Consider the following 288,358-nt stretch of genomic DNA (forward strand, 5'->3'; position numbering starts at 1 on the left):
TGGCTTTCAGCACATCTATCCTGCATGTCTCCCATATATAGGTACAGGTATGCCGCTATCCTAACAATCTTGTCGTGTTCATCTTTGGCCTTAGGAGCCATATATAGTTCACTCAGGGCCACATGTAATGGACCCTGATCTCTCCATAAGTCTGACCCTGTTTCAGTGACCTGTCGCGTGATGGCCTGCAACCAGGCATCCTGGCCCTGCTCAGCCCATTCACCTCTCACAAATAACTTATGTAAGAAGTGCTCTCTGGCTATTTTCATGTCTACTAAGGTCGTCATTCTAGAGATTGGTCTCTGTCCTGACTTACAGAAGTTTGTATTTTATTTTTGCAGAACAGAACTTTTCTTGGAGTGTCCCTTTTGAGGAATGCTTCACAGCGTAATGCAGCGTGGTGATCCGACCGGATGTATGTATCCCGTCAGTTAGCACACTGTATTAAGCTGCAAGTGGTAAATCTAACCCAACGTCTCGGCTCGAGCCCCCAATTTGTAAGAGGATTCAATTCAGCACTACAGCTAAGTTAACGCCTAGTCTAGAATACTGAATGAAAACCCTTATTGATATATCTTTAGGTCCAGTTCATGCGTTCTGGATGACTACCCCTATATAACACCCCTCTCTTGGAATCCCCCTGACCCCACTGAGCCAAGAAGTAGTTCTGTTTTGCAAGTTAAAAGGGTTTATTTGATAATTTAAAATATATATATATCACACTTTATAATAAATAAATAATTGAATAGCACACTTAATCTGATATGATAAAGATCAACAACGGAGAATCTGGCACTAGCACACTTCTTTATAATTACTAAGGAGTTGAGATGAAATGGATAAGATAGCACACAGGTGAATAGGAACAAAAGAAGAAGGTGGTACAAATTGCTTTATAGAGTTCAAATGGATGCAAGGTTGAATGAATGAAATGCAGTATAGAAATACTCAATATGATTTCAACAAAACAATGTAATCACTTTTCTCTGGCAATCCCCTCCCCCCCTTGATGCAAGGCAAGGAAATGGAAGGAAGCACACAGTTCTCAGAAATGCAATCAACGGTAATTCAGTTCAATCCAGCAAGCTTAGACTACATAAGTTTGAAAACACAGGCCCAAATTGCTTGGATATGTGCTGGCAATGAATTAAAAATATGCTAAAAATGCTTTTAATTCCCTGTCAGAGGTTCAGGGTGAGTGGTATCTAGTTAATATTAGCTCAGCTCACACTAGCAATGATGCAGGGATAGTTAGCAGGTTAAACGAATTTCTGGCAAATGGAAGGCAAGCAGCAGCAGTTTTTACATGTGAAGAAATTTGCAAATCGCGGTAAAATTCGCGGATGCGCCGAGCGCTATTACAGGAGAACCACAAGGACTATCTCTATCGTTTTGGGGTCCTAGGAAAGCCTAGGATCTCATCTTCCAAATGAAAGTTACTGCAAGTCTCTAGCACAAACGGTTGCGGAGATATGAGCGATTAAATAAAGGTCGTTTTTCAGATTTGAAATTTTAAAGTTCAAAAAGACACGTGCAGCTTGCAACTACGAAATGACAAGTGACAGCTTTGCAAATGACAGGTGACAGTTAGGAGACAGTTCTGCTTAGATTAAAATAGGTTGAATTAGATGAATTTAAACTAAGAGATTGGTTCTACACAGTTCAGCTGGGTACTCACACTGTATTCTTGAGTGAAATGGGCCTCGCCATGGATCTGGTCAGGGTTTTAAACTGGACTCTGGTCTGGTCTGGTCTGGCCTCTGCACTTCACAGTGATCTGGGTCAGCTCTCTCTGCTGGTCTGGGTCTCTCTGGGTACAGCACTGCTTTCTCTCTGGTCTGGTCTCTTAGTTCTGGATAGATTGAAGTCTCTAGTTTGGCTTTCTGGAGGTTTGATGGAGGTAAAGTATGGATTTTTCCGGCAGAGCGTCCCGCTGCAGATGGAATTTGAAGGTCCCTATCTGTCCTGTCTGTCTGCTTTTTATGTGTTTAGAATGTGGGTGTGTTCTAGCATCACTGACCCTACCTCTCTCTCAGCTTCTAATTGGTCAAACTTCCATTTATCATTTGATTGGGGAATGAACTGTGAGTCAGCGTGATGTCATTTTACAGCCTGCAGAAAGTCCACTCCTCCTGTCAACTTACACACAAATCTAGATTTGAAACAAATACATATTTGCAGAGGTACATATTGTTTTAAAATCATATGCACCCATCATGCATTACAGGAGGTATCCCCTGTTCAAACTCTGCTCTTCCTGGGAGCTTGCATTCAGAAATGGCACATATTTCACTTTTTAACTGATTTTTCAATTTCTGACATTGACCCAACTTTACATACATGTGCGCAGGGAGTAGGGACATTAACTGATGAAGTTTCAGATTTTTAACATGCATACATTTAGAGTTATATCCACTTTTCCGCTGACACCCCCCTGAACATGCCACCGGGTCGAAAAACCTCTTAAAATGTGGGCAGAAAAATCACAAGAGTTATGGTGTCATTTATAAAATTTTCACATGTCCGCTCTATGAGTTATTCATCTTTTTAGAGTTATGTTCTGGCTCCAAAGGGGTGTGGTTTCCTCTCAGCAATCCAGTTCTGCCAAGCCAGCTTGCTCTCACAGGCAGTGCTCCTCCCCTTTCCTCAGGAGGAAGCCACTTTTTATGAACATTTACGACTCCTGCCAATAAAACCTTTGCCTGGGCCAGGACAGGGCTTTGTTCACTTTCCTGCAGAGCAGGTAATTCAATTATCAGATAGATGGCATATCCTTTGTGTGAGCAGCAAAAGGGCAGATGGCCTGGGAACACAGCTGTGACTCAAGTTTCCCTTCTGATGGGGGTAGTTGCCAGGCAGAATTCAGTTCCTTAAGCCAGGTTTCAGATAAAATGTCACTTTTTGTTCCCCAGTTCCTGCATTCAAATAAAACTAAACATTTTTACATATGCAGCTAGAATGCTGATTCTAAGTGCAAAACTATGGCATTTCAACAGTTACAAAGGCATGTGACACCAAGCATAGGTCACTCATTTCATCTAAACATTTTCGATTTTAGTGTCTTTAAATCCAGTGCAACTTAAACTGCTGACTCCATAGCTCAGCCAGTTTTGTTATAAGCATTGTTCTGGGCTCTTCATTTCCCAGATTTTGTAGGCACACAAAACTCCATTCTACCAAATGTCTGCTGGTGTTCAGTGAATATTTTGCACCTATTGCAATGTTTAAAATAGACACTTTGGCTTGCCTTCAGAGGAACACAGGGTGGTTTTAAAACGCCGGCTTTTGGATAGTGGTGAGTACTGGTACTGCACCCATTTTTGGGATTTAACAAATGAATTCCCCACAGTTATGGGTTTGCATTTGGCAATCAGCATTGCCATTCCCAATGGTTTCAGACTACTGTGCGGGTAGTCCAATGGTGGTTTTAGGCAGTGTCCTTCTGTGCCCATAACATCGGCAAAAATGGGTGGCAGCCTATTCTTCCTGCATTTCCCTGTGCATTTTCTGGGAAGCTCTGGCCATCATGATGTTTTCATGTCAGTACTGCACAGTTTTGAGGTAGGGCCCGGATGCATGGGTAAATACATCCCACAAGTTCCCCAATGTCTTTAAACGCACCTTGTTTTGTCTTTCAGATGCGGGATGCAGCGCCGAAGGCCTCCGGAGCGTGCGAAGAGTTGGTAAACTTTTGTCTTTCAGATGCCGGAATGCAGTGTGAAGACCTCCGGAGCGCACGAAGAGTAGGTAAGCCTTTGCCTTTCAGATGCCGGAATGCTAACCTGTTCTTTCTTGTCTTTATAGGTGTTGCTGAAGACTGGATTCAGGATGGTAAGCCTTTGCCTTTCAGATGCCGGAATGCTAACCTGTTCTTTCTTGTCTTTATAGGTGTTGCTGAAGACTGGATTCAGGATGGTAAGCTTTTTTCCTTAGGCCCAGGACCGGATGCAGAAGACACGATGAGCGTTCTGCTGCAGAGGTTGCAGAATAACGCAAAGCAAGATTCATCCACCGGGTGTGGTTTAAATAGCCTCCTGTAGTGCTTAGGTGTCTCCTTCCACAGCCACACCTAAGTAAGAAAAGAGTTCCTGGTAAGAAAAGAGTTCCTGCCTTCCAGAAGAGTTCCAGTGTTCTGAATCTAGGGAGTGGCTCCAGCCCCACCCAACAGGAAAAGTAGTTCCAAACAGAAGAGGATCAGAGGCTCAACTGGCAGGCAAGTAAGCAGCATGGTCTGCTGAAGGTAAGTCCACCCAAGCATTATGAGCCCGGCGCTTCCAGCGCTGGGACTGGGCATATTTATGAGCCTGGTGCCACTGGCGCCAGGACTGGGTCCAAAAGGTCCCAATTGGGACTGGTTGGCACTCGGAACCTGGGTTATGGATCTGCTTCCAAGGGAGTTGGGAAAACCCTGACCTTTTGGAAGCAGAGATCATGACAGTACCCCCCCTCAAGGCCCCTCCCAAACCGGGCTTCTCCGGGGGTTTTGGCTTGTCAGGAAATGTTCGGTGAAATCTTTTGATTAGGCGAGGAGCGTGGACATATTCAGCAGGTTCCCAGGATCTCTCTTGGGGGCCGTAGCCTTTCCAGTCAATTAGGTAGAAAAGTTTAGATTTGGAGATCTTGGAGTCCAGAATGCTTTTGACTTCAAACTCGAGTTCTCCATCCACTAGGATAGGTTTTGGAGATTTGGTTAGTCGGGTTTGAGGTTGCACGGGTTTTAATAGAGAGATGTGGAAGACCGGATGTATCTTCATGTGCGGGGGCAAGTCCAACTTGACCGCTACTGCGTTTACTATGGTAGTGATGGAATAGGGACCAAGGTATCTTGGGTTGAATGTGCGTGGCCCTTTTAGAGATAGATATTTGGTGGATAACCAGACGTGATCCCCTACTTGATAGTGAGGGGCTTCCTTCCGATGTTGATCTGCTCCTTTCTTGTATTGTTCTTTAGCCCTTTGAAGGTGAGAAACAGCTTCCTTAAAGGCTTGGGTGATTGTAGAATGCAGGTAGTCTACTGCTGGTGTTTCAAGATCTTGGAGGGGATCCAACTCCGAGGTTCGAGGGTGACTGCCGTACAAAAGAAAAAACGGGGTTTTCCCAGTTCCCGAATGGACAGAGTTATTGTAGGCATACTCGGCTATCCAAAGGATATCTTTCCAAGTTTTTTCAGTTTGCTGCAGCATGCAGCGTAAATACTGTTCCAGAGTTTGATTGGTCCTCTCGGTTTGTCCGTCGGTCTGAGGGTGGTGACTGGTCGATAGTCTCACATCAATTTGAGCCGACCGACAGCAACTTCGCCAAAAATGAGAAATAAATTGACTACCTCGATCCGAAATTAGAACCGAAGGAAAACCGTGCAGTCGGACGATGTTTTCGAGAAATTCTCGGGCCAGAGTTGCTGCGGTTGGCAAGCCTTTGAGCGGAATGAAATGCGCCATCTTGGAGAATAAGTCCACGATTACTAGAATCGTATTGTATCCGGAGCATGGAGGTAGATCGGTGATGAAGTCCATAGAAAGCGTATGCCAAGGGCGAGGTGGGATGTCAATAGGGCGTAAGAGGCCTGCTGGTCTTTCCTTTTGACTCTTGTTTTGGGCGCATACTCCACAGGACATTATAAAGTCTCTGATATCTTTTTTCCAAGACGGCCACCAGAAGTAGCGCTTGATCTTTTCTGAGGTCTTGGCTATACCGGGATGACCTTCCATTAAAGAGTCGTGATAACAAGAGATTACTTTTTTCTGTAAATCTGTGCTGGGTAGGTATAATCGTTCTTGGAAATACAATAAGTTGTCCTTTACTGCAAAGTCCTTTCCCTGCAGATGCCAATTCTGTATGTCTGCTGGAGTTACAAGTTGCCTGGCTTTATCCTTAACTTCCTCTATGGATTCTGTGGCGATTACACCCAGAATTCTTTGTTCGGGAATGATTGGTACAGGTTTAGGGTTGACCAAGTGTTCTTCCACTCCCATCCGAGAAAGGGCATCGGCTTTACCGTTCTTTGTACCAGGTCGATAGGTAATTATGAAGTCAAACTCGGCAAAGAATAATGCCCAACGGAGTTGTCTAGAGGATTGGGCTTTTGCGGTCTTCAAATATTGCAGGTTTCGGTGATCCGTAATCACAGTAACGGTGTGTCGGGCCCCCAGCAGATAATGCCGCCAAGCCTTAAAGGCAGACTTGATAGCCAGAAGTTCCTTGTCAGTAATCGTGTAATTGATTTCAGGAGGCGAGAATTTGCGGGACCAAAATGCCACGGGATGCAACTGATTGGTTACCGGGTCCTTTTGTGATAGAACTGCCCCCATGGCAAGGCTTGAAGCATCAGTTTCCACGATGTAGGGGAGTTCGGGGCGAGGGTGTTTTAAGATTGGTGCAGAGATAAATTTAGTCTTCAAATCCTGGAAAGCTTGTTCCGCCTCGGTAGACCATTCAAAACGTTTGTTTTTCTTTAACAAGGCAGTGATGGGCTGGACTATTCGAGAGAATTCGGGGATAAACCTGCGGTAAAAGTTAGCGAAGCCTAACATGCTCTGCACACCTTTTACGGAGGATGGTGATGGCCATTTGAGAACTGCATCGACCTTCTTTGAATCCATACGCACTCCGCCAGGTGATAATATGAATCCCAAGAATTCAACTTCAGTCACGTTGAAAACACATTTTTCCAACTTAGCGAAAAGTTTGTGTTGACGCAATCTTTCGAGGACCATTTTCACGTGTTTCCGATGTTCAGATTCCGATGAAGAATAAACGAGGATGTCGTCAATGTAAACAACAACACATACATCTATGAGCTCTCTGAGGACATCGTTCATAAAATATTGAAAGGCGGCCGGGGCATTGCAAAGTCCGAAGGGCATGACCTGATATTCAAATAGCCCATACTTGGTGCGGAAGGCCGTCTTCCATTCATCACCCTCTTTTACTCGTACCAAGTGGTAAGCTCCTCTAAGATCCAGCTTTGTATATATGCATGCTTTTCTGACTTGGTCCAGGAGTTCAGGGATCAAAGGTAACGGATATCTATTCTTAACGGTGATCTGGTTCAGGGAGCGATAATCGATACAAGTTCTAAGGTCTCCTTCCTTTTTTGGAACGAAGAACAAAGCTGAAGAAGCAGGGGACTTGGAAGGACGAATAAACCCATTTGCCAGGTATTGATCCAGGTATTGTCGAAGGTGAAGGTTCTCAGGCTCGGTGAGGGCATAAATTCTACTACAAGGAGGAGTAGATCCAGGTATCAGGTCTATCTGGCAGTCATAAGACCTATGAGGAGGTAGAGAGTTAGCCTGATCCTTCCGGAAAACATCTTGGTATTCTAGGTATTCGGGAGGTAACTGGGGAGTCTCTGAAGAAATTGCGGCCAGTGCAACACCAGGTGGAGGGTGACAAGTAGAGACACATTCTGGAAACTGGACCGTTCTTGCTCGCCAATCGATCAGAGGATTGTGTTTCTCTAACCAAGGTATTCCTAGAATAATCTGAAACTGAGGGGCCTTGATCACATCGAACACGATCTTCTCATGGTGTCCATCTTGACTTACTAGCGTCACCTCTTGAGTGGTATGCGTTACTGGCCCGGAGGCTATCTCCGTACCATCAACCGTAGTAATGACGTCCTTTACAGCCTTGGGACAAAGAGTTAGATTCATCCTCAAAACCATTTCATGATCCACATAATTGCCGATGGCACCGCTGTCGACGTAAGCTTCAATTGCATGTAATCGATCCGGATTATCAGGGCTAATGAGGACCATAGGTATCACGAAATGCGAGGTCACGGAACTGGTTTTCACGCTCGGCAAGAGGACCTCTATTCTTGTCGGGCGAGGTCGTTTCCCTGCTCAGAGTTTGTAACTTTGGTAACTGCAGCTCCTACTGCCTTCTTGGCAGGTTTCACCGGACAGTCTCGAAGAAAGTGCCCTGAGTTTCCGCAATATAGGCATAATTGCAACTGTTTCCTCCTTTCCCGCTCCCTTTGTGTTAGAGGACCTTTCAGACCCCCTATTTGCATGTGTTCCTCGGAGTCTACTCCTTTGGAAGGAGTTGGCGGTTTGGAAAATACTCGAGCATCAAACTTGGAACGATCGGCCTTCCTGTTCTGCAGCCTGTGATCTATTTGAACGACCAAGTCTATATAATCCGAACAGTCTTGTGGGGGATTCACTACTTGGGCTAAAACGTCTTTGAGCTCTCCACGTAGACCTCTATAAAACAGCGTAATCCTTTTGTCCTCAGGCCATTGAGTTTCCACTATTAGTCTATTGAAAGATGCAATATAAGCCAAAAGGTCTTGATTACCCTGTCGCAACGAAAGAAGCTCATTGTCCAAGGCCTGCCCCTGTGAATGTCTTGCGAACAGTTTTTCCATACTAAGCTGAAAGGCTTGAAAATCATGGAGAACCGGATCATCTTGATTAACTAGAGGGATCGACCAGTCTGCCGCATTGCCACTAAGGTACGAAAGTACAAAAGCTACTTTTGCTTGATCAGTTGGAAAGGCTGCTGGCCGGCATAAGAAGTGCAACCGGCACTGATTGATAAATACTGCAAACCTCTTTGGGTCACCAGAAAATCGTTCGGGCGGAGCCAGAGGTACATTCCCAGGTAGGCTTTGCGTTCTGTAACGCTCACCTGATTCTCGCAGAGGCGCCGGTCTTGACTGGGCGACTACCGTATCTTCAAAGGTGATGTGTAGCACCCGGTTGGCTCTTTGGGCTGGACCTCTGTGCACTGTATGCCTGACGTGTAGAGTAAGATGTCTGCAGATAGAAAATACGGGGTTAATGAACTGGGGTTATTGGGGTGTCCCTATCTCTTTCCTCTTCTCCTCTCCTGTAGACCCCCAAAGGTTAACGCTCTCACCTTAGGTAAGTGAATGCCGAGCTCTCCATCTGCCTCGGGGCAGGGTGCTGTAACCAGTTTCTTCACTGGATAGGTAGCGCAGGCCTCTTGACTTCAGAGGACTGCTGTCTGTCGTTTACTGCACGAACGGTAAGTTTCGAGTCATTCAAATGTCTTTAAAGTCTTTAGTAATGATGTCTCTTGTTTTGCAGGGTTCCGGCGATGGCGGATGACGGGCTGAAGTGAGTTGAAGATGGAGCCCGTGTGATGAATAGAAGCGCCTGGAAGCACGTAAGTAAGCGCTTGTTGCCTGCTTCACTATGCGCTCTAACTGTCTTTTTATTTTGCAGGTACGAGTTTGGAGCGGCTGCAGGGTGCCGGAATACCCACTGGATTAGATGTGGAAAGGAGTAATGGCACGTGAGTATTAAAGTTCCCCAATGTCTTTAAACGCACCTTGTTTTGTCTTTCAGATGCGGGATGCAGCGCCGAAGGCCTCCGGAGCGTGCGAAGAGTTGGTAAACTTTTGTCTTTCAGATGCCGGAATGCAGTGTGAAGACCTCCGGAGCGCACGAAGAGTAGGTAAGCCTTTGCCTTTCAGATGCCGGAATGCTAACCTGTTCTTTCTTGTCTTTATAGGTGTTGCTGAAGACTGGATTCAGGATGGTAAGCCTTTGCCTTTCAGATGCCGGAATGCTAACCTGTTCTTTCTTGTCTTTATAGGTGTTGCTGAAGACTGGATTCAGGATGGTAAGCCTTTTTCCTTAGGCCCAGGACCGGATGCAGAAGACACGATGAGCGTTCTGCTGCAGAGGTTGCAGAATAACGCAAAGCAAGATTCATCCACCGGGTGTGGTTTAAATAGCCTCCTGTAGTGCTTAGGTGTCTCCTTCCACAGCCACGCCTAAGTAAGAAAAGAGTTCCTGGTAAGAAAAGAGTTCCTGCCTTCCAGAAGAGTTCCAGTGTTCTGAATCTAGGGAGTGGCTCCAGCCCCACCCAACAGGAAAAGTAGTTCCAAACAGAAGAGGATCAGAGGCTCAACTGGCAGGCAAGTAAGCAGCATGGTCTGCTGAAGGTAAGTCCACTCAAGCATTATGAGCCCGGCGCTTCCAGCGCTGGGACTGGGCATATTTATGAGCCTGGTGCCACTGGCGCCAGGACTGGGTCCAAAAGGTCCCAATTGGGACTGGTTGGCACTCGGAACCTGGGTTATGGATCTGCTTCCAAGGGAGTTGGGAAAACCCTGACCTTTTGGAAGCAGAGATCATGACAATATCTTTTGATTTGAGTAATGGTTTTGGATGAAATGTTGAAAGTGATTAAAGACCTGTGGGCCGCCCCCCACATATCCAAAGTTTTGTAAAGATTTGGTAAAAATTAATAAAGTTGGCATTGGGGGTCATTCCGAGCTTGGAGGTAAGGTAAAAACGATGCCGGTAAAGGATTACCGGCATCGCTTTTTGCTACAGTCTATTCTGACCAACCAGACCGTTATTTACAGCATCGTAAAGTACGATGCTGTAAATAGCAGCCCAGGCGCGCACGCGTGACACAACATGCTGGCATGCCGTAAACCAGAGCTGAACACAAGATCTGCGGACATGCAAACAACGGCCTACTGAAGGCCGAAAAGTAGCTTACCAGCATGGAATAAATACCGGCATCTCCGAGAAGGTGTTAAGAACCCTGAGCAGTGTTACCAAGAGCCACAGGTGCACACAATCAGCACAGGTGGAGGCAATGGAGTCTGGCACAGCACAAAAGGAGCACACCGTCACACCACACCCCCTCCCACACCAAGATGATACCAATAGTAGTGGCATTACTGGAGCTGGAGGCCCTGCTTACAAGGCAGCAAGAACAACAACAACAACAACAACAACCACCACCACAGCCCCCATCACAGAGGAGACACAGGAGGAGAAGGAGGGTGAGACAGGCCCAGCATGCACCACCAGTGCAGCCCCAGTTACCACGCCGGCAGCCCCCAATTCCTCGCATCAGTGTCGTCCCCTTCAACCTAACACCAGAGCAGATCCACACCCTGTACCGGCTTGAGCGTGACACCATCACCACCATAGTGGACCTGATCCATGACCACATAGTGAGCCTCATAGAAATACGCTCCGCCATTCCCCCTCTACTGAAGGTAGTGTATGTGCTCCACTTCCTTGCCACAGGCACCTACCAGCACACAGTGGGGCACATGCATGGCATATCACAACCCTTATTTTCCCGGATACTGAACCAAGTGCTGGATGCCCTACACAAGCACACAAGGGACTACATATCCCTACCACGGACTCCCCAGGAGATATTCACGTGGAGTTGGTGGTCCCACATGCTATGGAGGTGGCATTTCGCAACCGCAAGCAATACCACTCCATCAACGTGCAGATGGTATGCAACGCCAGCAAGATCATCACACATTGCTGTGCCCGATATCCAGGATCAACTCATGACTCTTTGGTCCTGCTGAACTCCACGCTACCACGCTATATGGAGCGACATGCAGGACGACGTGCCTGGCTGCCTGGTGAGTTGCCTGACTGGGCCATGGCAGTGCATCAGGGTTGTGAGGTGGGTGGCTGCATACCCCACCTGGGTGGGAAGGGGGGGAGATGCATACTCCACCTGGGTGGAAATGTTGAAGCCAGTGCACGATGTTCAACTCACTGAACACTGTGCCCCAAAGCAAGTGAAAAGGTAAATGACTACAAAATCCAAAAGTGAGGAAGTAAGGCCGACACCTAACACTACATGCCTAACAGGTAACCTGGCCGCATTCAACAATACATGCACCAGTCATCAGTGGCCCTCAGCAGGGCTTCCAGCACTATGCACTGCATATGCACCATGTTGCTGCCTCCAGCATATCACCACACAGGGCAGTCATCCCTGGGAGTGCATTGATGTGAGCCCAACAGGGATACCACAGCGTGTCACTGGTTCTGCACACCCATAGGAGTGCTGTAAGTCACCATAGTACGGATCAGTGCAGAATGACGAATATGCTACTGACTACAGCCAACACTCCCTACTACCAAATCTCACAGAACACAGCACTTCAATGATTTTACCCAAGACTGCTGCATGCATATACGATGCATGTTCTACAAGATGTGAGTGCACACCATAAACCATCTTGAAGATGCTACCCCCTCCATCATTCCATTGCGCAGGACACATAGCGGGGCCAGGAATGGAGTCAATGCATCCAGGGACATGTGTGTATGGGCAGAAATCACCTGCTGCCATGTAAGACTAGTTCAGTTGTCCACCATGAATGTACCAACACTTACCTTCATTCCCCTCTCATGCATGTGATGGTGGCTATCCCTTGACGCCGTGGCTCATGACCCCTGTCTGAAACCCACAGAACAGGCACAAGGAGGACTACAATCGCTCTCATACCCGTACACATGTGGTGATTAAGCAGGCCTTTGGCCTGTTGAAGGCACAATTTCGTTGCCTCAGTGGGTCGGGTGGGGCCCTCATCTACAGCAATGAGAAGGTGTCCAAGATCCCCATGACATGTGTAATGCTGCACAATATGTGCATCCGTTGGAACGTGCCCCGTCCCCTGACATGGGAATGCTACTACCAGATGATGATGAAGGGTAGGAGGAGGAAGAAGGGGCTGGACAGCATCATGGTGCCGATGCACAGGAGGGACGTGCCGTGCGGCAAGCATTGATTGGACAATATTACTGACACACAAGTCAGCAGAGGGTGTCATGACATGAGGACATAGGGCACTGGGTGTGGGGATACATGTACACTATGCACTGTCAGATATCAAAAGACACATGCGCAATGATGAATGTCCACATTGGTTTACCTTTGCAACACAAACGGTGTATTGAAATTGAAAATGCCTAAGTGAATAACAAACCCTCCACCACCCCACTCCCCTCCCCCTCCCCCCCAACTCCCCCACACACCCTCCCCTTCCCTCCCCCCCAACTCCCCCACACACCCTAACCCCCCTCCGCCTCCCCCCCAACTCCCCAACAGTAGTCCCATGGTGTTCACGTAGGCCACATGTGGCTGGTAGGCAAGTTACTCCGCGCTCCCGGTGCCAGGTGGAGGCGTGTCCCGGCGGTACAGGGAACGGAGTGACCGACGCAGTGGGCTCGTCTGTGTCGAGTTACTGGTCGACAGGGTGTCCTCATGCTCGGCCTGTTGTGAAGGACGTGCAGCCTCCAGGGCATCGGCAATGCGGTCGAGGACCTCACATAGACGGTTAGTGCTGTCCATCACCACCTGCCGCATTGCGCTTAATTCCTCCCTGCCCTGCCGATTGACCTGCAACAGCTCGTTGATGAGGACGGTGAGCTGCGCTGCACGCTGCGCATCATCCGATGGTGTGTTGTCCCTGCAGGGGATTGTGCTGCCATGACCTGCCAGGGTTTCGCTTGGGAGACTGGGCACATGACTGGCTTGTTCCTGTGATGGTCACGGGCACATTGGCCAGGTGTGTCTGTCTCGCCCGAGTCGCTGCATGAGACCTGTGGGTAGGAGCTGGCCTCTGGGGTGTGGACGACTGAAAATGTGTCCTCCTCTGCCGCTCCACAGGTGGAAAAGGGGCTGTCTACAGATTCCAGGGGGGCCGTGGCTGCTACCTCCCCAGCCACTCTTGTCTCATCTGACCTTGGTGTTGCCGATGTTCCTGGCGCCAATGCAGGGAGGGGTGGGGTTGGTGCACCCTCCATGGGCCTTGCAGGAGCCGGTGTTGCGCTTCCAGGTGTGCTCTTCCTGGCTGGGATGCGGCGGACCCTGCCTTTGCCCCTGGAGGTGGTGGGACAGCTGGTCTCGTGGTCCTCGCTGTCATGCTCACTGCCTGTGGGGTTAGAAGAGAGAGACGGCATGAGTGATGATTTGAGAGCCAACTTTCATACATGGCTGCAATCACATATTCATTCATTTGGGAGTTATGGGCATTTGGGTATGCAACGGCACTACATTCAATTTATGGGTGGCATATGCATGCATGTGTCAGTGTCACTCATGTTGGCCGGGTACTGTGCTGTCTGACTAGCACACTGTCCACAACAACTGCCCAGTGTGCCTCATGGGATAGGCCACTTCGTGCAGTATGTGCAATGTGCGTTAAGCCCTTGCACTTGGAACTTGCTTGGGTCGCCGTTGCTTCGGCATGAATTTAAGGGGGGGGACACCATGCCGTGACTCCTTGGCCAGGCCTTTCAAGTGTATGTCTTGGCTTTGGCATTGGCAGTGTTGACTTTGGACACTCACCTCCGTCAGTGGACGACGGTGCCCCACACTCCATGTTGCCGACCCCTTCAATTGATTCCCGGCCGATCAAGCCGGCACACGTCTCCTCCCATGACATCAGTTTAATGGGGGAACTTGGGCCCCCTCCAGTCTCCTGGGCCTGGCTGCGGGTTGCCGAGAGAATGCTCCGCACCCTCAGCCGCAGGTCGTCCCACCGCTTGCGGCAGTCCTTGGGGGCGCGGGGAGTGTTGCCGACTGCACTCACCCTATGGCCTACTAGTGCCCAGATGTTTTTCTTCCTGAGCACCGGCCCTCTCCGCATGTCTCTGCTGAAGACGATGTCGGCATGCTCCTCGAGGGTTTCCACCATCATCTGCAGTTCATCTGCTCCCTTCTTGGGTGCTTTTGGCATTCCTGGTGCTTCTGTTAGGCTTTTCCAAGATTCACAATGGTCCCAGAGGTCCTGCCTGGTGAGGATGGCAATGGATTGTGTTTTTAAAGATAGCCGCCGCGCTCCTTCCCATTCCTGTGCGATGACGCTATTTCCGGTTCCGCTATTTAGCGGTGGCCATAATTTACGGTAGCCGTAATTTACGGCCACCACTATTTACAGTCACCACTATTGCCGCTTTACTCTATGGCGGTAGTGTTATGTACGGTGCGCTTCATGCCGGTAAGGGCTTTTTGGGGCCCTTTTGCAGCATGGCGCTAGGTACATTACCGGCATGGCGTAAAACTTGTGCCCGTGAAGTCGTAATAGGCCGCTTTTAGCGGTCTATTATCAGCTCGGACACGGTATTTGCTCCATGCCGGTAATGACCGATACTTACCTCCAGACTCGGAATGAGGCCTATTGTCTTTTTAGAGTTGTCATTTTAAATATTTGTTATTTTCCTCACCATTTGGACATTTGGACATGTCTAACCATGAGAACAGCAGCAGTAGTGATTCTTTTTTACAGTAGATTCCTGTGCGCAGAATGTAGGCTATGCTTTAAAAGGTAGACAGAGGATGCTCAGTACACATTATGCAAGAAAACACATAGATGTGGCCCTTTGTCATGCATTCCTCGCAACAGCCTGGACCCCGGAGCTCCTCCCAATCAGCTGGTTCGGCGGTGTCTCGGTGGCGGCGCAGATCGCAGATCACATCCGCTCCTATGCCCACCCGGCCTCCGAGAGCATGCCGCATGCCGTGGCATCCTTGGCGCCTGCTTTCCCGATCACGCTGGGGTTTACCCTGGCGTCTGCAGGCACGCAGATGCTCTCTCATTCATCATAGGAGCTCATTGGGCACGGCGCCTCGCAAGAGAAGGTCATGTAAACCGATTAGCGGTCACGTGACCGGTCATGTGACCAGGAGGGCAGTCACGTGACTCGGAGGAACCCTATAAGAGAGCTCCAGCCCTCTCAGTCAGTGCTTCTCAGCTTTTCCTTTGGCGAGTAGCGTTTCTGTGCTCCTCGTACTCCTGTTTTGGATTTCCTGGATTCTTGACCTTGTTTTGCTTCTGGACCTTCTTCTAGGATTTGTCGTTTGGAACTCTGTTCACTAGAACTGAATAAGACCCTTGGATTGCTTCTTGGACTGCCTTTGGTTTTGCCCTCTGGATTTGGTTATAATGGACTGCCTCATTTGATCTGTTCAAGACCTTTGAATTGCTACTGAACTGCCTTGTTTCCTATCTCACTCAGTATTACCTCCTAGGTGGTACTTCCCATCCCTGAGGACCCTCCTACCTTGCTCTCCACTCGTTCAAGAGGAACACTTAGGTTTCAAGCTGTCACCGGATATTCCTAGGGTAGGTGTTCTTTCTGTCTACCATTTTGGTTCCTATAGTAGTTTCCTTGTACCTGCTTGCTAACCCTTCTCTCTCCCTTACAGTCATCTGGGACCCTGTGTTTCCTGTTCCTGCCAACCACCTGTGGCCTCAGTAATCGGTCAGCAAGTTGATTGCTCTTCTCTGACTGGTACTTGTGGACGGAGGTACTATAATCATCGTGGACCTCAGATCGTGACACCCTTCTAATGTTCCGTCAGAAATATTGGGAACATGAAAAATGATAAATCATCTGGTGTGGGTCCCCTGGGATGATGTGGATGATGCGTATTGTAAATTTCATGAGCACCACAAAATAAGAATGCTTGGGGCTCATGTGTTATGTGAATGGAAATTGGCCCTGCGTCCAGTAGATGATTCCACCAGTGCGATTCTACCAACAGTTAATGAACCCTCGACTTTGGCAGCAGTGTCAACTGCACATGTTACAGTTTTACTGTCAGCCAATGTCTAAGTTAGGAGAGTTATCTGTGATCTATACCACCAATCGGTGGCTGTGGGAGGTGGTGTAGCTAAGGATTGGGACAAGTTAATACCTCAATACTGATTTTGCTCTGTCTTTGTTGTTTTTAAAGCTTTTTTGTCTTTATCTTCTCTGGAAGATGATACTGTTTCTGCCTTTTCTTTACTGGGTTTCTCGTGCAATCTTTCTTTTTCCAAGACCGAGCTGGGTGAGGATATTTTGTACCATGTATTTTCTTCTATCCTCGATCTCAGTGCTTTTGTTTTGCCACCTTTCTCTTTTTGTTGTATAGTTGCAGGTGGGTGGCCATCAAGTGCCCTCTGGGCTTTCTTTTTCCTCCTTTTACTCTTTTATGGTCGCCTGTATTTTTGATCTTGTCCATGACCGGGTAGAACTTCATCTAATTCCAAATGAGGGATAGATGCTGTGAACTATGTCTCAAACTAGCACGTAATGCCTTCTGAATGTTCTGGCCCATACTTGGCTGCAGACATTTTTGGCTTGCTTGTGATCTTACCTGTTCATTGCAGCGTTTTTATGCTGATTCAACCTCCATCCATTGAGTCTTGAAACAGCTGTAGTACTGGAGCACTCCATTTGAAGAGTAATCAGAAATGCTAGAGAGGTGGCTTCATTTTTTTGTGCCATTATCTTTTTAGAGGTGTCATTTTGGTAATGTTACATTTTCCTTACCAGTTGGATATTTTAACATGTGTAATCATGATATGAGTTGCAGCAGTGATGATGATGATGATACTATCTGTGTCCCCAATCCATCACCAACTAAGAAGAAAGCCATTAGAAATGTTATTTTATTTACAATGCTTTTATAATCACTTATGGTGTATATTAAAGGGATTTTTGGTGTGATCTGAAAATGTGTGTGCTTTAAAAAGATTTGTTTTGCTGAAGTGTGTTGCTGTGTGGTTATCTATAAGAGAAAATACATTGGGCCTCATTACAAGTCAGCCGGTCTGGAAACAACGGTGGCGTTAAATCCGCCGCCACCGTTGTTTCCGGACCGGCTTCTGAGTCCTGCAGGCGGGAGGTGTCACTCCCGCCAGGTCTGACCTGGTGGAAGTAACACCACCCGCCTGCAGACGGACATGGAAACACCGGCTCTGTCATAGACGGAACCAATGTTTCCATGGTCCCCATCCCCATGGAGTCCTGCAGGACTCCATGGGAATGGTGCTTAACAGAATTCTGCCTCCAGAATGACCGGGTCACCGGGGTTGTAATGCCCCAGTGATTCTGGCAATCACGGAGTCGGAATCAAATTACCGGTCCGGCAGCAGCCTGTCGGTTTTTCCGGCACGGCTACCACAGACTTGTAATGAGGCCCATTGTCTTCATGTGTTTGTTGTGTTGTGAAACATAGTGTTTAATTTCATGAAAATGTAGCCACACATGCATCCTTGGTAGCTGTGGCTATAAAACCATTAAAAAAACATATGTACATATTAATGTGGTCAGCAGTCTTGTAAAGATGTATTACAGGATACAATGACTGTAGTCTTTGTACAGAGTTACTGTAACACTTTAACACTTTAATACCTTTCTATTCATCAACAGTACATATAAATGTAAACACTTTAAAAAGTTAAGTAAATTTGCAAACAAAGTTTTTAAAGAAGAAAACATTATTTGCAGGGACATTAATGTGAGCAATACATTGTAACAAAGCCTTTCAAATTCAGGGGAAAAAAACCTTAGTTGCAGGGATGTTATGGTGAGAACTTAACGCAACAAAACCCCTGAAATTCAGCTAAAGCCACCTGAACTTCACGCCCATTTTGCGCAGCCTATGACTGCAATGATGAAATCACTGATCACACCACTGATGACATCACTAATTACATTACAACAGTAACTGGCATTAAGCATGGACTTCAGCCATGGTCACTGTGCATGGCCAAATATATTTAAAAAAATGAATCAGTACTGTCAGTGATAGACTGTGGTCGCAACCTTCACTTATGTCGACTGAATATTTTAAAACACTAGCAGGCTACCAACCATAGATGTTGGCCTTTACTGTTGGATACATCTTTCAACCGTATCCACTGTATATTACATTCACTTTTGAGGCACTAGCCATGGACTTTAGCACAATACTGGCCAGTGGCCACAATCATTGGCTGTGCCCAGTAGATATGCAAACATACAAATGGGCCACTACCCATGGCCTTTGACCTTAAGCAGTTTGTACATATTTTGGTCATGCCCACTGTATATTTTAAAATAATAAAATGCAATAAGCGATGGCCTTCGGCCGTGCCCACTGTGTATTATACAACACTAAGTCCATGGCCTAAATTGTTATTACGGTAATAAAAGTTTTCATAAGCTAACTTATAAATGATGGTATGTCTAATTCCATTATTGATGTAATCAGTTATATTAAATGTAATTAGTGTTGTCACCAGTGATGGCGTCAGTGAAGTGATTTGTAATATTATCTGTGTTTTCAAACAACATGTAATAAGTGATGTGATCAGTGATGTGATCTGGGGGTGCGAAGTTAAGGTGGTTTTAGCTGAATTTCAGGGGTTTTGTTGCCTTAATGTCCCTGCAAATAAGGTTTTTTCCTTGAAAATATATTATATACATATATTGACAACTGGGTTACAGAAATAAAATGAGCCTGCTTAAGAAGGTCCCACTACAAAACAGTGGACACATACAATCAAACAATTGATCAATTCATTATATTTGCAAATATTCTTACTTCTGAAAATGCACTACAATTTACATTTGCTTACGACACATTGTTTATTGGCCTGTATAGGTTGTACTTTCACTACACATGTTCAACTTGAATCACTAAGCATATTTTTTCACCACTCTCAAAATAAATGTTGGTATCATCAAAATGTCACACAGAAAGATGCAATGGCTATATGTTTCCCATTAGCAATATGTTCCCATGTGCAATGTGGTGTAATTGGTTTCTAGCTGACGCATGTAAATGAAACACTGGCTCTAGTGAGCTGGACTATCAATTTAGAACACACAAACAGTTGATTTAACTACTTTATATATCCACCCAAGATTCTGACTTTATGAAAGGACAACAACTATGCACACCAATCCCGTTGGATGATTTGGGTGTATTTAAATTGGGCCTCTAACTTCAACACAATATCATGGTGACATTTTACTGTTAATTTGGAAGTGCATCTTTTCTATGGTAATCAAAATGCTAAACTCCCTTTCACACCAGTTTCTCTTTTTCCATATCTATGTCTTTCACAAAATGTTGATTTATAAATTCCCTGCCAGGCTATGAAGCATGTACACTGGTTCATAGCCCACGATGTTCACTATACCTGTGACAAATTGCAGGATTCAGTTAATTTGTCTATCATTTACCTGATGGTGCACTCCCTTTGTGTGAAAATGTTATTTCTACTACCCTGTCTGCACATCACAAAGAAAGGCCAACAGAAAGATGTTATTTGTTTTTTATTCAAATGTAATTTCCTCGATCTTTGAATACAGTGAAAGCAGGATATGTTTCACACTAACAAACTACCATATCCTATTCCCATTCTGTGGCTGATAATATATCAGCCGCAACATACTATGCACAGTAAAATTCTATTTGTTCTAAGATAGGTCAGATTTCACTTGGCTTTAAACATAGTAAGAAAGCAATGTTGAATTTCACACTAAAATATTAAAGCATTGTATTTGGAATGAGCCCCCTCGACCCCTCCACCATCACCAGATGCATTACCTCTTGTGGCAAACCAGAAGTAGGACTCAGACTGGGATGTCATGTTCATGGATTTTTATTATATTCTTTTACAATTAGTCTGACCTCTTGGCCAGCTTCAAAGACAAGAACAAACTAACATAATGAACATTAACTGTTAAGTTCTCTATTCTAAAAATCAAAGGTTCAAAGAAAAGATATTCTTGTCAGGAATAATCCAAATCATAAAGTCCCTCGTCCGAATACTATACTAGCCTTACATTTATAGCAAAACTAACACACATAAATCTGAAGGGTTGAACAACAACAAAAGCTGCTCAACTGTGACTTCTGTTCCAGTTTTTCTCACCTTGATATAAAGTTCTTCAGGTGCCGCTGTGATGGCTAAATGTTCCAAATGTAGTTCAAAATTAAATCTTACTTTAGGTATTTCAGTCTCTCTTTCTCCAGAGACCTCTGGGTGCTGTTTTCACCCACTCTGGAGTGTTTGTGTTCCTCTACGGGGCTTCACACACTCTTTCACTCCACTCTGGGTATTTCTCTCTTGTTTCTATTTCATCCCTGTTCCAGTGTATCATCTCCCTTTTCCCCACTTCTGTGGTCTCTTGATTCTTGTTCCCCTCTCTTGGGGTATCTTCACTCTCACTCTTTTCTCTCGGTGCATCTTCATGCTGAGCAAGGGGTTGAGTCTCTTACGTGACTCTTTCAAACTGGGCTCACGCCTTCTCGCTTCTTCCACTCTCCTTCCCTGGACTCTCATTCCCCTCTCTCAGGGTATCCTCAATCTCATGCCCTCTCTTGAGGTATCTTCATTGTCTTAGGTTAACAAAAGGGGTGGAGTCTCTTGCATGACTCCCTCAAACTGTGCTCACCTCTTCTTTCCTCTGTACTCAAAAACAAAGGGGATATATCTCATATGTGACTCCGTCACACTGGGCTCACATCTTCTCACGTCTTGCCCTCCAGGAGTAGTCTGCTGCCCACAGTCTCTTCTTCACGGGGTAAGTTGCCTAGCCCCTTCAACAGGCTTGCACAGATTGCCTTTCTTCCATCTTCTCTGTGGTCCTAGATCAGAGGAGGGCAGGCCTCTTCTCCCCCACTGGGTTCAGCTGGGCTCTCTCAGGTTTCCTTCAACAGCATCGCAGGGTGGCTCCCAGGTGCAAGGCAGCCTTCATTGCCCTGCTCCAGGCTTCTTCTCCACTGCTTTCCCTTAACCAGCAAGTCAGGGGACCAAGGTGAGACAACTTGCAACTGCACTGGCTCTCCTTTTATTCATTCATTTCCCCCCTTAGCCTACCACTGATTGGCTGAACTGTCCGGCTTAACCATTGGTGGGAGTAGTGCTTACATCATATCCTGCCAGGGTAGGTGATTCCCTGTTGGTTAGTTTAAATAAAAGTGGGATCAATTAGGATTTCCAATTAACTCTCCTATATATGAGCTTTGTTCCAGTTTATCTGGTTTTCACCTCCTGGGGAGATGGTAGAAAAGGTTCTCTGTGTTCTTCTTGCCTCATGAAAGAAGGTTTGAATTTATTTTCCCATGCTTCTGTGGTGTTTTAGATGTTATTTCATACATTTAGATGAAATGTATCCACAGTCCTTAATGGGGAAGTGAACCTGGGTCTTCTACATGGGAGGTATCAATTCTACCACTGTGCTATTTCAGTGGTGCTGTTATACATCAATGAGGGAGGCTGAGGGAGGCTGAATATTTTACCTGTAACTGAGAAGTGTTTTCCTCTCTCCATGCTGGCAGCATGTTTCAGTGCATGCGTCCAGCTTGACCAGCTGTTCTTCTCCCTTCGTCGCCACAGGGCTTCAGAGTTATGCTAGCTGTGTGAGTCACAGAAAAACCTTGATTCACCACACTCCCCAGTCCACCCACTCCTGGGACATAGCAGAGAAATGGTTCTATAGAACCTGTATCTAATCACGTTAGGGAATATCCATATTCATGTTTGAATCATTCTTTAAGGCACAGAGCCAGCATGGACCCTCAAACGTTTCAAGGCAATTCCCAGTCAGCTAGGACCCTTCTAGTCTCTTTCTCCCTCATGTAGGAAAGCAGGACTGCCCAAGGTAAAATATGCCTCAGGTATCCTCATTGATAAGGCTCAATCACTCCCAGATAATATTGAAGCTTGACACTCATCCATTTGGAACAGGTGTTCCTGCTGCCTTTACAATCCCAGCACTCTTGCTCTTTCCCCACTGTGTTTCTGCTTATATAATGGTCCATATTCCCATGCTATGTCATACTGTCATAGCAATTTTTGATTGGTGGAATCATGCCACTGATTTGCTTAACAGGATGACACTCCCAGGGAATCCACCCATTCGTTATAATGCATTGATAATATTTCTGCACATGTGACTGGGTGGGACTGTGCAATTTTGGACTCTTAATCATATTTCTCCTGTATCTCCTTGTAGCAACATCACAAATCAATTAACAATTGATTCCTGGATTCCCACAATCATCACAAATTCTGAGACACCTGACAGAGGTATGTGCAATGAAATATTACTTATGAATATTTATGATATGTATTAATTATTCATAATTATTCATGCACCAATGTACTTATTCAAATGGCTCATTTTTGTTATTGTTTGTATCAGCACAATAAACTATGTTAGAACCTCACAGAGGCCTCTTTGAGAAAGCTTCAATCAATGATTGATAAGAATAACTGGCAGGCCTTTTTTGTTTGAGCTCCTATTAGTTTCACAGATTGTACATTCTGTTATGAAGCTTATGTCAACTGGTGAAATCCTTAAATTCATTTCAGCCTTTATACAACTGAGCCCCATATCATGTACTCAATTTAGATTATGGGCCTGATTCCTGGAAGTGTTTTATAATGGCGCAATCCCATAGGAAAACGTTCCATGAATCAGGCCCTATGTCTCTTCATACAATTAGCTATGCGGGAAAGTAAAGGTGTCTTTTTCTGAGAATATTTCTCTTGGGATAAGCCCATGTGGATGGGGCATCTCCTCACTCAGAGGGCCTGAATAGATGGGTCTTGGTTATAGGGAATGTAATGTGTTTCTTTGATGACTAATATAATATGTCTATTTTCTTCAGATGGCCAAGCTAATCTCCTGGGATTTCAACCATACCCCCATCAACAATGTATGAATGGGTACACGTAATTAAGTTTGCTGTAAGGCTCCCAGTAAGTATCAGGCAAATTAGCATTGTGAAAGCTATATTTGGACACAAACTTAGCCATGCAGATTTAAAATGCAATGTATTCCCTATTTTAAAGTCTGAAAGTGCAGTAAGAAGTGCTCCGGAAGTGCTGTTTTGCTGGCCGTGCTGGTGCTGGATCTAACAGGGTGTGTGTAAACTGGGACATCTCTCCCCCTATTTTGGAGACACAGAGAAGGACCTTGTGAAGTCAGGACATATTGGACTCTTGAGATATATATATTTATAAGGTGGAGTTGCTGCTGAGTTGTGTCTGCAGTCTGCTAACTGCGAGGAGAGTCTGTCCTTACCGTCCCTCATTGTGCCGTGGGAGGAGAAGGAGCCAAACATCAAAAATCTCACCATTTTGCAAAGCGGCCACAGAGTTGTGTCTGCAATCTGCACGGACCAAGTGGACCAAGTGGGTACAAGGTAGGGCACACTGGGCTGATCAGAACTATTGCCATTGTTGCTGCTCCTATAAACAATCCCCTGAGTCTATGTGTGCATTATTCTGACTCCAAAAACACAGATGTCCCTCGAGAGTGACTGTGGGCTGTGCCTTTGAACTCTCGAGTGCAGCAGAAGCATATTGGTAGCTACAGCAGCTTTTTAGACAATTGTTCCGTGACTTTCTCCGACCCCCCATTTCTCTCCTTATTTCACCTGCTATTTTTACAACCTATACAGAGCGACTGCAAGCCTTGGTGCCTCTGAGCTGTTTTTAAATCTACATTTATGGATTTCTGCAGACTAAACCAAGAATAAAGGAACAGCCTGTAATCTGCCCATTAGTTTTATCTGGAATTAATCTTCACAAAGTTACTGTGGATCTTCAGACCTTGTGCTCTGCTTGCTGATTTTAATCAACATTCTGCGGTCCCACGGTAGCGTTCACTTTATCGCCATTAACATATCGCTACTTGCGGAGCTTCGCCTGAGCACCCTGAGTGTTCTATTACCTGGTTGCTGTGGTGAATCAATTTTAGGTCCTTAGCTTCCAGGGTTAGCTGGTGACTTTTTTGATCATTAGATTAACTACATCTCCTCCGGCACAGGACTACCAGAATGATGCTGCAAAGGAGACAAAAACACTCGGGCTGAGGAGTGAAATTATGAGACCGGAAAGAGGTTGCAGAGTCCTTTGAAACTTCTTGACAATTTGAAAAGTGCCCTGAAAGTTAAAAAGGGCAGACAGGATATGAAAGGAATAAAGAAGGACATTGACAACCTGGTTCGCCCTATTTGTAGCCCTAAAGCTCCATCAACAATTGCTGCTTCAGAACATATGGAAATCAACATGCAGAACATTACCCCTAGCAAACAAACTATGATTGATACCCTACACTCCTTTACCATCGATAATAATGGTTCACTCTTTAACCTTTGTAACTATTTAAAAAGGAATTAATTGGAACCACCTTATACCTACTTGGACAATATAAAACCCATTCTGACAGGCCTAATATCAGACACAGAGGGAGCTTATTATGAAACAGATGAAGAGCTAAACGATCAGATCCCAAAAGTACCTGTTGTGAATGATAAGGATACATTGGTTGACTTTCATTCAACCATACTGACCATGGCTGCCCAAATTGATGCCTTATTCCAACTTTGCACAAGGCTGGCTGAAGATCAGCAAGACATTAAATCATTAGTAGTCAGTATCGTGGATGGTATGGGTTCCATAGGTGTTTATGTACCTTTAACAGCTAGCCCTAGTAGCCCCACTGACATCCCTAACAAAGATTCTACCGTGATTAAAGAACCTCAGCCCTCGGAATTAAAATCATTGGCTGATAAGACGGAATCAAGATCTCAGACCAGAATGACAAGGGCTACCGAAGAACAGGTGGTAGTTTATGCTGCCAACAAACCGGATGCCATTGACATTCTATATCAGGAAATATCGATGATGGAAAAATCCACATTACAAAAATCTAGGATTTCTAATGGTAAAAAATCTAATTTATCCTTGAGCATACACCTTTACCTGCTTTACAAAGAATGGAATACAGCACTAAATAACACATTGTAGATGATGGTAATGATGTAGCTGACCCACTCACCCTATTGAAACATCTAATACTGTTATTACACGAGTTACTGGCAATGGAGAAATCAGACAGGTTGACCTTAGAGGTCCCCTTGATAAGTGGGTTACGAATTACTCTGTTTCTGGTAGATCAGCACAACCCTTACAAGAGACAGTTGATAAAACTATAAAACATCTACAATCTAAAGCTGATTTCAATTTAACCCATACTCCCATTGAAACCACTCTTTCAAAACAATTGAATTCGGCTCTACAAGTACATCTGTTATCAGCACTGGAAAGGGTAACCATGTTTGGAATAATCTGTGTCCTTTTGCGACCCTTGTGGAACTCAACCCCACTAATGATAGCCCTTTCCTAAACAGAACATAATTGTTAGCCCTATGAAAATCCATTCCTTGCCAATCTATGCTTTGAAACAAGGATAATTTGAGATTGGAATTACCTAAATGGGCAAGTGCCACCAATTGGGTACTGATGGAATGTTCCTCCCCATCAGTCACAGCGTTATTGTATTCTTGCTCTGATTTGCTATTAAAGTTTTGGCTATAATCTCATAACAAGGTATAAAGAGTCATTTACAGGGTATAATGAATACGTGCATAATATTTAACCCCATATTGTAAAACACAAGGATAGGCGTTATATGCACCACAATGACCAAACTAACGGGAGTTGGCCCTCCTCTTGCACCAACTGATCTTGTACTAACATAACCTCGATTAAATGGTTATTGTTGGACCACAAGAGGACACAACTAATCTCTTAATCATGTGGAAGGACAGGCTCTTATTGAATCTAGTCATGTCTTTTTGTTACAAGAGACATGGGCAGTGAATGATTTTATAGTTGATGGTTATACTGTTATATGTCACCATGACATTGAAGGACTTGGAGGCAGACCAATGGGTGGGTTGGCCAAAGGAGCGCAATCATTTTTATCTATTAGCCCCTACTGCTTGGAAGTAAATTCTCAATATTTATTATCTGCTGTGTTACATTGCCCTGAACTCTCAAAAGACATATTGATTATTAATGTGCATTCTCCTCCTGGTGACCACAATGTTAATGAAATTGCACTCACTATTGACAATATAATCACTGCTTGGCATTCGGATCACACAAGGGATAATATATTAATTTGGGTGACTTGAATGCCCCCAATTTGGAGAAATTCAATTTTATTCAGAATGAATGGTCTGTCCCCATGAGATACTTGTCATCAGTATCAATTGCTAAAAATTATGGAATGGAATGGGCTCAACTTTTTTATACCTGGGACATTCATGCCTCTATTTTAAAGGAAGAATGCCCAATTCAAATAGGAAGACATGGACTAACAGTATTAGTGCATCTGCCCTGGACTATGCATATATAGACCAGGCGCTATGGAGTAGATGGCAACCCGTGATGTTTTCATTTAATACTCTAAGTAACCATGCAGTATTGACATGGTCACTTACAACACCTCAAATACATGGGATAGCTCACTATACTGAACCAATTAATTTCAACTTTACAGGGAACAATATTACATGGAGTAACAATTTTCGAGAAATTTGTTTGTACAGGACAATAGCACATGGCTCTATTCCTGGCTACAGGATACTCATTGGAATCTGAGTAAGATGATGATAACATTGAAAGCCTATCTCAAAGTAAATGTAGTACAGCATAGAGGCATAAATATGCATGATGGATGCTTTGGTAGAGAGATTAAGGTGACCAAGAAGTGCTATCAATGACAATGCAGGTCTCACTCACTAGAGAAGTAAAGCAGCAGTACAAAACTTTGGCAACAACAAGATATATAAATTGGTTGAAGATGCATAAATCATCAACCAATAATGCTAATTGAATATATATCTTCAAGTTACTGAACAAGCGGGAGGAAAAAAGATTTTGGACCAAGATTAGAATGAATAGTCACTCCCAATCCAACATGGAAACCAATTCACATAGTATGGAGGATTGGACTCATGCAGTGAGCGAGCTTTATTATTCGAATCACGTCATAGCAAAATGTATCCTTATTTACCATCTAGCAGCTTTTTAGAAAGATTTGACACTGACGATATTATGATAGTCTTAACTTCAATTAATAACTCCCAAGCTCGTGGTCCCGACATGATCCCCAACAAAATATTTAAGGATAATTCTCACTTCTGGGAATCTATATTAGAAAAATGATTTAAGAAAATACTAAGAGATGGTACTTTTCCATCTAGTTGACAGAAATCCATCATGGTCCCTGTCTTCAAAGTTGGTGACCATACTAAAACAACCAATTAATAACTGTTGGCCATGGTTGATTTGCTTCTTAAGAAGCTAAATAAATAGATTAGGGAAAATGCGATTCTGCCGACCTTCCAAACAGGCTTTGCGCAGCCATATGAACACCTTGACCAACATTAGTCTATTGAATTACTTTATTGCTGCCTCAAAAAATAATAAGCATGATGCTTCATCGACTTTAGTAAAGCCTTTCACACAGTATCTAGACCATTTCTATGGGAAACACTCAGGAAATGGGGGATTGATGCCACGCTATTGCATTGTATCACTGCTCTGTATTCTGATATGACTGTAAGGATTAAGGTCAATAGAGAAGGTGCTCTTACACCAGATATTGTCACCAATACTGGTATTAAGCAGGGATGTGTAGTAGCCCCTACATTGTATAATTTATATGTGTCGGATATGTACCAATATATAGAAATTGTCCGTAATTTTCCTCTGATTATTGGGACTACAGTGGTACCATGGATCAGTTACACTGATGACACCATCATCATGAATCGCACCCCAGTAGGGCTACAAAGATCATTTAATGCATTTGCTGAATATGCCCAAAGAAATCACCTCCAGGTAAATGGCTCAAATACCAAAATATTAATATTTGGATATAAAGGAAAAACTGCCATACCTGCTTGGTATATCAATGGCACCAAATTGGAGGTGGTAGATACGTATAATTATTTGGGTGTACCCATTAAGAATGCTCCTTAAAAATATTTTTATGGCACTAACCTACAATTAAAGGTCTTAAAAAAAAGGCAGTAACACTATTGAAGGACTCATAAAAGTTTACACTAGTAGTATTGTTCCTAGTATTGATTACGGTCTGTCGACTATTCCAGAAAGTAAGCTAGAGGAGATTAATAACTTTGAGGCAAAAATCATGCACACTATATTGAGAGTTCCACAGACCGTCCCTGTGGCTGCACTCTGAAATGGAGCTCGGTATATCATCAATTAGATCTATACGATTGACGCACAAATGTGCCTTGTATTTCACTATAATGACCTCGACAGATGAAAAATCGTTTTATGGATTCTTGGCGGAACAATACAATATAAATAGTAATAATATAATTCTGGTGAACTTGAAAGGAACCATCAAGGGGCATCTTCAGCATCTCTATTCGGATTTGGGTGAGATATTACTCAATCCTAATAGAATGAATATAGTTAAGAGAAAATCCAAAGAGTCTGATCATTTTATGAACATTGATTATCTATCCAATCGGACAATGTATAAGGAATACAGCACTTAAGCTTTTAAATTGGGTGCTCCTTGTTCGTATCTAACTTAAATCTGCTCTTCAGGCCAACTCCTTCTGGCAAAGGTGAAATGGATGTCGCCTCTGGAAGGCGGTACTCCCCGTAGCAGTATCACCTCACTCTTTTCCCTGAACAACAACACAGGTACCTGCCCATTCCAGGATCCATCCAGGTCCTCCTCAAGAACAGACCTCTTCGCCAAAATGTTATGACAGGTTGTTTAGGTTTATATTCCAAAAAGGATAAACTGTCAAGTTGATAGTGGTAGTCTTCAGTTGCTTTATTCAGGTACATAGGTTCATCAGTTGTAATCAGGCTCATCAGGAGATTAGAAAGTACAAGACAGGAACCCACTGGCTCCCACTACCCAGGCTCACTTATCTCAACTGCCTGGGGTGGAACCCATTCATGCCCAAACATTCCAAGCTTACAGATAAGCATGCATCTTACCTTAATACCTGGAGTGGAGTGGAGTGGAGTGCGTGGAGCGGACCGGAGTGCATAGAACAGATTGGAGCACATAGAATTGCGCGATTTACATGGAATGGTTTGGAGTGCATGGAACGTTCGAAAGAGCATGTAACCCATCATATCACATCACCACGCTTACTATCTTCTTCACACCACCATTCAACTAGAACACAGAGATACTATGACACCATTCGGTATAGCTGTTCTCATACCAACATCTGCCGCATACTCCCCATCGCTCTAACTAAACACTGCTGGTTACACCCCCCGCCCAGCCAGGCATTCTCCTCAGGCCTAACGCAGCCACAATCAGTCTGGATAAATTCTGCCAGAACGAACACATACTCTTGATCTCTCAACCACCTCACCTACCACTAGGAAGCAGCGATCACACGATTACCGCACCAGCTGCACACATATCCGGTGCTCACGCGCACCTTTGACTCTCTCTACTCTCTCTACTCACTTGAACTTCGGTTCCCAAGGGCGTTCAACATACCAGTTCCTTCAAATCATACCAATGGTACATAAGGCGCTATATAAATGCAAAGTAACATAACATAACATAAAGAAATTAGAAGATTTATTTTCTATCTTCGACACAATATTTTATAGACCTTTGAGCATACAGAGCGCTGGGCACGGATTCCAATTGAAGAAAGTCTTTGTCGATTATGCAGGACCAAAATTGAAACCTTGCGACATATTCTCACTCAATCCAAACAACAAGAAAGGCAGTACACACAAAGCTATGACAACTTTGTATCTAACCTTATACACATTGAATAGAATCAGGTCTGGGCTGCAATTATTTCTGTGGAATCAATTTTTATGAAAGGTGCTGCCGTATAAATTTGGAAGAAGGCCCTGCTTGCATAATTCCCCAGTTACTGAATCAATTTGATGGATATTATTTTACTCACCCTCCACTCTCTTTCTTCTTTTTACTTTGATGTGTACATTGAATGGACATTTTATCTCAATGGGAAATATTTACTCACATTTTATGTGATGATTTTATCTGATGATATTAATTGTCCTGCTCTGTTTCATGATATAATTTGTTCTTGCTAATTTTTTAATGCAATGTATTTGTATTTTTAACTTGTGCAAAAGTTTGTATAAACTATAAACGCAAATATATGAATTAATAATAAAGTGCATCAAAGTATTTTTCTGACATATATTCTTGAAAGTATAATTTGATTTGGCTTACTGTTGGAAAAAGAAAAATATGGCATCTGAAATTACAGGTGAATGCATTAAACTCTTTTTAATTGTTTGATAATGTTTTCCTGGTTTTGTAACACATATCCGGTGCTCACGCGCACCTTTGACTCTCTCTACTCTCTCTACTCACTTGAACTTCGGTTCCCAAGGGCGTTCAACATACCAGTTCCTTCAAATCATACCAATGGTACATAAGGCGCTATATAAATGCAAAGTATCATAACATAACATAAAGAAATTAGAAGATTTATTTTCTATCTTCGACACAATATTTTATAGACCTTTGAGCATACAGAGCGCTGGGCACGGATTCCAATTGAAGAAAGTCTTTGTCGATTATGCAGGACCAAAATTGAAACCTTGCGACATATTCTCACTCAATCCAAACAACAAGAAAGGCAGTACACACAAAGCTATGACAACTTTGTATCTAACCTTATACACATTGAATAGAATCAGGTCTGGGCTGCAATTATTTCTGTGGAATCAATTTTTATGAAAGGTGCTGCCGTATAAATTTGGAAGAAGGCCCTGCTTGCATAATTCCCCAGTTACTGAATCAATTTGATGGATATTATTTTACTCACCCTCCACTCTCTTTCTTCTTTTTACTTTGATGTGTACATTGAATGGACATTTTATCTCAATGGGAAATATTTACTCACATTTTATGTGATGATTTTATCTGATGATATTAATTGTCCTGCTCTGTTTCATGATATAATTTGTTCTTGCTAATTTTTTAATGCAATGTATTTGTATTTTTAACTTGTGCAAAAGTTTGTATAAACTATAAACGCAAATATATGAATTAATAATAAAGTGCATCAAAGTATTTTTCTGACATATATTCTTGAAAGTATAATTTGATTTGGCTTACTGTTGGAAAAAGAAAAATATGGCATCTGAAATTACAGGTGAATGCATTAAACTCTTTTTAATTGTTTGATAATGTTTTCCTGGTTTTGTAACAACTGGTGCTGATTGTTTGGCTTTCTCACTCTCTGCTCCCCACTATTTGGAGGGAATGGTGTTATTATTGATAAGATGCAATGCTGCATTGCATTTTACAGTTTCCATGTTTCTTATTTGTACATTTCTACACACTACATTGTTGCAATGTTGTAAAGTACTGTCTTGCAGAGAAAAAATTAACGTTTCATTTAGCAAAAGGGCTTTTAGCATCCTTGCTGTCAATTTTAACATTGGTCATACCCAATCCTTGGGCCTGGAGTACATTGTCATCTATGTAGTTCTAATACTGATTAAAAGTTCATAATTATATTTATAATTGATCCTTTATAATGCCCTCAATACCGGAGACCAGTCCCTAAGCGTGAACCCAGGATTCTAACCTCTGTTGCTATGTGTTGACTTTCTTCCCAGACAAAGGCAGTGCCCCTGAGCTAGCCTCCTGGCCCCATAGGGAGAATCAGTGTGATTCATCTGGTGCATTCTCTCTGGTGAGAAGGTAATGAGCTACATTTTACATGTGTAACTTTTACTGCTATTTGAAGGAAAACACAATACGTGAAGGAAGGTGCCATTCCAGCATTTCTCATTTGAGATTCACGCAGTCTCAATGTTTCTTATTTTCTTTCACAATACTTACCTGCACTGGTGGGAGCCTTTCACTGCTTCCAAATCTGCAGATGGGGAATACGTATGGATGTGTAGGATCTATTTGCATTGTGCCTTTTGTAAGTAGCCTAGAGTGCTAATCCAGCATTCTAATCATCACACCTTGATGGGGTAGGTCAAAGCTCTGCCTGCCCTGCTTTTGGAAGATGTTCATCATGCTGGAGTGGTGCAAGTGATTCTTCATTGATATGCGGAAGTGCTTCATACCTCTTGCTGATCATTATTACTTCTTGTGAGCAGCTTGAAAGTGTGCATCGATGACAGATTTATCCAAATAGGTGAATTCTCTCACCCTTTAAAAATCAGTCCCATTCAAGGCAACATCTATCCTTAGATGTGCTCTTCCATATGATCCTCTGCATGAATTAAGGATTTTTGTTGTTCAACATAAATGTACTTGTTCAAAATATTTGTCGGTAGCATCCAGGTGTTTCTGCAGTGTTTCGACTGTTTCTGCTGTGAGATCCAATTAATTGGGCTGAGTTTCATATTGATTGTTACTTACTTTACTTAATAGTGAAAGTTCGAACGTGTCTGAATATCCGGGAGTGATTTTCTTGGGACTGATCAGAAAGGAATATCCTTTGCTACAGAAGCTGTTCTTTCGTTCCCTTCAATTAATTGTTACTTTGCCTCTTTTCTTCCACCTATACCTTTATTCAATTAGTTATTAGAAGGTGCCCATTTTCCAAGTGTTGACTCTTTTTTATTCGAGGATGCTTGGCTTCCTGTTTTGTTTGTCCAAGCTAAGTTAAGGAAACTTTTTTTGTCATCTTTATTTAATTTTAATCAACATATCAACAAATCAGCAGTGAGAAAAATCTTAATTATACAAATATTAATAATCCTAATAGAAACCAACATAATCCAAAAATTCCACCCCCTGTCCCAATTTTGACACTAAACTCCACAAACTACAACCACAAACAAAAACATCACAATATCAACCCCCCCCCCACCCTAACCCCACAATTATCAAATCCAAATACTCTACACCTTAGCCAAATAAATCATTAAAAGAATCCCAACTCTCACAATATTCAGTCTCCCGATGGAACCGATAAACACAAGATTTTTCATGTCTTGACAACAAGCGCAGATATACCAACCAACCTTCAACATGTGGCTTTTTCTGTGTCTTCCATACTTTCATAATATGTTTTACTGCCATCATCAATGCCCTATTAACCCAAACAGCACCGCCTCAGTCTTCAAAATCCCCATTTCCATGCAAGAGGAAAAACGCAGACAGAAAAGTCCGAGGCAATGGACTACATCTTTCCAAAAGGTTAGCACCCGTTCACATTCCTATAACATATGTAAATAAGTACCTTTTGAACAAGTACAACCCCAACACAAATCTGAATCCATCAAACCCCTCTCAGTATTGGAGTCCAATAAATGCGTCCCAAGATTCTTTGATGAATATATCTCAAGTTCAAATCCATTTTATCTCTCATCGTTGTCCTCCAAGCGTTATCCCATTCCTTTCCTGACAAATCCTGATCCAACTCCGTTATCCACTTCATGCGCAAGGTCTCCCAGGAGACCCGCATACATTCTTGAACAGGCAACAATTTAGTAAATGTAGAGACTACATTTGCATTAGCACCATACAACCCACATACTTGTGGACAATCCCCCAACGGTTCACTAAGCATCAGATACCTTTCTGACAATAATCACCTCAGGGACAAATACCTATTAATCTCAGTATAACCCAATCCATACTGGCTCATTAAATCTTCAAAAGCCACCACCTGATCACCTCTCCACACATCCTCAATTTTCAGGATTCCTTTGTTAGCCCAACCTCTCCAATACAACATTGAACGACACACTGTTAAAGTTCATCATCCCTTAGAGATGGTTGGTCAGGCCTTTATTGGAGACTAGATTTTCCTGCCAGATTTCCCTGGGTATGCTAGGTCATCTTTTCTTTTCATTGTTCCGCCCTCAACTGTTACCCTTCTACTTCCTCTTTCCCACATATTCCCCAAATTGCTTTGGGCTCCAGAATTCTTTCTATTAGGTCTCGGTTAGGTGTCCAGGGAATGGGAGGGTGTGATTAACTTCCAATCACTGATTAAGCCAATTTAGGATTGTATAGGATTCAGCCCTGTAGCAATCAATTACATACTTGTGCTCCATGTACAGGACATAGGGCTCAGACCTGGAACAAACTTCCAGGGCTGTGCTAGGCATTGACATGAATAAGACAAGGCTTGTTGTGGGAGCAGCTAGTTTAGGACAAGCCTCTGGGCCTGTCAGCAGTTTTGAGATTACAGTTGCACCATGACCTTAGGCTCCTTCATAAGGTATGCAAATTAACAAGGGAGGTCCTGGGAGTCTCTCTGCCAGACATTAGTCCTGGTTACGAGAGACTTACCCAGAGTATTTAGCTCACTATCTTTCACAGAGAAGAAATATCCCAAACATATCAGTCTTTGTCCTGCCCAGGGGCAGTCCAGCACCGAAATGCTAGGCAATTCTCCTCTGAACAAGAGTACCAACAGAAACCCCAGACACGTGTTTCGGTCTGGTTGGACCTCATCAGTAGGGTGGATCTGTGCCTCTATAAGAATAGTGAGCAAGGGGTCCACGTCTGGATTACCCTAGTAAATTAGGGTGAGACCCAAAGTTACTTAAATATGCAAATTAACAAGGGAGGTCCTGGGAGGCTCTCTGCCAGACATTAGTCCTGGTTACGAGAGACTTACCCCTTGTGAGAGAGGGTATGCCCAGACGTGGGTCCCTTGCTCGCTGCGCCACAGGGAACCAGGCTGCACCTCACTGAGGAGGTCCAACAAGGCTGAAACATGTCTGGGGTTGCTTGGTTTTCTGTGCAGAGGGGACCTGGCCTAGCAGTTCGGGCTGGGCTGATAACTTCGGAGGCGGCAGCTGCTGACTGATTTGCACATGGCTGGTCCCCTTTTGCAATGGCGCAGACGGGCTAAAACACGGTGGTGTGGAAGGTTGCCCAGAGCAATTGCCAGTGGTTTAGATTCATTCGAAACCTTCCACCCATCACTTTTGTGGTCAGTTTGTTTCTCCTTCATAAGGTAGCCTGGCCCAGCGTTGTCACCCCAATTTTTTACCTCTGTATCAATTCAGTATTAAGTCGATATTTCAACGCCATGTGTATAAGAGTAACTTCCTAAATTCAAGCAACCTGTAATCCTAAAACTTTCCTGGGCCGTAACTTTGGTTGAGCAAGGTTTCACAGGTCAAACCCAAGCAGTATCTGGGATTTGTTTTGGCTCAACAAGCATTCTATCTCTCATAAGAAATAGTTGGACACACTTCTGATAGGTTGACTGGGTCCTGATGTGTGCAATCATCAATAGTAAGTATAGGACCAACTTAAAGGTAGGAATTTGTTTCAGTACTTTTCAGGTATGTTTCCGAAGGCAAGCAAGTGGTTGGAATCTTGCAGTTGGGTTTCTCCAATAATTTCCTAATGCTGCCAGTCAGTAGTTGAGTCTTCACAAGGTGGCAGGTGAATGTCAGCTGTTCCTGTGTTCTGGTGGTCCAGGTGCAGTTTGGTTGTAGCTTAAGATCGTTAAACAAGAACAACCAGTGCTCAGAAGTGCCTTCTTCTGCATAAAATGCTGCACTAAACTCCACAAATAAATATCTCAGAGCTGTTGTGGAGCTGTGTTTATACTGCTTTGCTGAAGGGCTGCTAGATCTGTGGGACTGCGTAACTGTCCAGTTCATCGAAAGTTCTACTCTCGTAATGAGAGATGCAGTAAGTGTCCAGTGGAGGCAGTTCAGGTAGAAGATAGAGTCCTCAGAGTCCCATTAGTATGTTGGAGATCCTTTTGGTTTGTAACTTTTCTTTTGCTTTGGGTAGCAACCACAGACTTCAGGTTCAGTTGGTTGGCACTGCCCTTGTCGCAGTGTGCTTCCGCCACTTCATGTTTGGTTTGCACAGGGATGAATCACCAAGGATTTCTGGGAGATTAGGGTCCTTCAGGATCCTTGAGGGCTTATGGCTCAGCGGGGCATACAGGGTTTGGTTTCTTCTGAACACTAGGAGTCACTGTCTCCAGATACTGAGTAAAGAGGATCTTGGAAGAGTGCAAAGACACTTCTTTGGGCAGGTGCCTTCTTCTGTGATTCAAGACGTGTTCTCAGTTACATGGGTGTTTGGGAGCTGAAATAGTAATTCAGCTCACAAACAAAAGGTTGCATTCTTCACGTTTGGTGGCTAATAGTTCACTAGAAGGCTGCCACATTGAATTCTAATGGGCAATCTGTGAAGCTTCTTCTCAAGTGTAGATTCAGGCTTGACTTCCAGAAACACCATTTTCAAATAGGTCATGTCTTAGTTTTGATAACTGTAGCCATCGTTCTCTGAGGCAGGAAGTACTCATGGCCATATATAGCCACTTCCATATCCCACCATTTCTTTGGAAAAACTATGTCTGGTCATTAGACAAAGTGGATTTATACAGTGGAGGCTGGTAGGGACAGCTGTATGCCACTTAAATCATTCAAAGGTTGCCAACACCTAGTTGAACACACACCCACTCTTGTGAGGAGCCTCACACAGAGAAAGGCTTGCCTTGGGGGTGATTATGTTATTTTAAGTTGATTTATGCCACGCACTGCTTTTGCAGGGTCACCGGCCACTCTTGTGGCTCTGTAAGGTAAAGCTGGGTGGGTAGGTTAGGGTGGGAGACAGGGATAAGACAGGTGTTGTGCTAATCTGTTGATGTGTTCAGAACCATGAGGAAGTGGTGTCCGTGCATGTGGGCTTTCTGGGTGTCCTTTGTTCTGTACACTGGAGGCTTATTGGTTCTGGATTAGCAGAATCCAGTGTTTGTGTTGTCAGGTGTTAGTTGCTATTTGAGGGTTTGTGAGTTGGTTTGAGAGTGATGTGTGAGTTTAGTGGGCACTACACTAGCCATCTGGCTGTGTGTTGTGAGTGTGGTTGAAAAAAGGAAATGGTTAGTGGGTTTTGGTTATCAGGTTGTGGGTAGTCTCTGGCTATAGTATAGCTATGCTATTCCTTTCTCTTTTTGTTGGGCACTCACCTTTGCATTGGCGTGGGGTTAAATTGATGGGTCAACGTTGAGATTGTTTCAGTTTGGGGACCAGACTAAAAAAGGATTATTATAGTTGTGATTATTGTTTCCCGGACTCAAAGCTGTCTCTGGTGTGAGCATTTATCTAAAGGGGCTGGGGTATGTGCTAGGGGTCATTGGGTTCCCTGGGTCCTCTTGATCTGTTAAACAAAGTTGTATTTGTATTTCTTGATACAACAGTAGGAGAGGTGTAGACGTTAGGTTGTCATGGTTCTCGCGATCCATTTACGCGAGGGCTAGCGTTTCAGAACCTTTGCGGGATATGGTTTGGCCATTGCATTTGGTCGATGTGGCGTCTGAATGTCAGACATTCCATGCTTACAGTGAGAGAACATTTTCAATTGGGATGGGACAGGCACAATCAATGCCAGTGGTAAGACAGGAGCAGCAATGCTATACTGAACCCAGAACGCCACTAAGCATTGCTTAGGAAATATATAGCACTGCTGTAGAGGGATGTCATTTTGGCATCGCAAATGCGACCCCTGAGGTCTCCCTTACTACACATTAAAAAAAAAATTGAATTTTTTTGTTTTGTTTTTTAAATGTAAGCTCCTGAGCTGACTGTGGCCAGCACCATGTGGCTCTTTGTTTCTGGAGTGGCTGGCTTTCTTGTTCAGGCCTCTAAAAAATAAAACAAAACAAAAGCAGGGGGTTGCACAAGTGTAATACTTTGAGCAGTGACCCGAAATAAGAAAGAACAGGAATAAAAAATAATTTGTCTTTCTGGAATTCAATACAATAATTGCTAGACTGATTAAAGGTTTATTTCAGGCACGCTTCAGGGGCTGAGTCACTGATTTAGTCTGTTTCAGCTCAGTCTTTCATCCTTCTGAGGTCGATAAATGAGCACCAACACAGGTTGGGTGATATTGTATGTAGGTTTGGTTCTATATAAATCACTTAAGCGTAAGTGCTATATAATAACACATCATTATCATTTGCCCTTGGACGTCTGCTTGCATTCATGGTAATATGGGCCTATACACACTGATATTAATGATACATGTGGTAATCCATTCTTGTATGAAATGTATATCACATTACAATGATGTTGTAACCATATTTTTGGTTGTGTACTTCGGAACAATGCTATGTGATGCCCCTTCCTGTTTTGTTAAGGGGTGAAAGGTCGTGTTCCATCGCTTCCCGTGATGTCACTTTGGGGTCGGGTCAAATTACTTCATTTCCACTGATGTCATTAGAGGTCAAGGGTCATGTGATGTCCCTCCCATTACCCCAGACATTTTGGTGAAATGACGTCCCTGCTGCTGTACCAAAGACAGAGATACGCCAAACAATGTACAGGAGAAAAAGTACTGTTGTAAGTCATCTACAAATGGATAGAACAGTAATGAAAAGATATTGGTGAAAAGAAAATGCAAAAAGCAAATCCTAGGGATAGTCCACGGATGCCTATATCTACTTTGATGGTTACCAAAAAATAGAACATTTACGGAACTTTATCGGAGGAGAGAAAACGCAGAACGGATTCCTAGGCATTTTTCACAGATACCTATATCTGCATTGAAGGGCACATACCAATAGAATAGTCACTGAAAGATACACACACACACACACACACACACATACACACACACACACACGTGCCATGGCCAACAGATGTCTACGGCCGTATTTGGGAATACAGCTAAAACATGCACACCTCGACCCACATGCAAACTACTAGACGCAGATACACAATCAGCGCAGGCAAGCACACACAAATACAGACACACAATCAGCCCTTTTAAAGGATCTCCCCCAGGGGCATAGGAGACCCATATAATCTGGGGGGGGGCACCTTGGGGACTTTTTATTTTATTTGTTGTGTTTTAGTCAAAGAACTCGACTTTTCACAAAATTAAAATAGCAGTACGTATTAAATTACATATATCATCACTGTATAAAACGAGAAAAGAAGAAAAGAAAACCAAAGAAAATTAAGAAAAAGAAAAGTAATTCAGAGTATAAAATCCTCCCAGCGATGGACCTTTAGAGAGATCTTTTATAATACTCTCACCTGCGCTTTAAATGCAGATGCTTTATGGAGTTTCGCCAACCCTTCCTATCCTATTCCACTTGAACCCTCAATGATGGAACACTTTAAAGCAGTGTATAGGCTGGAATCATAGCTTGGCACCAGGGTATTCACTGGATTTATTTTTTTCTGTGTCACCCATATGGCTTATGGTGGCCTCTATTAAAACGTGTCTACAACTCATTATTCAGCTGGTGGTGGGTACCAAAAATGCCCTTGCCAAGCACTGCCATAGTGGTATTAGGTACCCACTGATGGTAGCAGCGGCAAAATGGTGCAAGTACCTGAACATTTAATAGTAGTGCCTGGCAAATGCCCAATACATGTAGACAAGCAAACACTTGACATTGCTGTTTTTTAGCAGGACTTCAGTGAAGGAAATGCATAGTGCTAATAGAGTGATTGATTGATTTTTAATTGATTGATTGGTTGTTTATTTGTATAGCACCTATACACAATGTGTTTCAAAGTACTTCAAGGGGGGAGGGAGCATGGGAGAAATACAGTTACATTCTTACAGGTCCTTGAAACAATTAAGAATGTGAAGTTTAACTATAATAATCAGCCTCACGACATTGCACGTGCAATGAACAATTAAGGAGAAAAGGAGTGGATGAAGGCATCCCTAGATAAGACATTTGAATTACACCAGTAGTATGTTCCCAGCTCCAATTAAGATATTAACTACCCAGGTCTTTGTCGTAAACATCCCTAAGTCAGTGGCTTTATCTAAACCAGAACTGGCACTTTATGTGCCCTTTATAGATCATTCTAGTGTTTTTTTAAAAGGAATAGGTTATGGTGTAAAATGAGTCTGTGGCCCGCGTGGCATTCATCCACCAAAAACCCATGAAAGTTGCTAAAATAGCCCAAATAACATGACGCTGTGTCACAAGGCAAGATGCCATGAACCCTGGCACCAGCTCCCACTACAGGACAGGTCAGAGGTGAATATATACCTCATTTAAGGTTAGCCCTGACTTCAGACCTAGGCTGCAGGTAGGATTGAGTGAAAAGGGAGTTGATGCAGGAAAAGCCTGCTGTTACTGTCTCTTACTGGAGAGGAACCAGACAGGAGCGCAGATGACACTGGGGCAGTGGGAGAGCGCCCAGCCTGAGCTCCCATGTTCCCTCTAATAAATCCTCTGCATACCGGCCTGCACCTGGGAGAGGGGGGCCACTTTGTGTGTTATCAGGCCCAATCAATGTGCAGACAGATATGGTGTAGTGTATATATCTGCAATTATTTCAACTAACGACTTCTAATCGTCCTCGTGTAGACCTCGTGAGCATGATCAAGTGTTAGAAGTAGACGCATTTGTGACTCCACCCTTTATCTGGGAACATGAGGCGAAGCACCATTCTTCCTTTTCTCCCAAGTCCCCTCCCTGCAGCCCATGCCAAGTCACTCCTCTGACACACTGCCCTCTGCAATTTCTCACTTGTCTGTACTTCTATCTCATTTGCAAAACCCGAAGCACCTCCGATATTATTTCTGCCCTACACACTCTCCCTGTGTTCTGGTATTTCCTGCACCCCTCGCTCCCCAGCACACACTGGTCACCCCATGCTGCAAACCATCCCTATCTTTCATCTGCACTCCGTTCTTGTTCCCATCTCTCCCCTCCCTTGTGCCTCTCTTTTTTCTGTCCTCTGCACCCTTTCTACCCTTTTTCACTTTGCAGTCCCACACTCTATTGAACCTCAGTCCCTCGCTTCCCATTCCCCCATGGCCAGCACCCCACAACTCTCATCTACACTTACTCAGCACTTTCTCCTCAGTCTTCAGAGCACCCTCGATATCCTGGCTTACATTTCACAGGTTTTCTCTTGCACGCCTTGCATGACCAACCACTCCATATAGCTTTTCAGAATAAGGTGGAACAGGCATACCAAATCCATGACTTAAAAGGGCCCATTGATACCTGCAAGCATTAACTCTTAAGAAATAGTCAGGAGCATGGATATTTGGAAGGGGGGGGACAGACAAAGAAGTCACTAAATCCACGTACTGCTGAGACTCTACCCCCAGAATCTGATCGCACTGCGACCACTCAAGTACGCTGAGCAAAACAGCCAGGCTGAATAAAACCGGGTGAAGCTTAGCAAAGACCTACAGAAAATTAGCGCTTGATTTCTTTTAAGAGATGCGCAGGATAGACACCAACAAATGATTTATTTTGGGCAGGACAGAGTTCAGGTCTTTGCTGGTAATAGTTTGTTTTATGGAATATAATAACACTTTGGTCATAGTGCTTCATGCTAGATGCTTTCAGCTTCTAAGCAATGTAATAACAGGTATTATTACCCTCATTTGAACAGCACTGAATTTATGAAAGGTTAAGTGGACCCTGCTGCTGGGTTTCAACTAACGAAATGCAGGTAGCCCTCATGTCAGAGACCAATCTTTAGGTGTGGTACCATCCAAGCTTCAAGCAGGTGTGAGTTGGTGGAAAGAGGTGGAGGAGTGTGCCTTAAGTGAGGCCTACTGATATTAGAGTATACATCAAGTGTTTTCCCTTGCCTACCTTAGACATTACTATGGAAAAGAGCACACATCCCACGTAGCAGCCCTTCTTGAGATTGCCTCATCCTCATTTTACTTTATATGGTTTCATGAGGATTTCGTATACAATGTCAGGCTATCTCAGGCAGTGTCTGCACTTTGCAAGCCAGGCCTGTGGCACAGGGACATCTTGGAGAAAATCCAGTCTCCACCAGATTGTGTGATCCTGGGCGAATCGTGTTACCCCCAACTGTGCATTATTTTCTATATATGTTTACTTGGGATCACCTGGAAATTACTCAGTTGACAGTGTTCACTATAACAAAATGCCTCAATCGTAAATGTTGTAACAGAGTTTCTTGTTGCTCCATGTATGCTAAGCATGTTGAGTGAGTGTGAAGAAGGACAAAGTGTCACAGCAATAGATGTCACCTCCAGCTGGGGGACTGTGTCTCCTTTTGGGAAGCAGTTATAGATACATAGAAGTTGTAATGTTTTTTTGCAGAGAAACGTATCAGGTGCAGTCAGCGTGATACAACTCTAAGGAAATAAACTAGAAAAAATCTCAAAATAACCTGACGGCTTAGGGGCACTAGTATAGTGTAAGTAGCAAAAATAATTGTCATGCCCTTCTCCTTAAAAAAGGCAATACATACTATATTAAATGGTGTTGTGGCATTTGTATAGAAACTGCATTTACATGTCAATATATACCTGCTCCCATTGTGCACCCTTGATCCTCTGCTGTATAGGTGAATGACCTCTGAATGTTTTTGTGCGGCCTTGCAAGCCTGTTTTAACCAATGCTTTGAGCTTAAATGTGACCCCTGGCTGCCCATCAGTAAGGAATGAACTAAGAGCCATTCCGAATGCATACTTGCCAACCCTACAGATTTAGGCAGTAGGCTACTGCTTTTGAAGCAGCCCTAATGCCTACAGATTTCAGTGACAGATCCTACTGCTCTTTACAGTGGCAAATAATTTATGTGATTCTAAGGCAGGCTCCAGGACAGAGCATGCAACACATTAATTAGTCTGTCTATACAGTGGTCTGGTAGGTGACTACTTTGATTGCACTCAGAACAATCCACTGACCTGACAGCTGCGTGACTCTGTCCTGCACTCTTGCTGGTACAACCCTTAAGTGAACCAGCAGGGAAAGCAAGTGGCAGAGTGTAACACCAACTGCCGACAATTTGGTGTTAGCATTCAGAATTATACATTTTTAACATTTCAACATCTTTCCATGTTGTGCTGTTTGTATGTTTTGTATTTTCCTGTAATGTCATTGTTATGGGAATTATTCTTTTTCAAACTTGAAAAATCCTACATCTTTTTGGTCACAGAATGTTGGCAAGTATGCAAATGTGATGTTCCTGTTTGGCAGGGGCTGTGGCACACTTTCATAAATTGAAAAACATGAGGGTGGCACTAGCAGGGCCTCAGGTCTTTCAATTCATGAAAGTGTGCCACTGCCAACGTCTCATATACAGTTTATAAACGTCCGATGCACGTTGCAAATTGATCAGGGAATCCTGGCCTCTTAATGTTTCATTGAAACATTAAGAGGCCAGGATTCCCTAATGAGTTTTGCAATGTGCCGCGCATGTTGAGAAACTGTATATCTGACATTGCACATTGAATTCACCCCAAATAAATCCACTGCCAATGTCAGATATACAGTTTATAAACGTGCGCGGCACGTTGCAAACTGATCAGGGGTTCCTGGCCTCTTAATATTTAATTAAGAGGCCAGAATTCCCTGAGCAGTTTTGCAATGCGCCGCGCATGTTTAGAAACTATATCTGGCATTGGCACAGCTGCACATTCCCGCCAATAAATCCTCCCCATGCCACCCTGCTCCTGGGAGTGGAGGGGGGGGCACTTGACTGACTTACCTTACTGTAGGTGTCATGATGCCCGCTCCCGGGGAGCCGGTTCAAGCCCTGCGTCCCCGAAAGCGGACATCCAGTCCCCAAGGAAGGACCCAGCAACCCCATATAGGGGCCCTTTGGACAGTGTCCTGGCGCCTATGGCGCCAGGCTCATAAAAGACATCAGTCCTGGCGCCATAGGCGCCAGGCTCATTATGGAAGTGCTTGGGTGCACTTACCTGATGCAGACCGTGCTGCAGGATCCCAGCCTCCTTGAGGCCTGAAAGGAACTACTTTACCTGTGGGACTAATTTACCACCCGGGCGTGGTCGGGGAAGGATACATACCTGATTGGAGGAAGGATACATACCTGGAACTTCTTACAAGACTATTTAAACCCCACCCGAACAGCCACACGTGCTTCGCGTTGTTCTGCATCTAGCAGCTGGACGCTCACCGTGTCTGCTCCTGCATCCTGACTTCTGCCACGCCTGCCAGCATCCTGGATCACCTGCAAAGGAAGAGAAGAAGAGAACAGAAGAAGGAAAAGTCCTTACCTGCTAAATCCGCATCCCGGAGACATCTCCCGACAATCCTGAAAAGGAAGACTTTTATTTAAAAGCTCATCGCGTCGATCGCTGCAGCGCCACATTCCACTCACCTTTACAGGGCGCCTCCATGTTCAGCAGCGATCATCCGGATTCGCAGTCACGCCCCAGCGCCTAGGGAGAAAAAGACCAGAACAAAAGGTGAGAGAGAGAAGGGAATAAGGAAAGCTAAATCTCCATGTTAAGACTTACCTGTTGATTAATTCCCTCTTCATTTCGGGTCCGCGCCGCATCCTGGCATTTCCGGACCCTGGCCCCTATGGGGAAAAAAAGACATCAGCGTTAATGAGCGAATGAAAAGACATTACCAAAAAACGCTCATTAAAGACTTACCTGATTTCTACAAGGATTTCACCTCTCATCTCGGGTCGGTGCCTGTTCCCCGGCATTCCGTACCACGGCCCCTATGGGGAAAAAGACACTAGCATTAGTACATTAATGCATGGACACAAGGGGAATCTCTTATCAAAAAACTTACCTGGAAGCCAAGCAAGTTTGGTTCTCACCAATCCGAAAATCCAGTGAAGTAACTGGATACCAACGCGCCCCTGCATCAGAAGCAGGATGGAGAGCTCGTCCTTCCAGACCCTAAGGTGTGACGCTACGAGGAATCACAGAAGGGTTTCGAGGAGGGTGAGAGGGGAAAGTGGGAGGCTGATTGCATTACCCCGCAGACAGTTAATCCCCTATTTTCGCCTACAGAAGGATACTTCTGCGAGCCAGACAAGCCAGATTTGGGGGCCCGGTCCAGTCCGTCTTCTGAACCCTGCGCATCACCTTAGAAGAGGTCACAGCAGCGCGAACCAGGCCAGCGCCTCCGTGGGAGTCAGGTGAGCGTTACAGTAGGTGCTGCCTGCTCAGCCTGTTCTCACTCGATAACACACACGCTGTCACAAGCACAGAGTCACTGCAGCACGCGTCGCTGCCTCGCTTCTCCTTTGTTCTGAAAAATGCATGTGCAGTTTGTTTGTTCTCCGGCCTGGGCACATTCATTATGCACAGGCGCGGGGCAGCAGCAGCAGTTGCAGACCGTCAATCTACTGTAAGCTTGCAAAAGTAAAAGTAGACTCTACATTAACTTTTGCAAGATTACATGACAAGTGCAGCCTGTAGTCGTATTTTACAGCAGATACACAAATAATCTGGGGGGGATAAAAGCAAATTTATCCCCCCCACTTAAAATTGTGGGGGGGATTTGCCTCCTCCATCCCCCCATGTCCCTCACCCTCCCCCCACACACATGCGCACAGTGAAGGCAAACATGTATGCACAATCAGCATCAGCATTCGAAATCACAGACATTTGAATACAAACACAGAAACAGTGAAACACTCAGCATGTGAACACACACACTCGTATACTTACATGCATTCAGCAACACCGTTGGGAAACACACAAACGCACCAAGACTCAGAAGCAACACTGAGGCACAAAAACACACACACAGCCCCCGGCATTATGATGCTTGTGAGGACCTTAGAAAGATTTGCACAGTTATAGTAAGGATGTACTAATTACTTTACTACGGTTGTGATGATGATGTTCTCACTAAAATAGAAAATGACACCACGTGGGTTTGACCATGTTGTAATATACCTGTTTCCGTTTCTATGTGAAAATGTCGCCTGGGAAAAAGTAGCCAGGTAGGCGATTTTGTTCCATGCACCCCTAAAATTCTTACCGTCACATTCTAGGACCAGTCTGAATTACTATTATAGCTCCAGTCCTAGACTATTGGGGGAAAGTGCTTGATTTTCACAGGAGTGCAAATTTGGGGAAATGTCGCCCCCTGGTGATTTTTTTCCAGGCGACTTTAGGGTCGGCTACTTTATTACCTACATATTGCTGTAGGGATTGGAGGATATGCATTGATTCATACTTCACCTATAGATATATCTCTAAAATATAGGGGTCACGTGACCACGTTTTCACTTTGCGTGAAAAAGCCAAATCCTCATAAGAAGAGCAATACCAGTACATGCACCTGCACACACACACGCACACACACGCACACACACTTCAACACAATACAATAAAAAACCATTTGGACCTACTTATAAGAAGATTAAGGGCCTGATTCATGGAACTTCTGCACGTGCAAAGTGCCTTTTCACTTGTGCAAAGTGACTTTGCATGGCAACAAGACACTTTTCACTGCTCCTCCGTGATTCATGGAGCAGTGCAAAGTGTCCTTTTTGCCGTACAAAGTCACTTTGCACTGCAGAAAGACACGTTGCACTGTTCCATGAAACAGAGTGTTTGTTGGCAGTGCAAAGTCACTTTGCACAAGGGAAAAAAATTCCATGAATCAGGCACAAAGTCTACAAACATTAGGAAGGCTAGTATTAGGTTGGAAACTCTAAGTTCAAGTAATCTATTGATTTAATACAAAGTCGATTCAATTACTAATGAAAGCTTAACTCACAATACACCTCCACTTCACAACACTTGCTTTGAATACTTTGGTAGCTCCTATCCATGCTATGGTTAAAGAGTGTCTTAAGGTACGGCGGTGGTGTGAGTGGAGGTCAGTTAAGGTGTATTTGTAGTGTGATGCACACTTTGTTGTATTAGGTAAATAATGTGTACTGAGTGTTGGTGCCCTAACATCGGCATTCCCGCCGTGCAGAGTGTACCTATTTATACTATGCACTATTGCACGATAAAAAGGCACGATCAAATAAAAGAAGAGGTACTTCAAGTGAATTTCCAGCAAAGTTACCACAATGGAATCTGCCAAGGACATGGATTATCTAATGCACACACAGTTATTGGCAGCTCTAACTAGCCCTTTCCTTACCCCATAGAATAAACTTCTGAACTGTTTTCATTTTAGGCTGGCTTCCCTCGCCTCATGTCAAAAGATGATGGATTATATTGTAAGACATCCGGGGGCTTTACCGATAGGCAGGTACTTGTTTCCTATAAAAGGCGAGTATTCCCACCAGTCCTCTGTCTAGCCCAGAGCTGCACAGCACTGGCACAGCCGCCACTGACGTTTCACTCCACCCGATTATAAAGGCGGCTGGTGCTTTTTTTCCAAGATCAGAACGCAGGTTGGAAAGGCGAGTCAAGGAGCGAACACCATGCAGTATCAGTCAGCAGGTGAGCCCCTCAGCGCTGCATTAGTCTCTGGAAATAATGACATTTGAGGTGCTGGGGGTGGGGGGAAGGGATTCTGTCGTGCAAAGCCACGCCCCATGAATGAGTGCTCTATGAATGCTTCTAATCTTATTTTGCTGAAACAGAGAGAAACGTGTCACAGAAGTAAAAGTGCGTCACGCAAGGCACTCGTCTCTTGGTCTTCTGTGTGCGATGCCTTACGTGGCGGCTATGAGGCAATCTTCCATGTTTAAATAAAATAGTTCATATCTACAAATGAAAACGTTGAACTTCAGATGCTAGAATTGCTTTGTGTGGCATTATCTAATACAGTACATTCGAACATATTTAAACCCAATCGTTTACAGTTCACCAGAAATGAACTGTCAAACTTTGTTTTAATAAACATATGGGCCCTGATTTACAAAAGTGTTTCACAATGGTGCAATCCCATTGTAAAACGCCTTGTAAAACAGGGCCATCCACCTCATTTACACCCTTTCTGAATGTCTTTTTATGAATGCAATGTCTTAGTAAACAGGGAGGGGGCGGGGCAAGCCAGTCATCCCATCCTAACCCTCATCTAACCACGAACCAGGGGAACTGTTGCTGGCCGCCTCACTGCACGCCCCCTTCCATGCAGCACCTGGAAGTGAACCTTACCCTCTAGATGTTTGCGTAGAATCCGTTTTTAATTCACGATTAAGTAACCTATAATGTCCAAGTGACCAGTTCATGATACCCAGTTCTTCATTCTATATGTTGGGTTGTTACCATGTATGTGGTAAAGACGGATCACGAAAAGGCGCAAGAGTTCAATTTCTAGGGAGAGCCCACTAGTGGTGGGATTCCAATCGCCATGGGGAGGGTCAGGTTACTCAGTCCAAGCTCCCCAGATTGATGGATAGAATTGACGAGCTTGGCAGGCACGTGGTTCTGGAGATCAACTGGGCCCAATGCAAGGAAGTGCCGATGGAGCTCTCCTTCAGGATAACTTAGGTCTCTTACAATACAGGTTACAAAAACGAAATCTCACTTCTTCACCCGAATGTGACCCCCGCCATCAGGAAATTGGAACTAGATGTTACGCTTCCGGAAAATGTTACTGCTCGCCCTTCTGTGCAGGGTTGCCCCAAAAGGATAATTATTCCCACGGATGCAATCTATTATCCAAAACACTTCCTATCCTGTTGGGAGATGGCACCTTCCTTAAGGTCACTCAGGTTAGAGTGCGAAGGTTGATCCAGCAAGACGAGATCCCAAGAGTGGGCCTAAGGAAGCTATAGAATTGAGTGTGGGGAGGAGGGGTCTTGAGCACCCAGATGTTAGAGGTTGCTATTGGGCCTGGCTCTTGATTGTAGTGAATAGACGGAAATGCAAAGAGAGATCAGATCCCGCACTTAGGCTTGAAGTGGTCGCAAGGGTAAGGGGGAAATCACACAAGTTACGAGAGCGCTGGTGGTAACTTTGCAGCACGCCAGCAAGCGAGAGGAATAGGCAAGGAAAATCATGCAGCTGATCCTGCTCTGCAAATGATCTAGGAAGCTAGGAACAAAACGGGTGTGTGTGAGTTTTGGAGCTATGACTTAAAAACGACGTGTTGCAAAGTGTGCTGAATCTCATTTTGCGGTACAATGAGCTGACCTTTTTTAAAGCTATCTCCACCTGAGTTGCTAAGACTTTTGACTGCTCACGTAGATCGCAACACTGTGTACATTCTATTGGGGGCCTTTGCAGGCTTCATGATGGCTCCACTTGACAAACGCAAGAGAAGATTAGCGGGAGGCAGTCCTGGGTGTTCTTAGTAGCAATGGCTAGAGAGAAGAGATGTAGTCCCCATGTGGGATAACCTCCTTTCCTGGTTTACAACTATTAAAATGTAAGTAACTAGACATTGGGGCTCATCACCAGTTGGGTGCTATCCCGGCTGTAATACTGTCCAAACGTAATAACGTGAGCGCACACCAGTCCAGCGGTATTACCGCTGGATCACAGGTTGGGTGCTAACGGTAAATCCCCATTCCACATTGGGCATTTCTAGCGCTAATACTACACCCTAATACTGCTGGCAGTAATACCGCAGAAAACAGGGTGCTGAATGGGATTTTCATCTCCAGAAAAAAGCTGGAAGTAAAATAGCCCATTTTATCGGCCAACTCATGATTAAATGTGGAGGTAATACCGTTAACGCTGCATTTAAGGGCTACAGCCCAAAGTGTGATGAGGTGCATTTTGTGCTATTGATGAACACACTACGTAAATTAGGCAGTACTGCCCATGACCACTGATTATTTAGCAAAGAAGAGGTGTTCCATTTTCCACATAGTGTAATACTGTGACTGTTAACAAATTAAGGGTTTAAGTGTTTGGTCACCAACCCAAAGTTGTCTCTATGTGTGATTTGGTCTAATAATGATGCTTATAATTTCACAAAACTATTACCGTAGATGGGTTTCATGGTGGATAAAAAGGATATTGCCATAACGTGGGGTAAAGGGAAGTCACTGGCTTGGATAGAGTGAAGGAAGGCATAGAACGAGGGATGTTGATGGAGGAAGTATGCTTTCAAAATGGATGCTGCCCACGCATGTTTGAAAAGGTAAAGTGTAAATGGGAGTCCTCTGGATAATGGCCCACCACAAAACCAAGGGATTGCTTTGTAACTCTATGGACAAGAGGGGAGAGGCAAGGTGGGAAATCCTGGGCCAGTGCAAATAATTGTGTATTTTGTTGATTTATATGGAGAATGGTGGGGGCAGGGAAGAGGGTAATTGTTATGGGCAGTGACTGGGGGAATATTACGGATGTATATGATTTTATTATTGTGACATTGTTCTGTGCTATCTGGAGACAAAAGACAATAAAAGGTGTTATTTCTCAGATGATGCTTGGAGCATCTGTTAGATGCTCGTGTGCAAATGTGATTCACAAAGCTTTGCTCAAGGGCATCTGAGAGATGCTCCAGCCAACTGCAGATGCACCCCTCAATGGACCTTGTATATCAGTTACAAGGGAGCAGCTGCACACGCGGCACCTCCCAGCCCTCTCCTGATTTGCTACAGTGCAACTCTTTGTGAATCAGCCCCGAAGTCATTTTATATGTAGGAGTTTTGTGTAGTGAATCATGCATCCACACACTGATTCCGTGGTCAGTGGCTCTGAATGGATCCATTACCTAAGTGGGGCGTGCCATCCAAATTGTCTTAGAACACTTCCAGGTAGTGCCTTGAATCCAAGACAAAATAATGATCCATTATTTAAACATTTTAAAACACCATTTAGGAGTGGTTTTTTAAAATGAAATACGTTCCCTGGCAATGCCAGATTTAATGTTCAGCTCTATTGATTTCCTTTTAAAACATTTAGAATTGAAGTAGATGTTTTAGGGCAATATGACTACAAATCGCAAAAATGTGCAACAGGGCCACCTAATGCTGTATAATTAAAAGGCCTGCAATAAAATAAAGCATAGCTGATTATGAATATAACATCTCGAGATGAAATCATTCCATTGGAAGTAGTTCCAGAATACATGTCGTTCAATTTCATTTCTACACATTGCTGCTTCTAGATATACAATCCTAACGGGCAAAAACATAGGGATTTTAATGTAGCCTTATAGACCAACGGAGGGGTTAATTATTGGGGGATAAAGACACTACCTGCTAAGGCCATGAGTAGGGAAAGGGTCATTGTCTCAAGCAACCTCCACCTCTGCCGAGGTCTATAAGTCAAATTAACACATAATAAATAATACTAGTAATAGTAATGTAGGATTTAAAGTTGTTTAGGTGAAGCAAAAAAACGAATTTAATATGGTATAAATTGTCAAAACATGTTAGTAAATTAAATGAAATTACATTTTGTACTATTGAAATATTTATGTCTTGATAATGTAAGCATTTGAATTGTAAAATTGTATGAACATGCATTGGATATAATGTAATAGTAATGGTTTCTCCATCCGAATGTGAATGCATTTATTCATATTTTCGCTTTCACTTTAGTGCATGTAAATGAATGTTGCCTGCCATATTGAAGGTGAAGTCAAAAAATAGATACTTGCAGGGAGGGAGTGTCTTGTTGACAGATATTGTTCTGGGAAATTACAAGGCTGTTTCTTCAATGCAGAGTAACTCTTCTGGTTCTGCATCTGCTTCTGAAATCGAAATACAGTCAATAACAGAAGTTATTTGCTTGCATTCTAAGCATTCTAATTTGCACAGAGGAGATCAATTATGGCTTCCATGCGCTAATACATTTATAACATTGAATTGATCACGAGCCCACAGTGAACAATGGTGCATGTAAATCTGTTAGACACTAATACAAAGCCGTGTGCTGGTTCTCCGTCAACAATCCAATAAGCAGCTCCCACACAGCTCCCACACAGGCTGTTACATATCAATAAACCCCCTTAATGCTCTGCCTCTTCACAATCCTTATTATCAAATGAATTTTCTACATGCAAAATATTCTGCCTTGTAATTATTATTGGCGGAAAGTTGAGTTGCACCAGAGTCAGACTTTGAGCTTGGTGTTCTCAGTTCAGCTTTTGGCTAACCCCATTGTTGATATTTAAGTAGAATATATTATTTCAATAATGTGTGTCAAGTTGGTAGTTGTCTTGCTTCATTTTGTCTCAGGGATGGTTCAGCTAGCAGAATAGGCGACTGCTTCCTATGTCCCATTTTGCACCCTGTGTGCTTGGTAATCAGGTTTTTGAAATACATGGGTGTGAGGAATTGCCAACTTGCAGGGGTGTATAGAAGCCCTTTTTTTTGTTTTTTTATTAATGGATAAAATGATGTGGGCAATTCCATCTCAGAAAGGGTATTTTCTAATCAGATGCCCCTTTCCCATTTTCCATGCCAAAAGCATTGTGTACACATGTGCCCTGCTGGATTAGTACCCTGATCAACAGTGCTTGCTCTCCAGTGGTAAGAGCAGGTTCACTGGTCACAAGTTCCATCTTGACAGCTGCAGTGACAGCCAAGTCACTACAGCGCAGGGGCTGCATTCAAGAGATGGCACAAAACCAACATAATTATGAGAATGCTATCCTGTTGGCATGTTCAATTGTAGATATACGCCATACTATGTTTAAGGTATGGTGCCCAGTATCTCTCATAGTAATCCAAGCCACATCAAATTGAAAACACACATGTGCCAGCCATGTGAGCCCGGCTCAACTGTGGAAGGGTTATGTGTATTGCCTCCAGCCAGGCTGTCTCTCCTGCTCTCAGAAAAACCATAACCCTAGGGTGTGCCTCTGTTTGAACCTTTTTGAGGGAATGTACCACCCTCTCCAGTGAGACAGCTGCTGTACATGAAGCTGTCCTGGGAACAGAAATCAAAGGACACACCCTTCACAAAAGGAATAGACTCACACACCAGGGCGCTATATACCAAAGGGCCTTGGAGGACATTAACAAAGGAAGGGGGTAGGGTTAGCATAGGTAGAGGGAGCTCATACCAGCTAGAAGAGAGATCTGGTATCTTTATCTTTACCTTTCTTCCTTCCTGTCCCGCCACTTCCTTTACCACCAAGCACTTTGAGCGTGATGTGTGAAGACAAATTGCACTTGTTCCAAGAACAGAGATCAGACCCTTAACATAGTCTTGCTTTTGTCTAACCACCTGTAGACTCTTGCCTCTAAACGGAGTCTCCCATTCTTTGAATCACCTCTTGCTTCAAACCTTCAAGAGGATTTCGTTGGACCCTGTTGGGAGAGCAGCTCTTTCCAAAGTCCTGTAGTTGCTAGATGAAGACAGGCAGTCCAAGACAGAGGCAGGCTCTGCCCCCTAACCATCAACTGGGTCCATTGGGGCTGACCTGCTGCTGTAGCAGGGTGTGCAACTCTGCCAGCCACACTGCTCCCCAGGACCTCCCCATGCTGAAGGACACCTGAAGGTTTGTGCCAGCCTCCCTAATGATTGCGAGTCTGAATAAAGAACTACTCTTTCCACTGAAACCGTAAAGATACCCAGGATTCCTGCTCTTTAACATTTGAACCACTGAAAGCCATTATTTGACCTTGACACCATTTTGAACCAACATGACCTTCCAAAGCAGCCTTTGGTACTCACCAACCTGTGAACGGCAGTTCTGCCCATTCAAAATAGTTCACCACTGCACAGTTCTAGCTAAAGTGCGTTGTTGCCTCCGCTCAAGTAAAGAAGCATCACTGCACTTGCATCAGTTGAACCACTGCTCGAGACACCCATCTCTGCATCACTGGTCGTGCTGGTAACCAAATTTAAGCTGGTGTGCTCTTCCAGCTGCACCCTTCGAGAGCGGCATTCAACTGACTCACCTGCACATAATGTCATCAGCCCATCAAACCTCAACCGTCGAGCCGAACCTGGTAACACCCTTGACCCGCTTTGCTGGAGCATCACTTTGAACCACAGCCTTCTTTCATTCGTCTTTCATTCGTCCCCACTTCAACATCTGCTTTCCGCTGGACTATCATGACTGCCTCATTTTGAACAGAATCAAACTGCTGAGTAGCACTAACAAATCTGGCTCGCCTTTGTGGAACCGCCAAGATATTGCAAAAGTATTGCTGCCTGATAACTGCTGGTTGGTCCATTTTGGGCCCTATAGGCTGGCTAGATCACATTAATCCCTTTTTGGAACTCAAGAACATATCCTTTTGGAACTGTGTATTTTGTATTGCCTTTCTCCCCCTGTCTCATTACCCAGAGTGATGAATCTTGCTATCTTGGATATTCTGTGTTCTTTCTAAAGGAGTGGGTTTTTGTAATGTTTTCTTTAAAGTTATTGTTGCATATGTTGTGTTTATTAAACAAGAGAAATGTATATATTTTTGTAGAACCTTGATTGGACTGTTATACATTGCTACAGTTTTACATTCAAGCTCCTCTTGAGATTATCGCCTTGCCTCGGCCCACGGTACCACAAAAGGCGAAGGCGGTATTGTTAGGGAGAATTCTCTGTTTAGGCTGAATTTCCTAACCTAGTGAGTCCCCCAGCAGCTTTGCTGGATTTCTGGAGTTTGTTTTTTTTCTCCTGCCAAGAGTGAGACTCTTTTTCTCCCACTCTTGGACATGATTTGTGGTGTTCCTTTGAATGTTAATGTGTTTTATGGGCTATGGGGTCTTTTACTCCATAGGGTCTCATGTGTTTTTTCTATGTGTGTTACACAGCACCCTCCGTGCAGTAACACCGGGGTGTCATACTGACCCCCCACCATAGACTCCATACCCTGGGACTGACTACTGTCTCCCAGGGCATGTAAAGTCACCATTGGCTTTACTAGTCCCAAATTACTAACAGAACCAGTACAAACCATCATATTGTGGACGTACTGGTAGGGGCAATTCGATTGCCCCTGGGTCTGTTGTTCGAGGGGGCACTGTCCCGTCCCCCCTCGTCGAGTTTTGGCTGCTGGCAGTGGATACTACTTTTTATATTCAACCGCGAATACATCTCTATGGGATTTTCCCATTGTTTGTGGCTTTACTTAAGACTTGTCTAACTAATCGTTGAAGGGAGTGTATATCTTTTAGTGACCGTGTTTTTGAACTGCTTGATATTAGTGCCAGTGTGTTTTACTAGAAGTGTTTTTAAATAAATAACTATATCTCTTTTACACCAAGCTCTGGTCAGTGTTTGATTGTTCTACTGTGTTCTTTTGTCCTATTGTGAATACTCTGTATACTGCCTAACTCTTCTTGAGAGAAGTCTGACTGCTCAGCCACACCTACCAGGTAAATCTGGGTGATACAGACTGCTACCAATTGGGTTTACTGCCAACCACCTGTAGTCTTAAATCTTTTGCAGCGGTCCCAGAGGGAACTGCACAGGTTTCTGCCTAACAGGTATATCTCTTAACTAAGCTATATTACCTGTATGATTGGGTACTCCCTTGTTTTGTGGAAGTTTCAGGGCTGAGTGGGCACTTCAGCAGGGCAAAAGTTATTTCATCACAGGATACCAACACCAACACACACACACACACACTCTTTTGTGAGGAGACTCACGCAGGAAGCAGCATGCCTTAGGGGATGCCAATCCTGAGGGGCTTGGGTCTCTCAGGCAAGACATAGTAGCCGCTTTAGCCTCTACACATCATTGTACTCCTGCAAGGCAGAAGTCAATTTGTCACAACGTGTCTTCACTTTGAAAATCTTGGGCACAACATCTATTAATGGGCATTGGTTTTTGTTCATACAAACTCACCTGAACACTTATAAAAATCACCAGTGATTATTTCCAAATATGAGGAGCACCCAAACCTGAATTGTTGTGATCTCAAAAGTGCAGGAGAATTCTGGTCTAAATAGGATTCTTTACTCAGTGGGTGTTTGTTTGCAAAATACTGCACTAGTACTTTTCTTCTGGCTTCCTGCCCAAATAATGTCCATACACCCAATCACTTTAGGGTGTCCTTTGCAATAGACATAAACCTTTTGTCATGCACTACATTCTATGCTACTACTCAGTCAAGCCAATATTAGCAAAAGGTTTTCACAAAAGCTGATAGCATTCTTCGCATGAGTTAATACACAATCAGATGTCACAACATACGAACTGGCAATGCTGAATACTTTTTAAACCAGTGGCGGCTGGAGAATCTTTTAATTTGAGGGGTGTTAATATTTTCAACAAGTATGCCAGAGTTACCGTTCGTATCGAGGGAGTCTGAATTAACCAATCGGTCTTCGTAGGCATTCTGCCCCAGAGAAAATGTATGTAAAATTGGGTAAAATGGTGCATTTTACAGCAATCCGTAAGAGAACAATTGTGTAAAAAGCTAGAGAGTTTGCAATTTGTTTTGTAGGGTAACCCATGAAAACATCAAATAGATGCAAGTAACCAACAGTACACATTTTCATGATGCCTTTGTCCACCATATAAGCCAGTATAAAAACATTTTCACGCTGGCGATGCCATACATTTCCATGCTGGCTGCACCAATAAATGACAGTATTCCCATATAAGAACATTCTCATGTTTGCTTTGGGCATAATGACAGTAATAATACTATAGGAAAACACGTCCACTCTGCTTCTGCCAATATATGGCAGTATCCCCACGTAGGTATATACACTAGGTGGCTTTAAAAATCACATGCCATGCCACAATATGAAAAAATGTCCAAATAGGCTGCACCAAAGTGCCAGTCTCACCACGTATGCGTCATGCATCTTTTATCATCAATGCTCAGTAAAAAATAGCAAGCCAAAGTAAGACATTGGCTGCCCAAAAATGTAATTCTAGCCACATAATAACACTTATCATGCTTGCTTTATTATAGATGCCCAGTAAAAAAAAAACCACCATGACAATGACATAGTTATATTGGCTGCAACAAAATACCAGTCTAGCCACGTAATAACACTTACTGTACTTTCTTTATCAAAGATGTCAAGTGAAAAAGTATGCTGCCACTGCATCATTTTTTACTGGGCATCATTGATTTAGCCGTAGTAGCCCCCAAGTCAGCAGTCTGGCCCAGCACAAACACCCAGCACACACACAAGTCCATACCTCGCAACAGTGATTTGTGCACCCAACACCATACACTTGCTCATTCATACATGCACCCAGCACCCACCCATGCATCATACACTCACTCACTCATGTATGCATGCATAATACCCATTTTTTAAACCTCCCGGCGCTAATAGCGCCAGATCATAGGTTTGGCGGAACGGGTATTGCCCATTCCCCACTGAGCCCATTCGGGAATTTCCCATTCCCCATTGAGCTCAATGGGGAATTTTCGCGCTCTTACCACCGGTGGATTTCCCGCCGGCGGTAAGAGTACGAAATTTCGGCGGATTTCCCCCCAGCTCAGAGCTGGGGGAAAATCTGCCAAACCCGTGATTTGGCGGACCCTTAACTGCAGCGGTAATAGCGCCACCACCGTATTTAAGGGTTACCGCAAAAATCGTGATGAGGCCCATAGTCTGGTCTCCAGCAGTTTGAGTGAGAGCTTTCTCACTAAATCACTAAATCGGTACCCTCGATTCCTGGAAGCGGTGCTTCATACCCTACCAGTGGAGTTAGCCCCTAACTTTTCAGATTTACAAAAAAACAGCAGGCCCCAGCAGAGGTCACTTACACTTTCATCCTACCGAGATATATACATTGAGTAACATCAAATTGGGTAATAGTAACACTAGCGAGTGATAGATGAAAAATGAAAATCAGTGGTATCAAACACTTTCTTAAAAACACGTTTCACAGAAAAGGTGCGGTTTTTGAACTCCAATATAACCTTCCATTTTACGAAGGCCTTTCAGTGGGACTCGGTACTTCATGATGAACAGCGACAATTAAAAGCTTTGCTCCAGAGTCCACCTCGATGTGTGACTCTACTCGTGTTGGTACCTCTAGATCCCATTTCTTGATCCAGAGCTGCACCACCCTTATCAGAGGTCGTCCAAAGAAATGGCAGAGTGGATTTGGCATTGGTCAAGTGTATCTGTACATTCTGCTATCACCAATAATATACAAAATGCAAATACAATGAACTAGGCAATGCTACATGGCTAATTCCTGCAAGGATTGACAGTGGGTCATTGTCTTAGCTTGAGCATAGGTTTTGCAATTTCTGGAGCTCATAATGCTATTATCTCAGTGCCCCAGTGAATGTCTGAGCCCTCGCTCTTTAGCTCAGGTTCTCACAAACAGCACTGGCCCAAGAAACGATATGAGGCACTACAAGTACGTCTCTTACCACCCAGCTGACCGACTGTGGGATTTGATCTGGTTTGTAGAACTCTGAAAAGTGTGCAGAGTTATTCTTGACATTATAAAAATGGAATCTACCAAGATATTCAACAAGTGGGCCTCACAACGCCTGATCCATTTCACCGGTGGATAACTGCTTAAGTCGCTCTCATTGCACACAAAAAATATATATTTTAGAAAGGGAGATTTTCCTTGAAATAAGATCTAGGAGGATAGAAAGCACTAAGGACTAAAACAGGCATGCCTCCCTGCCCCTAATGCATTCCCGTTTTACTAAATAGATCTTTCCCAAGCAGTAGACCCTGTTTGCTGCCCCCTTCTGGTTGTAATCTGTGAATGAATGCGGATGACCTGATACCATAAAGACTATGCCTGTAGGGATGCTGCATGAGTTGTACTGTCCGAAGAACTACTGCCAAATCAAATGTGAATTAAAGTAAGGTTTTAGTATTGACAATTAAGCAGTAACATCATCATTTGTACATTCATAAAATACTTTGGGATTACGCCTGGAATTTACCATGGAAATTCATGGTTGGATTTCTCTTAAAGTTATGTTTTCAATTAACACACTCTTTAGATTTAAATCCTACCTTTATGACTTAGAAAAGGGGAGGAAGTGGTGGGCTCTAGATGTGAACACTGTTATGCTAAGCTCGGTATTTTGGTCTGGTGGTCTCGATATCTCTGTGCAAGGTCACAGGTGGGAGCCCACACCTCTTGTTTTGGGAATAGTGGAAAGTCCTGGTTACCTTTAAAATTTAAAACATTTATGAATCTCGTGAATACAAAGATTCTCACGCTGGATGCACGAGATTCACAAATAATTTAAATTTGCAAAGTAACCAGGACTTTCCACTATACCTTGATGACTGAGTTATCTTACCAGAATTGCCCCAACCATCATAACTGGTGCTTCCCATTGCAAGGGATGTTGCTTGGTGGATTAAGGAATGGTGGCTTTCAGAAGGACATTGTTGGAAAATATTTATGATGTCTTATTGATTGAATTAGGTGCTCATAAACACAAAGGCTTTTTGGTACTCACACTGAAGCACAAATAGAGGAAGATTATGATGCGAAAAAGCCAGCAATATCTGAAATGCATTTTCTTTTCCTAAAGAATGTGGGTACCTTTCGTAGCAATACAGCACTGGATTGAAGCGCCCGAGTAAGTAAATAGCAGCACACTTAATCTATGAGCAATGCAGGAACATCTACTACAGAAGGCATTATGCTACACATATAGAGACATGAAGACTATTCACTTTTGTACTGACAACCAGAGAAGATGCTGACGCAGTGAGTAAGAAGCATGGTTGTGTCCCATGTATGGCTACCAGTCAGCGGGTGTGCAGCAGCATTGTCGAATACCTGCAGGCACATAAACAAATATTCTGGGCAACTCAGATATCAAGTATAGTTATGGTAGTCATAATGACTGAAATGAGATAGGTGGCAGAATAACAAGTCATAATTTTACATTGGACACGCATGTCTAGCTACTGCACCAACCTGTGGAGCTAATGCAACGTTGGCATCCAGTATGAAACCCAGGTTCTTCACCCAATGGCTCAGGGAGGGATAAGAACACATTGTGGTGGGATAGAAACTAGAGCCCCACAAAGCTTGGTTACCTCCAACCAATAAGATCTCCATCTTGTCTGTGCTAATCTTCGGCCAGTTGTTTCGCATACATTTATTATTGGCAGTCAGACAAGCACAGACGTCTTCTGTTGTGGGTACCCTGCTTCCGCCATGTAGAGCAGGGTCTGGGGATCATCTGCACAAGAGTAGAACTGTAGGCCAAATGTATGTATGAGAGCTGTCAATGGTTGAAAATAAAGATTGAACGTGAAAGGAGCCCTGAGGCACACCACAAGTGAGAGGGCTGTGATGGAAGATCATCAGAGCACAGAGGACAAAGGCGAGGCTCAGCACCCATATGTTTGCCCTATAGGCTGAATTGGAAGGAACACCTATAAAGGTACAGACTGTCCCTGTGATAGCAAGGGTTACTTTCCCCAAAGTACTAAACATATAATGCTGTGGATGGCTTAAATAAGTGTTGGTATTCCCTGATTCATTTCATGTTGTTAACCAGCTTCACTGGTATAGCCGTTTGTCTCTGAGTGTACTGTCACTAATATGCAATATCCTTTGGCTTTAATTTACTATGGACATGGGATTGGATGAATGCCTACTGGCCTTAGAATTCTAACTAAAATGCAAAAAAGACTATTATTCTTAAAAATGTGAGGGTGGCTTCTATACAAATGGTCCTAGGGCCCATCCAAATGAGGACCTGTTCAATGCACAGCCTCAAGGATATAGCACCCTGCTCACTTCTTGCTTTATCAGTTCCAGATATATAGTATCCAGCTTGCTTCTTAACCCCCAGATCTAGTGCGGCTAGTGATAACTAGGGATATATAGCACCATGGTCTCTTTTTTGGCAATCCTAGGATATAGCACCTTGTTTGTTTCTTGGAAATTCTAAGCATGTAGTGCTCGTCTTGCTCTTTAATACTCCTATCAGCAAGCATGTATTCCTCCTTGTTTAAGGTATCCCCTTTGATAGACTAGTACAAGTCAGTATTTCATCCAACTTTTTTCAGACTATCACCCATCAGCCTGTTGGTTGCCCTCCTGGGTCAACGCTTTCAGCCCTTAACAGGCTCTTGTTTGCTCTTGCCTCCTATCTGTATCCGATTCCTACCTGCTCTGAGATGCAGCCCAGACAGGTTTTACCCGCTTCTTCCTCTTGTAGGTCTGGTCCCAACAAGTGTCTGAGATACAGCCCCTGCAGGTTTCCAATGGTTTCTCTTTCTCTCTGTCTGGGCAGCAAGCTTATGACTTTTTCTTCTTCTGACATCCTCTTTGACCCCCCTACTGCCATGTCATTGTGCCATATAGTGTACCTCCCTGCAGCAAATATTGGGTTTGTATTGTCCGGATATCCCACTAAAGCTTTGATGGATGGTTCGATAATCCTCTCGCCACTCAATTCAAATAGGTTCAGCTTTGATTCACCAGTAACCTGCTCAGGTACTAGCACATTCCTCATTGTGTTTGCCAGGTGTTGGTATGCAATATTCCCCCCTCTTCCATTCTGAAACTGTGGATGAATGTCTCACTCTGCAGGCTGGGCAAGGGCGCTAATATGTTCTCTGCCATTTTGGAATCAGGTGGAACTGCCTGGCTTGCTACGCTGCTTTGCAGCTCTGCAACCTCGCTCTGCACCAGCCCCGGCTCTTTTCCCTCACTAGTTTCAGTCTGGTAAGGTGTTTCTGAGCCAGCCTTTTCACATGTCAGAGACTCACGGTGGAATAGGGGTTCACTTTTGCAAGGCTCTGCTAATATTGTGTCTTACTTTGTTCCTAAAGGACTCTATATGAATTGCATATGCTTGAGGCTCGTGTGGGAACCGGAGATCCCTTTTGCAAGCTTCTGATACCATTGTGTCCTTGCTTGTCCCATGCCTCTGTTTACATGCAGGGACTGCTACACCCACCCAAGGGTTAGGTTGGGAGGCTTTCCGAGCTATAGTAGTGAAATGTGGGATTGGGTACATTTCTGGAGCCCCTGGAGACCCTTCACTCTCGTATTCCTTTGGCTTGGAGGTTAAGGTTCACTGGCATGTACACTTGTTTTTATGAGACATTACTGCTTAGGAAGGTTGGAAGGCTTGTCTGAAATCCTCTCGATACCCCATCAGGGTTGCATTTCACTGAGCTTGTATGCATCCCGAGCCCCCAGAGCCCCTGCATTCCCACAGGCGGCAAATGCATCCAATAAGAACCATTGCCATGAGACTGTCACTATCCATGGCCATCTACACGTTGCCCAGTGCTGTTAACAGTAGCAAGGTAGAGTGACAGTGCGGGTCAAGGAAATCTGATGATTCAATAAAGTCGAACTAACATCCATGGTGGCCATTTTAAGCAGAGGAACTATTCAACTACCCACAAGGTTATTAACTTTGTCATTAACATCAGATAAAGGGAGATGCTGATTTATTTATTTATTTATTTATTCGCATTAGCAGACCAAAGGCATCGTGACGCTTGTTACAGTGTTGCTTATACTTTGTTACATACAATTCAGGTCCGTCGGTGTTGCATTGGACGAGATTATTCTTTTATTACATACATACATTGAGAGGCAGGTAACTAGGAGAGCATGGTTAGTTGAAGAGGGCAGTTTTGAGGTTTTTTGCAGAAGGAGAAGAGTGATGTTTCAGCTCTGGGGTCAGTGGGGAGGGAGTTCCAAAGCTTAGGTGTGAGGAAGGGGAAGCCTATACCTACTGCCTTTGTCCTATTGATGCGAGGTATCGTTAGGTGATTGGTATATTGTAGTCTGGTTGGTCTGGTGGATTGAGATCTACATAAGGTGTCAGATAGGTATGAGGGTGCTGAGAGGTTGATACATTTATGGGTGGTTGTGAGAATTTTGAAGGAGATGCGGTCCTTGACTGGGAGCCAGTGAGCTGTCTTCCTGGCTTGTGTGATGTGGTCTCTTTTTGGTATGCTGAGGGCTGCTCTAAGAGCGTTGTTTTGAGTTGTTTGGAGCCTAGATAGTTTTTTTTGGAGGTGCCGGCTAAGAGCGCATTACAGTAATCTAGTTTGGCTCCTATGGTTGCTCTAGCGATGGAGAGGCAGGTATCCTTAGTTAGGAATGGTTTTATTGCATTGATGAGTTTAGTACTCAGTGCGGAGGCCGAGACTATGGCGCTGACTTGTTTGTCCATAGATAGGGTAGCATCTATGTGAACCCCCAATGTTTTGACTGAAGATAATACTGGGATGACGCAGTTATCTATGTTAAAAATGAGGTACAGCGGGTTGAGGTTGGAGAGTGTGGATTTCTGGCCTAGAATGAGGATTTCGGTCTTGTCCCTGTTCTGGCAGAGGCCGTTAGTAGCCATCCACGCTTGTATGGTGGAGTAGATTTGCTGTAGGGTAGTGGTGTCGTGATGATAATGCCCCGTCAGGGGAAGGAAAACCTGAGTGTCATCAGCATAATTTTTGTATGTGATCCCAAGTACGTCCAGTTTATCAAAGAGAGGCTTGGTAAAAAGATTATAGAGCGTGGGGGCAGTACATGAACCTTGTGGGACACCGCAGTGGATGATGGAGGGTGCTGCATGAGCTGTGTTTGAGAACACTTTCATAGCTCTGCCCTCTAGGACAGAGGTCACCCATGACGCTGCGTTGTTAAGCATTTTGTACAGGGCAAAGATCCATGGGGGAGCCACTCTTGATAGCAGATGAGCAGTGGGCTACCCACTTGGGGAAGAAAAAGGGATGGTGATCTAAGCACTATGCCTTTGTGAAAGAGGATCGGGTACACCAAGCACTTTGGTGTCAAATGATTTATTTACAAATTGGGCCCATAAGGGTTAAGAGATTGGCATTAAATTGTGAGCCAACTCATTCTCTCCTAAATCTATGCAATGTGTGTCACCCTAGCAGATTTAAAATCCAGTCAAGGACCTGAAGAACATTTTACTAATTATTTTGCTACTCCTGTCCTAAAAATGGGATTTAACAACACACAGCTGGTCTGGTTATCTGTTAAAGTAGTTGCTGGTGTTTTGAAGAAGATACTAGCACAACAGTTTTGTTTTATCAGTGTGGCATGTGGTCTGAATCACAGAAAACAGGGGGAAGGCTATGTACATCCCAAGCAGTTTGGTAGTGAAAGTTAATCAAGGTTCAACTAACAGATTGCACACTTGATTAGAAGCTGTCAAAAACAAATAGCATCTCAAACAAGCAGTCCTTTCACCCGGATCGGGGTTGAAAGCATGAGACGGAAATGTTCGAGGGAGAAAAGGTCGAAGATTATTTTTTGGAAATAACCTTCGGCCTTTTCTCCCCTGAACATATCTGACTTGTGTGGGTATTGGCAGGGACCATCATTTTACTCTTAAGCATGTGCACAGAGGTAAAGAGTAGTGTGGGAGCCCGTCTACTGAGAACAAACATGGGTCAAATAGATATTCCCCCTCTGTGAACAGTGCAGTGAGCTAAAACGAGGTTTAGACCCTCCTGAGTGGAAGAAATTCCATAGAGCAGGGTATTTGACCCATGCTCATTCTCAGGAGATGGGCACCCACACTCCTTTTTTTAAAATTGTGCAATTTAGTTTATACAAAACTTTAAGCACATGAGAAACAACACAAATTAAGAAGGAAAGCAGTTAATAAAAGATAAATATGAAACACGCTTCAAATATTTACAGGGAATAATCTAACATTTAATAAGAGTCAGTTTATATAATGCTAGATGCGTCATTTATGATGTCATCCTGTGTGGCATATTACAAAAACCTATTGAGGGGTGGGATTGGATTAGGGGAACATATCTACATATAGAATACATGAATACTAGTCTCCCATTGACGGTCCCTTGTCTGTAGGACACGCCCTGAGCTACGCCTAAATACGTATAATACTGATTACAGCAAAGAATATGGCAGCAGAATAATACTTGCAACATTATATCTTGATAGCAGCACATACAAATGAAGGAAACTCAGGTGCTTGAAGAACTTCAGCCTTTTCCTTGTTTGCCCAATTAGACTACCCTCTCACATCGGTAGGCCTCATCATGTTGTCCTCTGTTTGAAGATTGACCTTGCCAGTCTGCACTGTCCTGGAACATTCAAGAGAGTGTAGGCACACCATTATCTTAGTTTTAAGTCTAATGAATAGCCCTTGTTTGCGAGCTCTGCATCACGTGTCGAAAGACCACAAATCTGTTAACATTTTCTGATTCGATTATACTGGGTGCAGTTGCTTCTCTTGGCCTTTCGAGACTTGCTCACTGTATCCCATAGAAAATGTATGCTCTTTTAATTGTCCAATACTTGGCATCTGTAAATGTTCTTGTTCCTCCTAATCTTGAGAAATATGTCCTTGCACATGGTCTGCTCGCTAGTCTCCCTTCATACTTTGTCTTCATCTCTCGAAATAGCATCCTTGGTCTTAGGCAAATGTACTCCTTTATTTTTCAAGGGAAAACAGCCTCTTCATCGTCTTTTCACTTCAGGATCCTGGGCTTTTATTCTGAGGTAGCTGGGTTGATTTGACATGAGCCATCGTCCATCTTGTTCTAATGGTCTTCCTAAACGTTGAATATATACCTCTTATAAGCAAGCTTCTATTTATTTGTTCTACCTTAGGTTACGGTGTACTTACAGTTTTTCATCAGTGAGTCACTTCATTCTTCTTCGTGTTCATGATTACTGTATCATTAATTACATGTTTCTCTTAGTTCTTCAGTTACATCGTCATCCTTAAGTATTTTCACATTGTTTCAGCATAGGTTCTTATATCTTCGTTATGACATTCTTTTACTGCCATCAGACTTTGTTTTAACGTATATCCATTCTGTTCATGGCTGCATTTCAACAGCTCAGCAAAGGACTTCCTTCTTGGTAGCTTGCCTCGTCTATGTCAGCTTGTGGGTACACTCTAAATGGTTGCCCGAGTGCATATCGTCTCTCATATACTCGACGTGGTACTGGAATATTGCAAGGATTCATGCACAGATTCCCAATTGTGGCTCTAGTATCTGCCATTCCAATAGGATGGTGCTAAGGGGGCGGAGATCAGGGAGAATGTGTCCACCTGCTCTTCTACAGTCTACTAACAATGTGTTCAATTACAGAAGGCTAAAAGCGAAAGAGTGTAAAGAAATACATTGAAATTCCCAGCAGTGTCTGCTTATATAAGAGTGGCCACTAGAACTATGAACAGGGATCATAAAACCAGCAAAGTTGAACGAAGTTAAATCACCATCATTTCATTATTTTAATAAATACAGACATATGACTGACACAAAGCACCCCAGAGATACTGAGAGAAATTATTGAAAAGACAGGCAATATTTTGCATTCAGCTACTCAACACAGTTCATCAGAAGAGATTGAATGAACATCTCTATCTATCTAGCTGCCTTTTTCTGAATGATGAAAGGAAGTATTTTGACTGGCACATTTACCAAAAATAATGGGGGAATCTCCCCATCACTCTGAGAAAGGAACTCTCCGACTGGACCTTTAGAAAAAACCTAAAAACTTGTCTTTTCACCTAAACTCTCCAAGCTAGACTCTAGACACTTCCTCACCTGCCTCCCCTCGCCCTTCCTCATGTAGTTTCATGTATAAACCTTTATGTACTATCTGTGTATCATCCCTCATATACTTTCTATTTATTCTTTCTTCCAATGTAACTGGTGCCCAGATACCTAAGGGTTCAGTGCGCAGCAACACATGTAAAAATAAATAAATACATAAATGTTATCAGCCAGGTACAATCACCTCGTGACAGTCGGAAAGTTCCTTTCTCAGAGTGATGGGGAGATTGTTCCAGAGTTTAGCAGCAATGACTGGACTCCTGTGTTCTTTCTGGTGAAGTTAGGCACTTTGAGGAAGTGGCATTTCGGAGATTTTAGTGGGCAAGGTGGCGGTGTATTTTTCCACCGAGCATGAGAGGATCGGAGGCCAGTGGGCCTCTTTTCTGGTTTCTGAGACATGATCATACTTGGACAAGCCCAGGGTGGCCCAGAGGGCATTGTTTTAGATAATTTGTAACTGGCCCAAGATACACTCCGAAGTGCCTGCAAAGAGGGTGTAGCAGTAGTCCAATTCGGCTGCGGTGATGGCCCTGGCAATGGTGAGGTGGCTGGATGTGGTGAGAAAGGGCTTCCTGGCATTAAGAAGTTTGGCTGTGTAGGCCACAGAGGAGGCAATGGAATTGACCTGGCAAGAGAGGTCCTGGGTAGCATCTAGGTAGATGCCCAGGGTCTTGGCTACAGGAGAGGTTTGGATCATGTTAACACCAATGTTAAAAGCTTGATAAGCTGGATCTATGTTGCAGAGAGTGGTGTGCGAGACTACTATGAGGATATCCGTTTTCTAATCGCTTAGACATAGCTGATGTGATGCCATCCAGTTATGGACAATGTCACAGACTGAGTTAATGGCTGCGGCATCTAGGTGGTAGGTGCCTGAGAGAGGGAGGAGGATTTGGGTGTCGGCATACTTTGTGTAAAATATGCCGAGGACATCCAGGCAATCAAAGAGGGGTTTAGTATGAATGTTATACAAGGTGGAGCAGTTGCATGATCCTTGTGGGACTCTGAAGGTTACTGGTGTGGGTGGGGGAACATGCTCTTCCATGAAGATCCGGGAGGATCTGTCTGCCAAGAAGGATCTGATCAAGTCTACGGCTGCAGGGGAGAGGTGGTTGCAGAGTGTCTTGTGGTTGACGAGGTCGAATGCACTGATAAGTCTAGCATGAGAAGCAGGAAGAGTTTACCTGTGTCTTTGATTTCAATCATCTGGATTTTCAGGTGCAACAAGGTGGTTTCAGTTCCGTGCCTTTGTCGGAAAGCCTGATTGGCAGGTGCCGAAGATGTGATTATCCTCGAGGTATTGTTGCACTTGGATGTAGGCTATGCTGTCGAGGATTTTCAGGCTGAAGGGTATGGTGGTAATGGGGCGGTAGTTTGTGGGGATAGCGGGATCAAGAGATGGTTTATTTAGCATTGGGAAAATCCATGCCTCCTTTCAAGAAGGTTGGGACAGTTTTTCTGTTGAAGGACGAGCTAATTATTGCTGTGATGTTGGGGGTGAGAGACTCAGCACAGTCTTTGATGATGGCCGCTGGGCAGACATCACCTTTGCAGTGGGAAGGCTTGAGACCTTTGATGATGTTGGCAACTCCGAGTTGAGATACTGGGCCGAAGTTAAATTTGGTGGTAGGTAAACTGGTGGTGGGCGTTGTGGCTTTCGGGGTGGCTGGTGGTGGGGTGGTTTGGTGTGAATGGCTAGTTGCTTGCCCCAGATTTTCTCCTGGAGGGAGAGGAGAGTTCCCATGAGGGCTTCTTGCACTTTGGTACACCTGTTATCTTCTATGATGAGATCTGTGGGGAGGTGACTGGTGACTCAAGTTCACGCAGGATAGTGAAGAGTTCACGGGTGTTGGACTGTGCATTATCTATTCTCCCATTGTAGCTACTGGCTTTCCGGTATGTATCGCTCTTTTGTAGTCTTTGGTGAGGGAGGTGAACTGAGCTTTGGTAGTCAAGGAAGAGTCTTTTCTCCATGCACGCTTCTTAGCATGAGACGCAAGGAGCTTGAAGGGGTGAACCAAGTGTTCATTTTTAGAGCAGGTTTGGCTTTGCACTTTTTTAGCGGGGCGAAAGTGTTGACAGCTTGTGCTATGGTGTTACTGTAGAGGTTAACAAGGGCCTCTGGGTTGGTTGCAACTTTGGACAAGACCTTGAGGTCTGCGAGGAGGGGTGTCAGGTGGTCCTTGTTAAGATTTATAGTGCAGCGGGCTTCTGGTTTCACTGGGTGACAAGGGCTGGGCCATCTGCTGATAGGAATGGCGAATGTGAAGGTGTGAGGGTCGGACTATGGGCAAGTTATGGTGGTAGAGCTGGCCAGATTGCAGTTATGGTCGGCAATCCAATCGAGGGTTCGGCCATGGTGGGTTTGTTTGTTCGCTTTGTGAAGCTGGCGTGGTCAAGCGCTGTGGTTAGGCTTTTTGCATGCGTGTCCGTGGTGTCATAGAGGCCATGTTTGAGGTCTCCTAAGATCAGAACTTTTGAACTGGGCTTGATGGTGGGATTAAGAGTTTGCATGAAGTCTTCCTCAAATGATGAGGTGGAGACTGACAGTATTGGTGGGTGAGAGAGTGAACTTTGTAGAGAGCATCTCACAGTTTGAGATTGAGATTGGGCAATTGTTGATGACCCTGATGGCTATGGTGATTTTGTAAATTAGTGCGACTCCGCCACTTCTACTGTGGGTTCTCTCATTGCGCAGGATGGCATATCCTGGGGGTGTAGGAATAGATAATGCAGGGCCTGCAGTTTGGTGGAGACAGGTTTTGCATATGGCGAGCAGGTCGAGATCATTGGAGGTCAGGAGGTCATGAATTTCAGGGACGTGCGCAGGGACTGATCTGGCATTGATATGGGCACATTTAAGGGTCTCTTTTGGTGTGGCCACTGGGGGGGTGGGGAGATGAGCAAATGTGGTGTTAAGGGGTGGGTGGGTGGTCTGGGTACCTTGTGCACAAGCGGAGGAGCTTGTTTCTAGTGTGGATGGTGGGTGGTGCTGTGGAGGGAGTGTTAAGGTGTGAAGGATTTCCAAGGTCGAAGCTGGAGATGATCATTTCTAATGGATGGGGAGTGGACGGCTGAGGGTCCCATGATGTCTGTAAATGAGATGTGGGTGAAATCTATAGGGCACATTGCGAGAGTGCGCATGCCTGATGCAAGGGGTAGTGGGCCGGTCCGGTAAGTTGCGCGAATGCGCTTACCTGATGCAAGCGGTCATGGGCCTGGATGGGTGCCACATCAAGTTTCTAGATACAGAGACCCGTGGGCGCCACATCACAGTGCGTAACACCTGTGGCGCACAACGCCAGGCCCTTTGCCTGTGCAGGCTTCGACTGTGTGGGCTTCGCTACCTGGACTTTATTCAGTTGTCGCCGGAAATTGCATTTGCATGGCGGAAATGTGGGCCCGACGGATGTGTGGCCAGCGTTTTATGTACCTGTGGTGCACAACAGCGTGCCCTTTGCCTGCGTGGGCTTTGGTACCCGGACTTTATTCAATCATCACCGGAAATTGCATCTGCATGGCGGAAGTGTAGGCCCAACGGATGGTGGGCCAGGGTATTGCGCAACTGCAGCGCACAACACTGTGCCTGGAAATTGCATCTGCATTGCGGAAGTGTAGGCCCGACGGATGGTTGGCCAGAGTCTTGCACACCTGCGCAGCAAAATACAATTTGTGTCAGCTGAAGGCATGAATTGGATTGCAGCTTGTAACAGACTCTGATATGGTAGAGCATCAACCTTAGAGATTGCCGCTGAGCGTACAATAAGCTGAAATGTCAAATTATTATATGTTAAATATCTCCTTGAGTCTTTTTTCAACAGTAAGCATGAGGTATTCATTGAAAAAGGACTGATTTCCAGAATCTTTTTTGAATTTAGGCTGAGTAACTCATGGATATTTATCCACAATGTTATGCTATATTATGTTATGTTACTTTATGTTAATAGGCTTTTTCACTGTGCCAAAATCAACACCATAGTAGTTTCAAGGGGCCTTATTGTTCGAATGGATTTCTAAACTGTGCTCTGGTGAACAGATATTTAGGCCACCCTTGTTAATGAAACAGAGAACACTTCTGGGAAGATAGCCAGACCAATTCATGGTAAGACTTGATAAAGCTAGCCTAAAGAAATCCTAGTACAATGTGTTTTGGGTGGGAATGGCCATAGGGATTAGCATGACAATGGGCAGTCAATGGGTTGATAAATAAATAAACCTGCCTCATTCGCCATTTAACCTTAGCTGTAGCCTAATGTAAAGTTGTGGCTATAGGTGGTGCTAAAGCATAGCTAATACTAAAAAGGACTGGGAGATTTAGCGCTACAGTATTTTTTAGAACGTGTACTCTTACAGCAGGTATTTTAATGGCTGAGTCATCAAAGTAACCAAAATAAATGGAAATAATCAAAGAGACTAAAACTGAGAGAAATAGTGCATACACCAGAGTTATTTACAGTGCGTTCTGAATATATAATACACATTAAAACACGTGTCAGATCATTGTAATGTTGCCAGATGACTTCATGTCATCAGGGACAGCCTGCCAGAATCATGGGCATTTATTTATTTATTTATCATTTTAATTATAGAAGTTGCAGTCCTATGTCAGTTCAATGGAATGTTATGGACTAAAGAAAAAGCAAAGCCCAGGGCTGGAATTATATGTCCCCAATGACATAAAGTCGCCCGGTAACCTTAGAACATTGTGAAGTTCAACTTTTACTTGAAAGCCATAAGGCAGTACATTTAATATTGATTAATGTGGCCTTAAGACATTGGGAGCAATAGCACGTGACTTTCTTAAACAACGTTTTGATCCCTTGCTCTTTCCACTTGTTTTGCAGAGTCGGGCTTGAAAATCACCAATGTCGACTTTCTACTGCAGACGAACAGCTTGTTTCACCACACGGATGAATTCGCCCACTCATGCCTGCTGGTGCGTCGGGGCCAAGAGTTCACTGTGAAGCTGGTATTTAACCGGGAACTGGCGCCGAATGATAAAGTCTTTCTTCAGTTTACTCTTGGTAAGGAACTGTTCTCCAGTTACTACGAAACACGTTTAGACTTGAAACCTCCCTTAATCCTGTTTCCACTGGGAGCGGCAAGGCAACCTTTCTCCTCTGTGTAACCTTGCACCATGGAATACGAAATGGAGCACAGGCCCTCCCCATAGACCCACATTTCTCTCCAGTGGTCCAGAAAGGGCGCAGCTAGAGCCATCACTTTTTTCCAGTTCATTTGGTAGGGAGAATGGTTGGGGTCTGTCAAGGCTGTGGGGTTCTTCGCCTGGGGGCCCATGCTGGCTTTCAATTCCTCTGCCTTTCAAAGGTCTCTCGCGTGGCGCAGCTGCTGCACCTGTTTTGTGTGAATGAATGGAGGGGGGAAACAATGCCTGTTCTGTTCTTTCCGCTCTCTGGTGTGGGGAATGTTGGGCGTCTCTGCAAGCCCTTTCGTTCCTTCATAATTTATATATTTATTCTATTTGCATTTCCACTTCAAGCAGACTATGCCTTGTAAACATGTGGCAGATAAATGGTTCTGTTGGTTCAAGTTCATACATTGTCTGGCGTGATACACTTCCTTTACTTAAGCACACCTTGTAGCTTCTTTTAAAGGCTGCAGTTTAAAGAATAATCCAGCTAAAATGGTGCAAGTTTCCTGAACATGATACCATGCATGCCTTTAGGAGTCTGTCTACAACGTTCGATAAATGTCTGCCAACTCAATGCCTTCTCGTCTTTCTGTTCTCCTCAAAGCAATTGTTTTTTCAGGGTTATTGAGGGGGATGTGGGGGGCGTGTGGGGTGTGTGTGTGTGAGAGAGAGAGAGAGAGAGAGAGAGAGAGAGGAAGAGAGTGTAGTGTGTGTGTGTGTGTGTGCGTACTTGCACGAGCGTGCATAATGACCAACTGTTCTGGGCAATGCTGTAGGGCATCCCAAAAGCGGGGCAGAGTAACTGCTGTTACCATCAGCACCCTGGGAGAGGGGCAGTCACAACCTTATCTCAGCCTGCTCCTCTCCTCCCCCCAGCTGCAGAGACACGCAGTCTCTGCAGCACAAAGCCAAGGAAGGTACAATCACCTCACCTTTCCTCCAAACAGCAAGGTGCTAAGCACCATAAGGAAACCAACAGTCAGGCATGGCCCAGGTTCAAAGACCTGCCCCCATTAGCGGGCCAGACAGTCGGCTATCCGGCCGGGGGCTGTGACAAGAGCCCCCACTACATAAATAACAAAGACCCAGGGCCTCCCTGGGTCCTATAAATAAGAGCAGCATGCTCTGAGTAAACACAATCTGTTTGTGGACCCTGAACGGGACCCAAACAAACAGGAGGTTCACTGTTTACTCAGTGTCTTCCAAATCCTTTTGCTTCTTTACCACAGAACCCTCCCACCCTACAAAAAGGAAGAAGAAGAACAAAAAGAAGTACAGGGCACTGTACGGTGCCCACAAACAAGTTGTGGGACACAAGAAGGCGGGCACGGGCCAGAGGGGGTAACCTCAGTACCCGGTGTCCAAAAGTATGATACTATTATGATATGTGATATTGTGTATTGCCATAACCATATTTGTACAATAAAATCCTACGGCCTTTTATTGCCAACACTTGACACAAGTTGTGAGCCAATTATTACGGGTGAGGGCTTGGGGGGTCGGCCAATACTAATGCATGCATATGGGTTCAGCAGTTAATGTTTTGGAGGAAGACTTACAATTTTTCGGGCCAAAATTTGATAGTTTACAATTGTATATTTATGTGTTTAATTTATTTAAAAAGTTTCACAATATCATAATGTATAACCATTCCTAACACGACAAGGTTTTCGAAAAAAGCAAAATGAATAACATGAATCAGTAGAGAATAATCAGATAAAACGACCACCGTAATTCATATGTTATAACTACAATCTTCTCCTATACGATCATGGATTACTATAAAGAAAAAGCTAAAACAAGAGATTTGCGAGCCTACCAGCAAGTCATGCCAGAACTCCTCTGTTACCAAGCGATTGAAGTCATGAACGAATTCCCCAGAGAATGTATCTCTTAATGCAAAGGTGTTATCACAATAAATCAGAAAATGTTTCAGTGTTTCAAAGTTTGCTGGAATAGAGCATGAATGGCAAACCATGTTGTCTGTAGTGAGTCCCCCATAACGACCCCCATCTATCAACTGTCCCTAACAAATGTAATCAAAATCGCATGCATACGTAACAAAGTGCAGGATCTGGAAACCTTTCCACATTGGGTAGAGTAGGATTATAAAGTCTGACGAGGTTGCCATATTCACAATGGAATTTATATTTTATTACTTGATCATGGTGACTACACCACTCATATAATCTGATTTTTCCTTTGCTTTTGCTAAATTCTCTAATACAGATTGCCGATTGTCTAGTCCCAGTAACACATTGTTACAATCAGCTATACAAGTTTTTAACGCAAAACACACATTTCTCAAAATGACTCGATTTAGGTCTGCACATACTGAGTACTTTGGGTGGACCTAAAATCTTTGCAAATAAATGCAATCTTTTCCACAAAATAACAGAACACTAGGAATAAATTCCCAATTCATGGCGTTAAGGACCACAGGACAAACAGTTGGTAAAATTAACAATTTTCTCCAAAAACTCCCTTCCAAAAGATTTCATTTTTTCAGATCTAAAAACAGTATAGTCTCTAAACCATATACAATGGAAGGAATGTATGTATATTTACAACACTTAGCTTTTATTTTATTCATTTGTGAAAAAAGGGGAGTAAATGCAGAGTTAGTTTGAAATAATATACCAGAGGATTTAGGTTTGGCATCTATTGGAATTCTCAAGTAAATAAGAAGCGGAATTACATTAAGTTGATTACCATCAATGTTCCAACCAATAGTACCATTGTTCGGTTTACTGGATAAAATAGCTGATTTAAAGGGGATAATTTGCAAAATATTTGTTTTTAAATATTGACTCAACCTATTTAGTGCTTGTTGTACCCCAATTTGAGTACTATCTAATGGTAAAATGTTGTCAGCAAATAAAAGCAGTGGGATTGAAAGATCTCCAATTTTAGGAAGGAAAGTCGCCATTTGCACAGATCATTTGTACTACTATGTACTACACTACATTGCAAGCCAATGAGTAAAAATCACACCCCCTCTTTCTGGTGCAAAATCGCCCCCTCTTAAAGGTTATCAAATGTTGGACATTATTTAAGTGTGTAGGAGAGCTGAAGAGGTCATGAATTATTCTGTCAGCCTGTGCTCTTCAGATATTCCTAGTGTCCTCAGAGAAAGATGGGTAAGATTGTATAATGTTAACATGCCAGTGCGTGGTATAAGGCCAGAGCTTATAGACACTTTTTCTTCTCTAGGTTTGAAGAAAAAGAGCAAATGTGTGGCCCTGCCGGGTCATGTGCTGCAGAGTTAGTCCTTCCCACAATAAGTGTGTTATGCTTTGCTTACATAATTGCCCACAAGACCTTCAATCCAGAGGTAGTGTGTTCCCCTTTGCTGCCCTGAATTCAGAATATAGCTTTTACCGCTTGTACAGGATTCTGTGAGGAAGGCATGGTATCAAAAATTAAGACAGACACAAGTGATCACAGTTCAAGGGTGTTTACTGAACTTCAATTGGGTTTGAAAAATGCTTATCTAATCCTAAATCTAAAGATGGGAGCAAGCTATGACAATTGTTAAGGATTTCAATCAGGCACACCAGGTCTCGCCTAGCATGTAGTGCGCAATGAAATACTTATTTATTTGTGTCTATAGGTTCAATATTCTGAATGACATACCACTCATATCACACCCTTCTCAAAATACCAGGTCACAGTGTACCAGGAATTAGGCTAGTTTGTAAAGGTAAATATGTATTTACTTATTTTAAGCTCAAATCACACAGGTTTTTATATATATATATATATATATATATATATATATATATATATATATATATATATATATATATATATGGGCCTAGCAATCACCAAGGGGTGACAATACAAATCAGAAAATAAGTTAAGTAATTGAATTCACTTATAATAATGCAGAATGTAACACACAGGAAAAATAGCAGTTTGGTTTGTGAACAGATAGCGTTTAGGTTAATATTTCCCCCTGCAAAGTTCTTAAGGTACAAATGAGCAATCCTACACAGATGTCAGTAATCAGCAGGTATTCAGGAATGAAAGACAATGGGCCTCATTACGACCCTGGCGGTACGGGGTTAACGGCGCCATAAAAGGTGCCAGCGCTGTTTACCCTGTACCGCCTCATTACGAGGTCCCCTGGTCAAACCAGGCATGCTTACCGGGTCCCGCGAGGGGAAGAGGGAGCAAACAACGGGCCAACTCGTAATGGCCCCCTATGGGGCCATTCCCCTCTTCCCGCGAGGGGAAGAGGGAGCAAACAACGGGCCAACTCGTAATGCCGATAGTGGCAAGGCTACCGCCGAGGTCGCAATGAGGGCCAATGTCTAGAGTTTAAATGCAATCTTCCTTCCTCAAACAAGAGAGAAAACCGTTTTTGGAAATTGACGCTTTTAAAAATGACAGGTGAAAATGGCTTTGTGACACAATGCAAAGTAGGTAAAAATGCTTAAATGGAGCAAAGTTCTTAGGAAAGCAACACTAAACAGGTCCTAACAAACATGAGCTACAATATAAACAACAGTACACACTTTGGGATGGGATTGAAAAATGGGGAAAAGATACTGTAAACTTTTGAAAACTGCAAATTTGCTGCAAAATTTCACTATGCAATTTTTGATAAAAACGGGTCAAATACACTGTTCCACAATGCGGTATTTGGTTGTAGATGTAGCTAAGGAATGCCCTACCACAACCCCTAAGAGCTGAAGTCTCCCACCTAGTATTCCGTAAGTCACTGAAAACTATGTTCTTCAACTAAACCTACCAAAGACATAAACCCTACCCATTCTCATGTTGCAGCTAATATCTATATTTGAATGTGTATAAAATGTAAAGAGAATGTACCACAAGCTCAGAAAGGAACTGTACTCATGATATGTTTTCCACCACATGTATGTAACCTTTTTCGTAACTAAGGTCTGCCACAAGTAACATTGCCGTGATGCCCTTGGGCTGCAAGTGCGCTATATAAATGTAAAAATAAATAAATAAATAAGGGTTTTAGATATCAGTGAGAGTTGAAATTTTGTTTCTATCTATACAATTTAAGAAGTTATGGAGGTTTTAGTGAGAGCAAAAAAAGGTGCGAAAATTAAACAGAAATTTGGTTTTAAAATGACAGATTGGTTTTATTACACTATTTTAATGACTATGAAAAAGAGAATGCCACCCGGGAATCTCCACAGTTACATGGCCAGCGTAACCCTTCACGTGGTGGATACCATGTTTCTTTCTGGGCTTTACTTTAGTTACTCAAAATCACTAATAACTTATGGTTTTGTAAAACAAATGAGAAAAATCAGCGCAAGAATCGTTCTGACAATACTAGGGTTCTGAAGTTAAAGATGGGATGGGTTGAGATTGGGGTAAGACAATGCAAATATACTATGGGTCACTTTTCTTCCTATTAATACTTAAAGTCCCTTGTGATTAATATTGGACCATCAAAGCTCTGGTCATTGGATCGGGTCAGGTCTAGCAGCAGCAGGGCACTTCTGGAGGGATCAATCAGCAGGGCAGTTTTGGTCAATTTTGGACTGCAGCTCAGACTGGATTTGGATGGGCCCTTCTGGTCACTGGACATGGCAGATTAGCAGGATGCAAGTTTCAGCGGGAAAGCCTTAATGGTAGCAAGCCAGATTGAATCAGAATTAAATCCCCTCAAGTTTGGGATGGTTGAATTTGGGTCTAGCTAGAAAAAGTTCAGCAATGCTAAGGTCTGGATTTTCAAAGAAATCTGGAGTCAGATACAAGATGAAGAGTTCTGGATAAGATGAAGAAACCAGGAACATAGAATGGCGCGGAAATCTGGATGTGTTCAGGAAGCAGTATCCGTTATGTGTGGTGAAGTTCCTATCTTACCAAGTGACATCAAAAAGTTTATGGTGTGAGCAGAATTTAGAAACTCCCCCCCATGGCTGTTAGTGGCCACAGGCACTTGCCTTGTTCTGGCTGGCAGTCAGAAAAGAGCTGTCATCTTTATGATGGGATTTAGGAACTCCCACATTGATTTAAACCAAAACTTAACTTTTGCACGAATGTACATTTCTAAAATTATGTTCCCCAATAACATTGGACACATACAGTGTATATTTGATGGGTTATGTCCACATTCAATCCTCATCTCTGTGAGAGCTGCCTTCGTCATTCTGTAGAATTTGCTCAATTTTAACCATAACAGTCTGGACTAATAATTTCTAATTTGGTACATATCTGGGCGACTATAACTGGAACATGAATATACAATCTTAGGCTTGCAACATTAATAGTTCTGCTACAATCAGGTTTTACCTGTAACTTTGGTTCCTTAGGTGGTATAGGGTTCATCAATGTTTTCAAAGCAAAAGCCTAAAATGAGGTTAACATCTACCAATATTGAAATGTATCCTCCTTCAGGTTGTACAGGTAAAGAGTTTCAAACTTAATCACAAATAAGGATTTAAACATCAAAGTTCTCCTTTGTAACTTCCCCTTCCGAGGCAGCAGCTGTCACATTCCTTTGATCAGGGTGGGGTGAAGAGGGAAGCATCCTGCCCCTCCCCAGCAGAGGTCAATACTCAGCCTGTCTTTTGTTCTTGGCTCAGCCCAAAGACGAATGTCTAATGAGTCCATTGTGCTCCTTGTTGTTAATATGCGGGAACCATTAAAGCTTCCTGTAGCAAGGGAGTGTCAATTTTGAAGTGTCCTTTTTCCCAGGCTGGTACTGTCAGCTCAGATTAAAGTATTTACTTAATTCCAATACTGGGTTGCTTTACTTTAAAGTCTTTTCATTTTACACAAATAAAAATATGCAACAGTTTACAAGGGATCTGAAAATTTACAAGAATTAAGCCCTTCACAAACATGCTTTAAATAGGTGAATTTGGCAATTTCTTCAGGAAAAAGAAACCCATTTAAACTGGGTTTTTGCTGGACTGGTGTTTCAGAAAATGCACTTCTTAGCTGCTGTAGTCACCACCTGGAGAATCTGTGATTTCAACACACTTTTCCTTTCAATAGTTCACTGGGAAAATGACCGTATTTAGCGCCAAAACAGTACTTTGAAGGTCGTAATTGATTAGGAAAGCTGTATTTTAAGGCATTTTCGGATTTTAGCCCTTGCGTGGCCTTGCTTCATGTGACAGGTAGCAGCACCCACTGACATTTAGTGAGTCCTCTTTTGACATCCACTTTGACTTTGTGTGGCAGGGTGTGCAGCCTTTTGTGATTTATGAACTATGCACGGTTTTGCAGATTCGGTGCGCACAGGGTTTAACACATCCATTTTTGGCAGTTTCCTTTCCCCCATTCGAAAAGGGGTGTAGTGGGCGCACACTGTCATGGGTAAAAATATCCCACACACCCCCCCCCCAACTTCATCGTGATGTCCAGTCGTGGGGGAGTCGGGCACGTGGGATTTTTTTTTCCTTCGGTCCATGTGAAGAAATCCGGTTGCTTCTCCCATCAGCGATTGATGCGACACGCTCTCCTCGCCGGTTCTAGTTGGAAGTGTGGAGCGACACTCCAGATCTCTTGGGTTTTCCCTCCCGGTCCCCGAGGAGTTCCTCCTTGGTGATTAGGTGGATTTAGTTCCAGTACTAGAAAACAGAACATAGCACGGTTATGGAAATTTCCCCACTACTGTTCCCCGGGGGACTTCAGCAGTGAGACATATGCATGACTTTAATAACAATTGACAATATTCCCCGCATATTCAATAATGGTCTTAACACTTCCCTCGCATGTAATCAATGAACATTTAATCATTTATTTAGATCTCCGGATTTTCCCCCTCTGGGTTTCCGGTAGGCTCTTCTATTTGCCACAAAGTATGCCTGGGATGGCAACTCTTTAGTTGGTTTAAGTGCAGCCACTTGTCTTCCCCTTCTGTCAAATTTCCCTTGAGGATGCGGATTTTGTAGGTGACTGGTGAGATTCTGTCCACAATTTCAAAAGGACCCTGCCAACTTGGGAGAAATTTGCGCTCCTTGGCTTGGTTCCTTTGGAAATTGTACAAGTAGACCTTGTCTCCTACTTGATATTCCTTTTTTAGTTGTCTTAAGGTCATAGTTGGTGTTCATACTGTCTGCAGATCTTTCTAGATTCCCCTGAGCATACGCAAAAGCATGTTGAAGGTGTTTTCTCAGATTCTCAGCATACTCATGAGTTGTGGAGGCAGTTATCAAGGTCTGCTCTTGGTTTCTGTAAAGTAGATGCTGGGATAGCACCATCCTTCGTCCAGTCATCAGCTCAAATTGAGACATTTTTGTTGCAGAAGAAGGGGTAGATCTGATGGCCATCAGGACAAGGGGTAATCGAATATCCCAACTTGTCCCAGAGTCTGTCACAAACTTTTTTTAATATGCTCACAATGGTTTTATTGTACCTCTCAACTCCACCACTAGAGGACAGCGGTATGCAATGTGTAATTTCCTTTTTACCCCAAGTATCTCCCACATCTTTGTCATCACTTCGCTGGTGAAGTGACTACCTCGGTCTGACTCAATCCTTTGGGGTAGTCCAAAACGCGAGAAGATGTGATTGATCATCAGGGCAACTGCTGTTTCTGCCTTGCAATTTGGGGCCGGGAGACATTCCACCCAATTAGTAAACAAGCATGTTACGGTTAACATGTACTTGTTCCCCTAGAGGAGCGAATCACGGGCCCGAGGAAATCGACTTGTAAATCTGACCAAGGCAGTGTCATCCCACTCTTTTGGAGTGGAGCATGGTGTGTGAGAAATGTTGGCTGAAATTGTGCACACACAAGACACCCCTTCATGTATTGGTCGAGGTCCTGCCCCATGTGTGGCCAGTATGCAACCTCTCACAAGATTTTTAATGTCGTATGAAACCCCCGATGACCGGCTGTGGCCGCATCTTGGGTGTGACTTAGCATCAGGCTTCGGAATGAGGTAGGGACCACCCACTTGTCACAGCCAGATATGGATCTCCTTACCAACAAACCGTCTTGGATTCTGAACATTTTTGGACATTTCATCAACACTCTGAGGTCCTCTTTCCCAATGCAATCAGTATCCGTCAGAGGAAAGTTCTCAGGGTCCTCAATGTCTTGATAAAACTTACCAATTATTGGATTCCCTTTTTGAGCTATAATCAAATCAGCATCTGGGGTCTCCTTACTCCACTGGGCAGTTGAGAGTTCATTGTGAGCATTTGTCTGGGACCTAGTGATAGCAGTGACCTGGATTTCCCCCAATAGGGACTCGATCTCAAGTAGATGCCCTAGAATGGTTCTGGTTTTGGCCATCTGATCAGCAAGGTCATTTCCAGTTTTATCTGGTCCCTCTACTTTAGAATGGCCCTTGATCTTTTTGCAGTAGATGGGCATCCCACTAGAGGTGACCAGATCATCAATATTCTGTATTAATTTTCCATTTTTTAGTGGTTTATTGTTAGCACATAGCATGCCTCTTGTTTTCCAATTAACCAGGTGCTCCACGAACCCATTTTGGACATAATCTGAATCAGTGATTATTACCAGTTTGTGGAGTTGGTGTTGGACATCAGTAAGGATGGCTTGATGCACAGCCATCAGCTCTGCCACTTGACTACTACGGGGACCAATTTGGAACCCAGTGGAGGGTTCTGGGGCATCGTTCACCCAGGCATTCCCCACGCCGGCCACAAGTTCCTTTTCCCCGCTGTTCTCAGCATGGGAGGAGCACCCATCCACATAGACAGTGGGCATTCCCTCACACTTGTCATCTTCATAGACTTTGTGTGGGGAATTAAGGTACGCCTCCATGTTGTCCTTGATTTTAAGACTTTCATCCTCAAGACAGTTTTCTCTGGCACAATCATGCAAGTCAGCCAGACCTTGCGTGAGGGGACTCTTCTTGTTTTGGCCATATCTGACCTCCATAGGAAAGCCTTGCATTGACAGAATCCAGGGAGTAATTTGGGAATTACTCACATTTCCGGCCCGGATTCTGTCACTTCATAGATATTGCAAAGAGGCTGGTGTGGAGTCTCCACTATGATGTGTTCCCCTGGATGAACGGGCGGTAATTCTTCAATGCCCAAACCGTTGCCAGCAGTGCCTTCTCACAATTGTTGAATTTTTCGTCCACAGAGGATAAAGTCTTTCTCGCAGAGGAGATGACTTTATTGACCTTGTCATGCTTTTGGTATAATACTGCAGTCAAGCATGTATTTGAGAACCCTGTCTCCAAGAAGAACTCCTTGCTTTTGACAGGGTAAACTAGGCAAGGCGCTTGTGAGAGGCTTCTTTTGAGTTGTCTTACTACGCCGGCTTGTTCTGGATCCCACTCCTACTTGACCCCCCCTTCAACAGATGGATCAGGGGTCTTGTGATCTCTGCGTAATCCTCAATGAACTTTCTACTGTAATTAGTCAGTCCAAGTAGGCTCCTTAGCTCACGCAGAGTTGTGGGGTCTTTTAGTTTCAGGAGTGCTTCTAATTTCTTTTCCTGGGGACAGAGACCCTCAGGAGTTATCTCATGCCCCAATAAATTGACACGAGTCCTGCATCACTGTGCCTTTTGGAAAGATAGTTTTGCTCCGGGAGCCCTCAACTGTGTCAGAACATAACGGATCTCCGCTACGTGTTCCTCCACAGTTGAGCTTTTGATTAGAACATCATCTACATAGGCCAGGTTACCTCTTTCACGCAAGTCGGCATGGCCTTATGCAAGAAGATATTAAATTCATTGCTGGAGTTGATGCATCCGAAGGGGGTCCGGGTCCAAGTGCACTGCTGCCCCCCGAATGTAAAGGCCAGCTTGTATTGGTCCTCCCTACTAACAGGTACGGTCCAGTACCCATTGGTCAGGTCAATGGCAGTGTATACCTTTGACCCCTGGATCTGGGCCAGCCCTTGGTCAATATAGGGAAGAGGCCATCGGGAAGTGTGGACCCATTTGTTTAGCTCCCTCAGGTCAGCGCAGAGTCTCCACTGGCCGTTTGGTTTCAAAATCCCCATCACCGGATTATTGAAGGTGCTGTGGACTGGACAAATTATCCCACGGGCCTCAAGGTTTTTAATTATTTCTGTGAGGGACTTCATGGATGTGAGAGGCAAGTGATATTGCTTCACAAACACTGGATTCATACCAGGGTCCGTGGGAATTGTTGTTGTATGGATTTCAGTGCAACCACATTCATATGAGTCCACCGCAAAGAGAACTTGAAAATCTGAGAAAACTTGTTTCAATTTTTGCTTTTGCTCCAGAGTCTCACAGGCATCAGCTAGCTTGACTCTCTCTTCAACCATCTGCCTGTAGCCCGGAAAGATGTCTGGTTTGGCTATCTCAGTGGTCTCCTCCAGCTGGGTGGAGAAGTCCCTGGTTAAAGTATTGACTTGGACTGATGGCTTCAGGTGGGGGAGGCAGTCCTGGTGGACTTGAAAGATCACCTCATCCCTCCTGAAGTCACAGGTCAGCTATTCCTTACAATAAGGACAGGAGGAGTACATCAGGAAATTCCCCCCATGCAGGGTGAAGATCCTGTCTGGTGTTGTGTCATTGTCGCTCTCGCTGTAAAAACAGTCATTGGGGATTGGTCCTATCAGTTCATTACCTAAATCTATGGAAAAATGTTGGTCAGCAACCGCCATTCCAATAATGGTGCCTGCGCCCAGAGTGATACCCCTAAGGTCACAATTATCCACCACTAGTGGAATGGTGTTGTGCTCTGTATTGACTAGTGTTGTTAGGTTTAACCCCAAACCTTGCTGTTGGAAATGGTCGTTGAAGTGAACATATGCATCAGGATTTTGCAGTTTCTGTCCTCTTTTAATTTGTACTTCAAGTAGAAATAGTCGGGCCCTTTCTGGGATGGTGACTTCCTCTCCAATTTGAACTTCAACTGCATATGGCAGCAGTTGAGATGACCGAAATGCTTTCTCTAGGTAATCAAAGTCCATGAGATTACCCTCTAATCGGGACCAGGCCTTGAAGTTTATTAGGTCCAAACTAATGGCAAAGCGATTGAGAATGTCACTGCCTAAATAAAATGCAGCAGGGACATCTCGCACGAACCAACAATTATGGACTATGCTCTTGTTGCCTATGGAAATTTTGAGCATACACCTGCTTGGCAGGAGATGTTTGCAATTGGGAGTTTCCAGGTCCATTTCCCATTTGTCTATCAATTTAAATGTGGGAATGGCTGGTTCTTCTGGGAGTTCTTGGAACATGACTTCGCTGGTGAAACTCTTACCGTTGTTCACGCACACTCGGGTGAGAACAGAGTCCTTCCCCTCATTTAACTGAAAAGGGATGAACAACTGTTCTTCAATCGTCTGAATGTCAGCTTTGAGCTGGTTTCTCATCATTTTGGACTATGGAAGTGGGATTTTCTGATTGTGAATTGGTATAGAATTTCAGAGTATTTCCTTCCAGTGTAGAATGCCACTTGATACTGGAAGGAAGGTTGATTTTCAGAAATAGAGAGGACTTCCCATCACCAGTTTGTTGTCCTACTGCAATTACTGTCACGTCAGGGATTTTGTTGTTTTGAAAATGGAATTCAATGTGATCCTGTTTTTGTTTAGCTATGTGGCATGTGCCATTTTGACTAACATGGTTGAGGCAAGATTTTAATTTTATTGGTCGGTTAGTCTGCGTCCAGAGGACCTTGTTTACACAATCTATTAGGGGGCAGAATCTACGCAGGATGTAATTCCCCAGTAGACATGGTGTGCCCTCTGGAGTCACAACTATGACCATGTGTTTCACCTTGTGTCGCCCAATTTTAATTTCCAAATCCACAGTCCCCTCGACAAAAATTTAATTCCCATCGAAGTTCTGAAGTTGTCCAGTAAGAGGGCTGAGAGGGATCTGGTATTTCTCCCCCCTTCCTTTATTCAGCTGATCAAAGGCAATATTTGACAGAAGGGTGGCTTGGGATCCAGTGTCCACCAGTGCCAAAAATGTACATTGCTCCTGTATTTGGACCGGGGCATACAATCTTCCCTCCTTCTCCTCAAGGGGGAAAAGATAATGTGCATTTTGGGCCAGTTGGTGGGTTAATTTCTTGACTCTTGATTCTGACATGGGTAGTTTGGGCAGGATTCGGTGTGAGAGCTTGGGGATCTGTAAGAAAAAGGTGGCAGTTGGATATGGGGGAGTATTGGGCTCCACTGGTTCTGATACTGGGCTTCCCCCCCTTTTTGGAGGCAGTCCCGGGAATACATTTGGGCAAGGTGATTTTCTGGCTGATCATTCTGGGGTTCGATGATGGGGGGTCCTAACTCAGTCCCCACATTTATCCAGTCTTGATAAGGATCTCTCGGGACCCATTTTTGTTTGGGAGCAGTTTCCCCATCCCTGAAGGAGAAGGTCCTTTTCTCAGAGTTCTTTGAGGACCCCTCTCCTTCAAATTGGAGGACACTAACCTCCTCCATAAAAAATGTGTCTTTTGAGGCCCTTTATTTCTCTTACCCGCCCTCTATTCCTTAGGTTGCAGACTTTTGGTTCCGGTTCGGGTTCCTGGGTTTCCAGGGGCTTTTTACAAGTGGGGAAGGAAGTGCCCTCTAAGGCTTTACACACCCTTCACCCTGTGACCCCTCCCTTGGAACCAGTGGGTTATCAGGGTTTCTCTCCCTGTCATTGCTCTGGAGTACCAGACCCTTGATTTGTGGAGTTCTGAGCCGGCATGCTCATTTGAGGGTTCTGCTAAGCCATCAACATGTCACCCAGATCATGTGACAAGTTCTGGACCTGGCGCTCCAGTTGGGACACCCGCTCTGGCTGGTACGGGGGTCTCTGGTCCATCCTAGGTGGATCACGAGAAGGGTAACTGTTCATTCTACCATAATACCCTTGGTTGGGATAGTTCTGGTAACCCTCCAGCCTTGGCCTCCCCTTTCCCGGATTGGGCGGTCTGGGCTCAGGAAAATGGGGAAAGGGTTGTTTTGTGGGTTGAAGTTGGCGGGTACCGGGGGAAGAAGCTCAACCCGGCATTTGAGGTGTTACTGCCCTCGTGGGGAAAGTTGGGAGGGAGGTCTCCTGGGTTGGTAACTACCTGGTTAGATCCCCCCCCCTTGGGCTGGGGGAGTCCACACATACCCCAGGATGGGTCTGTTGCCCTTGTAACAGGTCTAACATAATCAGGGGCATTAAGGGTCCCATTTGTGGGATTACCTCCCTGACTACCTGTTTGGGATTGGCCTGAGGGCCTTCTGGGTCTTTGGTTAGAAGATGGATTCTGTACAGGAATATTTTTACCCCCCCCCCAGCTCCAGACCTAAAATGGGGGCAACCTTCACCTCTGCCACCTTAGCAGCAGCAGGGGTGTTGGCTGGTTTGGGGCTTTTATTTGTATTTTTATTCTCTGCCGGTTACTGCACTTCATAAATACGAGTCGCCTGTTCAATGACCCAGTCTAGTGATCTCTTCTCGTGAAAGTCCCTCACCAGCTGGGTCATGATGTATTTATGGAGTGAATGAAAGAAGGTATTAATGAACTCCCTACTGTCTGTGTGCTCCCTCCTGGTGGTTTGCGCAAAGGCAAGTTTTAGTTCTTGTACAAATTCTTGTGGGGCCTGGTCTTCCCCACACTGCAGATTGTAGGCCGCCTTGCGGGCCGCTTGGGGGTTCCTATGTACCGAAAAATGTTTTAAGATGGCCGCCCTATAGGTGGACCATCTTGAGTAGTTCTGATCCTCCAGACCTGCAAAGAAGCTGGAGTATTCAGGGGAAAAGGTCCACTTGACATATTGGATGCAACTCTGGCTATCTTTCAGATGGAAAGTATCCATCATTTGCTCGTATAACTCAAGGTGCTCCCAGACTGAATAGTTGGCATTTTTGTGATAGGGAGTTAGGACGCTCCTAATGACCTAGATCTGTTTTAGGGGATCGTTTAGTAGAGCCCTCTTAATTTTGTTGGCCTTTTTAGTCTTAGTCACTCGTGTCCACTCATCCTCTGACTCAGAGGCACTGCTACAGGAGTTGGCTATCTGATCCTCTATGCTCTCCCTAATTCTGCGAGCTTGAGAATGGCTGGCAGAATGTGGGGGCCTAGTTTCTTGATGCCTGTGGCGCTCAGAAGAGTCTTCTGACTCTACCCTGCTCCCAGGATTGGCTGAGTATCCCCCCCCACTGCCCTAGCTGGGAAGAGGTCTTTAAGATACTCTTTGTGGGCCTGCATTCCTGGAATTCCCCACCAAATTTGACAGACTGATCCTTTGGTAGTCCGTATTTTTGGGGATCCAGTTCCCTGATTCTCCCCTTACAGGAGTCTTCCTGATCAGAGAGGCTAGCCCTAACATTTGGGAATCTGTACAGAGATGCCCGCCCATCCATTTCTGGGAGGCGCTGATCTGTCAGTCCGATGTTTCCCATTCTGCTGAAGTCTACCATCCCTGTGGCCCTTATGAGCCAGTGGACATGAAGGCGGCAGAGTCCATGGTACTGAAGGGGTTAGAGTCCCTGATGACAGTGGTCCTGATGTTATGTTCAGAGGGTTTCTCTGTCCCTTCCTACCTCTTCTCTTTCAGCCCCTATTCCCTGGTGACATGTCAAGATCTGACTCTTTTGCTCCTCTATTAAGGCCTTACTGGTCTCAATGATTTGCTCGTGCATGGCTATCTGCTTGTGGAGCCTATCATTCTTTTCACAGAGAGCCTCATTTTCTCTCTGTGATTCATGCCTGGTTTGGAAATACTGGGGCAATTTTTGCTGTAGGAGACACACCTCTTGAGTTTTGTCATTATTGGTCTGAGTGTTCTTTTCCAGAGCATCCTCCACCCACCTCGTGTGCTCTAGTAGCTTCTCATATTCGGTTTTAACTTCACTGAGCTCCTGGAGGGCCAGCTTTCTTTCCTCTAACTTAGTTTTTAATTGGCTGACTTCCTGGCCTAAGATATCCCTCTCCTGACTTATAGTGCCCCTCTGTGCAGCCAGGTTGTCCCTCTGTTTTTTAAATGCACTCGATTTCTGGCGCTCCATCAAATTCTGCTTGAGATTCTAGGTCTTTAATAACTCATTTATTGTTTGCCTCTTTTAATTGGTCTATCTGGTCTTGTAGGACGACCATCTGTTCTGCACAGACCCTATTAAAAGTTAATTGTTGTGCCAGCTTCTGTTGACTCTGTTGTAAAGAGTCAACCCTTTCCTGACACTCATTTTGCAGTGTCTGTACTTGGGTATCTCGATCTGCCTTCTCTTGCTGTAAGAGAGCCAGATCTTCCTTTAGTTTTGTCAAGTACTGCCCAGCTTCTGTCTCTGATTCTTGGCTCTTCTGGAGCCTTTGCTCTGCAGAGTCCATTTTAGTTTGGATTTTCTGTAGTGTTTCACCTTGCTTCTTTGCCAGAACTATGTTTTCTGCATGCTTTTCCTGTATTATTTCTATGTGGAATTACAGGTAGGCTGCTATTTTGGCAATTTTACTCTGCTCCTCTTTTACTTTTGGGGCCATGTACAATTCACTAAGCGCTTGGTGTAATGGGCCCTTGTTCTGCCATGCATCTAGGTCTATGGAAGTGACCTGTTCTTTGATTTCTTGTAGCGAGATCTGCTCATTCTGTTCTGGCCACTCACCCCTGACAAACAGTTTGTGCAGGGGGTGTTCCCTAGCAATATTAATCTCTACTGGGATCGTCATTTTGGAAATATCAATTTCTTTATGACTTATTTCAGGTTTAATTTACTTTTACAAACAGGCCTGATTTTTGGAGTATTTATTCCGAGAGGTGCTTGTACAGTGTAGCACATTACCCCAACCCAGCAAGGTGTCTGTACCCTGCAGGCTAGTATGCTGTGTTAGACTGTCACGGGTGGTATCTTGAATTCAGAATCACGGCACAAGCCCCCAAAATCTGTTAAGGTTTTCAATCAAGCACACCCAGGTCTCGCCTAGCATGTAGTGCGCAATTAAATACTTATTTATTTGTGTCTATAAGTTCAACATTCTGAATGATATACCACTCATATCACACCCTAGTCAAAATACCCCTCAGGTAACAGTGTACCAGGAACCAGGCTAGTTTGTAATGGTAAATATTTATTTATTTATTTTAAATTCGAATCACACATACGTTTTAAAATATATATATATTAAAACATGCGTTATTTGAATTTAAAATAAATAAGTAAATATTTACCTTTACAAACTGACCTGATTCCTGATCCACTGTGACCTAGGGGGTATTTTGAGAAGGGTGTGATATGAGTGATATTTATTTATTTATTTTAAATTCAAATCACACATAGTTTTAATATTATATTAAAATTTATGATGTGTGATTTAAATTTAAAATGAATATTTACCTTTACAAACTACCCTGATTCCTGGTACACTGTGACCTGGGGGGTATTTTGAGAAGGGTGTGATATGAGTGGTATATCATTCAGAATATTGAACTTATAGACACAAATAAATAAGTATTTCATTGCGCACTACATGCTAGGCGAGACCCGTTGTATTGCCTGATTGAAATCCTTAACACCATCAAATGATAATAACACAGTCCGAGTCAAGTCTGTCAAAATAAAAGGCATATACTAATAAACCTATTGCCAATCCTTACTTCTAAATACAAATAGTGTGGCAAACAATGTTATGCAAAAGGAAAGTGTTCAAGAAATTATATGAGACCTTCGATTGAGCACCCATGATGTGATGGACCACTCTGTCAAAGGTATTGTATCTTGCTTTTAAAGTTCAATCACTCATCAGCAGTTCAACTTTACTTGCGTTCCAGTGCTCGTGATACAATCATGCTGCTTGCAACCTTGGCTTCAACACAGACCTGCCTTGTATCAGTCTCTCAAAATCACTGGCTTTGTTGATTTGACCGACTATGCTTTGTTTTTGGGCCAAGGACGATACCATGGTGGCTGGCGTCTCTCCCCGCCTTCATTATTGACGCAGGAGGGGCCCGGGCATCTCCAACACACAATGCAAGATTCTTCAGCCTGGTATCCCGGTCTTACGCTTTCTGTTTGTGAGGTTTCTGGAAAGTAACGGTTCCTTATCGAAAAGGCAAAGGGAACTTCCCTCCTTGTGATCCCATTCTGTTTTGACATTTTTCTTCTCTCGTTCAGCTGCTTTCTTGAAACTGCTGTTTCCTTGTGTGCTTTGCCTCGCTCAGAGTGTGCTCTCGTGCTCCGCCTTTTATCCATGTAGGGAAGCTTAATGGAAGTGTTTGTGTGTGATGGGCAGTAATTACCTAACCTCACCTGATCATTGTTTTGGGACACATCAGGTATACACCCTTGGGTGTTAGTCTGTTTTTTCTCATAGCGGGCTGTTCGTGTGAAAGTGCTCATGGTTATAAAGGGGGGTTAGAGTTCCTAAATATCCTACCTGATAGGATGGGGTAAGAGTGTTACAGGGAAGGGGATACTGCATCTCACCATTCGGTTGTCCCACTGCCACTCCCCGAAGACCCCTCACCCAGGTGATCCTCCTGCACTGGTCCACCCCCATGAACTAAATCCAAAAGTGATGGCTGTGTCCTGGCCACCTGGATGACAGATCCCTGGGGACTAGTGGGCGAAACACCTTCTGGTTTCTCATGGCATACACAAGTTGAAAGTCTGCATCTCTCACTTCCATATAGTGCTGACATCTGGCATTTTGATCTCTTTTCCTCCCCCTGTTCATGTCAGGGATGCAAGATTGTTCTTGCAAAAATGACTCTCTCTAATCACTTCTGCCTTAATCTCGTACTTGTTTACAGACCACCTAACAACATGCCTGATTTTAATGATGAAATTATTCAAATCTTTAATACCCTTTGCGGTCCAAACCATATGACTCTCTTTCTTGGAGATTTCAACCACTGGCAGGGTAACAACGCGAACCCCAGATCGACCACTCAGCCAACCACATGGGCAAACTCTTTGAGATCCTTAAGGCATTGTAAAAACCCAAGGCGGTCGAAGTCTCATTTCAGCCTACAAACCATGATTGTATGAGAGTTCACACTGTCAGATACAAAATAAAAAACATGCAAGCTCAAACAACCAAATGCGACTCGTTGAAAGTACACCTTTGGGGGACTCGTGAACACACAAAGTTCAGGCTATCCCCCATTTCTACCACGGAACTGACAAAAATTATTTCATCCATGCACCCTACCTCATGTGCTGAAAACTGGCTCGTGGGTGATATGTCATCTATTTAAAGCAAAGTATTTCTCAATTTGCTGGGTTCTATAAGCCGATGATCAATACCATGTTATACTCAGTTTTGTGGGTTTATGCTCCTGAGACCCTTGAGCACAAACTCTATCTCTAGGCAAATGATGGCTCCCATGGGCCTTGGTCATCTATGTACCATTGACACCCTTCCAATCAATTCTGTCATGCACCTTTTAAAGGTCGACATTCTAGCCTCCCCTAAGTCACATTTGTAACATTGGAGAGTGGAAATTAATTTGAATTCAAATACACCAACGTGATTCCGTTCCCTTGTTAAGATTCTGGGTCTACTCAGTGACATTAGGGGAGGGGTTCCAAAAGAATGTTCCCACATGACCATACATGCATTGTGGAGAGGTTCAATTTTGCCAGGACTCTCCTGCACTGAGCTATTGGAGGGCTGAGGATTCTCCAAGACTCCAAGACTGTCTGGCAAAGTAGCTATGATTTTCACCTGCCCTGTGATGGGGAACAAGGGAGGGAGACTAGGGGATCCTCCCCGAACCAACCCTGTGCCCAAAATCCACTGGCTGCTACAAGTGGCACCAGGCTCCCTAACTCACCCACTTGGCATCCCTAGAACCTGGCAAACGATGTGAAAATAATTGGTTTACACATAAATTACGGCATTGAATTACCCAAAGAAAATGTTGTTTATTGTGAAACTGAAATCTGCTTGAATAAATGTTTTCTTTTTGAACGACTACTCGGATCCCTGTGAGAGTTTCCATGTTTGTTCAGTATTAACTGAATCAATGCCTTTGGCAAACTATTCTCATCTTGTCATGTCCACAGCTGTGTGGAACTCCACTGCCGGCAGAAAAATGACGTATGGGCTACATCTGTAAAACACATGCACACCCAACAATATCGGTCACCATACTGGATTTTATAAAGGGCTGTCATCAGCCAGTGGAACCCTTCCAGGTAGCTATGAAAGGTATTCACATAGGCATAGCAAAGCACACGAGGCAACCTGGCCTGAGTGGCGTGCCATCTCTCAGGAACACCTACAGAAATCCCTTCTTTGATAACTCTTTGGTTTGGGTCTTATCAGGAGAACAGTGGATTAAAAATCATGGGGAAAATGGAAAACAGGGGCACTGTACCAGGTTGGTGGACCAGCGTCTACTCTACATTATGCTCCCTAAGAATGAGCCTGTAGCACCACTTACAGGCTTCACATCCCTTACACCCTTCAGCATGATTAAGAGTCAAAACTCTGGGAATCAAAAAACCATTCACCAATAGACATCACACCCTGTCAGAAAGCTTTTTCCCTGGCTGAGTCAGTTTAATGTAACAAGGTCACCTGCCATGAGGATCCTATCAGGACCTAGCAACAGTCCTCTTTCTCAGCCATCAAACAATCCATGTTATGAAATGGAGACCTACTCTGGGCTTTAGCTAACTTTAATCTTTGGCTAATTTAGTTATAGCAGCAGAAAGGAACCCACTGGGTGAGCATCTAATCCACTCCCACTGGTGAGCAACTATGGCTGCCGTAGAGCTTTACCTTTCCACACCCCCAACCTTGTGCAGTGCCTGGGGGAGTCTTGCACCCTTCTGAATGAGCCCACACATTAAAGGTGCCTGCTCTAGCCTCAGGGATGCTATCCCTTTCAAGCCTATAGGGTCACTCCTTGCCATGTGGGAGAGGCTCATTATTAAATTGTGGGCTTCCCCCTGTATGCCTCTGGCCTGTTTAGTACTAGAAGGCGTTACATGCAGCCTTTTTCTGCCTCCAGACTTTCCTCAGGGCCTCGGAGGCTAGGCTGGCTTTTTATAAGGGTGCCTTTGGACAACCCTTCTATGCTCCTGAGAGCTACCTGCAGCGCCTCAGGCCTCACAGACTCAGGACAGGGCTTGCCCTCCTGCAGTCTTCCTGCCAGGCCTGCTGGAGGTGTGGGCCTGCTTCAGGCCACCTTCCTACCCTTGTTGGCATTTGCCAGGCTTCTATCATCAGGTGGAGATGCACTTTAAAGCTGACATGCCATGGGGGAGCTGGAAAATGGGTAGGCAGAACTTTTGGGATCCCAGCCTTGCTACAGTCATCTTCCCCATCTGAATCAAAGGAGCACACAGGATATCCTCGGGCTTGGGATTTCTTGTTGGTGAAATGGTGAAAGTAAGAATGAAGACTTGTCCCCCGCCCCCCCCGCACCTCCCAGACCACCTCAACCATGGGGAAACCACCCTTCAAATCAAAATAATTGCGCCTTACGCTAGAAAAAGACTTCTTTTTTTACCTGAAGGGAATTGGCTCATCTTGGGACAGAATTGGAATTGTATCCAGTAATATGTAACGGGCATACAGGAGTTACGTCTATCAGAGAATTCTTCCAGTTGATAAGAACTACCTTATGGATTACTATTTGAACATCCAGAATGCTAAAGAAGTGGTGTAACTCATGTAAATGTTTACTTCAGTGCTGACTTGGTGAAGAATGTCATGTTGTTGACATTGCCTGTAGCCAATATATACTTGTGTTCTTGGATCTAATACTTAATTTGAAACTATCATTTGGAGACAAATGCAAAAGAAAGATCTGGAACCAAGAAAGTGTTCATACCCCATGTGCCTTTCAATGTATATTCATTCTGATGTATATGTCTTCAATTGTTTTTAGGTCAAAAGCCAATGCAATCCAATGAATCGTTTGTTGAAATCGAAGTGAAGTCCGCCCCCGATCAAAAGCGCTGGAGTGCTACCATCTCAAAAAAAGTTGGGAAAGAGGTACAGTATTTGACTTAAAGAAAGCATTTTGGGTCTGATCACGACTTTGGCGGTAACCCTTAAATCCGGCGGTTGCGCTATTACCGCCGGATTTAATGGTCTGCCAAATCATGACTTCAGCGGATTTCGCCCCAGCTCTGAGCTGGGGGGAAATCCACCAAAAATGTGCGCTATTACCGCCGGCAGGAAATCCGCTGGCGTTACCACCAAAGTCATGATCAGGCCCTTTATCTTGTACATCAGTGCCTTACCTTTTACCGTTTTTCAGATGTAAAGGCAATTTTATTTACTTGCAATATCGTAAAAAGGAATGGACTCGCATATGCAAGTAAGGCATTTAGAAATGGCGCCTGAAAAAAAAAACACTTCAGTTAAAGGAACAGATCGAGTGAAAACAACTTAAAAACTACCATTCTATTGACATTTGAATAGCGATTTGTCTGTATGGATGGAATGTATAATGTGCAAACCTAGCTGGGAAGCAACAGAGAGCTGGGATACGTGCAGTGTGTGTGTGTGGGGGGGTAGCAGAGTTTTGCGCGATGAGTAGGGGGAAGAGAGGACTACAGAAGGAGGAGTAGGGTCGAGTGGGGCGACAAGTGAGCTTGTAGATACACAACATTCACTCTAACCTGTTAAACAGGATAGATACACACACAAGAAGTATCATGGTTCTGTTATCTTCCTGTGTCAGCACCACACAAGGACCAGGGCAAGGATTGGTGCTGCTCGAGGCAAAAGGTCACTTTGCCACCCCCATGTGTCTCCAGTAATTGCATTTTCTGTCCCAAATGTGTCCCCATATTCTTCAACACATCACCAGCCTTCAGGTGTTCAACAAATAAATTCCCTGCTCACCATCATCCAATACATGTAGAAAGGGGTGTGGTATGAGCAGAAGCAGAGCATGCGTCTCCATACAACAGATACAGCATGGACAGCAGCAGTGCCAGCAACCACCCCACACACTGAACAAGTACAGCATGGGCGCCTGCTGTGACATTGTGCCCTACACTGGCAGGCAGGGCCAGTGCGAGCATCCCTCACACATGAACTGCAGTCACAGATCGAAGAAACAAGCCATGGCCTGGGCCAGTGGCAGCTATCCTTGTGAATAGGGACAGTATAGATGCTGCCAGTGTAAGCTTCCCTTGCAATTAGAATGCAAAAAACGTGAAGAAGGTCACTGGTCATTTTTCTCACAAACATATAGGTATAGCATGAACAGGGGCATTGAAAACCCCACTCTTTATAAGGGGCAGAATGGGTGAGGCTAGTTTTAGCTTCTCAGGGACAGAGGTCGCGTCAAGCTTCCATCGCAAACTGATTCAGCATTGACAGGACGAGAGACATCTTCTCTCAGAAAGACAACACACGTAAAGCATAGCCAGAGCTAGTACAAGATTCCTTCACAAACAGGGATGGGCACTTCATGGCCAATAAGTGTGCTGGTTTCTCCTCACAAACTAGGTGCCGCCTGCTCAGGACTCGTGCAAACCTCCCGCCAAGGCATGTACAGAATAGGCAGGGCTAGTCCAAGTTTCCCTCACAACTTTCCCTCACAGCATTCGAAAAGGCAGTGCAAATTAATCTCATTTGTGGGCCATGTAGAGCATGCACAGGGCCAGCGCAGGATTTCTTCTAAAATAGGTTGTACTGAGTGGGCTTGGCCAATGCAAGCTTTCTTTACAGGCTGAAGTGGCAGAGAATGGACAGTGTCACTGTAAGTGTCCCTCCGCATACACACATGGCACAGTATGGACATGGTCAGTGCACATTTCCTTTGCACGGAACAGCCACAGCATGAGTGCTAGTCCCCATGCAGCCTGCTGGCTTCTGAGCAAGCCAAGCACTCTTCTCCCACACCCCTCTCTCTAAGCAGCTCTTCCCTGTGACCATGTGCTGCTTTGGACAGCATGTTTCCGGCATTGCATTTTCTTGCAATCCCTGACAGCTGACAGCTGGCCCTCCTTCAGGGGTGGAGTGGTGGAGTGGTGGAAGAAGGTGGAATAGGGAAGACAGACATGAGGGGTTGGCGGGCTGGTGAGGTGGCAGCAGATGCGGCAGACAACGCAACTGTTTGTAAGTCTGTATTCACTTCCTGTCTTGCTGGCCTGCTCACATACTTAAAGAACCTGGGGGGCGTTGATACTTCCCAGAAATACAGGGCTCCGTTCCCAAATCTACCCAGTTCACCTGATTGCCAGAAGCCAGCAGTATTGGGTTAGAAGGCAGTCTACAGAACACAGAGCAGGAGGAAAAGAGTACCTTTGGCATGCAAATACAGTGCAAGCCATAGAACAACAACCTCCCGCGTTCAGTTCCATCCTCGCGGGCACCTAGCACATCTAGTGGTTATCACAGCCCTGCTCGAAAGTGACCTAAAATGGTGGCTCCCAACCACATTTCGAATCAACAAATCACCCGTTTGGCCTCAAGCTGCTTTTTTCGTATGTTTATTTAGCGCCAAGATGCCGAAGTTTGAACATTGAAATCTATAAATCTATAATAACAATAATAATATGTTTATTTTTTACTCAAATGCATGAGAATGAAAGATTCATGTGTAAGCAGCGTTTTAACATCTGCCAAGTCCCAAAACAGCACTGACGGGTGGAGAGCTGTGCATTTTCTTTTGATATGCACACACTCTCACCCAGCATGCTTGCCTTTGCTGTTTATCCTTCACTGGATAACTTCAGAGCAGCCCAGAGCAGCACTATTCAGCATTAGTGAGAAATTTACAGAAAGGCGGCTCAGTTGTTTTGCAAATTCACTCTCTGTACAGTTTGCAAAACAAGCAGGAAATTGTTCTTTTGTAACGTCCTAATATATGCTTGAAAATCCTTGTATCTTCAAATGTATTCACTCAGCAGAATATTTGAAACTACTGCACAGAAAGTTACCTGGGTGTTCACAATAAAGACTATTTAACCATGCCATAAGCTTTAAAATTGCATGACTAAATATACTTCATCTAGAGAGCAGCGACACTAATACATTAGTCATGGGATCAGTGACTGGGGGGCAGCCATGCCCAGCATTCATTGTTTATACATATCTGTATCATCATTTTCACACAAAAAAAAACAGTCTAAGATCCAATGTGCAGCTCTCTTTTTTTTGTTCTGAGAGCTCATGGACAGAGCCATTCTTGGCTTACTGTTTCTGCAAGTGTATGAAGACCCTTTGCATCCTCCACTCTGCACCAGTGTGGTTTTTGTCTTAACTCACCAAAAGGGTTGTCTGGTTGTCTGGTGTCTGGGTTGTCTGGTGAAACCTTCACCAGACCTGAGATCGCCAATGAATGTAGTGAATACTATTGCATATTTCAGGTTTATGTTCAATCATTTCATAGTCCTTCACTCATGAACACCAGAGAAGATGTCTGATTTATATGAAATAAAGTATTTCAATTTTATTTTGGTTCGTTCTCCATATTAGTCTTGGAGAGACCTTAGCCGCCGATGCATTTCGATCCGTGGACCTTCCTCAGGGCGTGCTCTTGAAGTGCATGTTGCACTCACATTGCATTCGGCCGCCGCCCTTTTTCTTAACTCAGCCATTCTCTAGTGGCCTTTAGAAGGTTAAGGAAAAAGCTGCGCTACCTCAGACTTGCCAGGGTGAGTGACAAGATGACATTTGTGTTTTGCCATAGTTATTCTCCAAGGCATTTACATTATCACATTTTGTCATCCTCGGTTCCCAGTCCTAAGAACCACTGTCATTTCAATCTCAGAATCAGATGACAACACGAAGATACCCTTCTTCCAATGCCCAGTGCAGTGGGGGTGGAAAACCTTCTATAATTGTGAGCTCAGTGATTTGTAGGAGGGATCCTCCTTTTTTCAGGAGGACTTCCTGCTGCCACTGTAGCTCTATTTTGCATGCATCCCCTTCTTTGTCACTCATGATAGGAGAGGAAAATCCTCTCTTTGGTGCCCCCTGCTAGCTACTGCCCTAGACAGCTGCTTAGTTCACCTAGTGCTTGCATCGGCCCTGACCACACACACCCACTAACATGCTTCCCCAAATGCTTTTGTATATCAGTTGTGTCCTCATCAGTTCCTAGTTTCATGGCCAACAGGAGAACAAATGCAGTATCAAATGATACACATTTACACAATAAATATGAGCAGAACTGCAATGTTAGTGCCCATGTCTTGTGGTTTTAACAATTCACCCTATAAACAATTGCTACAGATTTCAGCTGTTTACATGACTCTCATTACATCCATGCATGCCATAACTGCATTACCTGTTGCTACAATGCCAGTTCTGGATGACTTGGACAATCAGGGAACTAAATCGCAACAGCTATGAGTGGGCACCACCACCCAAAGAGTCGCTGCTCAAGGGTCTGCACCGCTGGTCTCAGCAGCTAGAGAATAGGGCCAGTTTCTCGCACAGACCGTTCAAGCACTAAGCAAGTGTCATGCGCCCTCATTCATTGCGTCTGTGGGACCACTGGATGCATCACCGCCATTAATGTGCCATCACGCTTTTTCGGCACTAGCATGAGCGGTCTAGTTTTTTTTTTCTCTTCATCGCAGACGCCGGAAGCTTAAAGACTAGTTCACAACTCACAACCGCCACGTTGCAACTGTTGCCCTCGGTAATCCTCTTTGTTGTGAACGCTTGTGTTGCAGGTTTTTCCCCCTCTCGGCTTGCTAGCTGCTGTCTGCTTCTGCTTCCCTGCCTCTTCCGTGCTGTTCCGACGGCTCTCTCTCTCTCTCTCTCGCTCCCTTTCTCTTGCCTTCTTGCGTGTCTTATTTCTCACGCTTCTTATCTTTTCCTACCTTTCGGCTAGCTTCCTTCCCTCAATTCTTTCCTCGTTCTGTACACTTTAGCTGTTTTCTCAGGATCTCTGTTTCTTTACTGTGTTCCTTTTTTTTCCCCTTCCCCCGGCCTATGCTCTGTACTTAGATCATCCATCAGTGAGGCTACGGCTGCTTTCCTCTGTCTGCCCTGCCTCGATTGTCTGTCTGCCCTCGGGCATAACCCACCTACCTTTTGGGACTCACTCATTCTGGACATTCTGCGGCCCCCCCAATTTTGGAAGGCAGACGTCAATGGACTAGGACCAGCCTCCTCGGGGTTTTTTTACGGCTCTGGCTTTTTCCCCCCTCAGTCAACTGCGGAACCGGGGCACAGGTCTTCTGGTTCACATTCAGAACACTGTGGCGTCGTTTTGTGGTCAGCCCTTTCTGCATAAAAAGAAAACTGCCTTCAAGAACAAGGGAAGACAGAGAGCACCAACTGAACAGCTCAGGTGAGGAACTTGAAGTGAGTCCTTGCACGGATAGCGATCCTGACAGCAAGGTACCGAACTAACCATTCTCAGGAGCAAGGACGGAGGTCTGCAACTCTAGAGGTTTTGGACTACTAATACCATTTGCCCTAGCCTGTGTAGTCAATGGAGAGAGGTCATATGAGTCTTAGTTCAAAATACAAAAAGCTGTATGATTCTGGCCCTTCAGATAGGGAATGCCCTGGTTAAAAACGAATATCATGTTTTTGTCGAACAGGGAGCCTCAAGGGTATGAACTCAAAGGTGTCCCTCAGCTTTCTAAGAGTGTCTTTACTGCCTAAAATCAAAGCCCATTCCGATCCTGGACTGAGTCTTGCAATTAGAATATTCTGAGTTTCCCTCTGAACCATGAGTCAGATCCGGAACATCCTGAGGGACACTGCATGACGATGAATCCTTCCAGTCCCCCATGAAAGCGTATTAAAGGCACCTGATTTATGTTATAAATGGCCTAGTTGCCAGTCCTTGGTCATGGCCAACAGTCAGTCATGTCGTTCTCATTTAGTTCAGTCATCCTAGGTTTTCACAGCACTGAAGCCTTCTCAAGTGTCCTGTGCTCATTTAGGACAAGGCTTGCACTTGTTTGGTTAGCTTCCTGTTCAAGTCATAGAATGATGCAGCTCAGTGGTCTGACTGAAGACATCTTTCAGGGAACTCTCCCCAATTAAATGGATCTCTCCTGAAGAGAACCCCTAACAGTATCCCCAGGCAGAGTATAGTTTCATTACCATTCACACCTGCCAGGCGCTCCAGTCACAAACCATCAACGACGACTGTCTCCTCCTACTTCAAGCCACATCCTGTCAATCATCCTGAACATTTCATTTTCAACCCTCATCTCAGTTTCTCTTCACACCTCTGAGTGCTACAGTCAACCCACCTACACTGCACTCACAAACACACTCACGCTAAATACAACGTCGGGCATGCCATTTATTTAGAAACCACATCACTCAATGAGGTGGTCAAGGGGGCACCGTTTTGAGTCAGGCAGGGAAGCACCAAGGCCGGGCCACTCAGTCATCCAGCCAAGGCTCACTCATAACCCCTAGGGTGAAAGAATACAGTTAATTTCCAGCAATTTCACTCAGTGTAGCATTCACGCTCTTGTAAAGTCCTCTTTACAGGAATGAAATAATTTAAACGTGTTGTGTTTTGACTAAACAATGTAATATGAATTGTGTACGTTGTTACAGGACTGAGACTTGGTTTTCCTGCTTGGATGGCCAGGAACCTTACCTGGTCGCGGTCAGAGGGTTTGATCTTTGATCCTGTTGGCAACCATTTCAAATGTAAATATGGAGATTTTGGGAATTCTGGAGAGAGGTCTGCATGCACCAGTGACAACACAAAGCTGTGCATAAGGGGGTTGTCTGTTGAGGGTCCCCATCACTGCTCACTGGTGAATGATGTCTCGATATGTAAGACACATTTTACATGTAAATCTTGGAAAAATGAATGCACTTTGCTCCCACCTGAACTGAACAATTTGCAAAAATCTTAGCTCTATCTTAGCTCCCTATTGATGAACTCCTGGCTTTGGTTTCAAGTGCATGTTCTAGTGAATCTCCATGCAGAAAACTGCCAGCTGACGGCCAACCCTGTGATTGGGCACCATCTCTGATGTTAACAGAAGGTATCCCTGAAGGTTACCCCCTGAAGCTTTGCAGAATTCCACATGGGGTGAAATAATGTGTTGCGCCTCCACCCACCATTATTAATAGACAACGCTGGGGAAAAGGCCTTTGTGTGAATCTCACTCACATTAACAAGTATAATTCCATTCAAACCCCATAAACCAAACAGTGATTGGAGTGAAACAAAACCTAGATGTGTGGGTCGGTAATGTAACATTGTATTACCTCATGGAGTGATTAAGGCAAACAGTCCATATGTAGAGAAGCTGCATACCTCAACTGCCCTCACACTCTCTTCAGTTTCACCCGCTGAATGTCAGAAATGTGGTTCTACTGCAGGCCCCTCAACTACATGCACCAAAACGCATCTGGACACTGACTTGAAAGGGTGGTGAAGTGTTGGAGAGCAGGGCTAGGTGAGAGGGCCAAAAAAGAACGTGGAAGCAGATGGCGGATTTGGTATGAAACTTACTTTCTGTCATTCGTTTCTGTCATTTATTTTGGCGCGGCCAAATAGCCTTATGGCCAAAAATCCCATTAGGGGCCCATACCTAAATCCCACAAAGTTCCGAAGATTATCAATATGAGACAAATGCTACCAATTTAGCTCCACCAATGGTAGTGTTCTCCACGCATAGTGTCGAGCAGGCATTGACAGTGAAGGAAATAAAAAATATTACTATGCACAAGAGCCGGGAAGGACAGAACTATGAATACTAGTAGCTGCAATATAGGGCCTGATCACGAGCTGGGCGGTATCCCAGCAGTAATACCGCTGGCACACCACCCAACGCAAATAGTGTTACCGCTAATCCGTCCATGGCTATTAACGCTGGATCACGAGTAGCGATAAGGCAGGAAATCCCCATGATTCCATTGGACCCAATGGGGCTGGGAGGGCGCTATTATTGCCGGCGCTAATTTCACCGGCGATAATCGCGCCGAAAACGGGCGCTAAATGGGATTTTCACCTCCAGCAAAAGCTGGAGATAATGCAGCACATGTATCGCCCAACTCGTGATCGGGCCAGCACTTAACAGCGGCGGTAACAACGTTATCGCTGCATTTAAGGGGTAGAGTCCAACTCATGATAAGTCATATGGGGTATGTAACAGACAGAAAAATATTGCGTGCACAAAAAAAAGAGCATTAACCAAAACCCCCTTTCCACTGGTGTTCAGGCGCACAAAACAGTACACTCTGCAGTCCCTGAACCATGATGGGGCGAAGCACCAAAACACATTAATGGTGCACAGCAAAACACCCAGGTGTCAGCAATCGACTCAGGGGAAAAGTCAGTGGCCACCAAAGCCGGCACCAGAAGTAAGTGGGATCTGTATGAGTGGCAAGTGTAGATTGCGTGCGTGTGATCTAAAGAGTGTTAAGTGTACAACATTCTGAAGGATTGTCAGTTGAGGTGGTGCAAACAGCTGGAATTGTTTCACCCAGCTAAACATGTTGTGCAAGGTTCACTGCTGATGGGTCAAAGACTCAGGACCCACTGCCACCATGCATTGGTGCTTCCGGACATTTAAACAAATTTAACGGCAATGCAGGTCTAGCTTTATGTCACCAATTTGGGAAGTCATTACGTTGGCCCTGTGGGATCGCTAGCACGCCCACCACCGTCTAGGCATCTGACTTCATCCGATTGCCTTCAAAATGGTGTCAGTAGGCACCTGTTCCCTACTTTTGGTTCATCAATTTGCACTGCAAGCCATATAGCAACAACGTCCCGCGCTCAGTTCCATCGTTGAGGGCACTTAGCACATCTAGTGGTTATCACAGCCCTGCTCTAAAGTGACCTAAAATGGTGGTCACTCAATTCATGCTGCCTTAGAATCCTCAAGGGAGTTGTGCAAGGTGAGACTCCACTGTGACACTGCATGCAAACCCTCAATATGACGGAAGCAGAAGATGCGTAGGTCACCTTCCACGATGCACTGGGACACAGCATTGAAGCAGTGTCACAGCATATGCTCGAAGCTTGAAGATAGACTAGGGCTAGATTAGAAGTTTCAGGATTGAGAGCTCAGGCTTTTGTATGTTTGGAACACTCTCCTGCAGAAAAAAGCATACAGTAGGAGAGCCACATGTGAGATCGAACACTCTTCTCTTACGCTGAACCAAGGGGTTTATTGTTCTGCCACGTGTTGTAGGAGGTGCAAAGCACATAACAGTTAATAGGCCTCACAATTCACACTTGCCACCAGCCACTGGCAAGTGATCAGTCTCTCTTGGAGAGTAAGAAATGGTGTCCTGTGAATGCAGAGAACTGGCATTCGTGGTAGGGGATTAGTGCCTTTTATGGCTGGCCAGCAGCTTGCAACCTGGAATTGTTACCCCGATTTAGTACCTTTGGTCAGTGAATGGCAAGGGGATGTAAACTTAATCTGGGGTATTTCCTGTTGTATGCTACATGTACGTTGTGTTACTGCCTAACAGTTAAGATTAACTTAGAACATATTGAATTGAACGCCAAGCATTACAGGGAGTTTTCTGGGAGTTGCTAAAAGGGAGGTGATATAAATTAGAATAAGAATGCACCATTGAAGTTTATTACATTTTATCACTCAAAGTAACCCTAGTAGGTGCAATCCTGGATGGATCTAAGAAACATGAAAATGAACTTATTTGGGAATATGCAGGTGCATTAAGGAATCTAGCCCTGACATGTGCCTTTTGTACACGAATAGGCCCCACTAAATATATAAGCAATCAGATACTAATACACAACAACAGCCATAACAAGCTGATACTAGAAGGAGCCACCAGCATTTCAAGAATACAAGTGGAGCATATTGTGTGTGTGTGCTAATCTAGTGAAGGGCAAAATGAGTGCAAGAGATACAACGTTCAGGTAACAAGAATCTGAAAGGTAGTAGCGATGGGGGGGATACAGCATTGACAAGGAGATAGGACTTAGAATCTGCAAGGAAATTCTTTGTAGGTGTTTCAGATGCTTCAATCAATAAGCACTCTTGTAGGAAAGGAAAGAGTCCACCCTCTGCCAAGGTTAAATGTATGAAAGCCCAAGGTGGTGACTCAGAAGTCAATTTAGTGCTGTTGTTGAGGGCATGCATAGCATTGGATTTGAATGTGCTGTAATGGTTGAAGGCATAACCATCCACTTTTTTGGCAGAACTGACATCCCCCCCACACTATGGTGACATCAGAAGTACGGAAGGAGTGCTTCAGGGATGGCCTTACCAACAATGTTCAGCCATCCTGGAACCAATTTCAAAATTGAATTTGAAAAAGGACTTGTGGGGAACCTTGTAATGTTGTCCTATATCGTCAGATAGTGTTCTTTGTTGTTTCCTTCCATTTCCACTCTGGGCTCACAATCAATGTATCACCCTCACGCAACACCTTGCAGATCCTTTCCACTTGACCATTAATTTCAGGGTGCTCTCTAGCAGTGAATTACTGCACAAAGCCATGCAAATCTGTATATTCTTCTGTGTTCACAGACATGAGATGGGGCTCATTGTCACTTATTACATTCTCAAAAGAAACTTTCCTTGAGGAATGCTGCATCCCAAAACATTATCTGCTGATTCTTTGGATAGCATCTTGACCTCCAGGCACTTTGAAACAACAGCATTATTCACAATGATAAACATGTTTCTACCATCAAATATGTTCTAGTGACCCAGAACATCTATCCCTTTCTGGAGATGTGAGCAGTGCAGCCCCAGAAATGGCCTCCACCTGTATTGAAGTAAATAAAAGCTGGAGTCGGTAGCCATCATACTTTTGATCTGCCTCATCGAACTATGCCACCTAAAACTGATGTTGCCAAAGCCCTTGTTCTCACCAGACCTGACTACTGTAGCTTTGTCTCCTTGGGTCTTACCAAGGATTCCATTCGAGAGCTGCAACTACTAAAAAGCAAGACTGTTGGACTACTTATCTTCTCCCTCAAATCCTAGGATCCCATCATGTCACCTGGAAATCTCTGAAATGGTTCCTTATTGAATATAGATTCACTTTTAAGACCCTCTGCATTATCCATAAGACCCTTTCCACCAGTGGCCCATGCTACTTCATGCCTGGCATCAGAGGACGCCATCCCTCCAGGAAATGAGATCGACCTCTTTGAAACTGTTAAACCCAAAAGAGTTCTGCGGAAAACAGCCAGGGGGTAAAGTAATCTCCCAGTGGAAATCAGAGAACTGACCTGTCCTACAACGAATTACACCACAAACTCATAGCCTGGGCACTGTCCACAGCCTTCCAATAATGCCTGCTTGTCTCTCACTTTGCTGCTACCATCTGTACCTCCTATATCTGTAATTATCAGTGTGTCTGTAATTATCTGTAAATATCTGAAATGTTCTTCCCATCCAGGAATGTGCTCGTCACTGTGATCAGATGTGAAGTTGGACCCTTTCATGGGCCATAATTTAACAAATGATTCCAAATCATATTGCATATCCTGTGGGTGTGATATGGTATTAAGAGTAGGCCTTCCTATTTACAGCTGACACCCTGCCTCGTATCTGTGAGAAAATGCCCCTTGCACACATAGGCAGGCCAGCTGCAAAGAGTAGAGGAGTACAGAGGTTGCACAAGTGGAGGCAGTGATAAAGATGAACATTTGCCTCCACATGTGCAGGAACTGCTTGAGATGCATTTGCTTTGGAGAATGTAATGGTGTTTGCAGCCGAGTTAGAGTTTTGGGCTTTTGCTGTTGTGAAGTGGTTTTTGGTAAATTCAAACTTCACATATGTAATGTAAGTATGTTTTGCATCTCTAAAGGTATAGATGATAGACAATGTTAAAACATAAATGACAACGAACGGATAAAAATAACCCTTAGAAATGGGCCTAAAATCATCCCCTGGAATTGAACTTGTTTTATGCAACAAATTGCTAAAGAAAGATAGCCCCTACACAGGGCTCAAGTCAAGGGTACACGCGGGGGGACGGAGTCCCCCCACTTTATTCAGAGGGGGGACTCAGTCCCCCCCAGCTAAAAGAGAAACATGGATGTCCACTTTGAAATTATAAAGATCTCAGGTATCAAACCGCAGTAGTCAGGTTGGCAGGCCAGACACTTCACCACTGCACTGTATAACCTGATCAAAACTAACAAACAACTAAAGGTGAAATATCCCATTTCGGTACTGCAAGTTCCAGGGAAAACATTTGTATTGGTTCTTGGAGTTTAAAACATGCACACATTTTAATGTTTTCAAAATCACTATTAGAAGAAAATGTCCTGTCTTGGTTTTGTGTGTGTGTTGATTTCATGAAAGGCAAATGCCATTCGTCCTGTTCAATTCGGGTGGTTATGCAAAGCCAATTTAATGGCATGTGCACATTTCACCTTTATATGCTAATTTCTGACGACGTCACATCCGATTGCGTATGTTGGGTGAGTCCCCCCACTTAAATTTTTAGGACTTGACACCTGCCCCTGCATGTGTAATGTAATGTTCTGCACTTGGCGGGAATTACTTAAAAACAGTATGTAGTAATCGTGTTGTGTTTCATGTAGTGCTTGGTTGGTGTAAGGAGCCCGCCTGATGCCATCATTGGAAAATATCTCCTGACTGTGAAAACACGGACTGGATTCCGATTTACACCACCTACGAATTCAATCTACATTTTGTTTAACCCTTGGTGCCAAAGTAAGTTACCAATGGAAATGGTCCTTATTATTTAAATTTGCATTTACCAAGGAAGGGGAGGAGCTCCCGTGGCTAAATTGCAAACCCAGAATAACATGGTTCTAATTCAGGTTTTGAGAGTTGATCAAAATGTGTCTGTTCATTGGCAAATCACTTTATTTCTTTATGCTTCAAATTGTAATATGTGCAATGTGATTTTAAAGAAAGAATCTGGTCGGTCTAGTATATATTTGGACTTTAAGATGGTGCTAATCGCCACCACTACCTTTGATTTTTAGTGCCATGGGGAGCAGAACCAAAGGTATTGGAGTAAGACAAAATGATAACTTGCAGTGCTATAAGTGCTCCTCCAGAACCATCAAGGTCCACATCGACACCCTCGCTCCAGCCTTGGCCGATTTCAACAATCATACTTTTGCCACAGGAACTTTCACCTCCCCCTTAAACACTCCCTTGTGCATCCCTTCCTGAAGAAACCGTCCGTCGATCCTTCCTGTCCGGAAAACTACTGCCCGATCTCTAGCACTCCTTTCTTGGGCAAACACTTGGAAAAGCCGGCCATCTCCCAGCTCACTCTTCATACTGAATCTGTTGGTTGTCTCCATGACCATCAGTCTGGCTTCAGAGCAGCCAGAGGCATGGAACCTGCTCTCCTGAACACCCTTGAAGACCTGCTCACCAATCTTGATTCTAGCTTTCCTTCTATCCTCGTCCTCCTGGATCTTTCCTCTGCTTTCGACATGGTCAACCATGCCATCCTGATTAATCGTCTCCATGAGAACCTGGGCATTACTGATCAGGCCCTCACCTGGTTGTCTTCCTTCCTCTTGGACCAAATTGGGTCCTTTCTTTTCCACCACCTCTCTCTCCACATGTGGTGTTCCCCAGGGCTCCAACCTCTCTCCCTGGCTTTTCAACCTCTAGATGGCCCCTTTGGCCCACCTCATCTCTACCTTCTCCTCTAACATTCTGTGTTATGCGGATGACACTCAGCTCTCCTTCAGGCTCCCCTCTGCCTCCTCTCCTCTGAGGTTCATTCCTGAATGTCTATCCACGATTCAGGAATGGTGCACCTGCAAAGAGATTTGCCTCAATGCCGGCAAGACAGAGATCCTTCTCATTGGGACCCCTGCTCCCGCTTTCATCTTTCATTCTGGCCCCCCTCCTTGTGCATCTCCCTACACCTTCTTGTGAGGCAAAAAAAACTTGGGGTCATCTTCAACTCCCCGCTCTCCCTCACATCATAGACTTCTCGAAGAAGTCCCACTATCAGCTGCACCTCCTCAGAGGTATTCTTCCTTTTTCTCACTTTCCCCCAGAAGCTCAACATCTCCAGAGCCCTGGTTATTTCTAGGCTGGACTACTGCAACAGCCTCTATCTCAACCTGCTTTCCTCTACTCTCCGCCCCCTTTGCAATTAAACCAGGACAGGACTACAAGACTTGTCCTTAGCCTCAATCCCATTGATCGTATCTCTCCGGCCCTGAAATCTCTCCACTGGCTCCCGGTGGCTGCAAGGATCAAGTTCACGACCCTCTGCATTGTCCAAAAGCTGTCTGGAGCCGGGGGCCTCCGTAACATTCAACTCTCTCTTGCTAAACATCTTCCTTCTCCAGCCCTTCACTCAGCTACCTCTAACTCTCTGACGGTCAGACGCTTCTCCAGGCAGAGAGGTGGAGGTAGATCTCTCTCCTCTGAAGGGTCTTCCCTCTTGTATGGCATCCCTGACACTCACAAACTTGAGCAGGACCAACTCAGGTTCCGAAAGCAGCCCAAGACCTTCCTTTTCGCTTGTGCTTTCTCTCCTGCGCTCCCTCACTGACCACCTGTCTGCCGTCAGCTGGTTGCCTGGCTACCCTCTGACCTCAATGGGCAAGAGGCTTCCCTCCATGACCTGCAAGCACTTGCACTGCCGTCGGGCCTCTGCGCACTTAAGGGTGTATCTGAAACCCTACAGTCCCGCCCCCCCTTTTTTTGCACTTGCCTTAGCTGGCTCCCCCGGCCGCACTTACTCAGAGCTATTGCTGCCCTGACCGCACTTCCCATTTTCCCTCCCCCTGGCACTTCTCATCTCTCCCTGCACTTGCACGACCTGAATGACACAAGGCCCAGTAAGATATTATGTTTGTCCACCCTATGTCTCCCTACCTTGTCTTGTCACGGCTAGAAACACATGTGTACAGGCGCGTTACAAATGACTCATCATATATCGTAATCATATAAGGACTGGAGATAAAAAAGCCTTTATGAATAGAAGGCCACAAGGCAAAAAAAGGCAGGATAGTGAAACCGGTCTTTGGCTGCTGGCCCGGTAGCAAAGGTTGATGCATTTTCCAGAGCATCACTTTAATGAGTTGAAGACAATGCCAAAGAGGTAGCATTTCATCTGTTTCTAGACTTAGAAGAGGAGAAAGAGAGTTGGCCCATGAGTTTTGCCTCTGAAACACTTGTATCTTGGTGGGGCCATGGAATCCTGAAAAGGGAGGCTGACTGAAATATGTGGGCAAGCTGGTACACCTTGGAAAGATACAGAGGGACAACCCATACAGACTCTAATATGCAACCACATACATGGATTCTGATGCCATTCACTGTGAGACAGGAGAGTTACATGTATCTGTTGGTTATTCTGTGTGATTTGTTGTTGTGTTAGTGGGTATCAGTTTGGGAGTTTGAGAGAATCAACTTTATTGTGGGCCACAGAGACAATTTTATCAACGTGAAGAACATTCTCAGTGGGGGAAGAGTATACACAAGGACTTGATTATCGAGCGTGCTTGAATGAAGTCTCTTGGGAAGATTTTGTTCAAGTTCCTGATGGGGGTACGGGGCAGCCAAGCCAATTGGGCTACTTGGTTTTGGCGATGTGTTGAAATAAAATTAACATTCAGTAACACTAACACTGATTGCATATTCCTATGATAATAAATTTCAACTGTCAACTTATTGTTTCACTATATTTCTGAACCATTAATCAATTTTTGTAATAACATTAACTCTTCATGTCTCTCACTCTCTTTTCTGCTGTCTTGCTTCATCTTCTTGCACCACTTATGTCCTTTCTTGGTAATTTTCTTCCTCTCATATTCCTCTGTCATCTCATCTGTTTTTTCCTTGTGCCAGAGTTGAAAACATAGGTTCCGGGTTTTCCTAATTCTCATTTGCTTCTAGGGTTGGGATCTTTGCTTCCTCTGTGATCCATCCTGTGATTCAGACTTCCTGAGGGTTTGCCAAATTCTGTGTTTCACATGCATATTTTCCTTCCCAGTTTGCCATATAGCTTCATGCAGCTCTTATATTAAAGGTTTTTCTCAGGGCTGTGTCACAGATTATCTCAAGAACACACCAGCTCTCAAATACAATTCAATTGTTTTTACTAATTTAGTAAGCAAAGGGCTGTCCCTTTCCATCTCATCTAGGGATGGGCAGTTGCCACCTTACAGAGGCATCCCTCAACCCCAGTATGGTCCCTAGAGATTTGTAAGGTAAGCCCTACTGTCTACAGTCTATCTCTTCTAATGATGATGGCCTAAAGGCAGAAGGCCTTACCTATCTAAGTCTCCCCCAGGGAACAATCTAGGTTGTTCCTGCTCTAAAGTCCCCATGGTAACTTAGGCTGGATTATGTGCCTTTCAGACAATCATGCTCAACTTGTTCTTACTCTTGAATGCCTGACTTTTCCTCACCATCGATCTAGCTGTAACTCTCCCTTGCCTTCCCCTACTGGCCTCCCTTCTATCTACTCAACCCACCGTCACCGCTCTCTCTCTGGCACTTCCTCTTCTGTCCCTCTGATGTTCCTCTCTATACTGTCTGTCTCCACCCTCCAAAGTTACTCCCTCTCTCCTCTACACTACTTTTACTACTCTCTCTCTTATCCACACTGCAATTACTTCTATCTCCCCACTACAACTACTCCCCTCTACAACTATTCCCTTCTCTGCACTACAATTACTCACTCCACCCACACCGTCCCCCTCCCTCAGTCAGCCTCCATTCACCTTTCTCTAACTCTCTACTCTCCCACTACTACTCTCACTCATAAACATTTCTCACACACACACTCAAATGGCAGTATCACTCTCTACCACCAACCACTACCTAGCCTTGCACATCCATTCAGTTAGTCTCCTACACAATTCCTCTGCCTGGTCTCTTGGTCCTTCTGCTCCTCCTTTCCTCATACCCGATCAACCCTCACCTTCCTGTTTTCTAGCCTCCTTTTTATCCTACCCTCTCCCCTCCATGGGATATCTTCATGTGCTGATTCCGCTGACTGCTCTTTTTCCTGGTGAGGTGTTACAGTCATCAAAATATTCAAAAGAGGGTTTAAGCCCTGCTCCTTTTTTGTAAGCGGGTCACTGGTCTCTGGCAACCCTTGTGTGAGGATCTCCCAGCTGGGGATCATCAGTTTGCAGAGGATGCTGCATTGCAGACCCAATATAGGTGGGTGAAATGGTCTTAAGCAGATGAACTCTGTTGGGGGCACTGTGCCGTGTCTCTCACCTGCATGGTGTTGGTGCGACCTGCTCTTTATTTACGGGCAGATTTGACTATCCTCTCTATGCTGATCTTCCAGCTGGATTAGGTCCCGCAGTAACTGTCTATGGTCTGGTGATTTTCTGTTGCTGCCAGCTCTTGTTTGTTCAACGTTCTCTCGCCCCAGTTGTCTGGTAGCTGCACTGATGTCAAGGCTGATGACTGAAGTAAGCATATGGCTGTTGGTCCCTGTTCTCAGGGACTGCACATTTAATGGAGGCAGCATCACATAATGCCACCAAGGGCCTCAACATCTCCTATAGAACAGGAGTGGTGAAGCTACCCACTGGAGCTAAGGGTTAGAAAACTGGGGTGCATTTTCATTCTTCTCTTTCATGACCTTGTGTTGGCTTCATCTCATAGAGGTTTCATTTTTCACCAACCAACACCTCATATAAACACATTTTCTTCTGACCAAGGGCTGTCCTTGAGCTACTCATTATAAAGAATAATTTTATTGGCCTCCAATTGTTTAACTTCTTCATTCTCTCTTTCCAGGCAACACTCTTTTACATTCAAGTGCATGGACATTTCTTCTCACATCTTCTTCTGCTTTTCTTCACTTGTATTTGTCCCCTGTTGTTACAGGACCAACTTCTCAAAACTGGGGATATCTATTCATAAAGTGACAGATTCAGGTCAATTAGGTAGGAAAGCCTGGAAGGCCAGGGTGTAGTCTCTTCTTGCACCTCAGAGACTGCCTCCACCTTAGTATACATTTTACAGTTTCCATGAATCCAGATGATACCAATCAAAGACTTAGACACCATTTCTTGAGGTTGAATCAACATAGGAGTAACATCGGTTTTTCAACTTTCACAATCCAATAAGGCTTGAATTTTGTGAAGGCCTACTTTAATAGGGGTCCTACATTATGAAGGTCCTTTATTTTAAAAAGGTGGATCTTCTGATGTTAACCCTCCTGTTCCTTGCTCCTCTCGGGTCTAGTTTCCCTACCGTAATGTATGTATGGGGCAGTTTGGTAGAGGTCTTCCTCATCAGCTTGCCATGCTCTGCACAGTGTATCGCCTATTTCTATGGGATCAGGTTGTTAGGTCTGTGAGAATGACCCAACAAAACAGGAACCGAAGGCATCAACAGGACCCTCAATGATGATGCACTGTCCACTTCCTCTCCAGGAGACTCTATAGTGGGTGTGAGCATTGTAAAATTCAGTCTGACTACTTTACCTCTGCTCCCGAAAATAACAAATGGCATTACCAAAAAAGCGGGAACAAAATATTGTGTTCTGAAATGTAAAAACATTGCAATTCAACGTGCTATCAATGTATTAAAGCATTTTGGAATCCACTGGGGGATAATACATCTCTAACTTTAATCGATTTACCGCCGCTTCATAATAACAGGTAATAGAATATATATATATATATATATATATATATATATATATATATATATATATATATATATATATATATATATATATATATATATATATATATATATATATATATACTATGGAAAGTCTTAAAGGCAGGTGTAGGCTTCTCTAAAGCATACTGACCACTGTGAGGGGTCAGTAATGTGAGACCCACGACTGTTTTGAGATTTCTCAGGATTTGCCATATTATTAAAGACAAATTAATAATAGAAATCCTAACTAAATCTACTCTACCAGGGGATTCCCTACCTATTCTAAGATCTATGAGATACCACCCAGCATTCACAAAACTAACCCTCACCATAAACAATATAAACATTCAAATAACAAGAATACAACATAAATAAAAGGTTACCAAACATGCAGTGTCTTGGATGACTTCTCATGGTCCTTGGCAGATCTTGCTCCCCAAGAATGTCCCCAAAGTCAATTTTCTCCAAATAACAAACAGTCTCAACCAAAGTCTTGAACAGTTCCAAAGAAACTAAACGTTTCCACAAATAAAATCCACTTGTCAAAGTTTCTTCCTTGTTTGGTGAAATATTTCCTTCTTTACAGTTCCACAAAGAATTAAAAGCGCCAACAGAGTTTCTTGGACGACTTCCATCCAAGAAAGAATAGATGAGGTTGACAAAAGTATCTTCTCCCATGTTGACAACAACTTCTTCACTTCTAGCTTCTGCTGTGTCTTATGTACAATTGTCAGGATGTTCTTGCTTGAAATGCACTCCTCTCTCAACCAACTTCCTTCTGCAATGTGATTGTAAGAAGAGGTTGCATGGTCCCACAGTTAACTTCAACAGTACTTATAGCCACAGTCTTGGTACTGCTACTACAACATCTGCTGCTTTATAATGTGCTGATTCAATGGCAACTCCAAAATTGGGCATTGCCACAAGACCATTTCGACCTCCACAGGTTGCTATATCCTGAGAAAGGGCAGCCTCTTTACCTGTCTTGCAACAACCATAGACTCTGCTTCAGGCTTCTAGACTACTTCTTAATTTCTAGATAGTCTTTGCCATGCAGATATAAAACAACTTTAGTTAACAAATACCCAGCTTCCTTCCCCAGCTTTACATACACATCACATACACACTTGGTCTTCAATAGTTACCCCAAAGTGGTTGTGCCACTCTCCCAACTTTGGATGAAGGCTCTTAAGCAACCACACATTCATCAACTTCAAAAACCACCAGCATACAGTTCTTATATGTTTGGATATGGCTTTCAAAGAGATCCCTCTATTAGTTTGGGCAATGCTTGTTATAGCTTCCACTTCTACTACTTCTTTATTCTGCTGTGTCAACCTTTGATGTGTTCCAAGTTATGTATCTTCAAAGGAACTCAAAATTAGGCACATGCGATTGCGTTTTAATATTAAACCATCACTTCGATGAGAGACACGTTTCCGCCTTTCAATCCGCACTCAGCTTCCAAGGCATCAGGAAACTATGGGCCTTAGTCACAGAAACGTTTTATAATGGCAAACCTCCATTGAAAAATGTTCTGTGAATTAAGCCCATTGTCTCATGCGGTCGGTACCTTTAACAACACTTGCAACTCTTCAGGAAAGTCAGATAAGCTTCACTTATGCTACCAGCAGCATTTTCCATGTTAATCGGAGACACATGACCGCTTGGCAACAAAGTTTTACTGCTTTTCAGTAAATAAAGGCTTTTCATCACACACAAGTGTTTCAGGTAAGCGGAAGCTACTTTCCCATTAGTAAAGAAACTTCCCATTTCTGCGGTTGATATTCATTCGCTCATAACTCAACGCGAAAACAATTAAAAGCTGGTTACTGTTACCGGCAAGAACCTTCTGATTCTCAGGAGTACGGAGCTTCCTTTTCCGACCCCCAATTATAAAGATTGCGGGTTGCAGCAGCTTTCTGACTTTGCTGCTTCTCCTGCTACTACTGTGGGAACTCCTGGGATCCACACCCCTCTGCTGCATGGGTGTCTCCGATCCGACCTCATTAATGGAGAGCTTACCACTCTCCAGTTCCCCTCGGGCCTTAGGAACAGCTGCAACTTCAGCTCTGCATACACAGCAATGAGGCGCACCTGGAATGACTGCCTGCTGCTTTCTTTTCTTTCCAGTGCTGCCACAGCTATTCAGGGTTTGTGAGCAGAGGATCAACTCAGAGTTTTCAATTGGAATTTGCCTCTCTACTGCGGCGTTCCTGTTGTTGTCATACTTCCTTGTGGTCTGCTGGCTTAGTGCTCTGCTTTCTCTGCCCCTATGACTTCCAGCTCCTGCCCCAACTTCTCTGTACTGCTTTTCTCTCAGGTGGCCTTTTATGGCCCTCGGGTGGGCTGATTAGGTTCAGGTACAGGTCCTTAGGCTTAAATGCCTAACCTTGTTTAGAGTCATTAAGCATGCCTGCCTGACCTGGACTCCTGCCTGCCTCTTAAGCCCTCCTCCTCTTCACAGTCCATGAGAGATTCTGAGACTTGTAGTTTGAGTTAGACAAATCAGATTTCTCCACTTCTTCAAAGAATGTGAAAATGGATTTTCTTCCCCAGATGTTATCAAGCGAAGAATCATAAGTTTAAACCTTCTAGAGCCCGAAGAGACAGAAAAGGTCACATGATTATTGTTCATATTGCGATATCTTTGATATTGGAGAGGAGATTGAATTTTAGGTGTACAAAAGAATGGCTCTGGGACTTATATTTTTCCTAGATTGACATTCAATTGAATGACAAGAGGCAATCATTTCTTTGGGATAGCTTTTATTATCGTCCCAGTAATGTCTCACCGTGCTATATTCTCCCACCTCCCTGGGCCTGATCGCCACCCAGATGATCCTCCCTCAGTACAACACACCCAGGATTGGGATCAGAAAGCATCTGGCCTCTCCTGGCCATCTGGGCGGAGATTCTAGACAGGGTTTTAGTGGGGGATCTGCAGATTTCTCTGCATCACTAACAAAGCTAGCCCCTCTATTGACTTAAAGTAAAACTAAATAAAAACAGAGCCCCCAACCAAATGACAACCTTCATTATGTCCTCCATCGTAGCCCCAAACAAAGCGCCTCAGAGGCAACAGTGCCCCCGGCTGAATGATCACCAAAGATGCATCTATCAATTCCAGCTAACCCGGTACACTTTTGGCCAACCCAGCTGAAGTTGTCTCTGACAGGATTACAGGGATGATGCAAGTCCAAGAGCAGTTGTAATGAGCCAATTTAACTATGAGGGGCTGTAACTAACTTGTATTACTTGAGGCAATGCACCACACAAAGAGAGGGCAATCCGGGAAAGCCTGATATGTCAGCAATCTGATACTCATTTTCCTATGATGGGAGGTGGTGTAGATGACACCTTCAGGCATAAATCCCTTGGTGAAAAGTACAGTGCTCTGACATCTAACACAGTCTTACATGAGATGAGACATAATAGTATGGCTCATTTTCTGGACACAGTCTTCAGATTCAAGCCACCATTCGCCCATGAAAATCCATTAGGCATAACACCACAGATGTACTACAGAGAGGAATAATGAGATTTTGGTGGATACGCACAAAACGAATGGCCTTCAGTTGATGTGAGACTAATGGATGCTGCCCCCAACCCCATGAGGGAGCCCTCCTCATTGTCATGACCTGCTGCGATGACTGATCTGTAAACTCCTACTGTCCTAAATGCCTTAGTGTTGACCACAAGTTCTTCCAGAAAATTCAGGACTTTCACTGCAGGTGATCGAAACATGATTACACACACATGTCAACATTGAAAAGGCTTCATTTTGGCACTTGAAGGTAAAATGTGCCTAGCGTCTTTAAATATGGATTCAGCCTCTGATAAAAGGCTTTGGACAACCCAGCAAGCTCTGAAACCCACCAGGATACTAGGTCCCTGGAGCGGCCTTGCATCAGCGGTGCCTACTCCGGGGGACCTAACAAAACAGTTTGACTCTGTAGTAGTGGTATAATGAAATCCGAGGAAAATTGCAGTAGACCTGGAATCCACACTTGTAATGTCTAAAATGATATTAACATCACAGTTGCACCTTCCTCCATCACTGCTGCCAATGGGTATGCTATCAATATAAATGGCGGCTGGTAGACACTGGCCCTTGAACTCAAATTTACAGAAAGACATCAGATGCCACTGCAAAGGGGTTTGGCCTCCAATAAAAAAAAACGCTGCAGTTGGGCTCAACACAGGACGCAAAGAGGTTCATCTGAAATGGCTCCCATTTTGCTAACAATGAATGAAGCGAAAATGCTCTGATTCGCACCCATTCGTGGAGATCATGGGGTTCCTATAGGAGAGGATTTACTGCTAGGTGACGCTGAATACAACAGTGCCAAACGTTTTTTGCTGATTCCACCAAGAGTATACACTTCATGCCTCCAAGTTGACTGATATATCACACTGTCATTATATTGTCCCTCTTGAGCAGAGTATAGGTGTCCACGCTGTCACTTCTGAGAGCTACGATCATGAAGCAACCTGCCAAGAGCTCCAATCAATTGATTTTCTAGTTCCCTCAGTGACCATTTGCCGAGATTACGCTGCAATGATCCCCCAACTGGACCTCTTGGCATCCAATTTAATAGTAAGATCCGCTTCTGCCCGAGGATGGCTCTTCCATTCCAAGCCTCTGTGTGGTCCAGCCACTAATGACGATCTAGGTTTGCTTCCAAGGTTAGAGGCCCTACTGCAAGACAGTCCCTTGAGGGGATGGCAAAAGGTCAGTTGCTGAAGTCTCCACATCTCCATGATGACTTATTAGAGAACATATTGGGAAAAACATTTTCGTTGTCCTTATGGAGATGTGTATGTATGGTAGTTATTAAGCGCAACTAAGTCCCAAGGGCATCTAGGCGCTAAAGCTGGTGACCAGAAAGCCAACCTGAATAAAACTAGAACAGATGCATTTTCAAAACCCTATGAAACCGGGAACCATCAGTGATCTCTCGCAGCACCAGAGGCAGGGCATTCCACAAAGTGGGGACCAGTACTGAGAAAGAACGGCCACCAAGATGTACTCTCCGTTGATGTGGAATTATTAGTATGTTTTGAGAGGCCGAGCGTAAACACCTAGCGGGCTGATAATTAGTACATTTATTTTGTAAATATACTGCACCTACATTGTGGATTGCATGGTGAGTAATGCACAGTGCCTTACATTTAATCCAGGAGCTTACCGGGAGCAAATGAAGCTGGTGTAGCATGGCCCGTGCAGATGTACGATGATGGGCCTCAAGCACCAGCCGTGCTGCAGAGTGTTGCAAAATCTGCAATCGCTGAATCTGGAAGGCAGGTTGATCAAGATATATACTGTTACTGTAGTCAATCGACCCCATAATGCTGCTGTAACCTCCTGAGCTCTGTAATTGGGAAGGAGAAAAGGGAGCATCTTCCTGAGAGTTTTTAGTGTAGCAAAACCGGCATTACATACTGCCATAATCTGTGTGTCTCTAGAACCAGATGGTAAGAGCTTCACCCCTAAGCTCTTTACTGAGTTACAAGGAACGTGGCATGGTCCCAGGGACTCTGGCCTAAAATCTGCCTTCCAGTTTTCTCCCCATTCAATTTTAACCAATTCTCCGCCATCCAGTCCCCAATTGCTGCAAGGGACGTTTTCAGTGTCCCTGCAGACTCAAGACCCTGTGATTCTAGGCGGAACACTAGCTGCATATCATCAGCATAGGTGTAGAAGTGCACCCATGCTGTGCAATAAGATCCACAATAGGGCGGGGACAGAGATTAAAAAGAAGCAGAGAAAGAGAAGAGCCCTGGGGAACAGCACACGAAAGAGCAGTCGGAATAGAGTTATTATACTGCAGGGATACTGTTTGCAAATGATCTGTCAGAAAGGAGAATAGCCATTCCAATAGATTACCCCAGTTGTGGACCTGCTCCAGTCACTAGTCACTGCAGGAGAATCACATGGTCATCCGTATCAAAGGCCACAGAGAGAGCACAGAGGATCAACACCCTGACCTCCCTGCGGTCCAAGCGCAGTGCAGAGTTTTCTAACAGCGAGACCATGACCGATTCCGTATCCATACGTGGTGTGAAACCCGATTGATAATAACGTAGAAGTTTATTGGCTTCCATGAAGCAGGAAAGCTCCATGAGCTTCATAAGTACTGGGGATCTGAGTGATTTTACCGTCGCGGAATGGTCCACAACGGGAAAAGTCAGCATGCGAAATGTATGCAACACCGAAATGTTTGTAAATTTCCCATGTGGGCATCCATTAAAATCACACAGATTCAAACTGACACCCATACACACACACACACACACACACACACTCTCACTCACTCACTCCCCCACATTCACTCACTCACTCCCCCACCACACCCCCTACTTACCTTTCCTTCAGACACACTGTGTCACTGCGGCGCAGGTTCCCTTTCACTTCCGTGATCGGGAACCGGTGCCGCAGGGTCCTTTTCTTTTTTTTTTTTACTTTTGGTGAGCTGCGGAGGTGTCTCCCGCAACCCCCACCCACTTTACTGTATAGTATAGTGAGCGGGGTGTTGAGAGGGGCACCCCACAGCCCCCGGCATTTTTTGGTTTTTTATTTTTGCTCAGGTGAGCTGCAGAGGTGTCACTCGAAACACCCCGCTCACTATACTGTATAGTCTAGTGAGCGGGGTGTAGTGGGGAACTCCCACCAGAGCCCATACCGACCCCACCGAAAGACCCAAACACATACCACAAAAAGTCGACATTTTGGTAGTTAGAACTTTTTGTGGTGTGTGTTTTAGGTCTTTTGGTGGGGTCGGTAATTTTGATATGGACTTTTCGTCCTATTCCAAGTACTGGAAGGAATGACATAGGTCGATAGTCGATCGCTGCTACCTCTGGATCTGAATGCGCCTTCTTTAAAAGAGGAGTGACAAGAGCATGTTTCAAAGGGCAAGGAAAATTGACAGCTAAAAAGGAGTGTTGAATAGTCACAGTGAACGGAGGTATGATTTTATGAGGAAGAACCTGAAGGATGTCAAGAGGAATTGGGTTCATGGGGGAGGCTGACTTAAGTTTGTTCAGCGCAGTAGCAACTGTCTCGTCAGTAACTATTTTGAGTTGGAAAGATTCCACAGAGATAGCCAATAAAGGTGCCATAGTCCCTCCCACCTGTGGACTGTGGACCTCTCGTACATCTGGGGTAATAGCTTGCCTAATTTTACCAATTATCTTTGAAAATAAGGTACTGATCATATCATATTGAGTTTGGGAGCCCAAGGAGGGACTTCCTGGTTGAATCAGTGAAGGTAGCTCTTTTGCAACTCTAAAGAGTTCCAACGAGGAGCAAGATGCGGAAGTGATACGATTGGCAAAAAAATGAGACTTCGCTACTTTAATCGCACCATGACAGGAATGCACTGCCTGCTTATATGCTAATTTAGCTTCAAGTTTATATTCCAAGCATCATCTTCATTCTTCTCAATGACAACCCCGCTTAAAGGCCGGCAGATTCATAATGTGAGATGCACTTTATGATAAGGGAGGGTGTTGCAAGGGTAATGCTTCACCTGTAATCCTCAATCATATTTAAAGGTCTTGTGTGCAAATAATATGGCCTGAATATGTTTTTTGGTGTATCAGTTTATTTTTTAAGAAAACATGGAAGTAACCTTGTTCATTATTATAACATTTTTTGGAAGAACATTTGTGATCCTCTGCTAAAAAGGGTAGCAGGCCAATAATGCATAGAGGCCTGACTTTATTGACCCATAGGTGGAAAATGTTGTATCTGTTTTATGTCTTTATGTCTGAGCTGCTGAATGTTGATGTGAATGATGTCAGAGTGAGTGTGAGGTCATAACGGAATGTGCTAGCTATGAACCATCCCAAGGTTCCATTAAAAGATAGTCAGTTGGAGAGATGGAACCTGGGTGGTGGCGCCCAGTAAATTCTCCCAGTAAGATCTTAAGGACTTACTAAATAACCGACATAATCCTTAAATAAAGCAACTATAAAGACTTACCTGAATGGTATGGAGTGTCATTGTAAAAGAAATCAATAAATCAATTATTACTAATTACCAAGTTGAAAGATTTTCTCTAGTTAGAGAGCACCAAGATGCCTGGTTATTAAGAGTTGCTTGAATATTCATTATGGAAATAATGTAAAGCTTTGATTCCACATATCAGAAACTGTATATTGCTATATACATATGATTTTTAATATGTCTCTGTGTATAATTCACAAAAATGTAATGCATTTGCATCAGCTTTTTGAGTAGTCCTATGTTGAGACACACACCTACTTAATTGTTCAGTGGAGAGCCTGAAGTCTTGGGTAATACGTTATTGTTATGGCAGAAATCAAAAACAAAAATATATTCAGAAAAAGAAAAAAGGAAAGGGACAAAGCGATTTTGATAAAAAATGTTATCTCTCTCACATATATATATATATATATATATATATATATATATATATATATATATAAAAGGGGCATTTGTGGTTATGTGCTCAGCATACTTCTCAACATGCCCCAGACCTGAACTTAGCATGTGGGTTGGTTCCATGGTGTAGAAAATGTGAAAAGTATAAAATATACATTTTGCTAATTTATGCAGTCTGCAATGCTTGGAGATGTGTGTGCCTGTTTGAAATGTGCAGCATATTTCCCAACATGCTACACACCTGAAATGTGGCATGTGGGTAGTAGGTGCCATGGTGTAGACAATGTAAAAAGTATAAAATGCATATTTTTAAAATGTATTATTTCAGCGGTCTGAAATGCTTGGATATGTGTGTGGCTGTTTGAAAGGTTCATCATACTTCCCAACATGATACAAACCTGAAATTTGGCATGTGGGTAGGTTCCAAGGTGTAGACAATGTAAAAAGTATAAAATGTAAATGTTTCAATATTTTCTTTTCTAAGCAGTATGTATCATAATTGAGGTAAGACACTCTTGATTGGAGGTGAACATAACTTTATTTAAGGTTCACATCAAATGGCTGCAGCTCTCTCCGCTGATCTTCCACCAACTGCCTCCACCATTCTGAACATCTACATTCCAACTTTCCTGTGGTTCTAATGGTGGAACAGGTGTGTTCTACATAGAACTGTGTGACCTCAATGGTGCTGAATGATGCTCAACATTGAATGGTACAATATAACAGTATGGTGTGGGTGTGTGTGTGTGTGTGTGTGAATGATGCTCAACATTGAATGGTACAATATGACAGTATGGTGTGGGGGGGGTGGGGGGGTTGGGTGTATGTGTGTGTGTGTATGTGTGTGTGTGTGTGTGTGTTCGTGTTCGTTCGAAATGTTCACCATACTTCCCAACATGCTACAAACCTGTAATTTGGCATGTGGGTAGGTACCATGGTGTAGAGAATGTAACAAGTATAAAATACACCTTTTTTGGATGCTCCAACTGAAAGTAGCTGGAACCAATTTACGGAATTCATGCTTTTCTCATGGTCAGCTTTATGTGGCTTGCTACAGAGTTGGAACATGATACAATTTGCTCAAACTGGCTCCTACAGGAAAGACTAGCACTATTGTCTACAAAGAAGCACTGGTTTAGTTCATTAAATAAACATCAAACTAGGACTGAAGTAGGAATTATGAGTACACTTGCTAGTGGAAATGAAACATTGAATTTGGTTAGGTATTCTGTTAATAATCTTTTTCCACATTTGGCATTTTTGAGCATTGAGCATTTTTCCTCTTTTCCCCCTCTAGTATCGTAACACACTACCCTCCAACCCTTCATATCCCAACCCCAAAAATGCTCCACACCTTCCACTCTGATTTTGTGGCACTGCTCCTTTTGTTTAATTTTCCACAGCCCACCCCCTTCCCCAGCCACACTTCCTTAAAAAAAGAGAAACATTTTTATCATAAATCAGCTCAGAACCTGGACCATATTTATCTTCCTTCTTTGTTCATTCTTCAAAGTTGAATGCTTGCTTTATTTTGCTGGTTAAAGTACTAATTTCTTCATTGGCATTTCAGCTTCTTCCAATGTTTTACAAATAACGTTGTATCCTTATGCAGTGCTTTCAAGTGTGCTGGATCCTGTATCAAAAGTTGATCTCTTAGTTGATCCCTTGTATCTCATAGTATTCCTTCAATTGTCATTGGCGCTCAAGTACCTCTTTACTAAACGTGGGCATGTTAAAAGAAAGTAATTCCCTAGAAATTCCCCACATCAACGCCTTCATTTTGCTTGTATTTCTAAATTGTAGTCTGAATGGTCCAGCTAATCTAATCTAATCTAACAATATAATAAAAGGCCAGATGTATGTTTGTCCCTGTATGTTTGTCTGATACAGTCATAGCTTTGCCTGTTGTCACCGCTAGAGGAAGCTTTTGCCTTAGGATATATAGAGATAATGCCAATTCGCATAACTTTGTCTGTTGTCACCGCTAGAGGGAGCTGGTGCCTTATGATATAAAGTGGTCCATCTGTTAATGAATACCTGCACTTAGGCCCATATATACGGGCTTCTACACTAGTTTATATATATTTTGCGCATGGGAGCTAATGATTACACCTGAACTGTGTAAGCTTAACTAGTATATGTTTGGGCATTGATGAAAGCTATAAATCCGTCTTTAGATCGCTCTCCCTGCTCTACCTCTACAAATAATGAACTCCATGTTTGTTTTTGGTGACACACTTTGGACCTCCCATCACAATCTCATCAAATAATATAATATATTGATGCTCAATATGCTCATTGGAATATTTGATAATATTTATTTAGGTTTTATATTTGGTTTACTGTGTATATTAGAATGCTGAGAAAAATTTGTTGGTAAAAATTGTACAATGTAAAACTGAAAAAGAAAGATACATAAATAACATCTTGTTGAAAGATAACTCAGCTAAATACAAGTAACTTAAATACTCCAAAACAAAGATAATTTACATTGATAAAATATGCTTGGAAAAATTCACATCTATGTGTCATAGATTAATTACTACAATTCAGAAACATTTTAATTATGTTTTACTAATGTCTATATATTCCTATTATTTCTCAAGGTGATAATGTCTTCATGCCGGAAGAGCATGAAAGGAAGGAATATGTTTTATGTGACACTGGATACATATATGTTGGCTCAGCGAACAGTATAAGTGGAAGACCCTGGAACTTTGGGCAGGTAATGTAAAGGATTCACAATTTCAAAAAAGTTTGAACCCTACCACCCTAATTAAAGTTGCTGCAGTTTCTTTTCACCAAATCCACTTTTTTTCACTAGGTTCTCTTTCAAATCTTAGTTTATTGATAATAATAGCACACATAGTAAAATAGTAATAAAGATAACTACTTTTATAAAGACAATGATAAACTGAAGAGTTTCTTTTAAGAGAGTGGCTAAGACAAAAGAGTTTTATTAATCTACACATTTATTTTTATACATCAAATAAAAAATACAAAAAAGCATGTGATTTCTCAAGCAGAGATCTTTATTTTGGAAACAGAAACAATTTCATGTCAATTTATTAGCCGTTTCTTCCTCTCCTGTTTCTGGGGCTTGGAAGGGCACAACGGATCTGTCTTTGGGATGCCCAAAAACTCTCAGATAGAAAACTAGACTCACTCAGAGACCCACGGGCACTTTGAATGAGCAATAAACATTCTGGGCGATTCATAGCCTTTCTGACAGATCCACAGTCTCTGCTGGGAACAACAGATTATGTCAGAAGCATTGACTTCCTAGTAAACCAACGGGCTCTGTGTGGACTAGGGAACAGAGTCTGACATACAAACTGCTGGACACCCAAAGACTAAGTGGGATACACAAAGATCCCCTTGGGATAGATGAATAGTCTCTAGATCACTGAAACCCTGAGTGGTCCACAGACTATCTTGGACACGTAGATACCTTTTAAAGACACATGGAGCCCCTGGGAGGTCTACAGAAACACTAGCACTAGGGATAACATTTTTTTTTGCTATAAACCCACAGAAGCCACTAGAGGGAATACAGACTCTTCTGGGTACTTAAAGTACTGTGTTGCACCCGGAAACCATCTGAAACCCATGGACAGTCCAGGGAAAATCACGATACTGTGGTTAAAATTGCATACTCTCTAGGACACCAAGAGCCAATCTAAGAAGAAGAACACCAAAAGTATCTACTGGACACACATCTTTTGGACAAGCACAGGTTGTGCAGAGAAAATGCACACTCTCTGGAACACCATCATCTGGTATACCCACATCCATCCGGTGAGGAGAGTTAATAGACCACTCAGTGGCATAAGATACGATAACTGGACCCCACACAAAAAGTGCTGCAGGTGGCCCTACAATTTTTTCACCCATAGTCATGCATAGGTCTTGGTACAATATAAACACCCGGGTACAGTTGAAGCCCTCTTTGCACTATGGGGAGTTCAGGTCAATCTTTTACACTATCCACTGAAACTCTCCAAGATGGTATCAGTGGGTACCTACGGAATCTGTAGGAGATCCTCAAATTCTGTGTGTTCAAGAAACTATGGGAAACTTTCAAATTCCAAGAGGAATGGAGAAGAGCTGGCTCCTGGAATGGTTCATCTAGTGTAGGATGACCAGACGTCCCAGTTTTGCCGGGACTGTCCCGGTATTTGGTGCTCTGTCTCCCTTTCTCAAGATCATGTTCCCATTGGAAACTGCAGTGTTCCTGATTTTTTGTAGTAGGTCTTTATAGCTGGCAGGCACAAATGCACAATCTCGCAGAGAATAAATGCTGCATTTTACAACTTTAGATAGTGTTAGTTTGTGAAGAATTATTATTATTTTTTTTATTATTAAATATATGTGTTTCTTTGAACATAACACTAAAACCCCCTTCTCCTCCAAACACTGCTGGAGTGTAGTGCCTTGACAGCCACTTTCAAGAGTTAGTCCTACTTTTATGTTAATTGCCCTGTCCCGGTTTTTTACTTTTTAAATCTGGTCCCCATAATCTAGTGCCACTCCCTCACTTCCAGATTCTGGTTCCGGAGATTAACATCCAGGTCTGGCGAGGCACTGACATTGCCATTGTGTAGCATGGACCATGTGGATGCTATCTGAGGCATTTTGCTTGGTGAATTCATCAATAAAATTAACATTAACATTAAAAAGATATTTGAGCTGATTAAAGCATCCCATCATTTTAGAATTGAAAATCACCTTACAGTCACAGGAACAAGTAGGAGCAATTATGGAAGCTCTTCTTAGCAGCATAGTCAATTGATTTCCTCTAACTTGACTCTAAGTGCTGAAATTTCTGTTTAATAGAATCAGGACCTGCATTAAATGAGCCTTATGCCTAGATATGAACTACAACTGCGAAGAGCATACTAATGTGTCTAGAGCCTAAGAAATAGCCGTCTTAAATGCAGTTTAAATGGTCTCAAATGAAGTGAACCCCACAAAAGGTTTTAAAACATTTCAAGGAGATGTCTTTAACTCCAAAGAGCAAAGAATCTTCTTAGATAAAATTCCTAATCACTACTAAAGGTGAAACCGAAATAGAAGAAAAGAGTGAGTGATCTTACCACACTATTAGGCATATTTTAAGACTCTACACAGAACTGTAATGATTAAACCCCTTTCATACGTACGATAAAAGTGTACAGGACCAAAATAAGATTAGCAGAAAATTTAAAATAGAGATTAGACAGAAGGGGTTAGATGTCACTAGTACTGTTAGTCTAATAAAGAGGGTAGAAACAAAGGCTGAAAAATGGGCGTAGAGCCTGATGTTCCATTCTATGGCAGCAGGATGGAAAGGCGATGTTGGCTATACTTGAGAGGTAGTCTCTGACCAATTTTCTGACTTTTGTAAATATGTTTGAGATTAACCAGGTGGAGGCCCAGACGAATCCCATTTTAGAAGAGCAGTGGGTGCAGTATTTGTCAGCACTATATGGGAGGAAAGTAGGGGGGTGTGTTGGATTTATCCATGAATAATAGTACATGGGATTTAGATTTTATGCCAGAGGAGGTGGAAGGATTGATTAGGAGTGGGATCAGCTCAAGAGCTGGTGGTCTTAACCAACTCTTGAATGCTATTTTTAAACAGGCTCCTGAGTTTGGGGGTCTATTTTGTTCTTTCTGTTTAAAGACATTATATTTAAACAGTACACCCCTGGGTCTTGGAAAAATGCACTTGTGATCCCCATATACAAAAAGGGCAATAGAATGGCGCCAAACATATGCCTATAACCCTAATTGATGCAGAGTGTACAATCTTTGCTGCACTGATTTTGGGAAAGCTGGAGAGTTCAGCTAACGAGGCACTGTTGCTAAGGGTAGCTCAGACGGGTTTTTCGCGAGAGGTGTCGGACCGGACTGTAATGGGCTTACGACCTGTGTACAGTCATTGTCTTGGGGAAGCACACATCCCTTATCTATATGGCCTCCTGAGACATCTCTACAGCATTTGATTTGGTTGATCGGCATATATTGTGGAATAAACTGCATAGGTGGGGAATTCTGACTGGGCCCCTAAAAATTCGGATTTATCTCCATTTGGAGACCTTGATACAGGTTAGGCTAAACCAAGAGGGAGAACTGTCAATAAAGATTGACACTGTATCTGGCATGGAGCAATGGTGTGTGCTGGTGCCTTGACTTTTGAATCTATATGTAGCCGATATAGGTGAAGTTTTAGAAAACGTGTCTTTTGTTTCCCCTAAATTAGGAAACAAAAAGTTATCATTGCTCACATATGCAGATTACTTTTTACTGTTAGATTTGATACCAATTGGTCTGAACCGCTTGTTAATGGTGTTTACCCAGTTTATGGAGGAGAATAAACTTAAAATCAATCCGATGAAAATAAAGTGGTGCCGTTCCGTCAGGAGGATAAGAAATGCAGATTCAACTGGTCTATTGAAAGGGTAAGGCTTGAAACCACAAGTCGCTTAGTGTATTTGAAGCTCCTGGTATCGGCAAACCCAAATAAGAGCCATCACAGAGTAATTTAAAAAAAGAAAGCAAATATGCTGGCAGCACAGATGGTAAACATGTATGGGAAATTCTCCCTGGCACCAGTCCTAAAATATTCTATTGGTATGATAGTCCCAAAACTCTTGTAAGGGCTAAAGGTTTTTCTGGATTGGCTCTTAGAGGAGCAAGACTATTATGAAGCCCTTTTATGTCAGACAACCTTCTATTTTGTTCCAAAATGTGTTCCACTCGTGGAAAATTAAGCATGAGCTGGGCCTACAATCTCTGCGTAGTAGGGTTGTGTGGAAAAAATCTGGCCTTGTACCATACAATATTGTGCTCTCCACAGGGTACCATGTATTCAGAAATTGGATTAGCTTCTTTGGTATCTACTGGCACTTTGGTCAGAGATTTTATGGCTAGTTGTGTGAAATATCTTGAGGAGACAAACTTGCCCAGGCACACTTTGATCTGTAATCCTATGAAGGTGAAGAGGGACATGGTTTTAAGAGACTGTATACGAACAAGAGAGAAGCTATGGGGATTTACCTTGTATGCCCAGCTAACGTGCCTACATAAAAGTGTTGGTATAGTGGACCCTTATATATTGAAATTACCAGGGAGGTCCCATGGAAATGAATTCATGAGGTTCAGGCTAAATGTTTTATTGACAAAGGAAATGGTTTGTATCCTTAGCGGTATACCAAGATAATTGGATTTTTGTAGGTTCTGCTGCAGTACGAGGGTGGGTGAATCTTTAAATCTTGCCAAACCCTGATCCCACAGCATATTTCCTTTCCGGGAAAGTTTTTGTATAACACAGCACAGGTGGATACCTGGATAAGTTTTAATCAATAGGACCCTCAAATAAATCATGGGCATTTAAAAATGTAGATCGAATATTAATCAAGTTGAAACTTCTATTACACAATGATTCTCTTTACATGTTCTTTTTTTAAAGGTTTATGGTCTCAAGGTCAGTTTTAAATCCAGAACAAAAATATAATCATGGTGGGGGTCATTATGAGTAGGCCGTAATACAGGTTTGGTGGTGAGGTGGAGGATTGCCCTTCAGCAAAAGGCTGAAGGCAAATCTGCCACTTTTCAGCCAACTAATCAGCAAAATCGGCAGAATTACTGACGGCAGAATTACTGCTGGTGGTAATTCGGCCGAAGTCCCCATGGAGTCCTATGGGCTCCAAAAAAATGGGATTTACACCACCTACCACCACTTGTAATCCAGTGGTCAATCTACCAGACGATGTGGTGGTAATGGTTATTCCATTTGGGGGTAATTCAGTGGAATTACCACTGAACTACTGCCAAACTCGTAATGAACCCCATTATCTTAAAGGTAAGCCATTTCCAGAGTACCTTAACTATTTTCCAAACTGAAAATAAAGATGAGTGATTAAAAGACAAATGAGGCTCGGACTGGCTCTAGCCTGCAGCGCCCATATAAGTGTGGCATATCCGGCATTCATAGATGTCTACTTCTGAGTCATGGTTGATGTTTTCCAAAATGGCACTCGGATACACGTGCTGTAGCAAAATGGATACAGGTGAGCAGACTCTTCTTGAATTATGAACTATTTTCTATGGTACAGACATACTGCTTACATCGCCGGTCCTAGGATTTGCGGGTTCTTGGCCAGTAAAAATAATTGCATGCCCTCCTGATTTACATATATAGTGACATCACAGAAGAGTCTTTGATACTGGAGGTTATCATGGGAAGTTACATTAAAAGAAGTTGCCAGGAGTAAGGCTAGTGAGAAATAAACGTTTAGATGTACAATATATGAATGGTCACTCATATATGGGGAAATAACATGAGTGAGTAGGGGACAGTGTCCGCTCATTTACTTGTAGGCGTCTAATTGGCAGATAAGTCATAGTGAGAAAAAATCATTTGCCCAGGAGCAGACACTTTGGTCAAGTGGAGAAGCTAGTCTTTAAAATCAACCTGCAATCCAGGAACTTGAACACATAACTTCCCAGCTGTAGTTTACTGCAACCTTAGTTTGAAAACACCATCTGTCTTTGGAATGCAGGATGACGCATTGTGATGGTGTTTTGCTAACTGAAGTTACCTGTTGTTTTTGGCAGTGGTTTCATGATTGCTTTCACTTTTATGGTGTATATAGTTGGCCATATTTCCAAACTAGCAGTATGCTTTTAATTCTGAAGCTACTGATGAGGATAGTTTTGACTGTGACAAAAAATGAAACTCTGAGCAATGCTTTTTTTACATATGGTGAGCTAAATACCTAGAGAACGTCTCTGGCTGTGACAGAAGGTTCCAAAGACCTTGCGATAGACACAACAAAGTGTCTCTACCGCAGGAATTACTTATCATGAGATCGAAGCAGAACCTATTTACCAGGGAAATCTTGAGGTTGTGAGAGCAAGAAACTTTGAAGGTCTTTAAATATTAACAAAATCAGTACTGGGTCCAGGGAAAACAATCCCTCCAGTATTCTCACCCCCATTTTGGCTCCCAAAAATATTCACTTCACAAGTACCCAAATCATACTAATTCACCTGGACAATTTCAGACCTTAGTGAAATGTGTTCAGCAAAAACAGTAAGCATGCAGCATTTTCCCTCGTCCTGAATGTATAACTAGAACTATCAGAATGCAATTTAGATGTGTTACGAAGCTTCAAAGCTGATCATTCTAATGTGTTGCTCTGCAAGCTTTTAGATGCATTAACTTGCTTCAAACCTGATCATTCTAATGAGTTGCTCTGCAGGCATTTAGATGTGTCACTTGCCTTTAAAACTAATTATCCTATAGAGTCGCTCTGCAGGCTTGTAGATGTGTTACTTGGCTTCCAGCCTGATTATCCTTATGAGTTACTCTGCAGTCTTGATCATCCTATAGAGTCGCTCTGCAGGCTTGTAGATGTGTTACTTGGCTTCCAGCCTGATTATCCTTATGAGTTACTCTGCAGTCTTGATCATCCTATAGAGTCGCTCTGCAGGCTTGTAGATGTGTTACTTGGCTTCCAGCCTGATTATCCTTATGAGTTACTCTGCAGTCTTGATCATCCTAAGGAGTTGCTCTGCAGGCTTTTAGATGTGTTACATTGGCTTCACACTTGATCATCATTATGAGTTGCTCTGCAGGCTTTTAGATGATGTGTTACGTGGCTTCAAGCCTGATCATGCTAATGAGTTGCTCTGCAGGCTTTTAAATGTGTTACTAGACTTCAAACTTGATCATTCTAATGAGTTGCTATGCAGGCTTTTAGTTGTTTAATGTGGCTTCAAACCTGATCATCATTATGAGTTGCTCTGCAGGCATTTGGAAGTGTCACTTGCCTTTAAAACTGATCATCCTATAGAGTCGCTCTGCAGGCTTGTAGATGTGTTACTTGGCTTCCAGGCGGATCATCCTTATGAGTTACTCTGCAGGCTTTAAGAGGTGTAACTTGCCTTTAAACCTGATCATCCTATGGAGTTGCTCTGCAGGCTTTTAGATGTGTAACGTGGCTTCATACCTGTTCATCCTAATGAGTTTCTCTGCAGGCTTTTAGATTTGTTACATGGCTTCAATCATATTCATCCTAACGGGTTGCTTTGCAGGGTTTTAGATTTGTTACATGGCTTCAAGCCTATTCATCCTAATGAGTTGCTCTGCAGGCTTTTAGGTGTGTAACGTTGCTTCAAACCTGATCATCCTAATGAGCTGCTCTGCAGGCTTTTAGATGTGTTACGTGGCTTCAAACCTGATCATCCTAATGAGTTGCTCTGCAGGCAATTAGTAGTCTCACTTGCCTTTAAAACTGATCACCCTATAGAGTCGCTCTGCAGGCTTGTAGATGTGTTACTTGGCTTCCAGCCTGATCATCCTTATGAGTTACTCTGCAGGCTTTAAGAGGTGTAACCTGCCTTTAAACCTGATCATCCTATGGAGTTGCTCTGCAGGCTTTTAGATGATATGATATGATATGGCATTTGTAACGCGCCTATACACAAGTGTTTCGAGGCGCGATGAGGCAGGGAGGGAGGACAAAGGGAAGACAGACAACGATCTTACTAGGCCAGGTGTCATTCAAATCGCGCAAGTGCATGGGAAGAGGGGAAGGGAAAGTGCAAGGGGACAGGGAGAGGGGAAAGTGCAGTACAGGGGTAGTAGAATAACAAGATAGATAATAAAGGGCCAGCTGGTAGCAAGTGCAAGGTAAGTGCAGACAAGTGCTGGGAAGGGGGTTGAAGGGATACAGAGACAGTCCCGCAGTGCAGGGGTTGCCAGGGAGGCAATGCAGGGGGAGAGTGGCTGGGCCAGGGACTGAGATCAGTGAGAGTGGCCCAGTTGTGCTGATTCAGTGCAGTTTCAGTCAGGAATTTAGCAGGGGAGAGGTGGAGAGAAAGCAGAAGCAAAGAGGAAGGTTTTGAGGTGATTCCGGAACCGGAGATGTTTCTCATCAAGTTTCAGGGAGGCAGGAAGGCTGTTCCAGAGGGTGGCCCCTGCCGCGGAGAGAGATCTACCCCCAACTCATTGCTTGGAGAAGCGGCTGACCCTGAGGGAGTTGGAGGCAGATGAGCAAAGAGCTCGAGAGGGAAGATATTTAGGAAGAGAGAGTTGAAGGTATTTTGGTCCCAGGCCCCAGAAGGCCTTGTGGACAATGCAGAGGGTTTTGAACTTAATCCTCGCAGCCACTGGGAGCCAGTGCAGAGATTTCAGTCCTGGAGAGATACGGTCCCTGGGCTTGAGGCCAAGGACAAGTCTCACAGTCCTATTCTGGATGAGTTGCAGAGTAGAATCTCAGTCTTACTGGCATTAAGGCAGAGGTCGTTGGCAGCACACCATTCCTGGATGTGCTACGAAGCTTCAAACCTGATCATCCTAATGAGTTACTCTGCAGGCGTTTAGCTGTGTTACATTGGCTTCACACCCGATCATCATTATGAGTTGCTCTGCAGGCTTTTAGATGTGTTACGTGGCTTGAAGCCTGAGCATGCTAATGAGTTGCTCTGCAGGCTTTTAGATGTGTTACTAGACTTCAAACTTGATCATATTAATGAGTTGCTCTGCAGGCTTTTAGGTGTGTAACGTTGCTTCAAACCTGATCATCATTATGAGTTGCTCTGCAGGCTTTTAGATGTGTTACGTGGCTTCAAGCCTGATCATGTTAATGAGTTGCTCTGCAGGCTTTTAGATTTGTTACATGTCTTCAATCATATTCATCCTAATGAGCTGCTCTACAGGCTTTTGGATGTGTTACGTGGCTTCAAACCTGATCATCCTCATGAGTTGCTCAGCAGGCTGTAAAATGTGTAACTTGGCTTTAAACCTGATCATCCTTATGGGTTGCTCTGCAGGCTTTTAGATGTGTTACTTGGCTTCAAACCTTATCATTCTAATGAGTTTCTCTGCAGGATTTTAGATGTTTAACGTGGCTGAAAACATGGTCATCATAATGAGTTGCTCTGCAGGCTTTTAGATGTGTAACTTGGGTTAAAACCTGGTCATCCTAATGAGTTGCTCTGCAGATTTCAACTGAGAGCAACATACCATTCCTACTCCTTGGTTGGAAGGGAAGATTTTCTTCCCTCTGCTAAACGCAGAGTGAGGACCGCTCTTCACAACACTGGTGTGTTAGCAGACCCCACATGCAACCTTGATTCCTTGCACCAGGCGAACCTGAGTTTCAGTGCATTCTTTGAACTTCGTAGTGCAGTCGTAAATGCCTCCTGCCATGTATTTGTATAGCATGTGGCATTTCCATGAATTTCTATTGGATCTGCCAGTTTGTACCAACTGCTAAAGGTTGGCGGATTCCATAGGATTCCAATGCATATTTGCCATCATGAGAATCAGATGCTTATGAATATCCATTTGTTTTTGAACGGTGGAGCGGATTGGGTGGTGAGCATGTACGTTTTGTTTTGAGTACCCACCAGAGCCAGTCAAAACCTTCAAAATCCCCTGGCGTGACAAATGAGGTTAAAAACCATGGAAACATCTTTTACTCGCGATTTTAGCTCCTCATTTAACACACCCACAGATAGAAAAATTACTGCCTAAATATGGCCCATTGTTAGGGAGGATTTTATTCTCAGGCCTCCCAATATTTGCAGATAAGGCACAGTAAGATTAACCTGATTTGCCCAGGATCGCACACTTTGCTTAAGTAGTGAAACCAGGATTTTAACCCAGTCAGCGATTTAAGCCCTTGGCCAGATATCTTCCCTTATTAGAGTTAATATAAGTATTTGTTAAGGTTTGTGTTTGAAATGATTAGATAATATTTGAACAGCAAATCATTTAAAAGTACACACATTACACAAATCATTAAGCTGACCTCATATACATTGTTTAAGAAACATGTTGTTAAAAAATAGGTTTATAGGTTTATTTTACCCATTTCGAGTAGGAGATCACAGTAAAAGCCTTCAAAAGTGTATACTGTTATTTAAAAGTGTTTTCTTAGTGAAAGAAAATGCAATACAATGGCCCTCATTAGAAGGTTGGAGGAACCATGCCGCTTTTAACGGCATGGTTGCCTCCTTACCGCAATCCGGGCCCGGGTTCCTCGAATGAGGAATTACCGGGCCATCGCAACCCTGGCGGACCCGGTAATTCCCCGTCTGAGGAACCCGGACCCGGTCCATCCCCATTCCCATTCAAGCCCCCATAGGGCTCTATGGGAATGGGGATGGAACTAACAACAGGCCCGTTAATGACGGGCCCGTTGTTAGCTCCCTGGCCTCCTCGCGGGACCGGGTAAGGACGCCTGGTTTTTCCAGGCACCCATTGCGGGTCCCACGAGGAGACCTCGTGGTAGGGCGGAATGGGTTTACTGGCACCGGCACCTTTACCGGTGCCGGTAAACCCATTCCGCCAACCTTCTAATGAGGGCCAATGTAATGTCACCTGCAAAAGTCTTTATTTCATAAAGCATGCAATGTTATGCTTCCTTCCCGTTCTCCCCCACCCACTCATTCACAACTCTTAATGGACAATAGCCCTTCCCCAGGCACCCCTGTGTCTGGGCAATCAACCTCTAATCACCCCGATTGTAATGCTTTGTTGACACAAAGCGAAAATGTGAGTGAAGTAGCTGTGCTTTCCTGTGCTTTGGCGTTTCACTGGAGAAAAAGTGAGCGCCAAGTTGGGACAATGAAACAAGGGACGGTGACAACGTTATTGAGTACCGGTACTCTCCTCATGCTTGAACAAGTCCCAGGCTCGTTCCGGCCTAAATATGAAGTGCAGGTACTCAGGGCTGGTTGGACCCAGCCCATTTAAAGAACTGAGCGGTTTCCAATACTTTCCAATATCAGCCTCAAGGGAGAGCAATACATGGGGGAATCAGCATGACATTTTTTTAATACACAAAAACGCATAACAACGCTTCTGTGGAAACGTTGAGACAGGCATGGTATCAAGAGAGATGACACAGACAACAGAACTCAAGTTTCAACGAGTTTTGTTGAGATGTCAGGATGGTGCAGTGTGGGAATTCTCTTAAATTAAACAGTGTTCAAAATTAAAGTCTTAGCTGCTCTCAGCTTAAGTTCGTCCTGAGCCTTATATTTCAAGCTTATTATAATTCCAATAGCTGTTAGTCTAACCAATGATCTGCCAAATCTTGAATTTCCATTCCCCAAGTTTAATTTATCACAGTTCATAAAAGGGTGTCTTGAGGTTTTCTTCCCCCAAGACAGTGCTTCTCAGTTCTTTAAGTTCTCAGCATTCCCTTCCCCAAGACTGCATTGTAGAACTCAATTGGCTTGTCACAAAGTTTCAGGCTTCTCACCATCTAGGGACTCCTGATCTCAGCGCAGTTTGCCGGACCACACGATCCGCCCATCACAGGTCATGCAACCAGGAGCCCTGTGCTTCTCATTGACTTGGTTTGCACAGTAGGTGAACTTCACAGTGGGGAACTCTCAGGTCTAGGCGCAGTTGTCAGACCGCATGATCCACTCCTCTCAGGTCGCACAGCCATAAGTTCCTCTCTTTTGGCCTCAGTTGTTACACTCTTTTACATCAGTTTTTTTCAAGTCTTCTCCAAATTTCTTTGTTAACCTCTTTGCTTTAGTTCTGTGTGCAATACTGCTTTCACACAGTGCGATACTCCTTGTCAGTTTATTCACCAATGTTCATTCAGTGTGAACAATACTTTCTCTCCTGCTCAGTATTTAATATAGCATATTTTCATTCACACTGTACTTCTCATTCAGTTCAGTATTTAAGTCTGTGTAATTGCGTTCAAACAATATTGTACGTTCACTTCAGTATTCATGATTTACCAATTGTATTCAAGTAGTGCTTTTCGTTCAGTTCGATATTCAAGATCGAGTAATTTCATTCAAACAGTGTCTTTCGTTAGATTCGATCTTTTCATTCAGTTCAGTATTCAAAATTGAGTAATTATCTTCAAGCAGCGCTTTTCATTTAGTTTTAATTTCTCTTCCTTCCCAGGCGCTTCTCTGCCCACAACGCAACCAGAGCGGCTGCAGTTTGCCGCCGTTCTGCTTTCCTTTCGTTTGCCAGCTCCCTCTGTCCTCTTTCACTGCAATAGGTTCCCGATCCTGCACACTCCATGCAGCTCGCTCGCTTCTGGTTTTGTGGGTCCTCTGGGATAGTGGCAAGTCTCTGTACCTCCAGATTTCCTGCCACCAAAATCTGCACCTAGCAGCTCTCTCTTCCTGCACCACGGCAGCTTGCTCTTCCTGCACCACGGCAGCTCTCTCTCTTTCTACTGATTTAGCATCCACCTTTTAATCACCTGAGACTTGTTAATAGGTCTCAGGTGTATGTTGCCAATTGGTATTGGCTGACCATAATAAATCAAATTATTGGGACATGTCTGACCTTCAGTAGTAGATGTCTGCACACTCATCTTCTTCGTCCCAGTACTATAGTGGTGTTTGACATAGGAAGTGTGTATTGCTCCTAGTCTCTTGTCTTTGTCTCATTACTATAGTGGTGCTTCCCATAGGAAATGTGCATAAGTCCTAATCCCATCTTCTTCGTCTCAGCACCACCTAAGGGTGAATTGGATTCATGGGTTGGGATAAAGGCTAAGGAGGGGTCAGATAGGTCAATGTTAGGAAAGGGGGGATACCATATCTTGCCCTCAGGCACTCTCTTCCCAATCACCAAGGACCCTGTACCCAGGTGATACTCCCTCGCTTGTCCACCCCAAGGGACAGGACCCAAAAGTGATGGCCCTTCCCTGGCCAGCTGAATAGAAGATCCCCGGGGAGTAGATGTGAGAATACCCTCCGGTTTTTTACAAATCCATCAGGAGGGATTCGTTTTTGCTAAGTGGAAGACTGCCATTTTACCCCCGGTGGGTGGGATTTGCTAGGAAGTACTGAGACTTTTCCAATGAAGCTTGATGCTGTGAAGCAGCTGTGGAGAATTCTATGCCCTCTGACTTTAGAACTGCTTTTAGGCTGAGGGAAAATTAGTGCAAGGCAAGTGAGCAGTTCCTCTCCAATATTCATTTCTGTCCCTCATTGAGGGTGGAAACCTGGTTGGAAATCACCGGAAAAGGTAATTTCCCCAGTTTTTTGGTTCTGCGTTGAGTTCTTTAAGTAGCAGGGGTGATGTCACGTTTAACCTTCTTGCCATTAATTCATTGTGGCATGAGCAAAGTGATAGCTGCTGAGCAGAGTTTTGATAGATTTATCACTGCAAATGTTGTTTGGTGGCAACAGTGGTTTCGTTGGTTATTGATCTTGATAATCACAACTGATGTTGGGTCATGTAAAACGGTTACGTGGCAAAAGCAATATTGAAATATATTAACATGTGCTCACTTTCTTCTTTTTCCAAATAGTTTGAAGACAATGTCTTGGAATCCTGTATGTATCTACTGGATAAAAGTGGCTTGAAATCTAGTGCCAGAAAGGATCCTGTGATTGTTTCCCGTGCAATGTCTGCAATGGTATGTCTACTACAAACTGCTTAAACCTTATTCACTCATTCAATCATTTGCAATGTATTTCCTCTGCCCCCAATTCATGGAGGAAGAGCATAGTTTTCAGATGATTCTTAATAAGTATTTGTTATGGTGGTGCAAGTGGCATTTCATTTCTAATTTGAAAATGTTACATTTTAATATGAATTATCAATTGTAGCTGTACTCTCAAGTAAGCTTAGGAAAGAAAACATTGTTTTTCACATTGTGCATTTTTATCTGGATATCTTGTTACTGAACCTAACAGAGTTATAATATATATATATATAAGATTTTGGACAAACACTGGTTCCTTCTTCAAAGGGACCCGGACATTTGGCAATCCATACAAACCAATGCCAGTGTAACCTTTAGAAAGGCAAAATCGATACAATCATAATCATCACCCGGCCTCTTTCAATCCCGTCCCATATTATCTGCCTCTAGCTGGCTTACCAATACATCTATGGGTTTTCAAAAATGTGCTAAATGCAAGGCTTGCAGATTTGGTTTAAACACAAAACAATACACGCATCCATGTGTTAGACGGAATATAAAGATAATGAAACACATTACTTGTTCAACCAAATTTGTTATATATGTGATTCTATGCAGCTACAAATTATGGTACATAGGGAGCACTAAACTGGAAGTCAAACCCGTATACTCCAACATCTGAGGTTGTATATAAATAATCAGGATCCAGCATATCCCCTTGCCAAACACTTGGATGAAGTACATGGAGGAGACATCTCTTCCCTCAAATATTTTGGTATTGATACCATATTCCAACATCCCAGGTAAGGGAATTGAGAGCAAAAAATGTGATAATATGAAAGCCGGTAGATTACTGATTATAACATCATGACCCCCAATGGTCACAATAAAGATGAGGAACTTTATACCTTTGTGGGAGATTAAATCAACGATCATAAGGATAACTCCTTCAGTATATGCAATAACGTACTATAATCTCTCACATAATTTAAATCTGACAAAACAGGCACTTAGTGGTGCTTCGAGTTGAGCTTAATTTTAATTGTTGTTCTTAAATATTAAGTTGTATCACTGTTTTTACCATACAAAGACCACATTTTGTCTTTGTTGGTTTTAAAATGTCACGCTATGGATCAGTTGTAGTAGCATTTTCCATTTCAAGAGCAATATGTGTTAAAACAGGGACCACACAATGTAGGTCCTTCTTCCATAGCTTGGTCTTGCCACTAGGAGTTACAAACACTGTGATTGAGTAAAGAACCAACTGTGTTACACACAAAATCCCTTCCCATCACCCCTCCGCCTCCCTTCCCCCTTTCTGATATCATGCACCATGCACTTTATCATGAGGTACATAGGATGGGTTATCCACTGCAGTGGCATAACCCTGCTACGTATACACATTTAGTTCTTGATATAACAAGGACGGGATCACAGGAGATTGCAAGTATTAAGTACCATGTGTATATTGTCCAACTCCAGCGAGGGTGGCAATATACAATGTCCCGCCATACAAAATAGTTTACATTAGGCACCTTATATAGAGCATCATTGTTGGGATTTGCTCCAATATAGAGCAAAGCAATAGAGCACTATGCACTTTATGGTGCAGTCATTGCATGCAGAGCACTTGATTATGTTTCCATAGATTGGGACGCAGATATAAGGTCAAATAAGACCTTCCAGCCTGGATTGGCTCCAACATCGAGCAATTACATAACTAGCACTATGCACCTTAAGGTTAGGCGAAGCCATTGCATGTAGATCATGTTATTATGTTTCTGTAGATTGGGACGTAAATACAAGGTTAATTAAGATCTGTCAGTCTGGAGTGGCTCCAATATCGAGCAGTTAGAGATAGAGCACTATGCACCTTATTGTAGGTTATTACATATTAAGCACTTTATTATGGGTCTATAGCTCAGATTGCCTCCTATTGTGGGAATTTGAGTATAAAGCACTATGCACTTTATGGCGAATTCTCTAGCTCATTAAAGCACTTTATCATGATGCTCCAAAATTCGAGGGTCTTGAGAGGCACCTTGCACTTTCTTTATGAACTTGTATGTTACAGATAATTACCACATATATTGTGATGGTATCAGTGCATCTTAATTAAATACTGAAAAGCTCTGCATTCCTAAAGTGCTAATGCAAGTGCAATTGCAAGTATGTCCAGTATTCTAGATGGATACTGAGCTATAATCCCACACATTAGAGCATACTAGGACAGTCCAAAAGACTATGGCCCTCATTACGACCCAGGCGTTGGACCATGGTGCTAATAGCATCATGGTCCATGCCGGAAACTTACCGACTCCGCCATGGCGGAATGGGGAATTACCGCCCCATTCCGAGGTTGGCGGGGCGGTAATTCCCCATGCCGCCATGGCCCTTCCCCATTCCCATTTTTGCCCCATAGGGCTCAATGGGACTGGGAAAGGCGCTAATTACGGCACTGTAAATTACGGTGCCGTAATTAGCTCCTAGGTCCCTTTGCGGGTTGGTTTTTTAACGCCTGCTAAAAGCAGGCGTTAAAGTGCCACACGCAAAGGGACCTCATAATCAGGCGTTAAGGGTTTAACGGCGCCGCCACCTTTTACGGCGCTGTTAACCCCTTAACGCCTGGGTTGTAATGAGGGCCTATATATTCATAAATTGCTAATGCACGTTCTATCAAAACAAACATAGCAGTACACATCTGTACCAGTGCAAACCTGCACAATTCATTTCAATAACATGAAGAGGGTATAATGGCAAATGCCCATTTGACACCCCATTTAGCAGCTACAAAATGTGCAAATCCAACATGTCAGTGCATCTTGGAAAACTTTTTAAGACTATTCTCTCATAAAGTGCTAATGCCAATCCTACTCAATTATATACAAAAGTAGAAGTGGAGACTGTGTAAATATGCTTTAAAAATTATTAGAAGCTATTCACTTATAAAGTGCTAGTGTCAGTCCTATTCCAAAATGTACAAATGTGCAAATGGATGCTGTGCAAATATGCTCCTTTACATTCCTTCCTAATAACGGATGTGAGTGTGCAAACTGCAAATGCATTAATAACAAAGTCATAGGGCCTCATTAGGACCCAGGCGGTCCGGAAATAACGGTGGCGGTAAACCCGCCGCCACCGTTGTTTCCGGACCGCCTGAGTCCGACCCCTGCAGGCGGGAGGTGATGTTCCCGCCAGGTCTGACCTGGCGAGTTTAACACCTCCCGCATGCAGGCGGACGAGGAAACACCGGCAGCATTACGAGATGCTGCCGGTGTTTCCATGATCCCCATTTCCATCGAGTCCCATAGAACTATCACGGGAATCACGGAGGCGGAATGGTAATACGAGTCCGGCGTTAATCAGGCGGTTTTACCACCTCGGTTAACGCCGGACTCGTAATGAGGCCCACACTATTCAATAATAAACTATCAAAAAAAGATAGAGGGAAAGAAAGAAAGAGTGATGGAATGCCAATGTCTCTCAAAAGGAGGAGGAATAAAGATATACACTTATTCAACATAAACTTCAGGCTCTTAAAAATAACCTGTAACAATGTAATTCATAATCAGGTCAAAAATTCATACATTTCTGAGTCTATGTTCAAACCTTGTCATCTCAAAGTGTTACATTTACAAATTAAGGTAGCTTCTATTTGGCGCAATTTTGATTCTCTATTACACAACCTTTCATGTTGTGGTATATGTGCCAAACCTAGAAATGACATTTCTTTAATATTTCGTTTCTGTTTTATTTTTAATAATGTTCTGTCAGAGGGTATGTTAAATCTCAATTATTTATGGCCCTGTAGTTTTGTACAATATGCAGCTTTAAAGGTCCTAGAGTGGAACCTATATAGTGTAAACCAAAGCTGCAAATGATCACATACACTACAAACTTAGTGAGGCACGTGATTCTATGTTTATAAGTCCATGGCATCCCATTGGAGCTGACAAACGGTTTCTTAGATACAAAATCACACATTTTGCAATCTGCACATTTCTTGAAGCCAACATTTAGATTTTTAGCCAGAAAATTGCCTGGTGTTTCGTTTTCAGTAACAACCATACTGGGAGACAAGAGTTTTTTCAAGGTCGGTGCTTTTCAATAGGTAAAACTAGGTGTAGTGCCCAATACCTTACTGAGATCTGTATCTGTCATGAGCACCTTCAAATGCTTATGCATAATAGATTTGATTTTTTTCGCTTGGTTATTCAACCTGTGATAAATCTAATGTTGTCTTCTGAGGCTTTAATCTTCAGTTTAAACAGGTCTATTCTAGTTTGTTGTTCTGCTTTACCGAAACACTCTGCCACTGTACTTCTGGCATAGCCCCTATTCATAAATCTTTGGCCAATACATTTAGCTTCTGTTTGAACGTCTACTTATCTGCTACATATCCATATGGCGCTCAAGAATTCACGATTGAGTACCATGGGATGATGGCTTATTATGTGTAGGGTGGAATTGGAACTGGTGGTTTTTCTATACAAACTCGATGTAAGTACGTTTTCAACAACTTGGAATTTGACCTCCAGAAAAACTCATTCGGTTTTACTCATTGCGGTAGTGAGCTCAAGATTCAGCGTGTTACAATTACGGATACCAATGTATTCATGAATCTCAATTTCTGTTCCATCCCAGATTATAAACAGATCACCGATAAAACGATGCCACATGACTATCCATTGGGTAAAGTGTTCCATGTCCTCTCTCCACACTATTTTGGTTTCCCACCAGCCCATATAGAGGTTGGCGTAGGTGGGTGCCATACAAGACACAAGTTTTCATTTTCTTTTTGGCCTCCCATCTTGGGGTGGTGGGCTGAATTCACAATCCAATGTTTCTCTCTTTATCCTAACTCCTTACCACTACTTTCCATCCAAAAAGAATTAAGTTAGTAGAGCTTTGGGGCTTTGTGTTGCAGGGGGAGTGCTCAACCTTTGCACCATCAGATACTTGAAATCGTTTTCTTGTCTTGCCATTTAAGATTCATGTAAATTGTGGGGAGTTTGAATTAATTGTAGTGTGAGAATCTTTGTATTTGTATTGCCACCACATTGGTGGTTGCTGCCCAATTATTTGATTTTGCTCTGATTTTTCATTGAACCATAAGATTAATAAATATTATATTGTTACACACCAGCCGGGTTCATGGTGCATTATGACACAGGGTGTTTGTTAGGGTGGGTGTGAGACGGGTTGGGGTCCTACTCAAATAAAGACCCAGGGTTAATTAAAGCTAATTGTGCGCCACATTCATTGTCAGTGGAAGAAGTCCCTGGTTGGACTGTGCCGTGTTATAAAACCGTTACATGGTTATAAACACACAAATCGTCACCCCTGACACAATCGATATAACATTGTTAATCCCCCACCCTCATCGGCTGTGGCCTATATACATGCTAATAATTACATTTAGCCCTTATTCCAATTGGTTCCAATGTCTTCTCGCTCCTCTTCACCACACGTGAGTAGCGTGCTTGTCCATCATGGAATGCTGAAAGGCAATTATTGGTTAATATCAACTGGCACCACCCAACCTTCGATCCTGACCACGTGACATGCACCTGGTTACCAACGTGAACTCAGTGGGTAACTTTGAGGTCAGCCTGGTTTTACGAACAAAGCAGTATGGGCATCGTTCTTAGCTCTCACTGGCACAAAACATAGAACAGGTAGTGCTCTGCTTTCCCCTTTATTAGTTCGCCTCCCCAAGGGTTAACCTAGTGTCCCACTAATCAATCCAGTTCACAAACTATTTAGAGCCCATTTCCCTGCACTTCTGGTAGTTCAAATAGAGTGACTCTTAAATCTTGGCTCATGATTTGGCATCCTAACACCTCTGCCTTCACAACCAGGAATACGACCTTGGTGCTAGGCTGCAGTCCTTCACTTCTTCGGCTGCACACATTTCTACCTAATCAATTCAAAGGCCTGACTGATGTGGGGGCATATGCGTGTTCCCTTGCCATGCCTGGGAATCGGGATGCAATAGTAAGGCAAGGGATAAGGCCTCGTTGTTCTGTGTTTCTGTGAAAACATGGCCTGCAAGGATTCAAGACTACTCGTAGAGTTCAAGTCATAACTGTCATACATCTAAGTATATTAACTTTCCCCAGTATGGTTTCCCACTCCCACCAATTATCCCCACCCATAACACACACTCCTCCCCCCTGCACCATCCCAAGCATGTTTCCATATTTCAATATATTTTTTTACAATCAGGAGGTGTGGCGATCTGAACGTGCATACCAACAATATGATGGGCAATTCAGGCATGGAAGTCCTTTCCATGAAGTTTAAAAACAGACAGCTCACTACCCCATGCAATTGAAGTGAGGAAGGGGCCCGTCCTGTCTGTTTAGTTTGTGTACTGTTCCGAACTCTCTGGCGACCATTCCAACCTTCTTGATTCAATGCCCTATACATGCCACTTTGACATTGAAGCCCATAATTCTAGAGGCTAGTATCAGACACCTCGTAGAAGCTCTAGTTTAGTCTCATAGTAGAAGAAGTCAAGTGGTGGTGTATATCTTTGACAAGTTAATCTGGAAAGCTTTAGAAAATAGTGGCCAGTGGTTGGCCTGCATATGTGAAGGGCGGTCAGACTTCTGTGGAAGTAATCCTCCTGGCTTCTTTAGCAGTTTCACAATTTTGGAAGCCTTGCGGCACACACGTATTCAACCTTGACTCACATGTTCGATCTTCCCTTTCTTCCCCACTCTCACTTGGATGGAAATACCATAAAATGCTATTTTATGATATAATATATGATATTGCATTTATAACATGCCTATGCACAAGTGTTTCTATGAATGTGCTAAATGAATATTATGCAAAAGATTGTATTTAACTAGATGGGGTGCAAACAGGAATCAGTAGGCCCAATGGGCCAAAGACAACAATATTGTAAAAATAGATAGTGTGACAAGATTCACAAAAACTGTAACTCTAGCCTTGATAAAGCCAATTAATTGGCAAAATATCAATGCACGTCCGCCAAAGGTGATTGTTGGCTAAGCACACCTAATGCATCTAAAATATTTGGAATGTCAAAGAAGTCACACAATCAAGTGATGTTTCCTTGGGATATAAACCAATATTTCGAGCATAATACAAAATAAAAACAAAAAAAGGAAACACACAACTTCAAAGTATTCATTATTTGTGAAGATATAACAAGACAACGATTGCACTATTGTACCCTTTTTCAAACCGACTGGTAAGGTGTTCCAGTCTTCCATCCACCTGCTGTGGACAGTCAGCCTAGACAACAACACACTCAGAACACTACCACCATAGGCAACACCAACACACACAACCCAGTTATCCATAGCTGTTAATTGTCCACAGTGGTGCAGACATGTGGGATTAGGAGCTAGTCCTGCCCTCAATGCACCAGCGCCCGACCTGCTGTTCTGGCCCCAGCCAAGCAGTTTTCGGGGCGATTCATGACAGCTGATAGAGAGTGCATATTTGTTTATTTGATGCACAAAAAGTTTGACACTGTATTGTGTCACTGTTCATGTTATGAACATAAGGAATACAAATAAGCTGCATAACTGTGCCACAAAAAGACTACAAGCATATGACTTTATTGTAAGTCTTGAAAGAAGCACAACATTTTAGGTAGGCTTTCAAGTTTTCCCATTCCAGAGATGAAATAATCAGCCAGTCTTAGCTTTAAGGCTCGCATCATATTGTGTGTTGGTACTTATTGGCCTGTATTTATAACCTGTACATGAATTTTAAATAAATGACCTGCTAACAATGCAGGATTTACAGAACATTATTTCCATGTTTTGCTTCAGCGTATGTTTACAAAAGGAGAGGGTGAGCTAAGTGCGCTGCGTCGTAATTATGATTTGATAGGTTATTTATAACGCGCTTAATACCCAGAGGTTTCTAAGCGCGGACCCGGAGATTGAACCTGCCTTGCTCCGTTTCATCTTGCTTCCAAGGCGAGCACATTGCCCCTGAGCTATCCTCCCAAGATTATGCATACAGATTATTTACCTCTGTATTGCTGGGATTCCTATAGGAGAAACCTAGTTCTCTTAGTTTATGGGGACCCCTGTATACAGTGCAAGCCCACGCTGAAATTGAATTGTGTCTGCACCCTGATTGTTTGTTCCTTTTCTAGTCTGGGAGGCACCATACCAAGAGGGCATTTAAGTAGAAGTGTGTTGCATGCCCCTGCAAATACAAGACAATAGAACATGGAACACGTGCAACATGTGTTAGCTAGTGGATTCTTTTTAGTATTTTAAGGCGTTTGATTGTCTGTTTGTAATAGCCCTGACTTGACTCACTGTGGTTCATTTACTCTTCATAATCAGAAAACTCTGTGCCTGATTACGTATTTGCATGTGCTTGTGTCAGTTTATCATAGATGACAAGAGAAACGTGTCGATGAATCCAACATGCGTGTTTTCTGCATGGCACACCACGTTATTTTTTACACAACTAACTTTATCATTGTTGTTTAACTGAAGACCAAATAAATACAGAAAACAAATACCCTGTGTTGGATCTTTGTCTCCTCCTGCCACTTCCTCGGGACTTTGCAAGTGATAGTTAAGGAGTCTGCCGGCCTGAAATGTATTCTCTTGATAGCAAATATGTGTCAATGCTGCTAGCTACACACGTGTAGCCCCCATTGGAAGGGTGTGCGTGTATTCTACAGTCCCAGTATGTTTGCAGAACATCTGTGAAGGAGGAAGCACATTTCTACTTTCATTCAACTAGATGTTCCTATTTTAGGTAACAATTGTATCAATGATTATATTTTCACTATGCAGTTTAAACCTCACATGGGGGAAGGGTGGCAGATTCCTAACTCGTACATTTAAAGTGGGATCTGATGGACGTTGAAGTCATATGTACTTTAAATTAGTGAACCTGCATCTTAGCCGGTTGAAGTACATCAGAGTGTGTACGTTCTTAGCAACAATTGGATGCCTGTCATGCCAAAGTGCAGGCATTCAGAACTCTTCTTTGGGGAGGAGAAGAGGCCACTGCATCATTGACAAACGTCATTCTAGTAGACCTACATTGCCCCCGGTTTCATGATCCATCCATTTGTCATGGACCGACCACATGGATCATATAAGGCGTGGTGCTGCAACAGTTAAGGGATACTTTGCAGGCAACCTTCTATCATACCTTGAGTATGAGACACCAGGTTATAGAGCAAGCGTCTGCATCAGCTATCTGTATGGTTTCACCATGCTGGCTTTCTCTGATGGGAGTTGTAGTCCAAAACATCTGGAGAGGCAACGCGTGTAGATTCCTCTTATAGAGTGATATCATGGTAGTGGTTAAATGGCATCGGGACTGTTCATCGCCTCTCCTTCAATAGATTATTTGGCAGTCATTGCCTCCTCAGAGCTGCATAGATAAAAATTTCATATAATTTAAACTTAGTTTTATCGCCATATAATGTGTAAAGGTGGGCTTCTCCTTCTATATTGTGTGTATTTAGTCAGAAATTCTATATCATTTAAATACAATATCGGTCTTCTTTTTGTTAGGTTAATTCAAATGACGATGATGGTGTTCTCACTGGAAATTGGTCAGGAAAATATCCTGGAGGGGTTTCTCCTTTGAGTTGGACAGGAAGTGCAGCCATTTTGCAGAAGTACTACAAATCGCGAAAGCCTGTCAAGTATGGCCAGTGCTGGGTTTACTCTGGTGTACTTACGACAGGTGAGCATGTTCTCACACCATACTTTTCCTACATTAAACGTCATGATAACTAAATACATCACACTGGTCTTCCGCTTATAAAGAATAATATGACATGTTTGTTGGTTCTTGTGTGTAAAACGTATTTTTGTGGTTCCACGATGCTGCCACAGTGTTAAACGACTGTTGCATATCCTCTACACCATAGGATGCATTGGCCTTTTAGAGCTGTATTTTGTTGAAGTCACACTTTCTCTACTGTTGACACGTCGGGTTATGACGCAGTCCTTGCTAACTGCTCGAGGGTGATCTTTAGTAAAGTGCTTCCGGTCATATTCATATTTCAGTGCTGCGGTGCCTGGGTATTCCGGCTCGAAGCGTGACGAACTTTGCATCAGCGCACGACACCGAAGACAATCTCAAAGTTGACATTTATATCGATGAAAAGGGGCAAAAGTTGGACGACTGGACGTCAGACTCTGTTTGGTAAGCGTTTATAAACATTTGGTGGTGGTTCGACATAATGCCCTTAATTTAAATGATTAAAGTGATCAGGATTTTAGGAAATTTTTCGTCTTTGAAAAATAATGTTGATTAGAATTGATTTAGTCTTGGTGATTTTCAAGAGGAATGATCCTCTGTTACCTAGTGTCTGTGCATATTAATAAGTCATAATCAAACATCTTCCTCATTATAATTTTGTATCTATTATTAATGCCATGTAATTACTGAAAACCTTAGCATTATGTTCTGAACACAAACTTTAAGAAGCAAACACCAAAAATCTCAAAATACTTTATGATAAAATATTCCATACATATTCTTAAATATATCTAAAAGCTGGCAATTTATCCATATTCCCAGTTCTTCCGATTCATCCATGTTCAGGGGATCAAGTAAACATTTCGACACTGCGAGGGAGTGAGATACCCGATTACCACTCTTACAAGACTCCCACAAATAAACGCTTTCGAGAGAATCGATATAATGTACAAGCTGATTAAAATGCAATATTCTATTTCCCTTCAAGTGTCCACAGTTAATTAACAAATTTTTAATAGATTCAGTTCGGTCCTCACACTTATAAATCGTACAAAAAAGGGTTTGCACGTGATAGCTTCATTCTAGGACGAGTATCTTTAAGTGTTGGTAGTAAATTCCATCTAAAGTGCATGTACACAGACCTTAGGAACTTGTTCAGAAATATATTAGAATAGGGTGTTGGTTTGTAAAACTGTGCTCATTTTATTACTCGCAAAAATGTTATGCTATTGTTCCAAGCCAGGAAGATAGGTCAGGGACAACACGTTTGTCGTGGAAGCAAGACAACGCAGAGTAACACACGTTCAAATCCCTGTCCCGCGCTTAAAGACTGGTCTCTGGTATTAGGCACATAATAAAACATTTAATAATAATACACTCCAGTCCGACAGTAATTCCACACTCTTCTTTTCTCAGATCAAAATATTTAGATCAACGTTAGGAAGAGGCTAAGTGAAACCTGTCAAAAACCTTGTCTTATCCTAAGAAGCCTTAAAATGGAATTTGAATTCACAAAAATATGATTGCACTCATGGTGGAGCACCTCATTTATCATGTACAATGGAGAACCAGGATTGGCCATTAAACTTTTTATCATAGGATACCCCTATTTGAGCTCTGAAAAGTCACCAATATCCGTGTCCTACATTGACTGCACAGTGACTAACTGCCCATTATCTACTTTACCGTACTACTTAAACCAACACCTAATGTTGCCAACTCACATTCAACTCACTCACCCCCCTACTCCACACACTGGCCATAACTCTCACTCTACTCACCTATTGGCCCTCCTCCATCATGCTGCCTCTCTTCGACTCACACTCCTCGCCAAAGCCTACTTTGTGAAAACTGAAATAGCCTTTTCTGTGTCTATTGATAATAGCCCATTCTGTGAAGGTCATATTAGCCTATACTGTGAAGAGCGAATTTAGCCTACTCTGTGAAAACTGAAATAGCCTATTCTGTGTCTATTGATATTAGCCCATTCTGAGAAGGTCATTTAGCCTATTCTGTGAAGAGCAAATTTAGCCTACACTGTGAAAACTGAAATAGCCTATTATGTGCCTATTGATATTAGCCCATTCTGTGAAGAGTGACCTTAGTCATTCCTGCGAAACTCAAACTAGAATATTCAGTGTCTACTTAGTGTTTATTAAGATTAGCCTATCCTGTGCTAGTGATATTTAGAACTAGCCAGCTTTGCGACTACCCAAGCAGCTTACCTGTGATAACTTAACCTATCCAAGCCCATGAATATGAGTAAAACTCAGAGGAGCCAGTCTATCCTACTCCTTCTCGGCCTCCTTACTACAATGGCCCTTGCTACCTCCCCTACATGCCCACCTAAGGACAGAAATCTGAGACTTAGATCAAGACTGTCTCACCTGTACGAACCGAAAAACAGTAAAATTAGCCTTTCTATTCAAAACGCCACCCTTGCCTATGAACTCCCTACTACCCGAGCGCAACCGAGCAGGCATAGAAGTCTGAATATTGCACATGTCTCCCCTATTCCAATAACTCCCACGAGGACTAATATACCTATAACCAAACACCCCTCACCCCAAAACTAACAGTACCTTATTGTCCTATGGATCACTCATTAAGGCCAGATCACTGGTGGCTCACGCTTTGGAAATTGCGGACATCCTAACGAAAGAGAACCTAGACCTGCTTGCCATAACTGAGACCTGGCTTCACGAGGCAGCAGGAACCGCCCTAATGATAGCCGTACCAGATAGCTACGATATACTCAGAGCCGACAGACCCAATGCCAGAGGCGGCGGACTAGCAATCATCTCTAAAAGCAATCTACCCATTAGGCTTGCCACATCACCATCCTGCCAATCATGTGAGATACTCACAGCCAAACTTCCTTTCTCCAATAACTGCACATTAACTATCCACCTGATATACAGACCTCCAGATCCACTGGGAACCTTCAAGGAGGACCTAACTAGCCTTCTAGCTAATGACACAAAAGACCATTCACAAATCTTGCTGCTGGGGGAATTTAATCTTGGATTTAACGACACTGATAATAAACATGCCCAATCAGTAGCAGCTTTACTGAAGGATCATGGTCTCATACAAAAGGCCCTCATCCCCACTCATATCAAAGGAAGGACCCTCGATTGGGTGGCCGACCTGAATTGTAACATTGCCATTACCAACATAGCCCGTAATCTTGGACCGATCACCATCTTATCATCTTCTACACCACACTGGATCTCCTTAGCCCTAAAACTATCGTTATGGCACACCCACTCCCAACTAGAAGTAAAAAGGATATTACAGTGGAAAAACGACTCCCTCATCTCCTTCCCTCCATTAACAACCTTTCTGGCAATACAGACCTCCAACTTACTAGTGGAGGTCTTCAATAATGCCATGTCTAAGGCACTTGACATTATTGCACCCGTCAAACTTTGCGAAGGCAGACAGAAATCTCGTCTTAATGCCTGGTTCACAACCCAACTCAAAGAATTAAGACTCCAAAAAAGAAAGCTCCAATCAACTGGCCGTCATTTTCCCACGGAAGAGAATAAGGTTAAGTTAACTGACCATTCCAAACTTTACAAAAAAGAAATAATTAACACAAAAAAAATACATTTAACGACAGAATCTCAAAGGCTAAGTCTGACACTAAGGAACTATTCACTATCCTTCAGGAAATGGAATCACTGATCCCTCCAGTTGATAACGTCCCTAAAGATAAGCCCTGGTGTACTGACATACAAAATGCCTTGTCAAACAAAATTGCTTCCCTCCAACTCAAAATAGCTAACAAGAAGGCCTCACTGCTCTCATCTGAGCAGCAACCCCTCCAGCCTACCCCAGACAGAACTACCTTACCCTTCAGCTTCAAATAAAATCTCCACCCGTGAGACAGAGAAAATGATACTCTACCTAAAACCTAATTGCAAAGGAGACAGCTGACCGGCCCAAATTATAAAGGATGCAGCTAGATACCTAGCCTCTTTTATCTCTAAGCTTAGGAATGCTTCCTTTAAGACTAACACAGTGCCTAATAACCTTAAAGAATCTTGGGTCCTCCCACTGCTTAAAAAACAAACACTAGACCCCACCATCCCGAGCAACTATTGACCTATCACCACAGTCCCTTTCTTACTTAAAATTATCGATAGAGTAGCTTACCTTAGGAATCTACCTCAATGCCACACTCTCCCTCACTCGACAAACCAATGCAGTTGTAGCTGCATCAGCCTACACCTGTAAATTGATTACAGCCTGCCGACCCTTCCTCACCACCCAAAATTGCATCACTGTCACCAGGACACTGGTTATGTCCAAACTGGACTATTGTAATGCCCTATACCAAGGCACCAATCAACGGAACCTCAACAAACTCCAGATCACCCAAAACAGTGCCATCAGAGCGGCACTCAACCTCCCCAGATCAGCACACATCTCAGAAACCAGGAAGAACCTCCACTGGTTATCAGTCTTCCAAAGGATCTCACTGAAAGCACTGGCACTCACATACAAATGTGTAAATAACTTGGCCCCCATTTACCTAGCCTCACCCTTCACCCAATACATTCCCACACGGACTCTGAGATCGGTCCAATATCAAGGGCTATCGATCCCCAGATACAAGCTTCAAACAGCTGGAGCAGTAAGCTTCCTAGTCTAGGCAGCCAAACTCTGGAACACCCTGCCACTCACCATTAGAAATGTACCGTCATTCAACTAATTCAAACACAAAGCAAAGCTCTGGCTTACCACTTCGCATGAACCATTGGTTACAGCCTGACTCCCAACATGACTACGGGAACCATAGGTCTAGTACTGATCCGATTGATATTGCACTTCTGTATAAATTATTTGATATGTTAACTGTAACCTTGCCTAAATGTAACCACTCGTCTAACTATGTGACATTCCTGTAATTCTAACTGTATGTATGTAACCTACTGTTCAAGATACGCGCCCGGTTGCCTTCGGTCCTGGCTGCGCTTTACAAATAAAACAAATACAAATACAAATACCTCCAAATCCAGGACTACCGGGAAGTCAATCACCTACTAGGATCGCGACAATCAGGCTTCCGCCCCCTTCATGGCACGGAAACAGCCTTAATAGACCTCAAGACCCAAATTGACGAGTTGAAAGACAATGGGAAAACAGCTATGCTACTCCTCCTTGACCTATCTGCAGCCTTTGACCTGGTGGACCCTGCAGTCTTATGGAACCACCTTAGGTCAACTGCCCATTTCTCAAGTGATGCCATAACCTGGGTCCAGTCCTTTCTAGCTAACCGTACAATGAGAATCTTCTCCTCTTCAGCTGACCCTATACTAACATCCTGCGGTGTACCTCCGGGATCCTGTGTCTCACCCACCATGCATAACATATTTACTAAGCCTTTGTTTGACAAGTTGGACTGACTGGGTGTTACCTACACAAATTATGCAGGTGACACCCAGATCCTCATTCCCCTTTCGGGAAACTTTCTCAAGGACACGGCCTTACTAAATAAGATATACCTCCTCATTCAGACATGGATGGCATCCCATGGCCTCTGCCCAAATGACGACAAAACTGAGATACTGATCTTAGGTTCAGAGACAAACCTCAAAAAACTTAGCCCTAGCTATACCTTCTTTAACATTGACAACAACCTTATCAAGGTGATGCTCGTAGTGAAAACTTTAGATTTCTACCTTTACTCCTCACTCACCCTTAAGAAGCAAGTTAACTCACTAGCATCCACAACAGCTTACACCTGCAGACTTATCCGAGCCTGCAGACCATTCCTCTCTGAAACCAGTTGCATTACCTTGGCCAATGACTCATAATATCCAGACTGGATTATTGTAATGCCCTGTACTCAGGAGCTAACAAATACATCACTGGCAAACTCCAAAGACTGCAAAACAATGCCCTAAGAGCAGCCCTGAATATTCCTAACAGAGAGCACATCTCCAAATTCAGACGAGACGTCCACTGGTTAACAATAAACAACAGGATCCTCCTGAAAATACTCTCACATACATCCAAATGCCTGAACAACCTAGCACCACCATAGCTCTCTGAAAGAATGAATAAGAAACTTACCACACGCTCCATGAGATCTGCCAATGCCCACACCTTGGAGATCCCTAGATTCAAACGAACCACAGTTGGGGGCGCCAGTTTCCCGGTCAAAGCAGCGTAATCCTGGAACGCACTCTCCTTAGATCTTAGAATGGAGCAACCTTACCCTAAATTTAGAAGTAACATTCTAAACTGGCTACGATCAAATGACTCCTGATTCGCTCCATCCTGCACTAAGACTTCACCTGCTACCTGATACCGGTGATCCCTACCTTACTCAATATACTCGCTATCCACTACATTATTCCACTGCAATATGTAATATGTAATGTGTGACCTCAGTCCCCACCACTTATTGTAACCTGGAAGTGGCAGTAAATGTATATTTCCTGCATGTAGGTATCTAACTTGTTCTGTAACTAAGCTTTGAGCCTACTTGTCTTATTTGTGCCCAGCTACCTAAGGGTTTGGTGCGCATTACCAAATAAATAAACAAACAAACAGATACTGCAGCTGTTTGGGAGGCTTTCATGCTTCATGATCAACTACGAGAAATCAGAGGGCCTTAACGTTACTGAGGACTCAGCCAAAGGTGAGCGAATGGGGAAAATGAATTCTCACTCTGTTGGGCTAAAGATATGGTGAAATATCTGGGGGTGTAACTGACAGTGAATTATAATGTTAATGTTCCTGATCTTTGGAAAATGACAATTGAGGTCTTTGGGAGATGGGGATCTTAAAGATCTCTCATGGTTCTCCCGGATAGCAGCAGTGAAGATGACCTTATTCCCAAGAGTTTTGTACATGTTCTTTACCCTTTCTATATGGATCCTGGTGGCAATGGTTAAGGAACTGCCTGCGGAAATATTCATGTTTATTATCTGGAACAGGAAACATCCTAGAAATGCCAGGCCGATCACAACTATGGCTCCACTGTTGAGGGGGCTGGGCATCCTGGATATAGGTCACTACTTACTAGCTGCACGGATTGGTCCTATGCTGGAATAGTCCAGTGCACAGGGTTGTGGAGCAGGAAGCTACGTCTATTCCGTGGAGCATTCTTCCCATCTCTGATGGGGCAGGGAGACATAGCGGGGGCTGACTATTGGACGCAGCTAACTGCTTGTTGAAGTGTTGGTATACGGCCCTGAAGGGGGGGGGAGGTATCCCTTCTGGATTGGGGACATTATCTCTGGTTGAGGACAATCCAGGGTTTTACTTGGGAATGTGTAAGGGCTACTTAGAGAATTGGGAATGAAATGGGTCGCTGCGGCTGCATGATTTCTATAAAGAGGGAAGCCCATTGACATTTGAGGATTGTAAAAGTAAATGTAATATTGGTAAACAGGAGAGATAATGTTATGCCCATATTAGACACTGGATTAAGAATAGGGGGGTGCTTCATGCGGGGAATCGCATCCCGAGGATTATAGAGCTATCTCTGAAGGAGGGTATTGGGCAAGTATTTCAAAATGATATAAATTGATGGATTACGATGACCCATAAAATAAATTGCCTAACATGTTACGATGGGAAGTGAAAGAGCGCATAGAGCATCTAAATGCAGTAAAATTAAGGTGACAATTTGTAAAATCTGCCATGGATAGTACCTCACATGCTGCGGAAGGGTCATACTCGTGAGGGGTTCTGTGGCAAGCCTTTTGTGACACACCTGTTGAACGCGGGTCGATTAACAATAGCCCAGTTCTGGAAAACAAAAGGTGCCCCAAAAGTGACACAATTGTGGGTTAGGGTTTGGGGGATCATTTCATTGGAAAAGATCATGGCTCTGGCTACTGGAATATTTAAGAAATACGTGCAAATAACATTACAAAGGAGACACTCGGACGGGGGACTATCATTTTCCAAAGATCAGGAACATTAACATTATAATTTGAATTATCCTATATCGACCCATTTACAGCATGCAGCCAAATGGGACACTCAGATAGGCGGGACGGACAGGTTGTTACTGGGCAAGCCTCTGAGGCATTATACAGGGATGTAAACATTATGGGGGAACTCAGGGAGGCCCCACATGACATGTATTACGATGGTGGTTCAGCAGGTATGGAGAAGGGCATGCACTAAATTAAAGCTGAAGGAGGGATACAGCCCAGACATAGCATTGAGGGTAGGTCCCGAAATTGCGAAAATCTTGAGTGGCATAGTGTGATGAATCTCATGTGGGCAGTGAAAGGCAGCTGCTACCTGATCCTGATCCTGACTCTGACCCTGGGGGTGGTATTATGCAGGAGGATCACATGGGAGGGGACTCGGGTCCGGAAGAATGGGACAAATGTCTGAAAAATTTCCCTAATGATCCTAAAGTCCTGATGGCTTATTGTAAAATTGATGATTCTGTTTTTAAAACAACTAAGAACATTATGGACTTTAGTACTGAGACGAGAAAGAGGGGTCCAGAGTTACCAAACTATAATGAGCGGTCTAGTGGTTGTAAAGACCCTCACCAGAGCAGAACCTTTAAACATTTAAAGGCCTTTCAGGTGCGGGCCAAGCAGAAGCAGCAGGAGAAAGCAGAGGTTGGAGCCCCCCGTTTTGCCGATAGCAGGATGCCATGCAGAGAATGTGGTGGCGGTCGTGTTCCTGGAAGATGCAGAGGACGTGCAGCGGGAAGTGGTATTGAGGCCTTCTGTCCCAGTAGAGAGAGAAGCTCTGCATGTCCTGCATCTCGCCCTGGTGGAGGTTTTCACCAGAGCGTGTGTGAAGCGGTCCAAGCTCCCTTGATAGAGAGCGTGAGCAGCGGAAGGCTGACCAGAACTGTGAAACACCAGGGGAGTCCTGACAAGTGATGAAACAGAAGCAGCGGATTCTAAGTGATCTGACCACGGCTGATTTTGCCGCGGCCAGAATGTTCGCATGAGAAAGGTCATTTTTTGTTTGTTTGCGTGGGTGTGCTGCACTGGTGTGCCCCGCAACAGCCCGCTCACTATGCCACACAGTATAGTGAGCGGGGTGTTGCGGGGGACACAGCCCCTGCAGTCTTTTTTTCATTTTTTTACTTACCTGTAATGCTACCACCAAAGGTTCGAACTTTTGGTGTTGGTGGTAGCATTTTGCGTTCGTTTTGTACGGTCGGACCTTTTTTTTTCAGTCCGATCGTACAAAACCAATTAATCTCTGAAAAGATATATTTATCACGCCTCAGATCTATCTAATCACCCATAAAAGTTAACATTTCTAACATGTATGTAGTCTATAAGTGCACCATCAATGAACTGAACAAGACAAGTCAGTTGGATCAAACAAGCGGAATTCCAGCAGCAGAGTAGACTTCAATACCTCATATTTGCTAATCTGAATCGCAGCATGAAAGACATAATGCATGTCTTGCTGTGACGTGTTCCATTAAAGCTTGCAAGGCATGAGTGTAGAGGCGATGGGAACATGGCAATCACTGGGATGGATGTATTCATCCCAGAATCCAATCCTCCTCACTCCGTGCTTATAGCATTGGATTGTTGCAATATAACTGTTGTTGAAGCGACAACTATGATCCAAGCATACAAATAAAGTGCAAAGCGTGTTTTGAAATCTGCTAAATGGGACATAAAATTATACAGAAATGACAAATTCCTCAGCTACATTCTGCCCCTCCCTCCCTGCTAGCTCCCCCCACACACACATTGTGGATATTTCCGCACCGTGAGACCATAACCAGGAATCTGTGGTATAACCAAAGTAAACGACCTGATGAGGGATTCAGAGTTTAAATATTTACAAGAAATGCAGACTGAATTTGGGGGAGTTGGCAAACTGAGATTATCTAGCTATTTCCTGCTGTAGTGCAGTGCTTTTTAAAATCAATCTTTGATGGTTTTAGCAGATATGGCACATGTAGAGAGCAAACTGAAGTGTTAAGGTTTTATATTCTTCATATTATAGCATCATTAGAGCTTGATGCATGTGCCATTGATTATATTATTCGCCTGTGGTCTAAAAAAGGTGCTCTAAAATATGTCTGTAGAAAATGAGAACAGTTATATCAGATGCCCTATTCGATTCCATCTGGGTACGTTTCAAGACGATCCAGTATTTCTTTCATTTTGATTACGTTAAACTGCTCATAAGCTCGTCAATGTGTATGCTGGCCAAGATTCATGTTGATGCTACCGGAAGACAGTGGTGATTTGGGAACGTATATTTTGACCATGTTTCAACATCAAATTTGCTGCTTTAAGGCTCTCTTAAGGGATGTGCCCCCCTTGAAAGGTAATGATTTTGAAGAAACAGGTACCTTTTATTGATATGGCTATTGGCATTTCATGAAAACAAGAAACACAGATATAACACCCAAACCCTACTATGTGTTCTGCTCCTCAAGAATTAAAATTACAACTACAGTATGATGTGTCCACAATAAAATTCACTAATGTCTCAAACTAAGTCAAAACAGTACTCCATGCCACACTAAATTCATGTTGTAATGGATGATCACATGGAGTAGTCTCCCATTGCAACTCGTACCTCCTTCCATCTATCTCCCTCAGTACAAAACTGGGGTGCCTAAGGCAAAGGGCACACGGATAACTACATCAGCCTGTAATCCTGCTATTTCACCATGTCACCACTACAGATTATTGATTGTTGCAAAAGCCCATTGCTCTGCTCAGTGTTCAGAAAATATACACTCAATAATGAAGCTGTCCTCCGCAGACAGCTGCCCAGCATTTTTACATGGTCTTGGTGCACCCCAACAAACCACAGGATGACATACTGCAACTGCAGTACCCTAAGTCCTGGGCTTCTTTGTCCTTCCTGCTAGTAGGGTAATTGCAAAGTAGTTATTCCAACCCTTAGGGTTTAGTCTCCCCACATAATCTTCCTCAAAAGTGAGTTGAGCTGTTTGATATGGCCTCTGGGATCAACGTTTGCATGTTCTGGAACACATTCAGGGTTATCAGGATCATTATCATTTTTTGCCACCAACACCCTGCCGATGAGGAACATTGAAAATCCTGCCCCTGCTCTACTAGCCTTTGCAGGCGCGACACTAATTTAAGTGCATTATAAAGTGCCACACTGTCAGCACCGATCAGAATACCGGTGTATGTAAACAGCTTGCAGGTTGATGTAAGAGACACATTTTATAACAAAGCAACACCAGAATCCCACAGAAGATACATGACAGAGATGGTCCAGTTTATTTCCTGCCCTGGCAAATGCCAAATTCCTTAATTTGTTCTAGAATGAGGGGAAAAGCAGTAAGTGACCCTGAAACATATAGCAAAATATCATCTACATAGAAGGAAATGAAAGGTGACCCTTACTCCCTAATCAACCAACTTCCCAAAAAACAGACCAGACAAGAAAGTGGCACTACTGCTAAAGCAGAAATAAATGGGCACCAGCGACAACCATGTCTGGGTCCTCTACCGATCAGGGTGCAAGGTGTTATTAACCTTATCCTACGGATCAGTGCATTACACAGAAGAGAGGCACCTATATTGCAAACCTTACCGAAGCCGCTTGAGCACCTCTGTCCGCTACATACCTGTGTCACATACCAGACTGAGGGTCATAAATCAGGTCTTCATTCTTTTTCTATTCACACAATAGGTGGCACAAACATAATAATTTGGGCAAATAAGGGGAAAGCAAACACTGTGTACAGAACGCTATTAATGTAAACCATGTTTTTTCCTAAAATGGCTTCTCTACTGATCAAGTTATATTCAAGGTACTCCAGATCATGTGTGTGAAATATATATTATTTACCACTTGTCACTCTGCATACCGAATAGCGCCAACATTAAATCGATTAGTAACATGTCATTCCTTCCTGTAGGAATTTCCATGTGTGGAATGATGTGTGGATGAAAAGGCCAGACTTGCCCCAAGGATATGATGGCTGGCAAGCACTCGATGCTACCCCCCAAGAGCCAAGTCAAGGTAGGCCAGAAATTTCAAACATTTTTAACACCAACTGGAAAGAATTATAAAAGCCTTGAAATGTGAGGTGAATTGTACCAAGGTGACAACTAGTCCCTATCTGGGTACACAGACCAGGAATGAATGCCATCAACTAAGCCATCCTGGCACTCTGATTCAATGTTCATCTATTGGCTATTTAAAATGTATAGGCTAATATGGTAATATGTGTATTTTGGTCTTAAGTGATTTGGGGGGGATTGTATTATGGAATGTTTTTGGGGCATCAAATGTAGACCTCTTAATGAACTTGGTATACGTTAATGGACTTGTGGCAGGCGACTCGGCTTATTTATTTCCATGTGTGATGTTTTAGGGTGATCAAAAGAGTTACTCCACGTCATTTGGAAACCACTGGTGTTTCCTTTGAATGTTATTGTTTTCTGGGATGTTAATCCAGTGGGAAAACAAAAAGTTTACAACTCCCAGAATTACTACATCAGCTAAATGAAGGTGCAGGACTGGAAAACACGTGTTAAGATGACTGGAGTCACAATGACAACTGTGCTTTTTACTGGGAGGCAAACAAATGTTTGCATGAATAAGGGAAAAACGCAATATCGTTAACCATTATATTTGTTCCTGCCCTGTAAGTTTTAGGAAAAGGGGCCAGGAGTTGGTGAAATGGGAGGGTAATGGTTTAGAGCCTGGGATGGTTTGCCCTTTGAGGGAATTGCGATTACAGAAACAACTGTCTTTGCTTGGGGTTGTATAAATCCAGAATCAATTTCCTGTGCGTGTGTGATTTGCTGTGAAAGAAATGTAAGGGAAAAGGTAGAAAACAAGCATTTACAGAGCCAGCAGGTTTGACTTGTGTGGAGTGAAAATATTGTCTTCATTCCAACTGTAGGCATTGATAACACATGTCCATGTACCCTCACGATTTTCTAGTGTTTTGACTGCGTGTCCAATACACCATCCTTTGCTATGTGTTGCCAGCATATGTTCACATAATCATAACTTATTACAGATATTGTCATCATACAGTAAGGTACTCACATCAGTGTTAGGTACTCACCCAAATTGCCAGCGTTTGCCATCAGACAACAGCAACTCTCACAATTTGCTAGGTGGTTCAGTAGATACTTGAATCATATAATCATTTGCTGATTTTGTAGGGCTTAATGTAGATGGACAGCTTCTAAGATCTCTAATAATCTGTGCTATTACCCACTGATGGTACTTTATTCATCGCCCACAATAGGATGAAGGGTCTAGTCGGCCCAACCAGGATTCTGTTTCATTCCCAAAACTAGCATGTTGCACATGAGCTATTCAACCAGCGTCCAATTGTTTGCCATAAATTAACATTATATGTCCTTGTACTCGCATCATTTGACAGCTACTGGCATCCCAGGCCAGAGTACTCATGCCATTTTCTAGTTATTGGCATTCTATTCTCAGGTATTGTCTTCATGTAGCAGATTTTGCCATGTATTGCTTATGCACTCACCCCATTTGGCAGGTAGTGTTACTATGTCTCTAGGTGGCAAAATGACTATTTCACCCAATAGCCTTCCTGATGCTCTTGACCCCCCGCCGCCATCCCCAATAGCCCTCTGAAGAGGCTTTAGGCACTCTTTGTAAACTAACATTAGTTAATATAGCTGGGAACTGTCAAACCGCCTAACCCTCTTTCCCTTTCTTTCACACCCCGCTTCCGTTCTTCCCTTGGAGCATTGGGGACGCCATCTAAAGCTTTGTTCATCAACTGAATAGAGAGCTATTGATACACTTCCAAATGGGAGCAAAATTGATAGAAAATTATATTACCCAGCACCAATACGTGCTTTTGTGGCAGCAACATTAATTATACTGCCTTTAATTTATATAATAATAATAAACATGGGATGATGAAAACGGATTTCTCTTTGTAATATTGCTGTCTACTTATTAATTTTAAATAGAAGTTAAAATAGCTTTAATTAAAGTGAAATGATTTAATAATGTTGAAAAAGGAGCGCAGTGTAGGATAGCAGATACATGTAGGCGTGCACTGTGGTGTTTCCCCCTGGCTGCAATATTGTCTAGAAACTGTCTTGGCAGCATGAGTGCTGTCACTTGTGACCAACAAGAGGACAAACCAGCTTGTAAATCCGCCCACGTGCTTATCACATCCTGGTTGAGTGACAGAAAAGATCCTCTTACCACATCTGTGTTACCGAAGCTCCTAAAAAACTCTAAGAGCTCGATCATAGGAACAAAGTAGTTCAATACATGCTAGTATCGATTCCTGCCCATCAAAACATTTAGCAGGAGAATTAGCAACCTTCTTTGAAGAAAATAATCTCTAAAAGAATCATCACATCACAGGAAAAGTGCTCGACCATTTGTTTACTTACCTGGGGACCTCCCAGTAACTTTGTTCATATGCCACAGTCTCTCCTGACAAAGTGTGACAAGTAGGAAGGTTGGCAAAGGCATCGAAAACAAATCAGGCTCCCCCTGCCCAGCAGCCATCTTTAAAGACAACGTTGACAGCCATGCTGCGGCCCTGATCACACCACTAAGCACAGGAATCAATCCCGGTGCCATGAAATCCAGACCATCAAAAAGGCTTACTTTCTCTTCCATGATAATCAAGCTTCTATACTCTGGGAAACACCAACTCCATCCCATGTTAATGAAGAAATCCTTAAGCCTTGGACAAGAATATTGCCTCAGCCCTGTCGTTACTGACCTTGTCTGCCTCTTAGGACACATTGGACCAGTCTAGGCTGCTCCAAAATCGTCAGTGTTCTATGGGTCTAAAAGCCTTATTTCTGTGGCTGTTTAGCACCTATGTATCCCAGTGATCCTCCGTCTTCAATGCATTTTTCAACCTCATTCCAGCATTATGCAAAGTATATGCAATACATTTTTAATTTGGCAGCAACTCACCAGACAACCTCCAGATCACTGAGTGCCTGTCTGAGATACACAATTGCACAAATGACAATAATGAATATATGAGCGCCTTGAAAACTGAGATTTGTGCACTTTAGAATGACTGGTCCTCCCTCACTGCTTTTCCACTGGCCATCAGATAGGGTCCCAAATCACTGCCAAGGGCTGAATCTACAAATCTAGGGGACATTTTAAGCTGTGATCTCTCCCTAACCCTCAAGATATTTTGAACTATGACTCCCAAACACCTGAAGAGCCAAAGGTTGTAGACCCTTATATACAACAGATCAATTCAATATCCCCAAAACATATTTTCAACAAGACTCAATAAAGCACATCTTCACCATAGATAGAGGTGGTCTGGGTATGTGTTTCTTCCAGCTTAGAACATTGCAACAGTCTATATGGCCCTCTCCGAGACAAATACACATCATCTACATACTTTACAAAATAAGCCAACGAGAATGCTGTTGGGACTCAAGGCGAGAGACAACATCACCCCTGGTCATAGCACCTTAAGTTGGCCATAAAGAGCCTAGCAACTGGAATTCAAAGCACCCTGTTCCATTCACCATGCTCTTTGGATGAACACCATGCATATCCATGCAAAATCCTGCTATGGTCATACGATGAAATGTTGGTCCGTCCAGTTCCCTTGAACTGAGTCCGACATGGCTGACAGACTTCTGCAGTGTATGGTCTGAAACCCTGGAGCCCTTTACCCTTCACGCTCAGATTAAAAGACAGGGGAAACCAAGATCTTGAAACAGGCAAGGTCCATCTAACGGACTCTGTTTGTCAACTTTGCAATTCAGTTGTTCATTTCGTTGTTAAATTTAGCTGTATCCTTCCAAGATCATCTACAATAACTTGTACACTGCCTCACTCTTCTAAATGAGAAAATGATGTTCTCATTGTTGATCGTTATTCCTACCTCTTTCCTGTTGTCTCTTTTTCCTAATTTTCCATCCGCCATCTCTAATCCTAATCTTCTTTTGACTCTGATGATTTACAGCAGAAATTTTACCACAAAGGGCGTTTCGCAAATCACCAAAGAGTCAAAGAACGAAATAAAAATGTATGTTGATGCATACACTTTCACGTCGTTTAGATGTGAGTTGCATAACACGTTTGTGATGTGTCACCGATGAAAAACCTGCATAATGTTCCCCCCCCACCTCATAAACCCTCCAAATAAGCATTGCCTTTGGCTACTGGCTCAAGTGAGGATCAGACTTGGAATGAGGCAGTTGGATGTCAATAGACTGTTATCGTCCAAAGCCTTAGGGCAAGACGAGTGAGCGACTTGCCCTCAACAGTGGTAGCAAACAGGGGCGTGAAAGTAGGGATTTCCGACAGATTGTATATATCCAGGTCTAACGTGAACTGACTCCTACAAGGTGAATGCAAGTATTGACTTTAAACTGTGTGTTTTATTAATATACACAGTGTGATCGGAGAAGTGACATCTCCAGTTTCTCTACCATAGGTATTTTTCAGTGTGGGCCTTCCCCTCTTAAAGCCATCAAAAGTGGAGAAGTGTATTTGCTTTACGACTCCAAGTTCATATTTGCTGAAGTGAATGCAGACAAGATCTATTGGATGGTGAAGGACGTGAATGGAACAGAGGAAGTAGTCCAGGTGCACGAGGAGAGAGCCAATATTGGCCTGCACATAAGCACCAAAGCTGTCAATCAGAATACCAGGGAGGACATAACATCACAGTACAAATTCACAGAGGGTGAGTCTGTACTCTTTTATTGATATGCACTTTTCTAATGCAGGTGAATGAACTGTTTGCATGGTAATGTATCTGTTTCCGGAATTCAGTACACATTGATGATATAGGCCCTCATTAGGAGTTTGGCGGTATCCCGCCTGTAATTACGTCAGTATACTGGCAAACTACACTTATCGTCTGCGCCGCCCGATATCCCGGTATTACCGAGATATTATGGGTGACGGAGAGCTGGTGAGTTTCCATTCCCGTGGAGTCCAATAGGAATCCATGGGGTGGGATTTATTGAATCACCGGCACCAGCAGTGCCTGCGCCGGTGATTCAGGTATTTATCTGCCACGGGGCCCTGATCTACCGGCAGGTCGGGCCTGCCGGGAGATCCGTGGCCTCCATCGGCAGCGTTGTGCCCGTCTGGAAAAAATGCTGGTGCTGGAATTACCTGTATTTTTTCAGGAACGGCAAAGTTGTAATAAGGCCAATAGTCTGTTAATGACTGATTTTTTCACAGTGTTCTCGCTCAGTTTTCCAATTATACTGCATAAGGCTTTGTGTGCAAAGCAAGAAAGATGAACATTTTCAAAGGCACCAGTTTGGGTTTTTGTATTCGCACTATAAACCTTTGTCAAGCATTACCAGCATATGCCCAGGTACACACACCTTTAGCAGGAATTGACATTATATGTTCAAGCGTTTGCATAATGGGATTGCCATCACATTTTCAGGAACACATACCATTGTAATGTACTGATATTAAATGCTCAAATACTTTAACCATAGGTGTGGATTGTCATGAAATGCTTAGGAAATCACAGCATGTTCATATTTTAATCAAATGCCCAGGTAATCACAAAATGGCAATGTATTGTCAACAAATGCCAGGATAATCCTATCACCACCAGCAAATGATATCAAATGTCCACATACTCACCCCAACACTGGGTGGCTGGCTGGGTACATGGACACTGTGTAGAGCTAGGTGCAATGTGAGTATGTGTATGCAATGTATAATTACATTTCCTTTGTATGGGTGTATGTGGAGTGAGAATGTAACTGTGTAGTTTTAAGATGGTTGTACAGTGTGAATGTTTATGTGCAGTGTGAGAGTATTGGCAGTGGAAGGGTGCCTGCACATTTCATGTGTGCAGCATGTGGGTGTTTAGGAGTATGTGCATTGCGAGGTGTGTGTGTGTGTGTGTGTGTGTGTGTGTGTGTGTGTGTGTGTGTGTGTGTATATATATATATATTAATATATATAGGCATGAGTGAAACCACTAGTGTTGCCTGATTGGACGTGAAAAAGAACTTGAATTCTCTGTACTGACACACACACACACTGCTTAGATACTGAGCAGCCATCATTCACATTCTCTCAGAGATTTACTAATTCACAATTATGGCATGGTTACTCAGACCCATCAACATCTTTCTATGTTGTCTGATATTGCACCTTTGGACACCCGCCACTGCAGATTGGGTCATGTCCAGCAGACTTTTAGAATGTGCCTACACTGCCATAAATGAGAAACACCTGTGAATACATCTCTTCTTAACCTAATTATCAAGAATGCATCTAGGTTCTGATTGTATACCCCCTCTGCTCTCTCCTACCCTCTAGCACTTTGAAACAGCCCTGATGCAGTCTGAAGGTTACATCAGCAAATTCGCATTGAGGTTGCTTGCTTTTATGCTCCAATTACCATCTCTCAGTCACCCCACTCCCATTCCTTCCCGCTTTCCTCTCCCCTTTGGAGTAATGAATTTGTTATGAAGCTTCCAGTATGTTTTCCGCTCTCACTCTTGAAAAACAGGTGTAATAAGTTAGCTTTCTGTTACTATATTCTAGTTTGTAATCCCTTTACACTGGCAAATGTCAACATTTGGAGCCATTGTTGTTTCTTTATTTTCTTGAGCAGAACACTCCTTGGGCTTCCTTCTGCAGTGTAATATGTGCCTATTTTGAAAAATAAAATCTATTTACTTTTGTTTCTCAATCCATCCCTGTAGGTCACATATTAAGATGATGATGTAGACATTTGGCATTCTTAGGTTGCTCACATAAGTACCATTGTGGGTGGTAATTATAAAAGAGGGAGTGTTCATGGCTGTCAGGAAATTATATGGCACATGTCGTATCTTTTTATTTCACGTACATGAGTACCATTTAGGAAAGTCATATTGCTAGTATACAGACATGGCAGCCATGTGCTTGGGAAAGACAATACAACACACATCTCTGCAGTATGAATTTTTGAAGAGTTGCTTGGTTTCTGATTAAAGGATGACTAAGACTTAGTGTTGCTTCTATTTGACACACCCCATCAAAAGAACTGCACATCAGTAGCCTTGCTAGCTGAATCTTTTGTTTTGTTTGAATTTCTGCATTTTTAACTAGTCTTTACTGAAATTGCCATCATCCAGAAACTGTCATGAACCTAACCAGAATATAACACGCAGGTGGCTCAAACACATAGCTTGAGAGGTTTGTCAAGCTTCAGATAAATTCATGTGGTTCTATGTTTTACTGAATAATTTCATCTGGGCCTTTTCAGGAAACCCACATACACTGAACCTTCTAGAAAGTGATAGCAACATCAACTAAGTACTCTTCAAAGCTATATTTTGAATATTTACCTTTTGGCATACAAAGCACACAGACTCACAATTAATTATGTTGATGTTAACATGCATAGAAATCATAAAATCATTCAATCCATTTCTGAGTGAATCAACTATACATTGACAATAACAATGTTTTTGCTCTGATTCAGGTTCAGCAGAGGAACGGAATACAATGCAAAACGCGTGTTCCTACTTAAAGACAGAAAGCTGTTTTGCATTTGCACCACCGCCTCCTCCGTCAGCCATTGAATTGGAGATTCTACACGATGAAACCTTATTTCCAGGAAACCCTATTGCTCTTAAAATTTTAGTAACCAAAGACTGCGAAGAGATGGAAACAATCAATATCACAGCTGGATGTCACTTGCAGACCTACACTGGAAAAACGGTGGCTAATCTTGCATCGATCAAGCAGACCCTCGAACTTGGGGAGAATGAAGGTATTGTGCAAATCCTATAATGAACGGTGTACTTGGGATATCCATGAAAATGTAAAATTAATGCATTTAGATCCAATCACTTTATGATTTGTTGATTGAGAACATTAAACCGATTTACTGTTGTACCATTTTTTCAGAACACATTTGGCAGATCCATGTCATTAGGATCGTAGAAAAGAGAGTAGAGTTCTCTCGGGCCTCCAAGCCTTGTCTTGTTTGTCATCAGAGTGTTCTCACCATGTGTCTCAATGAACATTTCCTTTAAGATCCACCATGCGGTATTCCTCTCTTTATCATGTTCTTAATGTTTCTGGTCATGTTTCCTTTAAGTTCCAGAAATGCATTGACCCCCTCTGTACAATCATTATATCATTCTCTTTTGAAGACTTTGCCTTCAAATCGCAACAAATACTGTACTGTTTCTCTTTACACTAAATTTCTCAATGTCTTCAGGGAATTAGACTACAATTCCCATGAAGCATTATCTCTTGGTTTCCCCAGCTTCTCAATGCCTCTAGGGAAGTTGCCTTCGCATCCCATCCTGCAGTCTTTCCCAGTACACTTCAATTCTCAGTGTTTCTTGGGACATTGGACTTTAAAAAACCAATATGCTGTATCACTATTTAAAATGTGTCTCTCACTGTCTCTGTACAATTTCACAGCATGCTGTAGCATAAAGAGTTTCTCTTCACACTTTGATTCTCAATGTTTCTATGGATGTTGAGCTGCAAATTCCATCATTCTGTGTTGCACTCAACAGCTCTAGGAACGTGAACTGCAAATTCCAGCATTTTTCGTCAAACTCCGTTTCTCACTGGCTTTAGGTTCTTGAACTGCAAGTTCCTGTATGCATATCACCCTTCTTTTCTCAATGCCCCCAAAAGCTTTCTCTTTCAGTTTCAGTGAGCAGCTTCTCTTCGCGCAATCGCTTGCTTCAGTCACCTCATCTGGGTTGCATTTGGCACCTTCTCACCAGGAACTGGCCTTCCTGCCAGTTCTCCGACCTCTGCAGTGATGGGCCCCCATTAACATTCCACTCTTCTCTGCCTTCTCCAGTTCTGCTTTCTTGAACCATCCTCCCAGTTAGGAAGTCTTCTGGTGGCTCAGCATAGGTACAGCCTCTGGCCTGGTGTTCTGCTTCCCTCTATTTCTCCCAACCATCATCTTCTGCATCATGGTCTCATGCTTTCCAGGGTGAAAATGTGTCTTATCTTCTTAACTAAAAAGGTGTCATGTGTCTGAAATCCACCTTTTCTCTATTGCATGACGTGTCTGGTTTCAGCTTGCTCTCTGTACTCTGCATGATAGCTGGTGCAGGACTTCCGCTTGCCTCTCGTTCTCCTCCTCCAACTCATTCCTCTTTTCCCCTGCATCAGATCTCTCTCATACTCTCAACCCCCGGGCCAACAGCTGTGTCACATATACCTGAACAAGGTGGAAAGACTCCAGATACTGAATCGTTCTTGCAACCTTCGAGGGCACTTCCCCACAAAACTTATATTGGGTTATTTTTCTGATTGAAGATAAAATCAAAGGCATAGCTGAATGAAAGAAATGTGATAGACCTACACCATTCCTGGTTGTTAAGGTAAGCTGCATCATCATAGAAACTGCGGGCCAACTTCACACAGCTCTGTGTGTACATGTGCACAAAAGTCACTGCTTTGCTCACAGGGTGGACAACCTGTCAGCATTCATGCATGTGACCGATGGGTGGGCCTCCTAGCCACCCATACTTATTGAATGCAAGACTAATTAAGGGGCGGGTCCTGCTCAGGTCTGCAGGCTTCTATTCCCTGGCAAGGAGGTTTGGATCCAGAGGATGGATTTTAAAGGGTCCAACCTGTGGATTTTACTTGCTGAATCGAAAATAGTGTCCACTCTTGTGGGCTGTCAAGGCCCACAAGTTGCAGAAATTGTATATTGAAGAAATGGGCATAACATTCCACCTGTGACAAGTCGGGCTATAGATAAATATATCCGTTTAGTGGTGCCCAGTGGCAACACATCCTTCAATAAATCCGGGCTACTCTGACACAGGAGCAGACCACTACGCTGGCAATAGCCTTTGCTGTTTAAATGCGCATCGGTCAATTCCTGCACCTATTGCTGCAGATTTATAGATGTGCCCTTAAACCTTGTGAACTTGTCTCTTGCACATATTGCACGTTTTAATTTTAGCAAAAAACAATCACTATGAATGAGAAATGTTGGTTTTAAAATGGTTGCCTTTGTCGGGATGTCATAACCTTTCATTAGTATCTGTGCACAGTGCTTTCCCAATAAACAATGCAGAACGTTGAAGTTGCAGCAATGTACCTACTCTGCAATCTGCGAGCTCTGAGAACATGAACTATTATATACTGCCCTCTGTCCCTGCCATCTACCGCTGTCAATAGTCATTCACAGCTCATAAAACCACCAAGAGACATAGGCTACAGACACGCCACCAAATGTATCTTGCGGAAGCCATGTTCACTAGGCCGAGGACTGATAGCGAAATGAGAATGAGGGAAGATAATGCTGAAAAGCTAGTACTATAAAAGTAATACTTTTCTTATTATCATAGACAATTCTTTTTAAAAGGATGTATTTGAGAGAGAGAGTACTCAAAAACAGTGAATAATTGCCTTAATTGAGACAAATGGTGGTCAGCGCCTTCTGGTTGTAACTGTATAAGAGATCAGGAAGTCCAAATGGTATGAAAAGAGTGAACATACTGGAGACTCTCCTTGACTCTTGCAGAGATTATCCCAGAGACAGTGGAAACATAAATATCAGTCTTGAGGTATATTCATTTATCGTATGAACCATCTGATATCATCCCAGACATAATGAATGAAGAAGATGCCTTAAGGGGTGAACCTGACTTGGTAGCCACTGGACCCAAACCTGAGCCCTGTTGTGCATTTGATACTGCTTTCCTGTGGTCAAGGTTGGGCCTTAAGCCGTGAAATTGGTACTTTGGTGATGACATTCCTGCAAAACCTAATTCAAAATCTTCAAAGGGAGTCATATAGATTATATATTGGTGGACACAACAAAATGGAGCTGGGTGAAATATATGAGAGTTGATGATAGGCCTGAAAGTGACCTTGAACCAGTTACTCTGTTGTACAAGCTAGAGTGTACCTGTGCAGGCGATGACAAGTATGGAAGGAATACATCCATTACACATGTCAAATAATAATAGAAGAATTCAATTGACAGAATTGGAATTAGACATCACATATGCTACAATATATAATAAGCTATTGCCTATTTTTAGGTGGATTTAGGTATTCAATTTAGCTCTAGGTAAGCAGTGAGGGACTCTTGCAAAAGGGTTACAGACATCATCTATCCCTTCAAGATGAAACCAAGCTTAGTAAAGTCCATTACTTAAAACACAAACGATTCTTGGTATGATATGGAATGCAGACTCTAGAAAAGCAAATTGTTTGATCATGTTAAGTCACCCATTAAAGCAATAAAGCTTTTATTTCACTAGTGCTCAAGAGATATAAGAACTGCCTGGAAAGGACGAAACAGGCTTTTTATTTTACTTTACAAAGAACTTGGAAACTCCTTTGCCACAGGGCATTCAAATGAGAACAGGACATTCTGGAAAATTGTACGTCAGGGAGATAGCAGAAATAGCCCATGCTTGAATCTTGTATTCCGGAATCTCTGTAGTACTCTCGCTTTTCTGGACTCTACAAAGAAGGAAGGGTAAGGAGCTTTGACTGTCCTGCTATTGATGTAACACAAAATCAGCAGCAAATGATCAAACAAGAAAGCATTCTAACAGTCAACAAAGTAACTGTAGCCATGTTATCACAAGCAACAGAAAGGTGCCTGGCCCGCAGGATGTGCCTGTTAATCTTTTTCAAAATGAAGTCAACATCAGGTTCCATACTTATTTTATGGTGTACTTGAATTGGATTAGGTGCCATGCTCATGGTTGCAAACAGAAATTATCACATTAAATAAAGAGGGGGTTACCAGATAATTTACCTGTGGGACTCTGGCAGAAAGCATTTTGGATTGTTTTTACTGACAAGACTGGAAGTCTGGATCTTAGACGAAGGGGCAATTTCCCACCTTCAGGCAGGTTTCAAGAGGGAATTATAACAATGGATCACTGCTTCAGGTTTCATATATTGATTAATAATTAGGCGTTACCAAGGAGACACAAACTTAATATGGCCTCCATAGATCTAAAGACTGCTTTCGATGCAGTATCAAGAAATCAGCTGTGGATTCTATTAGTATGCATGAAGGTTCTTCACCTTTGATTTAGCTAATTAACACATTGGAGCTCATGTTCCCTAAAAGTATAATTTGGCGGTGGAGAGCCGTTAGATTTGCACAGCAACGTAAATGGCTCCCCACCCGAAATTGTCATCATTTGCACTGCAGGGTGCAAATGTAAAGCGCAAAAGGTGGCGTACAAGCATATACACCGCCTTTTGTCCTTCACATTTGCACTCAGCAGTGCAAAGTGAGTAAATGCTGCCTGGCATGCCTACATGCCAGACTGTGTTCACATTTGTTTGTGAGTATTGCTTACCATGCTCTCATGACAGGCGACACTCACAAATTAAATGAAACCCTGCCCGACATGCAAGCATGTCGGGAGGGTTTAATGGAAATTGTACACACTTGGCTGGGAGTGTGTACAATGGGTTCTTGTGTGGTCCGAGTGTGTTATGCAGCTGCATAAAGCAGGCAGACTTCATAGGGAGCTCCAGCATTTACACCGGCATGAACATCCATGCTGGCTCAGATGCTGGAGCATTTGTATGGTGGAGAGGAAGGGAGGTGGCGGAAACGCAAGTTGCGTTCCGCTTCTCCTCTCCGCTTTACAATGAATGAAAATGAGCTGTGGCACGAATGCAAGGTAGTGACAGAGAAGACAGATTTAGATTCAAACGCACCTTCTCTAAGTGGCTCTTCTGCATGTGCATTGTTATATGCCGATGGTGTAGTGTTCATTTAAAAAACTCCCAGGGGGATGAAATGAACAGTTGGTAACATTTAGTGGGAGTTGCGGCCATATGGGCCTGAGATAAACCATCAGAAAACAAAGGCAATGGCTTGTGCAAGAAATAGAGTGAAAACAAGCAGCAAGTAAATGATTTGAATGGAGAATTCTTGGCGTACGTCACCGCGTTTGATTTATGTGGGTATCACATTTGAACAGGGAGGCTTTGGACCAAGCAAATTAAGGAGGCTAATGCACACTTAGCAGGTAACTCCAGCGATGCACTTACATATGCACGCCTGTATGGCAACAAAGCAACTGAAGAGAATGGCATCATTAGTGAAATAAAGTTCTCTCTCCCTGGGTGAGTTGACTTTCATTTAGACAAGCCCTAGACTTCTTCTGGTTCATGCACAGTACATCTGACCCTGAAGTCACTGTTAGCATTCTGCGTGTGGCGTAACAGGGGCTCCCGCAGCCCCTGCCGTGCGCGGGGCCCTGCCAGCACATGTCCTGGGAGTGGGGCCCCACTTGAAGAAAAAAAATAAAGTTTTCTCAACAAAAAAAATAAAGTTTCGTTTTGAATTCACTCTACATTAATAAAGAAATTGTTTCTGTAAAAGAAATCATTTCTTTATGAAGGCAGAGTGACTACAAAAAGAAACTTTCTTTTTGAAGGCTGAGGGCTTCCCCCAACTATGACATGGAAGACCCTAGGCTGGAGGGCTCCATGTCATGGGGTGATGGGAGCACTATGACTTCAGAAATAAATAGTTTATTTTTGAAGTCACTCTGCCTTCATAAAGAATTTATTTCCGTTATGGTTCGGTCCTTAACTGAATAATGGCTTAATGAAGTTAGAGTGACTTCAAAAAGAAACGATGGGGCTCATTCTGACCATATCAGCCCGGAAAGAACGGTGCTGGTAATCTTACCGGCACTGTTGTTTCCGGACCGGCATATTACAGGTCTACCTGCTGGGGCCGCTGTGCCCGACATCTCTGACCCTGCCAGGCACAGTGACCATGGTAGGCAGACCCATCACAGAAGAACCGGCACCGTTAAAAACGGTGCCCGTGCTTCCATGTCCCCAACTCCATGGAGTCCTATGGGACTCCACGGGAATGGGGATTACCAAAATTACCGGCGCCTGACTTCCCGGCGGCCGGACTTGGAAGAGCCCGGTGGCACTGGGAAGTCAGGCACTGGCAATTTTTTACGGGTCTGGCGGCAACCCGCCATAGCGCCGGACCCGTAATGAGCCCCAATTTGTTATTGAAGTAATAGGGCTCCCCTCAACCCAATGACGTGTGTGTGTGTGTGTAAGTGTATGGTGAAAGGGTGCACACAAATGTATGGGTCGCTGGGTGGGTGGGTGTGTGTGACTGTATGGTGAAAGGGTGCACCCTTAAATGTATGGGTGGCTGCCTGGGTACCTGTATGGGGAAAGGGTGCACACTTAAATGTATAGATGGCTGCCTGGGTGTGTCTGTATGATGAAAGAGTGCACACTTAAATGTGTACATGACTGGGTGGATATATGGTGAATGGTGTGTGTGCTTGTGTACAGGGGTGCAACAAAACCTACATTTCGGGGGGCTAACCCTTCAAATGTTGGGAGAGGTGCTAACTTCACGGGTGGTGGGGAGGGGCAAACTTATTTGTGTGGGGGCATCTAACTTCTTTCCGCGTTTTAATGAGACTTTTCTAGAGCAGCTTCAATGTTAGAAGCAGTTAACCCTCTCCTTTAAGTCTCCTATTGCCTCTCTACCCTTCCAATCACTCCCCTGGTATGCAAGTACTAGACCCACATCGTGATTTCAATTGCCTAAAAAATGTGGCATTTGAATGCAGGTACTAACAGTAAAATGCTTTAAGTTGGTAATTGCTGGGCCCTTATTAACAGCAAAACCCAGGTGCTGTGTAACATCTGTGTCCTGTTCTGTCCGGGAACTGCTCTAAAGGTCAGCCAGGTCGAGTCAACATAGTTCAAAAAGTCAGGGGTGGTGGTGCTCAAGCCCAGTCAACTCAATGGTGTTGCGCCACTACTTGTGTTTAATGCCTTGATTACTCCTAGCCCTATTCTTTCTCATCCAAGTACTTATGTATGAGGCAGTACTTGTGTACTCTGCCTCATACACAAATACTGGGATGAGGTAGAGGTACATGGAGGTAATGCCTGACTTAGCTACCTGTAATCTTCATTACTCCTAGTCCCACTCTTCCTCATCCAAGTACTTACCTATGAGCCAAGGAGCCTCATACGTAAGCTCTGGGACAAGGAAGAGGGACATGGAGGTAATTCTTGGCCAAGGAGCTGATTTTGGAGGTTGAGTTATGGGGTGGGGGGGAGAGGGTATGTGTGGAGGGGTGGGATTGTGCGATAAATCATATGGTTGGCCATGTCCAGGCTAAGCAGGCATGATATGTGGTATTAGTGGCTAGAGAGGCATTTTGGTGTAGCCAGTCTAGTCATTCCTCAGTTTGGTATGACTTTCTTTTAACTAGGAATTTCTGATAAAGCAGTCCTGCTAAATGTAATTGCCTGGCTTGATTGGTATTTGGGCGTTGCCAGTCTAGCCATTTCTTACTGTGGCATTGTATATTTGTCTGGGCATCTGTGATAAAAATGATATGATAAAAGTCATTTATAACGCGCCTGTACACAAGTGTTTCTATGCTCGACAAGATAAGGGAGGGAAGATATAGGGAGGATAAGACAAACCATCTCACTAGGCTTGTGTCATTGTGAGAATGAGAGGTGCAAGAGGAAAGCGGGTGGGGAGTACTAGGGAGAGGGGAGGGGAAAACAGGGCTGCAATGCTCTAAGTGCCAGGGCAGCACAGCTATGGGTAGTGCAAGGAGAACAAGGGGCTGCAGGGTTACAGTTAGAGCCCCTAAGTGCATGGTAGGCATGTAGACAGTGCAAGGGGGAACGATCAAGAAAGAGCCTGGACTCAGAGAGACTCTGAGGGTATCCAAGCAACCGGTCAGTACAGCAGACAGGTAGGTCAGCCTGGAGGGAGAGAGAGAAAGCAGAGGAGAAAAGGAAAGTTTTGAGCTGCTTCAGAAACTTCAGATGGTCCGGCTCAAGTTTGAAGGGGCAGGGAGGCCATTCCAGAGGGAGGCACCAGCAGAGGAGAGAGATCTACCCCCACTCTCTGCCTGGTGAAGCGTCTAACCCTTAGAGAGTTGGTGGTAGCTGAGCGAAGGTCTCGAGAAGGAAGGTATTTTGGAAGAGAGCGTTGGATGTAGAGCAGGCCCCGGCCCCAGAAACACTTGTGGACAATGCAAAGGGTCTTGAACTTGATCCGTGCAGCCACTGGGAGCCAGTGGAGAGATTTCAGGGTTGGAGAGATATGATCCCTGGGCTTGAGGCCAAGGATAAGTCTTGCAGTCCTGTTCTGGATTAGTTGCAGATGACGGAGGGTAGAGGAAGTCACAATGAGAAAGAGGCTATTGCAGTAGTCCAGCCTAGAGAGAATCAGGGCTCTGGAGACTGAGCTTCTGGTGGAAAGTGAGAAAGGGAAGAGTCCCTTTGAGGAGGAGCAGCCGGTAGTGGAACTTCTTGGTGACATCCGAGATGTGAGGAGAGAAAGAGAGTGGCATTGAAGATGACACCAAGATTTTTTGCCTCGCAGGAAGGTGAAGGAAGAGGGCCCAAGGCAGACGGCCAAAGTGAGAGAAGGAGAGCTGATGCCAGGGTCCCAATGACGAGGATCTTCATCTTACTGGCATTAAGGCAGAGATCGTTGGAGGGGCACCAATCCTGAATCGCGGATAGACAGTCAGGAATGAGAGAGAGAGGAGAGGAGGCTGAGGGGAGCCTGAAGGAAAGCCGAGTCATCCGCATAACACTGAAAGTTAGAAGAGAAGGTAGAGATCAGGTGGGCCAATGGGGCTAAGTAGAGGTTGAAAAACCAGGGTGAGATCATAGAGCTCTGGGGAACGCTACAGGTAGAGAGAGTTGGCAGAGAGATTGGGACCGGGTTGAACCTGGGAGGGGGTGGGCAGTCCAAGAGGAAGGAGGTCAGTCACTCCAGGGCCTGATCTATGATGCCCAGTTTCTCACAGAGTCGATTGATCAGGATGGCGTTGTTGACCGTGTCGAAAGCAGAGGAAAGGACGGTGAGGACAGAAGGAATGCTGGAATCAAGGTTAGAGAGCAGATCTTCACGGTTGTTCAGGAGAGCAGTTTCAATGCCTCTGGCAGCTCTGAAGCCAGACTGATGGTCATAGAGATAACCAACATATTCAGTGTGGAGAGTAAGCTGGGAGATGGCAAGCTTGTCCAAGAGTTTGCCCAAGAAAAGGGTGATGGAGATTGGGCAATAGTTTGCCGGGCAGGTTGGATCAGCAGACGGCTTCTTGAAGAATGGGTGCACAAGGGAGCGCTTAAGGGGAGAGGGGAACGTTCCAGTGGCTAAAGAGTGATTACAGAAATCGTCCAAGTCTGGAGCGAGGGTGTCAATATGGTCCTTGATGGTTCTGGAGGAGCAGGGGAGCACCTGTTTGGATGACACTTTCATAGATCGGACTTGTCAAGAAACCGCATCAAGTGTTGTCAGAGAGAAAGAGGAAAAAGGAGGGGAGAGGTAGAGATGGCCAAAGGGGGCCGAGAGAGGAAAATGGAGAGGAAGAGGAGATAGAAGACAGGATGTCCTGAGATTTAGCGGAGAAGTGAGAGGCCAGAGCTGTACAGAGGGCCTTGGAGGGAACAGCAGAGGTAGAGACCGCAACAGGATTGACCAGTTCCTTGCAGATTTTAAAGAGTTTGGCCATGTTGGTAGAGGCCGTGGAGACGCAGGCTTTAATGTATTCTCTCTTCTTGATGAGTGTTATTGATTTGACTGGAGACTTGGTGCAGCCAATGTGGCCTGGCATGCTTTACTGTAATGTTATTACGTGTCTACACTGGTCTACATTATGCAGCCAGTTGGACATGTTTTCATTGTGGCATGGCATTTTCTACAGCAAAGCATTAATGTTCCTGTGCACTTTTGGTGACTTACATGTATTGGATTGGTGTTACCCTACAAAACAATTGCAAACACTGTGGCTTTATAGCCAATTTTTCTCAGAAAGTGTGCTGTATATTGGATTAAAATACATATTTATATCTTTCTCCTAGTGCAGTGTGCAGCATACCCTTTCAACAGCGCGTTTGTGTATATTGCGCAAGCGTGACAATCTAGGCCGGCCTAGTGTGTGGCGCAACCCGTGATTTGTTGCTGAGTTGGTGGGGGGCCCTTAGCATGGCACGCAGGGCGGCCCCAACATTTTGTGTTACGCCACTTCATGTACACCACATTGGACGGACACTTCTGTGTACAGCTCGGCATCACAAACACCCACCTGTAGCGAGTGGAGTAGATGGACTATAAAGTGTCTGTAGATGGGGGTCTGTTTGGTGTGACAGGGCTCAACAAAGCATTCAGAAGTATTAAGTGAGTTATGTTTTGGATTTATTAGAAACAACACTGGTGTGTGAGTATGGCCTATAGGGGGAGCCCTTGTCCAAGAAAGGACAATGGACCTAATCAACAACAGTTCATGTTCAGAGTTGTTTCACCCTGTGTAATCATAAGAAAGCACTTAATTCCTGAAGATGCTCAAGGTCCGAAATCCTTCTGCGATTTTCGTGGAAGAAATTGACCCTCCTGGTCTTTGACATCCAGGTGAAAGTTGATATATTCCCCCTGTCTTTCTAGGGTGGAGTTTCAGAGTTCAGTCACAACTGTCACCCGTACCTCCCCTCAGCCAAGGGCGGTTAGGAATCCAGGATTTTAGTGAGCCCCATTGACTCAAGTTCTTATATTGCAGGCTATGACTTTGAACTAGCGTCAATCCTCGTTTCTCTTAAAAGCTCACTGATGACATCACAGACAACATCAAAAAGAACATCCCTGATGACATCATTTATCAAATCACTTATAACCTCATCAATGTCGTCACTGGGAATCCCATCTGAATTTGAGAACACTGATATAAAAAAAGAAAAATCAACTACTGCACCGACTAAAAGCTAGTACATGCGGAGAGCTGCGAGGAGGTGCAGTCTGGCAGAGAACCCTTTTTTCCTGCTGCCTGAGTCTGTTTCTGCCTTTCATCAAGGCATAGGGTTTAAAAACCCATTTTGGCCGCGGAGCGGCCTCGGAGAGCTGCGAGGAGGTGCAGTCTGGCAGAGAACCCTGAGTCTTTTTTCCTGCTGCCTGAGTCTGTTTCTGCCTTTCATCAAGGCATAGGGTTTAAAAACCCATTTTGGCCGCGGAGCGGCCGCGCAGAGCTGCGAGGAGGTGCAGTCTGGCAGTCTGGCTGCTGGCGTGCTGGTTGTCTGTCTCCCCCCCGACTGCTCCCTGCAAAGCTCACCCAAGTACAAGATCCCAAGCACTTAAGAACTCAATAGAACATTCCTACGACTATTCTAGTATAATCATGGAGAAGCCTGCCCTGATAGAAAAGTCGGAGCTGGGGCATACTGTGCAAGAAGAAGCCGGCCGGGTGTTGAGAAGTGGCCTTCTCACACTAAAAACTCAAGAGGAACCACTTGTGCGTAACAAATTAGAACCCAAACATAAAACGAAGAAATCACAGCAATTAGAGACGCATCCTCTCTCCCCTCCGATCCCCCCCCTCAGATCGCCCCATCGGCAGCAGCATGACCTACCCTGGAGAGGAGCTGTGCCGCCGCCTGTGGGATCCGTTGGTGAGGGAGAGCGGCGGTCATCAGAAGGGAGTCCGCCCCTCGAGGTCGTTATCATGCCGCCGGCGTCCGGGCCAGCTGGCTGGGGGGTGCGAGAGACGGCGATGGAGTGCGCGGTGGCTCTGCCGATTACTGAGAGGATGAACGTTGGGGCCGCTGTGCCCCACTGTGTAGAGGACCCGGCGCCGGGGGTTGGAGGGCTGGAGGCGGGCCCTATCCCAGCGAGCCCGAGGCTGGTTCCGAAGCTCCAGGAAATGGGGAGAGGCGAGCCTGTGCCGGAGAGTGGCCGCGTCACGCCCTCTTGTGCCGGATTGGTGCCACCACAGGGTGAAATGTATACAGAAGTAGCAATAAGGACAAACTTAACTACAGATAAAGGACTGAAGGCCTTCTTTGAGACAATAAGTGAGAAGAAATACACTGGGTTGGAAAAAATTGACCTTTGTAGAAAATTAAAAATTGAAAGCGAGGTTCACCCAAGGACTATAAGAGCTGCCCTACCCAGCCCTGAATTAGATTCGATTGGATATGGAGACCAAAACTGCCCAAACACAACTATATCATACCTGGAGGATCCCGAAGTAGAGGTAACTGATGATCTGAATATCCTGAGAGAACATCATTGGGCCAAGTCAAACACTTATTCAAATAAAGAAGCATACGACGGATTCAAGTCCAAATCTATTCTGACTCACTCCCCTACTCCCCGAAAAGAGGAGGAAGCAAAGTCAAAATCTCAAATCCTCAAATCAAACGATATTGTTATAAATCAGAACATACAAAGCCTAGGAGAAAAAAAATTAAAGCCAACTGGCTCATCAACACCCAATAACAGATTACCAAACAAGACTCAGACGAAAAAACCAACTAATACAATGTAACGCTCACCTGTCAATCTGCGGGAACACCAGAAGAACTCCCTGGAACTTCAGTAATCACAATCCTTGTAGAAAGGATGACAAGATAAACCCTCCTTAATAATGTTCCTACCCTGTTCTGAGAAAACTCTCCAGTACTGAAAATTGAATGATAACCAACATCAGGAAAACTCACCCTAAGTGCTTTTTTTGTGAGCCCTCCATCCTGCATTCATACAGGGGCGCATGTCCTGAAGAAAACAGTGTATGTCTAGATGCCAATAGAATTCTTGTATAAAGGAGACTGGTGACAAGGGGAAAATAATGCCTATTTAGTCATAGTCATATATGAATGTTGCTGTGAGAAGACCTTAGTACAATCAAAACTGGAGGGCAATAGTGGAAAATATAAATGATATGAGAGGTGTAGCGCCGTCCTTTCGGGAACTGACTAAATAACTATCAGCAAAGTGTAATGCGGAATGATATGCAAAAGGATGTTCTACTAGCTACAACAGCTACCCAACTTGGCACATATTGGGCAGTGTGACAACAACCTGACACAGCAAATGAGATTCAAACACTGGCACAAGGAACAACTATGTATAGTATAAACCGAAAATGCACTATGACTAATCCGTTGCTAAAAACACTCGTAACAGAGAACAACTAGGCACTGGTACTTGCGTAAACTCTGACAGGAGAAACTTCGGACTGGAACTGAGAGCGCGGTAACAAGGGGACATCAAATAAGGAAGAAAACTACTGACTGTGGGCAGTGAAGGAGACTATGGGACAGGACAAGGAAATTCTGACTGGAAATATGAAGAGCGGGGAAACTCTGACTGGAATTCGACGGAGACCGCGGTGAGCGTCCGTACTGCAAGGCAGTCAGCAACGCGAAGCGCGAGTCTCCTCAGAAATTGAGTACTTATAACAGAGGTCGCAAAATACTAGACCTACAGATTAGTTCCTGGGTACACCACTAGGCGGCCATCTTGGAATCCCAATTTCCCATGACTTACTATATGGATCTGAATGGAAACAATACCTTCTCTCAAATGACAGAGTAATAATAATAACCTACAGAAACATGGGTTAAATTCGGGAACTTGTTGGGAAATCATGACAGTACCCCCCCCCCCTCAAAGATTTCCTTCCCGGCTTAGTTGGGTGGTTGCGATGAAATCTTTTTACCAATCTTGGGGCATGAATGTTATCCAAAGGTTCCCAAGATCTCTCAAGGGGACCATAACCCTTCCAATCTACCAGGTAAAATAATTTATGATGCATTATCTTGGAGTCCAAAATCTCCCTTACTTCAAATTCTGGTTGGTCGTCTTCAACCTCCACTGGGGGTGGGACTGGTGGCAAACGTGTCTCTGCTTCTACCCGTTTCAATAGAGAGACATGAAAAACTGGATGTATTCTCATTTTCTTCGGGAGTGTCAACCTCATAGCCACTGGATTAATAACAGCTTCAATGACAAATGGTCCTAAATATCTGGGAAGAAACTTCTTAGAACCTTTGAAGGCCAGATTTCTGGAAGACAACCAGACAGAGTCACCAACCTGGAAATTAGGAGGAGTACTTCTATGTCGATCAGCGAACTTCTTTTGGGATTCCTTAGCCGTCACTAGGTTAGTTTGGGCCTCCCTGGTTGCGGTTAATATCTTGTCGTGAAGGTTCCTAACTGCCGGCATTTCTAGTGGATCTGGAGGATCAAATGCAGATGTTCGAGGATGTCGACCATGCAAGGTATAGAACGGTGTGAGACCAGTAGAAGAGTGGATAGAATTGTTGTAAGCGAATCATTAGTTTGATGAAGCATGCAGCGTAAGTACTGTTCCAGGGTCTGGTTAGTGCGCTCCGTTTGACCATCCGTTTGTGGGTGGTGACTAGTGGATAGTCTAACATCAATCTGGGCCAGGTCACAACACTTTCTCCAGAATCTGGAAACAAACTGACTCCCCCGGTCAGAAACGACTATGGAAGGAAACCCGTGTAGTTTGACAACATTTTCTAAAAAACTCCTTGCCAGGCCAGCAGCGGTGGGAATCCCTTGTAGGGGCACAAAATGAGCCATCTTTGAAAATAAATCTACCACCACCAGGATGGTATTGTAACCTTCACATGACGGCAGATCCGTGATAAAGTCCATAGATATGGTATGCCATGGATTGGGTGGAACATTTAAAGGTTGCAGAAGACCGGCTGGTTTCTTCTTTGAATTCTTGTTTTGTGCACAAATTCCGCAAGTTTGAATGAAATGAGTCACATCCTTACGCCAAGTTGGCCACCAGTAGTACCTCTTGATCTTCTCTAAGGTCTTGGTCACTCCGGGATGACCCTCAATGAGGGAGCCATGGTAGTTGGAAATTACTTGTCTCATTGTCTCTGTAGGGAGATACATTCGATCTTGATAGTAAGGTAATTCATCTTGGATCTTGAATGGATTTCCTCGATTAACCCATGTTAGCAGCTCTTCCCGAGTAACGATTTCTTTAACTTCTTTCTTCAGGTTCTCGAAATATGGTTCTTCATTGTGCAATAAACCCAGGACTCTTTCTCCGGCGATGACGTTCATGGGAGCAGAAGAGACAAACGCTTCCTCTCCATTGCCAATTCGAGATAACGCATCAGCCTTCCCATTCCGTACTCCAGGTCTAAACGTGATGATGAAATCATATTCTGCGAAGAACAAGGCCCGTCGCAGTTGGCGGGCAGATTGGGCCTTAACGGAACGTAAATACTGGAGGTTTCTATGATCAGTGAGGATGGTAATCGTGTGCTGAGCTCCCAAGAGATAATGTCTCCACTCCTTCAGGGCACTCTTGATGGCTAACAACTCCTTGTCTGTAATGGTGTAATTGCGTTTAGCTGGAGAGAGTTTCTTCGACCAGAATGCCACTGGGAGCAAGACCTGGGTTTCTGGATTGCGCTGCGACAGAACAGCTCCCATAGCTACATTTGAGGCATAAGTTTCCACGACAAATGGTAAGTCAGCTTGAGGATGTTTCAGTACTGGAGCCTCAGTAAATTTGGTTTTTAATTTCTGAAAAGCTTCCTCAGCCTCCTTGGTCCATTCAAATGTTTTATTTTTTCTAAGCAAGGACGTAATAGGGTGTACCAATTGAGAGAAATTATCCACAAAGCGACGATAGAAATTAGCAAAACCCAAAAAGCTTTGGACTCCCTTCACAGACGTTGGAGCCGGCCAGGTGAGTATAGCCTCCACTTTTCGCATGTCCATCTTGACACCTTGAGAGGATAGTACAAAACCCAGAAATTCGACTTCAGAAACATGGAAAGAACATTTTTCTAGCTTCACAAAAAGAGAATTTTCTTGTAGTTTTTGAAGCACAGCTGTAACATCTTTCACATGTTCTTGGTGGTTTCTGGAGAAAATCAGGATATCGTCAATATAGACCACAGCACATACATCCAGCAGATCCCTTAAGACATTGTTCATAAAACATTGAAAAGCTGCCGGAGCATTGCACAATCCGAAGGGCATCACTTGGTACTCAAACAGGCCATATTTGGTGCGAAAAGCAGTCTTCCATTCGTCACCCTCTTTTATTCGAATGAGATGGTACGCACCTCGAAGATCTAATTTTGTAAAGATCTGGGCGCCCTTGATTTGATCTAACAAATTTGAAATGAGGGGAATGGGGTACCGATTCTTGACTGTAATCTGGTTTAAGGCACGATAATCAATGCAAGTCCTGAGATCTCCTTCTTTTTTCGGTACAAAAAAAAGAGGAGAGGCAGCAGTGGACTTAGAAGGCCTAATGAAACCGTTTGCTAAATACTGATCTAGATACTTCTTCAGATGGGCATCCTCCTTCTCTGTTAATGAATATATACGATTACAAGGAAGTTGACCTCCTGGAAGTAAGTCAATCTGACAATCGTAGGGACGATGAGGAGGTAATACCTCAGCCAATTTCTCTTCAAAAACTTCTTGAAATTTCCTATAATCCGAGGGTAAACTTCCTATCAAACCAAGAGTTGAGTCAGTAGATACTCTCTCGATAACAATCTTCTTTAGGTCACCAACCATAGAACAGGAGTCTTCACATTCAGCAGCAAAAGTAAGGGATCTGGAGCGCCAATCTATAGTGGGATTTTGTGCTTCTCGAGCCAAGGCATACCTAGAATGATTTGAAATTGTGGAGCACTTATAAGGTCGAATGTTATCCTCTCTTTGTGACTTTCCTGGCAAAGCATGATAAGGTCCCTCGTACATTGTGTGACTGGCCCAGAAGCTAAAGGAGTACCATCTACTGTAGATACATTGTCTGCTTCGGATTTGTCCACAAGGAAGAGATCTAACTTGCATGCCAGTTTAGAATCCATGTAGTTCCCTGTGGCACCACAATCTATGTAGGCTTGTAAAGCATGCATCTTAGTGGGCTGTTCTGGACTAAATAAGATAATTGGAAAGACAAAGTGAGAGGTCATTACTCCCTGTTTCATGCTCGACAAGCTGACCTCTATACTTGCCGGGCACTGGAGTTTTCCGAAATCTGATTCGCTCTTTCCTGGTTGATGCTTCCAATAGGTTTTCTTGGAGGTTTCACAGGGCAATCTCTTAAGAAATGTCCAGGCTTGCCACAATAAAGGCACAATTGCTGTTGACGCCTCTTGTCCCTCTCAACCTGCGAAATGGGCCCCCTAACAATCCCTAACTGCATCGGTTCTGGGTGAGTATCCGGGCCAGCTCTTACTGGGTTTTCTTTTGGGCGCACAAAATAAGCCCGACTTTCGGAACGAGAACGATCCACTCTTCTATCTTGCAGTCGCTGGTCTAACTGGATAGTAAGGTCAATAAAGTCGGCAATACCATCTGGCGGATTGACTACTTGAGCCAAGACATCCTTTAATTCACTTCGCAACCCTCTGTGAAACAAGGTTGTTCTTTTTTCATTGGGCCAATTGGATTCTGCTACTAGTCTATTGAAGGTTGCCACATAAGCCAACAATTCTTGGTTTCCCTGTCGGAGAGAGAGCAGCTCATTGTCTAGGGCTTGACCCTGGGTATGTTGTGCAAATAATTTTTCCATTTCTTTCTGGAACTCTGATAGATTTCTCAAGATTGGGTCGTCTCTATTGACTAGGGGAATTGACCAATCCGCAGCATAACCCCCCAGGTAAGATAAAATAAAGGCCACCTTGGCCTGATCAGTGGGAAATACTCCTGGACGACAGAGGAAATGTAACCTACACTGATTCATAAACACAGCAAATTTCTTAGAATCCCCAGAAAACGCTCAGGAGGAGCTAAGGGAATGCTTCCAGGAACAATTACTTGGACTGGAGCCTGGGGTGTAGCGGGAACAGGGGCTGATGGATTTGCTGCGGGTAAGGGAACTTGACCAGCCTGTGTTTGTAAAAGTTGGCGTGCCAATTCATCTTTACGGTCCCTATTAACCACTAACTCCCTACGCAATGCACACGTTTCAGCACGTGCGGCATGAACCTCCGCCCTCAATTCTCCCAATAACTGAGCCAGCTGATCCACCTCAGGAGTCTCCATGACGCTCAGGCAGATATTTTCAAAATGGCGGGCTTCGCGTTCTGTAACGCTCACCTGTCAATCTGCGGGAACGCCAGAAGAACTCCCTGGAACTTCAGTAATCACAATCCCTGTAGAAAGGATGACAAGATAAACCCTCCTTAATAATGTTCCTACCCTGTTCTGAGAAAACTCTCCAGTACTGAAAATTGAATGATAACCAACATCAGGAAAACTCACCCTAAGTGCTTTTTTTGTGAGCCCTCCATCCTGCATTCATACAGGGGCGCATGTCCTGAAGAAAACAGTGTATGTCTAGATGCCAATAGAATTCTTGTATAAAGGAATAAAGGAGACTGGTGACAAGGGAAAAATAATGCCTATTTAGTCATAGTCATATATGAATGTAGCTGTGAGAAGACCTTAGTACAATCAAAACTGGAGGGCAATAGTGGAAAATATAAATGATATGAGAGGTGTAGCGCCGTCCTATCGGGAACTGACTAAATAACTATCAGCAAAGTGTAATGCGGAATGATATGCAAAATGATGTTCTACTAGCTACAACAGCTACCCAACTTGGCACATATTGGGCAGTGTGACAACAACCTGACACAGCAAATGAGATTCAAACACTGGCACAAGGAACAACTATGTATAGTATAAACCAAAAATGCGAAAATGCACTATGACTAATCCGTTGCTAAAAACACTCGTAACAGAGAACAACTAGGCACTGGTACTTGCGTAAACTCTGACAGGAGAAACTTCGGACTGGAACTGAGAGCGCGGTAACAAGGGGACATCAAATAAGGAAGAAAACTACTGACTGTGGGCAGTGAAGGAGACTATGGGACAGGACAAGGAAATTCTGACTGGAAATATGAAGAGCGGGGAAACTCTGACTGGAATTCGACGGAGACCGCGGTGAGCGTCCGTACTGCAAGGCAGTCAGCAACGCGAAGCGCGAGTCTCCTCAGAAATTGAGTACTTATAACAGAGGTCGCAAAAGACTAGACCTACAGATTAGTTCCTGGGTACACCACTAGGCGGCCATCTTGGAATCCCAATTTTCCATGACTTACTATATGGATCTGAATGGAAACAATACCTTCTCTCAAATGACAGAGTAATAATAATAACCTACAGAAACATGGGTTAAATCAGGGAACTCGTTGGGAAATCATGACATACAATAACTTCGACAAATAACCCGATCGAAAGGTTTTTTGAAAAATTGGGAAAGATTCCGCCGGCTAACCGGTTTGAACTATCGGATTTGGAAATCTTGGAGGGAATCCCCCCATCCCCTCGAAAAATCGTACCTAAACAACCGGCCTCAGCGCAGTGCCTGGGAAGCGCAGTGCCTGGGAAGCACTGGTTACTCACCCCAAACACGCTGGCATTACAACTTCCCTACGTCCCAACAAAAAACCAAACCACCTAACGCCAATACAGATCTCAGACCCTTGGAGCGAAACTTGGAAAACAACGTGGAAAAGAGAGAAGAAAGCGCCTCTGGCCAACCAGCTATAACCATACACCGGGAAGAAAAACAATTAGATCTTGGCTTACAGTCAGCTCCGACTGAAGGAAGAAACTACGATGAAACACAAACGGTAGACCTCATTATGAGCGAAACACTATTGTCCCCATCTTTAGGCCTGGCAGATAAATCGGGCAAAGCCGAACCATCAAATAAATCCATTGCGGCGAAAAAAAACGAAACGGAATCAAATTCAAAGATGGTCCAACTAGATCACCAGAGAAAATGTGAAGAAATAAACTGGCGGAGACATTATTAAACTATAAAAACACGTTAAAAATCAGAGACACATCTCCTGGCGGGATTCTGATCTCGAAACAAAGAAAGGATGTTGATCAAGCAGAAGCTTCATGATCATTACTCTCTACTCCATATAATGCTAAGACAGAAAGCGAAATACATATAAAAAAAAGACACCAATTTACCTACCAAAAGCACTGACATACTACCAATTATGTCAGCTGTGACCATTGCGCTTGCACCATTTGGGAAGCTATATGAAACCATCAACGATACGTTAAAGGATCATACCTCATTAATAGCGGCATGCAACTCAAAGCTAACCCATCTGGAAGGCTACATAACAGCCTTAGAAGCTTGGAAGGCAAGTACAAACGATCAAAGCACCATGACAGACAATCCTGAGGTATTCCACTTCAAACATAAATCAGTGAACGCGAGCACTCAAACGAATCCGAATGAGACTAAAAGAAAACATAAACCAGAAAACAAAATGGCAGACGTATATTCGATGACCTTTGACAACACGGGCGTTAGATCGCCAAAAAGAGTAATAAACTCACATGCCAAGTCGGAAGACACGGAAAATATATGCAAAAATCAAACCGATGAGGTTCAATCCAGAACGCGAACCGAAGAGAGCAGTAAAAAACCGCTGAGACAAAAGGTTCAAAAAAATCAAGCATCAGCGAAAGAAAAAACCACAAAAGCTCTCTTTGCACAGAAGATACAACCAACAGAAAGTACCTTAAACAAGCTTATGACCAAATGGATAACGGTGAACGACCAAAAACCAAAACCTACGGAGAACGAGTCCTACCAGATTATTGAAGATGAAGAGCAGAGGGGAGCCACTGAAGACAACTCGTTGGACCTATCCAACCTAAGCGTCTACTCCATTGAAACATCGGAATCAGATATTCCCAGACCATCTACAAAAAAAAGAAAGGTATCCTTTCTGGACGATAATCTCTTGCAACATGACTCAAAAGACCCACACCACCAGATCCAAAAAAAAACACCAACAAAAAAGAAAGATAAAACTGACGACCTAAGTAAGAGAAGTCGTCAAATTACCCCAGAGAGGAAAACGCTTTTTCGCCTAGGAAATTCAAAGATCAACAAAACTGAATTAAAGCACGGAGGTACCGAGGATTCTTATTTAAGGATATACAAGGAAAAACGCAATGTTGAAAGATTTGAAGAGACATCAAACAACGAATCGCGACATAGAAAAAAAGTCTCCGACTAGTCAAAGTGACACAGATAAAAAGGCAAACACACACAGAACATCGAGTCACAGGAGGGACGAAAACAGACGAAGACATAAATCCGGGGACTCAGCTGGTTCAAATCGAAGACTTTTGGCCTTGCCCACACAACAAAACTCCACGCGTACATCCAAAATCTTCACTCAAAAGAGTCATGCGTCACGTACGCTAAAGCTTGAAAGACGTGACAAAACGGGAGAAAAAATCATCCTCAATAGAAGAGCAACGATGAAGCTCCTCGAAAAAATTCACAGAGGAGATCAAATCAGAAGTGCGGATATAAAAATAGTGGAATTCGCACAAAAAGCTAGGACAGATAGCATCTTTCTGCACATCACGTCTCAAACAGTGAAGAAACTCCTGCTCCAGGCGGCAGGTGAACTGTTTAAAAGAGGGTACCTCCTAAGGGAAACTACATCAGAAGAAAGAGGTCATAGGAGTGCCCACCGGCATGCATCGAAACTGGAGCGCAATTACGGGACAAACGGAAAAGATAGATGGAAATCAGCTCTGATTACCCCGGAAGGGACAGACACTTCAAGCACAAAGAGAAAATCACAACGAACACCAGAGAAGAACGAGCGAAAAAACAAAGACAAAAGAAACACAGTGCGAGAAATTACAAGGCAATACAGCCCAGACCCCAGAAGAGATAAAGGAAGAGTAAAGAGTATTGACAATTTTACTACCACGGGAAGGTGGAAAACGGAGGAGCAGTCCTTAGTAAGTAAATCAAACAGACAACCGAGGGGCCCGCCCTCGAGATCGGGTATAAGGGAAACAGAAACGCGTAACAATCGAGAAAAAACCCCGATTTTAAAGCATGCTGACAAGGTGGAAAAAGATCCCAAAAAATGGGCTTGGATTCCGTCCGTATTGACACGCTATGTGAAGAAATAGCAACCAAACCGCCCTCCGGCGAGGACTGGAGGAGACTCATCAGATCGAATGCAAGGCATCCAGAAGAAGCAGCAAATGATCACTATTGGCTCCTGGAATACAAGAGGCCATTCCCATCTGACCAAGCCCGGAGAGATAAATCTTGGCCAATTTGACCTAATAAGTTTACAAGAGACCTGGCTGCTCTACCCACCCAGCTTGGACGGCTACAAAGTACTTTTATCTCCTGCTCAAAAAGGAGACAAAGGCCGACCTGTATCAGGCCTCTTAACAGCAGTCCGATCAGGGGGTATCTTACGGATAGTCCACAATCTGAGTTCGTCCTTGGCAATCCAGGTAACATTACGGAAATGGGAAAAAAAGGAAGCATCCCAAGGAAACCTCAGACACGACCTCCTTCTTCTCTGGAACATCTATTGGAACCCATCAGAAACCAAAACAAACGATTTTCTAAACATCGTGGAAAAAAATACTGACCGATGTTGCTGAAATTTATGATGTGGACCATATTTTGATATGCGGTGACCTGAATGCCACCTGTCCCGGTCACAAAGCATCAAAGCCACAGCAAAATACAACAAATCCATGCTCAATCGCTTGCGGTTGCGCTTGGTCGGAGTTGATGAAATCCAGAGACTTGTACAATTTGAACTCTTTAGAAGTTGCCAGCACCACCACCCCTACATGGGAAAGCGAAGGAAAGAAAAGTAACATCGACTACATTTTCGCCTCCAAAGAGCTATACTCTACAATCACGAGCTTTAAGGTAGTGAAAACCACCAGCAGTGATCACAACTTACTATCTGCAACGTGGCCAGTAAGAACATACGTGACCACAGCAATGCCTTATAAGCTTGAAGCAAACGCACAAGGGAGCCGGCTGAAAATGACATCAGATGTCTTAATTGATATTACAACATCCTACTATAGACAAAGGTCTATTAAAGCTACCCCTGAAAAATTAGCCTACTATCCTCTTCTCATTCCACATCTACGCCCAATGCAAAAGAGAAGACCGGAAACAACTCATCTGCACAAATATAACGAAGAGCTGAGGATAAAGAAATCCTCCTTACGGAAGATAATACGACAAGCAAAACGATATCCAACACAATCAAATCTAAAATCGGCAACTATACAAAAAAAAGGCTACAAAGCATGGCTCCAATCAGTGCGCTGGAAATTATACCAAGAAGACGCTGAATACATGTTGAGAACAGTGTGTAAAAAGAATTCACAAGACTTCTGGAAACTAATCAAAACCAATCAGACTACCACAGATATGACCATCACCAACAGTGTCCCAGAAGAGAAATGGGTAGAACACATCACTGAACTATTTAAAGAACCTACAATACCAGAAACCGTAGTGGAAAAACCAAATACATCGCAATGGATAACTTGCTCTGAGCAGGCCATTCTGGAAAAGATCTACAAGTTAAACAACTCTCGTGCACCTGGCCCAGATGGAATATCCAACACTCACCTAAAACAGGACGCAAAAGCCTGGGCGCCGCTAATAACAGAGATTTTCCGAAGATGTAGGAACACAAGACAAATTCCTGACACGTGGAGATCAGCAAACATCGTCCCCATCTACAAGAAGGGCCTGAGAGATGACCCGAAAAACTACAGGCAGATAGCACTTTTGGATGTGCTTGGAAAACTCTTCGGCTCCTTGGTGCTAGACGAATTCCAGGCATGGCAAAAGGAGGCTAAAATAGCAGACCCATTTCAATCGGGTTTCAAAAAGAACCTAGGGACCTCAGTCAACATCATGCTGATCAGCATCCTGAAGTCCAAAGTCCTAGAAGGCCAACCGAGAATCTTCATTGCTACGATCGATTTGGTCCAGGCCTTCGACCGTGTCAATAGAGGTAAATTATGGACGAAACTCGAAAAACAAAACTGCCCACTATTTATCCTGGAACCAATGAAGGCCTTGCATAGCGACACCTCCGTCAGAGTCCGGCTTAACGCAGCAGGCTCGTTGTCTACAATCATAAAGACAGCGAGAGGTGTCAAACAAGGGTGCCCTCTGGCACCAGCATTGTATAAAGCATACATGGCGGATATAATGGACGCAGAAAACGACACCCGTTCATTTCCTCCTCAAATAGGGAAGCAGAAAGTGACACATCTGCTCTACGCGGACGACATTCTTTTATTTGACCAAACGCCCATTGGACTCCAGAGACAACTGGATAGCCTATCCTGCTACCTAAAGAAAAACGATCTGGAACTTAACACCTCAAAGACGAAAATAATGATCATGGAAAAAGGATCTAAACAGAGTAGACGCCCCCAGTGGTTTGCAAATTCAAAAAAACTGGATACAGTAAAGAGCTTCACATACCTGGGGGTCAAACTATCGTGCAGCAGAATTGAAATAACAATGCAAGAACATCTATTCTCCAAGGCAAAAACACTAGCAGCACAAGCCGTATCTTTGGAACGTAAATTCGGCAAATTCTCAGTCCTGCCAATAATAAGATTCTTCAAAGCAAAAGCCACTCCAGCTCTAACCTACGGAGCAGAGTCAATGCCTTATCTGCCGAAAACACTGTGGGCAAAACTGGAAGGAATATTTTGGCGGTGAGTGCTCCGATTGCCAAACTCCACCCCGGTAGCAAACATTCGATGGGAATTAAGTTTGCAATCATTGAAATCAGTGGTGGAGAGAAATAGCTTATTGTTCCTGGGAAAGATTCTAAGGCACCCACGACCAAAAATCCTGGAAATCATTTTTGCAGAAATGAAGAGCGGCCAAAATCGAATGCTAACAACATGGTACAAAAACCTTCTAGATCAAGCTGCAAATATTGGTTGTTCTGAATGGGAAATCGAACGCATTCCTGGAAAAATAAAGAAAAAATTAAAATTGCAAGATTGGATCGAAACACTTGAAATAGCTGATGAACACACAACTTCGGCCCATCACACAACCAACACACAAAAGCTGGATGATGTAAGAAACTACTTAAAAAAGTTCCCAGACAAAAGACTGCGTACAATCTTTCTGAGAGCTCGCTTAAACATCCTGAAGACAAATGAGATCCTTTACACCAGGAAACAATCAATGACCAACAAGTGCCGTTTCTGTGCAAGTGGGGACACCGAAACTTTTAGACATCTACTCCTTCACTGTCCTGGTACGAGCAACCCCAGACAAACCTATCTTCACCCACACGGATCAAAGCTCCAGACCATAAGGGAAGAGGATTGGTGGAACAAGCTTATGAGTGGGGATTCAATTTCACTGACTATAGCAACTGCAAAATTCCTGGACAGTTTGAAACTAGAAGAAAAGGACACTTGAGATCAAAACGAAAAACAGCATCTCCTAACCTAGAAGAAACAGTACCCTAAAGAATATCATAAAGAAGAAACAAAATAATTAACGATCTTAAGAAGCACCCCACAACAGAGTGAAGGAAAAGATCTTGTAAAAATTGAAATACAATTAAAATACAAGTAAAAAAAAAAAAAAAAGCTAGTACATGTTTGGCTTCACTTTTCATATAAACATACTGTCACTTAACCATGATAGTCTAACAGTGATGTGTGGGACTGTATTTAATGAGTAGCTACAATGATAAAAGATATTCAAGTCCCTTTATAGCTCTGTCCGTTAATGGGCGTAGTTTCCTTAAAACCCCATTCTAGTAAATTGGTTGATCAAATTAGTAACCTTGCTCTTCAGTACACTGAAAGGCAATCTATACTGATCCGTTCACATGTTAAAAAGTGCACATTTTAGTCTTCCAGAGCCTAGTAAATAACTCAGTAGACGCTGTGAAGGGTGTAACTATGGCTTTACAATAGCCCACAGATAGTATGAAAAATTAGAGGAAACAGTTTCCCGAATGCCCTTCTTTTTCACATCACAACAAACTCACTGTCATTGTGACCTAACTGAAGGTTTACTTCCACCACGTGAAAAGGTAATACTTGTTTTACGTAAGCTGTATTGGGCATTCAAGAGAAATTACAGTTGCATGTTTAGGTACGAAACATTATTGTTACACAGCAAGATATTGTTATTTTGTCATATGTCTTGAAATGGAGAAGGATAATGTTTCACTGTGGCGTGATGCACCCATTCCACATGCCACAATGGGGAAGGGGGTAACGGGCCAGGCCTTAACGTTGGCCCAGCTGCCGTAACCCCCTGGTGTGGCCTGTGAAACGGGTGCATAGGGCTGTTAGCACCCATTCCCGCCGACACGGGAATAACCACACAAAAAAAAGAAACGCACTTACTGTGGCGCGCAAGCAGCTTGTGGAATCCAAGGAGATCTGTGGATCACGGAGTATGAATGGGCACTAAAATGCTGTTGGAAACATGGCGAGAGGAATGGTGGCGGCCATGTTGGAAGTAGCATTCTGGTGCTCATTCGTTCTCCGTGATGGGCTGCACAGAATAATGAAACAGAGGGGAAAGAAGTGCAGCTAATGCAACTGAAAAACAAAACTGTGAATGGCCAATGGCTAAAAAGTACAGAAAATGGAGTGGAAGAACAAAACTGACAATGGCAAATTGCAAAGAAGTCCAGCAAATGCAGATAAAGAACAAAACTGGAAAGGAAAAGGGTTACAATGAGCAGCAGGACAATTAAAAAAAAGGAGGGGCATCAGAGCAGTGTGCAGACACAAATGTGAGCTGGGGGAATTGGGGTTGAAAATTCCTAAATCGTGATAGGGAAACAAAAATAAAATGAAGACCGAGCAGGTAGAAATGCAAGGGAAAAGCATGCTAAGTTACGGGAAAGGAGAATGTGAGAAGAACACAGGGGAGTCAAGCCATTATTTTGAATTAAATTGAACATTGCCAAAGAAAGAAATAGAGCAATTGTGAAAGTGGGAAAACGGGGGAAAAGAAAAAGAGGAAGAGGAAGCAATGGGGGAAGTAGGAGAAGGGACGTAGCAGAGGGAGAGGAAGAGGGAGGGTTTGATGGATTTGAGAGAGAGGAAGAACCAGCATTAGATAAAACAGGGGACCACTGATTACGTTGTTCAGGTAAAAGTTGTCAATGATTTTTGATGGAGAATTCTGAGCGATGGCCACTAGCGGACATGATTTGGTGAGTTTCGAGACAAGCATTAGCTAGTAATTGCATAGCTATAGCACGGATACAGTGATTGGTGCAGATGGTGGGCAAATGAGCTTGCACAGAGATAGTCTTCATTAGGGAGCCAAGAAAATGTTTGCTAAGAGGCTTGTTAGAATAGCAGACAGTGGAGGTGGCAAGATCAGAGGAAGAATGCTTAAAAGGATACACAACAAAAACAAGGGGCAGTGGATGAGACAGGACAGAAACAAGAGTTTGGTGAGGCGTACATTGCACCACGGAAAAGATTGCGGTAACGTTCAGTTAGACTTGCATGGTTTTTAGTGGGTTCATTAAAAGACAATGAGGCACATTTTGTTCCATGTTCATCAAAGGAGATGGTGAAGATGTACGTTGCGAGGAAAAAGACAAAGGGCCTCATTATCGGTTTGCCGGTCCGGAAACAAAGGTATCGGTAGGCTCACCGGCACCGCTGTTACTGTACCGGCAAACTACGTGTCTGCCTGCTGTTGCCGCTCTGCCCGACAAGTCTGACCAACAACGGTGCCAGTGCTTCTGTGTCCCCACTCCCATAGAGTACTATGGGACTTTATGGAAATGGGGATTTACCGGCCCGCCAGATTTGTAATCTCTTGGTGGCACCGGGAGATCGGGCAGTGCAAAGTGTAACTGAATGTCAAACCAGACTTTATTTTGGAAAGTTCCTGGGTTTGCACAATCCAATACTGGAGCATTGCACAGAAACTGCAAATCAGCAGATGAGATGTAGGGCTTTTGAGCTGTCATATCGAGTCCAGCACTGCGAGATTACTTGATAATGGAGCAAAAAATCTCATTGGCCAGATGTAATTCTTCACTGCGCAGGAGATTAAAGGAAGCATTAAAGGGGGCAGATGAAAGATGATGGTTTAGTCCGGCTCTGATAGAAACGTGGGTATGGGGATGATACGGTTTCCCATTAATGGTGCGCACTTCTGCATAAAAATGGCGGATCATGGTGCACAACTCAGAAGAAGAAATACGAATTTGCTTTCCGTGAAGCCAATGGCGAAAGATCTCCACAGCCCATTTTTTGGCACTTCTCGTGATTCACGGTCTTTTTCGAGTGCTATTATATTTAATGTCTCAGCATTATACGAACAGTGGCGTTTTTGCAGTGGCTCGCCATCTGCTGGCCAAATAGAAGAACACTCGCTGACATCACTTTCCAACCCATCGGAAAGAAAAGAGGTGCCTAAAATATTGAAGGACACCAGACGTTCCTCGCCATCTGACGTCAGAACAGAGATATCCGGGTGGAAACGTCAGGAGCAGGAGCAGTAGAGCCGTTACCTGTAGATGGCAGATTTGAAGACGTTGTGGAGTTGCCAGGAGTTTTGTTCGTCATGCGCCACATTGCGGGGTAATAGGCGCACCAAGGATTGTGGATGTAGCTGAAGATTAGAAATGAAACTGCAACATGGATCCAGTGAAGGCGGAGATCGGGAGATAGAATGCTGACATAAGGTAAGAGGTCAGATGGAACATAGGTTGGGAGCCCGTGGTTCCGCTGACCTGATTGGTTTGTGGAGAGTTCCAGGGTGCTAATGTAATTATTATTTATTATTATTATTTAATTTCTGTAACGTGCCACATGCCCATAGGCCTCAGGGCGCACATAAAGTAAGAAAACAGGAGACTGACAAGACAAAAAGAATACCATTTTCAAAAACTGTTTCCGAAGTTGGGGGAAGAGAATTCAGGAGCAAGGCTCTTTAGCCTTGGATTAGGTCGAAGATGTGGCACTTCACCAGTTTTTTAAAAAGACACATCGAGCACGCAGCTCTGATGGAGGAGGTAATGACATCAAAGATCGTACCGCCAAACCTGACGAGCTTCTACCGAAGTTGAACTAATTTAAGGTTGTCTTGGGAACGCAAGAGGCAGCCTGTTATGTATACTTTTATCTGGTCCTTTAGGTATTGTGGGGCCTTATCTGTCCAGCACTCATAAGAAAGAGTCAGGATCTTGTGAGTGATCATGTCTAATGTGAGCCAATGTAGTTCCCTTCTGGCATCAGAAACATGGTTTAATCTTGCAAGGCCAAAAATGGCGCATACTGCGCCATTATGAGAGACATGGAGGGAGTGTAGATTGGATTGCGTAGCAAGCTGTTGCAGTAATCTAGCTTTGAGTTCACTAAGGCAGCGGCTAGAACAGAACAGTTACTGGCTGAGATGAAAGGCCGAATGTGGAGTAGGCATTTTGTTGTGAATGCACAAGAGGTCCTGGTGTGAGAAACATGTAATTTCGGAGTCAAGGAACAAACCTAGGGTCTTGATACTTTTGGCTACCCGGCAATACTGAAACAACTGTACGCCGGACTGAGTTTCTTGAGCCTTTGGGCAGAAGCCACAATAAGTAGCTCTGTTTTTCCTATGTTAAGGGCCTAGGGAGTTTGCAGCCATCTAGGGTGTATAGCATCGTACACTATGTTAATAGCGACAGAGTCCTGTGCATAGTCTCCGGTGAGCTCAAGGATGACATGGATGTCGTCAGCATATTTGGCGTAATGGACACCCAGGCAATCCAAACGGCTAAGGAGTGGCCTGATGTAAACATTAAAGAGCGTAGGAGCAATACACGAACCCTGAGGAACACCACAGGTTTGGACTCTGGAGGTACATGGCCCGAGAAAGGATGCAATCCATTGAGCTGCTGAGTGTGAGCAGCAAGCCTGATCCCTTAATCTAGACACCAAAAGGGAATGATCGACCAAATCAAAGGCCGCAGAGATATCTAACAAAATAAGCAGGGCAGAGTGTCCTTGATCGACTATACTGGCCAAGGTGGATTTGAGATCCAGCTTAGCGGTTTCAGTCCCATGCTTAGCTCTGAAGCCTGACTGGCATACCCCCAGGATAGTATGATCTTCAATGAAGCCCTGGAGCTGCAAGTGGGCTACCTTGTCCATAATTATAAGAAAGAAGGGTACATTTGTGATGGGTCTGTAATTTTTGCCTACTGCAGGATCCAAATTATTTTTCTTGAGCAAAGGAGTGATCCAGGCCTATTTCAGGGCACATGGAACCACTCCTTCATTGAAAGAAACGGTTGATAAGCCTCATTATCCAGGGAACCAATGACGCAAGGGCACCCTTCAGAATGTTGGCCGGGCAGCTGTCTCCCAAACAAGATGTTGGTTTCATCACCTGGAGGATTATATAGATTTTATCCTCGGAGCAGGAGGTAAAGCTAAAGGTGTGTGGTAATTGCTTTGAGGACAGTTGTCATCTGAGGAGGGTGGAATAGCTGTAAAGCCCACCCATACTCCCCTGTAGATCTCTGATCGTCGCTAGGTGGCCCAGAATTTTGGAGGAGAATTCATTATGAACTGTCTGACACTATGCAGAGTCATTAACAAGATTGTGATTGGTGATTGGTTTATCCTCGAATTAATTGAATTGAAAGGTAGTTTGCAGGGATGGGACAATTGATTTCATATGTGGGATCATAAGTGATGTCCATCTACTTGGCTTTCCAGTGAGGTCCACAAAAATGGTGCCACAAGTGATGTCATAGTTGATGTCATCAGTGATTTCATGTGTGCTGTCATTAGTGTTCTCATGGGCTGTGTAACAAGGGTTCAGACTGCTAAATTTCAAGGGATTGTTTGTTTTAAAGTCACTTCAACTAAAATAGTTTCACAGAATATATATGTATATATATTCGTGAAAAAACATTAGTTGAGTGACATTTAAGGGGAAACAATTTATTGCAACACAACTCATTAAATTTGGTAGGTGTTGGAAGTGACAACAACCCTTAGCTTAATTTAGAGCCCCGCTGTGCATGATATTAAATATTTGATCAGTAATGACATCAAAAAAGACATCAAGGGGGGGTGATGGAGGGGCTCAGAGCTAAGGTTGTTGTCACTTCCAACATCTGGTGAATTTCTTGGGTTCCATTCTGACACATTTTCATCTTACCGGTCTCTTAGGTAACGTTCTTTCACAAAATGTTAAGGGGTGTGTTATGCTATGTCTTGTGCCACCTGTAACAGTTGATAACTATGGGCCAATGGCTATGGCATTCTTCCATGGCCACTGCCCCCTTTGCAACAATTGCATTACAAGATTATTGTCCACTGCCCATAGCCTAAGGGCCTTCCCCATAACCCCTTTAGTAGTAAATATCCATTTCCCATGGGCAATGGCCTTCCTTCGTGACCGCTTGCCACTTTCCACCTATCACAGTAAAACACTGTGGGCCACTGGTCAGTGTTTCCCCCGTTTTGGCCCTCTTTCATTCCCGCAAGATTTCCCCCCAAGAATTTCCCAAGAAAACCATTACACAGACGTTTATTCCTGTGAGAAGGGTTTTCACAAAAACTCAGTGTCTTTTGTAAAACGAACGTCATTTAAAATTAACATGTCTTACACAGCCCCCCTCCAATGCTACATAATCTCGCCTCTTCCTTTTTAGGTCTCCCCCTACCTCCTATGGTCAGACATTCCCCTGACCATCTCCTAATATACTTTTTCCTTGTTTCCTCTTGTGAGGCACTTCAATTCCTGCTTAAAAAAGAACTTTTTCTTTTTGTTTGTGTTATTGTTTATAAAACTTCACAAAATCCATTCATACACATACACAATTAAATAACAATGTATAAGACCTAATATAATAAATAAATCATACAACCTTCTTATTACAATCTTACATTCCATTCAATTATTAAGATCTAGAATTTGGCATCATATCGATTCTCACAATTCAAGTATTTACATCTAAAATGTGTCATCATAACAATTTTCACCTAAATGTTCATGGGTTATCTTTAGGAAATAAATTAATGCAATTGTCAAAGATGTAAGCTCCCCCTCCATTAACCGTGCACACAGCAATTCTGAATTAACCAAACTTGTGAATGAACATATTTTCAAAGTATTAAAAATCGCCACCTCAAAGTTGTCGCACAGAAAAGTACCAAGTGCTTAAGGGTTTCTTGTTTTTTGTGATCCTTGCACATTTCACAATTTACCGGTGGTAATTCCTCAAACTTCCTGTGGAAAGATGAAAACAATCTGACAGGCAAAGGCCTCTCGAGCCTTCCACAAAGTATCAAACTCAACATTTGGTCCTCATTCACCCTCCCACTTCCTCTCTGATGCCAAACCTCTTCTTTCTTTCAGTACTCCAAATATCATTCTGAGCACTTGTCTTTTTTCCATCCAGCTTAAGCGTTGCGGAGCAGGGCTCAGGAAAATTATGATATCTCTGGCGAAAAGCAACATCAACTTGGTCAGCGCCAGAGGTGTAGACAGGATTGTCCAACAAGTGGGGATTGAAGCTAATGTAGTTGGGCCCACCACAGTGACATTAACGTCTGTAAATGCCCACACAGCACTCCTGAGTGGGCATTTCCAGACTTTGGACGGGCCTTGCCCACTCAGGCCCTACCCTGTGTACGCCTCTGGTCAGCGCTGCCATTGGAGTCAAGTGCTTCCCCAGTAAATAGTAGCCCTGAAGTCCGAGCAAATACAGGAAGGACTGTGCACTTAATGAAAATCCCCTTGGGTAACTTGGGGATTGCTATGTCGTTTCATATTCTATTGCCATAGCTCTGCATGCTAAAGCAAAGATCAGTGCATGGTCTGGTATTACAGGATGCAATCCTAGTAAGATAGCTCGTCTGGCAAATGTGTTTGCTGCAGAGATTCCCTAAATCACCTGGGCCCAGCAAATAATTGCCTACAGCCAAAGCCAACCATTATGGATTGTGGACAGTGAAAATGCTTTCTCTGTTGCAACGTATTCATTATGCAAATAAATACCTGTTGTTTTCAAATGTGTGGGTCCCCGGAATATCGTGGTTGCAGGTGCTGTTGCTGATTGCTGGGATTAGTTACCGTAGTGTTTAAAAGAGGTCTATTGGCTCTAGTTATACATTCAATTAAGAGCAAAATCATCCTACAAATTGATTACGCAATTGCAATAGACACTTTTACAGCAGCACAATCTTGGAGCTCGTGCTTTAGACATTCAAGGCAAACAACATGCACAAATGACCGTTAATTCTTGTTTGCAATATTATTGTCTACATTGCCATATCTACATATTACTTTTAAGTTCTATAATTTCATGTTAATACAGCTAGCTGTTTATATTTCAATGATTTTGTAATGTTGGGGAGGGGTTTCAGAGTGGGTGTCCCAGTACAGGGGAGCGTTGTAGTGTTTCGACTTGGGTGCTATGTTTTCTAGAGGATACACTGCAGAAATCCCTCCCAGAGGTCAGCCCATTTTTCCGATGTGTTGGCACTATTGTGAACAACTGCTAAAAATATATACGACAAATTCCCTACAATAACAGTTCCAATCAGCTCTTGAATTAGACCTGTATTGCTGCAAATTTTCATGGCAGAGACAGACTTTATTGTCAACAGCTCGTCTGGGAATGTGACAGCTGAGTATTAACCAATAGAGAGCTATGTTTCTTGAATATAATCCCGCTACCCAACAGACCTTTAAGTTTGGCGTCTGTCTTTGATACCATCCCAGTTCACAAAAGAAAACAGATGTCCCATTGCATACTCTATTTGCCCATTCAGATTTGTTATGTGAAGTAATCTGGTCCTGTGTAGTGCAGTCATTGACATATTGGCAGCCCCTTTACTCTTGAACTTACTGCATCACAATAAGAGAAAACACCGATTCGATTTACAGCAAAGTTTTGTGGTGCAGGGCATGGCCGCAGAAAGAGTGCTCAAGTTCGGTATTACCCAAATTGACCTTTTACAATTGACCTTTTGCACAATTGACCTAATTATAGTGGTCCTAATTGACCTTCTGCACAATTGACCTTTATATTATTTTAGTTATTTTATATATATATTCGGTTGGTTTTGAATTATAAATAATATAAGGGGATTGGGTGGGGGTTTACAGGGGGTTTTGGATTGGGTGGGGGGTTTGCGGGTGGTTTCCCCCTGCATGTATGTCCCAATTGACCTTCTAAATTAGGTCACTTCTCCGGAGATCAATTGGGAAAGGTCAATTAGTATACAACCCTCAGTTCACGAAAAGATATGCCATGAGTTGAAAATATTTGCAGTGCCAGATAACTGCAAAGGAATGCCCCAGAAGCAAATGTGTGACTGCAAGGAAAAACTAAAAGCAAAGTTTTGAATTCCATCTGCATCAGGCAGGCCCTTTGTAAATAAAGGGGGAACGGGGGGCTGGTGCAGATGAACATTTTGCTCCAGGGTTAATCCGGCACTTCAGGAGACTGGGTAATTAATCCAGGACCCCGACACCAGAGGAAAGACCCTGAAGACTAGAACAAGACATCCAAAGAGCGAAAGTAAAGGTCAAGGATGGGGTGAGTAGCTGCCAAAGAGGGCATCACTAGTAGTTGTGGAGGAGGGTGGTGCTCAGTGGAGTGATCTAGTACCGAAACGGGTGAAGCACTTCAGGGTGATAGTAGTGATCATAGTGAAGAGGTTGGAGAAAAGAAACAAGACTGGGAGTACACAGACCAAAGGATGGCCCTGGATGGGAGAAATACGAGTGTACTAGTGAAGAGTGGGAAATGGAGCGTGAGAGAGAAGGGGTGAGGAGGAAGAACACCCAGAGAAGAAAGTACTGAGCGGGGCCAGCCATTGTGATGAGAATCCCTGAGAATTAGAGTGGCAAAAGAGATTTTAGGAGATTGGGAGTGAACCCAGATCTCTAATGATCAAGGCCAGCCTGACAGGCCTCCGAGGAGACTACAGAATAGCTCCTCTGATGAAAATGCCAGACTCTGGGAGTTTTGTCGACATTGAGCCAGGTCACACCATTTCTTCACCGAAAACCGCAAGATTTATACTATGCTGAAACATATGGTAGGAAAAACAAAAAAGAACAACAGATCACAAATCCATTCCCAAATGAGGCAGAGAAACAAAGGGCAGACTTTCCCATAAACCCAGAGGCAGATACCGGGCCAAGAATCTGGTATAAGGCAAGTCCCAGACACTGGGTAGCTTGAAGGTATTTTTATTTGTGGAAGAGTCTTTTTTTCCAGCTAGAGACATTTTTATTTTTTTATTTGAATCACAAGAAAGGAACCTGAAGCCCCCAAAGGCTAAGGAAAGCCAGCTTGAACTTTAGTTTCCCAATAACTTTCAGATTTTATTAGCCACAAAAACATTCTGACGCTTCTCTTGCATGTTTATGTCCACCCTCGGGAGGATAACTCTGGGGCAACGTGCTCGTCTTGGAAACGAGCCAGGCGGAGCAACACAGGTTCGATCCCCTGGTCAGAATATAGAAACCTCTGGGTATTAAGCGCGTTTATAAATAACCAATTACAATTACCTCCACATCACAACTTCCTGTTTATTATTTTGCCCACTCGCTGTCAATTTCCATAATAAACAACATTTAAGTTTATTTCTGGGTGTCGTCCAGATCACACGACTTACTCCTGATGCCTTAACATGCTCTACATGACACGGCCACAGCCAAGTCTTACCGTGGAACAACATCACAGAGCCCCATCTACAAAGAAGCACTTGTTATTAGTTGTGGATATGGAAAGGAGACTGCAGTAATAATCCAAAGCAGATGTAAACAGCGGGAAATCAAGTAACCCTAAAAGTCAGCCAGTAAAATAATAATAAAAAAAATAATAGCGGAAGGCGAAACAAGGAAGTTTGAGGCATCTCCTAAAACACATGAAAGTAAAACAGGTAGACGTGTTACTCTAATCATAAAACAAAGAAATTAAAAATTTAAATATAATGGCAGGCATCGTTCCACTGTACGAGGAAATCAAAAGCAGTCACAGAGTAAAAGATAAAACCAGCCACCATCATGCAAAAAGCAAATGTCACGCAAACATCTGTAGTATGAGGTGCGTTTCACACAGAAATAAAAGCAGATTGGTCACATGATTGTGATGCAAACATGAACTTGCCAGTAAGTGCACTCCTCTCTGCACACAAAAGCTTCACTGTCCAACTGCCCTCAACTTCTAGTCAATGTAATATTTACAATAAGGCCAATATAGACTAGAGAGCTTGATCTTTTGCTTCAATGCATCCACCTTGATCTGTTGCTTCAGTACATCCAGCCCTTGATCTGTTGCTTCAGTGCATCGAGCGCTTGTTCTGTTGCTTCAGTGCATCCAGTGCTTGGTCTGCTGCTTTTGTGGAGTGAGTGGCACATCACTGCCAGCTTCTCTACATGTTTCCCGGCTGACCTATTTTTCGTTGCCGTGGCTTCTTGGTGGCACTTTAGAGATGTATCATCTATTCTATGCCCTCCCATATATTATTTCTTCTGCGGTACAGTCCCACTATTGTTGGTATTCGTAGTCCTAGATGGACGTAAATATTCACCTGCTTATGCGGGATTCTTTTCTCAAACTCCAGATGCGCTTAAAGCCTGCTGCACCACTGTCAGCTGACGACAGCTTGAATTATCGCATGGTGGCGCTGGAGTGCGTTTGGTCACTGCATAGCTGAGCTTCAACCACAGAGATATTGATATTTACTGAGGAACACGTGTCACGGTGTCAGTGCAGAGTAAAGGCGATCCAGGTCATTGCAGATTACCCTGCATGCAGCAAAGGCATTGCTAATTGCCAAGAGATGATCAGGGATATTCCCCTCCCCCTACTGCCACTTAAAGTCAATAGGGCTACCTTGAAATATCACATACAATGAATGCATAGAAGTGTCACATGCACATAACGCAAACGATATGTAATGCATAGTGCATAACCCTACAAATGCACACATGGGTCCCCCTTTTGTAACACCAAATGCAGATCTGCTGGTGAGGCTGGCAAATGAGGGTAAACAAGTTGCCGTTTTGCAAGGGCATGTTTATATTACACATCATGGGGTGTAGGGTGGATTGTGCGCCTGTTTGAGGTAGGGAACTTTCACACTAGGGCGCTCAAGGGCTCCCCGTGGGGGTTTGCAGCTGTTCCAGTGCAGGCACTGACCTTGCAGCCGAAGCTGTGCGGACAGAATTAGGGCAGAAGTGCTCTTTGTCTGCTTTTTGACCTGGCTGTGTCCACTACTGCTCTTGGGCACCAGGTCATGGGGCTCACGCTTTCCACTGATCCGATCCCTGGTCCTTTCTGCAGTGGGAAGGACTATGTAATGGCTCATTTGCTAAACCATGGGTTTTACTGTATTTGTGTTTTCCCTTTTTTATAATTTATTTTATTTACCATTTATGGAACTAAATAGCTTCTGATCATCTATTTTCAGTACGAAAAAAGATTGTTATGTTTATTATGAGTCAATGTTATTGTCAAAATGAGTTAACACAGGTCACCAAATACAGTGTAAATGTTACCAAGTGTGATCCTTAAATAAATGAAGAGTTAAAACTTTGGAACCGCTTATCATGTACGTTTCATGCGCTTGGTCGTATGTTGGATTGGCCCACGCAGCTGTACAGGGTTGATGTGCACTAACCCGTTTCAACATGTTCTGTGAGGTTGAGACATGGATGCCTATGCAAGCAAAGGCTTTCTTTTCTTTTCTGGCAGACGTGGAATGAAGTTGGATCCATTTGAAAGATCCCCAGCAAACAGCAACAATTCTGGCCTTTTTCCCCTATAATCTTACATATATATACCTCTAAAAGTCCCACCTGCTGAGAGGTGTGTTTAACCCGCCGGTCACAGGTTCATGTTCCAACAGGGCCTACCCCTGTCTTTCATCCTCTCAGTCCATACACTGAGTACTGTTCGTGTTGCTAAAAGGATCACTGGTTAGTAATAGCATTGCAAATCAGCAACAACTGTTTGAAAGTTCCATATGATCACAAATATTTGAATGCCTGCTACTCATGGTTTTTTGTTTTTACTGGTGTGCTTCCACAGTGACTGTGCCTCTGGATGTGCCCGCTGATGTATACATGAAGTCATTGGTCGCTGTCGAGGACGAACTTCAAATCAAGGTCAACGTTATATCGGAAAATGTAGTAAACGAACAAACTTACAGCGTGGAAAAGATAATAGCATTCCAGTACCCTCCTATCCAAGTTGAGGTAAGTGGGTACATTACAAAATCAGAATGTACAGTTACCTTAATTTCAAACTCACAAGGGATCAATTTCCATGTAGGTTTCTTCTCTGCAAATGTCATTCCCTCACTAGACAAGTTTTGAATGCATTCACGGGGGTAGCAGGCAGGGAAGGGGAGGAGGTAAACCCCTCCACACTCCATCACTGTTGCACAGGAGGGGAATCACTTGCACCACTGCCTCTGGGTGACTGTGACGAGGTATCATCTTGCCCACTGTGCACTGACCTCCTCAGCGAGTGCTGCTGCCGGCCCCACCAGAGTCGAGTGTGCCCAGTGCCCACGCTACTTGCTGCTCACAGGCAAAGGGGGCCACTGGAAGCCAAGAAACACTGGGCATTCTTCAGGGCTCTCCTGCCCCATCAAAGAGGGCATTTCTGCTTGAGGGTTGCAGTGGGTAGTAAATCACCAGCGGGAATCCAACCAGTAAGACTGCAGGCATGTTAGGTTACTGGATCTGTACCGTGCGCTGCTTCCATCTCCATGGTCTGCAGGCATTCTGGCGGATCAAAATGGGAGTGGGTGGGCTTTGCTAGTTAGGAGTAGACGGACAGTGCAAGAGGGTGGTGCTTTGTGTTTATTTGTAATTTGGAAGAAGCATGAGCTCTGCGTATGAGACAGCGTTCTAGGTGTGATGTGTTAGGAACAGAGAGGGCTTTGTCTTTACGGAAGAAACCCTGTGCTTGCAGTATGGTTGCGTCCTGGCCAGAGGATAGGTGTGTCAATAGGTGGCGAGGGGGTAGAGAGGTGTTGTTTGGTGTGTGGGGGGTGGTTCTTTTAAACGTTTTGTGCGAGTGGCTAGTTGAGTTTGCATAGGCAAGGTGGAGAAATTGTGTGTTAGTCAATAGGAAGTGGTGGGTCCCACAGGTTTTATGATGCTGCTTTTGTTTTGTGTTGTGATGCAAGGTGTTGGGTTCTGTGTGGTTGTAGCGGGTTGATGTCCAGAGTTGCGTTTCTGATATTAAAGAAAAAGAGGGAAGCTTTTGTCTTAGAGATTTAGTGGTGGTGCTGTCATGTTCTAGTAATTGTTATCATTCTCTGAGTGGGATAAGTTGGTTTGGAACAGGATGGTTGCGAGTCTGTATGGCGTCCCCTTCCAGTGTATCCTTTTGTGGGAGTTGGATGATTGAAAGGTGTAAGGAACTCATGGTGGCAACAGTAAAGACAGACACAAGTCATCACAGTTCAAGGGTGTTTATTAAACTGTATATGCGGGTTGGAAAACCATCTAATCTAAACGTAAAACTAAGATGGGAGCAAGCTACGACCATCAAATAATAATAAGGCAGCCCAAGTGGCATCTTGTCAAATAAAAGGGCCTATACTAAGAAAAAAACGATTGCCAATCCTTACACTAAATACAAACAAAGAGTGTGGGATAGGATTCACAGGAAAGAAATAAGTGTTCACAAATAATAAGTCAAGATGCGGTAGTCTGGGTCTCCCTTCCACACGTTTTGAGCACAGGACAAGGCGGGATTCTGGAGCACTGCACACGCTAGAGCTTTAACAGCAAGATCCAGCAGTTCCGCTCTCATCTATCAGAGCCTTTCGGTGGTTAAGTCTCTTTTCTCCAAAAAAGTCTCCTGCCTCCGAGGACCTGATGCATTCCATGTATTCCAAATATAATAAACAAAAGTTATTTTCTGCTTGCTCTTTAGGTTATGTCTTTTCACCCCTGGATCCCCCTCTTCCGGGCTCAGACCCTTCTCGAATATTAGCCTCCCTCCATCGGGTTGACTACAGCTTTCAATACAATCTCATCTGTGAGATTTACAAATCTTAATGTCTTTTTAAACAGTTCACTGTGGACATCCCTCTACCAGGTTCACTCTTGCAAACACACTATTTACCAGTGTGTTTGGCTTTGCCCCCTCTTTATCGGCATTCTTTATCAGAATCCCTCTGTCGGGTTAACACTTGCCAACTCTTGCCAGTCACTCAATGTGGGATTCACTTCCCTTAGCTTTACATTCATCTACCGGACAAAGACTTTCGACTGTACAGAGGATTTTGCTAGACCCATGTTTGACCACTTTGACCCCTTTCTCCCGCCTTTCCCAAAGCCTTCTGGTAATGGTAGTTTCAGCAATAGGGTATTCACACAGAGCAACCCGAGTGTGCACCCACGTGGTGCCGGACTCCTCTGTGGCTGGTTTTCCCCCTCACATATTAACAGGTCTTTGTACTTTCTTCAATTAACCATTTGCAACTTTTGTTCAACGCAGTTCAGTTATTTATCAGCTATCCCCTTGACTCACCAGCTGTTATGAATGGCTTGGCTTTGCTTGTCTCTGGAGTCAAGGTCAGTAGCACGGTGGCAAGCATCTCTCCCCGACTTGGTTCTCAGCAGAGAAGGGCTCTGTGTACCGTTGACATCTGCTGAAACACACGCTGGTTAATATTCGCAGTCTTGCGATTCCTTCCGCTGAGGTTTCACTGGCCTTGGTCGGAATGGGCAGGGTTGCTTCTCTCCTTGTCACCCTCTCCATTTGTGCCATCTTTCTCCTCCTCTTAAACTGCCGTGCTGAATTAGCTCTCTTGTCGTGCGGTCTGCCTTGATCCTCTTGTGCTCTAGTGTTCCACCTTTTATCCTTGTGGGGAAGGGAAAGGGGCATAAGGTGTGTGTGATTTTGGTCAATTTCCTTACTTTGTCTGGCCCTTGTAGAGGGATATGTCAGGTAAACAGCTCTGGTGCTTGTCCATCGACTTTCGTGTTGCACGAAAGTGTTTGGTCGGAAAATGGGGGGTAGATTGTTTGAGTATCCTACGTGTAGGATGGGGAAAGGTGTTATAAGAATGGGGATACTGCGTCTCACAGGTCGGTGTCCCGCTTCCACTCCCTGAGGACCCCCCACCCAGGTGATCCTCCCTCACTGGTCCACCCCCAGGAACTGGATCCAATAGGGACGGCTGTGTCCTGGCCACCTGATGACGGATCCCTGTGGACTAGTCAGGGAGACACCTTCAGGTTTCTCACCGAGGTGTTGTTTGCTGCTGTTTCTTGAGTGTTGGTTAATTTCTGTTGATTATGTATTTATATGCCAAGATTTTAGATGTTCTCTACAGTTCAAGCAGTCTTGCAATGTTTGGCTTTCCGTTGGTAGCTTATTCCAAAGTTTGGCCACCATAGTGGAAAACACTGAGCCTCCATGCCTTTCTCTGCAGAATCTTCTGGTATCTATGAGCAAGTAATTTGGGATCTTACATCTTTAGTTGGTTGGTAATGTGAGATTTTGCTTAAATTCAGCTCCTTGACTTTGGAGGGCTTTGTGGGTGATGCAGAGGGACTTGAAGTGGAATCGGTTTTAACTTGCAGTCAGTTAATGCTGGTGATGTATGCCCACTCCAGTTAAATCTGAGTAACAGTCTAGCTGCTGTGATTTGGATCTGTTGTATTTTTTGTGAGGTGTATCGGCATACCTGTATAAATACTGTTAGCATAATTGATTCTTGAAAGAACCAGAAGTATGATGCCCAACAATCTGTGTGGGGAAGTGACATAAAGCATAATTCAACTGATTGAGCATGGATGGTAAACCCACTTTCTGAATACTGTGTTGACTTTGAGTTTCCAGCATAAGTCCGTTGTCCATTAGTATGCTGCGATTCGTGGTCACCCTAGATGTTCTAGGGCAGCTACCCATTTCCGGAGGCAAGGGCACAGGTAATTAAGGGTATGCAGTGATGTTATTGAATATAAAACAAATAATGCATTTTTAAACTAACCCAAAACATCGGGAAAAAAATAACGAATTTTCAAAAATGATACAAATATGGTTGGGTATGGGAATAGTAGTTTTAGGGGTGAGGGAAAAGAATTAAAAAAAGAAAAAAGAGGGGGTTTGTGGGTGAAACCCCCTCCCAAAAACAACGACAATAAATTAGTTCTTTTTTAGATGGATTTTTTATTCATTCTAAATTTATTCTTTGTATTATCATTTGATAAAATCCCATGTAACCATATTTAAGTGGTGGTGTTAGGCAAGGCTATCATTATTTATGTTTTGCCTGGGTTGAGTTTAGGTATTAGCCATTTTCCATTTGTTTTCATGTTCATCTCTAATATCTATTTCTTATTCTGTGTAGACACCAAATAGAGAGGTTGCCTAGATGTACATTTATTGTTATTTCGCCTCTCACCTCCATTACTAACCTCACACTCTGTTCCCTCTATAATAAGAAATAGATATTAGAGATGAACATGATATGTTAGTTGGATGGAGTCATAGTGCTTTATGTATTTTACTATGATGTTTGTTTTAAAATGTGTATATTGATTAAAATATGTATTTTTTCACTGAACCCTATATTACTGTCGAAAGAGTGTAAGACAGATCTCTAAAATCTGACTTGTGGTGTTCCACGGCCCGTGTGTGTGGAAGTAGGGTAGCTGTTTGTGAAATTTCTATATTGCCTAATTGTGCTGTTCCTCATTCACACAGCCCCCTATAAAAAAAGAGGACCTGTTGCTCACTTGACTTGTAGTATACCTGCAAAACTAATGTGTCAATTACAGAAGGATCGACATCTACCTCTACATACAGGAAAGCTGCATCCATCCACAGATGCCAAATGTCATCATTGCAATGATGAATGGCACAACCATGCCAACACCTGTCAACCCTCTAGGAGTGGCAGAGCGACATTCACGACCATACAAGGCACACTGCCACTGCCACCAAAGCTGACATGATACAACAGATTTGGGGAAAAAAACAGGGGAAAGAATGATAAAAACATTTACCAACGTCTTCTGCACTACACATTAACAGAACGCACAATTGGAAACATGGACACTTCAACCTGGAGATAACACATCAGAGCTAGTCTGTGAGCTTGTTATGCTGCAATCTACTACTACTTTTCTATGACACAAAACTTACGACTTGGTCTTTCAACATCGAGACAAAGAAACATTAGTCTGTATGGTACACCAGAAAATGTGTAAGGAAATACATTATTATTAAGAATAAGGCCTGGTGTACAGAAATTCAGTCAGCCATGTCAAATTAGATAAGATCAGAGAAACCATAGAGACTAAAAAATGCTCTCTGAACATATCAGATCAGCAGGAGAAGATTATACACACCCCAGTTGAAAATAAAGATCAACCAGTATTCAGATTTTTGCCCATATCTGAAGAGGAACTGGCAAAAACCATTAGTCAATTTAAGAGCACCAGTTGTAAAGGCGATCCTTGTTCTGCCATCATAATTAAGGAATGCCTACCCACCTTAATACCAGCTCTTACAAAATTTGTCAATGCCTCATTTGAGTCGAAGGTAGTGCCTGCTAATCTAAAAAATGCTTGGATTACACCTCTATTAAAAAAGCCCAACCTCTGCCCACTTACCCCGTCGAATTATAGGCCTATTACCAACACTGCCTTTCTTCTTAAAATTCTAGATCGGGTGGCTTATAACCAGATCTCCTCATTCCTGGAACAGAATCAAATTCTGCATAATCATCAATCAGGATTCCGTGCCAATCATGGCACGGAAACAGCACTTCTAGCCCTTAAATCCCATCTCATTCAGGGCATGGATAAGGGTCAGATTGCCTTTCTGATGATCTTGGATCTTTCAGCGGCTTTTGACCTGGTGGACCATTCTATCCTGTCCACCAGGTTAAGAGAAAACGCGTCCTTTTCGGAAGAGGCTATCCTTTGGATATCATCCTTTCTAAAGGGTAGGCAAATCAGAATTGCCAGCGAATTGGCTGAAGCAGATCCAACGTTACTATTGTTTGGAGTCCCTCAGGGAGCATGCGTGTCTCTGTGTTTCTATAACATCTTCATGATCTCCTTCTTTCAGATGTTGGAGGAGGAAGGGATCGTGTTTGCCAACTACGTAGATGACATGCAATGCATCCTACCTATCTCAGGAATTTACCAAAAGGACGTAGCTTGCATTAATGCAACTTATCTGAAAATACAGCATTGGATGGTATCCAATGTCATGGCCCTAAATAGTGCTAAAACTGAACTTCTTTTGGTAGGCTCGCCAAGTAAATTGGATAAATTAGGAGCAGAATACAAGAACATCAATCTGGACAATTATATTATCAAAACCTTGTCCAAAGTTAAGACCCTGAATACACACCTTAATATGAAGGCTCAGGTGAACAGTCTTGTCTCATCAGCCTCCTACATTTATTTCTGAAAAAAACGCATAAACCTTGGCGAGAGCCATCAGTGGCTCCAAATTAGACTTTGGATGTAGTCTTTTGGTGTGTATCCCTCAGACAGAGATTCATCGTCTTCAGGTAATTCAAAATGGGACCGTGAGAATAGTTAAGGGTTTAAGTAAAAGAGATCATGTATCCAATGCCAGAAGGAGTCTTCATTGGCTGCCGGTTGGAAAAAGAATTCATTTTAGGCTCCTGCTTATTACCCAAAAATGCATTGTAGGTAAAATGCCATCATATCTGAAGGAGGCCATAGTTGTGAAGGATAAGGGTAGGTCTCTCAGATCTGATAATTTTAATACACTCAGTGTACCCCGGCACAAAAATATCAAAACAAGGCAGCGGTCATTTGAAGTTGCAGCACCCATTGCGTGGAATGCCCTTCCCACGGCATTAAGAACGCTGGCTTCAACAGAACTCTAAAAAGAAACTGAAAACACTGCTCTTTGCCTAAACCCCCCAATGGAGACTCGGTTTAGATAACTATTCTGCTGCATTTGTGGTCTGTTTTGTGTTTGTCAGTCTGCGCCAATCAGCCTTTGTGTACCAGGTGCGCAATATAAATCATGTAACATAACATAACATAACAAATAAGCAAATGGAATTAATCATAAGAGCCCTACAAGATATGCTCCCACAATTAAAAGGTTGGGAATACGAGTACAGAGAGTTCTCCAGTGTTTTACTCCAAAAGTAGGGTATCTCGTCTCTTAAATACTTTGAAATCTTTGAAATCTTGCTGCTGCACGAACACTTTTCTGCTCTTGGTAGACCTAACAAAACAAGAAAACCTGAGAATTGGACCATCATTTCTCCAACGGACATCATCAAGGAGTTGTCACAAAAAAGCTGGCAACTTAAATTATTTTCAGCCAATTTCAGGTGTTGAGTGCCACAATTTTCCTGCAGAACCTTATGAAGCTTATAGATATCTCTAAGTGCAAGGCAAACCTCTAGAATCGAAGCAGAACATCTGCATTCTCTTTTTAAGGCAGGCAACTTGCACCTAAGTTGAAGTCATTAAGAGTGACATGTGCTACCTTTCCAAGGACAAGAATGATGGGTGAACTACTTTTGATATTTCAACATGTACCTCTTGTTTGCCAGAGCCATCTTATTTTGGCCTCAGTTGGTGCCTTTCTTTATCTCTCCCCCTTTATATTTTTTATATTTTATCTAATGACCAACTCCATTAATTTCACTTCTCAGTTCACCTCAGCATATTCCCATAGCAAAACCCTAACCCATGGTGGCCATGGATTCTTCAATAGAGAATGGCTGGGAGGATGAATACCGGGGACAAGCTGGTCCCCCAGTGCAATAATAAACAAGCACCATCGGGAGAGTGGCCGGAATGTGGCTACTAGGTATTATTGAACCCTTTACAGTTGAAATCCCAGATCACTTTCTTGCTCCAGGAACAGCAGTAGCTGATGCATCTCAACGAGGAACTCTGCTCACAAAATGAGAACATTCTAAAACAGAGGGAGGACACTAAGAAGCAAAGCCAACAGGTCAGGTGTGAAAATGAAGTCCAGTTCTAGAGAAAGAGTAACTGCTTCTTGAAATAGAACATGCATACTTACAGATCTCTAAGGCTGTGTTTGAAAGGCACAGTTCACAGATGGAGGAGTAGATTTATCTATCCCTCCTGTTAGGGAGATTTTTCTGCAGACCTCTGATGCGGGATTTAAAGCCATCTAACCTAATTGCCAGACAGGGTTTTCAATCAAATATAGACCAAACTCTCTAAAGGGTAGCTATGGCAGAGTAGTCAGGCTTCAATCAAGGCTGACAGAGAGGTACAATTACTCCCAAACTATACTACCAGAGAGTACACCATATTGGCATACTGCAAAATATAAACTTACACAGAGAGTAATTTACAGATAAAATAATTAAATATAACACACAGTAAAATACAATGCATGTAATAAAGACATTTAAGGGCCAAAGTCAGACCCCTCCCACCCCTAAATTGAAGGTATGACTATTGTGTTAAACTCCTATAAGGCTAAGGGGCCGGGAGAAAAAGGGAACCATATACAACAATAAAAAATGCATTAATTATTTATTTATTTTCACATTTGTATAGCGCACCAAACCGTGGCCATCAAGGCACTGGTTACAGAAGGCACGGTCGCAGGCAAACGTTTTTGAACAAAGTACAATTACAGTGAATATGCAATCATCAAGGTACCATGGGTACCCAAGTACAGTTACATAGATTTACGTCAGTCTGTAAGATCTTGGAGGTACATTGCTTATACATCTTTTGTGAAGAGAGAAGTTTTGAGGCCTTTGTGGAAGAATTGCATAGTCATAATTAAGACCCAAAACGCCAACACAGAAGTAACTTCTGTAATCCCCACATCCTCTTGCACCTAGTAAAAGACACAGTACATAAAGGGGGGGAGGGAAATACCCAGAGGACCAGCCAAAAGTCAGAACAGATAGAAGCAACCACAACTAGAAACAGTATCACAGTAAAATTGTACAGCAGGAGTGTAGTGCATTGATTTAATACATTTAAATCTGTAGTAAATCCTGGGTAAGTGCAAAAATTCTAGTCTTTTGTAGAAGATTCCAGGGGCCCATGGAGGACCTGGAATAAATCTCAGGTAACTACCTTTACAATTCATGTTAGTGGAATTTTTAGAGTTGGTAAAAGTTCCCCATAGGAATGAATGGGACAAAACCAGCCAGCAGAACCACAGTGATAGCTTAGAAAGTCAGGTAAGCACTTAGTTTACACCCTTCCTGCCAAAATGACAGCAACCTAACTGAGGGGATGTCACAGGAGACCCAGTAGAAGTGCTCGAGTCCCAGGATTGAGACCCAGAAGACTAGAGAAGGAAGACAGTAGAGCAGGATTCAGGCCAATGGAAGTCAATGGCTAGCCGTAGTGAAGTTGAATACAAAGATTATTTTACAGGGGGCATGACATGGGCCGACTTATACGCATCACAGTGCCCAACGGTTCACCTGCATTGACACCAATGAACCAGGCATATGGGGAGTTGAACAAGAAATTACAGGTGTTGAGAAACAAACAACACACACATTTAACCATATAAGTCAGACCTTCTAAGGGAGGATCACACTTCAAAGAGATGACCATTGTCCTTGGAATCTTTGGCACCAGAAAACCACAAGAGATCAGTAGCTCATGTGTTTGAGGATCATGCAAGACTTGAAATATTGCAAGAAATTGGAAAAACTATGGAACTTCGACTTGCATTTATAAAATGACTGGCTCCTTAGTTTACATGCCAGAGGTTCACCAGACTTACCTGCACTTGTTTCTTCTCTTTCTTTGCTACATTTCTTTGACTCTTCTTTGTTTCCTTGTACTCCCCTTCTTAGCTTGGACTCTAATTCATCCTCTTAGACATGCTGCATTTGGCAGGGAACCCAAACATTTCTGGAAACTGGGTACACCTGAAAGAAACCAGAGAGACTTTAGTCAAGCCCAGCAAAGGGTTCCATCACACGCGACTCTTCGTCAACACTAACCACTGGAAAATTATTCTGAAGTTACTCTGCAAGTGTACCATTGTAAGGGAACTAAAGCTGTAGCACATTGGGACTAGTCAACAACTCATGAAATCATACCCCCTCCTGAACTCAATACCGCTCCTCTTTCTACTGTCAAAGCCTGGATCATTACACCAAGAAACCAGGGAGTAAGAGTGGAGCTCAGTCCTCTGGTTATTTACAGGAAGGTGGATAACCAGCAGAGCATCAGCATACAGGTGGAATACTATTGTCAGCAGTGCATCAACACAGTACAGCCAACATAATCTCCTGGCCCCATTAGACATCCCGCAGCTGCCTTGTCCTAAACTGCATGGAGAACAATCATGGCAGTCGGCAACAATGTTTCTGCAGCCTCAAGGAAAAGTCTACAGACCACAGAAACTTAGTTTCTTTGATCAGCAAGAGATGTTACAGCACACCAATTGCACTGGACATTATTCTTTTCTGAATTTGACATCATCATCACATGCAATACGAAATAGAAAAGTTAAAAGGCCTCTACCTGGGTGTTTCAATCAAAGGGGGTGATGATTTACAACGAACATATCATTGCTCCTTAATACATCATGGGCAAGTACTCCCTGTCCTAATGCCACACTGAATTTGACACCTGGGTGTGGATCGCCCCTCTCAGAATAATATTCTTATTGTCTCACCATGCAGGCAATCTGGTTGTAAGGAAACGCTTGCAGGGAATGTACATTTTGACCTCCCGTGCATATCAATAAAACATACATTGCTCAGGCCACATATAGGAGCCAGAGTAAGGCCATATTTAAGAGAACACAAGTCAGCCTCTCACAAAATTCCCTGTGGCTCCCAACAACAGCAAATTCAAAACCTGTGCTTATTCGATGGTGAAAGGGATGGCGGACATAGTGAACAATCGCATGGCTCAGTATTCCAGGAAATTCCTCTTGCCTTTCCCCCGACCCCACAGGTGTTGATGGTCCTCCAGGGGTTCAGAGCAGGTATCAGTTGTTTAATGATTGCCATAGCTCTAGGTTTGGTTAGTCAAGAATGGTTTTCAGAGGTTTACATCTCACTCATGGCCAAGCCATTTGTCTTCCTCAGACACACAAGTTCCTACCTGGGGAAGGTGGGAACACTTTGTATTTCTCTGTGCAACTTCAGTACCTTGCTCTCGAATGATGTGTACCCTCTTAGGTCTTTCTTCAGAAATTCTGCATGCCTTGCAGCTGCCATGCAGTCCAACACTAGGACGTAGAAGGACATTGTTATGGCTTTGACAAATTAGGGAAAAATGTGTCTCTCCGATTTCCTTGTAAGCAATATAAAGTATTTTCTGGGACAGTTGTGGCATCTGGTGTGCAAATTGAAAGATGCAAGACACATCTGGCTGGCATAGGCTTCTACATGTATAGCATGAGAGAGCTTTTCTGCTGTAAATGATAGTAACCTGCTGAAGTTAGTAGACCAGGGTCCGCTCAAGCAAGATTACCTTCTTGTTGTCGCTCTGACTTCCCCTCCAGGGAGACTACAAAGTCGCTAAACCATCCTCATGTCTGCATTTTCCTTTTAAAGATATTCATATCTTGGTAATCTTTTCCCAGACGTTCGAACAACTAGACTATCCTTTCTACTTCCATTGTCTCCATCAGGAGCGCCATCTTCTTCAAACTTCCAAGCTGTTACTTATGAGAGTATTCTGTACTTAAATGATGCGATGGATGTAGAACATAAATAACCAATGATTTAAGGTGTACAGGGAACAAACACAGCACATTTAACTATATTATAGCACATGTATAGTACATCTATATCTTTTATAGTTTCATCCACACTTAATTAAAACATGCTATTTATTATGTATAGGCCCCGAATGACCCTCCAAAATTCAATCAATTCACATGTTCATAAATTCTTTGATTAGCAAGAGCTACATCGCTGATAGACTTTCTCACAGTACTCAATAGCACGAGAAACTGCTACATCATTGCACTTAACAAGATAGCCATACTTAGAACCAAATATCTACCCTACAGTTCTTTACTCAGCATTACAAGAAAAGCCTTCTCTAGAAACCTGTGTGGTGGACAGACACTGTCTGGCGGGCTACAGCCTTCTACCAAAAACGCCTACGCTAATGAAGACCATTCCTGCCCCTGAAGCTGCACTGTAACAAAATACACTGACAAACGAAAAGGAATGTAAACATGCTTTAATGACAGCCTTCAACATGGTGAACCACCACTGCCAGCTTTGGCACATACTACAATAATGTTTACATTGTGATTATGTATATTGATTGCGTGGCAACAGGACACAAGTGATCACGTTTAACTCAACAAGAGTAGATTATGGCTGACCAATTCACTGCAAGACTTGCCGTTGATCACTCCATTCTACAAGGTTGCCAAACGGAGTATCAACACACAAATGCCTGTACAGGATACCATGCTCCTACGTAGCATAATATGATCCCAAAGGGAGACTTGTATAGGTCTGCAGCACAAAACAGGCAACCTGTTGCAAACATGAAGTTGAGCAGCATAGAAAAATGCACAACAAGCACATTGGAGCTTATAACACACACAAATGCACATTGACAGAAGAAATCTAGAAAAGGCTAATATAAAAACGTGGAATTCACCTTGAGACTCAATCTAGAATAAAGCCAAGATTTGATAGCTGGGATATCTCAAGTCAACATGCTATATGGATAAACAACAGTACAGTAGGCCAGAAAGTCTTCAAATTCAAAGTAGTCCTGGCCTTGACTTACTACTTCCAAATGTGGGTGTGTAAGAAATGTGTAGCCTTATGGATACTGATGCAGAATTCTTAAAACTACAAGGTTACAATTTGGAGGAGTAGCCAAATCATTTAAAGTAGAACCCCAATTATCAGAAAACAAAGAAAGGAAACATAATTAAACTTCCCTCCCTAGACACACTTGCTCCATGCATTTTCAGTGTCATATGGCACCACCTGGGCCACCATGTAATAGAGACCTGTGAGGAGGTAGGAAGGAAATCCCATAGCGAGAACAAATCTACGATGACTAGGGATGCATCCATCACTGGTGCGCATCCCTCTATTGCAGTGGCAGCGAAACAATTCAATGATCTACCTCCCCCGCTAAGAGCAGATCATTCCTACTTGCCATTCCGCTAAGCCTTAAAGACCTTGCTCTTTTCCCAACGACTTGACTCACGACAGTGAAATGCCATGGACTGAGTAGGAAAAATCCTGCCTGGCACCACCCACTTTCACCCTCCTCATGGGATAATATGTGTATGTGCAACTGGCGCTCTTAACAGTGCCTTGATGCCCCTGGGCTTGGGTGCTTTTCAAAAAGAAAGAAATAAATGGTGTCCCCTGTATCCAGACTTCATGAAGACATCCTTAAAGTCAATCATCCTGGATTAGGGAAAGAACAGACTAGCTACACACTCATTGGATGAACAGGCACAGATAATGACGTTAAGTGCTTACTGACAACTGGTTCTGACTAGTGGTCATAATCACGAAATAGATTTCACAAAAGGTAATGTATGTCCCCACAGGCACACACCTTGCCCCCTCCTCCTCCATCAAGTAATAATAAACTAAAGAACTACCTAGGGGACCACATAACCAGGGCACTGTGTGTAATAATTTGACTTATTAGACCAGATCACCTTGTTGTGTATGGCTCCCATTGGAAACAATTAGCGGATATTCCACTTTATTAATGCTGTATCCTCTTATAGTGCGATAGCATCACGTCATAGAAATAATGCATTTTCTATGTCAGGTTAGTTTTCCATTGTTGGGATGCTGGAAGTGAGGTGAGATGGAACCTACTATTTTTTTAAAATGTTTTATATAGTTCCCATATGCCTCCCCTCTCCACCCTCTCCAATGTGGGTACACGGTAAAAATGGATGTGGGGGATACACAACATACAATAATAGATGTACAGCTTTCAACAACGGTGTGTATCTCAACTCTGAGTTTTGAGTGACATCATAGACAATGAGAGTGAAATTCCTCGGTTTAATATATCTGTAGCTGATAGCTACCCATCTATACACCTACATGCATTTCTGTGCTAGTAACTCAGACAAGCCAGTTACGTGCCACAACCTAACACATTTACCCGTAAGTGGTCTGAGGCACATATTGAACCACTAATTTAGCACCATGGAAGATACCCATCAATTCAGCACACACACACACACTGTAGGCAGGTTGACCAATGACACACGTGGCACAGGAACGTTTTTTATTTTCTTCTGAACAATAGTATTAAGGTCTGTGTGGTACAAAGCTCCAGGGGCAGAGAGTTCCAGAGACAAGCTGCCAATACCTGGAGGGAACACCCAAATTCTTTTTTACTTCTATAGTGCAGTACCTTAGCCAATAGCTAAAGTGTCAAAAACCTGGATGGTGTGTGTCATGTCATCTTCTCCTTTAAGCAGTGTGCTGCCACTTCTCCGGGCAAGATTTTATAAGCAAAGACCATTGCCTTAAACTGGACCCTGGCTCCTACAGAAACAAGCGCAACTTCCTGAGAGTCTGAGTCGCATAAGCTTACCTAGGAGTGTTGTGCTGCAGTATTAAGAATAACCTGTAACCGATATAAGTATTTTTTATTCATCCCCATGTATAAGACATTACAATAGTCCAATTTTGCACCAGAGATTGAGCGCACAGTGACCGTACAGTTTGCTTCGGATGAGAGATGATGCATTTGTTTTTGCAGCGTCAGATACATCGATGATGATTTAACAATCAAGTTTGCTTGCGGTATCATGGACAGAGAGGCATCAAATAACATGCCAAGAGACAACATTGTCTGTAGTTCTGATGCATTATTGGGGCATGAAAATCTAGGAATTAGCGGAAAGGATATCCCGTCTTGGGTGATCAGCATGTGATTAAAGAAATTCTATTCTAGATTGGTTACGATTGAGGAACTTTGTTTTCATCCAATTATCGTTGATGGAAAAGAGTTGCCAAATGGTGGTAGTTCCTGTAAGTTTGAAAAGTTTCTAAGTATTGCCTGCATGGTTTTGAAACTTCACCTCTAGAATGGTCAATGGTCATGAAAAGGCTTAATTTACAAATTGAATCAAATTGGGAAAAGACAATGACCAATCTAAAGTGGAAGGGGAAGATTTGATTGCTGTAATTTTAACTGTTGAGCTGCGATTATGAAGAAAAGATAGAAACCAATTGTGTGAAGTAGTGTCCAATTTTAACGGTTGAGCATATCTGTCCAGCAGGATTTGATGATCAATACTATTGAATGCTGTTGTCAGATCTATCAGCATGAGAATACATGAGCCATTGATGTCCGCAAACTTCAGAAGACTTTCTTTGATGTTGAGAGGGGCGGTTTCGTTACTTCACTTCGGCCAACAATCCATTAGTCAATTTCTTAATTTGTTTCTTTGCTCATTGTAGTCTCTTAGTTGAATACAGGCCACATTGTTCATGATTTTTTTAACAAAAGAGCAATTGGAAATTGGTCTGAAACTAAAGCAAACAGCAGGGTCTGAAGTGGGTTTATTAAGAAGCGGGGTTACCCAGGATTTGTTAAAACACCTTGGAATAGAGCCCTAAGAAAAAGAATCATTTAGGATGTCAGTCCGAAGGGGTGTAAGATATGTACATGATGTTTCATCACATCTGAAGGGCAAGGGCCACCAGAGCATGTAGTGGGATTTAGTGAGTTTACAATTAAAATGATCTCATTGGGTGTCACTAAGTGAAACATTACGCTTGACAATATGGGGCTGATTGGAGGCATTTGAGCACATACTACTTGGACAATTTGATTAGTTTCAATTTCTTTGAAAAACATCTATGATGAGTTTGTTATCTTAGATGTCTGTGAGATGAAGCAACGTTTTTTAGCATCTAATACTTCTATTTTGTAATGCTCACAATAAGCTTTTTGTTCCAGGGTTTGTGCCAATGTTGGGTGTTTTTACGATTTACTTTCTGAACCCCTAAAAATATCTGAGCTCCACCAACAGAGAGAACATTACTGCCAGCGTTTGTATATCATTTGTGTTGGATGCTTCGCCACACATCTTTTAGAAATGTACTTTATTCTTGATCCACCATACTTAAAAAGCTAATTATTTTATTTATTTGATTGGAATGGTATGGTCCAGAAGATTAGTCCTAGAAACTGGCAAAAATTATTAATGCCAAACATGTAATCAATAGAGCTATCCAAAGTTATGTTTGCTATATTAACCACAGAATCTTGCAATAATTAGAAAGGCCATTCTTTAGGAAGGACTAACATTCTTTTAATCCTGTAAGCCCACGAGTATCGCTTACTCCGTCTCATGTAGATTTTCCTTTCTCTTCCTGCGCTATCAATTGCTCCAGCTGTTTGGAAAGGACCTGGATTCAGGCAACTTTGCCTTCAAGTGACCATGCCTTTTTTTCCTACCTATTCCACCCTCATCAAGAATACCTTTATATCCACTCACATATTTCTGACCTCGAAGTGTGTTGCTTGTATCCTTACACTTACTGACATAACCATTCTCTTCATGTCGGCCTATTGAAAAAAGCATTTCTCTTTATATGATGACGCTTTACATGATAAAGATGGGTCACTTTTCTTTCTTTGGATATGTTGAGTGGGCACCACTATTCAGTTTGTTGCTTCTTAAATAAGATAATTCGAATTTTCATCAATTTCCATAGAATTGTTAGAGGGGTGCAACCCACTGTGTTATGCCCGATGCCGGGCATGCAAAATAACAATAACAAATAAGTGACCTCGGCTGATTAGCCATCAGTGTGGGCTGCACAACCTTATAACCACTCTTTTGGTTGCGTACGTTTGATTCAGTACATGACGTTTAAGGTAAACTTCTCACAGTCCTTTGTGCAAATTGATGGATGTACCAAAAATAAACGTGCTCAAAATATTTTGTGAATTTAATCAAATAGAATGATTGTAGATAGATAGCTGCTAATGCACTTCATCAGGCCGTCTTTACATAATCTGATCCATACAATGCTGTCATACATCTGTATATAACCAGCAGTATTCGCAAAAGTGAGCAAATAAGACCCATATTTTCCAACATACCATCACATGGCCACCGTATAGTCGCATCCAAGATACAGTGAGGTTTAAACCATATCAGTGTAACATATTTACCCCAGAAGCAAAGTACAAAATTAAAAAAGAAAAAAAGAGGTTCAAATATTCATAGCATTTCAATCATAGGGCATGTCCATTTAGTCATGAAAAGAAATAAATATTCAAGATTTTTTGCAAACACAAATTAGGCCATACATACAAAAAAAAAAAAAAATCAACATAGAGAAAAAATGATAAAAAATATCATATGTTAATGTGTATCATAAGTTACTGTATATTGTAGGTATTTCCCTTTATTATATTTTGATAATTCTGTTGCAAAGCCGCCCCTCAACTCCATCTCGTAAGGATTGGCCCCATTCAGATGGCTTGAAAGTGAACCACGGCTGAGGTGAGCATTGTTGACACTGCTGTGGAAAGCTAAAATGTATATATTAGTCCAAACACAGAAATATCAAAAGGCAATATCATGGGTTATTGCCTAGAGGATTATGCTTGGGGTTCTTTAAAAAAATTCATCTGGACTTTAAAGTTCCATTGGACCCAACAAAATGTCAGCTTGTGAAAACATCAATAGAAACGGATAGGACCCGATTCCCCAAAAATGTGTTATCTTAAGATAGCACAGATGTGCTTCTTTTGCTGCCAGAATTTTAGAAATGAGCAGCTCAAAGTATTGGCAAAGGTAGCCTGTGCCTTCCGGGGCATGTGTGCCGGCCTGTTACACACATTACACACATTAATGGTGGCATTGTGCCCACAAATCGGCTGCAGGCAGCTCCCAAGTGATGTCTGGGGTGACATTTCGCAGTGATGGCCGCCTTCAGAGTTCAGCACTAGGAAAGGCAAAACATCAAAACGGTCATTCTTTTCCCATTTACATTCATATCCCACAAACAAGGAAGTCCACTTTCCAAAAAAGAAATGAACAAACTGTCATACATGAGCGTTTTGTGGACATCCTGCCGCGCCTGTTCTAAAGGGTGCAGTGTGGATTCTCAACTTTCTTTCGCATTTTGAAAGTGTAGCACGTCTGTGAATTCCAGATGTACTTTCACACGTAATAATTGCCCCCTTGCCCCTTGGATTTTTGAACACGGAGGAGGAGGGCACCTGAACTTACAGATCAGTGTTGCACATATTTGTATTCTCTTACTGAAAAGGGCACAGCTTTTTTCTGGGCCAAGTTAAGAGGATGCGCCAGCCCATCCCCGTAATTTGCACCAGAAACACTCATGAGAAAGTGGCCCATAATTTTCAAACTTAAGCTTGAAGCACAGACTGAGAAACTGGGACACAAGGCCAGGAGCAGATCTGTATTGTAATTTTGCCAGAGGAGGTACAACTGTCGCCAAGAACATTACTGCACTGTACACACTTGCATATATCTCGAAAAAGGGTTCCATGTTCATTCGTGGACAGTGTTTTTGTGATGGATTTTTTGCTGAACCTTTTTTTTTTTTACAAAAAAACTGACATTTCTTGTGGGGGCGTGGCAGTTCCCCCCAACTGCCATCTTCCATATTAATGTTACACTATTCAACGACCCCCCACCCTTTACATACAATCCCCCTATATGTTTCTATGGGGTTTCTCTAAAAAATAAATCCTCAAAAATCCCATCGAAAAAAAACACTGTCTATGAATGAACGTCGTACCCGAAAAAAATATGTTGAAGCCTGTTGTGATTTAGCATAGGATTAGTACAATATAGGGAGTGGTAGGCAAATGTTTTTTAATTGCATGCTGATGGATTCATTTTTATTTTTAATATTTATTAAGCGTACGTTCGCCCGTAGGCATCTAGGCGCTAAAGAACAGGTACATCCTGGTCTGCAGCAGTGTATGGCCACTCAGGCAGGGAAGGAAGGCATTCATTCTTATAGAACATGTCACTTTTTAAAGATGATCCCTGCATACACACAGTACACATGATGTTATGTGCAGTATTTGTGACAGATTTGCATCTGTTGGGGGAAAACTTTTTAAGATTTTCTTTTTTTTTGCATTCTGGCGCTCTACTGCTAAACAGCCTCATGAAATCTTCTGTGCCTTAAAATGAATGTTAATGGTTTCTAGCCAGGTGGGCCAGCTGGCCCATAGGGTGCATAACTGGATCAATGATATCAACATATAGAGATACGAGATACATACGAGGGACTTACCCAGAGTCTTTAGCTCACTATCTTTCACAGAGAAGAAATGACTGATATGTTTGGGATATGTCTTCTCTGTGAAGGATAGTGAGCTAAAGACTCTGGGTAAGGCTCTTGTAACCAGGACTCATGTCTGGCAGAGAGTCTCCCAGGACCCCCCTTGTTATTTGCACATTTCAAGTAACTTTGGGTGTCACCCTAAGTTACTAGGGTAATCCAGACGTGGACCCCTTGCTCACTATTCTTAGAGAGGCACAGCTACACCCTACTGATGAGGTTCAACCAGACCGAAACATGTGTCTGGGGTTGCTGTTGGTACTCTTGTTCAGAGGAGAATTGCCTAGCATTTCGGTGCTGGACTGCCCCAGGGCAGGACAAAGACTGATATGTTTGGGATATGTCTTCTCTGTGAAGGATAGTGAGCTAAAGACTCTGGGTAAGGCTCTTGTAACCAGGACTCATGTCTGGCAGAGAGTCTCCCAGGACCCCCCTTGTTATTTGCACATTTCAAGTAACTTTTGGTGTCACCCTAAGTTACTAGGGTAATCCAGACGTGGACCCCTTGCTCACTATTCTTAGAGAGGCACAGCTACACCCTACTGATGAGGTTCAACCAGACCGAAACATGTGTCTGGGGTTGCTGTTGGTACTCTTGTTCAGAGGAGAATTGCCTCGCATTTCGGTGCTGGACTGCCCCAGGGCAGGACAAAGGCTGATATGTTTGGGATATGTCTTCTCTGTGAAGGATAGTGAGCTAAAGACTCTGGGTAAGGCTCTTGTAACCAGGACTCATGTCTGGCAGAGAGTCTCCCAGGACCCCCCTTGTTATTTGCACATTTCAAGTAACTTTGGGTGTCACCCTAAGTTACTAGGGTAATCCAGACGTGGACCCCTTGCTCACTATTCTTAGAGAGGCACAGCTACACCCTACTGATGAGGTTCAACCAGACCGAAACATGTGTCTGGGGTTGCTGTTGGTACTCTTGTTCAGAGGAGAATTGCCTCGCATTTCGGTGCTGGACTGCCCCAGGGCAGGACAAAGACTGATATGTTTGGGATATGTCTTCTCTGTGAAGGATAGTGAGCTAAAGACTCTGGGTAAGGCTCTTGTAACCAGGACTCATGTCTGGCAGAGAGTCTCCCAGGACCCCCCTTGTTATTTGCACATTTCAAGTAACTTTGGGTGTCACCCTAAGTTACTAGGGTATCCAGACGTGGACCCCTTGCTCACTATTCTTAGAGAGGCACAGCTACACCCTACTGATGAAGTTCAACCAGACCGAAACATGTGTCTGAGGTTGCTGTTGGTACTCTTGTTCAGAGGAGAATTGCCTAGCATTTCAGTGCTGGACTGCCCCAGGGCAGGACAAAGACTGATATGTTTGGGATATGTCTTCTCTGTGAAGGATAGTGAGCTAAAGACTCTGGGTAAGGCTCTTGTAACCAGGACTCATGTCTGGCAGAGAGTCTCCCAGGACCCCCCTTGTTATTTGCACATTTCAAGTAACTTTGGGTGTCATCCTAAATTACTAGGGTAATCCAGACGTGGACCCCTTGCTCACTATTCTTAGAGAGGCACAGCTACACCCTACCGATGAGGTTCAACCAGACCGAAACATGTGTCTGGGGTTGCTGTTGGTACTCTTGTTCAGAGGAGAATTGCCTAGCATTTCGGTGCTGGACTGCCCCAGGGCAGGACAAAGACTGATATGTTTGGGATATGTCTTCTCTGTGAAGGATAGTGAGCTAAAGACTCTGGGTAAGGCTCTTGTAACCAGGACTCATGTCTGGCAGAGAGTCTCCCAGGACCCCCCTTGTTATTTGCATTTTTAAACCCATTTTGTTTTTAAAATAAAGATTTGGTCTCTCTTTTGTTTTGGGAAACTACATCCAGCGGATTAATACACCGAATAGGTGTCCCCAGATAGGGGCATATGCCGTTTTCTGAAAGGAAAAGAAGATCCAACGGTCGAATCCTCCCATCCCCTGCACACTTTTTGGTACTGTATAAAACAGTCAAATTCTTACTATAATTGCTCTCCAAACTCTAGTCCAAATATCTAATCAAAGAAAACATGTCTATTCAGTTTGTATAGAAATAATATATAAAGTTTTAATGGCAAACAATATCAAATATTACAATTTACAAGTCTGATTCCTTTGGCTGACGCATTTCGAGGTATGTACCTCTTCTTCTTGAGCTTAACGGACTGCGAAAAGAATATCGCACAGAAGGACATGTCAGTCTCATGTTCTTTCAGAAATAGTGTACAGTCTATAAAACTGATGAGATTAGAGAGATTGTATTCAGGAGATCGCTATACATGCATTGATCCATTTAATGTGTATAAATCGTTCAATCATGGCACCATTTGGATGTGACCCTACATATTCGTACCTGGCCACTCCATTACAGAGTTATTCAAAATTTAGACCCATCACGATGAGACCCCATATATATTTGTCATAGGCTGTTCCATTGTGGAGTTATTCAAAATTGACACCCTATGGGTTGTCATCATTCTCATATCCCGTGTACACAGGGAATTAAAAACTAAAAGTCAATATTTCTCTGATGCATTACTTCCAAGCCTCTCCTAGATACGCTGGATGGTCCCTTTCCTCTGGGTCGTCTCAATACTCTTGAGTTCCTGATAAGGATCAGAATGCCCCCAATGAGCTTCATGCTCTGTATCTTCAAATAGATTGATAGAGGTAGCCACCACCTAAAGGCAGAGGAAACCTCATAATTAATTGTAAGTGATGAGGAGTCATAACACAATATGCTTAGCCAGCTGTCTTCTCATTATAAATCTATTTTGTACTGTTCAGCAGCTCATGAAATGTCATAACAACAATGACAGAGACAAAAAGTAAAAATAAAGCAACATGTAACCACACTCAACCCTGCAGTAGATATCACTTCAGTAGTGTGTTCCACTAGTGTGTAAAAGAAGTCGGGAGAATAAAGTTCTCCAAACAGTCCCGATTCACAATGTAGGTCTAAACCTCACAGTACTAGTCCTCCAACTACAGACAATACTGCAAAGAATTACAGTAACTCTTATTAGGATCATGTGACCAAATTATTCATTATCTTCAGTTCTCAAAAAAAAGCTGTAAGCAGTATCCTGCAACATACGATAATGTTACTCACCCCCTTCTTCTCGTAACCTCTGATATAATGTGAGGTGTAGTCAAATGGCATCTGTTTCCCTGGTAACCACATGCGCTCTGCTATGCAGTCACCCTGTGTCAGTCCGTGCTGTAAAAGATATCAACATATGTTGTAATAATAAATTGGCCCAGTTATGCTTAGTGGTCTGTGGGATATTTTTACCCATGCCAATGCGCCCCACTACACCCATTTACAAATGGGGAAAGAAATAGCCAAAAATGGATCCATTAACCCCTGTACGTGCACAAATCTGCAAAACTGTACATGGTTCACCATCACAAAAGGCTGCACGCCCCTGCCACACGCAGTCAAAGTTGGGGTAAAAACAGAACTCACTGCAGGAGAATGTCAGTGGGTGCTGTTACATTTAACATGAAGCAAGGCCACAGAATTGGGCTAGAAACTGAAAATAACTTTTAAAATACAGCTTTTGCAACCTTCACAATGCTGTATTGGCGCTAGATCCAGTCATTTTCCAAGTGAACCATTGAAATTAAAAGTGTACTGAAATCACAGATCCTACAGGTGGCTCAGAGAAACTGAGCCTCACTGACTGACAGCAGCTAAGAAATGCATTTCATGAAAAAGGCAACCCAAGCAACATTTATTTCAAGTTCCACAGGAAAGATGCAGCTAAAAGTGGCAACATATAACAATTTCAGCTGTGCAGAGAAAACTACAAACAAAAGGCTGGATACATATCTCCAAACTGAGAAAAAACAAATCCCAGCACTCAAGGACAGAAATAATGGTGCATAAAATGTGTGGGTGCTACAGAGGAAAAACTGATGTAAAAGACTCCGTTTAAACGTGCTTTTTCCCTGAAGAAGTGCAACATTTGCCTGTTTAAAAACATGTTTTTGTGAAGGGCTTAATTCCTTTAATTGACAAAATCCCCCCTTAAAAACTATGTTCCTATTTTAAATTAAAGATTTTAGGTGAATCTTAAAGTAACCCAGTTTGGAGTTAACTGGTTAATTCTGATTGGACAGTGCCCAGCCTGGGAAAGATGACACTACATGTTGACACTCTGCTGCTACCAGGAAGGCTTAAGTGATGGTGGAGGTTCTCGCATATTTAGAACAAAGACCTCATTAGATATTCGTCTTTGGCTCAGCCAAGGACAATGGCAGGCTGAACACTGATCCCTTCTGGGGAAGGGCAATAAACTTCCCTCTGCACCCCACCCTGATCAAAGGGATGTGACAGCTGTTGTCTGTTGAAAGGAGAGAAAAAAATGCTAAAAGAAATCTGTTGTTTAAAATGCCTATTTGTGATTAAGTTTTGAAAACCTTTAACTTTGCAACATGAAGGAGGACAAATCTAAAAATTGGTAGTGATAAATCTAATGTTATGCTATTTCTGTGGAGATGTTAATGAACCCTGTACTACATAAGGAACCAAAGTTACATGAAAAGAATAATTGTAGCAAAACTATTGATGCTGCAAATATAATATGATATACCTGTATTATAGTGGTGATTGCCCCGATATATGCTGAATTAGAAATTGTTAGGCCAAAATGTTATGATTAAAATGGACAGAATTCCACAGAACGACAAAGATAGCTCTTCTAGAGATGGGAGTTAGATGTCAGGATAACCCACAAAATATGGAATATATGTGTCCAATTTTATTAGAGGGCATGATTATAAGAATGTGCATTTTTGGGAAAGTTAAATTGTGGTTCAAATCAATGTGGGAGTTCCCAAATCACATCATGAAGATGACAGCTCTTTTCTGACTTCCAATCAGAATAGGGCAAGTGTTTTGACTACTCACAGCCGTGGGGGTGTGGTTTGAAATTCGGCCCTACTATAAACTTTGTGATGTCACTTGGCATGATAAATATAGGACACACACGGATACCTGACTACATCCCGATTTCTGCGCAGTGCTTTGTTCCTGATTTCTTCATCTTGTTCCTGACTTCTTCATCTTGTCCTGATCCAGACTACTTTGCAAAACCCAGGCCCAGCATTTGCTGAACTCTTTTCAGCTAGTCCCAAATCCTGAACCATACCAAAAGAACTTCAGGAATTTAATTCTGATCCAGTCTTGCTTGCTACCATTAAGGCTTGCCTGCTGAAACTCGCCATCCCGCTAATCTACCGTGTCCAGTGACCAGAAGGGCTAATTAACTCCAAATCCAGTCTGAGATGCCAGTCCAATTGACCAGAACCACCCAGCTGACCATCCTTCCAGAAGTGCCCTGCTACCGGTAGACCCGACCCGTGATGACCAGAACCCTGACGGTCCAATTTGAATTTACAGTGGACTGTAAGTATCAACAGGAATCATAGCAACCCATAGTATAATTGCCTTGTCCTATCCCAATCTTAATCCATCCCATATTTAACTTCAGAATCTCTAATATTGTCAGAACCATTCTTGCACTGATTTTTTTTCTCAATTGTTTCATTAAACTATAAGCCATTAGTGATTCGTATTAGATAAAGTAATTCCCAGAACGGAAAACAGAGTATCACACGTAAAGAGTTACAAGTTGCCGTGCGTAACTGTGGAGATTCACGGGTGGTATTCTCTTTTTCTTAGTCATTAATATAGTTTAAATAAACCAAATCTGTCATTTCCAAAACCGAATTTCTACTTTTCTCTGTTCTATTTTTTTCAAAAACGCCTCTCACTAAAACTTCCATAACTTCTTCAATTTTATAGAGACTTCATTTCAACTCTCAGTTAAACCTAAGATCTGTAGCTACATCCACAACTAATACGTAAAACAGTATATTTGACCTATTTTTATTAGAAATCGCATAGTGACATTTTGCTGCAAATTGGCATTTTGAAAAGGTTTTACACATGTCTTTTTTCCATTCAAGGTGTTTCTTAAATTCCATTCCAATCTAAAGTGTGTACTGTTCAGCATTGCTCCCATAAGAATTCCTATCAATTTAAGGATTTTTGCACATTTTTCATTGTTCACAAAGCCATTTTCAACTGTCAGTTTAAAAAGTGTCAATTTCGAAAGTGCTTTTCTTTCTTGTTTGGGGAGGGAAGATTATATTCAAACTCTATATACTGTTCTTTTATTCCTGTATACCTGCTGATAACTTACATCTGTGTAGAATTAAGAACTTTGCAGGGGGAAACTTTAACTTAAGCGCTATCTTTTCACAAGCCAAAACTGTTCTTTTCCCTGCGTTTTCTATTCTGCACAACTATTCAATTGCGTTACTTATTTTCTCATTTGTATTGTCACCACATTGGTGATTGCTGCCCCATATACATATATCCAAATGGGTGTTGATTTGTATTTTAAATAAATAAATATTTACCTTTACGAACCAGCCTGATTCCTGGTCCACTGTGACCTGGCGGCGGGGGATATTTTGAGAAGGGTGTAATACGAGTGGTATATCACTCAGAATATTGAACCTATCGACATAATAAATAAGTATTTCATCTGTGCATTACATGCTAGGAGAGACCTGGGTGTGTGCTTGATTGAAATCCTTAACAGGTCAGTACTGACATGCCCACAAGGGCATTATATCTGAATCCGACCGTTTCACTCACCTCTACAAGCCGCTGACCGCTGCTGTAAAGTGTGGTGTCGATGGCGTCTGTCACCTCTGTTTGCTCGTGACGCCCACCATTTTGGAATGGTTTAAAAATTCTGGAGCGCTAGTGTGATCCCCACAATGGAATGGAATACTCCACTTAACCGTATCATGACAGATCTTTAATGTCAGTGCTAAACTATTAATTTATTTCTTCCATAGGTTATGTGGTGTTGCTAATATATTGATAACCCACTGAACCCATAATGTTGATAGGTGCCAACAGGTCTAAACAAAGACTACAGAGCCCTCTGCAGCAGGCAGCACTTTCATTCAAGGAGCCCATGGTAAAGCAATGCACCACGTGGCTCCTTGAATGAAAAGGCTGCCTGCTGGGTGTGAGCTGGGGCACACTGGTAACACACCTTTGGTGTTCCAGTCTCTTGTGTTTAAAAGGTGGGGCTGGGCGCATCAAAAGGTATTAATGCAAGTGCGACCCAGCTCTGCTTCTTTTAGCAGCCCCTCCAACCCCTTAGGCGAGGGAGGTTCTCGGTAGGGGGCATGGCCTGAGCACACATGTACTTAGGCCACACTCCCTAACGAGAACGGACATGTAAATTGTAATGCTTGATGTTGCTTGTCATTAAAACATTATATTTATTTTCTATACAAAATGAATGAACATGTTTTCTTTGATTAGATATTTGAACTACAGTGTGGAGAGCATTTACAATAAGAATTTGAATGTTTTTACAGTACCTAAAAATGTGCAGGTGCGGGAGGATTCGACCTTTGGATCTTCTTTTCCTTTCCTTTCTGTATATTGTGGTGGTTCTGTGCCAGGACCACAGTTCTTCCCATGCACCTTAGAAATTCCTAAATTGAGTGGGAAAATCTTGACTACACAGTGTCCGAAAATTGGTGTCCACAAATAATTCCTGGTTCCATAGGCCGTTTTCTATCAGTAGGAGTTCACTTATATCATAACTAGATGATCATAATAAAACCATCCAATGGTGATGTCGCAACTATGGGATTGTAAAGAGATTACCTTTAAGAAAATACAATTGTGGTAGATATAAAAGTCATTTTGAGAGTCATGTTTTTTGCATTGTTAAGGAGACATTGCTGTGTGATTGAAAAGTGTTGAAGGCCACCATTCTGGCAGGAAGAAGTGTCACATGATGTTGTGCTTCAGACTGCGACACACATTTCACACAAAGTGCCATTGATTGTTCAGGTTCAAACGATTTATAATGTTAGGTTTCAGTGACGTAAGTCTCAATTTTTAAATGAGATGTATAACTATTTGTCATGTGCGGTCTTATTTTGCAGATGCCAGAAACAGCAAAGATTAACCAAGATTTTACTTGCACCTTTACCTTCAAAAACAGCCTGTGCATTCCTTTGGATAACTGCAAACTGCACGTGGAAGGGTTGGGGATCTTTAAGATGGCAACCTTTGAGCAAGGGTAAGAAAAAAGCCGTGCCTATGAAATCAGTAGAAATTGTACACAAATGAGGACCACATTCCAGCTGCGGTTCAAGAAGAAAGAAATGATACTCTTATGCTATGCAATATCTGCATGCTGGTGTATGTTGGAAGGACCCTGCAAGTCACTCAAGAGTTTGATTATCAAATAAAGGAATAAGGTTCCTTTATAAGAGCATGAAACTCAGAGATGTGGTGCACTGTCCATTGCACATGTTGCAGAGGCAAAGTTATTCATTAAAGGCGGCCTCATCATGAGTTGGGCTGTATCCCAGCTGTAACACCGCCTGACTGTAATAGCCTTAGCACCCACCGGTCTGGCGGTATTACTGCTGGATCACGAGTTGGGCGTTAATGGTAAATCCCCATTCTGTCCATTGGATCGAATAGGGCCTTTTCTGCGCTAATACTGCAGGCTAATACAGCTGGCGGTAATACTGCCGAAAACAGGGGGCTAAATGGGAGTTTCATCTCCAGAAAAAAATAGGGCTAGTCCTTAAATGCGGCGTAATACTGTTACCGCTGCATTTAAGGGCTACAGCCCAACTCGTGATAAGGCCCAATGTGTGATCACACTTCAGAGAGCTCATGTTTAACATGCCATGTGCGAGAAAGTCTTCGGGCCATGCTTATTCTTGAAATTCTGGGATTTGCAATTTGTGTAAATTTAAAATGGAAAATAAAAAACACTTGGGTGACCTCCTCCCGCCTGGCAAGAAGAAACCTGACAGCTCTGCACCATCATGACCTTTAGACTTTGATCTCTGGCTAACTACGACTCAAGAGGGCTTCCCCTTGCTGGTATGCAGATTAAATGTACCTTTGGTAACGTTGGAAAATATGTTGATGGATTTGGGCTAGCTTGTGCTAAACTGCAGCAGGGCACGAAATACATGTACTGTCATAAATTAGGAAAGTGCCATTCCATTATTTCTGGCTTGGTTCTAGATGCCATAAGTTCGCCAATTTCTACACGTTTTTTTAATGCATTTAGAGCAATTGGGCGTTTGTTTTTAAGAAAAGGGGTTTACTCTGGGTGTTACAAAGCACCTTTTTTGTTAGTAACTCACCTCACCCCCGCCATATCACCTGTTAGGTGAGCAGGTCAGGTATGGGAAAGGGAATGCCATTCACCTTCCATGAAAAAGGCAAGCCAGAAGTTTAATTAGGTGGACCTTCCAGATGCAGGTGCAGTGAAGTCCTGCGTCTCACACTTTCTTTCTGACTCACTTGTCAAGTGAGGCTTGGCTGGTCATGGCTAGAGCCCTCCCCATATTCCAACCAGCCTATTCACCCAAAGCAGACAGGACTGGATTCCCCATGGGTCAGAGATGTAAACAATCAAAGAACTCAAAAGGGAGGCTACGATTTGTCACAGCTCTCAAGGAATTTTCCTAAAAATGAGAGATTGGTAGTGAGGCGATAGTTTGGAAAATATGAGTGATCAAGACTCGATTTCTTCAAAAGTAGTACAACTTGACCACTTTTAAGAGAGTCTGGAAAAACACCCTGAAAAAAAAAATAGAACAGCCACTGAATTGATACTGCTGGAGCTGGAGATTAGGAGATAGCTCTGATGCTTAACTCCAAGCTTGGGGTGGGTCGCTGTCACTCGGGACAATGGACCTTTCACCAAGCAACCTTCTCATCTAAGGTACCCAGGTTAGTTTGCCATCAATAGTGACTCCTAGATACTCGTTAACAGCGTCAAGTGTATTACCCTCCAAGTGATAGTGCTGAAAGATCATTATTTTTGTTTTGTTGGTGTTAATTATTAGTCCATTTGCTTTGGCAAAACCAGCAAGTTTCTCCAGTTGATTCTGGAGGCCCTTAGGGGTGCAGTCGAGCAGAACCAAATCATAAGCATAACCAAGCTACTGTAGGCGGTTCAGGCTCAATCTGGGAGGAGAGATGGAATAATCCTGAAAAGCCAGCGAAAGGTCAGCCAAATATAGGTTACACAATGTGAGCGCAAGAATACATTCTTGATTTAAGCCCACATATGTGGGTATAGAATCAGTGACCTCACCAGCAGCTGATATTCTATCGTTGACCTTTGAATCCCTATGCAAAAGCATCAGCAACCCTGGCCATATGCCCCAAGTTAGTAATTTGTCCTACAGTACTTCAGGTTGGACAATGTCAACCGCAGCATGAAAGTCAATAAAAGCCACATATACTGCTTGGCTTAAGACACACTAAGAATATTCCACAATGGCTACTAAAGCTAAGATCTTTGCTACTGCTCCACATCCCATGCAGCACCCATTTTGATCGATGGGTATGATGTTTTCAGTATATGCCGAATCATTAAATTCATAAAGTAAGACACAGGCAAATATGTTGGAGGGGGTCTCCAACAATCCCAAAAAGTGATCATTCTTGGTATTACAACGCGTGCCCCGCTTGTGCACCGGATTATCATTCTGTTAAACCAGGTGTGTAGAATGTAGCTGCTATGATTTATAGAGATAAACTGAAGGTGTAATAGCCTGGTGCACAAAGCAGGATTAAGTGTGATCAAAGTGTTGTGTAGTCCAGCTGGACCAGGGGCACAGGAGTTCTTAAGTGACTTAATGTTGTCAACGACCTGCTCACCATCACCCCCCCATTATATCCATCTGTCAGTAATGGCAAGTTGCTCCTCAGATATAGTTGGTTGCCCACTGGTCTCTTGGATGTTAGCAATCCAGTTTGATTTGAAAGCTTTACTCAGTATGTGGTTTTAGAATTAACCAGCTTCCAGAAGCCACGGCTATCATTTTGCTTAGCCAGCAGTATGGGCGATCTCCATTGACTGTATATTAGAGACCTAATGTGCTCTCTAAACCATTTACGGTAAGATGTAATTAGCCAAGAGGCCACGCACTACTCCGTACCATCATGGCTGTGATGGCATACGCATCGTAGCTCCCTCCTAAGTGTGCGCCTGGCATCTCTGATAAATGTGTCATAATGTTTCTTTCTAGTAATGCCATGGGCAGTGTTTGTATCTGCTCTGTATGTTCGAGAATCAATAAGCAATAAAGTGATACTGGAGATTGCTTCAACTAACCATTCAAATATGTATTAAAATGACAGCCCAGGCTACTGACATCGCCCTGCAATGAACAATGCAGTCAAATTCAGGTCAACAGCAACATACTGCACAGATTCTAGATCAGAGCACTGGCCACAGCTCAATGATGTTGGGCCGAGTTGGGATAGTAAATTGTTAGCTTTGGTCATGTTATCGAGATTTCATTTAAGTCTGTTCCGACTATTGTGGACGCTAACAATGGTTGCACCATCAAAAATGTGAACAGGCCCAGCAAGGCCAATCCGAATGCACAGGGGAAAGTGTCCACTCTTTTCACAAGGAATGAGAAGCACATCAGTGTCTACCATAAGAAGAGAACGTGTCATGAGACTATAGTCAATGGTACTTGAATTCAAACTTTGCAGGTGAAGTGGAGAATGTGCCTGCAGCAGAAAGCTATATGTATCTCCAGCTCTCTGCTGGAATAAGTCCTCCATGCACCACTTTGCCACCGCTCACAATCCTGTAGCAGTCTGCTGGACCAATTTGCAGTAACGGTCAGGCCAGCCCCCCCACCCCCAACTGTGATAAATGCTGCACACCTGCTTGAGAATGAACGATACGTCTGAGAACTGGGGGACCCCAGTGCCTTTGGAGCTTGCACCCTTCTCTGTAGGACAAAACCCCTGTGCTCCTGCTTCCCAATATAGCATCATGATGTCATTGCACACATTAAATAACTAGGCATTATAAAACCACTTTCATGGTGACGTGTGGGGTATAACATTTTTTTTTAAAAGCATTCATGATGTAGCCCCTGCCGCCAAACACTAGCATGGCTCTTTCACGCTTACGAACACATAAACAAACACACATCTTAAAGGGGCCTCATTACATGGTAGGTGGTGGACCAAGGAGCTAATAGCACCTTGGTCCATGCCGGGTAAATACCGGCACCGCCTTGGTGGATAGGGCAATTACCGCCCTATTCCAAGGTTGGCGGGGCGGTAATTCCCCCTTCCACCATTGCCCTTCCCCATTCCCATTTTTGCCCCATAGGGCATAATGGGAATGGGGAAGGTGCTAATTACGGTACCGCAAATTTGCGGTGCCGTAATTAGCACCAAGGTCCCTTAGCGGGTTGGTTTTTAACACCTGCTAAAAGCAGGCGTTAAAGTACCAACCCGCTAAGGGACCTCGTAGTAAGGCGGTAAGGGTTAACGGTCACCGGTACCTTTACCGGTGACCGTTAACCCTTACCGCCTTCCGTGTAATGAGGCCCCTTTTGTTTCAACTTACCCTTAAGATGACATGCTGCTGCTTCAGTGATCTTCTCTCAGTCCGGAGCTCCCTGGAAAAAGTTGGGTGCCCGGGGAGGCTCCAGCTTGGTTACCTAGCAACCAGCGGATGGCAGTATGAGCTGCCTGAGTGCTGCAGGATGATTGTAGCATGCAGCTCACACCTGCGTGACTTTGCTACCAGGCTCAATGGGGGTCACTGCCTGTGTGTGGCCCAACTGGCACACTCATGCTTGATTACAGGGACGCTTCTGGCGCAAATGATTTGTTACCCCAGATGCAGGGAATGTGAAGGCTGCCCACATCAGGTGTCAGATTATGGTTGAGCCTACGGCAATAGGGTCATGAGCAGGTCCCACAGAGCAGGGTGCATCCTCCCTTGGCCTAGAGTAACCCGGTTCTCAGAAGATTCGTGCATTCTCAAGCAGTTACACAGTATTTATCACATTTTAGGAGGCTGTCGTTTCAGAGAGAGGGAAGGGCAGTCACATTTGATCCTCTGCACAACGTGTTAACTGCCCCTGGGGGGCGGTGGGGTTAGAATCAGGAAGTAACTGCCCCATCCATCAACAATAAATTAATAACGTGTTCAGACATGATTGATATAATGACTGGAGTTCCCAGTGCAATCTGAGATCAAAAAGCCTTTCTGTGCAAAATAAATGTTTTAAAACCCTCCCGATTGCTTACAACCTTTTACTGTTTTTATTTCAATAGGGACGTATGTCCAGGTGGAATTTTCAGATCGAAAATTATTTGCAATCCTACAAAAACGGGAACGAAGAAAATTGTAGCCAAGATCAACTCTACCCAGGTGAAAGGAATCACAGCGGAAAGGATGATCGACATCACAGCATAGGAAGGATGTCAACATGAGATGGACTGTAGGAAAGAGCAACAGCAGAGGGCGCTCAAGTGCATGGCGATAGATTGCATTGCGCTCCTGCTTTGCTAAAGTCAACACTTCAGGTAGATTAATTGCTCTCTGGCTTGAATAGAAGCACACACAGAACTGTCTCCGCTCAGAGAGAAGGCAAATATGTAAAACTGTCCCCTACCCCTAAACAAGGGAAAACATTGTATTCTGTAAGTGAGGGAAATATGTTAGTGTAAGCATTTAATTTAAGGGGAAACATGTTCAGGGGGACCACCAAAGGGGGTGCAAATGTCACTATCTGATAAGCCTATGTTCCCGCCACCTTTGCTGCATAATGCACTATTGTCCCTACTATGCATTATTTTACACGGGGCAATAGCAGTATTAACTGCTTCTGTACCATAAACATTCCCATCCCCCAAACAGCAAGTCAGGAAAACCGGCTGTGCAGATTTTCAGAAACAATGACTGAGGTAGTTCCGAAAAATCCCTGAAGGTTAAATGGCAGTAAAGGCCTCGTCCTTTGGAGACCCTCAGATGACAACATCTGGTAACGGTAATTACTGAGTGTGGTAATCTGAGGCAAATATCCACGGGGCCGATAAGGAACCCATTCATTTTATTGTAGGTATTTCAGATGTTTTGGACCATAATATACCAAAATGTTCACATGTTTGCAATATCCCATAAGAGGTTTTAGGCTAAAAGGTGTTCATCTATTGAGGAGAGGAATTCTCCCCCTAAATGACACTAAGGCCCTTTTTCACTCAAGGAAATAATGACACGATATCAATGCATCACTGGTTCACGATGAGGCAGTGCGGGCCCATTAAAGCTACAGCCAGTTGAAGAAAGTAAGAGATTTGACCTTGAGCGTGGATCTGTTCAATGGAAAGCTCCGCCCCCCGAGCACCCATATTGAAATGAGGAATTTAGGACAGGCCAGCCATCCATTGGCAAACCATTTGCATCTGGAGGGAAGTAAGCCTATGTTTTAGGAGGTTGGGAATATGATTCAAATTTTTCATGAAAAGTGGGTTGCATGCTAAGTAGTTGTATAATAATAGGGTGTCATGAAAGAATAACAGAAATGGACTGTTCAGTCCATACTCTGAAAAGAGCGGGCACGAGACACTTGTAAGTGTTATTTACATGTATTACTATTAATAGCATGTTCTGTTGGGATAGGCCTGTAACAATGTAATGGCTTATGTCCATGAAGCCCACCCTGCCCCCAAAATCTCCAACCAGATGCTTTGAGAAAATAGAAATATGCACTTCACCGATTTGTTGATGACATCCTCTCGACCAAGTGCCAAGATTTGTCCATGGATCCACTGCTAGTTGCAGGTGTTTTGGACTCAAACACATTTCCTTTTCCCACTTTTTGAGAGTAATGCACACATTCAGGGGCTTGCAGGATCAGGGAGACCCGCTGCTTCTGTGTAAGGCCCACAACTGCTCTCCGTCCTGCTGCGTCTATGAAATGGAGGCCATTTGGAATGTGACGCTTCGTTGCATTGGTTTATTATGAAGATGCTACTCCATTCAAATAGGAAAAGTAGTCTGGTGGAGCTTTAAGATTGCACCAATGTATCTTCAGGTCTTCTTTGCTGCTTTGCGCATTTTGGGATCAATGTAATCGCAAAAAAGGCAGCTTTGCCTCTAATCAACTACTTTACTCAGCACTCATTTATTTGATCGCTACAGATTGTCTTTTGTCTTATCTGACCTTTCTGTGCCTACTGTTTATTCAAAATGTAATAAATGTTTACAAGAAGAACGGAATTATACAGTCAATTATTTCTTCTATAGGCTCAATTCACGTTATTGTTCTAGTAAATGGGGCAGGTATTTATAGACATACCTTGTTTTTTAAATATTTGTAGTTGAGCACAATAATGCTGAACATTGGAGTAAAGGCCAGTGGTTGGCATAATTGAACTTTGCATAAAACAAAGTGTAATTAAAAGCTCTGATAATAACATGTGCAAGAGGTTATTTTTTATTTTTCAACCTTAATTCAGCGCCGCCATTGCAGGAGCAAATGGAACTTGTTTTTGTTGAAATCCTTCATTATTAAAAGGCTTGTTTTGTCTTTTCAAGTGGGCACCCATGTTTAGTTTTGGTTAAAGTAGGGCTTGCATTACCTTGGTGACCAAAATAATGCACTTTGTGGATTTGTTTAAGGATATAGCACATAGACTGGCAGCATAGACGTATTTACAACAAGGCGGGCTAGGCCTAGGGCGCCAGATTGCCAGAAGAGCAGCATTTTTGTGCACTTTATTTTCAATTTACTGGTTGTCATTTTCATTTCTTAAATATAAAGCCAATTTATTTTCTCTGCGTCTAGCTGATCCACAGCCCTACAAGCAATTTTGAGTGGTTAGCATTCATTCCACTCTGACAACTAATGTCTTTAATGGCCAAACTTTTATATGTGTTTGAAATCTACAAAAGCTTTACTGTTAGGGTGCCTTTTGTTTATTAAAAAAAAGGCAACGCGTACCAAATGCAGCGTGCTTTAGGTATTTAGTGATTCAGTCATACAACTCTCACAGACATATATGGTAGATATAAAACTCCTTGGTCATTCTTATCTTCCCAAAATGCTCATTAATAAGAAAAACAGCCACAACCTCATTCGTTTTATTGGTGCCACTTCATATTGTCCTTGGAGTACTTTCTATTCAATACACATATACACTGTGTTAAGCAACCCGTTTTATATTCAAATACAAAATCTGCATTTTTTTAAGCCCTTGCAAAAATGAGGGTTTTCCCTACAGAAAAGTAAAGGTTAAAAATGATGCTTCATTTTACAATATTAAATGCATGTTTGTGCTTAAGTCAAGCACAGAGTACACACAGGTGGCACTCAAATCACATTTTAGAGGTCTGTGTCCGCCCAAAAGGTGCAAGCATGAAATAGATCACAGAAGTTGAAATGGCAAAGACTATATCTGAATGCGCAAGTGTGTCAAGAAACCTGTGAAAGGATAACCAAAGCCATAAAACAGTGAGAACAAAAACAGTATGCCAAAGATACACACACACACTGTTTCACAGCTGTAAAGGTGTCCCATTCAGATATCCATTCAGCCATCTTCACAGAAGCTGCTCAGTGCTAAGCAGGCAAATGGCATTAGTGCTGGATTTATACTGTGTATTTGATGACAGTCTGCTGCACATTCAGTACTACCAGGACCAACTGCAAAGTATGTCACACAACGCATAACTGTGATGTTTATAAGTAATCTTCACATAAAATATATTTCAAACACAAGGTAGGACTTTTACTGTGAAACAGTACTTCACACGACAGCAGGACATCTAGTGCTATACCCACAAATCTCAAACCGTTTCTATGTATTGTACAGTCCAACCAACTCTACAGAGTAACAAACATTTTCAATTACCTTTAACGCGAGCTGGCAAGACCAATAGCCTAAACCACACCCACAAAGGTAATAGTGTGCTGGAGCGCCCAATCCACTGCTCCATTCTACTCTTGGTGTGTTGGGTATTTTGAACAATTGCACAAACAGCAGAAATGTAAATGGTATGTACTGCTACATTTGTTATAAAAGGTGCCTACATTATGCCGCTAAGAGGAATGCTGTTGCTTCCCACACATGAATGTTCAAGTTGGCACTTAACCATTACTCCACCATGAGAAAGCAGAGCCAAAGATTTGTTTGTGCCGAGGCAGAGTTTACAAACTTTGCTTGTGATTTTACAATATTCTAATGGCATTCCAGCCCAAGGGATTGGAGGTACATTGGCTGCAGCAGTTTCCAGAAATGGTAGCATGCGCCCCTCTCCAGAAAGAACCCTTTAGAGAGAGGGGTGCCTGCTACCTTTTTGTACATCGGCTGCAGCAGGTAACGCTTCTTATTTCCATTTTGCCTCCTGCTAACATCAGAGCTGTAACCATGGGAAGGGGGTTGAGCTATTTTTATACAAATTTTGTATAAGATGTGCCTGTACCAATTGCATATAGTTCATACGTAAACTTTACCATTGCATTAATATTACAGACCAGTCTAGGTGCTTCTCAGAGTGACAGCAGGCAATTTGTGAAATAAACCAGATATTAGCATTGAAACCAATGCAGATATTAGCATTGAAACCAAAATTCCTCGTTCTAAGCTTCTCTCAGTGTCCAGTTGGCAGACAGCTTATGTTCTTATCACTTCCTCTAAAAGATTGTTTTCTGTCCCAACCAAAAGTACACAATTAGCTGTAACAATTACCTCTAGTGCACACAACTGTACAACGCACTGCCTTCTCCAAATCTTGGGCAGCAGAGATCTAAAAACACTCTTTCAACTAACATAACATAGAAGATGTCAGGCTTGAATTAATAGCGAGGAAGCAATAACGTTCTCATCCCTGCAACCTTAAAAACGTCCTCATAATGTCATGGAGCCAAAATGGGGTGCACAATGGGTGTGAAGGGGCATTGTTTGGAAAACCCGGACAGGGGTGGAATCTGGAAGAGTTGGATTAATGTTGGGGAGGGTGGATGCACTTATTTGGGCCTAGGGCAGAAAAAAAACTAAATAACCAATGGTGGCAGTTTCCGTTCTGTACTACATTTGTCCAATCCTTAAGGGATGCTGTAGCCTCTGCACCTGTTACTGCACCAAGGCTATAACATACAATAATGACTGAATGAATCAGCAGACACAATAAAGCAGGGATAGTAAGGATGTTAAATGCCCTTTTCCTAGTGACATGAGGAGGAGCAGCAACACTGTTTTCCTCACGCCTGCCCGGCCCCTGTGATTTCCAGTCCAGTATGAGCCATGTTCCTTGACCCATTTTTTTAACCATTGCAAACTATTATTTAAAAAAATCCCCCTATTGCTGCTTACCCTCTTCAGTGCTTGAAATGCAATAATTACTGAGGGAACTCTCTCATCCTCATGGGGCTTTGGAGAGGGGAGCGTACGGGGCTGAGGGGCGCGGTCCTAGGGCAATACAGTATCTCTTCCTAGAACCCAATCCTGGTGATTTGCATAAAAGAAAAGAGCATTGTGGGAACATAATGTCCACAATTTTAAAAAGGTCTTATAGTGAGTCAGTAAGAAACCCTTTTGGGTTAATAATGGAAGTTGTGCTCTACAGTTTTGATTGGTCATACTATTCACCCATACTACGCACATTGCAGGACACATATACCGGTTTGGACAGCTGCAACATGTATGGGAAGTTTTGGCTGTGTCTGTATTCATTTTCACTTGTTAGGTCTACTGAAAGTGTCTGCTTGTTGAAATGTGGGTTGCTCGTGCATGTGATAAATCGGCTTCAGGATACATCTCGCAGGGAGGATCCTGTTCTGAAGCAGAGTTATCACATGCACTTCAACGAGCAGACTGCTTTTAGAAGACTCGTCAGTGCTACAGTTACTCTGATAATTAGGCAACTAGAATCTGTGCTAATTGGCACTATGGAATCTGGACTTCCGGCTCCTAGTGATGTGGCAGATCCGAAGAAGCAGTCAGACATACCACGGACATTTTAAGTGTTTTGCTACAGACGTGTTCCCTGCCTAACCAAACTAACTAAGGGTGCTTGTCTCTTGTCAAAGTCCAAAGAAAAATGTCCTCAGTCCAAAACCCTACTTCTATCTGACCCTACCACTTGAACTAATAACTATAAAGTTGCCAAAATATATATCTTCTGGCAACTTTCCTTTAGCCGGATGTCTCAGAGCTTTCTTCAGGGATTTTCCAAATGTAACAAGTCTGTCCTGATTCACAGTGTCTTTGTCATGAGCTGCTGTAGCTCCTGATATATATTCATAGGACTGGTGCTCCAGGGGGTGAGGACCTACCAACATCCTTGATATCCCCCTAACAGTTTTTCTTTATGTACTGCCTTACAGTTCATCCTATTACGTTTAGTCCTTTAGATTCTTTACAGTCAACTCTCAATCTGTTGGGGTTTGATGTACCTTTAATAATGGTGTGGCACCACCACTCGTGGGGCCCCTTTATTGTGTTTCACTCTTTCTTTCTTAGATTTCTCAGATTGATATTTGGACTTAATTTTGTTCGCTTTTGACAGCCTCTTGGTAATGGATTCCATTGGTAATCAGCAAGTATACTTCGTAACATACTTAATGTTTCCCAATGTATACGTTTGTGTTCTCTCAATGATTCACAGTCAACCTTGCGGTTCCTTCCAAGTAATGTGTGTGGTCCCGGTTGCCTCCCCCTTTTCTGTTAAACCCCAGTACCTTCTCTTGACACAGGTTGCTATTGGGGGGTTTGGCATGTGTACAAGTCAGTTTCCTAGACACTCTGTCTCCTCTTCCTCGGTTTCTCTGTGCTGGTGTGGTTGGCGTAGGTCTGCCGATAGGAGATTATAAGCAAATAGTGTTTCTTGTATAGGGAGTTCCTTGTGGGAATGAGAGTCCTTGTCCCCTAGCGGAGAGTCACTCCCAGGGAGGCCCCATTGCCCAGACCCCTATGGAGGGTCTTGCATAGTAAGCTCATCTCCCTAGCCTCAAACGGGGTGGCTCCACCCTGGTGATAAGGGGAGAATACTCTCGATTTGTCACAGTCAGCATACCGGACTTCACTGTGAACTTATGCTGCTATCTGGCCCAATGGAATCTTGGCCTAGTGTACAAATTGGGAAAACCTAAATCGACCTCACAGTGCTAACTTGGCCTATACTATTTTTCAATAGTGTGCAAACTAGGCATAACAAATATGAACTTACTATGCCATGTGTTAAAGGGATGAAATGGACTATGCCTTTACTGTGGCACCTGGACATAACAGATCCTGCCACTGTTGTGTTAACTAGGAATAATGGTATGCCTGGGCTAACTGAAACTAGTGCTATATATGGAATTATGTCTTACTGAGCTAAGTGGGTGATATGATATGATATGGCATTTATACAACGCTTGTACGCAAGTGTATCTTAATCTAGATGTAGCGTAATCTTGCCTCACTATATTAACACCCAGACAAGTCACTAAACCCACAACACCTCTGAGACTGCACTCCTGCTTGGAAACAATATGATAATCACCCCGTCCTAACTAGCTCCTCAGCTGCTGCCATCTTAGCCTCACACATCCCTGCCAAGGAGCCTTCCCTCACAACTCCAGCCCCCAGATGACCATACTCTGTAAAGCGCATGTAGGTTAAGGACATACCCTGTTTGGCCATGTTCAGGCCTGAGCGGGCTAAGGCCTCTTTCCTGCCCTCTCTGTACTCCTCTCCGAAGGCCACCTTACTTGACTAGCTCATCTCCTAGTCTTCTCTTCACCCTCTACATGTTTTCCATGAGCAAACACATCTCGCCCTTTGGCTTTCACTACTACCTCTTTGCTTATTACAGTCATTTATTTCTACTTTCCATTTTTCACCTGTGCTATCTTCGATAGCATTACCCGGCTTCCTGACTGCCATTGGACATTGGATGGCCCTATGCTGCCTGATGCTAAACTTCACCAAATGAAAGTCTTCTTTTTCCATGCCTTCAATTCCAACCACACTCTTCCCATCTTCTATCACCTTCTGACCCGACTCATCTCCCCAGGCTTGCAACCTTAGGGTCCTTTTTGATAGTAATCTTACACTCTAACAATTCATCAGGATCACTGCCATTGCATATCGGATCAATATACTCAACATTAGCTGGCATCTTGCCATTCTGCTACAACCTTTATTTCTAATGCTCAGCCAATTTGACTACATCCTGAGTGTTTTCCTTGGCCTTCCCCCTCTACTCCTTTACTCCACTCAAAGGTATCAACAATGCCATATGTACCCTCTTCAACCTTTTCAGGTCCCCTTCACATCAACTTACCGACAGCACGTTGGATGGACCTCAATGCAAAATTACTCCCTGTTCAGTCGCCTACTGCTCATCTTTAAATCAATACATGGTTTTGTCCTCCAAAATGCCTTGTTGGGTGCATCACTGTATAGCCCCTCTTGTACTGTGCAATACTCATCTTCCAACATCCTATCCCCTGCCTTCTCACTTCTAGAACCCCTTCACAGTGGACTATAGCTCCCATTGCTGGTTAGTGAGGTGGTGGTGGAATGGTGGTTCTCCTACCACACTCTATCCATCCCCCATTCACCTGCCTGCCTCTCCCGGTAAAATCCCCAACAAATATATATTACACGGCCTGCGGTAGCGGCTGTGTAGTTATGGTTAAGTTGCTCATCTCATAGGAAGAGCACTTTTTGGGTGGCTTATAACTTTGCTCCCCCTGGACGAATCCTCACCAAACTTTGCAGAAAAAGTATATGGTCCGTTCTGAATTATAGGTTTGGTGAGGTTTTCTCAAGGTGGTGGCAACGTTATAGGGGGTTCACAAATATGTTTTTTTCCACAGACTGAATGGAGAAAAACTTTGCTCACGCCTACAGGCCTAACCATTGGACGGATTATCACCAAATTTGCCAGAGGAGTGGCGGGTTGGCCCCAAAAGCGTGCTTTTGCCAAAATCCGTCCAGTAGTTCTTTTTAAAACAGGAAAAATGTATGACCCATTTCCCTGTTCGGTCCTTGGACAGGCATCCGATTGGCTTAGAGGGTGATGTGATGTCCGCCGGCATCGGACACGTCCACTGATTGGATGGTGAAAAGCGTGAAGTGCGTAAAATTTTTGGAAAGGCCTGCCATGTTGGATTCACAGACTTCGGCCGATGTCTGCGGACATTGCAGTAAAAAACATATAAAAAACACAACATTGCACTTGTGAAACTTAGCAAGCAATCTCTGGGGGGGTGAGGGGTGATGTGGATGGGATGGGATATGGCCATAAGAAGCCAAAAAAACTGGTATTTTTTACAGTAAAAGTCTGCCAATGGTTCGGATGTTCATGAACAGTCCTGTGAAGTTCGAAGGCAATTCAGATGTTATGGGGCAGTTCTTGGATGGCGTATAACTTTGGCACCACTCAATGAAACTGCATTTGGAATTATTTTCTAGACCTGATACTGAAAGGCTTTGCAAAGTTTAGTGGGATTCTGTAAAGTAGAGCCAGAAATTAGAGGGGGGGGGTCCCAAAATAATGTAAAGGCTTATAAATGTGGTGCCATTTGACGAATCTGCACAAAAGTTTTCAAAGCGACTTTAAATCTATATATAAATGTTTTTGTAAAGTTTGGTGGGATTTTCTTAAGAGGGGGCTAAATTAGTGGGGGTCTCAACATTTGGCAAGGACCTGAAAGCATGGTTTTGCAAACGTGCCTGTGTTTTATATTTTGACAAGTATCATAATGTAGGTACAATAAATAGTGATATACCTTTGGTGACTGAGGTATAGACTGTTGCCATGGGCAGTGGCCAGATAGTCTGTGTCATGGTATAAGGTCATGACCTGGACAATCTGGCTACTGGCCTTGACCGCGAGGGATGGAAAATGGTGTTAAAGTGTCCATGTCCACCTGGGACCGGCTATGTGATGAAGTTATTCGAAGGTAGGATAGGTTTGAAAGGGAAAGAAAATGTGCTTGTGATAACTTGGTCATAGGGTTCTGACTTCACCTTCTCCAGGCTGCCATGGAAAGGGAAGAGGGGCTCTGTACTGAACCCCAACTTCTTTTTCCATGGTGGCCCTCTTGCAAAAGTATTTTCCCTCCTACAGCGGACACAAACGTTGCTATATTGGGGTAAGTATGATATTAGTAAGTTGTAGGAAAATAGCATGCACTGGTAAAAACACATGGAATTCTCTGAACAAAAATTTTGTTAAAGAGACGTTATGGTTAAGTTGCACCAACTTAAAAACCTATACAATTCAATGAAAAAGCTTTGTTAAAGGGACTTTATGGTTAAGTTGCACTAATAAAAACCTATGAAATTCAATGAAAAACTTTGTTAAAGGGACGTTATGGTTAAGTTGCACTAGTAAAAACCTATGAAGTTCAATGAAAAAACGTAGTTAAGGAGACATTCTGCTTAAGATGCACTAATAAAAACCTATGAAATTCAATGGAAAAACGTTGTTACATGGATGTTATGGTTACAGGTAAAACCAAAAAACCTTAGAAATTCGCCAGTTAGGGTAAGCTAAGCAACCATAACTCGCGCCACCACAGTGCACTGCTAAGACTAACACCCAGGACATCAAAGATGACATCACAAATGTCATTGATGGTAAACATTTGCTTTCTTAGTGGTATTGAAGTTTCACATACCACCACCAAGTGTTTTAATGTTTCCACCTCAAGATGGCAGAATCTACAAAATCTCAATGGTCTGGGTACCCCCATTCTCGCACCTAACACTTCTTTGGTTAATGAAACCTAAATCTTAAAAGCTTAGCTCTAAAAACACAAGAAGGGTGTTTGCATAAATAGGACTTAATACATTAAAAGGTCTAATATCATACGTTGAGTGAAAAAAGAGATGATATTCAAGAATCCTGGTACCCAATACATCAACACTTTACAGTTTTCAGGTTCCAACTGGCCTTGTTATTTTATAAATAATGATCGAGTCAGGGGCAGTGAAGTGTTTACATAAAGCTGCAATAGTTGCCAATTTATAGAGGCTTTAATGGAGATCAATCCCAATTTGTGTCAAATCAGACTTATCGGGACCCCCTGTGGCAAAGCCAGGGTCCTTCTCTACATGTTGGCCTCAATCTTAGCCCAATATAAATTACATCTGCAGGTATGAGCACCATAAGTTAGTCTTGGAATGATTTTCTAGTGTTACAAATACAGAAGGAGAAAAAGCCTTAAATGTGATTAAGCCACCCTTGTCTAAGATTGCACACTTTGCGTTATAACTCTCTGGTTCTGAACATCCTGAAGCATCATTCCAAGATATTTATATTGGGCAATTGTCTCAACGTTTGCATTGCCCAATGTAAATTTAAATGTCCTCCAACTTCAAATTAAGATACCACAAGCCGGTCATGTCAGGAGGCAGCATGCTTTGCACCGGCCCTGTGTCATAAAGATTTGTGAAATGATTCACCCAAACCAGTTCTTCAATTGGCAGCAATTATAAAGCAACTTGAGTACCATGAGATTTTATTAAAGTGTAGAACAGGCTAGGTTCTTTTTTAGTAGCTGCTCTTAGTATTGTTTCCGAATCCCTTTGAACCATTAAAACCTTATGGGATATTAACCAATTTTTAAATGCTTGTTTTAATTTACGTATCTTACAAACATAATTATCAGAAGGGTACTTTCTGAACGGCCTAATGTTCCGATGCAATTCTTTCTTCTTTTCTTGTTCAAATTTGTCAAAAACGTGTTCATGTCTCCTTCCTATGAAAAAGTATGCTCCCCTCCTCCCACCAAAGAAAACTAGTTAAAAGCCTCTGGACCACATAGATATAGTTTTGGGGATCTGTTGAATCAGGGTCGTTAGATCACAACAGAGAATCCACCTGTCTATTAAAACAAATACTATTCCTAGATCTCCAAATTACAGAACAGTCTCCTTCACGCACTTCAAATATTGCCGTACTAGGTGTATTATCAGGGTAACTCATTGTTCCTGTGAATTCAAGAGAACGGATACTGCGGTCACTCACATACAGTGCTACGACATAAGGAAGAGCATTTAAAAAAAATATAGTGAGCAGTGACTTATGTTGAATATTTGTCCTTGTAAATTTGGGTGGACAATCACCCGAGACACAGCTGTTGAGAATGTGTAAATCCCATATCTCCAATTCAGACAGGATGAAATTGCTGCGCTCCCTCAGCACCAACACCTTATTATTACGTGGGGCCATCGTGTACCTGGCTTGATCAAGACACTCGCTGTTAAAATCAGCCATAAAATAGGGGTCACACTCAGTTGACCAATATGATATTAAATCAAATAATGTTGTTAAACAGCTCTCTAGAGTATTGTTCCAAGGATTAAAATATATATTCATTAGAATGCAGGAGTTACACATGCTTATATCCAGCGCTGTCCAATCCAGCTTCACAACCAAAACTTCAGGTGATGAACATTTTAAGCCTGGTGTTATTATTGACCACACACAGGGGGCCTCCATAGGGCCGACCCTTAGGGCCTCTATGAGCCTTCACCACACATGCATAGAAGCCATCAACTACTGGCATAGTCTCCAAACAAATTTCTATGAAACAAAAGATTCCATAATCATCACCATACAAATTGTTAGGCCAAGTAAGCAAAAGATGTGAATGGCCCCTAGTGTTCCAAAAAGCCAGTTTGAGAGGTTGACTTCATTTTCTTCCATCTCTCATTGATTTAGCATTGTGTAAAGAATTCACAATAGTGGACAAATCAACAATCTACGCTTTAACACATTCCTCTTTGTTAATGCCAATATTGTGTACAGTCCATAATGCTTCATTATCACCAAATAGATTGATTCTTAGGGGGGTCCTTTAATTTATTTTAATTGTTAATTTATAACGCACTTAATACCAATGAGTGGTTTCTAAGCACGGGATCAGGATTCGAACCTGTGTTGCGCTCTGTTGTCTTGCTTCCAAGACAAAGGTGTTGCTCCTGAGCTATCCTTCCTCCTCAATGTACCCACAAAATTCTCAGATCTAACAGTGGGCAACACACTCCCATCCCCTTCAGTTTACCCCATATGTTCAAATACATCATATCCCAGAGAGAGGGGCATATGCACTTCTTCCAATACCACAGCTCTAACCATATTGGAAGAAAAGTGCAACCTGATTAAGTCAACGCGGCAATCCTTAACAAATTCGACTTGGAACATGTCCATTGACTGTATTAGCCTAAGTCTATGGACCTCATTAAACAGTGACAGGACGTGTTGACAATTAAGAGCTAACTATAGCCTATCCCTAAATAACCGTTGCATTTACTGTGAGGAACCAGGAATGAGATGCATATTATGAGGACTCGTAGTGATTGGTATATATTGTTATTCAAGGAAAAAGGGGTTTGAAAATGCCTCAATGTCCCTAATCTAGAAGGTATTTCCCTACCGCAACAAAAAACGAAGGGTTTGTCCTGTGTCAAGGGTATTGCACCAAAATACTGTAAAGAAAATGCTGAATGCTCGTTAGTTGCGCATTCGGCATTACAGAAAATGTCAAAGCCAAAGATACCAAACTAGGTGAGCAGGGGTTGCAGGGGTGACCCCCTGCTCCCCTAGTTCAGCATTGTTGGCTTTGGGGTTTCAGGGGTGTCACCTACATACATTAAATGCAGAGCAGGGGACAAAAGACGAAAATCCCAAAAGCTCCATTTACAAAAATGAACACAAGTCAGCTTTGCATTTTTGTAACTCAAGCGTTTGGGATTTGTTATTTTAATATAGATCCATGTCAGGATGTCTAAAGCAAAAACGTCCTGTGTCTGTTCAAGTTCAACAAAAGGGTATAAATCCTACAAAAGTTCCAAACGGATAATGTTCACAGTTCAAGAGAATAGCTCCCTTCTCTAGGTTTCTCGCAACAAAAACAAAAGTTCAAAAGAATAACCAAGTTCTTTATAGCCCAAGATGATAGACCCCTCCTCCGGGTGTTGCAATCCACTCCAGGGGAAATTACTCCCTTTCCCAGGTCTTTTCCACATTCAATGCAATTCAGAATCCTCAGGGCATGGTATTCCTTGAGATTCTCTTTTCAAAATAACACAAACGCAATTCAAAATCCTAAGGGCATGAATCTTCCTTGGGATTCTCTTTTCAAGGTACCACAACTTGGGTGCAGGTCCTAGAGTCGCAAAGCACCTAGTATGCTCCCCTGCTAGGTTCTGTCATATAGTTCCTTTACAAAATGTGGGTCCGAGTGCCAGACTCGCAAAATACCTTGATACTCCTGCCAGGTTCTCTCACTATGCTCATCCATTTTCAGGATCTGAGGGCATATGCTTTTTCCCCAAGTTGCTCTTATCACTGGTGTATTTGTATCGCCCCAAACACTGATTATGAAAATCAGTTTGCAATGTAAGCCATAGGAAATGTGCCTCTTGTTCCAATTAGGGACGGCTTTCTCCAGCTCCCTCCCAGGGCCACGGCCTTCCACTGTGGGCTCACCAGCTTTAGGACGGCTTCCTTGGCTTCTCCCATCCCACTCGGGTCCTTTTCTGCTTCCGCTCTCATTATCCGTTTTGGGCAACGCATCTCTGTGGTGGTCTGCGCGTTGCTCCAGATTCCCTTGCCATTGCAAAGTTTCTTTGCCTTGCACCCCATTTGGCATCTATTCTGCCTGTGGGAATGCATCTCCGCTCAAGACGCCACCTCCTCTTTTCTTCGTGCCGCTTCTCTGCCTCCTGGATGCCCAGCCCAAGCTGGGAAAATCGCTCTACGGTTCTCCCATGGCTTCTTGCTCCCCTGTCCACCTTACTGCTTGGTTTCCCTATAAGTGACTAGATGGTCGAATCTCCCCGTTGCTCTCAGCTGTTCCATTTTTGAACTCCTGCTTGCAGGAAGGGAGTTGTTCTGAGCCAATTGGCTTCCTCCAAGTACTAGACTGCTCCTTCTGGTTCAGCCTAGCAATCTTCATTTGGGTAGTACTCTTTCTTGTCTCAGTCTTTGTGATTCTGTTTGCTGCAGAATATTGCAGGATGCTGTCAGCAAGCTTTATGGGTTGTTGAAGGAGATTATCACAGTATAGCATTAAGGCATGGGGAATTGAGGGAATAGCCGTAAAAGACAAAGGGGGATACCATATCTCATCTGATGATGTCTGTCCTTCCCCCTGATGGTCGCCTCCCCCATGTGATCCTCCCTCACATAGCCACCCCCAGGGTCAGGATATGGTAGTGGCTGCCATCCCCTGGCCACATGAGGAGAGGCTCTCTCTGGGACAGGATCGTTGACATCATGAGATTCATCACAATGCACAGTATGGGAATTGAAAGACCTTGCCAAAGGCACAGGGACTGGCTTAATCAGATGTCTAAAGGCCTTGACACTTTGTCAGATCTCAACCCATCCGTAAAGCCGAAGCCTGACCATGTGTGCCCCATCGCTAAGACAAATATGCAAACCATCTGATTTGAAGCCCACTCTTTCATTAGCAGTGATGGGAGGACTCGCGATCTTCAAACATTTAGCTTGCAGTGTTACAAATGGCAGGGATTGAAACTGTACCTGCCAAGGGTTTGAAATTCTTTTAATCAAACTGACCTTGGATCCCCCATCATCATTACGCCCCAACTGGTCAGTACTTTGCCCCAGGGCATGGGTATTTCCAACAAATACCATCAGCAAGACTGTTTGCAGTTCCGCCTTTGAGAATTGTGAATTACTTTCCAGAGCACTTTTGTGTTCCTGGCATTTAATGCAATTTACGCAATTACTAGCACTTCCTTTAAGATCGAATGACTGCTTAAGCTCCTCAACAACCTCCTCATTTTTGGGATAAGTCGTTAAAATACGTATATCTAGTTCATCTGTTATGGAAGCACTCGGTGCAAAACCTGGTTTCATAAAATGTGTAATGACATTTTTCCCCACTACCAGCTGATGTTTTTTGTATTACCCCCCCTTATTTTTCTGCTTCTGTGAGCTTGTGTTGACATCTGTCACAGGAGCAGCTGTAGTTACAACCTTCGAAATCAGAGACTGCTTTGCACACAGTTAACTCTTTCAACAGTTAGTCTGGCAACCCACGTCTCCCTGACCGTCGACAAAACACTCACGGTTTCACATTAGTGGCTAAGATCCTCACGTCTAGTTTTGAAAAATCGAAGGAACTTTCTTGAGCCCTTGATTTTGGAATTAGAATTATTTTGTATTTAAAAAATTGTTCTGAACATCTCCTAAGAGGGCCTAATCTCGGCCAATGGTTCACTAGATATCGGCGCATCCACCCTAATGTCCTTGTCAGAATCCCTCGGTCGACTTATATTATGAGTCGAGACCCCAGGTATTACCTGGATATCCACAGTGGCGACAATTGATATGGGCAGTTCTGATGGAAACATAGAACGGTTGCTAACATTAGAAACATTTATAGTATTATTGGGAATATCGTTTGAAACAATTGTGTTAATGGGAATGACCACCTAGTCTTTGGAGAAAGCAACAATAAAGCATTCAAGGAAATTCAATTTTGCTGTTACATTACCAAAGTAACATTTAAGCCCTTATAGTCAGCATGTAAGTTATCAGATTTATAAATGTAAAGTTCAGAGCTTACAACACCGGAGAAGACACGTTTACATCGGCGGACGTTGAAGGGGGAAAAAAAACAGCAGATAATGTTCTGTGTGAGTAAGCCGAAGGCTCGAGAGCTTTCGGTGTATCCGAAGCATATAAAGACGAGGAGTTGGATAATCTTGTGGGTTGAATAGCTAATGAAGCACAAGCTGGAGCAATTAAAACATCCGTCCTCGGTACTACTGGAATTGAAAGAGCCTGAGCCAAGGCCAATTCCCAAGTACGCCCCTGGAAAATCGCTCAGATCAAATGCAACTTTGCTGCGTAATGCCCACATTGCAAATAGCGAGAATAAAACTGCTCACTCAACAGAATAACTTCTGATTGAGTCGCAATCGGTCCCCCAGTTCATGGTGCCATGGACTGCCACAGACTGCTTAGCTCTCACCACCTCACTAGGCGATGCAGAGCAGTATTAGTGTGCAAAATGGAGAATTGGGTTTGGAACCTCGGTTAAAATGGCGCTGGATATGGCAATTGCCATGTGGTAGGGTAGTACCCAGGAAAAACTATCCAATAATTGCAGTTAGATGTTACAGCTGTGACTAGGGCACTGTGCACCAAGCGTCGCACTAGCACGCTCCTATTCTGCCTGCCTAATCATGACCAGGTGGGTACTTTTGAGGGCACTGTGCTCTGGACAAACGCCTGCCATGAGGGCCCCTGCTCCTCACCCAATTCTGCTTGGACCCCACCGCAGACCATCCACACGTGTCCACACCTCCCGTGGGGACACGCAACCCACTATCAGCACCCAGCTTACTCAGCTGACCACTTCTTATGCCGGCCTCCATTAGCATGGACATACACACACAATGAGGGCACCTGCTCCTCACCCATTTTTGCTTGGACACGACATTCGACCCTCCAAACGTGTCCACATTACCCCTGGGGGCCGAAATCCAGGAACTATATAAAGGTACAGCCAGCTTTCCGCAAACTCATGTTGGACCCCAGCACTTGCAGCCCAGACTAGGACTAAGCACCGGAAAGGCAGACACCTTAATCTGGGGATGCTCTTGTGATCCCACTCACTATGCCAGGGTGCTGCGTGCGTATTTACCTCCCACGTGGATGCCCCCTTCTTCACGATGCTCACACAGCTCCCCCCACACCACCACATGCACACCCGAGCTCCAGATTCATTAGGCTCCCAGCCTCCTAACATATCTCCTTTCCTTGTCACACAGAAGCTACTCTACTACATATAACAGGACCCACCACAGCTGCTCATCCACGGTAAGAACCAACAGCATCTACCTAGTATAACATTGCTAAGACGCCTGCCCCAATACTAACAGCTTTCCATTTCCTTTCTCCTCTCCTTGTGCAAACCTCCGGGCATTATGCTGTTATATGACCCTTATGCTAAATGTCATTATTGTGTTTTTGTCACCTCACCGACACTGCTCACGACTCATGGTCAACTCACTTATCACCTTGAAATACAAACCGTATACATGCATATAAATGCCATCTTATGGGTCTTCAACAATCTGACCAACATCTTGCTTTAAGCATTGAAACTGTATACACGTTAAATAATTAAATACAAACATGTGTTTAAATATCACCACGAGACTATGTCTCTCATGGTAATTGCACACACCGTCACTCTCACACAAATGCACAGCCTTGACAAAGACCCAAGGTCGAAACACGTGTTAGCAATTCTTAACATGCAAATGGCATACAATTAACATGCAACTGTTCACCAGTTTGTCTGCCAAACTCGGGCAGTTACTGTGCCCTAACCAACGCACCATTAAAATCGACCAGCTTTAACATCTAACTGTGTCCAGCAGTTATTGCAGATTATTTCTTGGGTACTACCATACCACATGGCAATTGCCATATCCAGCACCATTTTAACCAAAGTTCCAAACCCAATTCTCCATTTTTCATAACCATTGGTACTTCAGGAGCTCTGTGCCACTGGAACCTTAGCATCAGGCTGCAGGAAGAACATAGGTTAACCTAGAGAGAGAAAACAGATCAGCGCGGGTGTCCACTCTTCCTACAAGCTCCTACATCCCTGTTATCCCAGTATTAGTGTGCACTGAGAGTCTCTTCCAAAAGTGTCCTCCGGGAACACCAACGTTGCTGGAAATTCCAACCAGCCTTAATGCCACAATGCTACCACAGACTGCTTAGCTCTCACTTGCCGCCTCAATCTATTCCAGGTTCTTCCAGTGAGGGACCCAGTGTTAAGTGGGGTCAAGTGGCACAGCCAGTAGAGCTCGCTTTGACAGAGCCTTCCAACCCAGGTTCGAACCCCAGCGGGGCCAAACTCAGCCTTTCATCCTTCCGAGGTCGATAAATGAGCACCACACACTGTGGGTAATAATAAGCAGCGCTCAGATACCTGAGGGTTCGTAGCGCTATATAAATGCCAAATTATTATTAAATGTACAGGGTCCTTCCTGCTGGTTGGCACAAAGGATGGTGGGGTAACCGAAAACACCTACAACCTCCTCCTATGGGCTGCAAAAGAATACAGGTAATGGTTATTGTGCTATACAAGTAATACACTGCAGTTTCACATATAGGAAACAGAAACAATGAAACCACCCCTAGCTGAGCAGTGAGCTTCTGCTGTGATTCCAGGGTACAATACAGAATTAGGTTCATAAACACTAACCTCAAGAAAAGAAAATTCAAAGTGTGAAAGTCTATACCAAGCAAGTCAGGAGTTCTCATCAAAAATGTTCTACAGGAAAGTCAATATTTCTGAGAGTTGACAGTTCACAGATGCAGTGTTCCGAAATATATTTTCAGCCTGTTTTCCCAGTAGCCAAATACCAAAACAAGGCACGGTCCAACAACCTGAATCAATGCAGAAGGTCCTTGTTACAGTTCCAAGGAGAAGGTCTGAGTTTGGTTGGGCAAGCAATCAGTCCTCAATGGGAAAGTTGATAACAAACAAGAAGAAAATTAACGCCAAGCTAGAAAAGGGCACAGCATGGATAGAGTAAACAACAATCACCATGAGATCATCAGGATGGAAAGGGGCCCAAGCGAGTGAGAATGGCACAGGTGGACTGCAGGGAACACAAAGAACAAGAGCAACATATTGATGAAGGCAGTACTGGACCACCAAGCATTGTTCCTGTTTATGCGCATGTGCACACAGTAGCCCTCTGTTTGCATTCTAGAAATCATAACTGGGTTGGGAGTGTGACAAGGCGATGGTAGCTAACTTCCATTCACACACCCTTGCCACCTCTTAAAGGCGCTTGTTCATATTTGGATGGTCAACAGTGTTAAAGGTGGTTAATAGATCTAGCATCAAAGGTAGTCCTGACTCGCCCCGATTTAGAATGTGGAGAAGATTCTCTCTAACATCTCGGAGGAAAACTTTGTTCCTCTATTTGTATCAACCCCGCATTGCCATATCCCAAGCTTTGTCTACAGCCTTCAGACTGACAGAAACATTCATGGTCGGCTGATCATTGTTACAGTTCTCAGAGTTAAGGGAAGGCTTTTAAAATAGCAGAGTGCCCCAACCCTGTTCTAGGGCAATGGATGCAGCGGGGTCTCTAAAATAAGTATTTATAAATGATGTGATAATGGTGGAGAAAGTCTCTGTTCATACGTGAACAACTCTGGAAGGTCATGGTTCAGTTGGTAAGTTAATAGGGGTGAGGCTATAGACGGTAGTGCTCACCCTCGGGTACTATAACAAAACTAATGAGCACACCAACTTGTTGTTTGGGTGGAAGGAACTCTGCACCACCAGTGTGGTGCATTCACAATTAACTTCGGAGTACTTCCTGAATATAGAAGGCTGATCTATGTGTTTTGTATTTAATTATTAATGGTTAGGTAAGCGCTTTTGACAAATATGCTGCACATTATAAATTGTACACAATATCAGACAGACAATTTGTGAGTACAAAAGAAAGACACATATTTTTGAGGTGTAAGCAGAAAAGAGAGCGATAGGGCAGGATCTAATGAGAAGGGGTAGGAAGTTTCAGTGTTCTGGAGCTAGAAGCTTTACAGTACTCATTTCTATCACATGGGACAGAATACATATATCCTGCTGAATTTTAAGCTATGAATGTAAACTGAAAGGTCTGCTTTTGTGCAGAAGTCAGCCCCTTTTGAAAGCAAGAAAATGATACATCATTTAAATCTATGAATATAATAGTTAATGTCGCCTCTGTGTATTTGCCTTCCAAAATCATGGATTTTTTAAAGATAATTAGAAAGTCAGCAGTTCCAGTGGAACTCGGAAGGATAGCTCAGGGGCAACGCGCTCGCCTTGGAAACAATATGACACAGAGCAACACAGGTTCAATCCCTGGCTCCATGCTTAGAAACCTTTGGGTGTTAAGCGCGTTATAAATAACCAATTACAAATTACATTGTCTGGTTGATCATTAGATGCAACTTAAAATAGCAGATGCTAAAGCAGGATACTACCCTTTGGAGAGCCTTAGGCCCCTAGAATATTAAAGATCCTTTCCATTAAGAAGCCCGTTAAAATGGTCCTTTGTTCAACAAAATGTCCTTCTCAAAACAAAAGATGATCCGCCTCCATCAATAGTAAGCAGACCACACATACTAAGTTCACATAAGAAACCATTTGAAATGTAGCACAGAAGATGCATTCCAACTGACCATAGGAAATACAGCATCGAGTGTCATTTTAGAATCATGCATCAGATCCAAAAACCGGACACAGAGCTGTTTTCAATCGAAAAACACTGATCACATCCATATACAAAGGATATATTAAAATGTAAGATGTATGTATAATTTGCATATTTTAATAACTCATAATAAAATAACTAATCTCCAATATTCTAACAAACTCTCATCAATATTCCAGTTAAATAGTAAATTCACTTGGAATAGGAGGGGGCTGGTGCACAGCTAACCCATCCTCATATGATAGCAAAATGAACAGGACCAATGGGAGCAACAAGAATGCAGATGCTGGTGGGTGCGAAAAAGCAAAACAAACCTATGACCTAATGGGTTCCATCTACCTGGTTCTTTTCAATCCAAATTGCCATGTCAAGAGACCCCGTCTGACCGTAGAATACCAGGTATGGGTTTCAATTGGATGTCAATGATGGACACATCTTCTTAAAATGGATTTTTTCACATTGGACTCAATGCATAGGCTTTACCCAAGACAGAACCAGTATATCTGAGAGTGAAAGCATTCCCACAAAAGATGCCTGCACAACAGCATAGAGTGAGCAAGTGAATGAGGATGTAAAGAAATTATACATACCAGTGACAAAACGAAGCAAACAGAAACAAAGCGTATCTGAGAAAACAGGTAGAGTTTACCTGGAGGTGCTGCCTGAAGTCAGTCGGTGTCCCTATCTGTCCTTGGCCTTTGGAATGAATAATCAAAAGGGAATACCATGACCCTATATTATTTAGACAAGTGTCCCAAGAATTAATTAAATTCTGGTTAGCAATTAAAGCATTCTCAGGAATCCTGTTTACAAGATATCCCCTGAAAGGGGGAGGGGATGTGTAAATGAAACTTTATGAAAGTGTATTTAAAATAGATTGCCCTAGAATTTATAATTTTGCAGGGCATATTTGTTTCTGTCAGTAACACATTATGAATTCCCAATTCTTTTACTACAAGAGCTAATTATGCATGTGTTTGTGAAAGCAGTGTACAATGTACCTCGCAGATTTGTGGGATTGATAATCTTCTTGACCTGTGAGAACCATAGTTTACATAATTATTCTGAATGTAGTGTTCTACTCCTTACAGGGGAGTAAGAAAGGTGGATGGTTTGCCCCTTAAAATAATCTCAATTTAAATAACCATTTTCAGGTTACTCTGCAAATAATTAGATTCCTAATACCAATTAAAATGAATTTGTTGATTCCTCTTCCATTTCAATTTTATAAGTCTATGCTTGTGTGACACTACAATACATAAATGATTTTTGCTCTCCAAAAAAAAATTGTTCTAGCTAGTAGTTATTTCATATATGTCAACAGGAAAATCTGAATAATTTCAAAAGTCTTATTTATTGTGCTTATCTAAAAATTATTCGACTTGATCACCGTACTGCAACACATCATACTAGTTTAAATGAAAATTATTTCAAAATTGTGTGTGATATTAGGAAAGTATCTCTTTCTCATTACACAAATAGGGTGCTGGCACAATATAAGCACACAATAAAATTATTTTCCCCGACTGGCCACTAGGGGGCGCACGGATGAGTGTCTCTCCCGTGTGCGCTCTGCTCCTCTGGTCCCAAAAAGTGGTTTGATCCCCCGCTAATATGAAAACTGGTGAACTGGAGCTCTGAAGGGGGCCCCCCACTGCTTGGGAAAATATCTGATGTTAATCGGAGCTGCCTTCACAGACAAAGATGTCCTTTTCGGTGTGACGGCTGTCGGTGCCACGTGAGGTGCATACTTTAGCACCAGAAGGCCTAGGCAGAGGCCATTGCAGCTCGTGGAAGCTCTGAACCCTGTGACCTTGAGGTGGTTCTCCTGGTGCAGGTGTAGCACCGGAGAGCCCACAAGGATTGCAAGACCACCCGCCGAAGAGAAGACAGGACGAGGTGACCGGAGAGGCCCCGGCTGCGCAACTGGTGGAGTCCGGATCTGGGGCCAACGGGACCATGAGGCGTGCGCCCCCTGCAGCCACCAGTGTGGACACATCCCCCTATATGTCACCCGCGGGTGCATCCAGACGGGCCCTGCCATCAAAGACTTCATAACCCGAACCAAGTTTGCGTTGTGGAGCGCCACACGACAGCAGCAGTGATACTATGCGATGACCCCGAACTACGTGGAGCCATCCACAGATGGGCAGATCGCCCCCACGGCATTGAGGGGGAAACACTGGTATGCCCTAATAGGCGGTGTTAATGTGCAGGACACTCTCGGCAGGGAGACAAAAGCAGAGCACAGGACTCGGACCAAAAACGGCAGCAACGAGACAATCTCTGAGGAGCCAAGGACCACGCGGCTCCCACAACGGTCATATTCCCATGAGGAGCTGCCATCAAGCGGATGCGCAGACAGCAAGCGCCAGGCTTCACACCCCATGACTGAGGCGTGAAACGCCATAAGGAAGCCTGGGCGAACATATTGGATTCAATATTGTAAGTACCTCAAGCCCCCCCCGTCCTCTTCGTACGTGACCCAAGCGAGACACTGGAATCTCCTGTAAGGCCTGACCCTGACACTTGCAGAGCCCCCCAGAGAGCATGCATATGGAAGAGGGGGAGGGTGGAGACTGCTTACCAACCCACAGTGGGTTGCATTATTTAAAATAGAGAGTGCAAGACATTCGAAGATCCCCACTTCCTGGAATCACTTTGGGGATATCTGAAGCCGTGGGACCTCTTTGGTTGAAGTGGGGAGGAGCAGACGGACTTGGAATATTGAAGAACCAGGCTTTTAGAAAGGAGGAATCACTGAATGATACTGTGTGCGCATTGGAGTTCTCTCCCCAAAGGTACTCTGTTTAACACGCGCACTTAGGAAGGGAGCCCTCTATCTTTCGGAGTGTGCAGAAAGAACCTACGAATCAAGTGGGCTGGGAGTTCATATTGGTTAAATGGTCCCATTGGTCACCCAAATCTGAGCATGGAGGACTTTCGAGTGACGGCTTCCTTTGCCCCAATTTAAGGAAGGAAAGGGAAGAACTGGGGCTTGGCCGCCAAGGGAACCAAAAGCTAGAAACTGCACCTCAATTGTTCTCTCCACCCTGCGACTCTGCCCGAGTTCACATGGCACATTACATGCCCCGAATCAAGCAGCTACAATAAGGTCTGACGGTGCATGAAGACCTGAGCTTGCATATATAGTAGTTGAGGGGAAGGAGTCTCTCGCTGGCAGCGGAAACCACTTGAGGTATTTTGAGAAACGCCCTGAAGTTGGAATTGTTGAAGGCCCCGTGCAAACGGCAATGTAGGAAGGGTAAACACGGGTGTTCTTGACCACATCATAGTATCCATCTGGGTGTGACTTGTTGCCTCTCTTCCCCTCACAGCTTTTTCTTAGTTTTGAATTGTTGCTGCAAACTCCGCCTGGGCCTATATGAGCACAAAACAGAAACTGGCCACCTTCGCCTACTCACAAGCCCCTCCTCATACTGACGACCCCTGCATGGCAGCAATGGCAACAATAGGTACTGAGTCGGCTGCCACGAAGGAGACATTGCGCCCTTATTGAGTGAAAACAAGAATATGGGGGCCAACATAGGCAGAAAGATAGACAAACTCACGCAACGTATAGCTAAGATGGAGGAGAGGCGTGAAGGAGTGGAGAACAACCAAGCGTCGATAGACATCCTTGAAACACAGTTTGAACACAGGATTGCTGATCTGGAACAGAGGGAGGAGGACTTTAAACTTAAAATGGATGATTTGGAAAATCGGGAAAGACGAAATAACCTGCGATTTTTTTGGTATCCCGGAACAAGAAGGTGAAACGGAAAGTGACCTCAGGCAAACGCTCCACAACATTATGAAGCTCCTGGTCGCTGACGACGCAATCGATAAACCCAAAACCGAATGGATCCATAGAGCGGGAAGACCGCCTGGGGGTCCAAGATTGGTCCTTGCTCGATTCCACAACTACCAGGACAAGGCCAGGATACTGGATAAGGCAAGGAGCGGTGGGGCGATTACCATGGGAGGCGCACAGATAACTATCTTTCAGGACCTAGATGTAACAATCGCCACAATATACTCCCCCAACTCTGGTCAGGTCCGGTCTCTTGCTAAAACAATCCCTAAAATCATGATTGAGGCTAAGGGCCATATTATCTTGGGGGGAGACTTCCATTTGTGGGCTGACTCCACCATAGACCGGAAGCCTGGCAACCCTAATATGAAAGATTGAACCGAGGGTGAGCGCAATAAGTTTGCGGAAATGATGGATGTGTATGGCATGAGGGATGTGTGGAGGGGGATGCATCCAAATGAGCGAGGTTACACTTTTTATTCTACCCCATAACACCTTGACTCGAATTGATTACATATACCTTTCCAAAGATCTTTATGATGTTACAATGAGGTCTGCGATTGTCCCGATCACATAGTCCGATCATGATATGTTCGTCGCTGACACCCAGTGGGAAAACCTACCCGCCACAGGAGGTAGGTGGAGATGTAACGAGGATCTCTGGAAGGACCTTGTCTTTAAGGCAGAGATGGAGATGGAGATTAGCGAATACTTTAAGGTGACTAATACTGGGGAGATTTCCAAGCAATTAGTGTGGGAAGCAGGGAAGGCAACATGGAGAGGTGTCTTGAGGAGAGAAGGGTCCCGCAAGAAAAGGGAGAGGAAACTAATCGAAAATCGACTTAGAAAGGAGATTTGCCATCTGGATGAGGAGGTTCGGAAGGATGATAGAGTAAACCTCTACAAACTCAATGAGGCAAAACAGAAACGGGAGGAACTCTACCTATTGGAACATGACCAAACGGTGTGTAAACTGCGACTCCTGAAGCAGAAATTTTATGAAAAAGGAGACAAAGCTGATGCACTGTTAGTTGCCAGTCTTAGAAAACAAAGGGCTGAATGAAAAGTGCTGTAAATAGTGGAGGAAGGGGGCTCACGTCTCACCACTAGACCCACCATTCCTGAGACCTTTGCCACCTTTTATGAGGCACTGTACAGCTCGGAGGCAGGCTCAGATCTACCGAGTATTGAAAATGATCTGTCTTCGGTTAATTTGTCAAAAATATCAGGCTTGGACTCGCAAGTCTTGGAGTTCCCCATAACGGAACAGGAAATCCGGAATGCAATTAAGAGGTTGGCAGCGGGCAAATCCCCGGGAGAGTATGGCTATACAGCGGATTCTATAAATCCTTTAGCGCCCGCCTCCTGCCCTTCATGGTCAAACTCTTTAATGAAATGTTAGACTCAGGGAAGGCCCCAGATTCCTTTGTTCAAGCCCTAGTGACAGTGATTCCCATGGAGGGAAGAGATCCCAAACAGTGTGGTCCATATCGTCCCATATCTCTGCTTAATATAGATGGCAAAATTTACACCCGAGTCCTGGCCTCTAGATTGGAGATACTCATGCCCCAACTCATCCATGCTGACCAAGTGGGCTTTATATTGGGAAGACAAGGTGTCGACACAATGCGAAAGAACTTACACCTTATCAATGCATCCCAGACCATGACTAACGACCCTGTCCTGCTTTCAATCGGTACAGAGAAGGCCTTTGACAGGGTTGAGTGGGGCTTTTTAATGGCGGTTTTACGAAAGGTGGGAATAGGCCCAAAGTTTAGGAAGGGAATACAGGCGGTATATACATATCCCAAAGCATCTGTATTCGTAAATAGCAAATACTCCATGTGGTTTGAACTAGGATAGGGAACTAGACAGGGATGCCCCCTCTCGGCTATTCTCTTTGCTCTCTCACCCTTAGCTCAAAAATTGAGAGACAACCTCTAGGTATAAGGATTACGGTTGGGTGAGGCAGAGTATAAAGTAGCACTGGATGCTGATGATGTACTCCTTCATGTGGCCAACCCGATGACATCAGGTCCCAGAGCCCTCCACCTCATTTAGAACTATGGCAACCTCTCTGGCTTCAAGGTAAATAAGTCAAAGTTCATCTTGTTTCTTCTGCCAGACACTGCACTAAATTTTCCCCACTGGGTCTTATGATTGAACATTGTACATTGAAATATTTGGGCATACAAATCACTAGGGATTTAAATGACCTATATGAGGCCAACTCCCCAAAACTAATAAGTGGAAGTGGTGCCGGGGGAACATCTTGCCTTGGGGGCTGAGTTGAGCCGACCCGTACACTGTATGTTGCAGTATAAAATGGAACTGGGAAGAATTCAAAGGAATGTACAAAGAGATATCCCCACAAAGGGAATCCTGTAAGCTTCAAACCGTGGCTATTTTAAGGCAGACACACTCATGTCTCAATATGAAGATTGCTCTACTTGGGGGGGGGGTGGAGGGTGGAAGATGGGAAAAGTCATTTTGAAGATCTACAGTACGAAGTTGTTAGAATATAAGGGGTTTAGATGTAGGTGGTAAATGGAAGTATCTCCAACTGTGTTCTGTGTTTCCTTGATTGCATGTCTAATTTGTGACTTGTATTTACAAAAACTTAATAAAACTGAATAAAAAAACAATAATTTTCCCCATATTATTGAACTGCTTTTTCTCAGTTATGTCTTATTTAAAACAGAGAATTAAGTATTTAGTTTTGGGGATCACATTTTCTACTAGAATATTCAATTATATTTGAGTTTATAAATATATTGTCAGGTGGCGGTCGCCTCACTATTGTTAAGGTCAAAACTGTTTACATTGACTATTCCCAAAATTCTTTGCTAATTACTTTTGACTCACTGGACAGATCTGGATGAAAGTTTTCCAAACACATAGATTGTTCCTGGCTCCCCAAAATGGGAAATTGTGGGTACAATTCATTAAAAGGTGGAAAAGCTATTAAGAAAACCAAAAATTGTGTTTGTGGCTTAGTCCCATTCATTTTCTCCTACAGAAAAAGTACTTTGATTGAACACAGAAAGATGGATTTACTCCAAATAAGAAACTGAGTTTAAAGGTGAATAGTAAAACCAGATGAGATTACCTTTGCTTTTCACTTTTGTTCTGTAAATGTTGCCTTCAAATTATGCTTTTCAAAGGGGCGCTGTTGCGCACGGCTAAGATGGCCGCCTAGGTGAAGAGCTCCGGCTCGAACGCAATCCTTTTTATTAATAAATCCTTCCAGGTTAGCGTTGGCCGACGCGCTACTGCAGAATATTGCTGGGGAATGCCTTTGGAAGACATCCTGCAAAGGCTGTGTGAGTGGATCTCGAGACGGCGGAGCAATCATCGATTGTATCGGCAGCGCCTGCAGAGCGGCGGCCTGGCCACTGGTGGGCTCCGGGCGATTCGCACTCGAGCCCCGGGCTTGAAACGGCTGAGCGGCCTTGTGGGGGAGGAGCAACCTGCCCGAACACGGACGCCGCCTGAGGACGGCGACGCACCACTCATCCTCCTGCTGGACCGATCGGCGGTGGGAGAGCAGACCCCCTCGCTCCGGACTTCAGGCCGCAGGATAGACCGGGCGAGGAAACGCTGCGACGACGACACCAGCCCCCTGATTCCGGTCCCGCCCGCAAAGCCCAGCTAGGACGTAGCTGGTGAAGTAAGTGGGCAGACCGGGGAGGTGGACGGGCAGGGGGCCAGCGCCCCCCCCACAGGGAACATCCGTGCCACGGGAGCAGGGGCGAAAGACACAGGCGCCAGGAATAAACATCCTATTCACGGGACCCCCCCGGGAGCTTACACTCCCCGCCGTTGTGGTCTTGTGGGGGTACGTGCTACGGACGGCAGTAAAATCTGCCTGGACGCCAAACGCACAGATTACCCGTGCAAAGGGACAGCCCCGTGCTCCCATACACGCTGCGATACACCTTGAACAGTGAGGCCCGCCAGGCCGCTTAACTCCAACACTCATCCGCCCCTACACGGGGACTGCGGTGTGGACGGTGGGGGCACTACATTACATCCCGGTTGAGCTGCAGGCCAGAAGTTCACCTGGATCCCCTCGATGTAAAGACAAGGCAACGGCTGAACGTCAACCTCTTGCACTCCCGACATACTCAAGGCCGAGGCTTTGTTTTATACGGGGACCGCGGAGGCCCACCACAGCACCCCGGGGACGAGATTGTATATCCCGGTGCCCACCCCCCAACCTACATCGCAACAGAACCGCTGCTGGTGGTCATTGGTGGCCGGCAGCATACAGACGTGGGAGAGCACAATTCACCCTAGAAGTTGCAACGCCACCCAATGGGCCGCACTGAGAAAAAAACTACGGGGGTGAGAAAGACCGGCCCAATGGATTCCTACACAAACTCCCAACAACAGGAGACGCCAGGAGGGGCAACACAAGCGTCTGATACTCAAAACTCGGACCCCTTGGACCGCTTGGCTACAATTGTACAGAACGGGTTCCTGGCGGTCAATGTGAAATTAGACGACATTGTGGCGACGATCGGCTCCTTAAAAGCGCGAATGGAAAAGGAAAGCGCACGCATCTCGGAGGCAGAAAACAGGATAGGTGTAAATGAAGACGTGCTCACACAACATGGTCGGGACATAGCCTTACTCCAGACAGAACTCCGCAAGACGCAGAATAAGTGCGAGGATCTCGAATCTAGATCCCGCAGAAACAACATCCGTATTGTTGGAGTGGCAGAGTCGTTTGGCAAGGGCTCCATGGAGAGAAGGGTGGAGGAGCTATTGAAATCTGTACTAGGGGAGGATTCCCTGTCCGGCCACTTCCTCGTTGAAAGGGCCCACCGCACCCTGGCACCAACCCCCAAGCCGGGCGCCCCACCCCGAACCATCATTGTGCGTCTACTCAACTACAGGGACAGAGATGCGATCCTTCGATCAGCAAGGGAAAAGGGGACACTACACTATGAAGACAACAGAATACATATATATCCGGACTTTTCTGCAAATGTACAGGCACAACGCAGGTCCTACGAGATGGTCAAAAAGCAACTACGACTCCGCAACACACCCTATGCCTTAATATTCCCTGCAAAAATGAGAATTCAACATGGCGGTAGAGCCCACTTCTTTGAAAACCCCGTAGAGGCACTGGCATACGTCGAGGCCTCCATCCCACTGCCCCCAAGAGACCGCGCAAGAGACCCGAATGCAAGACCCTGCCCGGGTGAGGGTAGAGGCGATCCGGTGGATGGATGAGACTCCCCCCTACCAGTTGCAGTTTGTTTCTCTTTTCACTACAATGTCAGCACAGCTAAACTGAACCGAAATCCGACGTAATCGGGCCGTAGAGCCTCCCGCATGGGCGGCCAGACGGCTGAGCATTGCTTTGCGACGATGCACCCTCAGGATTGTTCCAATCAGTTACTTGGGCTCATCGTCAAGTTGGGGCAGATGATGTGGGTGGTGGGAGGGATAGGGCCAAAGGGTAAGTTCTTTTGTTGTGATCACCGCCCAGACGAGTTTCAGTTTGGGAGGGAAATGTGCGCAGTTGAAGGTTGTGGTTTGGTTGGAAAACGGTCTCACAAGTGCTGGCATCGCTCCAGTCCTGAATACATGTGCATTAACGGTTGTCGAAACTTAACACAAACCACACGCACAGATAATGGGTGATGGGTTAAAGGTTAAACTAATGACATGGAATGTCCGAGGCCTAAACAATCCAATGAAAACTAGAAAAGTAGGCAATTATGTCAGTAGGCACGGGCCCCAAATTTTAATGCTACAGGAAACGCATGCGCAGAGCACGGTTAATGATCAAATACTGGCGAAATGGGGTAAGCAGCGGTTCTCCACGAACTACTCCTCACAATCCAGGGGGGTAAGCATTCTGATTCACAAATCACTGGGGTTCATTGAAAAAGGCCACCTGTTGGACTCGATGGGTAGATATGTACTGGTCTGGGGGGAAATTGCTGGCGAACAGATAACCCTGGTAAATACCTATGGCCCTAATTTTGAGGACCCAGACTTTTACTTGCATATATTTGAAATCCTTGCTAAGCATGAGGCAACAAACATAATATGGGGAGGTGACTTCAACGCTGTGCTGGACCAGGCCCTGGACAGGTCAGCCAAGACACCTAGACCACCGTCTAGGACGTCGCTAGCTCTGAAACAGATAATGCAGCAGCTGTCCCTGCTGGACGCCTGGAGGGTGCTGTATCCAACAAGCAAGCGTTACACGTTCTATTCCTCTGTGCATGACAGTGAGTCACGCATCGACTATTGGTTTATCCCCTCAGGCACTTCACACGCCTTACAGAGCTGCGAAATCCTTCCCCGTACACTGTCTGATCATTCCCCAGTGACCATGGAAATTATTATCAGGGGTGCCCCTAAGCCGGCCAGGAGGTGGAGAATGCCTACCGGTATATTAAAAGATCCAAACGTAGTAGAAAGCCTGCACACAGACATTGCCGACTTCTTCACAGACAACATTGGGTCTGTGGACCATATCTCCTCAGTCTGGGAAACATTCAAGGTGTGGGCAAGAGGGGTCCTAATATCTAAAACAACGGGCCTACTGAAAGAGGTACGCCGAGACCTGGAAAGGGTGGAAAGGGAACTAACCGTATTGGAGGAGACATATAGCCGAACACATGGTGGAGATACCCTCTCTGAAATACATAAATCTCTTAGGGAATTCGATAAATTGGCAATGAGGGAGGTTCACTATATAGCAGCCCCTTCCAGAGCCCGGAGATACGGGGAGGGGAACAAGGCTGGGAAAATGCTGGCCAATCTGGTCAAGCAGGAAAACAAAGTGGCCCCGATTGCGTCTATACTCACGGCGCAAGACGTGATGTTAACAAGTGAACAGGGAATAAATGATGAATTTGTACAGTTCTATAAAGCACTGTACGCGAACCAAGATAGGAAATCCCCTGATGAGATCAAAGCCTATCTGGCCGCCTTGGATCTCCCTAAACTCACAGAAGAAAACAGGCTCATACTGGAGCAACCAGTCACGGCAGAGGAGCTCACTGAAGCGATCAAGGGACTCACGTCTGGTAAGGCACCGGGCTCGGATGGCCTGGGAGTGGAATTTTACAAAGAATTCCGGGAAGAACTGGTCCCAGTTCTGCTGGAGGTGTGGGGGGAGGCTCTGGGTAAACAATCCTTACCACAAACAATGCGTGAGGCCATAATAACGGTGTTGCCCAAGCCCCGCCGCCCGCCTCAAGACATGTCATCCTACAGGCCCCTGTCCCTAATAAACGTGGACGCCAAAATCTTTGCGAAAGTGCTGGCAAACCGTATGCTACCCATCACGCCAGCACTAGTACATGCCGATCAAAGCGGGTTCATTCCCCAACGGTCCACCGCCCTCAATTTGCGTAGGCTATTTGGCATAATGTCACAGATCAACCCGAACAAACAAGCGGTGGCGATATCCCTGGACGCTGAGAAAGCGTTTGACTCGGTTTCCTGGGAATATCTGTTCTCGGTGCTGGAGGCATTTGGGATTGGCCCATTTTTCATTCGGTGTGTTAAACTGCTTTACACAGCTCCATGTGCGAAAGTACACACAAACAGAACTATGTCCCAATTGTTTGAACTAGGCAGGGGTACCAGACAAGGGTGCCCCTTCTCCCCTATACTTTTTGCCTTAACAATCGAGCCCATGGCGTCGGCGATACGATTGAGACACGATAATAGAGGCATAACACTGAAGGGAGCCACCCAAATAATATCATTATATGCGGACGATACGCTACTCTATGTTCGCGAACCTGACAAAAACATTGTTCCCATCATGACAGATATTAACGAATTTACAGAATATTCTGGATACAAGGTCAACAACTCCAAGTCAGAGGTGTTCCCGCTCACCCCCTCCACAAGATGCCCGGCTCATATTTGTGGCCTTAAATGGTCTGCACACCACATCAGATACCTCGGGGTACTGGTCTCCTGCAACAAACAAACACTATACATCGACAATCACGATCAGGCGCTACACACACTTAATGTTAAATTACAGATATGGAGGCGTCTCCCAATTTCACTACACGGTAGAATTGCCATTCTTAAAATGATCGTACTGCCGAAATTGTTATACCTATTTGTAAACATCCCCATATGGCCAGGGAGAGAGTTCTTCTCTAGACTTCGTTCTATGGTGGTGTCCTTTCTGTGGGACGGGAAGACAGCCAGAATCAGCTGGGAAAAGATGACAGAACCCTACGAGAAGGGGGGAATGGCCGCACCAGACTTTGAGCTCTATTATACTGTGTCACAAGCACAATTTGCAAAGTACTGGTACGATGATTGTGACAACTCCCCTCACGCGCAAATAGAGGAATACACTACCGAGCCCACTAACATTGGATCAGTGATCTTCAACACAAGACATAAAGACTCTTGTGAGTTCGACCCTGTGAGTTGCACAGTAAAAGCCTGGGGAGCGATATATAAAAGGCTGAAAATAGAGACTCCATATAACCCTGAGGTGCCCCTGTGGAAATACCCTGGCCTCCCCCCCACGTTCGATACCGATATACAGGAAACCTGGGACCCCGGCAGGGAGATGAAAATAGGCGATATGTACCTAGAGGGGAAATTCGTGACCCTGGAGGTGTTCACCAGGGGCGTGGGAGGTGGGCAGCTCAAGACATTGCAGTACTATCGAATGAGATCAGCGTATCACAGTCGCTGGCCGTCATTCCCAGACGAACCCCCTTCCCACCCGTGTGTGCAGTTGGTTACAGTGCGGGATGGGCTGGGAATCTCCAGACTTTACAAGGCAATGCAAACTCACTCTGCAGTGGTAAACCAGGTGAGGGAGAAATGGGAAGTGGACATGAAAATGCCAATACCAGAAGAAAAGTGGGCGAGATACTGTGCACTAACAAAGCGAGTCTCCCTCAATGCCGGGCTTCGACAAATACAATTTAAAATCCTCAACAGACTGCATTACACACCCGCCAGGATAGCTACATTCACACCAGATGACCCAGGCAAATGTCCCAAATGTGGGTCCCCGGCAGCGGGGTCTTATCATATGTACTGGGAGTGTCCAGTTGTGATGCGTTTCTGGAAGAAAGTAGCGGAAATGCTAAATGAAGTCACACAGATTCCCCCGCACCTGACCCCACAAAAATACTTATTTGGTGATATAGGTAAATGCTCCGAGAACCGTAGAAGATTGTTCAATGTGTCGTGTGTTATAGCTAAAAGATGCATATTGAAGTTGTGGAAGAGCCCGGCTGCCCCCACCATGGACGTGTTCTTACGTGAACTAACCTACATCAATGAATGCGAGGAACAATTCGTGCTGTCCCAACCGAGCATGAGCAGGCCAAAAGACATTTGGGGCCCATTCAGGACATACCTCTGTGACATGCTTTCTGATATCGAAACAACTGTTTAAATTACTACTGTTATTTATGTATTTAACAACAATATTGTTATGCATACTACTATATATTGTGTTTGCTGGGCGCTGCTGCAATTGTCGAGACCTCAATAAAAACATGTTATAAAAAAAAAATATATATGCTTTTCAGATAGCATTTACAATGGATTCTTATGAATCAGCATGCCTTATCAGGTGATAAAAGTATGTGGTTGCCATAGAGGTCCATGAGTTTAATGTTGGCATGAAAATCTCACCTATGTATTTATATTTGTGAAAGTGTGTTTGTATTTTCGGGGGTTGGCTCCAGCCCCATAAATTGGTGGGCTGACATTTTTGGCCAAGGTATACTAGTCTGGGGTGTACTGGCGATAGTGAAATTTGACGAACCCCACCCATTCACCCTGCACAGGGCGGGGTGCGGCCCTGTGCTATGAGTACAGGCGATTTCAGGAGATTGCCGATTTTGCGATTGTTGGCTCCAGCCCCAGAACAGTTGGTGGGCTGAGATTTTGCCTGAGGTCGGCATACCAGTCTATGATGTACTGACGATTGTGAAATCTGACCAACCACACCCATTCACCCTGCGCAGTCCGGGGCCTGGCCCTGTGCTAACAATGTAAGCAATTTTGGGAGATTGTCGATTTTGTGATTTTTCAGAAATAGGAAGTTATGACACAATAAAACATACACAATGCTATAGCAGACCCCCACGTGCATGTCAGCTACAGACCCGTGCAATGCCAGGTGGTACCACTAATAGATATTTATACATAAAAAATAGGGCGGTGCCCTTTGGTGAAAACTCATTAAATGGTTCAAAATGTATTAAGAACCCCCCTCTCACACTGTTTTTAGCCTACTCCCATTCCGTTTCTGACAGAGAAAACAGTGTTTTCACTAAACACCCATAGCTTGAAAACCACTGGATGGAATTGCACCAAATAAGAATCAAGTTGTGCACAAAGCATTGCAGATGTGCCTTCTCTTGTTTTGGTGTATATCTGTCCAGTAGTTTTCAAAACATTCTAAAGAGAAGGGGGTGCCCCCTGCTCCCAGAAAACATTTATGTATCTCCCATGGTTCACACCCGCTGAATTTCCAGGGTTTTGTTACAAAAAAATAAACTCACCTTAACCAAAGTATTTTTCAGTGAATTTGAACTATTTTGCTATATTTTCTTAGGGGCCCCCTAGCCATGGACTTTGGCTGTGGCCACTGTCCATCTACATCAGGATATCCTCCATCAAAGATATCCACAGTCTTAAGGCCTGCCTCGCATGGATCCAGTCCTGGATGTCCAGTGCTTACCTGCAGCTCAACCCCTCCAAGACTTAATTCGTACTGCCAACCAACAACACTGAACACCCTGCCACCCAGACCTGGCTCTCTGCCATGAACCTGCACATAGCAAGTAAGACACAAACAGCTTGGTACCAATTGTCTCTCCTCTGGAAAATCAAACCCTGCATCGCAGAAAACACCTTCAAATCCACTGTCTAAGCCTTGGTCCTGAAAGGGGCCCTTAAGGGTCCCTCGCGATATGGAAACAAGGCAATAACCATACACGAAAGGATGCGCCAGACACGAGGTTCAAATTCCCAATGCTAGGGTTTATTGCAAGCAAAATAGTCCCAATTGGCCAACTGTGGTCTCACGCCCCGTGACGTGTATTCTCTAGACCTCGAGGGATGCAAGAGAGCGAATTACGTACATCAGTTACATATATACAAAATGCATATCATACAATCAGCTATGTCATGTTTAACACCCCCCTTTTATTAAGTTTCTTTGAACTCGGGATGATGATGGACATTTCCGACGAGTATGACAATTATGACACTTTCGATGTCTATTCTAGTAACAATGTGCAATTTAGAACGTGTGGAGGCATCTTCTAGTTGTTGAACAGAACACGGTGCTTCTGTTCTTGGAAGCAAGCTGCACACGGGGGAAGAGCCACATTCCAAGCTTTCCTATCTATGAGGTGCTATTCGTGTCCTGGGAGCCGACACGCTCTAAAAGGGTTTTGTGAGAGGGGGCCGTAAGAAGAGCATAATTCAAGCCTTTAGCTGCTTTATTCTAACATATTCTACCACAGTACGAGACTGGCTGGCAGCTGTGAAATGATTAAATGCCCTGCAGCTCTCCCTCAAGGCTACAGAGAGGGAGCGTGGGCATCCTTTCTGGGCTACTCATGAGGAGTTTCAACGAACTCCTCCCTCCCGCGACCTTGCCCTTTCATATTCAGACAACAATGTTAACAGTTGAGCAGAGTAAGCAGAATTCGCAAGAATTGCAAGCTGCAAAGCAGTTTTAGACAGAAAGCAATGAGCAATGGTTAACAAGCAAAATGGCGATTCTTGCTATGTTTAAAATGGCCGCTTGTTCGTCAAGCATAGCAGTCTGTATTTCTATAATTCTGTGCATAAGACGGTTGGTCTTCGGCCATCAAGATACGTCTGCCATTCAAATGAAGGGTATTCACTTTTCCAGATTGACAAACTCCCCTTTTGGCCGTATGCCAAATGTCTTATTCATTCATTGTATCCTCCTCTGACGAGGATACGTCTGGGGTATCTATGTCTGAACCTTTCATGCTATCATGAGCATCATCTTCATCATTAATGTCTATAGCCATGAATTGTTTTACTGTTTTTGTTTCATCAGTGTCTCTGTTATTTCGGCCATGCGTTTGTTTTCCTCTCGACATCATGTGCATACATCCCTTAGTACATGTTAGGGAGAATTCTCTGTTTAGGCTGAATTTCCTAACCTAGTGAGTCCCCCAGCAGCTTTGCTGGATTTTTGGGGTTTATTTTTTTCTCCTACCAAGAGTGAAACTCTTTTACCCTCACTCTTGGGCATGATTTGAGTGTGTTTCTTTGAATATAGATGTGTTTAATGGGCTATGGAGTCTTTTACTGCATAGGGCTTCATGTGTTTTTGTGATGTGTGTTACACAGCACCCTCCGTGCAGTAACACAGGGGTGTCATAGTGACCCCCCAGTATAGACTCCATACCCTGGGACTGACTACTGTCTCCCAGGGCATGTAAAGTCACCATTGACTTTACTAGTCTTAAATTCTGAACAGAACCAGTACAAACCATCATATTGTGGACGTACTGGCTGGGGCAATTCAATTGCCCCAGGGTCTGTTAGTCGAGGGGGCACGTCTCCGTCCCCCCTGATCGAGTTTTGGCTGGTGGCAGTGGATACTACTTTTTATATTCAACCGCAAATATTTTCCTATGGGATTTCCCATTGTTTTAGGCTACTATCTTTATTTAATTATTTACGGTAGCCTCGAACATACCGCCGGTTTATTTAATTAATATTAATTCTCCGGTTGGTATTTTTTGCCAAAACTTGATTCTAAAATGGCGTTTGTGTTCTCTTCTGTGACTCCAACCCAAGTCGAGCCCTTTGTTCCACTTTTTGGCGGGCTTCTCCACAGAAGCCCTCCAAAGTGGTGCCACTCTGTCTGGGGTACTTAGGAGGGATGGAGGGAAATTTAGGCACCCTGGACTGAGTTGCCTAGGCAACTCAAGTCGCACTCCATCCTGATTGGCCCAAGTGGTGAGCCGGCCGGCTCACCAGTTAGCATGTTTGAGTGACAGCTAGGCTGAGTGAATGGGGGTTTTCTGCATATAAGCAGGGCTTTGGGGACTGGAACTTCAGAAGTCGCCACAGGACCTAAGAATCTGACGAGGGAGAAGCTGAGCCGACCTGCCATGACACAACTACCGGTGGAGCCATGCTGGACTGCCTCACCACTTTTTTCAAACAAAGAGGAGATCTCCCGCCAGAGAGTCTTCTTCCTTTGACTGGTGGGGATAACCAGTTTCACCGTCTTTTCGCTTTCCCGACGTACCTCGTGGCCGCCTTGCCTGTGCCAAGCACCCCGGCAACCGGGATACCACGTTTTACCAAGACCGCGAAACAAAGGTAGCACCTTTAACCGGAAAACTCCGCGGCTGGTTTCTGCCCTGGTAGTGCAACGACCTTCATCTTTCCTCCAAGTCGAGATCTTCTCTTCCCCTGGACGACGACGCAACTTGCACCCACTACCAGGAACAACTGCCACCGCTGGAGGATCCTTCCCACTTAAGGTACCGTGTCCCGCCTGGCTTCCCTTGCTACCGACTGTACGGGGTAGATTTAGCCCCCGGCTTTCGAACCTGGGTTAGCCTGGGACACCCTGGCTAAACTTTCCTAAAGCCTCTCTAAACTCTTTTTGAACCCTCTGCAAGACTTTCTAAGCCTAGTGTAACTGTGTGATCTTGGGCGCATTTGTGCTCTGCTCTCTCTAAGAGTGGGCCCAGCCTTTGGACTTTGGCTCACCAGTGACTTTTGCTCTGCTGCCTTGCTTATAGTGTTCCTGAATCTTAGAGTGGTGTACCTTTCCATATTCTGTCTTTTTCCCTCCCTTTATCACAAACTTATTGGAGTGTAATCTAGTTAAGCGCTCACCTCTGTATGAAAATAAGTGGTGTTTTACTGTGACTTATCTGATAAGGGAAAAGGAGTGTATATATTACTCTAGTAACTGTGTTTAGAATATTTTACAATAAGAGTGCTGGAGTGTTTCAAACTGTGTGTTTTTAAATAAATAATTATATACTTTGATACCAAAGCTCTGGTCAGTGTTTGCTTGTACTATTGTATCTGAGTGCCTACTGTGTACACTTTGCATACTGCCTAACTCTTCTTGAGGGAAATCTGACTGCTCAGCCACAGCTACCAGGTAAATCTGGGTGGGACGGACTGCTACCAAGTGGGTTTACTGCCAACACCTGTAGTCTTAAATCTTTTGCAGTGGTCCCTAAGGGAACTGCACAGGTTTCTGCCTAACACTGGTGTACTGGTGGGATTTGTATTGAGTATACACTTTAGAGTGCTTTAGGATACCTTAGTACAACTAACCACAAAGCTTAGCACTGAAAAAGTAATCTTTCTAACATGTCAACTATGGAAACTTATAGTCAAGAGTCCCTTGCTACAAAAACTGCTGATTGTTTAAGAGTATTATGTAAGCATAAGAACCTCCTGACTAAAGGCAAGAAAATGGAATTAATAGAAAGGTTGTTAGCTAACCAAAGTCTGGATGATGGTTCAGAGGAACCTACCATGCCAGAAAATGTAGATAACAGTATAGAAATTGATATTGATCAAAATATTGATAATCTTGAGGAAGAGTCAGAAGAGGAGGGTGAGGCTGCTGTGACTGTCCCCCCTAGGCCTCTGCCTGCTCTACCTGCTGTACCTACTGGGCCTTTGCCAAGTCCCACACTTAGGGCCTCATTACGACCCAGGCGGTAAGTTACCGCCTGGGTCGTACCTTTACCACCATGGCGTAAACCATGTTTACGCCATGGTGGTTGGCGTACTAACCGCCCCATTCCGAGGTGAGTGGGGCGGTAAGTCCCCATTAACCCATTTACCCTTCCCCATTCCCATTTTTGCCCCATAGGGCATAATGGGAGTGGGGAAGGCGTAAATTACGCCACCGTGAATTACGGTGGCGTAATTAACAACAAGGTCCCTTAGCGCCATGGATTTTAACACCTGCTAAAAGCAGGTGTTAAAACCTCCATGGCGCTAAGGGACCTCGGAATCAGGCGGTAAGGGTCGGCGCTGTTTACGCCGCCGTAAACCCCTTACCGCCTGGGTCCTAATGAGGCCCTTAGTCCTCAATATCTTGAATTAGAGAAAATGAAACTTGAACTAGAGTTCAAGAGACTGAATACCCTGGCTGAACAGAGACACCAGGAACTGAATCAAGAACTAAGGCTAAGGGAAATGGAGCTCAAGCATGAGCTAGAAATGAAGAAATTATCTGTTGAAAATGCTTCTCTCTCTGGCTCCTCTAGAAGTTCCAGTCCTAAAAGACCCCGGATGCCTAAAGAATTGATTGGTATGTATGAGCCTAAATTGGATGTGTTGGATTGGTTATCTCTGTTTGAATATAATCATGGGCTCCAGAACATCACAGGAAATGACTTACTCACCTGGTTGTTCTCTAGACTTCCCCCTTGTCAGGACGAGGTGGGGGGGGTCTGTACTTCCGCTCTCTATATGGCAGAGGAAAGGCACAGAGGACCCCAGCCGAGATTCTCTGATATGGTAACGCTGGTCGAGCAATCAAGGCCTAGCTTCTCAGGAGGTGATGCGGGCTGGTTCTTAAGTACAGTGTATCCCCAAGCCCCCACAAAGGAATGTCCACACACTGTATTACTGAAAACACAGTCTTTATATAATTAATATTCAAAGGTTATGTACACTTATCACAATAACGCACTTTGTGCTCCGGAAAATCAACAATGGTAAATATCTACAATTTCTACAGTGGTACCACTAATATTCGATTAGAGTGCATTCAACAAGGCTGTGAAAATGCCACACGGATCAATAGCAATGAAACCAGCACTAGAGAGAAGAGAGAAAGCAGACGGATGAAACAATAGGCAGACGACTGGTCCTTGCTACGGGACACAGCTCTGAGTGGAGATCCCCCCACCTGGGCAACCTGTAAAATAACGATATATAAAACAAGCCCAGTCCATATATTGTTCAAGAGTCTCGTTCTCTCCCACAATGTTTTACCCCCCCAATGTACCTGGTGGAGTAGAGTTCGTCGGCGAGGCGTCGACCGATCCTTCTGGAGTGACTCCCTTTAAGGCAGGAGCCACGGATCGTCGAGAGGCGTCGCGGACTCGGGGTTCGGTGTCGGGGAATCGGCGGCCCTTCTTGAGTGTCGCCCCTTTCAAGCGGGAGACACGGGGCGCCGAACGTCCGACCGTGAACCGGGTAGAACGACGTCGATGAGGCAGCAGGCTTTGATCCGAGCGGTGCTCGTCGACGACAGAGCGTTGGCGTCCTGCAAGGAAGAGGCGTGCGGGGCACCTCGGTGACGATAGTTCTGGACCGCAAAGAGATGAGGAAGAACTGTGGCCCAGCAAGGGCGTCGAGTCGTCGGCGTCCCTGCGGTCTTTGGGTGGCGGGAAACCCACCGGTGGATACTCCTCGGCGCGTCGACGGTCAGGCCTTCTCCCACAGGAGACGGCACGGCGATGCAGACGAGAGCGTCCGTTGATCAAGTTGAAGTTCTTAGGCAAACGGGAGCACGGCGGCTCCGGTCGGCGACGGCGGTCGTCGACAGTGGCGGACAACAGTCCGGGTGCTTCGCTTTGGGATTCCTCAGCAGTCCCCGTATCGGGTCGGCAGCCTGTCGTAGGTCTGTCTACCAGGGAGCGTTGGCAAAGGTCAGCTGTGCACGATGGTCCCTCGTAGCTCGGGAAGAGGGCGCCTTACCAGGTCCTCTCTGGGTCAGTCCTTGGAGACACAGCAGCCTTTAGATCGTGAAGGAGAGCCACGGCAATCCTTCTCCTCCAGCAGGGCCTCAAGGTCAAGCGTCAGTTACTCCAGTTACTCGTCGTAGTGGACTTCAGCTTCTGAACAATTTCCAGTGGTGAGAGGTCCCCAGATATACTATTTGGTCTCTCATCCACGCTGCTGGCACACACTCAGCAGCCAATCGTACAGAAGGGCATTCATGCAGTCGGTCAGCCAATCAGGCACGCAGGGCATTCAGGCCACTCTTCTCCCGCTCAGACACTCACAACAAGGAATGTGGATTGAGACAAGTACTCAGCCATTCAACTCTACATACTGCATTCAGTCCAGTTTCGGGCAGGGCTGTCTCAGTCTTTGTCTCTCCTGGCAGAAACCAGACAGCCACAACACGGAGTGCATATTGGTCACACTCCCCATTCACCCAGGTCCCACCCACAGGCGGTACCCACAACATACAGTCAGCGGGAAGGCTCCAGTAAGTCTAGCTGGGCCTTCACAACAACACCATATACGGAACTTCCACCCAACAGCCAGTCAGGGGGAAGGGACAGAGTCAGGGCTTCCCAGGACTTTGGGAAAACAAGGTATCAGGCGATAGAAAGCAAGAGGCCACCGGGGCCATCTTGTTTCCTATCAGGAATCAACTGATTCCAATGGCAGGGCCGGGGTACCCTAAAATGGCGGATACCCAGCGCACCTGTCAAATTCAGCATGTAGCTGCCACCAGCCCATACCCAGCTCTGTGGGCCACCCACGGGTGCCCAAAAACATACACTAGGGGCACAGGGTTGCACCCCTACCCAGGGGTGCCATAAGGGTATCCCATGGGTCTGTTCACCAAACCAAAAGAGAGAGCTGCACCGCCAGGAGTCCCGCATGGACTTCTGCGCGGAAAACACGACAGAACACACGATAAGCACAGAAAAAGGACAAGGATACGGAGGCCCTGTCCCTCCGATGCATTTCCAGCATCACAGTCGCCCCCCCCAGACTGAGGTTAGGGTGCCTAATCTCCCACGGGATAGACACCCTCATCCAGACGGTCAACATACCTTCTGGAAAGGCCATCTGCATTATCGTGACTCTTCCCTGGTCTGTGCTCTATGGTGAAGTCTAGCCCTTGCAGGCTAATGGACCACCTGAGCAGTTTCGGATTTTCACCCTTCATCTGCATAAGCCATTTCAGGGGCTTATGATCTGTTTGGACCTTGAAGGTGGACCCCGTAAGGTAGGGCCTAAAACGCCTAAGGCTCCAAACTATACTAAAACATTCCTTTTCAACAGTAGCCCACCTAAGTTCTCTACCCTTGAGTTGTCTACTGATGAATATGATAGGATGTTCTCTCCCTTTGTCATCTAACTGGGACAAGACAGCTCCAATTCCGGTGTCGCAGGCATCCGTCTGGACGATAAAGGGTCGGCTGTAATCAGGTGCACACAACACGGGTGCCCTGCACAGACTTTCTTTCAAGCCATCAAAGGCCCTCTGACAGTCTTCAGTCCAATTAACCTTCCTAGGCTGTTTGGGTGAAGTCAGAGCTGTCAGTGGTGCGGCTATGGTCCCATAGTCCGCCATGAAATTGCGATAATACCCAGTGAGGCCCAAAAAGGCTCTCACCTGGGTTTGAGTAGTGGGAGTCTCCCAGTCCTGTACGTCCTGTACCTTACTGGAAAGAGGCTGGATTTGACCCCCTCCTACCTCATGACCAAGATAGGTAACTTTCCCCTGAGCTATCTGGCACTTGGTAGCCTTGATAGTGAGGTTAGCCCTTTTCAAGGCCTGCAACACTTTATCCAGGTGTGTCAAATGCGCTTCCCAGGTGGAACTGTAGACGGCGATGTCGTCTAGGTAGGCCACACAAAAGGCCTCCAGCCCACTGAGCGCATGATTGACCAACCTCTGGAAAGTGGCAGGGGCATTCTTCAACCCAAAAGGCATGACCCTAAACTGGTAGAGTCCCTCTGGTGTGGAGAATGCCGTCTTTTCCTTGGCATGGTCCGTCAGAGCTATTTGCCAATAGCCTGAGGTGAGGTCAAAGGTGCTCACAAATTTGGCAGCACCTATGGTGTCCACGAGCTCATCAGCCCGGGGCAATGGGTGCGCGTCAGTTTTGGTGACGGCATTGACTCCTCGGTAGTCCACACAGAACCTCCAATCTTTGGTACCCGCCTGGGAACTTGCCTTGGGGACAAGGACCACTGGACTGGACCAGGGACTGGTTGAGGGTTCAATTACACCCAGATCCAACATCTTGGCGACCTCAGCCTGGATGTGGTTCTTAACGGTATCTGACATACGGTAGCACCTGCTCTTGACAGGCACGCTGTCACCAGTGTCAATTTCATGCCTACACCAAGGTGTAAGGCCCGGTGTCAGCGAAAACAGAGAGGCATACTGCTGGAGCAAAGCCCGGCAGGCCCTCTGCTGCTCTGTTGTCAAATCGGGAGAGAGCTGTACTCCCTCCACTGAGCCATCCTGAGGGTTGCTATGCAGCAAATCAGGAAGGGGCTCACTCTCATCCTCTTCTTGCCCTGAAGCTAGCAAGAGACATGAGACTTCTGCCCGCCGGTGGAAAGGCTTGAGCCTGTTGACATGGAATACCTGAGGGGCTACCCCGGAGGCACCCAGGTCAACCAGATAATTGACTTCGCCCATCTTGGAGATTATCCTGAAGGGTCCAGTCCACTTGTCTGCCAAAGCCCTAGGCTTGGTAGGCTCCATCACGAGGACTTCCTGTCCCGGAGTCCAATCGACCTGCGAAGCTTTAAGGTCATGCCAATACTTATTCAGTTCTTGGCTGGCCTTGAGATTTGCTGTTGCCTGACCCATCATCTGTGTCATCCTCCGTCTGAGGCCTAACACATAGTCCCCCACTTGCTTGGCGGGACCTGGAGGGGTGGCTTCCAAGCCTTCTCGGATCAAGGCGAGGGGCCCCCTCACGGGATGTCCAAAGAGTAACTCAAAGGGGCTGAAACCAACACCCTCTTGCGGTACCTCTCTGTAAGCAAACAGCAGGCATGGCAGGAGGAGATCCCATTTCCTCCGTAGGGGCTCTTCCAAAGCACCTAGCATGCCCTTGAGAGTTTTGTTAAATCTCTCAACCAGACCATTGGTCTGGGGGTGGTAAGAGGTGGAGAACTTGTAGGTTACCCCGCACTCTTTCCACATGGTCTTCATGTAACTCGACATGAAGTTGGATCCTCGGTCGGAGACAACTTCCTTGGGGAATCCAACACGGGTAAAAATGCCCAGGAGAGCCCGGGCAACCACCGTGGCCGTAATAGTCCGAAGGGGTATAGCCTCAGGGTACCTGGTGGCATGATCAACCAAGATCAGGATGAACCGATGTCCACCTGAAGTGGGAGGGTCCAGGGGACCGACAATGTCGATGCCCACCCTCTCAAACGGTGTGCCGACCACTGGCAATGGCTGCAGTGGGGCAATGACCCTGCCTCCAGTCTTGCCAGACAACTGACAAGTGGGGCAGGTCCGGCAGTGGGACTCCACTTCCACGCCCATCCGAGGCCAGTAGAAGTGGGCAGAGAGCCTGTGCTTAGTCTTCTTGGTACCAAGATGACCAGCCAAGGGCACCTCATGCGCCAACTGCAGTAGGAAGGGCCTGTAAACCTGGGGTACCACCAACCTCTTGAGGGCACCAGGTTCAGGCTTAGTGGGCTCACTAACAAGGAGCTCACCCTCCCAATAAATCTTGAATGTCCTAGGCACTTCACCTTGTGCCTGGGACAGGGCCTGCATCCGCAGACCCTCGAGAGAGGGACACTCTCTCTGCCCTTTACAGAAGTCCGCCCGGGAGGGTCCCCCTTCAGCTAACAAGCATTGAAGGTCGGGATGATCCTCCGGGTTGAGAACCTCTCCCACAGGAGAGTCTTCTGTCTCTTCTCCCACAGGAGTTGAGTCCGGGTTTTCCACTGGACCCAGCCCGTCCGGAGCCTGGATCCCAATGGGTGCTGTCGGAACAGCAGGAAGAGAAGGTGTTCCTCCCACAGAGGTGGCCTTCTTGGTCTTCCGCCTTCTTCGTGCCTTAGGCCTCGCCTTTGGCTCGGGTACCTGACTCACAGCCAGACCCGGTGTCACCTGTGACCTAGTGACCGCAGCAGCAGTCATGGGAAGACCATCCGAGATCAACCCCAACTCTACTAGATCATTACCTAACAGAATGTTAGCAGGGACATTGTCCTGAACCAGGACAGGAAGCTTTGCTGTCTTGTCTCCAATCATGAGTGTGACTAAGGCTACAGGCGATAATTTGGGAGGCCCACCAGCTAACCTGGTGGTTCTCAGAGGAGCACTTACATAGTCCTCCGGCTTGAGCAGGGTCCTGTCCACCACTGTCATGCTTGCCCCAGTGTCTCTCAAACCAGTAGAAGGCTGGCCATTCACGAGGACACTTCTCAAAAACCTACGGGTGTTCTGCGGGATAGTCGCCAGTACTTCTGCGTACTGGTCCCAGGCCCCAAGGGACACTAAGGAAATCTCTACTGGAGCACCAAATGTGATTCCGGTAGAGGAGGGGATGACGGTGGCCTCCACCTCGGACACGGGGTAAGGGTAGGTCAGGCTGACAGCCTGTACTCCAAGTGCCTTACCTTTACACTTGGAGTCACCCCTTCGGTGATCCAGAGCCCCACAATCCCAACAAGTGCTAGGAGTGCGAGGTACGGTACTGGAACCACTGGGAGCCTGCTTTGCAGCAGGTGGACCACTACTCTTATTCCCACCCACAGAGGATTTATCCCCACTAGATTTTTGGTTCTTAGGAGAGGAAGGTTTTGTTTTATTCGACTGTGACTGCTTGGGGGACTCCTCAGCTTTCTGAGAGGCCCCCTTCTCTTTATCCTTGTCCTTCCCACTGGAGTCCTTAGGGGACACCCGGTGGGAGACCCACTTGTCAGCCAACCTAGCCAGCTTAAAGGGGTCCAAAATGTTCTGGTCAGCAACATACTGACGCAGCTCCGGCGAACAGGCTTCAGAAAAATGCTCAAAAAACAATAGGTGGGATAATTCAGCAAAAGTTTTCACCTTGTACCCATCAATCCACCCCATCATGTTCATGTGCGCAGCACTCACCCAGTCAACCCAAGACACATTCTCTCGTTTCTTAAAATCCCTGAACCTTTTAAGATATTGGGTAGGTGTCTTGCCAAACTTGGCAATTAAAGCAGACTTCATACACTCATACTGACCCCTTTCTTCCACACTCAGCTTCAGAATACAGTCATATCCAGTTTGAGGTAATCTACTTAACAAACACTTAGCCCAATCTCTTTTATCAACATCATGAATCGCACAAGCCATTTCAAACGCTTCAATCCATTGGAGGATATCTGAACCCTCCAAAAACACACCAACCAAATCTTTCATAAACTTGGTGGCTGGGGACCTGCCACTCTCAATTGGTTTAGCTGAAGCCTCCACTCGAGCTTTCTCTAACTGGATTCTCTGACATTCAGTGTCCTTATCTTTGAGCGCAAGATCCCTATTCTTGAGTTCCACTTGCTGTGCCAGCTCCTCTTTCTTAAGTTCAGCATCGATTTCCAACTTGCGATATTCAAAGGCTAACTTCATCCTTAATAACTCAAGTTCCATGGAATTGCTGGGGTTCGGAACAGAGGCAGCAGGAATGGCGGCATTCCCAGAAACAGATTCAGCGACAACCCCAGGGGCAGAGTCCTCACGGGTTGCATCCCCCCCTTCATCAAGAGTTTCACCATCAGTCTGGTAGTCCACCAGGGCAGCTATCAGCTCAGCCCTAGACTTATCCACAAAGTCTAACTCCCTGGCTTCACAAGCACTCTGGAGAGCCTCTAAGCTCATCCGAGTCAATTTACCATTCGCAATGGTCTCCATTGCTTGTAATGCAGTTATTTGGAACACACCTAAACCTTAATTCAATAAAGTGCAGATATTTTGTAAGTGGCACGGTTATACACTGATTCTTAAAACCATAAGCATCCCACCGCTGCCACCAAGCTTGTCAGGACGAGGTGGGGGGGGTCTGTACTTCCGCTCTCTATATGGCAGAGGAAAGGCACAGAGGACCCCAGCCGAGATTCTCTGATATGGTAACGCTGGTCGAGCAATCAAGGCCTAGCTTCTCAGGAGGTGATGCGGGCTGGTTCTTAAGTACAGTGTATCCCCAAGCCCCCACAAAGGAATGTCCACACACTGTATTACTGAAAACACAGTCTTTATATAATTAATATTCAAAGGTTATGTACACTTATCACAATAACGCACTTTGTGCTCCGGAAAATCAACAATGGTAAATATCTACAATTTCTACAGTGGTACCACTAATATTCGATTAGAGTGCATTCAACAAGGCTGTGAAAATGCCACACGGATCAATAGCAATGAAACCAGCAATAGAGAGAAGAGAGAAAGCAGACGGATGAAACAATAGGCAGACGACTGGTCCTTGCTACGGGACACAGCTCTGAGTGGAGATCCCCCCACCTGGGCAACCTGTAAAATAACGATATATAAAACAAGCCCAGTCCATATATTGTTCAAGAGTCTCGTTCTCTCCCACAATGTTTTACCCCCCCAATGTACCTGGTGGAGTAGAGTTCGTCGGCGAGGCGTCGACCGATCCTTCTGGAGTGACTCCCTTTAAGGCAGGAGCCACGGATCGTCGAGAGGCGTCGCGGACTCGGGGTTCGGTGTCGGGGAATCGGCGGCCCTTCTTGAGTGTCGCCCCTTTCAAGCGGGAGACACGGGGCGCCGAACGTCCGACCGTGAACCGGGTAGAACGACGTCGATGAGGCAGCAGGCTTTGATCCGAGCGGTGCTCGTCGACGACAGAGCGTTGGCGTCCTGCAAGGAAGAGGCGTGCGGGGCACCTCGGTGACGATAGTTCTGGACCGCAAAGAGATGAGGAAGAACTGTGGCCCAGCAAGGGCGTCGAGTCGTCGGCGTCCCTGCGGTCTTTGGGTGGCGGGAAACCCACCGGTGGATACTCCTCGGCGCGTCGACGGTCAGGCCTTCTCCCACAGGAGACGGCACGGCGATGCAGACGAGAGCGTCCGTTGATCAAGTTGAAGTTCTTAGGCAAACGGGAGCACGGCGGCTCCGGTCGGCGACGGCGGTCGTCGACAGTGGCGGACAACAGTCCGGGTGCTTCGCTTTGGGATTCCTCAGCAGTCCCCGTATCGGGTCGGCAGCCTGTCGTAGGTCTGTCTACCAGGGAGCGTTGGCAAAGGTCAGCTGTGCACGATGGTCCCTCGTAGCTCGGGAAGAGGGCGCCTTACCAGGTCCTCTCTGGGTCAGTCCTTGGAGACACAGCAGCCTTTAGATCGTGAAGGAGAGCCACGGCAATCCTTCTCCTCCAGCAGGGCCTCAAGGTCAAGCGTCAGTTACTCCAGTTACTCGTCGTAGTGGACTTCAGCTTCTGAACAATTTCCAGTGGTGAGAGGTCCCCAGATATACTATTTGGTCTCTCATCCACGCTGCTGGCACACACTCAGCAGCCAATCGTACAGAAGGGCATTCATGCAGTCGGTCAGCCAATCAGGCACGCAGGGCATTCAGGCCACTCTTCTCCCGCTCAGACACTCACAACAAGGAATGTGGATTGAGACAAGTACTCAGCCATTCAACTCTACATACTGCATTCAGTCCAGTTTCGGGCAGGGCTGTCTCAGTCTTTGTCTCTCCTGGCAGAAACCAGACAGCCACAACACGGAGTGCATATTGGTCACACTCCCCATTCACCCAGGTCCCACCCACAGGCGGTACCCACAACATACAGTCAGCGGGAAGGCTCCAGTAAGTCTAGCTGGGCCTTCACAACAACACCATATACGGAACTTCCACCCAACAGCCAGTCAGGGGGAAGGGACAGAGTCAGGGCTTCCCAGGACTTTGGGAAAACAAGGTATCAGGCGATAGAAAGCAAGAGGCCACCGGGGCCATCTTGTTTCCTATCAGGAATCAACTGATTCCAATGGCAGGGCCGGGGTACCCTAAAATGGCGGATACCCAGCGCACCTGTCAAATTCAGCATGTAGCTGCCACCAGCCCATACCCAGCTCTGTGGGCCACCCACGGGTGCCCAAAAACATACACTAGGGGCACAGGGTTGCACCCCTACCCAGGGGTGCCATAAGGGTATCCCATGGGTCTGTTCACCAAACCAAAAGAGAGAGCTGCACCGCCAGGAGTCCCGCATGGACTTCTGCGCGGAAAACACGACAGAACACACGATAAGCACAGAAAAAGGACAAGGATACGGAGGCCCTGTCCCTCCGATGCATTTCCAGCATCACACCCCTGTTGCAACTGATGTGGTAATGGAGTTGGGGGAGGAGGATAGGAAAGAGTATGAATGTGTGAAACTAGCTCTGATAGCTAGATTTGGGAAGACCCTTTCCCAGTATCTTTCAGAGGTTTAGGACCCTCAAAATGAATGATGGTACCCCTTGGGCTACCTGGGTGAGTGAATGTTTGAAAAACTTAGAGGGATGGATTAAGGGTTACAAGGTGAACACTTATGAAGGTATGAAAAATCTTTTTATGTTGGAGTCAATTTATGATGCCTGCTCTCCTGAGATCAGACAGCACTTGGCTGATTCAAAGGAATTAGATTCCAGAAAACTAGCTAAGGCTGCTGACTTGTGGGTTGCCAACAGGGCCACTCACAAGGATTCAGGGGTCACTCAGAAAAAGGATGAGGGAAAGCAGCCACCTAAAGTGAATCCAGAGAATTCTAATACCTCCCATACCAAAGAGGGCCACAAACAACAAAATAACCTGGGTAAGCCCCAGGGTAAACCGAATAAGGCTAGTGTACCTTCTGGTCAACAACCAGAAGGAGGTCAGAACAAGCCACCCTTTCAGAGAGCATTTGGACAATGCTATATCTGTAAGGCTACTGACCATATCAAAGTGGATCCCAGATGCAAGGGTACACTTGCAGGGATCAGCACAGTCTCCTTAGCCTTCACTCCTGAGGATGAAGTACTGATGGCTAGTGCCCACTTTGAACTCTTTGCTGAAGAACCCTTGGGTCTTCAAGCAACTGTAAACTTAGAGCCTATGGGTCTGGTTAGTCCCCAGAATAGGGTTGTGTATAACTCCCTACCTGTTAACTCTAAGGTGTATTATGTGGACAGTGTTCTTGTCAATGGCCAGGATACTCCTGCCAGGAGTGACACTGGGGCCAGCAGAACAGTAGTGGATGAAAGCTTCTTTCAACCTGAGGATGTGGCAAAAGCACCCAAAGGTCCCACTAAAATGTCTGGAGGCCCTGTCCAGATGGTTGCTATTCTACCAGCCCTCATTCAGTGTAACAACATGACAGTGAGGATCCCTGTCAGTGTTCAGACTGAGGTGCCTAGGAAGGTCCTTTTGGGGAATGACCTGAGAACTCTAGAAGTAGTGTCACATACCCCCAGGCCTCCCAGTATGGAGACCCAGAACCTAACCAAATTGGCTAGAGAGGCCACCTTAAGGGACCCCTCTAAGCCTGTGGGAACCTCTACCGAGACCCCCACTACAAGCCCTGGGGTTAGTAAGGTGACCTCTAACCCAGGCACATTTCAGGCTAATACATTAGGGAAATGGGAGCCCCAACCAAGCTCCATCATTGTTCCCCCAGTTTCAGAGTCTGTGACTCCCCCTGCTTCTGAGGAAGAGGTGGATAGACCTACTGGGCCCCTACCTAGGCCTAAGAGAACTGGTAATTCTCAATGCTGGTGGAAAACCAGGAAAGAAAAGTCTAAGGCCAAAAACCTTCAGACTGTTGGACCTTCTACTGAAGACTCCAACTCAAATCCTAGTATTAGGGGGGAAACTCCTAAAGTAGGTAAGGTTAGATCTAAGAGGAAGGGGAAGCAGGTACATTGCCTAACCCCAACCCCTCCAACCAAGAGGCCTAAGACCCAACCTGCTCCCACAAGAGAGGTGGTGAGGAACCTTGGAGGCCACTCTAGATCTAAGGGAATCCTTTATAAGGACCCCTTGAAAAAGCCTAACACAGATTCAGAAGTTGTACCAACTTCTGAGGGACTGGTAAACCAAATCCCCTACAGTTTCAAAAAGACTGATGTTCCTCAAAGGATTTGTAGGTCCTTTAGCTTACAAAGGAAAACCTTTGAGTTGACCATAGAACCTAGGTCAAGGTGGCACCACCAAAATGCTGATGGACTCTCTAGGATGTATGTCATCGACTAGAGGTATGAGGTTCATTCAGGAGTGGATTAAATCCTCCTGTCCCTTAGTCTGGGGGGGCAAGTGTTAGGGAGAATTCTCTGTTTAGGCTGAATTTCCTAACCTAGTGAGTCTCCCGCAAGCTTTGCTGGATTTTCGGGGTTTATTTTTTTCTCCTGCCAAGAGTGAGACTC

At 44.0% G+C, this 288,358-nt stretch overlaps 1 protein-coding gene across 1 annotated transcript; it reads left to right on the forward strand.

Moving 5' to 3' along the window:
* The first annotated feature begins 47,356 nt into the window (after positions 1 to 47,356).
* Positions 47,357 to 238,406, forward strand: TGM4 (transglutaminase 4). The gene is made up of 14 exons (XM_069648311.1): positions 47,357 to 47,495; positions 71,210 to 71,389; positions 93,253 to 93,359; positions 105,814 to 105,946; positions 122,879 to 122,997; positions 136,571 to 136,678; positions 146,224 to 146,398; positions 146,725 to 146,863; positions 158,292 to 158,395; positions 162,810 to 163,061; positions 165,828 to 166,118; positions 204,065 to 204,231; positions 231,273 to 231,409; positions 236,464 to 238,406. Exons 1-14 carry the CDS (start codon positions 47,477 to 47,479, stop codon positions 236,603 to 236,605), a joined length of 2,073 nt encoding a protein of 690 aa, XP_069504412.1. The 5' UTR covers positions 47,357 to 47,476; the 3' UTR covers positions 236,606 to 238,406.
* Positions 238,407 to 288,358: the final 49,952 nt, after the last annotated feature.

The sequence above is a fragment of the Ambystoma mexicanum genome, chromosome 2q, assembly GCF_040938575.1.
Source record: "Ambystoma mexicanum isolate Mex_15411 chromosome 2q, UKY_AmexF1_1, whole genome shotgun sequence".
Taxonomy (NCBI): domain Eukaryota; kingdom Metazoa; phylum Chordata; class Amphibia; order Caudata; family Ambystomatidae; genus Ambystoma; species Ambystoma mexicanum.

Excerpts from the sequence above, each read along its gene's own strand:
- TGM4 (XM_069648311.1), top strand. Across the intron at positions 166,119-204,064 it reads CGAACTTGGGGAGAATGAAG|TGACTGTGCCTCTGGATGTG; the intron begins GTATTGTGCAAA and ends GTGCTTCCACAG. Across the intron at positions 231,410-236,463 it reads ATGGCAACCTTTGAGCAAGG|GGACGTATGTCCAGGTGGAA; the intron begins GTAAGAAAAAAG and ends TTATTTCAATAG.